Source organism: Staurois parvus, unplaced genomic scaffold (genome assembly GCF_062004578.1).
Source record: "Staurois parvus isolate SC_StPar_1 unplaced genomic scaffold, SC_StPar_1.0 ptg000139l, whole genome shotgun sequence".
In the NCBI taxonomy this organism is placed as follows: Eukaryota; Metazoa; Chordata; class Amphibia; order Anura; family Ranidae; genus Staurois; species Staurois parvus.
Genome location: NW_028317935.1, coordinates 2042789 through 2331146, shown reverse-complemented (window position 1 = coordinate 2331146; position 288358 = coordinate 2042789). Strand labels below are relative to the sequence as shown.

The following is a 288358-nucleotide window of genomic DNA, read 5'->3' as shown; positions in this document are numbered from 1 at the left end:
TTCAGGAACTCCTCTAACTCTTATGTTATGTCTTATTCCTCTGCTGTCTAGATCAGGGTTCTCTAAACAGCGGCCCGAGGCATGTGGCCCTTTGCTACCCTTTATCTAGCTCTTGGAGCAGTATTCTTCTACTGAAACCAATGATGAGGCACTATTCTTCCCACTAATACCAGTGATGGGGTACTATTCCTCCTACTGCCCATCAACCCTGCAGCCATATTTATTCTCACTGATGCTGATGCCAGGAGATTTTCTACCCTCGCTGTCCCTAATCTGGCCCTCCTAAAGTCTAAAGGACAGTATACTGGCCCTTTGTTTGAAAAGTTTGGAGACCTCTGGTCTATATCTTCCAAGTGTCTGTTCATTGATATGAGATATTTAGAGTGAGACACTGTAATGTCTTCTAGTCTGGAGATGGCTTTTTCTTTGTCTCTCCTGCCATTCTGTGGTGGCTAGCTGGTCATTAGTAAGTCAGCATTTAGATCTGTGATGGCAAAGTTAAATTAATTTTTAATATCTGATGCTATGACTGTCATGTCTAAGTAAGACAGGGGATGATCAGGATGGTGTACAGAGGTTATTACCGACTCCTCAGACAGCGGCAGAGTTTCTTCATTGCTGTCTTCCTCTTGGTGTGCCGCCTGCGATCTGAAGAAAGCCAGTATATGTCAGGTGGAAGAAGCTACCGAGTATCGTCGGGAGCTGGTATGCTGTGTCGGCTTTTAGATTCTGCCGCTTTTAGAGTCGGAAACACCTGTTTGTAAGCGATGGAGCTGATGCTTTCCCCCGAGCTCCTTCAATATGCTGCCATCTGCTCCAAGTACCAAGCCATGCCCCCCATTCTTTTCTATTCTAATCTATTCTATTTGAAATTTAAATTTTGTAAAGGGATATAGTCTTTCTATATTATCTATTTCTTTCTATTCTATTCTTTTATTTTCTATTGCTTTCTATTTTATTTTCTATTCTAATCTATTCAAATTCTAATTTATTCTATTTGAAATTTGAATTGTGGAAGATGGTTATATTCTTTCAATTCTATAATATTTTTTTTTTCTATTCTATTATTTTATTTTCTATTCTATGTTTTTTCTATTCTTTTATTTTCTATTCTATTTGTTTTCTATTTTCTAGTCTATTCTTGTCAATTCTATTTTATTCCTTTATTTTCTATTCTATTCTGTTTTACTCTATTCTTTTCTGTTGTGTTCTGTTCTTTCTTTTCTATTCTACTCTACTCTATTCTGTTTCTTTTTTCATTCTATTGTTTTATTATATTCTGTTCTGTTTTACTTTATTCTATTCTATTCCTTTATTCTCTGTTCTATTTTATTCTATTCTTGTTTTTAAATTCAATTACGTATTTAATTCAAATTTGATTAAAATTTTGGATGAAATTTAATGTTGTTATTTCAGATTCGTTTAAATTTTTTATTATTGTCATTCAGAAATTTGGATACATCCGAATCTCTGAATAACGAAATATGTGTCCAAATTTTGATTCGGAACGAAACATACTGCACATGTCTACAATGCACATGCATTGAAGCACACCAAAGCATACAGTAATGCACCACCATGCAATGTTGTGCTCTCTGTTACCAAAAATGTGCCTATTTTTTTTACATTTTGGCCATTTCATTTGAATGGTATGGTAATGTAATGCACCAGGACACCAAGGTGAATGGGCCCATAGGGTTGGTGAAAATGAAAGTGGAAATAAAGATATTGGAAAACTTTATTTTATACTTGATTTTAAAGTCCAAAAATATTTTTTTATATAGCTACATCATGAAAAACTTTGGAATGCACCTACCATCTGTTAACATAGACAAGTCATTTAAATCTTTATTCATAAAGCAGCAATATGGTCTTCAGCCATAGAGCTGCTTTAAAAAAATTAAACAAAGCAAACAACATTGTTCTTTATATACAGTATGTGCTGTGGAGGATCCAGGGAATAATCCCTGTGATGACATTAAAATTCTGACAGAGGGGAGACTCCACTGCCTGCCCACCATCAAAATACACAGATCAGCACTGCAGCCTTTTGCCTGCAGCGCTAAATGAACTGAAATTTTCCTGCAGTCTTGTTCATGAAAATCAGTTGATAGATCAACTTCCCAAAAACAGAAACAGCCATATATGGATGGAAATTCAGGCGGTTCCTGCCTTTCAAACCATGTATGGCCAGCTTTAGATAAATATTCTGCAAAAGAAGATGCTAGGTGAGATTGTTATAGATGGTAGTTTTATTTATGCTCCAAAGTGGAAAGTTATTGGAGCAATATTTTATTTGCTCATCTTCCCTGTCTGCACAAAATGCCCAGGGTAAGTGCTACAGGAGCTGGTGGGTGCTACACATATATACATTTTAAAGGAAAGGTGGCTTATAGGATGTCAAAGTTAGTGTACTTTCTCTCATACATTTATTTAAAGCTCCATCATGAACTTCATATGAGTTTTGCCTCTGTAAAGAAGATAAGAGAATATACAGCTTCATAAAGAGCATTTCATGTTATTCATACAAACAATAGATAATTGCATGTCATTGTGTAATTTAAAAGCTAACGTTAAATGTTCAGAGCGGCTTTCCTTTCGGAGAATCAGAGTAGATTTATGCCATAATTATTCATTGTACATTGTATATGTGTTAGAAATGCAATAAAAATCCCATTTCGCCTATATCTTTCTAATTTTCAGTGAGACTACCAGTGAGAGGGAATATTATTGGCAGCCTGTTTAATCAGTTGGTTTTCTCTTGTTATTGTTCTTATTCCAGCAATCATTTCCAACTTTTAGATTAAAAATTTGAAAATACTTTTGTTGTTATGTATGTGCTCATTGCAGGTCCATCGCCTCCTGGCTTTTTTTGCTCCTCTACTTTCTTTCTGCCCTGTATTTTGTTTTTGGTCTGTGCCTGGTTCTCCCTGCCATTATGTATTCCCTGCTTTGTTATTTACAATAGATGTCCAAAGAAGGCCTTTGTACGGTTGTTTTGCTGTAGACAGAAAAAGGCAACATTAAACGTCTGTTCTTTTTTTTTTAATATATTTGACCTGGTGACCATTGTAACCAAGACAGAACATGAGGGCAATGCAGACTGATAAAGTTCCCATGGGATCAAGACCTGAGGGCAATTCTTCCAGTGTGGACACCACTTCCTGGGACAAGGCCAGGATCAGACCTCTGGTTTGCCCATATTTTGAATGGCACCCCAACACACCAAGGATGAGCATTGCAATGGATGGCAACACCATGTATTGTATTCCCCAAAAAGGTCAAGTAAGATTTTCTGTATGCTGGGGTGCATTGTCAACCCATTCAAAATAAATGCACAACTCATGTTAGTATATCCAACGTGTGTTGTGTTAAGGCAGGGGGTTTAACTGTCACTTTATCTTTCCAAAACTCTTTTTGCCTGTATATCAACTGTAAATGGGTTGGCACTTACATATTACACTGATGTGACATCCTGCATCCCGATCCACACTGCATGATTATAGGTGGTTTGCCACTGACAGCCTGGCTCTTTTTGTTTGAGGCATTGCTAGCATCATGACAATGCTACAGGTGAGGTGTTCCTGACATGCACTCCACTGAATTAGAGCATCACTGGGCATCATCCAGCTTTCCATGGAGTGAACAACATTTTAAGAAGACTGTTGTGTGACAGATACAGACTACAGACTTAAGTAAAAAACTTCCTTATGTAGCATCCTCTAGTGTAAAATGTTTTTGTATAGATAGAGGCTTGCTAGAAGCCTGGGAGTCAGTCAGTGTGTGTGTTAGTCAGAGAGGTTATTGCAGGACATGGGTGGAGGGCTCTACAGGTCAGTCCTCTGGTACCTCCTCCTGCTCTAGATACTTGGAGAAGTTTCTAAAAGCCAGTAGGCGGAGGTGAGGAGGGGCTGATCTGCATATTTATGGGAGTCTGACCAATCCCTGACAGTGTGGGAGATCAGCCCTTAAATACGACAGAGCCCAGCCAGCAAAGGAAGCTGGGTGGAAGATGGATTGAGGAAGCCTGGTGTGCAGCCTGGGAGAAGGCCCCAGTAAAGGGGGTCTACCTACATGCTGGGAGCTTGAAAGAGGGACCTCCACTGTTAACAGTCTACCAGAAGAGGAAAGCCTGTCAGCAGGGGAAGAAACCAGCCCAGCAAAAGGCCGAAAGCAGTTTCACCTTTAAAGCTACAGGGACAGGACAGTATGAGTACCTCTACACCCACTGGGCCTAAAAGGTGGAGGGCACTTAGGTGCCATACCCATCTGGTTCTCCCTGGGACAGCATACTTATGTGTCTCGGAATCCCTTGTCCTGGGATACTTTTCATGACAACAAGGTGTGCTGATCCATTAAGAGACAAAAGCCACTCCATTGGAAAGTCCTGGATCTATTTTTTGCTTTTTTTTGTATATAGGAAGTTTTGTCCGCTGAGTTGTTTCAGTTCCATTTTCCATCCCATATATCCCTAGACCCCATTCAAGTTGTTTAACCACCCCAATAAAACAACAAAAACAACAACAAATCCTTGTACTGATTACTGACTTTGGATGCAAGAATGGAAAATGCATGTTGCCTGGCTGTGCAGAGCATAGGGGGAACCAAAACTCAGCGGCTTCTGCAGGGGTAGGGCTACACTTAGAATGTTGATGGCATTTCATAACTTATGGAGTTTTAAATGAAGAGGCTGACCTTGGGCTTTAGGAATTTTGGACCACATTGCAGAGGTCATAAGTAAAACAATGTTAAGAGCAACTGGAGTGTTTGAGATTTTCCATATTTATAATAGGGTTAAGATTATGTTCCATGCATGTTTTCTGAAAATATTTGAGTATATAGTCAGAGATTGCTGAGATTTTGAATCATGCCATTTGATCATAAATGGAAAAGTTGAATTTGGCGTGTTCAAATGTGTTTCCTGGGGAGTCAGTATGTCACAGATTCCCAAAAGACAGGCTGGCTGGTGCTGACTTCTGGGAATCAGTGGTTTGGGTGGGGTAGGCTATTTTTGGGAATCTTGTACAATACATCTAAATACTGAAGGAAATGTAATCTGATATTGTCAGGACATGGGGATGCACACTCATTACCCACTGAAACTGAGATACCAGAACACAGGTTTGGTGTTCAGGTCTGCTTGTGTCTAAAGGGAGACATATTTTTTTGTTTCTGTTTTTTTTTTTGTAAATAAAAAGCAAGAAAATATCTTTAACTCTAGTGTTTGATCATATACAAAGTAACTGTAACCAGCAGTTTACAAAAGAGATGCAAAATTAAAAGAACTAATGCAAAACCGTTTCAGGATGGCATACACTGCAGAATAATTCAAAACAGAACAGATTATAAAAGGTGCACAAAACATGGGCTCTTCACGGAAATATTTCTGTCGGTCTGGGAAATGTGTGGATGCATGGTGTAGTCTCTATGAAACTCTGTGGTAACAGAGAGTCTAGCTTTTAGGCAGGTGCAGTCTGCTTTCTCCAAGAAAGGGTGGAACATGCAACATGTTCCCAAAGGAACACTTGACTAATGGACATGCAGAATATCAAGGCTAATGCTTACCTTTAATCCATAAAAACCACCACCACCATTCAACCTTCCCCACCTAAATAACCACACGACTCTCTTTTTGGTGTAAAACTGGCCATAGCAGCCATTTATTTTAACATAACACTTCTTACAGTACACTCAAATAATAACTGACAGTAATGATCCCAACCAGGTCCAAGGTCTTCGAAGGTACCGTTACTCACATCAAAAACTCGGCTGTATCTGACACCCAATGAAAAGGCCCCCAGCCGCAACTACACCACCTCGGGGGCAATACTACAGTTACGAAGTCCCAGATACAGCCAATGAACTCCCACATTACCAACGTGACCTTATAATTGGGAAGGGACACCCATACCTTCGATGGGCCCAACCCATAATCCACCAAACTGTCACTCCAGCACCACCTTCAAAGACCCCTCGACCCTTCCCGGCTGCCATGACAAAACAAACTGCCATATTAGAAAAGAAACAAACTTAGCGAACCCACACAAAACAAACAACAGGACAAACACAAAGAACAAACCATAACCAAAACAGCAAAACAAAAACACGAAAGAGCTCCAAAAAGGGAGGGTGGGAGAAACCACCCCCGTGCTGGCACCAGCTCCGACTGACCTCCGACCAGACCCAACCCCCCTCCTAATCCTGGCAAGACCACCCCTCAAGGTTGCATACTCCAAACAGGTGAGTAACCACCCCCTTACCTCCTGCATATACTCCCATCCAAATACACGCTCTGCCTCGTCTGCACGCCCCAGTCATGCTGGCCCTCCCTTTTAGCTTTGCTCAGTCCAGGCCCTGACTTATCCGTTAAATTATTAAAAGGCACTGCTTTAAAAGCTTTACAGGCTACCAGTTTAGAGTTACTCAAGAGGTCTGGTGCTAGAATTATTTCTCTCACGCTGATGTTCATGGTGATACCCTGTGTGCAAGATTGCTGTTTACATATGCTTGCGGGACCGACACATACATTCACCTTTGTGCATGAGCATGGGCAGAAAGGAAAATCTTTTGAGGGAGGGGTAGAACCCCCTTCCCCACTTGTAAATGTAATCCAGCAGCTGCAAAGCTGCTAGGATTACTTTTACATTGAAGGGAATCACCTACTGTAAAAAACAGTACTGGGGTCATGGTTGTAGCCTCAACTATAATCCCAGTATAACCACATCAATACCACAACGTATATGTACATACAGCAGCATTGAAGTGGCTAAACCTGATCACCGCTCTTCCTCACCTGTCATTGTGGTTTATCCCTTATTTAAGGGACCATTACCATCCTTTAGTAGACACATTCTAAAAATGCCAACTTTTAGACAGTTTTTAGAATATGAATGCTGAAAAGTTTAAAAATCTAGTACGAAAACATTGCTGTGTAGATACATCCTGTCCTAGAACAGCCTGCACATCATGCTGTCAAACAAAATGTCACTTCTGAGCATCAATAATCCACCACGCCAATTTCCACTCATATGATGTTGTAATTCTGTGAAGGAATGCAAAATGTGCGCTGAGAGCAAATGTATTTTTATACTATGAGGCTGAATTGTACATTTATTTGAAGGGAATGTAATAGAAATATAGTATTTTGCCTGTACCGATTTGGAGTTAGTTACATTTTTATGAATCTGCAGAAAATAATTTCTGTTAGTGGGTATAAATTGCAGGCACCTGAGGCTACCTGTACATCCCAGGTGCAGGCAAAAAAATACTTGTAAAGTCTTAGTATCTAACACAATAAAACTGCTACTTCACTTTTGCATAATCAGTTTCAAAAATAATTTTAAATGCCCCAAAAATATATCTTTCTTTTGCTTAATTATTTGCAAAGGACCACTAGGTTACCTTGAACTCATTAGCGCGAAGGGATGAGGGCCTGTGAGATGAAAGGTGCTGTGATGGCAGTGATACTCTGTACAGGAGCTGCTCTTAATTTACAGGTAGAAATGAGCCTGCAGTCGTCACTACGTGCTGTCAAAAGCCGACAATGCAAAACTCAAAAGTAGTCTGTCCTTTTTGTTGTCATGGCGATCTAGAAACAAGAGGCTGCTGGTAAGTTTAGCAGGTATTTAATTTAAAATTTTAAAGGCAAAACATTTTTTTTAATTTGGATAGAGGCGGAGGGATTAGAACCCCTATCAGTTTGTATTGCTGTCTGTGCCCCCATTAGGGAGATTTACCCTCTATATTTGTCCTGTTTACCATTATCATTGAAAGTTAAAGTAAATCCCAAATTTTGGGTTGTCCGCTGAGAAGCAATACAGGGGAAATCTTCCAATGGGGACACTAGTTCTGGTCACCTAGGGGTCCCCAAGAAATTCCCTTAACTTGCAGGTATTTCCTCTCAATTCTTTTTTGGCTATGGGACAGGACGTAGATGGAAATCTCAAGGAATTCCCTTAATTTGAAGGTATTTCCTCTCACTTCCTGTTTGGCTATGGGACAGGAAGTAGAGTGAAATCTCAAGAAATTTCCTTAATTTGCAGGTATTTTCTCTCACTTCCTGTTTGGCTATGGGACAGGAAGTAGAAGGAAATCTTAAGAAATTCCCTTAATTTGCAGGTATTTCCTCTCACTTCCTGTTTGGCTATGGGATGGGAAGTAGAGGGAAATCTCAAGAAATTCCCTTAATTTGCAGGTATTTCCTCTCACTTTCTGTTTGGCTATGGGACAGGAAGTGAAGGGAAATCTTCGCAATAGGACACAGGTGGCAAAAAAAATCTCCTCCCTTGCTGTATCTAAAATGGAAAAAAAGTTTTGCCTATAGTTCTGTGGCAGCACCCAGATATGGCAGAGTTCCCCTTTAAACTTTAACATTTCTAATAGTATCTGCTTGCAAAGCAGGTTTTCAGCTCACTCTCCCCCTCCCTTATTTCCTGTGAGTAATGTACCAGCCTGTAGTTGGTACCCTTATCTGCAGTTGTATTCAAGGTTAAATTCTGCAGAGTTTATAAAGTCTTTTGAATGTATAGAAAGTGAAAGAGGGGATATATGCATTGTGACGTAATCATTGGTATAAACGCTTGTAAGAAGTAGATACAACTCACTCGGCTTTGCAGGCATGAGCCTGGCTGGGTCACTCAGCGCTGTTTTGATAAATAACTTGTTTTCCTCAAGTCTGTGTCTGGAGTTCCCTGGTTTTCCAAAATTGTTACTACACTTCTATTTAAATTATCTAAGGCTAAAGCTGGCATATACTGTGTGAAATTTGGCTTGCTCTCGATGGACTATCCAGCATCCAGCAATTACTTGGGTGGCTCTTGTAGCCCCTCCCACCTGACATCCTTTAATTGAAAAAATGAAGAAGCCGTGTTGAAAATTGTCAGCCACACAGTTGCTGCATCGGATCAGATGCAGCCATTGTTCAGGTATTCTGGCCACTGGCGGCTGATGTCAACATACAATAACCCAGGAGGAGGGATTTGTCCGTCTGTATTGTTAGTGTTAGGACACGTGCGGAGACAGCTATAGATGAACTGACATTCCTCCAGTCCTTGCTGAACTGATGATTTTCAATCTGTCTAGGGCCTGCTTAATTAGCTGTCTGTTGCCCTTCACTCTCCCAATCTGAATGACACTTTATAGTTGGGTGCTTTCTACACAAAATTAGGTAATTTGCATTTAAAGCTGATGGCATATGTGACTACATAGGTCAGCTTTAAAGTTTCTGTTACTGTTCCCCATCGGGGAGATTAAAATCGATCTCTTCTTCAGGTGAATTTTTCCACAAACACAAGTTTACAAAGCAACGAAAAACCTGCCTGTTTTTAACACCACCCATTTTATATTACTATTTATGTCACTTCTTTTCTTTTTTTTTAGGAATTCAGCACTTACAAGCATGCAGTATTCAACATTTATCACAATTGTGCATAGTGCTCAGTTTACCAATCTTTAATGGATTAAAGTCTACTGTATATGCCATGGCATATCAAGTGAAGAAAAAAAATTGTTCATTAAAACCACTTAAGACTAATATAAAATACACCTTGCACTTCATCAAAGATTAAAAATATAAGCTTTTTTTCACTTTAATATATTTAAGAATTAGGGATTTTAGGAGATCTGTATATTTAGTGTAAAATCTTAAAAATGTAAGCTACATTCAGCAATATAATTGTTAAGTAAGTTTATATAAGTACAAAGTCAAAATGATGACTGTCACTTTTTAAATTATTTTAGAAAATCCTCCTCTCTAATCCATCATTTAATTTACTTGTGACCCTAAATATGCTTGCACTTATAATGGAAATATAATCCTTTTCCCTGCAATTTCCATTTTAAGGTATTTAAAGTGTCAGATATTTATAGTGCCTTCACTTTTATTCATAGTAGTCATTAACCAAAATTACATTTTTTATTATTGGTGATTTCTGACTGGCTTAATTAGTCTCTGGCTACCTATTATTTATCTTGGATACTCCAACAATGACATCTTCATGCCTTTCCATAGTTTTATATTCTGTTTCTGTACACCTTGAAGTTCTGGGTATTCCAGTAAATAAGTAAAACATCTATAAGAGTAAAAGTAAATATCAAAAAGAATAAAAATATCCAAAAAAGGAAAGTGGTAGCCACTCATAATGGCCACAGAAAGTTTGCTGACCCAGGAATTAATGCATACTGATCTCACCAATAGAGCCTCTGACAGATGTACAAAACTGGTTGTTTTACTCTCTACTAAACATTGAAATATAAATTTTGTGTGGCCTAACCCTTTAAAATGAAGACCACTCAATGTGTTAGAACATTCTTTAAGTCGCTTTTGTCCAGCAAACTGATCTCCAGGCTCCACCCCCCTCCCACTACACTCCCCACCCCTTTTTAAGTAATTACTGGTGTAAAAAAATTGCACTTTTGCTCACATACTGTACATCTACAGCCATGCAAAGTTCAAGTGCACAAGGTGAAATTAGGTCCAAACCCAAGCTCATTCCTATTCGTCATCGGTAGACCTCAAGGAGATTTTTCTCCTTTGCCATATTATATAAGAACACAGTTTCCCAGTTGTTTTATGTATCCAATTTAATATGATTAGAAATACATAACAGTGTGATATTTAGAATGTGAAATCTGTTGTAGTCACCAAGATAGGTAGGGTGTTAGGTTTGGGATGTCCATAGCATTGTTCAGTTGGATTAGATATTAAAGTAACACTAAAGGCTAATTTTTTTAACCTCTTCCCACTGACTGCCTCATGGCACTTTAAGAGTTCTAAAAGCCGGGAGGCAAATGCATACTTTTAGGTCATGTGACCACTGTGATTGGCTGTTGCAGCGGTCCCATGATTGGAAAGTTTGCAAATATACATCAGGAGCTTACAAATCCTACCGTGCTGGGGGCATGCACTTGCTCTGGGGGCACTTATGCATGCTTGCTTCTGAGCTCTGTTCTGTGTGTCTTTAAGACACAGAATGCAGCTCAGCCTTGTCCCCCACTTAACCTAAGTTTATGCCTAAGCATTTCCTGCAGCGTTTTGCAGAAATGCAGTACAGTTCACTTAACATGATTTCCTATGGGAGACACCCGGTGCATCTTTTGGAGATGGTCAGGTACTTTTTTGAACACAAAAAGTTGCCTCTTTGGTTCTATAGACTTCAATGGAAATAGTACAAATAATAATGTAGTGCCTTTTTGATGCATTTTTGCTGCGTTTTTGATGTGTTTTGCATTTAAATCTGCCTAGCAACAAGAAAAACTAAAAAAAAAATTAAAAAAGAAAAATGCATCAAAAAGTGACAAAAACAAGTAAAAAACGCAGGTGCAAAAGCACAAAATGCAATGCAGAAATGGCTCAAATGTAACCTGCATAGGTGTGAACCTAGCCTAACTCTTTCCTGGCTTCAATTGACAGCAGCGTTAGCCATTGACCAATGGCTCCCGCTGCTGTGTTTCAGCCAATGAGGAGAGAGAGAGATCAGAGAGAGCCACTGCTTCTGTGCACAATACTGGATCAAGATGGGGCTCAGGTAAGTATTAGGGAGGATGTGGGGGGAGCAGCACACAGAAGGTTTTTTTTACCTTCATGCATAGAATGCATAAAGATAAAAAAGAACCTCAGCCTTTACATCCACTTTAAAAGAAATCTCAATTAGCCAATACTCCTAACGTTTGCCAAGATCAGTAAGCCATAACTGTTGGATCTTTACACAATTAACTTATCTAAGCAGTGTTCTCCGACAGTAAGTTGTCACTGTAGCTTAAAGCAACCATACATTGCTAGCTTTGTAAAAAGCTGCTTTGTTCTGAGTTGCTGCTAAAGCCTATTAGCTTTTAATAAGTCATATATTTTATACGGTATATGTTCATGTGCACTGTTTGTTCTCTGTTCTTTTACTGAAGGAAACCCAAAGTGACTTATACCTAACGTGAACCTCTGCTAACTTTACACAGCAGGTACCTCCAGATAAATGTACACCAGATCTTATTTCCTCTACAGTGCCCCAAAGGTGCCTGCTGTGTAATGCCAGCAACAGTTCAGACTTAGATTAAGTACAAGTGACTTGAGGTTTGCTTAATGTCTTCAGTAAAAAAGTTAAACTTTGCATTGGTGACCAACCCTTATAAGAGTCCCTTTTATTTTCTTAGCTCCACTTAATATGTTGGTCATAAGTACAGAAATGTCCCATTAGTTCATTCAGGGTCAGCTGAACATTCCTCTTGGTTTAAGCTGATTGTGAGTTTAAGTCCAAAAATTCCCATTTCTATGCTGCTGGTCAGTGTAAAAATGTCCCCATTACTGCACTGATGACCCATAGAAAAGTCCCTTTTTATTTTGAAGGCCTTTTGAAAATGCCCCTGGCAATGTTGCAGTGCATTTCAGAAAAGCTTCCATTTTCTATGTGGATTGCCACACATTTGGAAATACACAGATGTGAATGCAGGACCGCTGCAAGGATTTTTGTCTGCACAGGTGAAGGTGCATTTTGCTGCCCCCCTCTCCACAAAGCAATCTCCTCCCAGTACAAACTGTCCCCCCAAACACAAATACTGTTCCACCCTTCTAGTGTAAATTCATATTTCCCAACTGTACCAGTTTTGGCAGAACCTTTCCAAAATTTGAACAAAATCCTGGTGTCCCATGAATCCAGGCAGAGTTTTGGAGTCCAATGCTGGAGCATGTTCTGGCATTTGGGGTCCAATAACTTGCATTGCAGGGGTGCATTGGGGCCCATCCACATCTCACAATTTGGAACTGCAAATTGCAGCGATTCTTTCTGTGATTCCAAATTGCGCGGCAATAACTGTACATCGTGCAATGCATGATTGGGTTCTATTATCCATTTTCTGCTGTGATTGTCACCCAACAGGATCACAGCAAAATGCACCTTTTAAAATCACCTGAAAAGGAGCAGAATCTTCTTTGCGGATGACAAATGCACATAGGGCAGCCCATTCAGGTGAATGTGACACTCAGAATTGTATGAGAATTGAACTGTCAAAATTACGTAGTGGGAATGCTCTTTCCTGCTGTTTGATATGTGACCATGGCTTTAGTGTGGGTACTTTGCTTGTGGAGTGCCCAGGGTTGCACTTGCCTCTGCCTGTGTACATGAGAACATCGAAGCCAAGGAGGGGAGGCAGCTTCATTGAGGTTTGCTTGAGGTGTACACTGTGAAGGCAGCCAGAAGGGAGACAGATACGGCTGAGGGATAGGTGTCCTGGGTGCCCACGTTAGCGCACCCTATCAGGCCAGGTCCCATAGCTTAGTGCTGGAACTTGTTCTGGCACTGGGCACTGAGATTTAGCAAAGATTCGCCAGGACTCCAGAATTTGAATCAAATCTCAAAAAGGTCCCAATGAATTGGAGATGGTTGAGAGGTATGTTTTACCATCCACCACTCTCCCCCCAAGCCTGGTGCCATAAGGTGGCTGCCTATGCCACCTTATGCTGGCACGGCCCAGTGTGAATGCAGCTTAATTGATATTGACAACCCAATCATGGTCAGCAGACGTGTGTTTTGCGGCATATTTGTCACGCAGCAAAATGTGCACAGCTCCACGACCGAAAGGGTTCTTTGGCTACTTTGTGATATTTGTTACACATAGGGCAGCCCATTCAAGCGAATGGGCTGCCCTATGCAGGACAGGCATTTACACATGAAAAGGTGTGAATAGAATGTGCTTTGGAGGTGGACTTTTAGGCAGCAAGAATGACCTGGAAGGAGAGATGAGGGTTAGAAAAAAGCCTGGTCTTATCAAAGTCTTGTAGGAATTGCTTTTTATCTAATGCTGATGCGATGTCTGTAAGTAAAGTCATCTCAAGTTGCAAACAGGTTGAACTGAAAATCCCTTGAAAATTATACCAATGTGTGCCTTGGCACTGGTGTGACCTGGCATGCACCTTGCAACACAGAGCTGCATGAGAAGTGAAATCACATTATTTAAATGGCAGGAATTCCAATCAAAGCAACTCAAGTCGCTGCGACTTTTAAAAAGGTTTCATAGGCTCTAATGTCACATGAAAGTCGCAAGCAAGTTGCACCTCATAGTCGCACTGGACATTCCACGACAATGGGGTCACAGCAGTGTGAACCAAGCCTTAGCATGGGACTACAGTGTATCTGAGCACCACAAACCAAAAGCATTATTTAATTATTTTAGTATTTAAGGCAAACTCCCCCATCCATCAATTTCTCCATGCTTTATTTTGCTGAGAAATCACTTAGAAAACCACCCCCTAACATTTCTGACCGTGGCCATCTTGAGTAAGGGCAGGTGATTTATGTAGCAATTGCTTCCTGAAATACAGACAGGAGGGTGTGCTGAGCTGAGAAAACCTCTCCTACCCTCCAGAGGACTCCTGGGATGTATGACATAAATTGCCTAGGCATGGAAACTAGGAAGAGACTAAAGTAATGTAAAAAATTGTTTAAAACAAGTAAATATGATATGCTTTTCTCTCTACTAATGCTGGCAGCATAAGGATTCAAAATAGTTAATGTTGATTGAGAGAGTGAAGTTCCATTTTAAGCTCATCCCTTTGCGCCACAGAAGAATAAAACAGAATAGATACAAAAGAATATGTGTTACTTTGTGAAAGGGATTTTTCTTTTTCGACCACTGGCAGGTTTAGGCCCCGTTGGATCCATGAGGCTGTTCTCTGGGAGGAAGAAAAATACACATGCACGCCAGGTCTTCCAGAGAGCAATCTGATTTTTTTATTCACAATTTCCTCCTTATATACAGTGAGTTGTAACAGGAGAACATGGAATGGAATTTCACTGAGTAATTTGTTAAGGCTATGTACGTGACATCTGTAACAATTCATATCGCACAGATTTTGAATCAATTACAATTCATATCGCACAGATCTTGAATCAATTACAAGAAACCAACGGTATTTTCCCTTAAAGCAAAAGTGGTTAACTTTTAACTATGTCATAGCAGAAGCAGGTGCTGTTAGTACAAAGAAATAATTGGTTACTTTTCATGCCTTGAGCAAAGCTAGATTTAAAAGGATGAGTGGCTGAAGTTCTATAGCACGTAGCTAACACACACACAACTATACATTTGATTATCTAGACAAAATACAAAATAGAGAAGCAAAATGTATATATAAAAAAGACAGAATGTAGGGCGAGGAACATACATTTCCCTTCACTTTGTATCCCTCTATATTTTGTATGACCACTGTTGATAAACATTGAGTCAGACAGCGTGCAACTCCTACATTTTATTTCAACCCCTTGACGGTGACCGCACGCAAATTATCGGCATCACAGAACTGGTCTTCTTTCCGTGGGGGCCGCTAATTTACGTACCTGTCTTTCTGCTGGGAGTGAACTGCACATCGTGCTCCCAGCACAAACTCCGGGGTGTCACTGAGAGCCCTGGGTCCTGAGGAGAGAGATACATTGTATCTCTCTCTCTGTCCTTTCAGAGAGAAAAAAAAAAATGTGTGTAAAGAAATAAATAAATAATAAACAAATAAACACAAATACCTAGATCAAGGTTTGATCTAGGTCTGTGCCAGGGTTAGTGTTTGAGTCAAGGTCAGGGTCAAAGGGCAAGGTCAGGTTCAAGGGTTAGGGTCCTTTTTTTTAACATTAGTATCAGTGTCAGTTAGTGGCAGGATAAAATTGCTCACTATTGTTTCTGGGCTGTACTATGGGTACAAACAAAAACTAACATACACACGTGGTATCTGCAATCGTCAGGAGCAAGAGAAATTATTTTGGGTTGTTCTTTGGTGGTAGGTTATGGTAACAGAACTATACAGCGAAATGGAAAAAAATGTATTTTTTACTATTTTGGGCCAGTTTTCCTTTTGGTAATAAAAAATATAAGGAGTTATGCTCCTTAAAGTGTTACTAAACCCAGGACCCTGCATTCACTATATCTGGTCTCCCACAGTAAACAGAACATGGAAATGCAATTCTTTTAGTGATTATAAACTGCTAAATACATTTTCTCATCAGCAGTTACAGAAGTCCTGTGACTTCTATCAGTGTCAAGCTGAGCACTGGTTAAAGCTTGTAGGAGGAGTTTTCACTCTGCTATGACTGTTCTATGAGGCTGCATGACCCCTGACCCTCTGTTTGGACAGTGCTGATTGACCCTGTGCTGATCACATGCACTGTACAAAAGAAAAAAACCCTCTCTAGCAATACACACTAAACTGAGCATGTTCAGAGTGACTCCTAGAGCTCTGTACTATCAGCAGATGGAATGGGGACAGTAGAAGAAGAGGAGGATCAGAGACCGGATCTAACAAACTTTTTACACAATGTGGAGGATTAACCCCTTAGGTTCCACAGTGAGTATAACAAGCATGCTTTACTGCATATACAGACTGATTTTACGGTTGCGGATTTAGTAACACTTTAAGACCTGTGCAATGTCTGCAAATGGGAAGGGGTGCAACAGCAGGGCAGAAGGACTAGATGTGCGCATGCTTACTGTGTACTTTGATGATATTTTTTGGGCGTATGTGACACAGACAATGTCCTCAACTAGTTAACCACTTGAATACCGGAGTGTTTCACCCCGTTCCAGCCCGGGCCACTTTTCATTTTTCAACTGTCACGCTTTGAATACCCACATGAATTTTAGATAATTTTTTGTTTAATCAACATTGATTTGGGTTTTTTGCTATATAAAAAGGGAAAAAAAATTAAAAAAAGGTTTTTCTTCATTCCAATTTTAAAACTTTGCAAATAATAAACTTTTATATATTGAAGCAACATGTTTTTTCTGCTACATTTCCTTGTTGACAAAAACAAATAGGTGTATATTATTTATCCTGTGTGAAGGTTATAGAGCAGCAATGGGCAAACTACGGCCCGGCGGACCTTTTAATCCGGCCCGCGGATGTGGCTGTCAGGATGTGTGTAGGCGGGGCAGCGTGACGAACGTGAGGGGAGCTAGGCTCCTCTCACAGTCCACCCTGAAGATCGGAACGGCGCGGGAACACGGCGAGAGGAACGCGCGGAGCAAAGGTAAGTGAATTGACACAGGGGGGACTTGGCTTACTACTTGGGGGGGAATAGTACTGTGGGGGATGAAATACTATATGAGGGATGAATTAATATGGGGGATGAATTACTATATAAGGGATGAATTACTATATAGGGGATGAATTACTATGGGGGATGAATTACTATATGGGGGATGAATTACTATATGGGGGATGAATTACTATATAGGGGATTAATTACTATGCTTACTATGGGGGAATATTACTATACTTACTATGGATGACACATACACATCATTCATCTACTCTTGGTCCAGCCCCCGGGTCCAATATATGAACCCATTGCGGCCCTCAAGTCAAAAAGTTTGCCCACCCCTGTTATAGAGTCTACAAATCATGGTACACACATTTTAAAATTGCTCAGTTCTAGTGTACTGACAGCTTATCATTTCTTGTCTCATTTCTTAGGCCCTAAAATGCCAGCCAGTATAAATACCCCAAAATTATCCATTTTTGGAAAATAGACAGTCAAAGGTATTTAGTAAGATGCTTGGTGAGTTTTTTGAGGTTGCAATATTTTGTCACAATGTTTTGGAATATTAAAAATAATTTTTTGCATACAGCTATCACGTATTTCTAAGACACAACATTGGCATACTTAGAATTACACCCTCAAACACATTCTGCTGCGGAGTATGATGATACCACATGTGTGGGACGTTTTTACAGCCTAACTACATACAGCAGTGGTCTCCAAACTGCAGCCTGGGGGCCAGATGTAGCCCTTTGCTTGCTTTTATCTGGCCCTTGGGGCTCTATTTCATCCATTAATACCAACAATGGGGCACAAGTTCTCTCAATGACACAAACAATGGGGCAAAATGTTTCCCAATGACACCAACAATGGGGCCCAAAGACACCAAAGATGAGGCACAATTCTTCCCAGCGACACCAATAATGTGGCACAATCCCTACCAAAGGCACCAATGATGGGGCACTATTCTTCCCAATGACATCAACAATGGGGCCCAATGACACCAATAATGGGACACTATCCCTCTTAATGACACCAATGATGGGGCAGATTTTCTACCAATGACACCAACAATGGGGCCCACTGACACCAATGATGGGGCGCAATTCCTCCCACTTACACCGAAGATGGGGGATAGTGTTTCCCACTTAAGCCGGGACCTTTTCTACACAATCATTTCACTTTATTAGTGATCATCACTCCTTTTTCCAATATGTATTAATTTCAACACTCATGTATCACGCCAAAGTTCTTGTCCTCACAAAATGACCAATTTTTTTGAGAAACACCCCAAGGTGTTTTAGGAGGCATCGTTAGTGTTTTGGAGATTTCACATTCTGCTACTCCTCCTGAGTATGGGGATCCCACTTGTGAAACTTTTTCAATGTTTGGACTGATTATGTACAGCAGGGGTTAAAATTTCAAGTCCAGACCTACTAGCCGGTCACAAAACTTACTCTCCACCAGTTGCATCACCCAACCTTGCCCAGGTCCGCCCCCAACCACGCCCCCTTAAAGCTTATGAAATTACATTTTTCTTTAGAATAAAGAGTCCAAAATATAAAACTGTACACAGTAATGTATATCCCAGCTCCCCTGTACTCCATTATAGTAATGATATGTATACAGTAATGATTACTGTATACATGTCATATCACTATAATGGAGTACAGGGGAGCTGGGATATACATTACTCAGTAATGTATATCCCAGCTCCCCTGTATTCCATTATAGTGATATGACCTGTAGACAGTATGTATATCCCAGCTCCCCTGTACTCCATTATGGTGATATGACATGTATACAGTATGTATATCCCAGCTCCCCTGTACTCCATTATAGTGATATGACATATATACAGTAATCATTACTGTATACATGTCATCACTATAATGGAGTACAGAGGAGCTTGGATATACATTACTGTATACATGTCATGTCACTATAATGGAGTACAGGGGAGCTGGGATATACATTACTGTCTACATGTCATATCACTATAATGGAGTACAGGGGAGCTGGGATATACATTACTGTCTACATGTCATATCACTATAATGGAGTACAGAGGAGCTGGGATATACATTACTGTGTACATATCATATCATTATAATGGAGTACAGGGGAGCTGGGATATACATTACTGAGTAATGTATATCCCAGCTCCCCTGTACTCCATTATAGTGATATGACATGTTGTATACAGTACTTACTCCTAGTCCTTCTGAGTCCCCCGCGGTGGTGGGGAGGGTGTCTCCTCTCAGCGTAGAAGAGCGGACCTTTCCTGCACCTGTCCCCTCAGCGGCAGTGCCGCAGAAGCCGGAAACCGGAAGTTGTAGACCAGAACTCGGCTTTACAATGAGGCTTGGAGCACAGGTGCAGTCGCTCCATGCTTCATCTGTGCTCACTGCTCGCCACAGAGGAATTTCTCCTCGCATTTGGCGAGCGGCTTTTTCAAGCCCTGATGTACAGAACATTGTATGTTGTGTATAACAAAAACCAACCAATTGTATCAAAACCAATGTACTGCAATGTTGACCTCTGCACGAGTGGTCAGGGAATACAGCTTAGTGAAGTATTACCTATAGCAGTCCTTGTTTCTATAAGCCAAACAAGTCTAGCCTGCTGGTATGTGGCTGCCCTCAAGAATGTCATATCTATTGGCCAGGAAGTACAGGAGGCTGAAGAAAGGAAGAACAAGAGTTCATGTGGTTCCAGGAGTGCAGTTGTCCACAGTGGATGACTGGGACTTGTGTCTCACAAGAACGTAGTCAGTCAGACATGCAGATGGGTCAGTTGAGATGGCAAGCAGAGATATGGTCAGCAAACAGGCAAAGGATTGGTCCAGGCAGCAGTCAGAAATGTGGTCATTAAAAAAAGCCAGGGTCAGCACAGGCAACACTGGGATGGTGTGGTGGTGATCAGGAAAACTGTTATTGGCTGCAGTGGCAGTACACTGGGGAGACTATACTGATGTGACTATAAGGGACATACTTGATGGCTGCACTGGCTCAGGGGACACTGGCTCTAGTGTGACAGCAATCGGGAATATTTTTGCTGGATGACACTGGTCTGGTGATACTGGGAGTGGTGTAGCTAGCGATCAAGAACACTGTTGTTGACTTAGACTGGTCTAATAACACAGACTAGTGTGGCACAGTGATCAGGGTCATTGTTGCTGCCTGCACTGGTCTGTTGATACTAGGACCAGCATGGCGATCATCAAAAACACTGTTCCTGGTTTACACTGGTCAGGCAACACTAGGACTGGTGTGGTAGCAATCAGGAACACTGATGTTGGCTTACACTGGTCTGGTGACATTGGAACTTGTGTAGCGCCAATCAGGAACACTCTTTCTAGCATACACTGGTCTGATGACACTGAGAATGGTGTGGTGGTGATCAGAACAATTGTTGCTGGTTGCACTGGTCTGGTGTACCAGCAATCAGGTACACTGTTTCTAGCTACATTGGTCTGGCGACACTGTGACTGGTGTGGTGGTGATCAGAGACACTGTGACTGGTGTGGTGGTGATCAGAGATACTGTGACTGGTGTGGTGGTGATCAGATACACTGTGACTGGTGTGGTGGTGACCAGAGACACTGTGACTGGTGTGGTGGTGACCAGAGACACTGTGACTGGTGTGGTGGTGACCAGAGACACTGTGACTGGTGTGGTGGTGACCAGAGACACTGTGACTGGTGTGGTGGTGACCAGAGACACTGTGACTGGTGTGGTGGTGACCAGAGACACTGTGACTGGTGTGGCGGTGATCAGGAAAATTGTTGCTGGTTGCACTGGTCTGGTGTACCAGTAATCAGGTACACTGTTTCTAGCTTCATTGGTCTGGCGACACTGACTGGTGTGGTGGTGATCAGAGATACTGTGACTGGTGTGGTGGTGATCAGAGACACTGTGGCTGGTGTGGTGGCGATCAGAGACACTGTGACTAGTGTGGTGGTGATCAGAGACACTGTGACTAGTGTGGTGGTGATCAGAGACACTGTGACTGGTGTGGTGGTGACCAGAGACACTGTGACTGGTGTGGTGGTGACCAGAGACACTGTGACTGGTGTGGTGGTGACCAGAGACACTGTGACTGGTGTGGTGGTGACCAGAGACACTGTGACTGGTGTGGTGGTGACCAGAGACACTGTGACTGGTGTGGTGGTGACCAGAGACACTGTGACTGGTGTGGTGGTGACCAGAGACACTGTGACTGGTGTGGTGGTGACCAGAGACACTGACTGGTGTGGCGGTGATCAGGAAAATTGTTGCTGGTTGCACTGGTCTGGTGTACCAGTAATCAGGTACACTGTTTCTAGCTACATTGGTCTGGCGACACTGACTGGTGTGGTGGTGATCAGAGATACTGTGACTGGTGTGGTGGTGATCAGAGACACTGTGGCTGGTGTGGTGGCGATCAGAGACACTGTGACTAGTGTGGTGGTGATCAGAGACACTGTGACTGGTGTGGTGGTGATCAGAGACACTGTGACTGGTTGCACTATTAGGGCACATTCACACTTAAGGATAGGAGAACCGTAAAACCTCACAGTTGAGTTGCAGTTTTACCATCTCCCAATTTTTATATACTGTCACCAGAGCAGTGCAGTGTCACTATGGTGATATTGTATGTCTGTGGCTTTTGATCAGAGACATTGGCTGCTGCACTGGCACAGTGGCACTGTACTATTCGGAGAGGTGTTTTTTGTTTTTTATGCATGTGAGGTTGGGAGAACGGTAAAACCTCACAGTTGAGTTGCAGTTTTACCACCTCCTAATTTTTTATATACTGTTACCAGAGCAGTGCAGTGTCACTATGGTGGCTTTTGATCAGAGACATTAGCTGCTGCATTGGCATAGTGGCACTGTACTACTCTAAGAGTACCTATTATAGTCCTGATGACTGCAGTAATCTAATTTTTTCGGTAGATTGCTGTGAGAGGAAATGGCTTAAACGCTGCAATCAGGTAGCTTTTGTTTACAAGTGTGATTACTGTGACTGGTCACAGCAATCATATAGTATGGCAATCATAGCCATCACAGAGTGCAACGCTGCATGCCCTTTAGGAATCTTTGAAGCTCCCACCCAGCCATTTGTATGGGTTGGCCTGGGGGGAGGTGGTTCATTTCTATGTAATGTATAGACAAATTGACATGACTAATTAAAAAAAGCATTTTTTTTTTGTTTTGTTAATAGTGTTACTGTAGAAAAAGTGTACATTTTATATTAAATTGCTCTGTTTATAATGAGCTTAAATGATATTTTAGTACAGAGGTAGTGAACTAAAACATTTTTAAAAACTGTGTGGAGGTTGCAGAGAAACTAGTTGCTGATTAGTGCTTCCACGTGGGTGAACCTGGATTTTGTATTTTTTGAATTTGGATTTTATATTTAATTAAATAAATGAACCCTTACTCTGATAGGGACAGACATGCATAGATGTATTGCATGTCATGTCTATCATGTTGAAATTGCACATTAAACAGTGGTTACAGAAAAAAATAAAACTGATGGATGGGGCAGCACAGTGGCTAATTGGTTAGCACTTCCGTTTGGCAGTACTAGGGTTGTTGGTTTAATCCCAACCACGGCACCACCTGCCTGGAGTTTGCATGTTCTCCCTGTGCCTGTGTGGGCTTCCTCTGGGTACTTTGGTTTCCTCTCACACTCCAAAGCTTATAGGTTAATTGGATCCTGTCTAAATTGGCTCTACTATATATATGTATGAATGTAAATTAGGGACATTAGATTGTACTCCCCTTGAGGTTTAGGGACTGATGTGAATGTACAATATATATGTTACATAGTTAGTCTGGTTGAAAAAAGACCATCCAGTTCAACCATTAAAAAAAAAAAGTTATAATCCTATACCCACAGCTGATCCAGAGGAAGGCAAAAAAAGCCTAGCAAAGCATGATCCAATTTGCTCCTGCAGGGAAAAAAATTCCTTCCTGATCCCCCGAGAGACAATCGGATATTCCCTGGATCAACTTTACCTATAAAGGCGCTGTATATGTAAGGCGTTGTATAAATTGACTGTGCTATATAAGTACCTGTTCTAAATAATAAAATAGGATAGGTCTGGATTTTAGGAGAAACAAAAAAAAAAAACAAAAACAGCAATTGGGCTCCTTTGGGGGTTGCCATTTAGATATCTCTCCATAAGACAACATTTGGCCTAAAGGAAACCAATTTACTAAGTTCTGGCTGATTTATGGCTGTTAACCAGATGAACCTTTGGCTTAGAAGCAAAAAGAACCAAAGGGACTAGTCTAGATTACATCAAGGCCTCCCCTGTGTGCAAATATACAAAAGAAATTTGAAAGCAGCCCATGGTGTTAATGATTGGTTAAGGGTAGTTCTCCTCTAAGTGTGTTACACTGCGGGGAGGCAACCATGTCTGATAGTGACATTCACAGCCAAATTCCATGACCCACCAGTGATTCTAAATTTACATGGTGTCAGACCCCATTTATGACCACCTTAAATTTACTTGTTGCTAGCAATGGTGGTTTGTAGGTTGTGTAGAGGACTTGTCTGTGAAAATGGTCAAAAGTGAGTGTGGCTTTATAAGTATGACACACCATTGCTTCTATATGATAAAAGGAATTCTACAAAGAAATGTAAAGTATTATGTAGTTTATCAACTGGACAAGATGAGTGCTGCTCTGATGGTTAGAGTTTAAATAAATGTTTCTGTGCTACAGAATGTGACCACTGCTTTGATACAGAAGAGTAAATTGTGCACTATTCATGAAACAGTGACCAGAGATATGAATGTACCGTAATTTGTGATATGCGATGGTAAGTATACTTCAATGACCTTGCGGGTGGCCTCTAATTTCAAAATTGTTCTTTGAAAGGCAGAAGGTTTTTTTACTTTAATGCACTCTATACATTAATGTAAAAAAATGAAAAGCTGCCCTCCCCCCACCCCCTAAATACTTTCCTGAGTCCGATCTTGATCCAATGCTGTGCCCAAGAGCAGCACTCTCTCTTTCCTCACTAGATATGGAGGCAGCTGCTGTAAATCAATTGATTGGGATCAAGAGGTGGGGCTGAGCTGCACTGTGTATCAATAAACACACATAGCCAGGCTTGGGAGTGAGCCCACATGAGTGCCCCCATAACAAGCAGCTTGCTATGGGGGTACATGGAAGGGAGGAGGAGCCCAGAGCACCAGCGAGGAACCCCAGAAGAGAAGATTTGGGGCTGCTTTATGCAAAACCATAAAACATGTTTATTATAAGTATAAGGTAAGTATAACATGTTTAATATTTTAATCAACAAACTTAAAGTGTTACTAAACCCACAACTGTATATGCAGTAAAGCATGCTTGTTAACTGTGGAACTTAAGGGGTTAATCCTCTGCAATGTGTAAAATGGCTGTTTGATCCTTCCTTCTCTGCCCCTCCTCTTGTTGAAATGAACATCTGATACAGACTGAATCCAAAGTCACATGCACATGCTCAGTTTGGCGTATATTGCTAGAGAGGTTTTTTTTTTCTTGGGAGAGAGCATGTGATCAGCACAGGGCCAATCAGCACTGCCCAGACAGAGGGTCAGGACTTTCACATCCTCCTAGAACAGAAAGAATACTCTTCCTACAAGCTTTAACTAGTGCTCTGCTGAAGTCACACTACTGCTCTAACTGCTGATGAGAAAAGGTATTTAGTAGTTTATATTTACTAAAACATTTGCATTTCCATGTTCTGTGTACTGTGGGAGACCAGATATAGTGATGGGTTTAGTAACACTTTACCTTTTCAATCACTAAGGAAAAACTAAACAAAATCCCAAGTTGTCAAACTTTATGGAGTGCCTCTGCTCTCAACAGTAAACTTAAAATAGGTCAGGGAAGCCCTTACCTATGTTATCCACTCTGATATATCAACTTAGGGCTTCTAAATTCCAAAGGTTTCTAAGCACAAAAGGAGTAGATGAAAAAAAATCCTAACACTGAACAGTAACCAACCACCCATGGAATGTACAATCCCCTAGCTACATCGCCAACCTCATCCACAGATACCGCCCAAATTGCCCACTCCGCTCCTCCCATGATATCCTCCTCTCTGGCTACCTCATCACCTCCTCCCAAGCACGCCTCCAGGACTTCTCCAGAGCCTCTCCCATCCTCTGGAACACCCTACCACAGCATGTCCGGTCAGCCCCCACCCTGTCTGCCTTTAGGCAATCTTTGAAAACTCACTTCTTCAGGGAAGCCTACCCCACCTCCACCTAAGAACTGTACTTGAATCACCTCCACCAGATCATCCCCTACAGCTATCACCTTTTGTATCACCTCCCCCTTCTTTTAGATTGTAAGTAGAGATGAGCGAATCGAAGTAGGCGAAGAGGAATTTGTTTCGAATATTAGGAAAATTTCGATTCGCGTCGAATCCGAAAATAAGCAGACTTCGGATGCGCGAATCGAAATTTTTCCTAAAATGGCGGCGACATGTGCGGCGACGGAGCGGGGATGTCTGGGAAGGCGCGCAGACAAGGCGCGCTGACCCATAATGCATTCATTCATGACATGTGATCGCATTAGCCAATCAGCAGCCAGCCAGCCAGCACAGTGTAATGGTCGAGCTATAAATAGCGGCCATTTTAGAATTCTCCATTTGCCTCCAGTCATTCAACAGAGGCAGACCTGACTGTATGCAGGGAGAGAGTTAGGGACACAGAAACGTTAGTTAGGGCCACAGAATCGTTACTTAGGGCCACAGAAACATTTACTTAGGGCCACAGAATCGTTAGTTAGGGCCACAGAAACGTTACTTAGGGACACAGAATTGGTACTCAGGGACAGACAGAATTGTTACTGAGGGATACAGAATTGTTACTGAGGGCCACAGAATCGTTACTTAGGGCCACAGAAACGTTACTTAGGGCCACAGAATTGTTACTTAGGGACAGACACAGAATTGTTATTGAGGGCCACAGAATTGTTACTTAGGGCCACAGAATCGTTACTTAGGGCCACAGAAACGTTACTTAGGGCCACAGAAACGTTACTTAGGGCCACAGAAACTTTACTTAGGGCCACAGAAACTTTACTTAGGGCCACAGAAACTTTACTTAGGGCCACAGAATTGTTACTCAGGGACACAGAATTGTTACTCAGGGACAGACACAGAATTGTTACTGAGGGATACAGAATTGTTACTGAGGGCCACAGAAACGTTACTTAGGGCCACAGAAACGTTACTGAGGGCCACAGAAACGTTACTTAGGGCCACAGAAACGTTACTTAGGGCCACAGAATTGTTACTTAGGGCCACAGAATTGTTACTTAGGGCCACAGAATTGTTACTTAGGGACAGACACAGAATTGTTATTGAGGGACACAGAATTGTTACTGAGGGCCACAGAACCGTTACTTAGGGCCACAGAAACTTTACTTAGGGCCACAGAATTGTTACTCAGGGACACAGAATTGTTACTTAGGGACAGACACAGAATTGTTACTGAGGGCCACAGAAACGTTACTTAGGGCCACAGAATTGTTACTCAGGGACAGACACAGAATTGTTACTGAGGGACACAGAATTGTTACTGAGGGACACAGAATTGTTACTGAGGGACACAGAATTGTTACTGAGGGACACAGAATTGTTACTGAGGGACACAGAATTGTTACTGAAGGACACAGAATTGTTACTGAGGGACACAGATTTGTTACTGAGGGACACAGATTTGTTACTGAGGGCCACAGAATCGTTACTTAGGGACAGACACAGAATTGTTAGTGAGGGACACAGAATTGTTAGTGAGGGACACAGAATTGTTACTGAGGGACACAGAAACGTTACTTAGGGCCACAGAATCGTTACTTAGGGCCACAGAAACGTTACTTAGGACCACAGAAACGTTACTTAGGGCCACAGAATTGTTACTCAGGGACAGACACAGAATTGTTACTGAGGGATACAGAATTGTTACTGAGGGCCACAGAAACGTTACTAAGGGCCACAGAAACGTTACTGAGGGCCACAGAAACGTTACTGAGGGCCACAGAAACGTTACTTAGGGCCACAGAAACGTTACTTAGGGACAGACACAGAATTGTTCTTGAGGGACACAGAATTGTTACTGAGGGCCACAGAACCGTTACTTAGGGCCACAGAAACGTTACTTAGGGCCACAGAATTGTTACTGAGGGACACAGAATTGTTACTGAGGGACACAGAATTGTTACTGAGGGACACAGAATTGTTACTGAGGGACACAGAATTGTTACTGAAGGACACAGAATTGTTACTGAAGGACACAGAATTGTTACTGAGGGACACAGAATTGTTACTCAGGGACAGACACAGAATTGTTACTCAGGGACACAGAATCGTTGAATTAAAGAGTATGTCAGACAACATGCAGAGGAGTGGCAGAGGAGGCAATGTGTTAGGAGCGAGCAGACGTGGCAGCAGAGGAAGGGGTCGAGGCAGCACTATTCGCAGCCAGAGGCCAGTGCTCCCGGTGTCATCCAGCGGTCGTGTCTCCACCGACAACCCTGCCGTCATTGATTGGTTGGCTCGGTCGTCTTCCTCTTCCCAGGTCACCTCTGACACCTACAGCCAACGGTCGGTGGGTACGTCAGACACAACCGTTAGTTGGCATGGCCCGGGACCAAGCCCACTGAAATCACGTGTCCTCTACCTGCCCCTGTCCTTTGGTGTTCCCTCACCAAGCGAAGTATCGCATGCTGTGGGCTCAGCCCCACTGTACAGTGAGGAAGAGCAAACAGAGGGCGGTCAGGAACAGGGGGAGACATCCGCCTCTTCAGCAGCCAGGCGAAGAAGTAGTGGCGAGGAGAGTGGCTCGGTAGCCGGTCTAGAGACAGGTCTGTCTCCTGACCCACACGCAGCCGAGGGGGCTAGTAGTGAGGCGGAGACCCTAATTGATGATGAGGAGGCTGATCGCACTTGGCAGCCTCGTCGTCATCAGGCTATTGCTTCCGCATCATCAGGAGAAGAGGGTGGCAGCTTGGCAGCGAGCAAAATAGTCGGTGGGTTGCCCAGGAGGCAGCAGGGTCGCAGCAGTGTAAGTGGAGGCAAACGGCCACGGAGTACAGCACCAGCTCCACTGCAGCCTACCACCACGGCCAGTAGTGGTGCCGGTGTGCACGGAGGAAGCAGCAGTCAGCCAGTGAGGAGTATCGGGGGCAAAGTTTCCTACTCGGCGGTGTGGCAATTTTTTTTCAAGCCGCCCGAGGAAGTAAAATTAGCCGTATGTCGACTATGTGGCCAGAAAGTCAAGCGTGGCCAGGGGGCCCATGTTGGGACTACAGCGTTGCGGCAGCATATGCAGCGTCGCCATTTGGTGGCCTGGGAAAACCATGATAAAGATACGGCGGTTCTGCCCGCCCCAGCCCCCGCTCCATCACCCGCTCCGTTACTTGCTCCGTCACCCGACGTCAATCGCCCTCTATCAGCCAGTCAAGGCTCCAACACCTCTGCTGAGGGGAGTTGTCGCTCGTTGCCATCTTCCGCTCGTTCAGATGCTCCTTCTCCTGCTACTCCTGTTCACGTCAGCAGTCTTTCTTGGAATCTGTTTCCAAGAGACAACAGTTTGCGAACACGCACCCGACGGTGCAAAAGCTGAACGTCCTCCTGTCCAAGTTGCTGGTGCTGCAGTCCCTCCCTTTCCAAGTGGTGGACTCAGCACCTTTCCGAGAAATGATGGCTTGTGCCGCGCCGCGGTGGAGAGTGCCAAGCCGTCATTTCTTCGCCAAAAAGGCAGTGCCAGCCCTGCATTCACATGTAGAAGAGATGGTGGGCCAGTCTTTAAGCATGTCGGTCTCTGCCAAAGTGCACGGCAGCGCCGACGTGTGGAGCTGTAACTACGGTCAGGGACAGTACATGTCATTTACGGTCCACTGGGTGAACGTGGTGCCGTCACAGCCGCACCAGCAACTTGGACAGGTCACGCCGCTTTTGCCTCCACGTTTGCACGTCCTTGGTCCACAAAACATGTCCGCCTCTACCACCTCTTCTTCCTTCGTGTCCTCAGCCGCCACCCCCGTGCCAAGTCCCATTACCCGACCGGCATATCACATGTGCAGGGCGCAACGGTGTCACGCTGTGCTGCACCTGGTATGCCTTGGCGAACGTAGTCACACAGGGGAGGAACTTCTCAGTGTAATGAACAGAGAAATCGACAGATGGCTGTCTCCGCGCAAACTGAAAATCGGAACCATGTTGACCGACAACGGAAAGAACATGGTGTCTGCTCTGCGTCAAGGAAGGTTGTGCCATGCGCCATGCATGGCTCACGTGTTCAATCTGGTTGTCAAGCGGTTCCTAAAATCCACCATCCCACTGCAAGACATCCTTAAAATGTCACGTAAACTTTGCATGCATTTCAGCCATTCCTACACCGCAAAGCACACCCTCCTTGAGCTGCAGCGGCAGAACGGAATTCCACAGCATCGCCTGATCTGCGACGTTGCAACAAGGTGGAATTCAACCCTACACATGTTAGACCGCCTTTACGAACAGCGAAAGGCCATCACCGATTTCCTGATGTTACAAGCGGATAAAGGTACTCCCCTGTGTAACTTCGATGTCAGCCATTGGCAGCTCATGCGTGACACCTGCCGCTTGCTCAGGCCCTTTGAGGAGGCCACGCTATTCGTGAGTCGCCAGGACTATGGGATGAACGACGTCATTCCTCTGTTGCACGTCCTGGAACAAATGCTGTTAACAATGGCTGGTCAGGGTGCGGTAGACGTGGCGCACAGATCTCAACGCCACATGACCCCTGTGGGGGCAGGACAGGAAGAAGAGGAGGAGGTAGAGGAGGACATTTGTGCTCAGGAATTATTGAGTGAAATGGGTGGTTTTTCCACTCAGCGGACAGGAGTGGAGGAGCAGGAGCATGTGGTAGAGGAGGAGGAGGAGGAGACAGAGGACCCAGACGCACCGTGGCAGTATGCTGTGGAGATGGAGGCAGGGAGTCCCTCGCATTCCTTGGCACAAATGGCCCATAGCATGCTCGGTTGCTTGCGTAGCGACAGCCGAATAATAACCATCAGACAGAGGGATGACTTTTGGCTGTCCACCTTGTTGGACCCTCGCTACCGTTCAAAAATGGTGGCCTTTTTCACACCTGCTGAGAGGGAGGCCAAAATAACGTACTATAAAAACCACCTACGTAGTCAGTTGGTCTCTGCCTTTGTGCGCCAACGTCCATCCTCAGACACTGTGGGCCCTGTGCGCTCGCGTTCCGCTGCCATGGCAGCAGGGGAGGGGTGGGGTGGTAGGAGCAGTGGTAGCTCCACCAGCAGCGGCTGCCTCAGTCTGCAGTCGATGATGAGTAGCTTTCTTCACCAGCGCAGTGAGGAAACTACTAACCAGCCGCAGCAGCAGCAGCATCAGGTGGACCTGGAGCAGGACCTCAAACAACAGGCTTGGGCCTACTTGGACAGCACCCTGCCAACCGAGGTAGACAATCCCCTTGACTACTGGGCAACGAAACTTGACCTTTGGCCCCAACTAGCTGAATTTGCCCTTGAAAGGCTGTCATGCCCGGCCAGTAGCTTGGCATCGGAGCGCGTGTTTAGTGCGGCAGGAGGTATTGTAACTCCGCGGAGGACACGACTGTCCACCCAAAGTGTGGAGAGACTCACGTTTGTGAAAATGAATCAGGCGTGGATTAGTCTGGATTTCAAACCACCAGTTCCTGACACAACTGATTAAATCCACCATGAATCATGCCCCTGCCATGTGCCACTTTCAGGTCTACTCACACTGCTGGTGTGTTCCATTTTTTGTCATAGGGTGCTGGCAGATTACGGGCCTCCCATAGCTGCTGCCAGGCCCCTAATCTGCCATGGGCCCCTATACCGCCTCCTCATGCTGTTGCCAAGTCCAGAGTCTCTAATGGGTCCCTGTACGGCCTCCCATTGCTGCTGTCTCCATCGCCACACTCTGCCATGTGCCACTTTCAGGTCTCCTCACACTATGGTGTGTTCAATTTTTTGACATAGGGTGCTGGCAGATTACGGGCCTCCCATAGCTGCTGCCAGGCCCCTAATCTGCCATGGGCCCCTGTACCGCCTCCTCATGCTGCTGCCAGGTCCAGAGTCTGTCATGGGTCCCTGTACGGCCTCCCATTGCTGCTGTCTCCATCGCCACACTCTGCCATGTGCCACTTTCAGGTCTCCTCACACTGCTGGTGTGTTCAATTTTTTGACATAGGGTGCTGGCAGATTACGGGCCTCCCATAGCTGCTGCCAGGCCCCTAATCTGCCATGGGCCCCTATACCACCTCCTCATGCTGCTGCCAGGTCCAGAGTCTCTCATGGGTCCCTGTACGGCCTCCCATTGCTGCTGTCTCCATCGCCACACTGTGCCATGTGCCACTTTCAGGTCTCCTCACACTATGGTGTGTTCAATTTTTTGACATAGGGTGCTGGCAGATTACGGGCCTCCCATAGCTGCTGCCAGGCCCCTAATCTGCCATGGTCCCCTATACCGCCTCCTCATGCTGCTGCCAGGTCCAGAGTCTCTCATGGGTCCCTGTACGGCCTCCCATTGCTGCTGTCTCCATCGCCACACTCTGCCATGTGCCACTTTCAGGTCTCCTCACACTATGGTGTGTTCCATTTTTTGACATAGGGTGCTGGCAGATTACGGGCCTCCCATAGCTGCTGCCAGGCCCCTAATCTGCCATGGGCCCCTATACCGCCTCCTCATGCTGCTGCCAGGTCCAGAGTCTGTCATGGGTCCCTGTACGGCCTCCCATTGCTGCTGTCTCCATCGCCACACTCTGCCATGTGCCACTTTCAGGTCTCCTCACACACTGCTGGTGTGTTCAATTTTTTGACATAGGGTGCTGGCAGATTACGGGCCTCCCATAGCTGCTGCCAGGCCCCTAATCTGCCATGGGCCCCTATACCGCCTCCTCATGCTGCTGCCAGGTCCAGAGTCTCTCATGGGTCCCTGTACGGCCTCCCATTGCTGCTGTCTCCATCGCCACACTCTGCCATGTGCCACTTTCAGGTCTCCTCACACTGCTGGTGGGTTCCATTTTTTGTCATAGGATGCTGGCAGATTACGGGCCTCCCATAGCTGCTGCCAGGCCCCTAATCTGCCATGGGCCCCCGTTCCGACTCCTCATGCTGCTGCCAGGCCCGTAATCTGTCATGGGCCCCTGTTGTCGCTTGTTGGCATATTCCGCTCGTTCAGAGATGCTCCTTCTCCTGCTACTCCTCTTCACGGATTCCGTCAGCAGTCTTTCTTGGAATCCGTTTCCAAGAGACAACAGTTTGCGAGCACGCACCCGACGGTGCAGAAGCTGAACGTCCTCCTGTCCAAGTTGCTGCTGCCAGGCTCGTAATCTGTCATGCGCCCCTGTACCGCCTCCTCATGCTTCTGCCAGGTCCAGAGTGTGTCATGGGTCCCTGTACGGCCTCCCATTGCTGCTGTCTCCATCGCCACACTCTGCCATGTGCCACTTTCACGTCTCCTCACACTGCTGGTGGTTTCCATTTTTGTCATAGGGTGCTGTATGGCCTCCCATTGCTGCTGCCTCCACCGCCACACTGTGGCTCCACACTCTGGTTTTGGCCCCGTGACTGCCCAAATGAGTGAAGTGTGTGGTGATTCTAAGATCGACGGCACTCATCTGCATGTCATACTGACTGTCAGTATTATTTCTCTTCCCCAGCAGACTCCAAGGGCATTTAATTTAAAGGTACAGTGTTCTGCACTAATATAAAGTCTCTCTGAAGCCTAGAAACACCCTTTTATAAGTTAAATTCGCAGCGAATATATTCGACTCGAATCGAAATTTTTCCACAAATTCGCCGAATCAGTCGAATCGAATTTTTGAATACTTCGCTCATCTCTAATTGTAAGCTCCATGAGCAGGGCCCTCCTATTCCTTCTGTACTAAAAGTATTGTAATTGTACTGTCTCCCTTATATTGTAAAGCGCTTCGCAAACTGTTGGCGCTATATAAATCCTGTATAATAATAATAATACATTTTCATAACAAAATGTGCGGCAAAAGGATGGATATTAGAAATAAATGTAATGACTTCTGACCAGAAAGGGCAAACCAGACATTTTTCAGACAAAATGAAAAAAATGTTCTACTAAATATCTAACTATATGACATTTAATGCAGGCATTTGTAGATATCCTTTCATATTGTATAGCTTCTTTGAATTCTGACTGGTTTATCTTGTTCCTTGGAATCGTATTTTTACCTATCCTTAGGTAATGATCCCAGATGTTCATGCAGACTATAGTCATGTAACCTTTTGGCCGGGTTGTATTATTCTCAGTTGATGGCCTTCTGTCTTCCCTACAAGATAATGGTTTGTCTGTATTTTATAAAGATATGTACAATATAGATTGTACTGTGTATAGATATGTATGTATTAAGGGCTTGCTCACACTATTGTGCTGCTGTAATGCATTGTAAAATGCACATACCACTGTAACACCAATCAGAATGCAATGTGCTGAATGGAACCCCACTGCATGTCTCGATTACAACACACTGCAGCACACCACAATGTGCATTGCTGTGCAGAAAAATGGAGCATGAGAATTTTCCTGTGTTAAGGGCCAGTTTAAAATGAATGGGCTGAGGTAACATAATGTGTTAAAACACACAATTCAATGTGCACGCATGTCTGCAAAACGAGTAGATGGGCCATAAAGCACTAGAAAACATATTTCAATGAACAATTAAAGCGGAGTTACACCTGAAAAAAAAATAAAAGTCAGCAGCTACAAAACCTGTAGCTGCTGACTTTTAAAATACAGAAACTGAACTGTCCCTTGGTCCTGCGGTGTCCCTACAACCACTGGTTTCACAGCTTGCGGCTTCACAGCCGGGTGCCCACTGCGCGTGAGCAAGAAGCGAGAAGTGCTGCACTTTGTGAATGGCCCATAGTCTTCTGGGACCTGTCACGTGTCAATGAAGACTACAGGGAGGGAGGGGGCAGGACAACTTTCGCCTCCGATCGCCTAGGCGATCCCAGCGGAAGTAGGAGCAGGTACCTGTCAAATTCAGGTACCCACTCCCCCAAGGTGCCAATCCTTAATCGGGAGTGGGGGACAAAGGCTTAAAGCAGAACTTCCCCTTGTGGGTGGAGCTCCACTTTAAGGTCCATGCAGTTGTAGCACCCTCCTAGTTTAGCTAGGGGGAACTAGACCCTAATGGCTAGTGAGGAGCTGATTAGCAGCTCAGGTGAGATAGTCAGAGGGGTCAAATTCTGGTCAGGACTGAGAGACTCTGCAGGTCAGCCCCTCTGGAATTTCCCTCAGCTCTGAAACTTTCGCAGAAGGGCCTTGGAGACAGTGGGTGGATCTGAGGACTGGTTGGCTGCACTTTTGAGAGACCTTAATCAATCACCAACTGAAGGCTTAGCAAGGGGCTGGACTCCCTTAAATGTGATAGAGCCTGCTCAGAGGAGGGAGTCAGGTGAAAGAAGGAGAAAAAAAAGATGTGATTCTGAAGGAAGAAGTCTACCAGGAGGCCTAGTGGGATAGGGCCTGCCTGCTAGCCTGGAAATGTAAAGGAGGGAAACTCAGAACTCACTGGCTCCCTGAGCGAGGACCATCTCTATGGCAGGAAAGGAGCAGCCCAGCTGATAGGCCTGGTAGTAGCAGCCATTCCGCAAGCGGTACAGGAGAGGATCTGAGTGAGTACACCTGCACCCCCTTGGCAGATGGGGAAGGAGCACTCTGGTGGGAAACCAGATTAGCCCTCTGCTAGTGATTGTTATCCACTTAAAGGAACAGGAGCCAGATCCCCTGCTCAGGAAGAAAGCCTCCAGTTTACTGGGTGAAGAGGAGTTCATCTAGGGTCTGGAGTAGTACAACTGAAGCTGATGGCTAGCACTCCAACAGAGACTATGTCAGAGGAAAGAAGCTGTAAATAGTTCAGGAAGTTATTTCAGGTTCCCTTGGGCATCCTATACACCCCTTTACCCCATCCAAGTTTAATCCCCTCAATAAGATAACAAAACCAATGTCAAGACCTGATATCTATCTGTGGATGAAAGCCATGTGGAAAATGCTAACTGACTGGCTGTGCAGCACTATAGGGGGACACAAATTAATTGCCAATCCCTAAAGGGGTAGTGCTACATAGTTAACACAGTAGCACTACTATTGCTTCTGCTGTTTATCAGGGCAACATTGACAGAAGCATATCACATTTAAAGTGGTGTTAAACCCAAAAGCAAACATGTATTTGCTATTCTATTGCAGCGTACCAAGTCTTAGATGTGATGGCTGCATTTGTTTTCTTTTTTTAGGTGTTCTTCTATTTTCATCTGGTGATCTGGCCACTAAATCCGTTGTTATTCAAAAGAACAAGTTCTCTTTCAGATGTATGAGTTACAAGGAAAATACAAACCATTCAACACTGGCAGGGGTCCTTACAATGATCAGTTTTATTTATTTACTGATTATAAAACTTTTGTCCCAAAAGAAGAAAAACATGTTTGTTGTAACTGCTTATAAAATGTTAGCTGGAGTTTAGCTTTAATTTGTTAGAGTATGTATATATCTACTAGTACATCTAACACTGCCCATCCACCTAGATTCACAATATTGCTGTCTAAATGTGCCCCATGTGCTCCTACATCCAGAGTGAAGGCACTCTAATACAGGAGATTTGTTACTGGCCAAATCATAAAGTGAAAACATAGGGATAAAGACCCTTTTTATGGGGGCACTCATGAGGGCTTGATTCCAAGCTGCACTGCATGCATCAAGACACACAGACAGCACGGCTTGGCCCCACCCCCTACTACCGCATAACAGGATTTGACTGACAGCAGTGGGAACCAATCAATCTCACTGCTCTCAGTTTATACTGTGAGAGCTAGAGAAAAAAAGAGCAAACTGCAAGCAGGCACAACGCTAGATCGAGTGTGGACTCGGGAAAGTATTATAGGGGGTGACAATACTGAGGTTTAAATATTTTTACCTTAACCCCTTTCTGTGGCTGTCTCCCAGCCTTTTAAATGGATTGAAATGCTGGGAGGCTTAGGCGGGTATTCCAAACATGTGAATGCTGCGATTGGCTGTCACAGTGGTCACCTGATCGGAAAGCTCCCGAACGCAAGTATTGATTGTGGCCTCAGGTGAGTATAAGGGGGGTAAGGGGGCAATACTGATGCCTAAACATTTTTTTACCTTAACCCCTTCTTGCTGCTGTTTCCTGGCCCTTTAAAGGGATTGAAATTCTGGGAGGCTGAGAGGGGCATTCAAATCACATGACTGCTGTGATTGGCTGTCACAACGGTCACCTGATCGGAAAGCTCCCGACTGCAAGTATGCATCGGGAGCTTTCTGTTATATGTTTGTTGCTGTGCTGGAAGAGCCCAGTGAGTGTGCTCTCAGCAGAGTAAATTGTTTACAAATGGATGTATATATGCAGGGTGCTCGGCTTTAAAGCCCACCTGCCGAGAGGCTGCATATATACATCACATCAGCTGGAACAGGTTAATGCAGGGAATGTATTAAGATTAAAAAATATTTAGGCTTTAGAATCACTTTCATTTCTAAAAATCATTTTACTAGCATGCTACCTTCCCTGTATGCTAAGCACATCTTCCATGGCACAGAAGGTAATATAGACAAAACCTTAATTACTGTGAGTGAACTCCAATGCAAAAGAGACCAGCACTGTTTGCTCTGAAAATCATTTACAAGACCTGCAGAAAAAGATCCATCAATTAATTATAAGGTGTTGGTTGTTTTCATGAGCATTTTAAGTGAGAAGCAATACCTGTTTGTGTTAAAAGGCGTACCTCTTCCCCATCTCTAAAAACTAAAAGGTGTACAACATGCTACCTCTGCTATAAATTGTAATATAGAGGTATTGCTGGTTAACATAGCATTATATATACATGGGAAACAACACGCTTAGAAGCTGGCAGAATCAGACCTTGCATGAATGGGCAAATACAGCAAGATATTAGGTGCATTGAGCTTGTATTTGAGATCCATTTGAGATTCTTTAGAGCATAATTGTTGGTGCTTGTGGCAGATTCATGTGCATTTCAGAAACCGGTACTCAAATTTGTCATAGGATGCATCTGGCATTGCGCTTCCTGATCAGCCAGCACACTTGTCACAGAAACAGACATAGTGGCTGAGGAGTTTTGTTGTAGGGTGGACAAAGCCTCTTAGAGACTTGGAGTTCTCAATCCGATTCACCCCCCATTCATTGACAGCAGATGACAGTGGGTGGATTGCATAGCCAGGTAAACAGCCCAATCGTGGCTATGAAATCTGCCCACTGCCTTCCATAGTCAGTCACAAGGGGAAGCAAACCTGAGAGGAAACTCCAAGAGACTCATTCCCCAGTAGGTCCACCTGCCTTGTGATTGACAGTGGATGGCTATACTGTAGGTGTTTTGCGCACGTCCTATTCCCCTCTTAGAGCACACAGCCAGACACACCACATTTTTTACACACTTTCACTGGCTTAAAAAAAACGTCTAGGGGTTTGTTTTTGGGTTTTTATTGGGAAAGGTGAACTTGTTAGGTATAGGGAGCATGGGATACCCTGATAAACTGTAAAAAAATTAATGTCCCATGGCATATTTAACCACTAGGCTACAGGGCACTTATACCCCTTCCTGCCCAGGCCAATTTCCAGATTTGAATGACAATTGCGCGGTCATACAACACTGTACCCATATGAAATTTTTATCATTTTTTTGTGACAGAGCTTTCTTTTGGTGGTATTTAATCACCTCTGGGATTTTTATTTTTTCTTAAACAAACCAAAAACCACTGAAAATTTTGAAAAAAAAAAACGTTTTTTCTTAGTTTTTGTTATACAATTTTGTAATAAGTGATTTTTCTCCTTCACTGATGTGCGCTAATGAGGCTGCAGTGATGGGCACTGATAGGCTGCACTGATGGACACTGATAGGTGGCACTGATGAGGAGGCACTGGTAGGTTGCACTGATGGGCATTGACAGGCATCACTGATGGGCACTGAAAGGCAGCACTGATACATGACACTGATATATGACACTAATAGGCGGCACTGTTAGGCGGCACTGACTGGCACTGTTAGGCGGCACTGCCTGGCACTGATATGCAGCACTGACTGGCACTGATATGTGGCACTGATTGGCATCACTGATAGGTGGCACTGATTGGCATCACTGATAGGTGGCACTGATTGGCATCACTGATAGGTGGAACTGACTGGCACTGGTGGGTGACATTGAAAGGCAGCTCAGATGGGCACTGATATGTGGCATTGATGTGCACTGGTATGCACTGATATGTGGCATTGATGTGACACTGATGGGCACTGGCACGTGGAACTGATGAGCACTGACTGCTGGCACTGATGGACACTGCCAGGTGGCACTGCTGGGGCTACACTGATCATCAGGGCACACTGATCATCAGTGCCCTGATCATCAGTGTACATGTCCCCTCCGCAGAAAGCCAATTACCAGCTCTCCTCACCTCTCGAGCTGTCAGCTTGACAGCTCAAGAGGAGAGAAATGCCGATAACCGGCATTTACGTGTTTACATGTGATCAGCTGTGATTGGACACAGCTGATCACGTGACCGAGCCGACATCTTTGGCTCTTTCCGTGATGCGCTGTGATCGGCGATCGTCGCGCTGCGCGCTCCCTGAGCCGCGCATGCGCGGTGAGAATGGAAGGACATCATATGACGCCCTATCAGAACGAGAGAACCACCTTGCGCCCGTCATTGTACTATATGGCGGGCGGAAGGTGGTTAAGCTGATGGTGACCTGCACTCCTTCAACAGTCAAAGCTACACGCAGTCACTATTCTTCAGCACTTAGTTCATCTACTCACATAGCCACAGGATCATAGCTTTCCTCCTGCCAATATCCACAAGGCTCTTTCCAGTAAGAATTCCACTATAGGGCAGCTGGATGTTTTCCCACCAACCTCTTCTCCAGTGAGCATCTCCAGACCCGACTTGATCCCCAGACTCAGATTTGCAAATAGGACCCCCAGCTAGGAAGGTGCTACGGGTGGATCCCATTGCCCGAGCTGGCTGTGTACAGGCTGTGGAAACAGCCCAATGTGGTCTGCTGTCAATCACAAGGAAAGCAGACTTGCTGGGGAATTAGTCTCTCAACATCCCCAATCCTAACTGTGTAAACTGAATAAGATGCAACAGCCAACCTATTCCAACCCACTAGATAGTGTGGATGGGTGGTAACTAAAGGTAACTAACTTTGAGCTCAACAGTATAAAGTTAAGATGTTCCTACATAAATCTTGATCATATCAGAAGGGTCCATCTATGTTAAGGATATGTGCCACAATTTAGCCTGCAGTTTACTGCCTGTGAAATTCTTGCTGCTGTGGTTGTGCTAGACCTGTGATCCTATTCACGTGTGTTTTTTGCTTCACCTATGGGCGTCTCCTGCTCTTATGTGAATTTATATCCTTTTAACTTCTATCACTTTCTGGCCCACCAGAACCCATTATTCCCGCCAATTGTATCCTGGCCACCACCCATCCTTAGTCTTCACGTATCCCACCTGGAAAAACCTTTGTGATGCCCGCCCTTCGCTCCAAGCTTCTCAAATGGACATGTGACTCCAAACTCTCTGGACGTTCTGGTGTACAGCATACCTGTGCTTTCCTGCAGCATCACTACAAGTGGTTTTCCCTTCGTGAGGAAGTTAAAGATTATGTTCAGGCTTGCTCCATTTATGCGCAGTCTAAGTCTTCCATGTCTGCTCCATCAGATCTCTTTCACCTCTAACAATTCCAGATGAATCTTGACGTTGTATAGCCATGGGCTTTATCTCTGAACTATCCTCCTCAGCAGGCTCCACCGTTTTCTGGGTGGTTGTGGACAAGTTTTCTAAAATGTGCCACTTCCAGGATTACCTTCAGCTGTCACTCTAGCTTCTATCTTCATAAAGGAAATTTTTTGTCTTTACTTCTCCTCTGCCTTTTATCTGCAGTCAAATAAGAATGTTGAACAGTATCCTCATGCCTTCATTTCTGCTCATCAGGATGATTGGATAGACCTTCTATCCTGGGCTGAGTTTGCCCTCAATAACCATGCTAATTCTAGCACTGGCGAGTCTCCCTTTTTCACAGTGTATGCTCATAATCCTTCTATACCATTTCCTATTCCCACCTCGCCTGTGATGCCAATGGCTGCAGAGACTCAACAATCTTTCAAATCTATCTTGGCAGATGTTTCCAAGAACTCACATTTGGCAGCTTCCAAGTACAAAGCAGCTTCAAATCATTATCACTGAGTCCCAAATTCTTACCTGGCAACACGGTATGGCTCTCTACTGAGAATATTCATCTCAATTAAATTTGCTCCTCATTTCATTGGTCCCTTTACAATCTTTTGGCAGGTTAATCCTGTCGCTTTCAAGCTCTGTCTACCTTCACATTTATAGATTCCTAATGTCTTCCATGTTTCTTTAGGAGGTATTATGGCTAGTGCACTGCTTGGAAAAAACAGATATAGGAGGATATGGTCAGAAAATAGTTAAAAGTCTTTGCTAATAGATGGTCAGGTGATGGTTAAAAGTCTTTGCTGACTGATGGCTGCAGCTCCCCTGTAAACAAATCCCGAGTAAACCTAGTGCACATATAAAAACAAAGCAGGAGGAGGTGCCACTATCTAAGCATACAGTTGTACTCAAAAGTTTGCATACCCTGGCAGAAATTGTGAAATTGTGCCATTTTTATTGAAAATATGACTGATCATGCCAAAAAACTTTTTTATTTAAAGAAAGTGATCATATGGAGCCATTTATTATCACATAGTTGCTTGGCTCCTTTTAAAATCATAATTATAACAGAAATTACCCAAATAGCCCTGATCAAAAGTTTACATACTCTAGAATGTTTGGCCTTGGTACAGACACACAAGGTGACACACACAGGTTAAAATGTCAATTAAAGGTTCATTTTCCATATCTATGGCTTTTAAATTGCAATTAGTATGTGTGTATAAATTGTGAGTTTTTTAGCTCTCAGTGGATTCTCTGAGCAGATTAGATACTAAGCCATGGGTAGCAGAAAAGAACTGTCAAAAGGACTGCGTAACAAGGTAATGGAACTTTATAAAGATGGAAAAGGATATAAAAGGATGTCCAAAGTCTTGTATATGTCAGTCAGTACTGTTAAATCACTTATAAAAGAAGTGGAAATTTCTGGGATCTGTTGATACCAAGCCAAGGTCAGGTAGACAAAGAAAGATTGCAGCCACAACTGCCAGAAAAATTGGGATACAGAGAAAAACCCACATGTAACCTCAATAGAAATACAGGCTGCTCTGGAAAAAGACAGTGTGAATTTTTTTAAGGAGCACATAACAACAATTCTTAAACAAAAATTAGCTGTTTGGTCGAGTTGCCAGAAAGAAGCCTTTACTGCACCAATGCCACAAAAAAGCACGGTTACAATATGCCGGACAACACCTTGACATCCCTCACCTTGACAATATCCTCAGACAATTCCAGAACTGAGCTGATATTATCCGATCGACGGCTGCTACCTGATAGCGCAAATAGTGAAAGTAAAATTATTTTTTTGTGCTCATGCCAAAATATAAATGAAATTATGGATTCATAACACCATCTATTCCTATAAACAAAATATGTTTTTTTAACAGCTGTAAGGTGATTTTTTTAAACAAATCAATAATATTCTAAATAAAGTCTCTAAAATGTATATATTGTGTCCTTATTTTCCTTCTGCTTCTTCACAAATAGACACCATGCTACACACTGTGAATCCAACACCAGTGTCTGTCTAGAATCACTCACGAGTGGTATTTGACCTTTATCTCAACAAGGTCTAAAATGCTTGATGTGATTATTAGTGTAAATTCCTCCTGTATACATGCCATTCCATAATTTTCAGCAAAAAAAATGAATATGTGATAAAATCTACTCACAATGCAAAGTGCTGGATTAACACTTCAAATCACCGCTTATAATAATAAATTCTGCCTCCACCATGCATTGTATTAATTTACAATCTTATTGACCATCATTAGTCTTTATTCTGCCTGGCAGGTCAACCCCTATGGTAACATTCTGGTGGGGGACACAGAAATAAATCAACTTTCTCACCGACTAATACAAAGCTGCCACTCTATACGTATCTCCCTTCTGCAGTGTAGATGGGCGTGTGGCTTAAGCTGCACATGCATCTCCCACATGCCCACCTACAGTGGGTAGCTGCCAGTGCTCTTGGCAGAAAAAATGCTAATTTTTAAAGTTTTTGTACTAGCGTTTAGCATTTTTTCTACCAGAAAAACACTCAAATATGCAAAACAGAAGGGGTTTTTTTTCTGCCTCTAAATGCTGAGCTTAAATAAAACACCTTTAGACGTTCTAATGGGCATGGACATGTAAGATAACATTAGTTGCTTCTACAGGCAAAACTCCTCCAGCGTTTTTTTTAAGCCAGTGTGCATGGAGCCTTAAGATATTGAAAGGAGGGAGCACCAGGACCAAAGAGGAGAAGGGCATCATTTAGGGAGGAGCAAGTGATGTTCCAGGAGTTCGTACTTACTGCCAAGTGGCCTACAGCAATGAGATGTGGTTCCATTGATTTGAGAGGAGGAAAGTTCTAAGGGAGTGGCAGAACAGCACCAAAAGATAATCGTGTTCAGGGGCAGCTTGCAGATGACTGAGAGGAGCAGTCATCTAGTCATCCTAATCCATTTGGTGGCATGGGTACAGGACACCACTATGCTCAAGGCTCATTCGCAGAACTCTGTTAGCTTAATTTTATTAAAATGAACCAGTATTGGTTTACTGAAACCCCTGATCATTTCCCCCTGATGAAGCCACGTGACCGGTGGCGTAACGCGTAGGGGAGGGGCTCTGACGTCACCGCGTGCAGTCGGCTTTTCTGGCGAGTACAGACACAGTGTGTGTTAACACACTGCTACCTTTTCTTCTTAAAGGCTTGTTTATTTTAATAAAAAATGTGAGTGTGACAGACAGAGTTCGGCAATAAAAGGAGTTTTATAAGGATAAAGCACTATCTTCTGTTTTACTTTGCAATTATATATGTGGAGTTTACTGGAGTAATTCTGGAGGATTGTTCCCCTGGAGGGGAGGAGGAGGGAAGATTCATCTAACCATCCACACACCCATAGATCCATACAGGATAATGAGGAGAGGAGTGACACCAGGTTAACCAGGAAAACTGCGGTTTGGAGAGATTGTTTGAAGGTGATAAGCAGCCAAGCATACTTCATTATTTTATAGGATAAACTGCGTGATTTAGCCTGCTGAGGCTGGAGACGGAGGTGAACGCATGATAGAGCTGTATTTATGCTGCAAAAGTTTTTGGAACCTGTAGTGTATTCATCTAATTAGCACAGATTTCTCAAAAAGAAAGAGGACTCTTATGTATCAGTCTCTGGATATACAATGATACATTTATTTCCATAGTATAAAGGGATTGTATAAGCACAGTGGACATTTGTTTTTTTCACATTTTGTTTTGTTTTTTTCACACTTCATTTATATTAGATTTTATTTTAGTTTATTTTTTACACGTAATCAATGTGTCTTTGATGATAATAATAGAGGAGCGCAGCACGATATTTATCTATATATTGTTTGACACTGTTGTATGAGTTGGTGTGATGTGTTTGCGAACCTAAAAAAAAAAGAAACATTTTTTTTTTGATTCAATATATGTTTATTGAATATTTTTGGGTTGTGTTTGCAGAGAATTCACTGTATTGGCTCACAGGTGGACAGTTGGTTTTGGATTTTTATTTTCCCTGCTGCTGATGCTTCAGACAAAACTTATCTGTGCCCCCCCCCCAAAAAAAAAAGGGATGTCTGCCACAATTACCAGCTCCTGCCTCCTCCCCTTGCCTATTCTGGCGCTCCAACACTGTAAAGATTCTACACAATTTCTGAGGCACAGCTGCCAGGTTTCTAATGTTCCTTGTGGCGTCAATCCTGCATTTGCAGTTTGAGGCTTGTTCCGGTGCTCTTTCATTGCAAAATTACTACCTGACATTTCTGCAACTAGATCTAAGCTGTAAAATATCTAATATTTTCTGCAGGGTAAATATTGCTCGGTGTCTCAAAGTTTGCAGCCTATTCAACTGTTGAGACATGGTAAAGGTCCTACACAATGCTTCTGCAGCTGGGCCTCCGTTTCCAAATTATTAATGCTTGTTGCAGGGAAAATCCTATAATGTATGTCAAAAGATTTTTGGCATATTCCAGAACACCGATTCTCAAATATATTGCTGTTGTCTTTCAAGTAATATAATGTAATGTTTCTAGTGCACTGTAAAGGTGTCACATAATGTTTTCACAGCTGGATCTCCGTTGCCAAATTTTTAATGTTTGCTGCAGCAAAATTCCTGCACTGAACCTCAAATACTTTGGACTATTTCAGTGCTCTGGTATTCTAAACTATTTTTTTTTTCCTTTTTTAAGGTTAAACTTTCCTATAGCTTGTAGATCTGTCGTGGTTGCTCATTCCACCAAACAATTTAGGCATATTAACACTGAATAAAAAAAAATTATTATTATTATTATTATATAGGATGTATAACTGTGGGGGATGAACTGATACGAGGAATAGAAGATTCCATTATTAGCTGAAGGTAAGATAGGCTTCCCTGAAGACATAGATTTTCAGAGATCGCCTACAAGTGGGCAAAGTAGGAGATAGTCGGATAGATTGGGGTAGAGAGTTCCAGAGGATGGGGGAGGCTCTAGAGAAGTCCTGGAGATCAGCATGGAAGGAGAAGACAAGGGAGCTAGAGAGCAGGAGGTCATGGGAGGAGCGGAGAGGATGATTTGGCTGATATTTGGAGACAAGATTGGTGATGTAATTTGGGGCAGATTTATATGTTATTGTTAATATTTTGAATTTTATTTGTTTGGCAATGGGAAACCAGTGGAGGGATTGGCAGAGCGGGGTGGCAGATATGGAACGGTTGGTAAGGTGGATGAGTCTGGCAGCAGCATTCATGACATCCTGAAGAGGGGATAGCCTGTGATGAGGTAGGCCAATGAGGAGGGAGTTACAATAGTCAAGGCGAGAGATAACAAGGGAGTGAATAAGTTGGTTAGTGGTTTCAGATGTTAACGGGCATATCTTAGAGATGTTGCGGATGTAAAGTCTACAAGTTTTGGACAGTGACTGGATTTGGGGCTGAAAGGACAGATGGGAGTCTAGGATTACAACTAGTATCCTGGCATGGGGGGAGGGACTGATGGTTGTATTATTGATCTTGATGGAGAAGTCAGGGGAGGCGGCACGGGCTGGAGGGAATAGCATGAGCTCAGTTTTAGAAAGATTTAGTTTGAGGAAGTGGAGTGACATCCATGCCGATATGTCACTTAGTAGGTTAGCAATGTGAGAGGAGACTGAAGGGATGAGGTGAGGAGTAGAAAGATTTGTTTGTCACCAGCATAGAGATTGTACTTAAAGCCATGGGAGTTTAATATATAAGCAGCTGCCCAGAGAAGCCAAATGCATATGGGTGCAGCTTGTACATTTGGATATGGAGAAATTGTCACCATATCCCAGCATGCAGATAAATAATGTCATACAGTAATCATTTTTTTTGGGGGGGGAACAGGTACCTTGTTTTGACCTAGTTTGCCCACTGTGCTCCCATGTTTCATCTGTCTTCCACCCCTGGCATATCCGTCACCATTGGTGTCTTGTAGACAGGGCAATGAAGAGTTCTGATGAACTCTGAGGTCTCCTCCACTGATTGCTCTCACACTGTGGACCTTATTATCTTATATCTGTATCTGTGACAGCATACTCCCATCTACAGAATACACTGCTTTCTGCTTTGTGGTGACACAGCTGCCCCTGGCTTGCATTGCCTCTGTGTTGAAGTCAGTTAATATCAGCACATAGCAGATTTTCAGCTCCATAGAATGCTATCACAGGATAGGTGTGTGCATCCTAAAGCTCAAACACATGTGTCTGCATGTGTACATACATAAAGGACACAAACACTCTTAAGCAGCCCACACATTATACAATTTTCTTTCCTTCCACCACAGGTTGAAAGAAAGAATATTGCTCGATTCCTCCACCATCACAGTCAGGGTTGATCGGGGAATCCCTCCTGCTGCTCTATTGTATTCTCACAGTGGGAGGTTTCCCAGCAATCAGAATACAATGAGGTACTGTAGAAGGAAGAGAAGGAAGGAGAGAGAAAAGAGAGAGAGAGAGAGAGAGAGAGAGAGAGAGAGAGAGAGGGGGGGGAGGGGGAGAGAGAGAGAGAGAACAGTGAGAGAGAGAGGAAAGAGAAAGAGAGAGAAAGAAAGAAAGAAAGAAAGAAAGAAAGGGGGGGGGGGACTTGCAGTAAACATTGTGCACATTCTACAGATTACCTTCTTCTAAATCTTCTTCTCCTAAACTCTGTTCTTCTCCTCCCCCTCCCCAGTTCCCACTGCATCTCAACTCTTTCTCAAAGGTAGCAGGCTGGTGCAGCAACCTATTGGCTCAGTAGGCAGCAGGAGGCGGATCAGCTGTAACTGTGCAATTAACTCTTCTGTGGCTCTTTATCATGCTGGGTGGCGATTCCTATACAGGCTGCTTTTTCCTTCCTGCTTCTTCAAGTCAGTGACAAGGTGAGGATGGGGAGGAGGGACTGCAGGGGCGGCACGCGCCTATAAAGCTATAGAAGAATTGTGACAGAGGGGCTGTGCACGGGCCCCCTGGGGCAGGGGTGGGGTCGGAATTGAGACTCTTGCGACCCCTATCCCTACACCAGTGACAACATTAGCATGTGGTCCCCACAGAGTCCATATCAAACCCCTATTCAAGAATGCAACCTGGTTACAGGCAGTGACTGTGTACACCTGTCAAAGTACATGGAAAACCGGCTAAAAGATCGTATTGAGAGAGTAGTGGTTAATAATTCATACTCTTGGGTTGTTAATGGTGTACCCCAAGGTTCAGTGTTGAGACCCTTACTTTTTAATATTTTATAAATGATATAGGGTCTGGGACAGGGGCGGACTGACCATTGGGGAACTCGGGCACTACCCGAGGGCCCGGGGTCAGTAGGGGGCCCCATGAGATGTCCCTGGTACCTTTCATAGGCTTTTTTGGGTGTGATTTAAGTGTGGGTGAGGACACAGGGGCCCCATAATCCCCTATTGCCCGGGGGCCCATGAGTTGTCAGTCCACCCCTGGTCTGGGAATAAAAATAGCATTTGAGTCTTTGCAGATGACACCAAGCTGTGCAGTGGAATAACATCCTTACAGAATGTCTCCAATCCGACCTCAATGTACTGTTTAATTGGACAACTACTGTATGTGGCAAATGAGGTTTAATGTTGATAAATTTGCATGCATCATACATACTAGAGGGAGTATAACTGGGGGAATCAATGGTGGAGAAGAATCTGGGAGTTCTGGTAGATCACAAGCTTAATAATGGCCTGCAATGCCAAGCTGCGGCAAAATCCTCTTGTATTAAGAGAGGTATAGACTCCAGAGAGAGAGATATAATTGTACCCCTGTACAAATCATTAGTAAGACCTCATTCAATTTTGGGCACCAATTCACAAAAAGAACATTGGGGAACTGGAGAAAGTACAGCGAATGGCAACCAAAGTGATAAGAGGCATGAAGGAGATCAGCTATGAGGAAAGATTAAAGGAACTGAATTCTCTCTTGAGAATTGGAGATTAAAGGGGGATATGATTAACATGTATAAATACATCAGTGGTTCATATAGTGAACTCGGGGTAGAGTTATTCACCCTGAGGTCATCAGAGTACAAGGGGGCACTCTTTATTTCTGGAGGAAAATAAATGTAATCTCCAAATACGGAAAGGTTTTTTCACAGTAAGAGCTGTGAGAATGTGGAATAGACTCCCTCAAGAGTTAGTTCTGGCCAGCTCAGTGAATTGCTTTAAAAAAGGCCTGGATTCTTTCTTGGATACACAGAATATAACTGGTTAATAACATTTATAGGTAAAGTTGATCCAGGGAATACCCGATTGCCTCTCGGTGGATCAGGAAGGAATTTTTTCCCCTGCAGGAGCAAATTGGGTCATGCTTTGCTGGGTTTTTTGCCTTCCTCTGGATCAACTGTGAGTGTAGGATTATATATATATATATATATATATATATATATATATATATATATATATATATTTTTTTTTTTTTTTATGGTTGGACTGGATGGACTTTTTCTTTTTTCAGCCAGACTATGTATGACACATTTGGGGGCAAGGGCCATTTTCACACATCCCTGGCCAGGTAGATGTAGATCCATCATGAACAATGCTGCGATGACACAAACATTACAAGCACTGCCACAACGATCCTCTCCCACTGAGACTTCATCATGAATGATCGCTCCCCATCCAGCAGTTTAATTTTAACAAACCAGCTGAGGATCCAAGGTGACATCATTGACCAAAAATGGTCAATAGTCAGCCAGCAGCCCAGCTGCTTTGTTGATATTTGACAGCTGGTTGTAAGATATCATTTGTGGCAGGAGGAAATCATCATGGGGCTTTTATTTAATGAGACATTATTTTTTGAAAATCATGGGATGTTATTTTTTTGGATGTTGTGGGACATTATTATTCTTTTTAAAGGACATAATGTACAGTGTGTTTTTTTGTATGCATGCATCTTTTTTTAAAGTGCATGAGCAGGAAGGGGCACAATGTACTCATTCATATGGGTGAAGATATCTGGGCCCCCCTTATTGTTAAAGGGAGCTCCCAGATTCCAATAAGACCCTGATTCGCAGTTCCCTACCAAATTCTGATACCCCCCCCTTGGAGCCCCTCATATCCAATGGGCCAGCCATGTGGAGAAGAAGCCCTTGTTCCCATGAACTGGGGAACAAGCTGTTTTGCCAGGGGAAATCTGCCTTATTGAGGGGATATTGCCTGGTATGGATCGGTGGGGGGGGGGGGGGGGGGGGGCGCACATATTTGATGCCTTTGCCTTTCTTGGCCAACCAGGCTGCACACTCAAATAAGTATCTGGTATGGTTTTCTTTTAGTTTTGCTTGGCATCCCCCATTAAAATCCATACATTATGTATTCTGCAGTCTTTTAATACTTGTAGTAAAACCAGGCTGCACACTCAAATAAGGGACTGGTATAGTTTTCTTGTAGTTTTGCTTGGCGTCCCCCTTTAAAATCTCTATGCTATGTAATGTGCAGTCTTTTTACTGCTTGTAGTAAAACTCCTGCCTATACTCTTTGTTTCTAGTACATTTCGGCAAATTTTCCCTCATTAAAGTGGAACTAAACTTTCTCAGTCGACATTAGCTATTTTTAATCCTTATGCTGCTAGAATAGGTAGGAAGGTATAGTAAATTATATTTTCTTGTTTTAACCATTTACATTTCTTCAGTTGCATCCTGGCCTAGGCCAAAATGATATCATACATCCCAGGAGTTTTCATGGCAATTTTGTTTTTGTTTCATCTGGAAGAAGGGAGGAGGGGCTTTCTCAACTAAGCACACCCTCCTGCCTACATGCTTGATCTAAGGGCAGATGGATTCAAAGAACTAAATGCTACATGAATCATCTGCCCTTACTCAAGATGGTTGTGGCTAGAAATGCTAGGGAGTGTTTTTCAAAGTGGTTTATCAACGAAATAAAGCATGGAGACAGGACTGGATGGGTGAGTTTGCTTGGAATATTAACCATGATATCAATTACATTTTAGTTTGTGTTGCTCAGATATAGTTTAGTTCCATCTTAAAAGGTCCTGCTGCTGCCCAATTTCACTGATGTATCCTTGGCAGTATCATAATTCTATAGTAAAGCCCCAACCTGTGCTCATTGTCTCTAGTAAATTGAGTCTAGCTTTCCTAAAATTGTCCTACTGTGAGAAAATGTCATAATGCTGTGTTATCTGGGTCTCCTAATTCTTGCAATAAAACAATTGCCTGTATTTTGTTTCTAGTACATTTCAGTTAATTCTCTCTTGTTAAAAATGTCATACTGCTGGCAAAATTTACACTGCTGTATCATCTCTAAGATTTTGATAAACATAAAAATGTCCAGAGGCAGGACAGTTTTGCATCAATGAGAACAGAGACAGCCTCAGCAAACTTCTGGCTGATTTTCATCTGCCAGTCAAAGCTGTCTGTTACTGCCTGAAGTGTCGCTGCATGTATCACTGCTAAAACTACCTAATAAGTCTGTTTATTGAAAAACTAAAATAAATCAGATTAGGGTGCTGCTGATATACTGTATTTATATAATGTAAGCTGCTTGTAAAAGAAAAAAAATCAATGCCAAAGCCAAATATGCAATGCTAGTGTACTTGTATATTACTGAGACTATGTGAAAATCATACTGTTTGTTATTTAACCACTAAGAGCTTTTTCACAATTGAATCTTCTGCAATATTTCAGAAAGGGAACCTCCTCCCCACTGATCCCTCTTTCTCTGTGGTTCCAAGGCTCTCCTGATCCTCCTGGGAGCCCAGGATCAAAACGAACATTGTCAGAATGGTGAGCAGGAGGACATCAAGGAACATCCATTGTGAACCCTGTAGTGCTTAGCTCTGAGTATTCCTCGGTTCAAAATTTCCAATTCCCAGTTGAAAAGCACAGTATGTGCTTGATCAGCTGGAGCAATGGCAGGGGATACATTAGGAATCAGACCACTGTCTGTATATGTCTGCATAAAGAGAACCTGTCATCTGATGGGGGGCACAGTCTCTGATGGGGGTGCTGCTTCAGATTGAGTGCGGCTTAGAAGGAGTGCATAGAAGAAGCAGTTAAACACAGCAATCTAATTATGCCTTCTCTACTTTCACAGGTAAATGCACCTTTCTCCTACCTCCACTCTTAACTCCAAAACGCATTGACTCCTGCTGCCTTCCTCCTGGGTAAATGCACCTTTCTCCTACCTCCACTCTTAACTCCAAAACGCATTGACTCCTGCTGCCTTCCTCCTGGGTAAATGCACCTTTCTCCTACCTCCACTCTTAACTCCAAAACGCATTGACTCCTGCTATATTCAGAACAAATGGTGTATTTATATTTGTGTATGTTGACCAGTGCTCACCTCTAGCTGCACCCACCCGTTTTACGATTGTTGTCTGTTTCCTGAGAATCATCCCCCACTATTCATGTGATCCTTATCAGCTTCTAATTGGGGTGGAGTTGAATGCTCATTTGAGCATCTCCCTATAAATTTAGATCAGCTCATGGGGGAGATCTCTGATGGGGGGCACAGTCTCTGATGGGGGTGCTGCTTCAGATTGAGTGCGGCTTAGAAGGAGTGCATAGAAGAAGCAGTTAAACACAGCACTTGAACTAAAGCAGGAGAACTTAAGTAGCAGGAAGACACAACAGCAAGGAGCTCTACTGCATGCTGGACAGACTGCAAGCAATCACCCTGGGAAACCTCTTACATGCCTGAGACCCACTCTGTGTACCTTTATATAATACTCCCCTCTTCTCCTTATCATATTACTATCCTCTGTTCCCAAATCTCATTTCTTTACCCCTCTGCTCCACCCCACAACCTGTACATCTCCCCCTCACTGCTATCATCTCCCTACTATTGCTCTCTTCACCTCCCCAAAATGCCTCTTCCACTCCTCCTTCTCATTTTCCTCTCCTCCTTTCCCAAAATCCATTCACTATATCCCTCTGCCCCTCCCAAACAATTGTATATTGTGTCCTCACTGCTTCCTTCGCCCCTCTATGGCACCCACCACCTCCTCCTATTACTCCACTCTCCCACTGACCCCAACACCTCCACTAGTAGTTTCTCACGCTCCTGCACATCCCGCTCCCATGCCACCTTTCTCACCCTTCTCCTCCTCCTAGCCGCGGGGGACATCTCCCCGAATCCTGGCCCTCCACCTCCCTCACCCGCTCAACACCCTCCCACCTCCATGTCCTACTGCAACCCCCACAACTTAGTATCTGTCCCCCTGCTCCCTAAAATCTCCCCTTCATTTTCATGTGCACTCCTGAACGCCCGATCGGTGTGCAACAAGCTTACCGCCATCCACGACCTCTTTGTTTCCCGCTCCCTCAACCTCTTAGCGATCACAGAAACCTGGATCCAGGCCACTGACTCTACCTCCCCTGCTGCACTCTCCTACGGAGGTCTCACCTGGACCCACTCACCCAGGCCCAACGGTCGTAAAGGTGGTGGGGTTGGCCTGCTCCTGTCACCGCAGAGCACCTTCCGAGTCCTCCCAAACCCCCCCTCCCTATCCTTCTCCTCCTTCGAGGCCCACTGCATCCGACTATTCTCCCCAACCCCCCTGAAGATTGCTGTGATATACCGGCCTCCTGGATCCATACCCCGCTTCCTGGATGACTTCTCCTCCTGGCTACCCTTCTTCCTCTCCTCTGAGCTACCCACCATCATCCTTGGGGATTTCAACATCCCTGTCAACCTCGACAACCAAGACACAGCCCGTCTCCTCCACCTAACCTCCTCCTTTACACTTGCACAGTGCATACAATCCACCACCCACTCCGACGGAAATATCCTGGACCTTGTCTTCTCCAACCGCTGCACTCCCCACAACCTCACAAACACCCCCTTCCCTCTCTCTGACCACAACCTGATCACCTTCTCTATCTCCTCGTCCTCCAACGCCTACCCCTCCAAATGTCACACTACTACCAGCCGTAACCTCCGCAACCTTAACCCTGCCTCCCTCCACTCTGCAGCTGATCAACTCCACGACCGCATCCTCCCCCTGTCCTGCCCTGACTTGGCTTTGACCGCCTACAACAATGCGCTCTCAACAGCCCTTGACTCACTAGCGCCTTTAACCACACGCAACATCAGACCCCGACCGCTCCAGCCCTGGCAGACTGATCACACCAAAACCCTCAAACGACAAAGTCGTGCCCTGGAGCGACTATGGCGCAAAACCAAATCCCAACAAGCCTTCACCCGCTACAAATCTGCCTTCCACACCTACACCTCCTCCCTCCATGCTGCCAAACAGGCCTACTTCTTGACCCTCATCAAGGCCCTCTCCTCCAATCCTCGCCGACTCTTCTCTACCTTCAACTCTCTACTCTCGCCACCCCCACCTCCACCCAGCACCTCACTCACTGCCCTTGAGATTGCCAATCACTTAAAAAACAAGATTGACACAATTCGCAAGGACATTGCCGCAACTCACACACCCTCTCAAACCGTCCCCTCTCACACAACTACCCCCTTATCCCCCCTCCCCCTCGACATAACCCGCAGGGACTTCGTCGCTGCTCAAACTCTCTCCAACCCCCTTCACCCTCACTCAGCTACCCCCTCATCACCCCTCTCCCACGGCCCCACCACTGCTCTGACCTCCTCTTCCACCCCACCCTACATTCCTCATACTGAAGCTCCCCCCACACTCCGCACCTTTGACCTTACTACCATCAAGGAAGTCTCCAAGATCCTCTCTGATGCCTGCCTCACCACCTGCCCCCTCGACCCTATCCCCTCACAACTCCTACGACCTTCCTCCTCCTCCATCCTACGCTCCCTCACCCACATCTTCAATCTCTCTCTCTCCTCAGGTACTTTCCCCTCCCCTCTGAAACATGCACACATCACCCCCATACTTAAAAAGCCCTCCCTGGACCCCAATGACCCGAACAACCTCAGACCCATCTCCCTGCTCCCATTTACATCTAAACTCCTCGAGCGCCTAGTCTACACCCGCCTATGCTCTCAATTCAACGACAACAACCTCCTCGATCCCCTACAGTCCGGCTTCCGTCCCCTACACTCCACCGAAACTGCCTTACTCAAACTCTCCAATGACCTGCTAACCGCCAAAGCTAATGGCCACTATTCAGTGCTCCTACTCCTTGACCTCTCTGCGGCCTTCGACGCAGTCGACCACCCCCTCCTCCTCAAAAAACTACACTCCCTCGGCCTCAGAGATTCTGCTCTCTCCTGGCTCTCATCCTACCTGTCACAACGCTCCTTCAGCGTTACCTATAATGCTACCACCTCCCCCTCACTCCCCCTCTCTGTTGGGGTCCCTCAAGGCTCTGTCCTTGGGCCCCTTTTCTTCTCCATCTATACCTCCTCCCTTGGCCAACTCATACACTCTCACGGCTTCAACTACCACCTCTATGCCGACGACACACAAATCTATCTCTCAACCCCCCACCTCACCCCCTTGGTCTCAGCCCGAATCACACACCTACTGAGCGACATATCAGACTGGATGTCGCTCCACTTCCTTAAATTGAACCTCTCCAAAACCGAGTTTCTTGTCTTCCCCCCAGCCCGGACACCATCCCCCATTGATTTCTCCGTCACATCCAACAACGCCACCATCAAACCCGCCCTGCAGGCCAGAGTACTGGGTGTCATTCTGGACTCCAACCTATCCTTCCAGCCCCAAGTCCAATCTTTAACAAACTCGTGCCGCCTCCACCTCCGCAACATCGCCAAAATCCGCACGTTCCTAACCCCAGAAACCACTAAACAGCTCATCCACTCTCTCATCATATCACGACTCGACTACTGCAACTCCCTCCTCACTGGCCTGCCTCGCCGCTGGCTATCCCCGCTTCAGTCCATCCTGAATACGGCTGCCAGACTCATTCACCTTTCCAACCGCTCTGTCTCCGCCACCCCCCTCTGCCAATCCCTCCACTGGCTTCCGATTGCGCAATGGATCAAATTCAAAATCCTAACGCTGACGTACAAAGCTGTCCACCATATTGCCCCGAACTACATCACTGACCTAATATCCAAGTACCGCCCAACACGCACACTCCGCTCCTCACAAGACCTCCTTCTCTCTAGTTCCCTGGTCTCCTCCTCCCATGCCGGCCTCCAGGACTTCTCCAGGGTGTCACCCATCCTCTGGAACTCCCTGCCCCAACCCATCAGATTATCACCTACTCTCCTCTCCTTTAGGCGCACCCTGAAAACCCATCTCTTCAGGGAAGCCTACCCCACCCCCTGCTAACTTGCCGACCTCCTCCACTCTTCCTACCACTCCATCCCCCCCAGCTATCTCCTCCTGTGCCACCATCCCCTCCCTCCTAGATTGTAAGCTCGAAAGATCACAGTGTATTGGTATTGTTCTGTCACATGTTCTGTCCCCCTTTGTAATGTACAGCGCTGAGCGAACTATTGGCGCTTTATAAATACTGTATAATAATAATTATAATTTGCCCAATGTGATCACATAGGGACCTTGTTTCTTCCCTTGTGATTCCAATAAAGTTAAGTAAAACAAATTTTTACAAATGTAAAATAAATAAATGAAATTATCAAACAAATTTAAAAGCACCCCCATTGCCCTCTGCAAATGCATACATAGGACATGCAACAACACATTGGGCATTGCCAATATGGTCCCTCATTTACAGTTAACCTAAACTAATGAGTAGGCATTGAAAGCATTGCCTACTGATAATTCTGGCTACTGTAATTGTTCAGCATTTTGCAGGCACACATAGTTTTGAGGTGTGACATATTTGGTATCTATTTACTCAACACACCTCTGCTTTTATTTTGCACAAAAAATAGGGATTACATTGTTTGTGTCCAGTAACAATAATTTTAGTGTATTACTGAAAATATAGATTTGATAAACAGATTTGATATTTTTTTTGCAAATACAATGTGACATAAAAATGCTTTCAGGAAATGTTTTAATTTGTGTAAAAAAAAATTTAAATATAGCTCCAGTGTTGAATTGATCATTGAAATTTCAATGTTGCTCTCTCAGCCACGGAAAAAGCCCATTTTTAAAAAAAACTTTTGATACATGGTACATGTCCCAAATGGCAGTGCCCACCAACCCATTCCTTTTTAAAGGGGGAAACCCAATCAAAAATTAAAAAAAAAGCATGAGGTCCCCCCAGAAGTCCACATTGGACCTTTCTGAGAGATCTGAGCATGCAACCTGTCAAGCCAGGAATGGTGGACGATGAGTGTGCACCTCTAACTCCTCAACCATACCATGCCACATGCTTTTAATACGGGGGGACTGTGCCAGGGGCAGATTACGACATGGACCTCTTTTCCACAACCCTGTGGAGATCTGTGGGTGCAGGGCTTATGAGATTATGGAAGTCCTCTTTAACAAATAGGGGGCTATCAGATATTGCCCCCCACTCCACCCATGTAATTGAGTAAATAGAGGCAATTAAAAAACAAATTGACAAATTTTTTAAAAGAAAAAACACCATAAAATTTCCCACAATGTATATCCTTCATCAATCTCATTATCCAGCAATGTAGATCCATGTCAATCATGATGCCTGCTGCCTGCCTAAAGAAAAAAACATTGTCCTCCGATGCGCATCTGCTCCTGTTGCTTCACTTCCTCCAAAGAATGAGTCTGGAGACTAACAGCTCATATATACACAGGGCAGGGTCTCCTGGGTAGCACCATTGACCAAATATAGACATGACCATATTTATTCAATGACGTGGACCTACATTACTGAATGACATGAGTGATGGTGGATATACATTGTGGGCTTTGTTTGTCACTATCTCCCCGTCCCTTTATTGTTAAAGGGGTCTTGCAGATTCCAATAGGCCCTCTTCCACAGAAGAGCCCCTTGTCCACATCAACATAAGAACAAGGTGTTTTGCCTGGGGCAACTAAAAAGCTATCACAGGGGCTCATCAAGAGAGCCCAACTATACCTGCACTTTATGCCCAGCTCCTCCATTCATAGAAGCCATACTACTGCTTTTATATATGAAACAGGATCTATGAATGGAGGCCTTTCAATCATCTTCCTATCCTTCGTTCATAGGTACTTTTCCATTCATAGAAGCTGTAGTATGGATTCTATGAATGGCTCAGCTGGGTGGAAAGGGCTGGAATAGTCAGTGTCTCTTGATGACAGCCTGTGACAGCCCCATAGTTGTATTAACACCAGAAAATTGGAGGGGCATGATCAGAGGAAGGCTGAAAATGAATCAGAACAAGGGACATGCCATAAAGACTGTAAGTTACCGTATGTCCCTTGTGCTGATTTTTCTGTTTTTAAATTTTAGCTACACTTAGGCTTTAATTTATTGTTTTTTTGCTTATGTGTATGTTACTCATGGCAATGCCCAGTTCCCTAACCCTGACCCCCTTTCCTTTTCATGTGCTTTGTTTGACAATTCCTTCTCAATTAGCCTATGGTAATGGTTATTGACTTTCAATTACTTCAGTGGGGTTCAGGATCAACGGCCAACTTTTATTCATGCTTGCCAAACCCTGCTCAAATCGAACTCAGGTGTGTTCCACTCATCACTAATTTTCAACCACACAGGTAGATTTACAGCACCTCTGAATTTAATAGACTACTGGCTACCTCTCAAAATGGAACACAGCATCTTGCTGAACAGGCATATGCTTGAACAGTAGATACAAATTTACCAAGCTGTGGTAATTGCATCTGGTATAGCATAACAGTATTCCTTCTCTAGAATATTTGATGAATTAATGTGATAGTGATAAGGAGGAAAGAACTCACACAACCCCCTCTCCTACACAGCACTATGGTGAAAATAAAAGCGCAAAAGGAAAAGAAGTTAAAGAAGTTTCTGGCTGTCTATGTAACAGGGGCATTAGTAGTTAAATGGTTAGCACCTCCAGTTGGCAGCACCAGGGTTGTTTGAATCCGAACTATGGCACCACCTGCCTGGAATTTGCATGTTCTCTCTGTTCCTGCGTGGGTTTTCTCTGGGTACTCTGGTTTCCTCCCACACTCCAAATACATGCTGGTAGGTTAATTGGCTCCTGTCTAACTTAGCCCTGGTGTGCATATGTATGAATGTGAGTTAGGGACCTTAGATTGTACACTCCTTGAGGGTTAGGGACTGATGTGAATGTACAATATACATATGTAAAGCACTGCATACATTGATGATGCTATATAAGTACCTGTATTAAATAAAATAAACCAACAGGGCCCTAAAAGACCTAGAGGAACTTTTAGAAGTGTGAAACTCAATCTGCAGCAGATTATCAGTGTAATAAAATATAGTTGTGGTTTAAGAGCATGGGGTTGATGCTGATTCTAATAAAAATACTTTAGTATCAGAACTAAATAGGCAAAGTAGAAAATAATTTCTCTTCTGCCAACAAACTCATTTACCAGTCTGTTAGCAAATATTTTCTTTGTTGTTACTGCGTGCCAAGCATGTGCAGTCTGCTTTAATGTGTCTGTCCTAACGTTCAAATAGTTTGTGCATTCTTGCATATGTTGGCAAATGTTCTGAGGAACATTTAATGTTTTAATTGTGTGTTCACAAGTCATTTTGTGTTTTTATGTATATCCTATAATATGTGTAAACTGGGCACAACTACTCGTTATTAGCTGTAAAGAACAAATCCAGGCTATAAGACTAAGCAATCAGGGAACTGATAATGATATTTAGAAAGTACTGTAACCTCAGGAAACAAAATAAGGGAACCAAGGGATTGCTAATGCAATCCAAAAGGAACTGTAACCTAGATAACAAGGTAAAGCAATCAAGAGACTATTGCCAATTGCATTTCTCCTAGATAGAAGTGTTTTCATGAGAACAAAAGTGCATCACACATAAATGTATTGCTTATAGCATCCTTTTTCATCCTTTAAAATTATGGACAACAATAAGGGAAAGAAAAGAATCAGATAAAGCAGAACTTCTGGATTTGTCAAAAAGTGTGTTTACTATTTTAATTTTTATTTGTGAATGATGAGTGGTACATAATACCTCTTACTCATTCTCATTGGGGAGGGACAGTATCTTGATTCCCCTTATCTTAATCACTTATCTATCAAACATTTTTTTTAATTTTTCCCTACGCATGTTAAAAACTGCATTTTTTTCTTTTGCTGGCAACTGCAGATTTCAATGTAGCTCCACTATTTATTCATTTTAGAGAAAAAAATACACTAAAATTAATTTTAGTGCAAACAAACACAATTTTATACCCAAATTTTTCACAAAATATAAAAAATGGAGTTGCGCATATATATATATGTATATATATATATATATATATATATATATATATATATATTTATACACCAACATATCAAGTGTAATATTGCATGCTCCCATTAAACCTCAAAAAAAACCTATCACACCTAAAATTCTTCATATGCAATGCTTCAAACGTTTTTTCAGGTTACCAGTTTAGAGTTATTTTTGGCCCTATTATTATTGCTTTCACTCTGACAGTTGTGGTGGCAGAATGTATGTTAACACACAGTACACCTGAACACCCTACACTGCTCTTTACTTCAATCACAAGGGAGCTACTAAGTCCCCTATGTGATAGCTCTGTGCAGGCGACAGGTTCTTTTTATGAAGACATCAGGGGTCTATTAGATCCCCAATGTCTCCCCTGGCCCTCCATAACATCTAATCAAGCACAAATCTAAAAGTGATATAATGCAGAAAGCATCCACATTTATTAATTACATGAGATATTGGGGGTTGGATTTGCCCTAATCAGACCCCCTGTCAATAATACAGTTGTTTACTGCTGTCCTGGGCTTCCCAGCAAAATTCAATTACCAACAATCCAGAGAAGGGCACCTTCAGAGTCCTGTAAAAATGATCAGGTAGCTTTAGAACCACCTGGATCATTTTTAGCTGAAAGACCTTTGCCAGCTGTAAAAATCAATGCCAAACTTGCAGCTACAGAATTTAAGAGTTTGCTATAACATCATTAATACCAGGACATTTACATATTTTGGTAGACAAGGGGTTAAAGGGGTTCCAAATTCTGGTAAGACCCCTGCCCTCAAACCCCCAATACTATCAGGCCAGAGCTGTGGGGAAGAGGTCATATCCTTATTAACCTGGGATCAAGGTTCTTTGTCATGGGTAAAAGCTCCTTAAAAGCCATCCTTCCATGTTGAAGACATATGGTCTGATATAGTTCAGGCAGGGGGAGGCACACATTTGTCCCCCTCTCCTGGAAAGCCAGGATGAATGCTCAGATAATCGTCAAGTGTGGATTTCAGGGGGGAAGCTTATGCTTTGTGCACGGTCCTCAAATAACATTTATACCAGATCCTTATTTAGGATAAAAATGTGATATAGATGAAGGGTATTGGAATCAAATCTGTAACTTACCAATAATTTAGACTGCTTTTTTTTTCTTTGTAAAAGGTCAGTTTTGATAACAAGCAGATTAATGGCATCCCCCGGGCATGGTTTTTAAAGGAATTTTCCATTCAGAATGTTTCACCTTAAGCATCATTGAGATTTTAAAACTTTTTTTTACTTTGGTGCATGTTCCCTAGGGCAGTTTCCAACCTCAATGGGGATATGGGATAGTTTACTGATCACTCAGTATTTATCCCTTGAGCAGTTCATGGGGTGGGGATAGGAGACAGGAGGAAGAGAAACAAGTGAAAAAAAATGAAAAAAGATTTAACGGACGGAAGGGGGAAGGTGGCAAGGGGGGAGAAGATACAAAAAGTGTAGAGATGGTTGCCAGGTGGCAACAATAATGGGTGGGATAGACTGTAGGGGGTTTATTTACTAAAGCTGGAGAGTCCAAAATCAGACTCCCTTCTGCATAGAAACCAATCAGCTTCTAACCTCAGCTTGTTCAATGAAGCTTTGGCAATGAAACCTGGAAGCTGATTGGTTTCTATGCAGAAGGGAGTCTGATTTTGGACTCTCCAGCTTTAGTAAATAAACCCCTAGGAGTCTGGTCTTGCTGCTCCTGAAAGTCTCTGCAGGAATTCCCCAAGGGACCTATAAGAAAAATTCTAAAGAAATGGGTATAAAATCTCAGTACCACTGCTTCCTATCTGGCCTGGTAGGTCCTCAATAGATAATGTGATTAAATAGGCATTAAGCTTCAGAAGCCCTTGGCCCTGACCAAAAGAAATAGTTCACTGTTACACAGAGGAAGACTGCGCTGGCACTGACTGAGTTTCCCAAAACTTTGTAACATTTAAATTAACAGCAGCAATTTTATTAGGTCTGGTGAGAACATATCACTTTGTCTTTCGCCATAGTGAGGTGATGAAACCATATGTACTAGACTCAGATCCTCTGTAAGGGGCAGGTCGTAGAGACCCCAGTACTCCAGCTATCTGTAAAATGTTGTTTCTATTTCCCGTTTCCCCACCTCGTATATAGCCATTCCTTTTGCGATTGAGGTTGTAAATGCTGTGTTAGTTTGGCTGAAGGTCCTTACATGGTCCTTACCAATGTGCAGATAAATTGAGAGCATAGTTCATCCATAAATGAAAATGCACACTGTTTTTAGTTACCTCATGTCTATAATGGAAGATGTCTCAGTCCCATTGTCCAGATGTCCAGATCCACAGGGTCCAACAATATCCCATCATCGGGGCAAAGCTAGAAAGATCCTGAACACGGATGCCTTCTATATCCGAAAGTAGTGTGAGTGAATTGCTTGCAAGTTCTCAGTCTCCTTAGTGGGAAGGAAAGAATGCATGGTCTGAGTGGAAAGTCTCACTGCAGATCACTGCATCATTCCAGTTATTGGGCCATTGACGTAGTGTCCCACCGTTAAGGATCATTACTTTTTTGTGTCTTTTCTCTCTTTTCTTCTGCTGAGAATGCAATGTACCTCATCCTTGGGTTTGTGCAGTCAAATGACCAAATCCTCCTATATCTTCAGGTGAGTCCTGCTAGTTTGGCAGTGGTATGGGTTCTAATTTCAGAAACTGAAAGAAATCCAGTAACCTGTGTGGTGATTGCAGCAGGAAGAATTTTCCTTCTTTGTGCGTTTGGTTATGATTTACATGTGGCTCTGGCTCATTGGCTCATTTCTAGCAAGGGTTTCACTATCCTTCTCATCAATTGGGTCAGTTGAGATAGATAGAGATAGGGAGTTGGAAGAATCAACCATCAAAGGTGCAGTCTACAGTATATGTGCTGAAAAAGGTCTGCAAAGCTAAGCTCTGGGGAGTGGACCAAGGAATAAGAGTGTGCTGCACTCATGGAGCTTTGCCATCCAGTGGAATAGGACTGCTGCTTCCTCCACCACTCTCTGAGTTGCCCCTGAATAATACCCTGCCTCGCTGATGTTGTGTGTCTCTCTCTCACTTTCCTTAGAGGCCTCATCATAAACCCCCCTCCCCATCACTTGAGCCAACTTTTGTGCATACAGCCCCCCCAACCATCATTTTGTCCAGTTGATACAGATGCATGGGAACCAATTCTGCCTCTTTCCTTGTCCTCTCAGACATTATGTTATTAACGTAGGGCTTTTTCCCTACTTTTATTAGAAGCGATGGCAAGAACTGTATGTGGGGAAAGGGGTGCTTAGGCACACTGGAAAATGGTGCATTTTTTGCCAAAATGGCTGCCCTCTGCACTGGAGACACTTCATAGATTAGCATTGCTAAGTGGCTCCTTAAAGATGGCTGCTGCACTTCTTTAATTAATTAATGAAATAATTAATTAATTAATATTCAGTTTAACCCTGTCCACACTACAGAAGGATAATACGTAGCAACAGAGGAAGACGTTCCACAGCAATTATCAGCTACAGTCCCGGTAACATACAGATTGTATAATCAAATAGTAATGTACAAATATGCTGCCGACTTAACAAGATATCAATGTGACAACTGCGAGATTGTGCTAGTATGTGAATGTATCTATGTGAGTGTCTGAGATTCAGCATACCTGAATGGCATTAATTAACAGTAACACTCACTGAGAATTGGGGAGACTCAATTAGGGTATTTGTGTGTTGGATAAGTGAGCAAAATCCATCCACAATTAGGTATCGGAGTCTTCCTATTCCTTAAACATAAACAGAGAATATACGCTAAATGTACTTACAAGCGTAATTTGCTATGGAATGTATAGTCCACCATCCAAACATAGGCCAGCTAAGGGATGTCATGCCTGAAGTAAAAATTTGATTTATAGGAGGGGTCTATCTAACTGCTGGTCAAGATTTTACATGTACATCTCATGTAGGAAAAATTGCATTAAATGTGTAATGATATGATTAAAGGCAACAATAAAAAAGTAAAAGATACAAAGCCATAATGCATGCTGTGCTGCATTATCTCAGTGCTCATGTGAAGATGTGCTTGTTGTGTGTGGAGATTTCCATGGTGACTTCGGGGGTGGGATATTTAAAGAGTGTGGTAGCGAGGCTCTGGTCCTACTGATGAAGCTCTTTTTAGGAGCATAATGCATAAAAGAGCAGGAGCCATGCTGGGGAGCTGAGTGGTGTTGTTAGCATGAAGATGTCACTGCTATGACCCATGTCTTATAATGCTGATACCGTAGCACTTTGGGTGCTGGGTGCTTTTTTAATGTGAGTGGTTTTATTTGGGATATTTAACCACGTCTCGTCCGGCCCATGTAGATAAATGGCCGAAAGGGAGCGCTGCCGAAGCGGGTGGACGTTTCTAAATGTTCCTCCGCATCCACCCACTGTGTCCGGAGGACCAGATTAATGTGATTACTGATTGGCCAATCAGTGATCACATGAATAGTAGTAAACAAGATGTCACTTCTTGACATCTTTGCTTACTACTTGTGAAATCTGTGAATGATCACAGAGGTCACATGGTACAAGGCTATTCACAACAGCTTTATACCCTGTGACCAATCATAGCTCTCACAGTATTTCTCAAAGGCTGCAGGAATGCAGAGAGAAGGAGAAATTATTGCTTTTACAGCCTTTATGGGTTTAAAAGCAATCAGTGTAAAAAAAGAAAAAAAAATCTTCATCGCCCCCCACAAGTAGTACACTATGGTGACACTGTACTGCTAAAAATCCCAGTGGTGAATAAATACCACCAAAATAGTTGTATCTGTCTCAAAAAAAAGCTAAAAAATTCATATGGGTACAGTGTTGCATGACCGCACAATTGTCATTCAAAGTGTGATTGCACTGAAAGCTGAAAATTGGCCTGGACTGGAAGGGGGTGAAAGTGTCTGGACTTGAAGTGGTTAAATAAGAAAGCATTATACAGAGAGCACTAGTTCTGTCCCATTTTATTTTCACATGCTGTGGCGCTGTCAGTGGACAATACAGGCCAGTGAAAAAGCAAATTCCAGATAACCCATTGTGGAGTAACAAGCATACTTATGACCTTAATGTGGTATTGAGGCCAATCAAATGATAGGAGCATAATAAGAGCACTGGGTGGATGCATGTATCGTGGATTGTATTCATAAGAAGTTGAAGAAAACATTAATTTCATGGCACAGTGGTAGAGGACCTTAAAATGTGTTTATATTATATGGACATTTTATTTACAGATCTAATATTTTGTCATCCTGAGATGGTTCACTTTCTTAGTATGAATATATATTGTTTTTTTAAGCCCTGGTTCACACCTGTGCGACCGGTCATGCGATTTGACAGTTTCAAATCGCATGACAAGTCACACTCTAATATCGGCAATAGAACCGTTCAGATCAATGCGTCACTGATTGTGAAAGTATTTCCACGATTTTTTTGCGATTTCAAGTGCAACTCGCATAGACATTTGTGCATTTAGTTGCACAGATGTCTGCCAAGTCGCACCTGAAGTCGCACTGACATGCAACTTTGAAATTGTGCAACTTCAAAGTTGGATCCAGTGTGAACCAGGGCTTAATCAGATTTTATTTAGACCAATATTAAAACATACAAAAACAAACAATATAAACAGAGTACAAAAGAGAAAAAAAAGAAAAGAAAAAAAACTTGGAAAAAACGCACACACAAACATTGAGCATGCTTATGTACAATTAAAGCCATAAATAAAAAACTGATATAATATGAGCAAACAAAACCAGTCTTTGGGATTTGGACACAATATATTGTGTTTAAATATTGCGCTACATCAAGGTATTTGGTATATGATTTGTAAGTGTAGTGGAAAACACTCGTAGATGTTTTAGCAGCAATCATGGTTATAAGATCTATTAATATAGATTTTTTTAACTGCGCTGACTGTTTTTAAACAGAACCTGTGTGGATGTTATCTTTTTTCCCTGGTATTACGCATGAAACACTGGACTCCAAGCTTGGAGGAGTTTCAGAATAAATGAAAAGACATGTATGGGCATAAAATATATATATATATAGATATATATATACTGTATATATATCTATCTATATATATATATATATATATATATATATATATATATACACAGTATACTCACCGGGGTGGATGCAGAATCTGTCCCCTGCCAACTCTGCAGTGAAAACTGAATGATCAAACACCGCTGATTGCTCAGTTCTCTCCATTTTGAGCAGAGAGCTGTGACCATCAGTTTCTGGCTCTCTGTTCTGTCGCTCCAGTTTTCTCTGGAGCATTGGGCTGTGGAGGGAGCAATAAGAGTTGACTGAGGCTCTTGAGCCAGGTGCCTATCCAGGTTTCTGGGTGAATTGACATCATCCAACAGTTGGCTGAAAAGGGGTTATCCTGTGACCTACAGGAAAAGTATAGCCGCAATAGCTTTGTCTACACATTTCCTAATAAATGATTGCTGAAATGTGGCAACTCTATATGGTAAGAGCTCCGGTAGGGTCCCTAGGAAAGTCAACTTGTATTAAATGAAAGGATGATGCTTATACAGATTATCTAACACATTAATATACACTATATTGCCAAAAGTATTTGGATGCCTGCCTTTACACACACATGAACTTTAATGGCATCCCAGTCTTAGTCCATAGGGTTCAGTATTGGGTTAGCCCACCCTTTGCAGCTATAACAGCCTCAACTCTTCTGGGAAGGTTGTTCACAAGGTTTAGGAGTGTGTCTATGGGAATGTTTCACCATTTTTCCAGAAGTGCATTTATGAGATCAGGCACTGATGATGGATGAGAAGGCCTGGTTCGTATTCTCCGCTCTAATTTATCCCAAAGGTGTTCTATCAGGTTGAGGTCAGGAATCTGTGTAGGCCAGTCAAGTTCCTCCATCCCAAACTCACTCATCCATGTCTTTATGGACCTTGCTTTGTACACTGGTGCGAAGTCATCTTGGAAGAGAAAGAGGTCATCCCCAAACTGTTCCCACAAAGTTGGGAGCATGAAATTGTCCAAAATGTTATGATATGCTGATTACTTAAGAGTTCCCTTCACTGGAACTAAAGGCCAAGCCCCCCCCCCTAAAAACAACCCCTCGCCATACCCCCCCCCCACCAAACTTTACACTTGGCACAATACAGTCATGAAAGTACCGTTCTCCTGGCAACCGCCAAACAAAGACACATCCATTGGATTGCCAGACAGATCAGCGTGATTCATCACTCCAGAAGACACATCTCCACTCTTCTAGAGGGCAATGGCAGTGTGCTTTACATCACTGCATTTGTCGCTTTGCATTGCACTTGGTGATGTAAGGCTTGGATGCAGCTGCTCGGCCATGGAAACACTTTCCAAGAAGCTGCACTGTAGAGAGACTTACTGTTTTAAATATATAAAACATTCTAATTGGTGTGTACAATTTAATACAATATATCTATGTAGTACGTAAAACAGACCTCTATACAATATAACTAAAATTGACTCACAGCATATACAATAAAAGTAAAACAGACTTATATGCAATGAAAGTAGACATTTATATAGCAAAAAATAGACCTCTGTACAATCAATTGTAAAATAGACCTACAGTATATACAATAAAAGTAGATCTGCATATACTGTACAATATATGCACATACAGTGAACTGCAAACATACACTATATTGCCAAAAGTATTGGGACACCCCTCCAAATCATTGGATTTAGGTGTTCCAATCACCTCCATGGCCACAGGGGTATAAAATCAAGCACCTAGGCATGCAGACTGCTTCTACAAACATTTGTGAAAGAATGAGTCGCTCTCAGGAGCTTGGTGAATTCAAGAATGGTACCATGATAGGTTGCCACCTCTGCAAACCATTCAAGTCCATCTGTGAAATTTCCTTGCCACTAAATATTCCATGGTCAACTGGTAATGGTATTATAAGAAAGTGGAAGCAACTGGGAAGAACAGCAACTCGTAAAATGTAAAATGACAGAGTGCGGTCAGTACTTGCTGAAGCGCACAGCGCGCAGAAGTCACCAACTGTTTTCAGAGTCAATAGCTAAAGACCTTAAAATATGTGGCCTTCGGATTATCACAACGACAGTGTGTAGAGAGCATCTTGGAATGTGTTTCCATGGCCGAGCATTGGCATCCAAGCCTTACATCACCAATTGCAATGCAAAGCATTGGATGCAGTGGTGTAAAGCATACCGCCACTGGACTCTAGACCAGTGGAGATGTGTTCTCTGGAATGACAAATTAGGCTTCTCTGTCTAGCAATCCAATGGACATGTCTGGGTTTGGCGGTTGCAGGACAACGGTACTTGCATGACTGCATTGTGCCAAGTGTAAAGTTTGGTGGAGGAGTGATTATAGTGTGGGGTTGTTTTTCAGTTGGGCTTGGTCCCTTAGTTCTAGTGAAGAGAACTTTTAAGGCATCAGCATACCAAGACATTTTGGACAATTTCATGCTCCCAACTTTGTGGGAACAGTTTTTATAGGATGGCCCCTTCCTGTTCCAAGATGACTGCGCACCAGTGCACAAAGCAAGGTCCATAAAGACATGGATAAGTGAGTTTGGGGTGGATGAACTTGATTGGCCTGCACAGAGTCCTAACCTCAACCCGATAGAACACTTTTGGGATGAATAAAAGGTGGAGACTGTGAAACAGGCCTTTTCATCCGACATCAGTGCCTGACCTCACAAATGAGCTTCTTGAAAAATTAAAGAGTGGTCAAACATTCATAGACATACTTCTAAACCTTGTGGACAGCCTTCCCAGAAGAGTTGAAGCTGTTATAGCTGCAAAGGGTGGGCCACCTCAATAGTGAACCCTACAGACTAAGACTGGGATGTCATTAAAGTTCATGTGTAAAAGGCAGGCATCCCATTACTTTTGGCATTGTAGTATATTTCCTACACACAGCATAGGCATACTTAGAATTTCACCCCAAAACACATTCTACTACTCCTCCTGTATGAGTGGTGTCACGTACCTGATAGAAGTCTGAATTGACGAGGTTAGCCTCTCTTGTATCTCCAACCCAGGCCCCATTGAAGGTGGAAAAGATGGTGCCCTGGGACAGGAATAACACGAGTGCCTGTGGGTATTGATTGTCGAACTTGGTGGTGGTGTAGCCTCCGTGAATCAAGCAGGTCATTCAGTTATAAACAGAGGAGATGGTGGAGCGGCCAGCTGAGGTTAAGGAGGCACTCCACTGAAACTGCAAGATCTGGGTATGTGGCTTGCTGAAACTTCTGATAAGTGTGAGGCAGGAACACACCGTGACAACCGGAGCTGATATAATGGATAGCCAGAACAAGCACTCAGGAATTACCTGAAGATCAGTCAGCACTGACAGAGAGCAAGAGCCTCCTTTAAATAGTCCATCTGGCACCAGAAACTGTGGGCACGCTTCCACGTGCGTGTTCCCATGTGTGCGCATTCTTGCGCGCATACGTGAGCCTATGCTCATTTCTATGCGCGATATTGCACGCATGCGCATTTCTGTGTGCCAGTCACCATATAGGAATTCCCTTACATTGCCCCCCCCCCCCTTAGGGGCAGCCTCCGGATGCCAACCATAGTCTGTTTTTTTTGGATGAAGGCGGAGGTGAGTCTGCACCAACCGTGGAGCATGAACGTTAGAGGAAGATTCCCAAGAATTATCTTCTGGGCCGTAGCCTTTCCATTTAATGAGCAACTGAGTCTGACCCCCTCTCTTCCTGCAATCTAGGATGGCTTCAACCACATGTTCTTCATTTCCTTCAACAAGTAGTGGAGCTGGAGCCTCTGGTTCCCAATCAGGAAAAACACAGGGTGAATTTTTAAGCTCGCAGGCAGAGTTAACTCAAAAGCTACAGCATTAATCTTCCCCTTTACAGGAAAGGGCCCGATATATCTTGGTCCTAATTTCTTTGAGGGACAGGACTATTTTACATTGGTAATTGATAGCCATGCCTTATCTTCAGGTTCTAGATGCAGATTACCTGCATCTAGAACCTTATCAAAAAACCTTTTATTGTTTGCTTGCTATTTAGCAATGGCTTCTTGCAGGAACTGGTTATTGGACTCCAATATTCCAAGCGATCCTGCACAGCTGGTGCTGAAGATTCTTGAGGCAAAATCTGGCAGAAAGGAAGGATGATATCCATAATTTGCAAGGAATGGTGTCTGTTTAGTGGCGCAATGCACTGAGTTTTTATAAGCAAATTCTGCCAAAAAAAGAAGAGGCGCCCAATCATCTTGTGCAAAGGAAGAAAAACAATGTAAGTACTGTTCTAGGGTCTGGTTTGTCCTCTTTGTCTGACCATTAGTTTGTGGATGGTATGCCGAAGACAAAAAATGTTCAATGCCCAACACTTCACATAAGGACCTCCAGAACCTGGAAGTGAACTGTACCCCACAGTCAGAAATTATGTTACTGGGGACACCATGTAGGCGTACTACCTCCCTGATGAAGGCAGATGCAGTCTCTGTAGCAGAAGGAGTTCCTTTTAAGGGCACAAAGTGGGCCATCTTGGACAGATGATCCACCACCACAAAGATGGTGGTAAATCCTTCTGATGGGGGTAACTCCACAATAAAGTCCATGGAAATCATGCTCCATAATTTGTTAGATACAGGAAGCAGCTCTAACAGACCCCAATTCTTAGTTCTATCAGTCTTATTTCATAAGCATAACGTGCATGATTTAACATAGTCCCTGCAATCTTGCATCAGGTCTGGCCACCAAAATGAGTGAAGAATTAGGTGTGAAGTCTTATGAATTCCAAAATGACCTGCCAGAGGATAATCATGACACGTGTAAAGAATTGCTGTTCAAAATTGGTCTGGGACAAAGATCTGCTCACCGTGGAAGTAGAGGCCCTCCTTGAGTTGGAGACAAATTTCCTGAGGTGGAAGATGATCCAGGACTGCTGTATTTATCTGTAATATGAGATCAGCTTGTAATAACAAGAAGTTCTGAGCAGGTAGAATTGTGTCAGTTTCAGGAGGCACCACAGTATCTTGAAACATATGAGAAAGGGCATCAGGCTTTAATATGGAAATTAAACCTAGAGAAGAAAAGTGCCCATCTGGCTTGGCGGGGTCTTAGATGTTTAGCACCCCTTAAGTATTCAAGGTTCTTATGATCTGTGAACACAAGAACAGGATGTGTGGCTCCCTCCAGCAGGTAACGCCATTCCTCCAAAGCTGATTTAATGGTAAGTAGCTCCCGATCGCCTACATCATAGTTTCTCTCAGGAGGACTTAACTTCTAGGAGAAAAAGACGACAGGATGGAGTAAGGATTTAGTTCCCTGTCGTTGCTATAGTATGGCCCCCACGGCATTCTCAAAAGCGTCCACCTCCAGGACATATGGCAATGCAGGATCAGGATATTTAAGGATATGTGCAGATGTAAAGAGACCCTTCAGTTTTAAAAATGCAGCTTGAGTCTCTAAAGTTCAGGAAAAAACTGCGTTGTTTTGTCAGCTGTGTAATCTGGGAAATGTAATCAGAAAAGTCTTTAATGAACTTTCTGTAAAAGTTGGCAAACCGCACAAAATGCTGCACTGCTTTCTTATCAGTGGGGGCCGGCCAATCTAGTATTGCAGATACCTTGTGAGGATCCATGGCATTTCCATCTGTAGAGATAATAATTTCCAAGAACTGAATGGATTTGAATTTGCATTTTTCAGGATTTGCATAAAGGCGGTGTTATCTTAACTTACGTAACACCCTTTTTACCTGATGGATCTCTAGTGAAGCAGAAAAAATGAGAATATCATCTAAGTAGACAATAATGAACAAGTCCAGGAAGTCCAGAAAGATGTCATTCACCAAGTGCTGAAAAGTAGCTGGAACGTTACAGAGACCAAAGGGCATCACAAGGTATTCAATGTGCCTAAAGTGAGTCTGGAAGCCCGTTTTCCACTCGTTTCCTTCCGTTTCTAATTAAGTTGTATGCTCCCCTCAGGTCCAGCTTGGAGAATACTTGTGCATCTCGCAGTCTTTAGAATAGTTCTGGAATGAGTGGCAAGGGGTACCGGTTTTTAATGGTTGCTTTGCTAAGATCTCAGCAGTCCACACATGGTTGAAGTGTCTTGTCCTTTTTTTCAACAAAGAAAATACCAGACCCAGCTGGTGATGTAGAGGGCCTGATAAACCCCTTGTCAAGATTTTCATCAATGTATTTACGCAGCTCCTCCAATTCTAGTTCAGAAAGTGGGTAAATTTGTTCAAAGGGAATTTCAGCTCCTGGTAACAGCTCAATAGGACAGCCATATGGTCTATGAGAAGGAAGAGAGTCAGCGTTATTTTTTTAAAGACATCAAGGTACTCATGGTAAGTAGCGGATACCTGTTTAGCGGTTTCAGAGTCTATATTAATATTGAGGAGTGGTTCTCCTGGCTGCTGAAGGAAGAAAGAACTTCTTGCAGTAACTAGATTGGAAGGTTACTTCCCCAGTGGACCAGTCGATGCAGGGATTATGAACCTTCAACCATGGCTGACCCAATATAATTTTGATGCACATGCACATCCTAGGCTTTACTTCCTGATCCTATAGACAGAAGTTTCTGCTGGACGGCTGGATGTCCCACCTGGATCTTATTACATAACATGATGAGCCTTTTTAACCATTTATCTGTATGTGCAATTTATCCATTGTTTACTAAATAAATTGTCAATACTGGACTTAGAGGCGCCTTCCTCTCTTTTTCTTGTTACTGCATTAGAGCCTTGCTTCCACTCTAAGAAGAGCTGCCTCAGTGTTATCGCTCCAATCCATCCATCCCTGATATCCATCTGGCACCTTTATCCTACAGCTACAGAGGTTGGGCTCCAACAAGCGCGCCCTACATAATATACATTTTCTAGTTCATTAAAGGTACAGGTCATAGTCTGTGCAGATGAATCTTTGACCCTCTGAGAATTGGAGGCAGAGGATGTGCTTGATATGAGCTGCAGATGGCCATATAAGTGATCAAAGTCCTTATGCAGCCCCTGCACAACATGGGATAGTGCAGTGACTGTCTGGCAGTGTAGTGAGCAGAGAGGCCTCCCTTTCAGACTCCATCACTGGTTGACTGGTACTTTCAAGTACCTGATAGAAGTCTGAATTGAGGTCAGCCTCTCTTGTATCTCCAACCCAGGCCCCATTGAAGGTGGAACAGATGGTGCTGAGGGACAGGAGAAACACGAGTGCCTGTGGGTATTGATTGTTGAACTTGCGGCTGGTGGTGTAGCCTCGGTGAATCAAGCAGGGCATCCAGTCATGGACAGAGGAGATGGCGGAGTGGCCAGCTGAGGTTAAGGAGGCACTCCACTGGAACTGCAAGATCTGGGTACGTGGCTTGCTGGAACTTCTGATAAGCGTGAGGCTGGAACACACCATGACAACCAGAGCTGATATAATGGATAGCCAGGACAAGCACTCGGCAGGACTGTAGAGCCAAACTGGAGCCTGAAGTGTAGTCAGAGTAATAGTCAGGGTCAGCAATGAGCAGGAGATGAGGTACTGGAACATCAGACAGGGACAAGGTCAGGAGGAAGTCAGGATGAGAAACCGATGAGCAGAAGCAGAAACAGAATCCAAGAGCAGGTCAATGGCAAGCCGGGTCAGTAATGGATAACACACAGTATACATCAGGACACAGGGAGGGAATTACCTGGAGACCAGTCAGCACTAACAGAGTGCAAGAGCCTTGTTTAAATAGTCCGTCTGGTGCCATAAAATGTGAGCACGCTCCTGCGTGCGTGTTCCCATGTGCGTGCATTCTTGCACGCATGCGTGAGCCTGTGCTCATTTCTATGCATGATATTGCGCACATGCCCATTTCTATGTGCCAGTCGCCGTATAGGAATTCCGTTACATTTGGTCAAGTAATATAGCTTAGTGTAGAATCACCCATACCAGTCCCCATTCCTATAAGCCAAACAAGCCTACCCTACTGTTATGCGTCTGCCCTCAGAAATTGAATGTTGATTGGCCAGGATGTGCAGGAAGATGAAGAAAGGAAGAACAAAAGAGTTCCTGTGGTTCCAGAGGCGCAGTTGTCCACAGAGGATGACTGAGACTGGTGTTTCACAGCAACATAGTCAGTGGGATCTGCAGATGGTTCAGTTCAGATGTCAAGCAATGACACTGTCTATAAGCAGGCAAAGGACCGGTCCAGGCAGCAGGCAGAAACATGGTTAATAAAAAGGCCAGGGTCCATACAGGCAACAGACAGAGGCAACACTGTACTAGTGTAGCGGTGATCTGAAGTGCTTTTGCTGGCTGCACTGGTCTGGTGACACTGTAGTGATGTAGTGGAGATCTGGGACACTGTTGCTGGCTGCACTGGTCTAGTGGCAATGTCACTAGTTTGGCAGTGATCAGTAACACTGTGACAAGCTGTGCGATTAGGCCTCATTTACATGGGGTATATCAATGTGTAGCCCATGTGAGGGCTGTGCTTACTTGCATGGGAATGCACAAGTATTTCATGCATCTTTGTGCAGGCAGTCCCATTTATGTCTATTGGGATGTAGCAGCTGCATGGATGGTCCTGTTGCTCCTAATATGTCTGTGTTTGGGGCTTGTACATGCATGAATGTCAGATTGGGAGCAGCGGCTGTGTCCATACAGCCACTGTGTCCCAAGAGACATAAACGGGACTGCCTGCTGGGAGATGCACCCCCAAGTGGGTAAACCCTTGCATTGGGTACACGTTGATATGCCCAGTGTAAATGAGTCCTTATGGTGACACTGTGACTGGTGTCATGTTGGTTAGGGACACTGACTTGCTGCACAGGTGTGGTGAGTAAGGGCTCATTTACAACAGTGGCTCTGGGATGGTAAAAGGCTGCCATTGAGCCGCGTTTTTTGAGCAGCTATATCACTCGCCCTTTAGCTAGGAAGGTATGCGGTGTATACATGCCGTGGCCGAAATGATGCTCCCCGTTGTACTCAATGAGCATTACCTCCTGCTGAGCACAACCCATTCAAGTGAATAGGGTCACTCTGTAACTGACCTGCAACTGTGCACAATGCATGTGGTTGCAGTGCAGCAATTCAGAATTTAGGGGTTTAAAACTGTTTAATGATCTCTGAAGAGTGATCTGAATGTTGATTGCACTTCAGAGAGCACTGTAAGTGTGATTGAGCCTGTTTTTCATTATTATTATTATTTATTTATTTATTTTTAACTATTTTTTTTATTTTTTTATATTTAAAAAGATCACTGTTACTAGAGCAGAAATAAGTAAACAGTGCAGCCCTAAAAACTGGGATAGACAGTATAAAATTGAATAGAATAATCAGAGTTCAATGTAAACAGTCTTTGTGATTATAAAGTGCCAGGTGACTTGGTAAAATTCAATGGCGGTGATCCGTGAGAAATGGCAGAATTACGCACTCACCAGATGCGTAATAGTTATACGTATTAAATATCACATCCGGAGGTTTCCTCATCAGATATGGGTCTGGTCAAGGTTAAGGTAATCCTCCCTCAGGGTAGTAGTTATCAAATGCCCAGAATCGAAATTACTCGGATCCAGGTAACCAGAGGTCCCTTTAAGGGATGGGTAGAAGAGGCTGCCTGCTTACAGGATGTCTTCCTTCTCTGGGAAAGGCAACTGGATCATAATAATGGGCTCTGCAAATAAATACTTCACTGCCACCTCAGGCGCCAAGTTCACCACCCCGCCCCCGCCCCTGACGGTAACGGTTCCATTTGTAAGTTTCTTACAGTAGTGGCTCTGATTCTGAAAACGAAGCAGCGGATGAAGGGGTTGGCTCCCACCTGGAACCGTTACCGTCGGGGGCGGGGACGCTGATGGTGGTGAACTCAGCACCTGAGGTGGCAGTGCAGTAATTATTTGCAGAGCCCATTATTATGATCCAGTTGCCTTACCCAGAGAAGGAAGACATCCTGTAAGCAAGCAGCCTCTTCTACCCATCCCTTAAAGGGACCTCTGGTTACCTGGATCCGAGTATTTTCGATTCTGGGCATTTGATGACTACGACCTTGAAGGAGGATTACCTTAACCTTGACCAGACCCATATCTGATGAGGAAACCTCTGGATGTGATATTTAATGCGTATAACTATTACGCATCTGGTGAGTGTGTAATTCTGCCATTTCTCACGGAGCACCGCAATCACAGTTTTTAGCTCTGCACTGTTTACTTATTCGGTTTATAAGGCATATGTTGGTTACCTTGAGTGCTCAGCTGCTATCTGGATAGCGCTCACTTTTAATTTTTTATTATTGTTGCTAGAGCAGGGCAGTGTCACTATGGTGACATTATGCTGCCATGATCAATAATCAGAGAATCACTAACCAGAGCAGTATAATGACACTGCATTGGTCTGAAGACAGTGATCATTGTCAGATATTTGTTTTTCTAGTTGTAGTACAGTGCCTAGCACTATACCACATGCAGCTTTTGCTGGAGTGCATGCATGTAGAAAAGAAAGTAGCTAAAAAGGATGCAGGAGAAAAGCAAAACCAAGATGCAAACAGTTAATACTGGTATTAAATTAAAAAATTAACGACAATTGCTGATGATACACAGTGCTTTAGCAAGTTTAAGATCATTCAGTTTGTATCTACTTTAAAGGAAACTTTTCCTGGAAGAGGCATAAAGGAGGTAATGACTAAGCACGTGTTTGTGTGAAATTCGTTTACTGTCTCTCTGTCCAGTCTTGGAGCTGTCATGTTCTTATTATATCGCTTGTGAAGATTCCAATAAAGGATTGTAATGCTGCTACACCGTTGACAGCGCGGCCAGCCTTTGTTCTTTGGCTCTATAGTGGAGGTAATTGTTGCTTCTTATTCTGTGAATGCTAGTTTCCTGACTGTCACGTTTACCTTCTCGCTTCGACACTTTGGGGGAGATTTACTAAAACTGGAACATGCAAAATCTGGTGCAGCTCTGCATAGAAACAATTCAGCTTGGGGAACTTGAGAAAGTACAAAGAAGGGCAACCAAACTGATGAGGAGATCAGCTATGAGGAAAGATTAGAGGAACTGAATTTATTCTCTCTTGAGAAGAGGAGATTAAGGGGGGATATGATCAACATGTATAAATACATCAGTGGTTCATATAGTGAATTCAGTATAGAGTTATTCATCCTGAGGTCATCACAGAGGACAAGGGGGCACTCTTTACATCTGGAGGAAAATAGATTTAATCTCCAAACACGGAAAGGTTTCTTCACAGTGAGAGCTGTGAAAATGTGGAATAGACTCCCTCAAGAGTTGGTTCTGGCCAGCTCAGTGGATTACTTTAAAAAAGTCCTGGATTGTTTCTTGGATACACAGAATATAACTGGATACTAACTTTTATAGGTAAAGTTGATCCAGGAAATATCCGATTGCCTCTCGGGGGATCAGGAAGGAAATATTTTCCCAGCAGGAGCAAATTGGATCATGCTTTGCTGGGTTTTTTTGCCTTCCTGTGGATCAACTGTGAGTATACAATTATATCTTTTCTTTTTTTTTTCTATGGTTGAACTGGATGGACTTTTGTCTTTTTTCAGCCAGACTAACTATGTAACTATGCACAGCTGCACCAGATATTGAGTGCTTCGGATTTACTAAAAAATCTCCCACACTTGTGCCATTTACTAGAATAAGGCTGGCCATACATTATACAATTTTCTTGAGATTTTTGGTTTAGATTTACCAAAAACCATATAATATGAGGTCAAACCTAACACTTTCAATTGTATCCAGTTAGGCAGGCTCTTCCACTACATAGTTGAAGGTAAATCTAAAGAAAATTGGGCAGAAATTGGACAAAAAATTGTATAGTGTATGGCCAGCCTAAGGCTACGTTCACACTAGCTTTGTCAGTAGGCGTCAGCCAGGCGTTTGGGAAGTGTTTTTAATGAAAATTGTACATATGGCAGCACACAGTGCTGTTCACACGGAAGCATTAGCATCGCGGCAAAACTGACACCCCGGGTCAAGTCAGGAGGAGTTGAAGCCTCCCATTGAAGTCTATGGTGCCATTCCTCAAACGCCTGCCAGGCATTTGTGGTGCAGTTGCGATGCGGTTGCGAGGCGTTTGCGGAGCGTTAATACCATTTAACTTCATTAGAGGAGTTTGTGGTGCGGTTTTAACGCTTGGCAAACACCTGTCAACCTCCTCAAAACCGCATATCGTATGTACTCTCCAGCGCCTCAGGATATGCACAGCCAAAAGGGAAGCCAAGGGTACCAGGACAGCGACAACCAAAGGAAATGCTTCAGGGGTGCAGCCCTCCTCAGACGGAGAAATCAGCCACTGGATAGAGAGAAAACAGGTGGCGCACACACCTAGTGCATTATCCAAGGTTTATTGTAGGAGTGAAAGAATAATAAAAACATACTCACAGACGAAGCATGTATCTAAAAAGCATAGAAAAATGACAATGGCCACAACGGCAGGCAAGGTGTTCTCACTGTCAGTGCGGTCAAATGGCTGACGCGTTTCGGGGATGAATCCCTTTCCTCAGAGCTGATGACCAGCCTCTGATGCAGATGTGTGATGAATGGAAAGTAGGAGCCTTGCTGTTGATGCCTCAAGGAAAGGGATTCGTCCCTGAAACACATCAGCCATTTGACCGCACTGACGGTGAGAAGACCTTGCCTGCCGTTGTGGCCATTGTCATTTTTCTATGCTTTTTAGATACATGCTTAGTCTGTGAGTATGTTTTTATTATTCATTCACTCCTACAATAAACCTTGGATAATGCACTAGGTGTGTGCGCCACCTGTTTTCTCTCTCTCTCCTCAAAACCACGCATAGGACGTTTAGGGAGCGTTTGAGGAGCGTTAAAAACACTTCACAAACTCCTGTCTAACGCCTGTCAAATGCTATAGGGGCATTTGGCAACAGTTAGAAATAAAGTCAAGTGTGAACGAGCCCTAAGGCTGGCCATACATGGATCCAGGGGTGGACTGACAACTCATGGGGCCTCCGGGCAATAGGGGATCATGGGGCCCCTGTGTCCTTGCCCAAACTCAAAAAAGCCTATGAAAAAGGTACCAGGGGCATCTCATGGGGCCCCCTACTGACCTTGGGCAGTGCCCGAGTTTCCAAATGGTCAGTCCACCCCTGCATGGATCCTTTTTGTTTGATCAGCCAGCAGAATCCCCCATCCAAACAAGCAAAGTGCATAAAGGAATCTTCCCCTCTGTGTTATTGTATTCTGACAGCTGTAGCTCATCCATTGTCAGAATATACTAATCAGCGCTTCAGCCCGTCAGCTGCAATGCCGATCGAAAGAAAATTTTCCAACAATCCGTTTTGAGAGATGTTGATCATTAGATGAACCAGTGGAATTTCAGTCAATATATAAGTATAGTATAGAAAAAAGAACATATGACTTTAATCTGCCTTTCTAGATATGCATACTTGTCCCATGTCAGTAACTCAAACAATACTAAATCCACTAAGTCAGTGTAATAGCCAGGGAACTAGCATAACTAGAAACGAGTTAACAATGGCTGTGCATATGTGCCTCTCTGGAAAGATTTTGTTTAAGACCCCTTTCACATGGGTTGGACCAGTCAGCGGATCTGCTTGCCCTGTGGGGGATCTGAGCAAGTGGATAACTGGTCCATGTCTGCTCCGCTTATGTAGAGCGGACACGGATACAGCCCCTCCTTTAGGGGCTGTCAGATAGAAACTGACCGCCTGTCTGTTTCAATCCGACTGTCATCTGATCCATCAGACGGATGAGGAACAGATCCCCATTAATCTGTTTTTATCGGGGATCGGATTGGATACAGGTGGATGTAAATGGACACAAGTCCAATTACACCCACCACTCCACAGAGAGCAATGAAGCATCTGTTTGAGTTTGCTTGAAAGACTGACAGGCAGTCCCGATCGGTCCACTCATGTGAAAGGAGCCTAAAGCGGAACTTTACCCATTACAACTTTAATGTTCTTTAGCAAGGAACATACAGTACATTCAACATTAATAATTATGGTACCAACATTTGTGTATGCTGTAAATTGTCTCTAGCATTGCCCCTGTTTAGTCTTGCCGGAGGCTGCCATTTTAAGCCCAGGAGGCTTGTTAACTGCTTTCCCACTGCCATATAGTAGAAATACAGCTACAGGGCGGCAGGGGTTAGCAAACTCATGTGTATTTAGCATTTTGCATTTCTGGATAGGGGGCCCATGCTGCTATTCGTGGCCTTGGCTGTCAATCACCAGGTCCCGGCCAGTGATTACTCGCCGGCACCTGGTGATCGCCGAGTATTACCAATGGGGGAGAGAACTGTATGTAAACAATACAGTTTTCTCCCCTGTCAGCTCCTGCACACTGCTTACAGCTGAAAGCACAAACACAGCCTACTGTGAAAAAGCACACAGTTAACCCTTTGAGCTCCCCACATGTTAACCCCTTCCTGCCCAGTGCCATTAGTACAGTATCAGTGCTTTTTATTAGCACTGATCACTGTATTGGTGTCACTGGGGATGTCAGTGAGAACAAGTCAGTTCCTCCCAGTGTAAGAATGCAGTCCCGCTATAAGTCGCTGAACACCGCCATTACTAGTAAAACAAAAAAAAATTCCAGTATATATACTGTCATTTGTAAATGCTATAACTTTCACGTAAACCAATAAATTTACATGTATTGGGATTTTCTTTAGCAAAGACATGTAGCAGAATACATTTTGGCCTACATTTATGACGAAATTAGATTTTAAAAAAATGTTTTACTGGACATGTTTAATAGCAAAAAGTCAAAATATTGTTTTTTCTCAAAATTGTCGGTCTTTTTTTTTATAGCGCAAAAAATAAAAAATGCACACGTGGTCAAATACCACCAAAAGAAAGCTTCATTAGTGGGAAAAAAGGACGTACAATTAATTTGGGTGCAGCATTGATGACTGCGCAATTGTCAGTTAAAGTAACGCAGCCCCGTAACGAAAAAATGGCCTGGTCAGGAAGGGGGGTAAATCCTCTGGAGAGCAAGTGGTTAAAGCCCAGAGCCCCTGAGCAGAAGTAAATATTTAGGCTGTCATCAGATCAGCCTCTACAAGTTTAGCACAGTAGAGCATATGTATAGAAACTCAGCGAGCGTTTGAAAATCATACAGCAGCAAAATGCACTAAAAAGGAACCTGTGACCTTCAGAATAGCATAAGTAACATAGGAGTGCAGCGCTATAAAATCATATACACAACTGATAAATGCATAAATTGCTCAGTGCATGTGAATGCAGGAATTTATATGTGAAATAAAACGATATATATAAAACGGACTTGTGTGTAATTGAAATGGTAAATATCAATAAACAATGAATAAATGTCCCATAAAAAGTGCAAATAACCTTTAAATGTGGAATCATTCTTGTGCTTAAAATGAGGAATTCTGTATTCCAATACAAGTATAATTTGGTGAAGTGTGGACGCTGGTAAAAATGCACACTCACCAGATGCGCATTTAAAATGCACAATGTATAGTATATGATGAAAGCTGCCAGAGGTCCCCTTTAAGGTGGAATGGATGTACAGCCTGGTAAGGATATCTCTCCTCTGGATACTGGGGCTGCTTATGGCCTGATGTCACCCGGGATTCTGCAGATTTAATTGCTCAGTACATCCTCTCTGCGACTCTCCAGGTTACCAGGGGCAACTACGTCACCCAAGCCACTGCTAACGCGTGACGTATGGGTGTACTGCCCTGCATGCTCTAACACCGATGCACTCCTGTGTTACTTAACCACAGTAGTGCAACTGAGCATGTGCAGAGCAGGGTGCAACAGCATATTACTGGATATTAAACAGTATAGACACTTATTTTTAATGTTTTACATACCTGCAAAAGGGGCCAGCCTGAAGGGATCTAGCAGGACTTAATTTTCTGACTAAAGTTCCACTTTAACATAGTTCAATGAATGGACACATTTGTAAGAATGTAATATTGTGGAAACATTTTCTGTAATCCTAATATAACTAATTTCTTGGAAACTAACACATCAAATTTAAATTGCACATTTACAATATTAAAGTAGCTAGTAGTGTTCTACTTCTTTCAGGAGTGAGAAATGTGGCACTGTGGGGAAGTAACGGTGCGGAAAAGCTATGCTTTCCATTTGATGCCTATAATGTGTGCAGTGGGAATGAACGCTTGTTTCCCTGAGTCCCTTTTAGCTCTCTACTTCATTCGTGATAGCCAAGGTAAATGAAACGCTGTGTATGCAGGGAGAGCTGACAACCTTATCTCTGCATTACATGGGCTTCCACAAGGTTTATTGATCGGAAGCTTACTGCCACCCTGGCAGCTGTTACACTAACATGACTAGAAGATTGAGGTATTTAATATCTGTTGCTCAGAAGATCAGAGCCAGGAGATTATGCACATCTCTCGAGGTCATTGGAAGCACTGACACTGTATGATATTAGGTAAAGTGTATTGGTCTAAGAGGTTATCATTGATTTTTCACTTGTCTTTGAAGATAATAAAAGTGCCAACAAGCTTTACTAACATGATGTTGTATATACAGGCTGGCGAAGCATGTGAGAGATGCTCAGGAAGATTTGTGATGATGGGTTCAAAGAGGATGCAGTGAGCATGCAGCAGGTAGCAGCTAGTGCACATGTCAACCCATTGACACTGAAAGCAGCTAGAGAGACCACACTATTCAGCTTTAAAGCTGCAGCCAGAGCATTGGCTTGTTTCCTCTTCTCTGTCATTGCCTAGTTACTTGCAGGCTGAAAGGTTTCTCTCTGTGACTGTAAAGAGGAGGGGGAGAGGAGAAGGGGGAAGTAGCAAAAGAGGAGGAGGAAGATGTGAGAGAGACTGAAGGGATTGTGGATACATACAGCAGTCACATCCTAGCCTGTCTTACCTCTGAAGTATCGCTTGCTACTGTCAAAATGGACAGTACCTTGAACAGCTCCTTGCCACCTGCTGACAGTCAGCTCAACACCACCACAGGCGCTCTAGGTGTTAATGCCACCCTATCTGCCATGCGATGTCCTTTTGGTGTCTTGGGGAACATGACCAGGCTGGATGGGAACCAGTCCTTTCCATGTAATGGACGAGAAATTCCCCCTGAGGACACCAACTCCATCATCATAGCAATCATCATCACTGCTCTCTACTCCATGATCTGTGTGGTTGGGCTCTTTGGAAACGTTCTGGTCATGTATGTCATTGTCAGGTAAGCAGTTTGATGACCCCCTCTCTTGGTCATCAGCATGCATGCCCTTCTTCTTCACTTCAAAACATTTCAGCTGGTACCTTGCACTCTAGGGAACTTTCAACCTCAGACCTATCACTGCTTTCTTCTCATACCCTTCCAAGTAATTAGCAGTTGTTAGTAATATTAGGCATGTGGAGAGATAAAGAACGAGAAGCCAAAAAGTGGATTAAGTAGATGATTTCAACCCATTGTGGGCTTGGTGGGGTTGTGTTATCGAAAGAAGAGTTGATAGAGCTGATAGGGATAGTGGTGAAAGAGTTAAGTGATAGGAGGAGAATTATTATGAGGCAGTGAGGTGTAGAGGAGTGATATTTGGAAGGAGAAATGAAGCGTTCAATAGAAAGAAGTGTTGGGGAAGGGTTCACTGAAAGAGATGGTAGAAGTGAGAAATTCAGGTTAAGTGACTTATAATTAGGAATGGGTAAAGCTAGATGAGGGATTGGTTCTGTCAGCCTGATATAATTACCTATTGCCATAGAGTATAAGCTTATTAACTTGTGTAAAAGAAAGGGCATAAATTAGTTTTTATTGATTACATGACAAAAAAAGCACCAGACGCAATCATGATGCGCATTATTTGTCACTACATTACCTTCTTCAGATAGGGCATTTTGAATTGACCTAGTCATGCCAGGTTGCAGCTTGGTAGACATGGGTTGAGATACTCATACAGAAGACTTCTGTCTCCTCTCTTCACCTCTCTTCTATGTAAACTCAGAAATGACTATGTGTTTCTGCTTTGATATTGCTTGCGTGAGGTTGGTCAATAAGTACTGTGCTGGTTGAGGAAAAGGAAATGTACAGAGAGACTAAATTAACCTCCTGCTGATCACATTACCAACACAAGACGGTGACTTATGGAGACATGACAAGGAGCCTGGTATTGTCTGAGGCTACACTGTTTTTTTTTTTACCACGTCAGATATAATGGTAGTGAAGGCAACGATGTAATACACAGTAGACCCCCCCAGAAGGAGAACAGGAGGAATAGCTTATGATTGATAGCATGCATAACCCACTCTCTTCCTCAACCATGTCAGTCTTTCTAAGCAAGCATTAGTCTTCTTGCAACCCTTAATTTGGCACACTGGTCTGGCTTAATTATGTTTAAAGGACTGGAAAATTACTTCTTATCTAATCTAGAAACATTTCACACACATTAATAATGTATATAATTTCACAAAGTATTAGCAAAATGATATGCATATGCAAACCTGGTAGCGGGTATTCGTTTAGTTTTAATATTGATCCTTGAGAGTAATATTGATGTGCAAAATGAAGTACATCTAGATCAATTCTGATTGTATTCTTTGGGTTACTGTATTTTTGTATTGAATTTTTCCTTCTAGTAAGCTTGTTTTTACACTGCTCTATATTTCCAGCTCATTATTTTTATTTTCGTTTAAAGTGAGTCTGCTTGCAGGAAAACATTGGGTGAGTCAGGTATCCCAAAACTGCATTCATTATAAAAGGCAATGACTCCACCCCAAACTAGAATTTCAGTTTTGCATGGATGCTGACAAATCGAATAACCCTTTTGCATCTTTTGTCTCTTGGGAACTCCAGTGGCATGACATCCTCACCAGCTGCTGTGGTCTATGTCAAGCCAAATGATGGTGTCTTCCCTGAAGGATTCTACTTAATATTGAATACAGAGATGTTCTAGAAGTCCATATAAGAGAGTGATGCCTTTGCTATGGTAAGGGATGTATAAAAGTTACTATGGGTAAACCTTCCAGAGATGTGAGAATCTGGTGATTCAATACATCAGTACCCACCACTAACTAATATCGAACTTTTGAGTAGACATAGACTTTAGAATTGTGAGTGTAGGTGGAACAGCCATTAATTAAATTATGTTTTCTTAATAAAATAAGGTGATACAAAAAGAAACTGTATCCACTATAGCCAACAGCCAATTGGACCAACAGCAATCAGCCAGCAATAGTATTTTGTCTAACCACTCTACGCTACTATTAGAAATTATTAAGTTGGTTGCTATGAGATAATGAATTGTTTGATACGAATGAACTGATTTCCATAGCCCGAAAATCATGGAAAAGACTGCCCATGTTTCAGATCTCACTCTATTATTAATGGATATATAACAATAATAATTGCTAATATTCATATGTAAAAACTCACTAATGCTGTATTTATGCATAGAGGCCTATTTGTAAAAGGCCACAATAGATATTGTGTCATTTAACTCATTGAAAATCTTGAATCTGACAATCCTGCTCATTTAAAATGCTGCTATTGTTGGGGTCACCTACTTTAATTAAAGCAACCTGGTAAAAGATGAGGACAAATACTTATCTTTCTGGTGGCATATGTGTTATAGCTCCTTGTTGATCCCTGGCTGCTGCAGGTATTTGACTTCCAGGTGTGTCGATTCCCCTCACTGCACGCTGTTCCTCCCACCAGCTTGTGCGTTCTGAAGCAATGTAAGAACTGATGGGAGGAATTCCATTGGCGGATGTCAGGAGCAATTATTTTAACCTGTGAGTGTTCAGGATACCTGCAGCAGCTGGGATCGATTTTTACCCACACCTTTCCAATAATTACATTTCGTGTTTTACCGCCAGAAGGGTAAGTATATTATTATTATACAGGTTTATATAGCACCAACAGTTTGCTCAGTGCTTTACAATATAACGGGAGACAATACAGCAACAATACAGTTTAATACAAGAGGGATAGGAGGGCCCTGCTCCTCAGAGCTTACAATCTAGGAGGGAGGGGCTAGTGGTACAAAAGGTAGTAACTGTGGGGGATGGACTGGTAGGAAGAGTAGAAGATTCCGTTATTAGCTGACGGCAGGATAGACTTCCCTGAAGAGATATGTTTTCAGAGATCACCTAAAAGTGAGCAGAGTAGGCGATAGTCTGATAAATTGGGGTAGAGAATTCCAGAGGATGGGGGAAGCTCTGGAGAAGTCCTGGAGACGAGCATGGGAGGAGGAGACAAGGGAGTATACATTCTTTACTTTTACAAGGTGACTTTAGATGAAGTTGGGTATTCTAATGATAGGGTCACTTTAAGAAGCTCTTTTAGGCAATTAAGCTGCTTGTCTTTCCATAATTTTTAAAACATTTAAATAATCCAGCAAAAGCTATTTTTTACATGTTGCCAATGTATACAGATTTTCACGGCTACTTTTTGTCTGAAATTTTAACAGATAATCCACCTGGTGTAATCCTATTTTCAAAAGGGTAGCCAAATCAGGAACTGCCTTTTTTATTTACTTGTTTAATTTTAGTTTTTGGTTTTTTTTTCACCAATCTACCTTTCAACATGTCTTTAATACTGTGCATTCAAATTTTATAAAATGGATAAAAAAACAAAAAAAACTGTCACGCAGCATGAGCAAAATGAAAAGCTGTTATTTCACTTCAGTAGACCCCTATATGATTAGGATAAAACCAAATTACAAAAAAAAAGAAAACATATGTTTTGACTACATCAAGAGAACAGGAAAGTAAATCGCTAGAGTTCCATTTAGCACAGTGGATGTGTAAAGACTGCCATCTATAGGACATTGGATTTCCAAATGTAATTGGCAGTGGAGCAGAAAACAGCAAAAACAAATAACACACATTTGTGGTATGAGAAATGAGCAAACAACATACAGCAGCTTATTTCTGTACTTGGAGCATTACTCTTCAAAACAGAAAGCTGTAAGCAAAACAGAGGATTTTATATTTCAAAATGCCATCCAGATTAAGAGGAAGTGTTCCCACATGGTGCTTTTCCTTATGATTCAATTCTGTGGAACAGTCTATTATAAAATAGCAAGGTTGGCACTGTTAGATTACATAGCACACTCCGTTTACTTGTAATGCGTGCATTGAATAGTGCTTAACCTGTCCTTTGAACCTTTAGACTGATTTCAGGATTTCTGCTAAATGATGAACTATACACATGAATGAAAAATAATTTTTTTTCCGCCTATTTATCAAGATGATTCCTGATTTTTCTACAATCTTTACCGTGTTTGCCCAACATTGCTAGCTGCTCTGTTGCTGTCTCTATAAATTATCATTCAGCTTAGATCAGTATGCATGATGACCCAACACACTATTGCTGTCCTTCATTTGAAGGGATTGTTTCTTTAGAACTTAATTCTTCTGCCACCCTTTCATTTTCCATTTTCACTTTTGTCTGATATACAGACCTTTATAAAATGCACAATTTATTTATCAAAAGTGTAATATTACACCAAACCTTTGATTGAATCTGTATATTATTGCCTTTGTTACTTTGAAAAGCTAGTATAAAAGAAATATAGTAATGAAAAAGCTGGTGGTGGGTTTGACCAATCCTTTTTTTTATAATAGAGCAGTTCTAAAGCAAAAACAAAATTTTTACCCTAATGGATTCCCCGCATTAGGGTAAAAAATGTTTGACACCTTGCTGTTCTCCCCCACCTCCCGAAATACTTACCTGGTTCCTCAATCAATCCAACACTGTGCATGGCTGCATCTCTTCTCTCCCCTCTCCATCAGGGGTGGACTGACAACTCATAGGGTCCCCGGGCAATAGGGGATCATGGGGCCCCTGTGTCCTTGCCCAAACTCAAAAAAGCCTATGAAAAAGGTACCAGGGACATCTCATGGGGTCCCCTAATGACCCTGGGCACTCGGGCAGTGCCCGAGTTTCCAAATGGTCAGTCCGCCCCTGCTCTCCATCTACTCACAGGGAGTGTGGGAGCCATTGGCTCTTGCTGCTGTCAATGAGATTCTGTAAGGAGGGAAGGTCGTAGAGCTGAGCCATGTTGTGTGTGTCTATGGATGCATACATCCCAGCTAGAGGTCGAGCTTCCACATCCGCCTCCATAGCAAACGGTTTGCTATGGGGCAGATGGAGAAGAGGAGGAGCGGACAGCACCGGTGGAGGAACCCTAGGAGACGAGATTAAAGGCTGCTCTGTGCAACGGTAAGTATAACATGTTTATTATTTTAATTTTTTTAAATTACTTTTGTAAATATGTAATACCAGGCAAATTCAATAACCTAATTATTGAAGCTCTTTAATCATAATACATCATTAGTCCAACCAAAGGCACCTGTATGACAGTTTAAAAAAGTACCAAATCCAGTTACCACGGAATAAGCAAACCTTATAAGGTAAATCTTTTACCTTTTCTGAGTCAAATCCTCCTTTATTTGTGCTTTCTGTGCTCCCCCTCCAATGCACTGCAGCTCACAATGGGAGGTTTACAGCAGCAGAGGCAGTGCTGTCAATCCAGAAAATGGGCAGTGACCAGCTTCAGGTTGACAAGCTACAGGCTTGTGAATCAGCAATGACAATGCAAGCACAGCCTGAATAAGAGGCCTGAATGAGAGTGGCACCTCTCTTCTGAATTCATGAGCCGTGTGGTATCATTGCCATACCATCACAGGAAGCTTTATTAGGTCAATTTTACTGGCAGCATCAACAGGTATTTATGGGATTTTTCAGTAGGGCTAAGGAAATACTTGTGCTGATGCACTTATAATGAGATGTTGCAACACATTTTTAATGGGAGGCCATAGTTCTACTTTAAATGTCTTATGAAATACAAGCTGTAGAAGTACCTACAAGTAACCTGGCATCAGCATCTTCCAATCCTTATACAACAAAGCTCCAACATGAGAGGAAGAAGCAGCACAACAATATCCTGATAGTAAGAAAAACTAGAGAGACAGAGAGATGAGCTCATCATTGTGCTGCTTCTCTGTCCACTGTCCACTCATGGGCAGGGGTGGATTAAGAACAAACTGGGCTCAGAGATGGTGGGTTGAATGATACTGGTCATCTGGTGATAGAAAAAAGTACTGCAGTTGAGAGCTCTGGATTGAAAGTGAATACTGCATCAAAAAGCTGTTTTTATCTTTTTAATGGGGTATCTTTTTTTAACCTGTAATTTTTGTCTGGAGTTATGTTTTAATCCTTCATGGTTTGGATAGCCAGGAGAAGCCAGGGTTGTATAATTTGTATACATACTTTGTGCTAAATGGTGTCCCTCTTTCTCATCTCAGCATAGTGCATGTATACAATATATAGGTCCCCTGTGCTGCTAAGTTTCTTATGCTTGCTGTGGTTGCAATTAAGCACTTGACTTCTGTAAAGAACAGTACTGTATTTCTTTCTCACAACAAAGTGAAATGGGATTTTCGTTTTTTAACAAACAGTTGGATTGATTTATAGATGTACTAGAGTATGTACACATCAATTAGCAAAGTGAAGCTGTGTTCATTTTGAACACTCACAAGCAGGGTAAAAAAACAAACAGGATTTTTTCATGTCCTCAATTGGATTACCAGAGTAGGTCTTCTTATTAGATCTGCCACCCCCCCCCCCCCCCCATCCCCCACTGTAAAAATTGCTGCATGATAGTAATTGAAAATTAAATCTGTAGGGAAAAAGTTAACCCTCGTCTTCTGCATTTCAGGGTGTGATATCACTATCCTTCTTGTGTTATTCCTGGGGAACAATGAGTACCTCAAATCTCTTGAGAGGGCAATTTAACCTAGTGGAAGAATGTTGTCTCGGGAGATTTCCAATTCTAATTCTTCTAGGTTCCCAGGATGAAAGGAGTCTGACATCACCCTCACATAGATGTCATAGGCAGAAAATGAGGGTAAAGTAAATACAAGTTTTGTTTTCTTTTAATTACAGCTGCATTTTTCAACTATGTGTATGCTGTGATCAAATAAGCAAACCTTAAACTTTATGGTAAGGTCTGCTTTAAATAACCTCATCATATGCCTGATACACACAGTGCCAGATTTAATTGGGGGCCGAGGGTATTTCCAGTTTAGTGGCCCCTCAACATAGAAAATAAATATATTATATAAATATCTTCTAAAAATGATAGCGCTGAAACTTAGGACTGAGAAAATAACATATTTATTCTAATCAAAGAAGTAGAGTTTACTCAACGCATTTTCCAGTTCCCCCGAGAGAGTTAATAATATACGGTATTCCAGAGACGAGAGTGCAAGCATCATCACGTGTAGGTACTTTCTTGCTGAGTTCTCTGTAAAATCTTTCTAAGAATTATGGCAAATCCCCTCTTTTTTTGCTGAGTCAACAACATTGCAAGGCGCACAGGAGGTGGCATGTACGTTTCCGTTAGGAAACGGAAAATCACTGTGGAAATTCTGGTCAAGGGATTCGGGACACTGGAAAAATCCACTGGTTAGGAGTCAACTTTTTCACTACTACAGCAAGACTCATAAGGAAGGAAGGTCCTTTACTCTCTCATGATTTTGTCTGACATTCTGCTATGTCAATCTGGCCAAATTCTGATCCAGGGACACATCTGTATCAAATTTGACCAATCTTGTAGTTTTGTGTAAAATTTACTAACACAGTTTTATACTATTTAGGATTGTGGAGTGTAGGGTTCACCCTTTGACCCAATTATGTTCAAGTGGAGGAGTGACCTTCTTTCTCTTGTTTCTCACTGTGATAAATCAATGCTGGTCACAGGGGCGGACTGACCATTTGGGAACTCAGGCACTGCCCGAGGACCCTGGGTCAGCAGGGGGCCCCATGAGATGCCCCTGGTACCTTTTCATAGGCTTTTTTCAGTTTGGGTAAGAACACAGGGGACCCATGATTCCCTATTGCCCAGGGGCCCCATGAGTTTTCAGTCCGCCCCTGGCTGGTCATTAACTTCACTCCCCCACAATAGGCTTGGGACTGTTGCCTGGCACTTTGCAACATTTTTCATACTTTTCCCTTGTCTCATCCACTTGCCTCTCGTAAACAAGGCAAAAAATTTCACAACACATCATGTTAAAACATACATCTCAAATAGTAAAATCATATGAGAAGTTAAAATGTAAAACATCTACCAGAAGCCCTCATCTGTTCCTTTGTCTCTTAACTGTTCTGTATCTTGACACCCACACACCTTTTTTTAAATAATAAATCTAATTTTATAATATTACTTTTTTTTTTATAAAGGAAGTCTGGGTCCCCCTCTGGCGGGGGGCCTGGAGAAATTGCCCCTTATGCCCCTTATAAATCCGGCACTGGATACTCAAGCAGGAAACGCAGGGAGAAATCTCTATGAAGATGATTGCCATCCTTCTCTTGTATGTTCACATGAGAATACTGAACTTTGTGCACCCAGCGATAATGATAATTTTACTAACTTATTGCAAACATTTCTATCATACTCAGTGCATATGTTACAGGTCTTATTTGCTCCAGCTTAATAAAAAAATTTTTAAAAAAGCATTCCTCAGGAAAAGTTTAAGGAAAAAGGTGCAAAAAAAGTACTCTATCTCCGATGGTTTCCTCTTTGCCACTAGATGGTTCCACTCACCCAGATTGAATTATGCTCAGTGTTTTTCAATCCACTTCCTGTGAGCCCAGGGCTCTAGGACCCATATTAAACTCATAAAAGAATACTGCAGAGAGCAGCGCTACATCATTACAAAGTAATTTTGGGGTCAGGGGTCAAAGGAGGGGGGGGACGCTGATGATATATAAGACACAAATTAACAAAGTTAATCATCAATACATCAATATTTTATTTTCATGTAAGTGCAAGTACTTACAGTTGTGTTCAAAATAATAGCAGTGTGTTGAAAAAAGTGAAAAAAGCTCAAAATCCTTCTAATAGCTTTTATTTCCATACACACAAATGCATTGGGAACACTACACATTCTATTCCAAATCAAAACATGAAGAAGAATATATCACATTTGTGTTGTTCCTCTAAAATAAATGAAGAAAAGTGAATATTAGATTGTTCAAAAAAATAGCAGTGTTTGTATTCTTCTTTACAAACTCAAACATTCACTATATAAACTGAAAAATGTTTGAAGATTTTGCTTTCCTTTGAATCACTTAATTAATTTTTAGTTGTATAAGCACTGTTTCTGAGAACTGCTGTACATCTGTGTTGCATGGAGCCAACCAACTTTTGGCACCTGTGAACAGGTATTCCAGCCCAGGATGATTGGACTACATTCCACAGTTCTTCTCTATTTCTTGGTTTTGCCTCAGAAACTGCATTTTTGATGTCACCCCACAAGTTTTCTATTGGATTAAGATCCGGGGATTGGGCTGGCCACTCCATAACGTCAATCTTGTTGGTCTGGAACCAAGATATTGCACATTTACTGGTGTGTTTGGGGTCGTTGTCTTGTTGGAACACCCATTTCAAGGGCATTTCCTCTTCAGCATAAGACAGCATGACCTCTTCAAGTATTCTGATGTATTCAAACTAAATACATACTAAATACAATTATTCTTATTTAATTGGCTGTTCATTTTAATTTTATTGTTGGCTTTAATTCTGCTTTAACCAAAGTGTGTATTCAGGCTGTGGCCTAAAGCAGCATTGTTCTGTGTTAAAACTGAACAACAGTCACTTTGTTAAAAGAATAAGTTTATTCAGATCTATCCAGTGGGTGGTGAGGTACAGCATATCTTTGCTCTGTTAAAGAGATTTTAGAACCTCTACTATTGTGTTTTGGGTGCCGTGGTTCCTCCTGCCATCCAATACCTCAAAGTTGTATCCTGTAATGAAGTACCTGCTGGTGGGAGGAATCACAGTGTCCAACAGGGGGAATGGGTATATCACACACATGGAAGTGTCTAGTAGCAGTGTCACCCTAAGCTCGTACAGAGAACAAAGATTTTACTCATTGTACCACTGCCAAAGAGGTAAGTAAAAACCTGTGCTTTTTTCTGGAATAAGGAATCACATACATTAGCAGATTCAGGGCTACTGATGCAGCTGCATTCAGAGCAACAGAGCTGTGATGTGTGTACTTTTGCCCCCTAAAGGCCAACAGAGGAATGAAATAGAAACACATGAGGTGGCCTTTTGGCACAGCCAGATGGCTGCTATCCATTCCACACTTGTCTCTTTGTGTACCATTGGAGTTGACACCACCCGCAAGTGAGTTAACTCAGCTACACATATGTACACATTTGGGTACATGATTTTTGTGTAGTACACCCAAAATATAGCAAATTTCCATTCCCAATTGGGTTCCAAGGGATGAGTGAAGAGCAAAATCCTTTCACATGCTGGATCTTTACACACTGCAGTGTGCACCAGCCACTAATGACAGTTATAAGGCAATTACAATACACAAAAGCACATATAGACAGAACATAAAGAATAAGGCATGGTGAGGTAGCAGCAATTTAGTAGGCACTTGCCTACATACACTGCTCAAAAAAATTAAAGGAACACTTTGAAAACACATCAGATCTCAATGGGAAAAAATATCATGCTGGATATCTATACTGATATAGACTGGATAATATGTTAGGAACGTAAGGATGTCCCATCGTTTGATGGAAATAAAAATTATCAACCTACAGAGGACTGAATTCAAAGATGCCATGAAGATCAAAGTAAAAAAATGATGCAGCAGGCCAGTCAATATTGCTGAAATTTCATTGCAGCAACTCAAAATGGTACTCAGTAGTTTGTATGGCCCCCACATACCTGTATGCATACCTGACAACGTCAGGGCATGCTGAGATGAGACAACGGATGGTGTCCGGGGGTATTTCCTCCCAGATCTAGACCAGGGCATAACTAAGGTCCTGGACAGTCTGAGGTGCAACATGGTGGTGTTGGATGGATCGAAACATGATATAACAGAGGTGTTCTATTAGATTTAGGTCAGGCGACCTTGAGGGCCATTCAATGGCATCAATTCCTTCATCCTCCAGGAACTGCCTGCATACTCTTGCCACATGAGACCGGGCATTGTCGTGCACCAGGAAGAACCCAGGAGACACTGCACCAGTGTATGGTCTGACAATGGGTCCAAGGATTTCATCCTGATATCTAATGGCCATCAGGGTGACATTGTCTAGCCTGTAGAGGTCTGTGCATCCCTCCATGGATATGTCTCCCTAGACCATCACTGACCCACCACCAAAAGGGTCATGCTGAATGATGTTACAGGCAGCATACCATTCTCCATGGCTTCTGCAGACCCTTTCATGTCTATCACATGTGCTCAGGGTGAACCTGCTCTCATCTGTGAAAAGCACAGTGCACCAGCGGCGGACCTGCCAATTCTGGTGTTCAATGGCAAATGCCAATCGAGCTCTATGATGCCGGGCAGTGAGCACAGGGCCCACTATAGGATGTAGGGCCCTCAGGACACCCTCACGACATCTGTCTCTGATTGTTTGGTCAGAGACATTCACACCAGTGGCCTTCTGGAGGTCATTTTGTAGGGCTCTGGCAGTGCTCATCCTATTCCTCCTTGCACAAAGGAGCAGATACTGGTCCTGCTGATGGGTTAAAGACCTTCTACTGCCCTGTCTAGCTCTCCTAGAGTAACACAGCTATTTGCTTTCAGTGATTTTGTTAGAAAGTTGCAACTCTGCATATTAGGGTTGAAATACAAATATATGAGTACATTTTTACTTAGTAGTTGATGCTTGAACTATGTAATCATATACAAAGAAAAGATTCAATAAATTAAGTTCTATACTGTCCATTGTTCTTTGACTTTTGTCTTTTATATTTAAGATACTCCCTTTCATCAAAACTGCTATGATAGAGAGATAGCAAGGTAAAGAATCTTTTAAAAGACTATCGTATCACTTGTATATAGAAAAAAGAAACAGTGGGACCTTTCAGGTTCTGCTTAGCAGCATAATTCATACAAAGCCTTTACTAAGAATGGATATGCTGTATCTTTTATTCATATATATATAATATTCAAAATGGGAAAAGAGTATACAATTGATATAAAACTGAAAAAAAACTTTTGTCTAGACTAGGAGTCTCCACACATTCTAAACAAAGGGCTAGTTTACTGTCCTCCAGACTTTAGAGGGGTCAAACTGTGGCCATTGGGAGTAGAAATTGTTCTGGCAACAGTGGGAGTAAACAAAGCATCTTTGGTATTATGGGAAAGAACAATGCCCCGTCACTGTTGTCAATTAGCGCCCCATCATTGGTGTGAATGGGAGAAATAGTGCCCCATCATTGGTGTCAGTTGAGAAATAGTGCCCCAATCATTGGCGTCAATGGGTGAAATAGTACTCCATTGTTGATGTCAGTAACAGGAATATTGCCCCATTGTTGGTATCAGCGGGAGTGTCTTCTATCCGTGGAAGAAAAAGTTCCCCAATGGCCCGATAAAGGCCCTTGGGGGCCTTAGAAGGAATGGCAGCATACAGCTACAAGGCTGCAGTTTATAGACCACTGGTCTAGATATACATACAAATATTTTTCAGGATCCTATCACATATACACTATATTGCCGAAAGTATTTGGACACCCCTCTAAATCATTGGATTCAGGAGTTCCAATCATCTCCATGGCCACAGGTGTATAAAATCAAGCACCTAGGCATGCAGACTGCTTCTGCAAACATTTGTGAAAGAATGGGATGGTCTCAGGAGCTCAGTGAATTCAACCGTGGTACCGTGATAGGTTGCTACTTGTGCAATTAGTCCATTCATGAAATTTCCATTCAACTGATAGTGGTATCTGGAAGTGGAAGCAACTGGGAACAACAGAAACTCAGCCACAAAGTGGAAGGCCATGTAAAATGACATAGTGGGGTCAGCGCATGCTAAAGCACACAGAGCGCAAAAGTCGCCTACTGTCTGAAGAGTCAATAGCTAAAGACCTCCAAGCTTCATCTGGCCTTCAAATTAGCACAATAACAGTGCATAGAAAACTTCATGGAATGGGTTTCTGTGGCCGAGCAGTTGCATCCAAGCCTTACATCACCAAGTGCAATGCAAAGCATCGGATGCTTCTCTGTCTGGCAATCTGGTAGACGTGTCTGGGTTTGGTGATTGCTAGGAGAACGGTACTTGCCTGACTACATTGTGCCAAGTGTAAAGTTTGGTGGAGGGAGGATTATGGTGTGGGGTTGTCTTTCAGAGGTTGGGCTTGGCCCCTTAGTTTCAGTGAAGGGAAATCTAAGGTGTCAGTATACCAAGACATTTTGGACAATTTCATGCTCCCAACTTTGTGGGAACAGTTTGGGGATGGTCCCTTCCTGTTCCAACATGACTGCACACCAGTGCACAAAGCAAGGTCCATAAAGACATGGATGAGTGAGTTTGGGGTGGAGGAACTTGACTGGCCTGCACAGAGTCCTGACCTCAACCCCATAGAACACTTTTGGGATGAATTAGAGTGGAGACTGGGAGCCAGGCCTTCTCGCCCGACATCAGTTCCTGACCTCACAAATGCTTTCTGGAAGAATGGTCAAATGGTTCCCATAGACACACTCCTAAAACTTGTATACAGCCTTCCCAGAAGTGTTGAAGCTGTTATAGCTGCAAAGGGTTGGCCAACTCAATATTGAACCTTACAGATTAAAGTTCATGTGCGTGTAAAGGCAGGCATCCCAATACTTTTGGTAATATAGTGTATGTCATCAAACTGCTCCAAAGCCAATTCCCACATATGCAGTACCCCTCTTTACCTCATATATCATATACATAATTTCTTTACAAAATCACGCACAGCTCTGTTTGGATGAGTACTAACAAATCTGTCATGTGTGATTGACTGCTATGTTAGGAACACTGCTGTTTAGGTGAGAGTGCTTTCCATAGACACTGCTATACAAGAGATTTCTGTGTTTGATATACTGCCCATGTTAACGGCCATCCTATTTTCAAATGAATTATAACGTTATCAAACTAATGACATTTAATGAAAAATGTTCTTTACCATCATGATAGATAAGTTGGCATTGTGGCCAGGATGATTAATTTTACCATTTATTTTTATGGGTTACCATAACTTTAAGTATAGTAGCATGAATCTCCAGCTGTCATTTGCATCACTTACTTTTTCTAATCACAGGCTAACCATCTGCAGATAACACAGTGCAAAATCACTACCACATGGATAACATAATGAAAAATATAGAACCACGTGTTATGCATTCTAAAATATATTTGATGTATGTTTACATATTAAATCAAGTTGAGGGCTCCTGAACATCAGAATGTATACATTAATACTTGATGGTGCATTGATGTGCATCTCAGGTGTGTTGCATTGCATTTTAACCACTTGCCGACCCATTTACATTAAATATACTGCGAGCTGTTGCCGTCTTTCTTCTGAGTTTGGTGACCTGTACTATGATTAGACACAGCGCATGTTTGTCAACAGGTTTCAGCCAATGATTTTAACTGAAACCTGTTGATCATCAGTTTGCAATTACAGCACAGAGTTCTGTGTTTACAAGCACACAGAAATCTGTGTAAATGGAACAACAATCTGGCTGTTTCTTCTCCCTGAAAAGCAGAGAGAAACAACAGCCAGATCTATCAGTAAAAGCAGCACACATTACAGACATTATGCTTATTAGACACAGGGGTGTATTTACCACAAAGCAAACAAGACATTTGCCTAGGGCGGCATTTTTTCAGGGGGGGCAGCAGCATTTTTCAGGGGGGCAGCGCCAAACCCCAAAAGAAGGGATGGAAGAAAGAAAGGACACATGCCGCATGGGGACCAGGTGGGATCTGAGAGAGGCTGCAGGCTGCTTGATGGTGTATGCAGAGCTTGATTGTTCTCAGGGATGTCTGGCAGCTGTGAAGGTGAGTGTCTTTCTCGCCGGGGTGTGGTGGGGGGGTTGCCAGTGTGTATGGGGCGGTGGTAGTGCAAGGCTCTCCTGGTTGAGGGGGGGTGTTGTTGGTCAATGTCAGGCTCTTATCATGGGGGAGGGGGTGTTTGTCAGTGTATCTCCATGGGGGGGGGCAATTTTTGTGTTGCCTAGGGCAGCACAAAACCAAAACACCCCACTGATTAGACACACAGCTAAGCCCTTGATTTCCCCTGTTAATCCCCTTCCCAGCCAGTGTCATTATTACAGTGATTTGACTGATCACTGTATTGGTGTCATTAGTTAAGCCCATGTCAGTTAATTAGTGTCCCTCTCAGCAAGTGTCTGTTAGTGCCAGATTGCCCTCCACACTATCACAGTCACACTGTAAGTTGCTGATCACTGCCTTTACAAATATAGCATCTACAGCTGCGTAATTTCCAGCATATATACCATAGTTTGTAGATGCTATAACATTCACACAAACCAATTAATATACACTTGTTGAGATTTTCTTTTTACCAAAGACACATCACAGGATATATTTAAAGAAATTAATTTTTTTTTTTTTATTGGATATGTTTTATAACAGAAAGTAGAAAATGTTTTGTTTTCAGATTTTTCAGTCTATTTTGTTTATATAATAGAAAATAAAAACCCAGCAGTAATCAAATACCACCAAAAGAAAGCTCTATTTGTGTGAAATAAATTATAGAAATTTCAGTTGGGTACAATGTTGCGTGCCTGAGGTATTGCCAGTTAAAATAGCATAGTGCTGAAAGGCAAAACATGCACTGGTCATGTAGGGGGTGAAACCTTCCAGAGGTCAAGTGGTTAAAAGAAACCTATACTGAGGGAAATATGTAAGCTATCACTGATTAACTATCCTAAGGGCTCATGTACATTGCAGCTGATAAAGGAGCTGTTTAGGAGCTGTACAGCGTTTTTTTTTTCAGCAGCCCCTGAAGTCACCCTAATGTTTTCTTATGTGTCCATGTACACATCTTCATTTTCAGTCATTTACAGGCAGTTGAGTTTACAGTAGTTTTTTTGAACGCAACAAACTGGCGTTCAGATGTCGATTTTATCAGCGTTTCAAATGCAAAACGCCTGTAAAAGCGGCTAAACACGGCAAATCGCGTTTATAAGTGTTTGCATTTGAATTTTGTTTTTAACTCTTCCAGTTTCCAATGCGGTCCAGAGCCTTTTTTCATCATGAAAAATGCATACAAAGCATTTTCAAGGTACTGAAAAAACACTGAACACAGGATGTTCCTACCAAGCTTGTCACACATTGTAATGACCGATTCACACCTCAGACCTCTCCCACCCTTGGAAACAAAAGATATGTTAATACCCATTCACACCTCAAATTCCTCATGAAGACCCCCTGCCAGGTGACCTTAATGACTCACTCCAGCAGACACCTTCCCACCCTTGGAAACAAAAGAAATGTTAATGAGCAACACCTAATTATCTCAACACATACTGCTCTCTCTGCTTCTACTGTGTGTATTTCTCTGAAACAGTCTGAAATAGTTAATAATTTACCACTTTTCAGTGCATTCTGGGCATTTGGGAGGTTCACCTGTGGTTATCTTTAAAAAACGCTTCCGGTTCTTCAAACGTCCTTTGAAGAACCAGAAGCACCCTTTGACGTCACTTTACTGAGCGACACCACCTAACCCAGAAGTGCGACGCGTCCCACGGGCAATTGTTGTGGAACTCTGAGGGCGGGTTGCACTTTCCTGTCTTCCCCGCTCGTCTCTTACTGATCTTCCTCCACATAAGCGGTTTACCGGCTGTCGCTGCCCCGGGAGTGATGGAAGTGTAACCAAGGAAGGAGAATCCGGGTGCACACATGGTTCCTCCATCACGGCGCCAAGATTCCCTTGTTGTTTGGTCCAATATTATACCTGCTTTTATAGTGTGATTTTTGGACGAGAAGATGTGCTTGGCTTGAAAAAAGAAAACTAATGCTGCCATCACATCGAAGGACTGCCACAACATCTGAATTCAAAGGTTGCAAATGTCTCATTTCTCTGTGAGTGCCATCATTCACAGAGCCTATTTTTGAGGTGACCCGACGCAGTGACACCTGTCAAGGGACCCTGAAGGGAACAGGAACCTGGCCTGATTTTGGAGCAGATGACCTGAACATACCTGATGAGACAGTAGTAATCTCAAATGCGTGTTTATAGCACGCTTCTGATGAGTGCGCCCTTCACTTATTACTAAGTCACATCATCTGTCACTCCCGGATAAGAAATTCGAGCACTTTGGTTGTGATCTGTCATGATCCTCACGTTCATTTGTTTGGACTGTTTTATCACTACTACCACCTTCATGTGGTTATAATTATCCTGCACTTTATATTTATTGTATTTTAATGTGTTTATTTATGATATTTATTTTGAGACATATCTGGCACCTTATATCATTCATATGATTGATTGAACTATTTAGTTATTTCATATAATATTCTTTATCAGCGCTGCACTTGTTTACTTTGATAATAATAGACATGTGCAGATAGGAAAAATGTGTTTTGTCTCATTTCATATAAATTTGTTATGTTACTAATTTAATTTCATAGATTTGTTTTGGAATTCATTTAATTGTGTTTCAGAATTTGTTTTGTTTATTCATTCTATAACGAATTTCACATTTTCGGAACGATTCGAATTCGAATCAGTCAAAAATGTATCGACTGGTCCAAAATCTGTGTGAAGAATAGCTGGTTGATAAGGAGAGGGCTGGCTGGGAAGCCACCCACCTCCCCATGCTGAGGGCATGTGGCCTGGTATGGTTCAGGTGGGGGGGAGCACTCGCTTGCCCCCCCCCCTTTCCTGACCTGCTGGGCTGCATGCTCAGATAACGGTCTGGTATGGATTTGGGGGGAGACCACATACCTTTTTTTAATTTTTTGGTGTGAGTTCCCCTTAAAATCCATACAGACCCTAAAGGCCTGGTTTGGATAGTGGAGGGGGACCCCATGCCATTTTTTAAAATTAATTTTACATTGCCGGCAATTCTTTTTTCTACATTCAGCTGTTAGTGGGGAAACCCACAGCTGATGAGTCATCTGTTGTTAAGGACGGTATGGCTGGCTTCCAGGCCCTCTCCTTAACAACCAGCTGTTCTTCACACAGAATTCAAATTGGTTGATACATTTTTAATGGATTCGAATTTGAAATTCATTAGAAAACAAATAAGCGAAATGAATTTTAACGAAAATCATTACTATTGGTATTCGGAAATTTGGGTACATCTGAATTGAATCTCAGAATAACCAAAAATGTGTCCAAATTTAGATTCGGAGTGAAACTAATTGCATGTGTCTAAATAATAATATTAACCGCTTCCCAACCACCCTATAGCATTTATACTGCTAAACGGCGGCACGGGTGTGCAAAATCACGTGTATATATATACGTGATTTTGCATTTCCAGGTAGGCGGGGTGCACACGCCTCGCAATTTGCAGCCACGGCTGTCAATCACCGGGTCCTGGCCGATGATTACTTGCTGGTGCCCGGTGATTGCCGAGCATCTCCAATGGGGAGGAGAACTGTATGTAAGCAGTATAGTTCTCCTCCCTGTCAGCTTGTGCACACTGCTTTGGATGGCTGTGCACAGCATAGCCATGCAAAGCAGCGTGATTACAGTGTAAAGCACACACATAGACACAAGTAAAACAGCACACAGTACACAGTTAACTCATTGATAGCCCCTCATGTTAACCCTTTTCTGCCCAGTGCCCTTAGTACAGTGTCAGTGCTTTTTTTAGCACTGATCACTGTATTGGTGTCACTGGGGATGTCAATGACACCAAGTCAGTTCTCCCCAGTGTCAGAATGCCCGCCGCAGTCCCGCAGTCTTGCTATAAGTCTCTGATTGCCGCCATTACTAGTAAAAATAGAAATAAAACTAAAAATTCCAATATCTATACCACCAATTGTAAATGCTATAACGTTCACATAAACCAATAATTTACACGTATTGGGATTTTTTTTAGCAAAGACGTAGCAGAATACTTTTTGGCATAAATTTATGACGAAATTTGATTTTTTTAAATTTTTTTTACTGGACATGCTTAGAAAAAAGTAAAAAATATAGTTTTTTTTCTCGCACAGGCAATCAAATACTACCGAAAGAAAGTTCAATTTGTGGGAAAAAAAGGACGTAAATGTCATCTGGGTGCAGCATTGCATGACCGCGCAACTGGCAGTTAAAGTAACGCAGCATCGTAACACAAAAAACAGCCTGGTCAGGAAGGGGGGTAAATCCTCAAGAGGGCAAGTGGTTAATAATAATAATAATAATAATATTAGCTATTATTGAAATGATACATTGTGGGCTAATTGGTTAAACTAATAAGAATGAAAAATAAACATTGGATAAAAAATGGTATGTGTATAAATTGAGATATACGTTATACAATCTGATTGTACAATCATAAAACGAATAAAAAAGTCGAAAAATAAATAAGTAAATTTAAAAAATAATAATAAGAACATAATATTGATAATAGTAGTAATAATAATGATAGTATTAATGACAATGCAAGTCATATTTCCTATTGTTAAAATACATTCTCAGTAATAAAATTGATCTAATGGTATTAGAGATATAAAAAATGAGTAAAATGATATGTGTGGAACTCATATCATGCATTATACAATCTGATTGTACAAATGTAAGACAACGCAGAAAGAAAATATAATAATAGTAGCCATAATAATCAACATTATTAAATTGATACATTATTTATAATAAATTGATCTAAAAGGAATAAAGGTATGAAAACATGAGTAACATGCAAAATGTTTAAATTAAAACATACACTTTAAATTTTGATTGTACAAACGTAAAATGATACAAAAGATTATAATAATAATAATGATATTAAAGATAATACTACTAAGAATATTGATGCTTTTTAAAATAATACATTGTGTATATATAGAAATGAATAAAATAAATTCAAAATGCTGATAAGAGTGATACACTGTACAATCTGACTGTCCAATTGCTAAACAAACCGCTCAGCCTTAAAAATCTCATGCGTGATGGGGTGGATAATGGGAGGGTCTGGAACTTAATGGCATCTTAAATGGCAGAATAACCTGTGAGGATGGCAATGGCTCTATAGATAAGTAAATTAGGCTGACAATGTAAGGGATGTGAATATTTTAAACTCAGGTGCTGTATGTTAAATGATTAGTATATAAAAAATGTAAAAAAATATGTTTGTTTGGGTTTTTCCTTGATAAAACGTAAATTTGAGTGTTTTTGCATATTCTAAAATTTAAAAAACCATCACAATCATATTATCATATGAGTAAGCACATGCAACCTATGCACATGGAATTCCAGTAGGGATACATTATTTCAGTCAGAAATCTACTGGATGAACAGTGACAGTGATTATTAGAAAGTTTAGAGGGCATCATTGAGGCCATCTGGGATAAGTGCTTTCAGATAGTGGATCCAAAAAGTTTCTTGTTTACACAGTCTTGTAAACCTAAAGTCTGTTTTTTAACTTACTACACTATGGGGATATCAAGCATGAGCTTGATTACAGAATTTCCAGGAAAAATCCAGAATTTTAAAGGGCCATACACTTAGGAATTGGTAAACAGCTCATACATTCTGGAGGGTCAGCTGGAATAAGGGTACAGTGGGGTGAAGCCTGTGATCTACCCCAGGGCGGGGAAAGCCTTTTTTACCTGGTTGTATTCAGGTCACATCTAATGGTTAGAGCATATGTGAAGGGTTTAATGTGCTTTTAAATTCATTGCAAGGAAGAGTATTATTTGAAGATTTCTACAATTTATGAACTAGGGCTTTTTATTTGCACAAAAATTATAATTGTTATGTATTTTTTATCACATGTATGAAATTGTGCAATCATGTATTACTTATTAGTCAAGAAATTTAACCACTTGTCTTCCTGAGGACTTACCCTCTTCCTGACCAGGCCATTTTTTGCGTTATGGCGCTACATTACTTTAACTGACATCTGCGCTTTTGTGCAATGCTGCACCCAAATGAAATTTCCGTCCTTTTTTTCCCACGAATTGAGCTTTCTTTCGGTGGTATTTGTTCACCTGTGCATTTTTTATTTTTTTGCGCTATAAAAAAAAGACCAACAATTTTGAAAAAAAAAACACCAATATTTTTGAATTTTTGCTATTAAACATGTCCAGTAAAAATCAAGTACTATCTTTCCACTTTTCTCAACTTGTTGAGCAAATGGCACTTTTTTCAAATACTTCTTTGCTCTTCCCATTGAGGTATGGCACCTCCTTACTAAACAAATTTCATACATTCTTTAAACATCGGATGGCTGTCCAACCACTTTCGCATGGATTTATTTACTTTAGTGAACTGACTTTAACACTGTTTTATGCGGCATATACATAGCATTTTTGCTTTTTGAGGTAAATAACTAATAAAGGGATAGTGAACTGATATTTTCAATATCGCATGCGATATTTGGAGAAAAGTGTCACATGACCAGATATCGCATGTGATATTCTTTAGAGTTAATTGCTTGTTTGCGTTTAGGCAACATAGAAAAGAAGGTTGAATTACCCAATTCACTACCCCTCAATACTGTTAGACCGGTCCCCACAGCATCTTCTCCCCCAGGCTCATCAGTCTAAGGTCCTGACATCATCAAAACATCACCAGGGGCGGACTGACAGCTCATGGGGCCCCCGGGCAATAGGGGATCATGGGGCCCCTATGTCCTTGCCCACACTCAAAAAAAGCCTATAAAAGGGGCATTTCGTGGGGCCCCTACTGACCCCGGGCCCTTGGGCAGTGCCCGAGTGCTCTGACCCTGGGCCCTCGGGCAGTGCCCAAGTGTTCGAATGGTCAGTCCGCCCCTGGACATCACTTTAGGGGGTAACTTGTTTGTAAAGAGCAGAATAAAAAAAAACCCTGGAGTTAACCCTTAATGATGCTGCGGGTTGCAGATGAAGATATCCATAAATACTCGTGACCCTATGTGTATAAAGAGGTGATACTTCTCTTGTAACACATGCATGCAAATGCATTGCTAACTATTTAGCCCATAAGCAGATTTACTATGTGATTTTCTGTTGATAATGAAGTATCAATCCAAGCATGAAATAAAAGACAAGCTTTTCTCCACTTTCTGGTATTTATTGTACAAGATAAAAACCATAGTTCTCATTTATGCATTAGAGAGACATAACATTGTATCATTAATTTTTTTCATAACCGAAACAATTTTCTGTCAGTTTATTGTTTAAACATAAAATACATCTGCATAGATGACATTTAAATAGGTTAGCAATCATTTTACTTCTGTAATAAATAATAGAAATGATAATGCACTTTTATAACCACAGTTTGTCTTAACATAATTGTGCATTTCACACCTTTATTATGGAAGGCCCTCAAGTCATGATTATGTTACTGAAAAGGGAGTTCAGAATTACAATGGCATAATCTGCATCTATAGGTTACTGGTTGTATTAAAGTAAAAATACTTTGAAATAAATCTTCCTTCTAAAAACAAACACAATGGCAAGTATTCTGACAAAAAAAAATCATAATTTGATATCAAACTATTGAGAAGTGTGATGAAAGCCAAATATCTTTTTGGTAAATATTTTGAGGTGATAATAAATGATCATGATGACATTGAACGTTTACCAGTAAAATATTAAGATGTGCACCCTTGGTTTTAACCATTGCTATAAGGTGCGTAACAGTAGCACACCAACTTGTAACATAATCATGTATGTAGATACTCCTTTAGAAGTACATCGGACTGCAGTACCACAACTGTTGGTGCTTGTGGCTGATTGATGCACTTGTCACAGACAGGTACATAAATCTGTTGGATTCTGGCTCTGAGGTCAGAGTCTCCATACTGGACACTCCTTCCTCAATGCACTCAATCCATGCCCAGCAAATGTTCTCTTCACACTACAACTGCATGGCCAGAGATTTTGGAACAAGAGAGCAATCATTAGTAGGTTGGATCTTTAGCTGATATTCTGTCCAATCAGCCTTCTAATTGTCCCACTGTAGTGTGCTGTCAATCCAAAATAAGGTGGACATGGTGGGAAATTAGTCTCCCAGCTACCCATCAGTCTCTGACCATCAAGTTACTCAAGTCAATTCCGAAATATGGGCATTTCCCATATTTGCACATGACCTTATCATATTTCTGGCCATTTGGATGGAAAGTGGACCTTGCATTAACCCCTGCCTGCCACAGCCTCCTGGCCCTTTAAGAGGTTTTAAATGTCGAGAGACAGGCATTCCAATCAGTTGACCACTGTGTCACATGATCGTAAAGCTCCCAAGTATGCATCTGGAGCTTTCCTTTCCCCATTGGTAACTGTACTGGGAGTACGCAGGGTGTGCACTCTCAGCACAAAAAGTGTATACACAGGGAAGCATAAAAGCGGTCTCTAGGCGTTAATGTGTATATGTGTGCCTTCGGCGGGAAGTAGCTAAAAGGTCCCTCAATTGCTTCATTAAAGTGGAAAAAACTTGTAAAAAAATATATATATATATACTGTATTTTTTTTTTTATTACCCCCCCTTCTGCACAGGACAGGGTAATGTGACAAATTTTCCTAACATGAACTGTACTGGAGCATCTTCTCATAGATTTAAAAACCCTTACTGTTACCAGGATTTCCTGGTAGAACTGTAATTTCACCCTCACTTAGGCGAAAAGCTGGGGTTAGTTTAGTCAAGGTAACCATGATTTATAATTTTTTTTCTATATGTGCTTTTATTTTTTTTTATTGCAGTGGCCTAAGATGGGTAAGGCCTGATGTAATAAGCAAACCTTGCATTTTAGTGCTTTGTGTGTACTTTAAAACTACTACTAAAAAAATGTTGCTATTACTTTCATTTTAAATGCATATGTTTCCAACCTGAAAGAGAGAATTCAGAATTTGTTTTAATGATGGGCACTCCAGTTCACTCCTTTTCAAATGCCTTGTGCACAAGAAGGATAGTCTAATGGAATAAATCCAGGCTCAAACATCTCAAAAGTGGTCTACACAAAGGACTTTTATATTATATTATATCATTCAATCCATTTAGATCATTATTGAAGCATAAAATAGGCAGCAAAGAGTATAAATGCAAAGACTTCCCTTTAAAACATTATGACATTATGAGCCCACATACAGGTATATAAACTCCAACTTGAGAAAGCCTGTTGGTGGATTCAAGCATTACATTTCTGGATGGCAGTCTTTGCATTTGAAAGAATTGTTGATTTTCAGTGAAGAGCTGAATGGACTGAATAATATGATATAAAAGTAATTTATGCAGATAAGATTTAAGATATTTATAAGAGAGAATTCTGCATATTCACTACAAAACTGGTTAAGTTAGGTTCATGGATTCTCCTCATGTCAAATGGAATTTTTGCTTTAAGATACCTCAGATAATCCCTTTGCCAATGTAATACAAACCTTGTGACAAGTTCCATTTTTTTTTTTTTGTTCTAGGCTAATAGACATATTTTCTGAATTGTTTATAGTAAGTTAAAATTGGAACACTTTTTACATTTCTTGAGGGTTAATTGCTTATGTCAGTGATGGGAGATGGGGCAGCCTTACTTCATACTATTCTGCATTTGAATTGCATCTGATCTAAGCCTATTTACTTTTAAATTTGTTGAAGTAGTTTTATATAGGGTCATAGTCTTTTTTTTTTTTTTTTTATTATTATTATTATTATTATTCCAGATTTATATGGAGCCAACAGTTTGCAGAGCATTTTACACAATGGAGAGAAACAATACAGTTACAATACAATTTAATGCAAGATGGGTTAGAACTTACAATCTAAAAGAAAGGGTCAAATGATACAAATTGTAATAACTGGAGAAAGTAAATAACTGACCAAGAAAGTAAAAGTTTAAATTATGAATTAGAGGCAGGATAGGCCTCTCTGAAGAGATGAATTTTCAGGGATTGCCTGAAGTCGTCAGAAGAGATGAAGAAGAGAGAAAACAGTTGGGTTGATGTTTTGAAACAAGATTGGTGATGTAGCTTGGGATCGCTGTATATGGTTTTTTAGGAGGTTGTTAGTATTTTGAATTTTATTTGTCAGGTGAGTGGAAGTCAAGGGCAGGATTTGCAGAAAGGGGTACCCAGCACTGAACAGTTAGAAAGGTGGACAAGTCTGCCTGTGGCATTCATGATAGACTGAAGTTGAATAGCTTTTGTTAAGGTAGCCCAATGAGAAGAGTTGCAATAGTCAGGGCAAGGGATAACCAGGGAGTGACATAGTACCTTTTTGGCGCCGTTGTTTAAGAAGGGCTATATTTTGGAAATGATACTGTGGTTAAGGTGGCAAGTTTTGGACAGCAACTGGAAGGCTTAAAAGGCGAGGTCAGAGTCAAGGATTTCACTTAGCACCCTGGTATAAGGAGATGGACTGATTGTACTCTTGATTGTGATGGAGAAGTCAGGGGAGGGGGGATGAAGCATTACTAGCAGAAGAATGGAAAGATAGATTTTTGTGTCATCAGCATAGAAATGGTATTTGAAACTGAGGAAGGTCATCAGCCAACCCAAGAAGGACGTTTATATTAGAGATGAGCTAACAGTTCTTGGTTCAAACCGAACTTTGGCTTATCCCTGAACTTTGGCCCATTTGGCACCATGTTTGGTAGGAGCTAAGCATTATATATTCAAGAGGACAGCTTTGCACTGTAATCATTTCAAGGAAGTAGCAGGTGCTGGCATTCGCTGCCTCCCTAGTAACCACCACTGTCACAGGTACCAGGAATCCCCAGTCAGGTAAGAAAATGGCCAGGGATAGCAATAACATCACTGCCAATATATAGTCATTTTTTTAAAATAAAGTACTTGTCAAAAGTGTGGGTGTTCGTATTTCTTTTTTTTTTATTTTTGTTGTGTGAAGTACCCCCTTAAAATCTATAGCAGTCTGAAAGGGTCTATTTGCATTTTGCGGGGATGCTAGCAGTTTTCTTTTGTTCTTCTGTAGGATGTGCTAAAGCAGAAATGACATTTCCAAAGAAAAATTGTAATTGCCAGCAAATAACATTTCATTATTAATGTCTTAAAAAAAAACTTGACACAGACCCCCCAAAGGGTCCCCCAAATATTTGCACCATTTTTTGAAAAATTGAAGCTGTAAGAGAAATGTCATTTGTCGGTAATTTCAAACAATTTTACCTTTGTAGCTGTAAAATAATTACTGCTCACCGCCAATGGATTTTTTTAACCTATTTTTAAAAAGCTATGAATTCACTGACCACTGACTAATTTACACGATGCTGAATTCAAGACTTTTAATAATCAGCACAAGTTGTATAAATTTTAAAATTATTTAATTGCCATAGAACCTTGCATTCTTGCTATTACGCTTGGATAATAATAATTAAATAAATAATAAATAAAGACCTTTTATTCATAAGAAGGAATACCAATAGTAACGTTCATTGTCAAGTTTTTTTGCCACTGGACCCAATTATATTAATTGCATTTTGTGGATAAAAAAAATGTAAAAGGCATTGTTGCTGAAGGTCAGGTTGTGGTATATTCTGATCTTCTACTGATCAAGGTAATGGAAAGTATAACCTGCTGCTAGGGAAGAATTAATAGAGGGAATCTTTTTTAGTAGTAGTAACTTGATTTTTTTTTCAATACTTTTTACTGACCTGTAGACTATATTGGTGGTTTAAAAATGAATGACTTTGATTTTTATGTTACTATTTATATAACAAAATAATAATTACAAAAAAATAATTACAACACTGATTCAATAATATAAAATATTGATCGATGTGAAAATTCATGCACAAAAAATCATTTAATAAATATTGTGATCAAATGAAGTCCTCCAAACAATACATGAAAATATTTTTAACCAAGATTAATTTCAAACAAAATAAGTTCAAACAAAACAGTCCAACAATGCAATCATAAAAAAAAATTCCCATTGCCAATATTATATTTCCAAGTCTCGAAAAATCATTGAGTGACCACCACCACTAATATGGGAAAACGCACTTACATGTATTATTTCCAAAGATCTTCCAAACAGGCGCAATCCAATCAAAGGCTTCATCTCCACTGCTGTCTTCTCCCCATTCAGTGGTTAGCCAGCATAAAATAACAGAAATAAAAGGCTTCCATAGTGTAGTATCTTAAACATCCACATTTATTTGACAAAAGTAATAAAGGTACTCACAAATGCTGTTTAAGCATAAGCTTAAAATCAAGCATATAGAGGTGTTGGCAAAGATATACAGAGATGCTGCCAACCACTCGAATCCTTCTCAGCTCACAGAAGCAGCAAAAATGACAGGACACAGTTCCTACTCACTCTTACCAGGAGTCCATGCTCTGCCTCTACATGTTTCGTACTTTCTGACTTCATCTGACTCCATTGAGCTATATATATTTATAATGTGTACATATAATATGCCTTGTGATATAATGTATATCCGGATAAATAGGAAGCAGGAGCTGGTAGAGCCATCTAAAACTGTAAAAGTATCTATAGTATCCTGTATTCATAGTCATATTTACACTATTAGCTGTATCTTTATCATTTGCTATAGTTTATCTTTCAGATTAGACTGAGCAAGGTTTTTCAGCATCATTCATTGTTTATGATTAGTGATTCAAAAAGAAGCAACAGATCAGGCTCTCAGGTTGTAGCAAGTCAAGGATAGATTACAAACATGTTAACATCTATTACAGTTAATATTTATAATACAGTAAATAATTGTATAGTTTTTGGAGGGTGAATTTTTTTTATTTTAAATGCTGCCATTGTGTTAGTTTTTTTCATTATTAAAGTGTAAAATTTAAATGCAAAAATAAATATTTGCAAAGCCAGTATACAAAAAGAAAGATCTTCCAGTCTGTAAATAAAATTGTATCTCGCTGTACACAAGTTACTATGAACGCAAAAATAAAGCTCTTTGCAATAAACTTTTTTCTGCATCAGCACAAAACCATATAATTATTTCATGGTTAGTTGGTTGGTAACAAACAATTTGTGTATCTCTTGTATCATTATCCCTGGAGTTTTTGAGCATTAACAGTAAGTGATGTCAGCTGAGATAGTTTGCTTCTTATGTTTTCCTCCTTATGTAACAAAATGTGCGTCAATAAACTGGGAATTCTTAGACACAGAACAATTTTCTTTTCTGCTTTTTGTTAGCAGGTTTTCTGATAAAAATAAAGTATACGTAACCATTGCTATCACTGCGCCGTTAAATCTGACAACTCCTGTTAAGGCTTAACTTCAATTTATATGCCAAATAATTTGCAGATCTGTTATTACATCCTTGACAGCATAAGAATAACACCACTTTTTCTGTTAAAGTCCAAGAATGCAGTGGTATCCCTTTTCTATTTTGGGGGGGATGACAGGAGGCTGATATCAAGACAGAATCCATAAACGTATGCTAGCTATATGTAAAAATACCTCAACCACTAGACAGACCTACTTTGAGGCATTGTGTGCCCAGGGTCCCTTTAAACTTCACTTGATTTCTACTTTATGTAAGCTGTTGCACTCTGCTCCCCAGCAATGTGTGGTTTAAAAGGAAAATATTTGTAAAATTTTAATGTTTTGGTATCAGACCCCTGAGTTGCTTCATCTTTTAAATCTGAGATATTAGGAACTTTTTGGAGATGTAAGTCAGAAGAAGGTACACTATTTCACATATTTTGGAGATGATCCATATTTAATCCTTTTTGGGAAACAGTGCTGGAGAGTCTGGAACAGCTCTTTATGGTTCTATTCATTTTAGATCCCCTTCTTTGTTTGCTGGGCCTCCCCTCCCCTGGCATTTCAAAATTTTCCAATTAGTTATACACATCTTAACAGCAACTAGAATGTTTATCTTTTTTTAACTGGGGATCCTCTGCATCCCTATCTAGAATGCAACTTCTGAACACCATTGCAGAAATTAAAAGAATGGAGCATCTTACTGCCGTCCAGCAACCAACTATAGATAACTTCAATTGAATATGGGACACATGGGACACATTTATCTCAAGTTTAGAGTCTTAAAGTGGTAGTAAACTCTGCTTTTTCTCTGGTACCTACAGGTAAGTCTATAATAAGGCTTACTTGTAGGTACAGTGAATATCTCCTAAACAACCACAGGGCTTGTGCTACCAGTAGGCAAACTAGGCAGCCGCCTAGGGTGCTGCACTGACAGCTAGAGTGCAGCCACGGCTGTGACTCATGGACAACTCTGATATGCCAGTTAAAATGAAAATGGTTGTGGCACCCAGGTGAATCAAAACAGAGACAGATACACACACACATCCCTCCTCTGCCCCAGGAAGTCAGGTGCTGCTTGCCTGTTTGCTGATTGGTCAGTGCTGAGTGAGGGGGCATGGCTACCCAAGGGACTCTAGCCCACCCTGAACCGATCAGTTGCGGCAGGTTGCTTTGCTGTCTAAACAGCGAACCCGTCACAAAGACCACACAGCCTGGAGTGTGAAGAGTGGCTGCTACAGACCCAGCTGGAACAAGGAGGAGCAGGGGTGGCTTGTCACTGAGACACAGAGCCGAGATGAAAGAGCCCAGCTTGAGTAAGGAGATCCAGAGTGAGTGCGGTGGAGGCCAGAGCCAGCCTGAGCCTAAGCAGTCAACCAGAGCAGACTGTAGAGGTCAGAGCCAGCCAGCAGTCCCCCGCAGCAGTCAGTGGAGGCCAGCAGAGCCAGCCTAGGTGAGCAAACAGACCCAGCCAGAGCCAGTGGTAATTAATGTCATCTCCATCCTGCACACAGTCATCTCCATTTCATCTCTATCCTGCACACAGTGATCTACCATGTCATCTCTATTCTGCACAGTCATCTACCATGTCATCTCCATCCTGCACACAGTCATCCCCATGTCATCTCCATCCTGCACACAGTCATCTACCATGTCATCTCCATCCTGCACACAGTCATCTACCATGTCATCTCCATCCTGCACACAGTCATCTCTATGTCATCTCAATCCTGCACACACAGTCATCTCCATCCTGTCATCTCTGTGCTGCACACCACATTCTGCACTATGTAAGTCATTTCAGACTCTAGGCTCACCCAATTTAAGCCACACCCAATGTTTAGCACATGTTAAACCACGCCCACTTTTCCCAGCCCAGAGCTTCATGTGTTCATTTTTATTTTTCTTGCTTCTTCTGGAAAATCACTTCCTCCCAGCTCACCAGTATTTTTTTTTTGTGAAAGTAACTAGTCTTGCCTGGGGGAAAAATAGTCCAGCAGCGACCCTGATGCACCGATTCGAAGAAGTTCCAATATGTAGCAGCTGTGACAGCACCGACGTATGAGCATTGTGTTCTCAATGGACAGCATACCTTCCATTGAGAGAGCTGTGCCACAGACCATGACTCCCGCATGCATGTGTGGATGTGTGTGAAGATGGGGACAGTGTGCCACTGGAGGGGTCTATTTTTTAAGTCTTTCATAATGATAGTTTGGGTTGCATACAGTATATCCTATATGTGTGTGTATATACACTATATTGCCAAAAGTATTGGTACACCCCTCCAAATCATTGGATTCAGGTGTTCCAATCACCTCCATGGCCACAGGTGTATAAAATCAAGCACCTAGACATGCAGACTTCTACAAACATTTGCAAAAGAATGGGTCACTCTCCGGGGTTCAGTGAATTCAATAGAGCATGATAAGTCCATCCATAACATTTCCTTGCTACTAAATATTCCACGGTAAACTGGTAGTGGTATTATAACAAAGTGGAAGCAACTGAGAACAACAGCAACTCAGCCACCAAGTAGTAGGCCATGTAAAATGACAGAGCGGGGTAAGCGCATGCTGAAAGTGCACAGTGCGCAGAAGTCGCCAACTGTCTGCAGAGTCAATAGCTAAAGACCTCCAAACTTTGTATGGTCTTCAGATTAGCACAACAGTGAGTAGAGAGCTTCCTAGAATGGGTTTTCATGACTGAGCAGTTGCATGCAAGCCTTACAACACCAAGTGCAATGCAAAATGTCGGATGCAGTGGTGTAAAGCATGCCGTCACTGGACTCTAGAGCAGTGAAGACGTGTTCTCTGGAGTGACGAATCACACTTCTCTGTCTGGCAATCCGATGGATGTGTCTGGGTTTGGTGGTTGCCAGGAGAACAGTACTTGCCTGACTGCATTGTGCCAAGTGTAGAGTTTGGTGGAGGGAGGATTATGTTTTTCAGGGGTTGGGCTTGGCCCCCCAGTGAAGGGAATTCGTAAGACATCAGCATATCAAGACATTTTGGACAATTTCATGCTCCCAACTTTGTGGGAACAGTTTGAGGATGGCCTCTTCCTGTTTCAACATGACTGCGCACCAGTGCACAAAGCAAGGTCAATAAAGACATGGATGAGCGAGTTTGGGGTGGAGGAACTTGACTGGCCTGCACAGACTCCTGACCTCAACCGATAGGAAACCTTTGGGATGAATTAGAGCAGAGACTGCGAGCCAGGCCTTCTCGTCCGACATCAGTGCCTGACATCACAAATGCGCTTCTGGAAGAATGGTCAAGCATTCCCATAGACACACTCCTAAACCTTGTGGACAGCCTTCCCAGAAGAGTTGAAGCTGCAAAGGGTGGGCCAACTCAATATTGAACCATATGGACTAAGACTGGGATGCAATTAAAGTTCATGTGCGTGCAAAGGCAAGCGTTCCAATACTTTTGGCAATATAGTGTGTGTATATGTATATATATATACTGTATATATATATGTATATATATATGTTTGTTTGTTTTTTCTTTTAAGCCTTGAAAGAATGATTATACAAAGCCACCATGCAGCTGCTAGAGTACATTGAACATTTAGATAACGTTTTTAAAACTATATAGGTAAATATCAGATATTTGTATTGGAAGCATGCTTTGTATTTTGCTGTTTCAAATTAGTTCTACAGTACGTTGCAATGGTGAAATATTTTCAGAACTCAGATGAGACACTCATTTCTCTGCAGTGTCTCTACAAAGTCTTTGAGTAATAGTTATTTAGAATTTATTACACAATCTAGATGTAGCAAATATTTTGGCACTGCCTATGCATATTCACATATTGAATTAAGCACGTTAGAAAGTGCAGACTTTGTATGAATTTTAATTTTTGTAAACAATAGGCAAGGATGTGAAGTACAAGTAATGAAAGTGGCTGAAAAGTCTAGCAATGCAAAAACAATAAAATTGAGAAGTGAGCGCTATTTAACAAAATGAAAAATGCCTTTAATCTATTAAAATATAAAGCTGCACTTTTTTTATTACACATTCTGTTTTACAATAAGCAAAAAAGATGTTCAGGAATAATAAGCTAGATACAGGTTAGCTGCTTTCACTTAACAATAGATTGCTCAATTTTCAGTGTCTTGAACTGCTACCCTGAAATAAGTATACAGATCAGAAATTATAACTTTTCTTCTACTTTTTGACATACTTGTTCCAAGTCAAAAAGATACAATATTGTTCCAAGAGAAAATATTGAACAGATGGGTTAGCATAACACCCAGGAAACTAGAATTTTTCAGAAGCAGATCAGAAATGGTGACTTCTTCAATAACTAATTTTCTATATAGTAGACCTATAGCCAGGCTATGGACCTGCATTCATTTACATATAATTTACAAGTATTAAATGCATTTAAAAAATGCCCTTTCTGACTTCTGTATCTACAGACATACAGTATGTTACAATTGCGCAGTTCATTTTAATTCTCTTTCCCAGCAGCTTGCCAGCTTGCTAATCTCTAATGTAAACAAAGAGCAGCTGCACAGGAAGAGGGTAGACAACAGAGTGCTGAGACCAATTTTGGATGGCTTCATTGCTTTTCTTGTGAAGCATGAAGATGAATTACTCAACAATTTTTACAGCTGCAGAGATCAGTTAGGGCTTGTTTCAAAGCACTTGCACTATTTGCAAATATTGAAATGTCTATAGCCTGGCAACAGTTCTACTTTCAAAATCTGGAACATTCTGTGGGGTACACCTCCCCAGAACCTGGCTATTACCTTCCACTTTGGCAGTAACCACTTTGGATTGGTTTTAAAATAGAAAATATAGACACTAGTCTTGTGAGAGTGGGAACGACCATACTGATCAGCATGAAAACAATTGTGGAGTGATTGGGGCAAGAGAAAAAAATTAATTATAAGCATACCATAGTATGGATTTAAGAATGGCTAATTATGCATAGAATAACAATTTCACATAACATTTACATGTAGTATAAATAAATATTTTCTAACAGTGGCAGGGCTACACTTTTAATGAGATTTCTCCAAGGTGCTATAGATAGGGCCCAAATCAAAAGAGGATGTCGCTTTTTTTTGTTTGGAAATGCCTTTATTACTTTTGAATCATATGTAGCCTAAAGGAAAAATGTTTTTGCTGTTGCTATTGACTTGATGAAATATTACTTGGAATGTTGCTAAAACACTAATCTTTTATTATGGGGGGTTGATAACCACAAGATATTTGCCTGATTTAGGATGCAAGCCTATCAATTTAAAGGATAAGTTCACCTTTCTAAAAAAATAATAAATGCACATTTTTTGCAGGTAAAAAAATGTGCATTTATTATTTCTTTTTTAGGAGCCTGTAAAGAATTGCACCCATGATCAACAGCTTGGTAGCTCATTGAGCACTACAAGCCATCAGCCGTAAAACCTTGAAGTTCATTCATTTACAGATGATGAATGATGCAGCCATGTGGGAGGAACCCTGCACAGTCGTGTTTCAAATAGTGACAGCAGCTGTGGGGAGAAGATCCCCGACTCACTGTTATAATGGGGGGGGGGATTGGCGAGAGGCTGCAGGAATGGGAACATGTTACATGTTCCACCCTGAAAACAATAACAACATGTTTCCAAAGGTGAACTTTTCTTTTAATAGAACTAGATGGAGTAGAGCCTAGACACATTGGGGTTTATTTACAAAAGCTGGAGAGAACGCCCAATTTCGGGTCACATGATCGCTGCGATAGCCACTGATTGACTATCACAGTGATCAGTCACTGTGAAGCCCGCTCCTGTGTATCTCTCTCTGAATGGAGGAGAGAGATACATTGTATCTCTCTCTGTCCTTTCAAAAAGAAAAAAAACAAGTGTGTATAAAATAAATAAATAAAAATAATAATTAAAAAAATTAAAAAAAAACCTAGATCAAGGTCAGTGCCAGGGTTAGTATTTGGGTCAAGGTCAGGGTCAAAGGTAAACATCAGGGTAAAAAAATCAAGGTCAAGGGCAGTGGCAGACTGACAACTCATGGGGCCCCCGGGCAATAGGGGATCATGGAGCCCGTGTGTCCTTGCCCAAAAAGCCTATGTAAAAGATACCAGGGGCATCTCATGGGGCCCCCTACTGACCCTGGGACCTCGGGCAGTGCCCGAGTTTCCGAATGGTCAGTTCGCCCCTGGTCAAGGGTCACAGTCAGTAATTTTTTTTGGTCAGGATTTTTTTTTTAATTTTTAATTAGTATTAGTATCAGTTAGTGACAGGAAAAAAAAGCAAAATGCACACTATTGTTTTTAGGCCATACTACAGTTACAAACAACAGCTAGCATACACATATGTGGTATCGCTGCGATCCTCAAGAGCAGTACAAATTATTTTGGATTGTTCTTTGGTGGTAGATTATGGTAATAGAAAGGAATATACAGCTAACTTTAAAAAAATTTTTTTTTACTGTTTTTGGCCAGATTTTTTTGACAATAAAAAGAAAAAAATTGGGGTGTGGTCACACTATGGCGGAGTGAGGACATGTCTCTCAGGAGCTTCGCACTGACTCGTGCTACAGTCTGGTCACCAGCCTCCACTCGTGGCTGACACTATGCCAAAGGGGGGCAGGAAGCCTCAAGGACCTGGTCCAGTGATCCGAAGCTCTTTGGTTTTGGACTTTTGCTCTCCCAGAGCAGCGGCAGCTGGAGCTCTGGAGGGAATTAACATGGTGCCCAGAGCACATTGCGTAGCAGATGCTACACAGGGGGATGCTGAAACACTCCAGGACTCTTTGCCTCATCTATCGGGTGAGTTTCCCCGGATCTCTTGACCCCTGTACCACCAGATCTCATCAATGCTAATGTAGTCTCTCACTAGGTGGATGGTTTGACCTCATGGCCTCCTGCCTCAGGCCCTCAGAGCTGCCTGTCAGATCCTGAGGCTCAAGCTTTCCTAGACACCCTCACTATGAAAAGATTTATTCAACTGCTAGCTCTGATCTTGAGGTAGACTTTTAAGGAAGAATTCTGGGAGGTTAAAGATACCCTGAACTCTCTTACTGTACGGGTAGATGTGCTTGAAATGGGACAGTCAGCCATGGAGCAAAGAGTCTTGGCCTTAGAATTCAGAGTGTCACAGTATTGGCAACACTTGTATACCCTGAGTCTGCATCAGGATGATCTCAAGAATAGGAGTAGGAGGAATAACCTTAAACTGCGGGGTATTCCAGAAGCCACCTCACCCTGTGATCTCCATACCACTGTGACTGCTATTCTGATACTGAATAGAGCTCCAGATGCTGCCCTGGAACTTGATAGAGTCCACCACATCCAGGCACTAGCTCCCATGTCAGAAGGGCACCCATGAGATACCCTGTGCAGAGCGCACTTCTACAACCTAAAAGAGGAGATCCTCTGTAGAGTGTGGCATAGGGGTTCAATGGATTTTGATAGTGCAACTATCCAAATCCTCCTTAACCTCTACAGATGTACCCGTTAGCTACACTGTAACCTGAAACCCCTTCTGGAAAAGATTTGGGAGGCTGATGCTACCTACCGCTGGGGGCTTTCCATCTTCCTATCAGTTCAGAAAGGTAACCGCTCGATGACACTACATACTCCAGCTCAACTGCCAGACCTTTTTGCCCTGCTGGGAGTGCCGATCATATCTTTCCCGGACTGGACGACATTGGATTTCTCCTCGCAAACCTTTGACACTGCCGCAGCGGTCACGTCCATCATCTGTAAGGTGGAATGTGCGAAGAATTGATCGGATGGATCCACGGGAGAGGGAGTCGTGACTCTCAGTTGAACAAGATTTTGGGGTTTTACTCTCCTATCCTTGATGTTGTCGGCTGAAAGCCAGAATTTTCTACCTGTCACTTGTACTATCCACCTGTCTGTGTTTATGTGTTTAGGGCAATTGGCCTTGATCTATCATATCTAAGACACTGAGCCTGGATGGGCTCCAGATGGGAACTGACTTGACATTTCCGGGAGTGCTGTCCCGGCGATCGGATGGGCCCCCTGGTGGTACAGTTTGGATTATATGTTCCCTATATCCTTGCTTTAGGGTTGGAACAGTTAGATACCTGAAAGGTTTTGACAGAGGATGATTTGAAAGTAACCGTTAGTGTTCATTTGTTGCCTAGATATGGGAGGCAGACATTCCTGTGTTTTTGTGTTTTTCTGGGTGTGGATCTGCCGACTCAAAAATACTGGTGAGTACCCAAAGATCTGCTTGATTTTGACCTCCTGATATGAGACCCCAGCTCAGGTTGGCCATTGGCCTGTGGTTTGGGTTTTTACTACTCAATGTCTCTCACCCACCGTTTGGCAAATTCGGGTGACAGCCGTGTGTGGCACCCATATGGGTGTGTAACCGTGCTTGCTGCAGGGGAAGGTGGGTATTACATTTTGTAGAATGTTATTCTATTTGGTCCTGTAGGAAACTAGCCCATTTTTGGTCACAAATTAGAGAGATTATTAACCACTTGAGCTCCAGAGGATTTACCCCCTTAATGACCAGACCTCTTTTTGCTACTCGGCGCTGCACTAATTCAACTGATAATAGCGTGGTCATGCAATGCTGCACCCAAACGAAATTTACATCCTTCTTTTCACACAAATAGAGATTTGATCACCTGTGCGCTTTTTATTTTTCACGCTATAAACAAAAAAAGGCCATAAATTTTGAAGAAAAACAATATTTTTTACTTTCAGCTATAAAAAAATATATATAGTAAACTCAAAGTTGGTTATGAATTTAGGCCAAAATGTATTCTGCTACATGTTTTTGGTAAAAAAAATCCCAATAAGTGTATATTGATTGCTTTGTGTGGAAGTTATAGCGTCTACAAACTATGGTATAAATACTGCAATTTACGCCATTTTTCTGCTATACAGCGCTGCGCTAGTTTAACGGACAATTGCGCGGTCATGCAATATGGTACATAAATGACATAATTTACATCCTTTTTTTCCCACAAATTGAGCTTTCTTTCGGTGGTATTTGATCGCCAGTGCGGTTTTTATTTTTTGTGCTATAAAAAAAAGTCTGACAATTTTGAGGAAAGAAAAACAATATTTTGGACTTTTTGCTATAAAATATGTCCAGTAAAAAAAAAATGCAAAAATCTAATTTAGTCATAAATTTCTGCCAAAATGCATTCTGCGACATGTCTTTGCTAAAAAAAAAACCCAATACGTGTAAATTAATTGGTTTACGTGAAAGTTATAGCGTTTACAAATGGCGGGAAAGATACTTGGATTTTTAGGTTTTTTTTTATACTAATAATGGTGGCGATCAGCGAATTATGGCAATGATCAGGGACTTATGGCAGTGACCAGCGACTTATGGCGGGACTGCGGGACTGTGGCGGACATTCTGACATTGGGGGTACTGACTTGGGGTCACTGACATCCCCAAAAACACTAATACAGTGATCAGTGCAAAAAAAAAAACACTGACACTGTACTAATGGCAATGGGGAGGAAGGGGTTAACTTTATTTTGCAGGGAAGGGTTATAGGAGTGAGGGGAGTGTTTTACTAGGGGGCGGGGGTGTGTACTGGATGGGACAAGGCTGATCGAGAAAGAGAAACTGTTCTTTCTCAATCAGCTCATCCTCGAGCTGACAGGGAAGTGACAGACAGCACAGCTACTGCAGCTGTGCTCTCTGTCACTGTTTGCTGCCGATTGCCGGTACATAGCTGCTAAGGAGCGGCTGTGACCCGGCGACTGACATCTGCGGCGGTGATCCGCGGGACAGATAGGGCGGCGGCGCGCCTCTCCCGCGCCCCCTATTTGTTTACAAAACACACGTTTTAAAACGTGGTTATGCCTGCGAGTGCCGCCCTGCCGCCGTATATGTACAGTGGCTGGGCGGCGTGTAATTAAACGCTTGACATAGTTTGACCTAGAGGAAGACCCAGCCAGGTATCTACTGCTCCACTCAGACCTCTCAAGGAAACGGTACAATAACTCCTTTCTAGTACACCTGATTAATGCTGCTGGGGCATGCATACCTTCTCTCTGGAAACAGGAGGCTCCCCCATCTCTTTCCATGTGGTTGAATAGGATTGACAAAATCCACTCAATGGAAAGTGTCATTGGTGCAGTTTGTGGCCAGGAAGACAAGTCCAGGCATAAATGGGTCCACTGGTCCATATTGATATAAGTTACTGTTGCCTTTCTATCATCTCAAACTAGTCTGCTCATTCTCCTCTAACATCAACAAGGCATTTTCGTCCACACAATTGCTGCTTACTGGATATTTTCTCTTTTTTGGGAATATTCTCTGTAAACCCTAGAGATGGTTGTGCATGAAAATCCCAATAGATAAGCAGTTTTTGAAATACTCAGACCAGCCATCTGACACCAACAACCATGCTTGATTTGAACTTCAGCAAGTCGTCTTTACTACTTCTAGATGCCTAAATGCATTGAGTTACTGCCGTGAGATTGGTTAATTAGCAATTTATGTTACCAATCATTGGAACAGGTATACCTAAAAAGTGGCAGGTGAGTGTCTATATAACAGTTCATACATATTTTTAACAATTTTACTAGCATTTCTACATCCAGAATTAAGCAACAGTCTGCTGCTTGTTGACTGCCAATTCCTTTTCTTCATTGGATAAGCTAAATAAACATGGAATCCTTTGGTAGCTCTTCTCCTCGAAACTTTAATAAAAAAAAAAAACTTATTGAAATCAATATGTATGCATGATGTCATTCAACCTAGAATATATACAGAAAGGCTAATTAGCACCTGTTGTACAGAGTATCAAGCAGCATGGGTCTTTTTATGGAAAATGCAGTCTTTCTGAAACACACTGTAGTGTTGGTGTTACATTCTGAGGCTTTGCGAATGAATAGCAGTGTTATTGTTTGTCAAAATAAGTATTTCTCTTGAAACCCTCAAAGCAAAGTTTCCCTGCTGTTTCTTATTAACTTGTATTCAGTTCTTGTCAGTGTTATTCTGGCAATGAAACCATATATATAACACAACACACAAAGCAAGGAGCCAAACATAAAATCATATATTATCCATTAAACTGGTGGTATATTATTAGCCCTTTTTTCTGTAACTGTAACAACTGTAACAAAAGAGACTTGTTTCTGACACTTTACTTTTTGTGTAAATATAGAGCTATGTGATTGGTTTATGGATGCAGTAGGAAAGAATTATTAACACATGAACAGTTTATCACAGTTTAATAAAAATGCCTTGTCTTGCATTAAATGTTTGAATATTTGTAAATTATTTTTTTTTGTTTGTTTGTAAAATTGTAGATATGCAAATTTTTAAGTCTAATACCTTTTTAACATAAAATGAGCTGACTTGTTACTTTCTTTTTCAGTCTCTATATTTTGATTTTCTTAAAATGCTTGTGGGAGAAGCCCTTATCCACTTGCCCTCCTGAGGATTTACCCCCCTTCCTGACCAGGCCATTTTTTGCGTTACGATGCTGCGTTATTTTAACTGACAATTGCGCGGTCATGCAATGCTGCACCCAAATTAAATGTAATTTTCCCATGAATTGAGCTACAAAAAAAAAAGACCTACAATTTTGAGAAAAAAACTATATTTTTTACTTTTTGCTATTAAACATGTTCAGTAAAAAAATTTAAAAAATCTAATTTTATCATAAATTTAGGCCAAAATGTATTCTGCGACACGTATTTGCAACAAAAAATCCCAATACGTGTAAATTAACTGGTTTACGTGAAAGTTTACAAATGATAATATATATACTGGAATTTTTTTTTTATTTCTAATTTTTACTAGTAATGGCGGCAATCAGCAATTTATAGCAGGACTGCAGCGGGTATTCTGACACTGGGGGGAAATGACTTGGTGTCACTGCCATCCCCAGTGACACCAATACAGTGATCAGTGCTAAAAAAAACAGCCATGCAAAGCAGTGTGCACTAGCTGACAGGGAGGAGAACTGTTTTGTTTACAAACAGTTCTCCTCCCCATTGGAGATCCCCAGCAATCACCGGGTGCCGGTGAGTAATCACCGGCCGGGACCCAGTGAATGACAGCTGAGGCCACAAATGGCAGCGCAGGTAGGGAAGGCGTGAGTCTCACGCGCACCCCCTACCCAGACATGCAAAATCATGTATATATATATGTGATATTGCGCACCCGTGCAGTATTTCTGCTATAGGGCGGATGGGAAGTGGTTATTCTTCAGTAACATAGGCTCAAGGCTTTGAATACAATTTTATTAGCATTCATGACATCTTCTAAAATTAATACCCTGCACTCTGTGTGTGAAAAAACAACAATTGGAATCAAATTATAAAATTCAAAAGCAAAAATGTGTGTGAAAAATCCAACAGCTGCACTTGCTGTGCATTCCCACCACAACACAAACTCAATAAATCTATTAAATGTGTTACACTGTTGGAAAACTAAATATATAACATCCCTAAGGTCAAATAAAGTGCTAATATAAATAATATCAATAATAATAAATCCATATAATTTCACAAGTGATGGAAACAATCCAATAATGTGCCAAAACAAACAGAAATCATGACAATAATAATAAACAAATACATAAACATATGCATAGAAAATAATAAATGATACAATAAATAAGTGTTAAAGTCCAAACTCTCAAAGGTGTAAAATAAACCATGTTCATACAACTAAATCGCAAGATAAAGTGACTGGTGCTTCAAATCTTTACCAATGTGCATGCCATCCTCATAAATATAAGCCTCTTACCAGAGCCAAAGACCTTACAACCAAGGTCTAACAGCACTAGATGAGAAAATTTAATTGGGGAGGAATGAACCAAAAGCTTGTGCATCCAATGGCAATCAATCTCATGTACGGGTGTTTTATGCCCCACTCATAGCTCTGCCAGCAGATAACCTCCAAGTGGGTATACAAAAATCACCAGATCCTTATAAAACAAGGAGAAGAATCACTCATGGCACATTATGCTCAATTAATTTATTGATATAATCAAATAAATATACTCACAAACATTAAAACTCAAGAAGTTTGTCAAATACAAAATATCCAGCACCCTGAAAGACATGGTCACCGCTAAGTCTCTGCCAGATGCGTTTCATCCTAATGGACGTTGTCACTGGGGCAACGAAGATAGGGGGGAAGTGTGACACAGAAGACTAAATACACTCACAGAATTGCCCAGCAGGGGGCGCTCAACCTCAATGATAAATGACGGGCGCCACATGTGGCTGCCATATTATGGAAGACCATCAGCAGCAGCCACCATTTCTTGAGGGGCATATAGAAAAAGATAAGGAAAAACAAAATAAATAATAATTTTAATACACCTAAAAATAAATTAAAAAATTGATTAATGAATTATATCGTGAATGTATTGCAAATGCAGTACAGCACACATATTTAAACGCCCTCAACGAAAAAACCAGGATATAACAAATTTGAAATAAGAAATAAAATAAAAAAACTAAAATTCAAAATAAAAATAATAAATTAAAATTATAAACCAAAACAGATTGAAAAAAATGTAAAAAAATTAATTTTAAAAAATTGTCATATTTATATGAAGAGGAACAAATCAAAATACATGTGTTCAGCGCCCTCTAGAGTCATTACAAGATTTTAAAATCATAATAGACCCACACATATATAGATAGATCCTTAAAAAAGAGAAGCAATTCAACTGTTGTTAATAAAACAATTGATATCCCACTCTCGCTCTGATATATATATATATCCGTATTACTAGCAGCACATGCAGTGAATGATGAAAGTGAGGTTTCCCACCTGCTAACTAGGTGTCTTATCACAAAGAAGAAACAAAAGAATGTTACATCAATTCCGCTTTTAATGGGAAACATGTCATCATTTTCACACTTGAAAATCATATAGTGTTTCCATATTTTTGTCTAACCCTTGTATATCGACCATTATCTTTGTTTTAAATGATATAATACCACAATCTATACTGTAGCTTATAAACAATGCAGGTAATGTTTCACAAATAATTTTGCTTAAATAAAGACATGAGAGGTAATTTTGACCACTACACCACCACCTCTCTCAAAATCTGTGAAAAAAATTAAATGAATAGGTTTGGCAGCACAGACAACTTTAGTACACAATTAAAGTGGGCCATACATGGCTTACAAAACTGTAAGGTAAAGAGACCATTGATGCTAACTGAAAATAAAAAAAAAAACATACAACAAAGAATTCACTTTTCTTGGCTTCAATAAAGCTTATAGAAATGTTGAACGGAGCCTATAATGTTATATAGGGCCACTGGTATTTGTATTTGCTTTGTTTTGCTGACATCTTGGTAATAATTCTCTTTCTGGGTCCCAGTACATTAACAATTTTCTTATTTGGGTCCTCTGGGTAAAAAAACACATGGTCTATGTTATTATTTAAAGGTGTTTTAATGTGGCACTAATAATGTAACATATCTTTCTATGTCAATCTTTTCAATAGTTCTTCCTTCCAAGTAAGGATAGGAATGACTGCTTTCATCTTTACCTTTATGTATATTATGGCATTTACCATTATAAAGGAGGGAGGGGCCTAGTCATAGTGGAGGAGAACAGAAAGACTTAAATGAAAAAATTTTTGTAGTGTATGTTAAAATGTTAAGGTATATTTAGGCTGTATAACTTTTCTATATTTTCAGAAATGAGCCCCACTGATTATTTTTACCAAATGATTGAAAAAAACATTTATTGTGTTCAAGCAAAAGAAAAAAAAAAGCTTAATTAAAATAAATTACATTAACACACCTGCATCATCTGAGCCCAAAATTCACAACCGATCCAGATGAAGTGAAAAAAATCTATCAAGAAAATATCCCACATATCAAAAAATCCTGCATATCAACCATACGCCAAGTTTGAGAATAGGCAAATTACGTGCTGCAGGCAGAGCCAGTTAATAGCCTGGCTGGCAAAAATAATTGCTTCATAGTATTATTGGAAGAAATATTACATGTAATCATGACTTACAAGGTGTAATTATGCAGTTTGATTTTAGACAATACTGTTGTTGTAAAGCAGAGAATAACTGAGGAACCTTGAGGAACAGTAAATGTAAATGAGGCTTTGATCATAGATGAATAGGAATTCTAGATAACACAGTATCAGTAGCCTTAATATTTGTAGCCACATGGAGTTATAAAATAAATAATAAAAAAAAAAACAATAAGCTATAAAAACAATTAGCACATACACATCTTCACTGATATTGATTTAGCAATTTATTTTATTTGTTATTTTATTGCTGCTCCAATTTTCTGCATCTTCATTTTGACACCTGCGGTTAATTAGCCAGTTAAATTCTGTGTATCCATTTTTTTTACTCAGGAATTGCTAAAGTGTATAAATACAGGGAAGAAACATTAGGTTTTTTTATCTTATAATAAAAGCTGATATTATTTACTCTCTGATTAACACCTTGTCGTGTCTCACTATACTTATTTTAATCTGTCCTCTCCTTGTTCTTTTAGATTTTACTGTCAAATTTATTAGCCTTCAATATTTTTGTACATTCATTAATTATATTTGCTCTTTTTGTAGTAAAAGTGAGAAAATGCATATTCAAAATGTAATAGTAAACTTAACTTCATTTATAAATTACTTTTTTGGTGTATTTTGGACAGATTGTACACTAAAATGAGTACTTTAAATCTAAAATAACTTTTGTTTTTAAATGAATGTTTGTCACATTGGAATACACGTATATCTTTTACTATTTGCCTTTAAATTATATAGAAATGTGAATATCTCTTGAAAGAAAATGCAACCAGAATATATTATTATTATTATATTAAATTATTATATTATAAAATATAATATGTTTTGTCTCCTCAGAATTAATTTACATACAATATATACAACCCCTGGCAAAAAGTATGGAATCACCAGTCTTGGAAAATGTTCATTTCATTGTTTAATTGATTCCATAATATTTTCCACAGCATTGAGTAATTCCATGTTTTTTTCCACTGTTTGATCTGCAAAAACAGATGCAACTGACTACAGTTTTTTTTTTAAGTGTTTCTTAAAGCCAAAATGTTGGAATGTTAAATGAAAGTAGTTTTGAGGCATATCTGTGATTAGTTTTTTTTTACACAAATAAACAATTGAATGAACTTCCATATTTCTCACTTGTCTATGATTAGCAAAAACAAAAAGATTGCTTAAAAAAATCCTATAACTGAAATTTGGAAATGGCTAGCTCTGTCACCCACCACTTTCTAAAGCATTAAAGTATATCTGGAGCTAAAGCTTCAACACTCCTCCTTCATCAGGGTTCAACACAGGAGAAAACTTGGATGCTGGAAAGCTTTCAATTGCTTTCAAATTCTAACTCAATGTAGACTGTTCCTTACAGGTTCTAATATACTGTAGATCTGTGAAGTCACTGTTTTCTGGGTCCATCCATGTTTTATCCTATGTTGATCAAGAGGAAGTGGTGTTGCCCCTTAAACTCATTGGATGTTTTTATATTAGTTTTCACCAATAATTATAATTATTATCTTGGACTCTCTTATCTGGTTTTGGTTTGACACTCATTTTTTTATTACTATGGTTTGAGCTACCCTCATTTCCTATCCTGCTGACAAGGATTTTATCAGACAAGAAGAGAAAATCTGCAAAATGGCCACAGACAGTAATAAAAAAAACAATTTACTAAAACAATGTGTTGTCTTTGCCTATGTTTCCGGCAATTTCTCTCTGCTAAAATGATTGTCATCATGACAGTAATTGAAGGGAAATCTCTCTTACAGAGCCTAGCATAGAAAGCAGTATAACACAGGTTCTAACCATTCCTCTCTCTCCAAACCAAAAATTCATATTGCCTGTAAATACACTGAAGTTCCATGGAGTTCAGCTTCAGTGAAAGTACATTGTAAGATTTTGCCATCTTTTCTCAAGCGGCAGTATATTTATTTTCACTTCATCTATAAATCATTTTACAATACAATTTCTATGTTCCAGTTGTTCTTTCCATAGATAATTATGTGAGTTGGGGAAGTATGAGAGTGCTATCCTAGCTTTGGACGCAATGTAAATATACAGTAGATGCATGAAATCTAGAATTTATTATATGCAATACAATATAAAGGGAAGACAGCACATCAGAATAAAAATTTGTTCATTTATATTTTTATATGGATCTTGTGATTGAAATATCCCTCAAGTGTGAATGCTCTTGGGTGCCCTAAAAAGAACATAGTTGAACAATCTTGGCAGCAATGTGCTGGCGAATCTCTTAATGTAGCATTGGGAAGTCACAAGACACCATGCTCTTAGAGCTTTGCTGATGCTTGCAATAGAAAGTGCATTTTGATTGCTAGTTTTTCAGTTAGCAACACTTAAATTAATTTTTTTGTGTGTTGATGACTTGATTTCCACTTGCTAGTAAACATTTTGACAGGCAGTTACAAGTGTTAGTCAACTGTGCTTGTCTGCCCACATTCTCATCAAAATCCATTATATGATATATTGAGTACATTGTGAATCACCTAGTACATTTAATTACAATATATACTCTTTCAAGTAGATGTCCTGATTGGTATGTGCATATAAAACAACATATGGCTTGCTAGAACATGCTAATGAGAAATATAAGAAAAAAGAAAAACATGTTCGATTGGATCTGAAGCCAAAATCTGATAAATGCTTTGAAAAGTTAGTGATTAAAAAAATAATTTTTTTTTAAAAATAACAAACATGCCATACTTACCTGCACTGTGTAATACTTTTGCAAAGAGCATCCCGATTGTCCTCTTCTCGGGTCCCTTGTCAGAGCTCCTGACTCCTCCCTCAGCTGAGTGCCCCCATAGCAAGCAGCTTGCTATGGGGGCACTCCTCTTGCAGAATTGATCCCAAGCAGATCTCTGTGCATTCATGGACACACAGAGCATGGCTCGGCCCCACCTCTGCTCCCTCTTCACTGGCTGTAATTTACAGCAGGAGCAAATGACTTTCACTGTTGTCTCTGAGCCTATGAGGAGAGAGAGAGTGGAGAGAGACACTTGCACAGTGCTGGACTGATATTGGGTTCAGGTAAGTATATGGGGTTGCAGAAAAGCAGAACTTTGCTGTACTTATAATTGCTCCAGTATTTGATAATTGGTTAATCCCACCACTGTTAAATTAGTTCAACCAGCACTTCCCTTTAGGGCTTGTATCAGCTTCAATAAATCTCTTTTAATCTCTAATGGTGTGTTGACAAGTTGTCAATTTAAGTTGAGAGCAGATCACCTCTGGGAGCAGCAGGAGAAACCAACTAGCCAACAGCTCTTTTAGAGAATATGTGTCACCAAGGCGGACTACCTGACTTAATTATGAGCTCCCTCTTAAATAAAAATAAGATTGTGTAGGCATGCCTATGGGAACTGCAGGACACTGCACTGCTGAGCTGGCAGGCTGTTTGGGGCAACCAGATGACCATGATGGAGGGAGCATGTGGCAGGGGACCATCTTCCCTAATAAATGAAACAGAAAATCTATAATTATTATAAATACAGTGTTTGAGTGCTTAACAAAAATATATGCTGAGCTAGGGCATAAGAATGAAATCTATTTGGGTTGTCATTTTCTCATTTTTAGATTGTAAATGCTAGGATTTGTGTGATTTTTTTTAGGGCCATTTTTACTAAGTGAACCAGAAAAGCCTAAAGCAATGTCAATATGTGACTAAGGGAAAAATTGAAAAACCATATCCTGGGGCGCAGTAACATTGGTATAATTATATAAGTCATGCACTTACTTTCTGCTAATACTGGGATTTGTCATTGTCTGATTTAGGCAGTCACCTTTAGTGAACTAGAAAAGCCAAACATTTTAATAAATATTTAACTTAAAATGAAAAAGCATATTCTGAGGCATAGTAAAAATTTTTATTTGTGGCTGTAAGTACTGAGACAAGTAGCAAAAAGCTCCACCCGCTGGCTGCAAATGAAAACTGTTCACAGTAAGTATCTTAAAGATGATTTCATATTGAATATAAATAATGACTATAAATTCATATGCAATGCTATGCATGCATATATAATGTAATAATACGAAGAAAGTGCAAAGAGTGCAAATGAAAATAAAAAAATACACACTTGACTATCCAGTCCAGAGTCACTGTAATCATAAATATTCACAAATCCTTGGAAAGCCAAATTGCAGTGCTAACAAACATCCAAACACTCTTCAATAGTGCCACACTGGTGCTTTTGTGTTCAACCATTCCCACAACTTACACTTGCACTTTATTTGTATTGTTGAATTATATATGAATGAACAATGCTGCATATAAATTTACATTCATGATTAATATATACTGTATATTCAATATGAATTAACTTTCTACATATCTATTGGGGGTTTATTGTAGCAGCAGCAGTTATATATGTCAGTGGATATATGCACATAGATAATTTATCATTAATAATCTTGTATTTCATTTATTGTGGGGTACACTTTTTGGGAAATGTGTACACATTGCCCCGCTTTAACCCTACATCCCACTTCCCGTACACACTGCCCCACTTCCTGTACACACTGCCCCGCTTTAACCCTACATTCCCCTTCCCGTACACACTGTGTCCCTTCCTGTACACACTGCCCCACTTTAACCCTACACCCCCCTTCCCCTACACATTGCCCCCCTTCCTGTACACACTTCCCCGCTTTAACCCTACATCCCCCTTCCCGTACACACTGCTCCCCTTCCTGTACACACTGCCCCGCTTTAACTCTACATCCCCCTTCCCATACACAGTTTCCCTTCCTGTACACCCTGCCCCGCTTTAACCCTACATCCCCTTTCTCGTACACACTGCCCTGCTTTAACTCTACATCCCCCTTCCCATACACACTGCCCCCCTTCCTGTACACACTGCCCCGCTTTAATCCTACATCCCCCTTCCCGTACACACTGTCACCCTTCCTGTACACGCTGCCCTGCTTTAACCCTACACCCCCCTTCCCCTACACACTGCCCCCCTTCCTGTACACACTGCGCCGCTTTAACCCTACATCCCCCTTCCCGTACACACTGCCCCCCTTCCTGTACACACTGCCCCGCTTTAACTCTACATCCCCCTTCCCGTATACACTGCTCCCCTTCCTGTACACCCTGCCCCGCTTTAACCCTACATCCCCTTTCTCGTATACACTGCCCCTCTTCCTGTACACCCTGCCCCGCTTTAACCCTACATCCCCCTTCCCGTACACACTTTCCCCCTTCCTGTACACACTGCCCTGCTTTAACTCTACATCCCCCTTCCCATACACACTGCCCCCCTTCCTCTACACACTGACCCTCTTTAACCCTACACCCCCCTTCCTGCACACAGTTTCCCCCCTTCCTGCTACCCCTCTTTAGCCTTTCACCCCCCCCCCCACCCTTGACTAGGAGATGATTAGACCGCTACCAGAAAATGAGAGGATGGGATCCTGAGAAAAATACACGTGGCGTGACTTGCTGGAGATTACTTACTGTGTTCCGGGGTGTGAAATGGATGAAGAGCTGCATGAGGCTAAGGGAGGTGGACCTGGTGAATGGCAACAGCATGTTCATGAAGCAGGTGACCATGACGATTCAGGTGTGGCTTAGAAAGTGACATACGGGTATGGATAATCATTTTGTCATAATTTAATAGTGATTGGAAATCAGTGATGATGAGGGAGTGGCTTGGGGGAGAGATAGCTGAGAAGTCTGTTATCAGCATCAGGTGTTGGAGCTTGCATTCTTGCACCCTATGCCGGGACTTGCGGTGGGTCTATGGGAATCCAGGATTATGCTTGTGCTGGCATTGGGTAGAGAGTAGGGAAACCAGCACCAGGGTTGTGCCCTAAGTAGCAGTGCACCCTAGGCAACTGCCTAGTTTGCCTAGTGTAGTGCTGGCCCTGGGCACACCCTAACCAGCCATCAATAGATGCTACTAATGTGTTACCTTTCCAAGAGCATAAAGTCTATTTGCACACTGTGCCTGGCACTTGCTCAATAAAATGAATGGCTCTCTATTTCTGCAAACACACAATAATTGTTTTGCTCAGCTCTGGCTGGAAAGTTGAAAAAGTCCATGGGAAATGTGCAAAACATCAGGCAGCAGCAAACACATACAGTGGGGATCGAAAGTTTGGGCACCCCAGCTAAAAATTTGTATTAATGTGCATAAAGAAGCCAAGGAAAGATGGAAAAATCTCCAAAAGGCATCAAATTACAGATTAGACATTCTTATAATATGTCAACAAAAGTTAGATTTTATTTCCATCATTTACACTTTCAAAATAACAGAAAACAAAAAAATGGCGTCTGCAAAAGTATGCACCCTGCAGAGTTAATATCTTGTACTGCCCCCTTTGGCAAGTATCACAGCTTATAAACGCTTTTTGTAGCCAGCCAAGAGTCTTTCAGTTCTTGTTTGAGGTATCTTTGCCCATTCTTCCTTACAAAAGTCTTCCAGTTCTTTGAGATTTTTGGGCTGTCTGTCACGCACTGCTCTTTTAAGGTCTATTCATAGATTTTCAATTATGTTGAGGTCAGGAGATTGTGAAGGCCATGGCAAAACCTTCAGTTTACGCCTCTTGATGTAATCCCCCGTGGATTTCGAGGTGTGTTTAGGATCATTATCCATTTGTAGAAGCCATCCTCTCTTTAACTTCAGCTTTTTCACAGATGGCATCAAGTTACCATCCAAAATTTGCTGAAATTTTATTGAATCCATTTTTCCTTCTACTCGTGAGATGTTCTCTGTGCCACTGGCTGCAACACAACCTCAAAGCATGATTGATCCAACCCCATGCTTAACAGTTGGACAAAGGTTCTTTTCATTAAATTCTGTGCCCCTTCTTCTCCAAATGTACCTTTGCTCATTCCAGCCAAAAAGTTCAATTTTAACCTCATCGGTCCACAGAACTGGTTTCCAAAATGCATCAGGCTTGTCTATATGTTCATTTGCAAAGTACAAACGATGATTTTTGTGGTGAGGACGTAGAAGAGGTTTTCTTCTGATGACTCTTCCATGAAGACCATATTTGTACAAGTATCTCTTTATAGTGGAATAGTGTACCACAACTCCAGTGTCTGCCAGATCTTGCTGGAGGGATCGTGCAGTCAAACGTGGGTTTTGAATTGTTTTTCTCACAATCCTGTGAGCTGTTCTGTCTGATATTTTTCTTGGTCTTCCAGATCTTGCTTTAACTTCCACTGTTCCTGATGACTGCCATTTCTTAATTACATTCTGAACAGAGGATATTGACATCTGAAAACGCTTTGCTATCTTCTTATAGCCTTCTCCAGCTTTGTGAGCGTCAACTATTTTCAGTTTCAGTTTTCTAGACAACTGCTTAGAAGAACCCATGGTGCTGATTGTTGGGGCAAGGTCAGATGAGTCTGGGCATTTAAAATCTTTGAGATTGACATCACCTGGTCTTCCCAGACGATGATTGAGAACAATCCATGACACTGGCAGGTCTCAGCTTGGCAAAGGGGGCAGTGCATGCTATAAATTCTGCAGGGTGCCCAAACTTTTGCAGACGCCATTTTTTTGTTTTCTGTTATTTTGAAAGTGTAAATGATGGAAATAAAATCTAACTTTTGTTGACATATTATAAGAATGTCTAATCTGTACTTTGATGCCTTTTGGAGATTTTTCCATCTTTCCTTGGCTTCTTTATGCACATTAATACAAATTTTTAGCTGGGGTGCCCAAACTTTCGATCCCCACTGTATATGTTTGTAGAAAACAGAAATTCATTTTGCAGTCTAACATAATTAAAGTGGTTGTAAAACGTAGACATGAAATATGAACAAAGCATATCCCTCTGTAGTTTATGCTTGTCTCAATTGAGAGCTCTAAGTGTAATTTTTCTCTGCTGCCTTGTTTCTCTGCTATAAGCATTAATCACTTCTGGCAAGCTTTCCTGACACCACAAGAAAAATGGTGATGGGGAGGGACCTCCAGCAGATTAACAGCCTCAGCTCTGTTCCTGTGAGCTGTGTGGAAGGGAGTGTATCCCTTCCCTCCATTCAGCTCTCAGAGCTCTCCTCACTGATGTAACTGCAGCTCCCCGCCCACTGCTTTTCAGAGCTGAGAGATCCTGTGTAAATTGTGCACTTTGAATGGATGTAAGGGAAAAATGGCGTAGATAAATAGGTACAAGCTATGTAGGAGGATTTTGTTTCATCTCTGTAAATCACCTGAGGCCAGTTACTTCACTGATATAGGTTTACGGCCACTTTAATGTTAGAAAGCAAAAGAGGCATAGGGATAATTTACTTCCCAACCATGAGCTTTATTGTGATCTGAGATCATTCTCTGGATTGCCAACCTAGACTAATCATACTTTATGTAACCCTGATTTAAATTATGGTCATTTTCTGGAGCTTCAAACAATTCCCATGCTGCACTCCTGTTGTGATACGGAACTATGTGATATCAATGATTCACTGTCTCAGCTGCTGCAATATACACCCCAGTATTATTTAAGCTAATGAGGTAGATATTTTTCCACATACCACATAATATGACATAAATATGAAAAATATGCATACAATTCTACCTTGCTGCACTATAAATGTGTGCTTTAACAATACTTTTGTGCAAATGCATAAATTTATAGCACTGCAAGGTAGAATTATATGCATATTTTTAATAATTATGTCATGTACATAGTAAAATATCTACCTGAGTAACTTAAATAATTTCTGGAGCTTGTTTTTTCTTGGCAAATGTGATAGCAATCATCACAAGCATATAGAAGAGGTTGGGACCCTGAGTAATAAAAAAAAAAGCAAAACATCCTATTAGTAAAGGAAGTGGAAGTCTGGTAACTTTCCTTTCACTACATTTTTATTGAATAATTTTGGTTAAATGGTACAAATACAACCACTATTGTGTACATAAACCTTAGAGTAGAGATAAACTGTAACAGTCAATTGCATATGTGCATTGGAACATTTTTCCATAGGTAGAGACAAGTAATTTGTATGTCAAAAGAGAGACAACTGAAACAACAAAGCACATCAAGTCAGTTCTGCGGCAGAAGAGAGGAGGAAAACTATACACCCATTGCTTAGCAAGCAATAACAGTGAAAAAATAACTTGTGAAATGTATAAAGTATATAATTGAATCAAAAAAATATGGAGCATATCATGAATCATCCCTGCAGAAGAGCCGATAAAAAGAAAAAAGGGAAGAAATGAGGAGAAAGAGACAAGAAAAGATCTAGAAAATAACTTCTAAAGCACCTGGGTCCGGGTTGTGGGGCCACCAGAGTTATAGTGAAATGAAAATATCTATGATGTTGGATCCAAGGAGTCCATATTTTGATAAATCTCTTGTGGGTGTCAGAGAGGATACTAGAGAGTTTTTCATTTACCAGGAAAAAGTCTATGCGACGATGGACTTTCTTAAAACACATGAATTCTTGTTTCCAGGCCTTTGCTATAGTTTGTTTAACCGCCAATAATACGTACGTATCCAACTTGATTTGTTGGTTTGAAAGGCCTGGGGGATTCAAGTGGAGAAGGACGCTTCAAGGATTTTTAGGAGGAAGTCTGGTAACTTTCTTAAGCAATGGTTTCATCAATCACTTGGTGAAACTCCAAACAAGAATGTCAGAGAAGATGTTAAATTTATTTCGGAAATGGACAGTTAGCAGAATGTTGCAGTAAAAAAATGCAGCATAATTCTACACTATTTCAAAAAGAGAATGGTAAAGTAAAGGCTTTTCTTTTTAACTAATATTACATTGTAGTAGTACAACTGAAAAAAGCATTTCTCAGCATCAGAGGGCCACTCTTTTGTTTGTACTAAACAGATCTGCTCTCAGGGTCAAAGGCATGAAAAGTTCCCTAGAATTACAAAAATCAGTAGTACTAGATAGCGAAGTAAACCAAAACCACTATGTGTACCATCTTTGGTTACAAAGTCAACCAATCAAAGGAACTTTCTACCATACCGCATAGAATACATTGCTAAATCTCCTAGGTTTGACAATAAAGTGGTAAGCCCATAATTTTGCTTTATGCTTTGACATGATCTAAAACCTTCCTTATCTCATTTCTGTTTATGTAAATCTTTCTAGTTCATGTTCAGAGCAACATGTGAGTTAAGTTGTGACCCCAGACTGAAATTGTGGATGCTGCTCAAGCTGTAAGAATCCCTATCAATAAAACCAACCACTGTGAATGCAGGATAGGATGGAGCTTGCCCAGGCACCAGAGAGCAATATGCAGGGAAAAAATGTCCCTTTGAGCTGCACATCTCTGCAAACCCCAGGTAAAAAAGTGTAACAGCTTCAGCCAGAGGTCCAGCAAGGTCACAACACCAACGCACTTCACTCTGCCCCAGAACTTAATCATTGGGAGATGTGTGGCTCATATGGACAGTTTCTTCCCTGTACATGTGATTTAGGCTGACCATATATGAGTCAGCATATTTTGTTCAACCAGGGGACTGAACAAAAACAACTGACCCAAACAACTGCCACATTAGAGGTGGATAGTGGAATCCTCCCTGCTGTGTCTTTGTGTTCTGATAGTGGGTAGACTTCCCAGCCATCAGAATACACTGATCAGCACTGCAGTCTATTGTCTTTGGTGCTGATTGAGCAAAAAAATACCAACAGGAATGCTGAACTGGAATCAATTGATAGATCGACCTCTGTTCAAGCACAGTAGCTAAACATGGATTATGGATCAAAATTCAGCTCCTGATCACAAGTACACATTAGGAATTTTCCAGTCCCTGCTGGTAACTGTGCTGGGACAGTGTTTACACAGGGCCTCATATATGCGGCCTCTCTGTGTTAAAGCCCACCCGCCAAGAGGCCGCATATATGCATACCTCTGGTGGGAAGATGTTATTTCTGTTATTTAAAACTATTTATGTTAGAAAAGGTTCTTAAGGAAAATAGAATGCCTGGAGAATTGTCACAAGATGAATCCTTCTTTAAGCCCCTTGAATCTTTTTAATATCAGGTTTTCCACCTAGTTCCAGGCACAACTAGCCTTGAAGAAAAATTTTCAAAACATAAAACTTCGATCTGTGATATGTCCTATTTAGGCCCAAATAGGCCCAAGTGTTTAGTCAGATCAAACAAAGTTTTGCAAACTATAGTTGGCTGAAGCAGATATTGGCTGAAGTAGATAAGGCTGAACTTCTTTGTTTCAAAATAATTATCTAGTTCTAAAGAAATCATGCCTTTCTGTCTTTCTCACTGATGATTTAGTTGTGAATGAAGAAGTTACTGATGTGAAAAAAAGTACTTCTTACTCTTGCATGCGCTCAAGTGTCTTGTAAATTTTTTTTTTCAAAGTTAAAAAAAATAGCAAAAGAAAACCCCCAAAACAAATTAAAGTCTGTGATTAGACATGATGTTTTGAAATCTTTTATTTTACTGAGCACAGAGAGATATCAACAGAAGTTTAGTTTATGATGACATCCTTGATAAATTTTTTCTACAAACAAATTACTTCCTTAAGGCTTCTTGCACATGGTCTCTGGAGCCTGTGTAATGTATATTCCGGAGTATTTGCCCTCCCTGGGAAGTCCAGGTGCTGTACAAAGCCAACATCTTTCACTCCCAATGATGCCATTTACGGTTTTGAGACAGTGCACCAGCATGTTTGTTGCTGGCAGCCAACAACTACACGCAGTTTCTACTGTTCTTTTGAGTTTCCATTTGATGGACTTCCCCTAGTAGACTGACCTCCTCCAAAGGCAAGTCATAGTGGTTCAACTCAACACCAGAGGGCTACTGGGAGAGCATGTAAAAATACCCATCTATGGATAATGACAAGTATTTTTAAAGGTGTTTTATTAATAAAGTTAACATGTTTATTTGCTTCATTGGATTCCTGTGACTGTCTTCCATTGGAACTTTCCTTTGTGGACTCACAGATCCTGTTGGCATATGTTGGTTGTACCTCCCCCATTTCATTATTGCAACTATTTTTGAAGTTTGGTGGCACTGAAGAATTCTCTTTTGTCTACATCTGGTCGCGTATGCCTTTGGCTTGAAGTTTATATTATGCACATTTCCTAGACTCCATGTGTTGTTGGTTCAGAACTTTTACTATTTTTATAATATGCCCATATGAGTGTTTGCATGAGAAACGCTGTTTACTTGAGTACAGTCCCGCACAGCCATTCATGTCTAAATACAATAGAAGTCACTATTCTGTATTTGTATAATATGATTGATGTCTGATTGTATTAGCTGCAAACTAAAGCCACCTCAACCATGTTTAAAATAATTTTTTTCTTATTCAAATCAATACAGTTTTTCATAGGTTTTCTATGATTTAAACATTTAAAAAACATTCACTCATCCAAATCCCATCACTCACTGCCCTTAGAGGTATAGGAGAATCCTGTAAGATGACATAAAAAAATAAAGTGAAGGGTAAGCCAGTAATACCTACATCTGAAAGCTGTTGCAAAAAGGGTAAATGTTGTAATTTTTGCTGTAAACAATGTGAGTACAGTTAAAGAGCACACAAACTGTAAACATTGCTAAAGACTACAGTATATAATGAATGTCAACATCTTGAGGGTTGGGTTATATAATGATTTCAACTCTTTCAATGGTCTTCATGCTCATTACATTTATCAATGAGTGTTTGGCTGATTACTGAGTATTTAATGTCATCTGTTTCTTCGCTGATATATACATCTTGGATGTTGTTCACCAAGCACATAAATGTAGAAATCAAGCCAAATCATTTGACTAAATATATTTGTACTATTGTGCCATAAATACATTGGAAAGTATAAATCTTGTGTGTTAAGTCATGGCATCAGAAATAAATACCATTGTTGGATGAAGACAGTAGTTATGTTTTGAAAAATTTGATGGGTTGGGGAGGTGGGTCACAGAGTACCAGTCCACCCTTATGTTTCAATAAAATAGAGCTGACTGTTTTTGTCAATTCACCAATTTAACCCTTTGAGGACCAAGGGACGTATTTGTCCCATGTTTTTAATTGCGTGTATCATCTGATTAAGAACTTAAAATTCTTTTTTTTTTTGGTTTGAGTCAAAATATTAGTTCTTATCAACAAACAACAAATGGATCTAGCTTTTTGCCAATGATTTCATGAAATGGCTTAGTTACAGCAATTGAAGTGTACAAACTTTAACAACAAAAAAATTGATTCTTTTGGCGTTCCAAAATCTTACGGTCCTCAACACCCAGTCTTATCTTAGGTATTATAGCATTTATCAGCAACATAACAAATTAAAGGTATACTAAAATAGGCAAATTAGGTAAATTATAAAACACAGGATTTTTGTTAGCACATGATTAGTTCATTAAAAACCGTTTCATCTTGTTTCCTAAGCTCAGTGAACATTCACTTTGCTAAGTAAACATTTACTTTGCTAAGTGAACAGTCTCTCCTTTAGTAAATTAATCCCCTTAGAGCAAAAAGTCAATAGACAAAGGACACATGCCTTCCAAGCCTGGATTACATTGTCAGGGACATAATATGCTTTTTTCCCTCCTACATTTTCTTAATACTGGTTTTTCAAAATAAAAATTGCAAAAATTTGGACTGGATAAAAGATGTACTACAATCAAATACATTATACATGTTATATAACAACTTTTTTATTTAGGTACATATATCAGACCCCTAAAAAGAAAGAAAACTAAGAATGAATGGGGGGGGGGGATTTGGTTCCAAAGAAAGACAGTCCCTCCAAATAAGGGGCAGTTTAAATCTATGTTCATAGCACCTGGCAGGAGACGTGTAGTACATCTCTAAGAACCCAGACCCATAGATGCTTTTGTTTCTCCATAACAAAGAAGGGATCATTTAAATAACTGTGAACCCCAGAAGTATCACTATTTGGAATCTATGCCAATAGCAAACTAAAAGCCATGTTCCCACTGCACACCCTAGAAGTTCAGACCATGTGGTTTGAGGATGTTGTAACATCTGCCAACTCATATCAAGGAAGAATGTAATAATGTTTCAGTACACCAAATCACTTATTGCAAAGCTCTAACTTTTACTGCAAGATAACATGAGAATGAAAGGTTTTAGGGCTGTTCAGGACCCCTTCATCAGGCATCTTCACATTCCTTATGAAACATTCCTGAATTGTCCTGAAACTTTGGATTATTTTGTGATCTTGCAATAAAAGGGATTTTCTGTAACCTTTTCGTGTGCTAGCAACATATTTTAGTTATGCAATAACAAGGTTCATAAAATCTTTCCACATTTCAAGAATGTCTTTCCTTATTGTTCAATGTGGCTGTGCAAGATATTTTGTTAGCAGAGCAGAATCGAACTCACTAACATTATATTTAGTACAGCAAAATAATTACATACTAAATATTATTTAGCAAGCTTGGAACAGTGTACAAAGGGAACTTTTACCTTCTGTCTTATCAGTAGTCTCCATTTATTGTTATTACTGCGCTAATTTGATGAAAAAAATGTAATTTGGCTATTTATTAACTACTGCACTTTGCATCATATCACTTTATAATGGTCTTGTAAAGTGGTTTGACAATACAGACCAATAATTATTAACAGCAAACATATGACATTGTAAAGGAGACATAAATAAATATATCGTTTTATCTATGTGACTCATCTCTATGTGTTGCCTGTATTTGAAAACAATATTTATTTACTATCATGTAACTATTTTCCAAGATTTATGAAGGCAATGTTATAAAGCAGGACAAATTACATCACCACAATTAATAGCACGTTTAAACTACTAGTAATTGTAAATTAAATAATACTCTACCCCAGTTCTGGCACCCTGGCTAGACTTTAACCTCCCTAGCGGTATTCCCGAGTGTAGCTCGGGGTAGAGTTTCAGTACCAAAAGCGGTAACCCCGAGCTACACTCGGGCTTACCATGCAGCGCCGCATAGGGAGTCCCTGCAGCGCTTACCTTGTCCTTCGCTCCCGCGATGCGTCCCCTGCAGCGTCCTCCGACCGATGCCGGTATCCTTCTTCCGTGTTTTGGTCCCGGTGATGTCGGGACATACGGGCGCCGGAACCGGAGGCAAATTTGAAATTTTTAAAAAATGGCATTTTTTAAAAAATGATTATTACATAGTAAAACATTGCTGTTTCAATGCATTTCACATACATTTTGTCCCTACTACTTTGTCCTGTCCTCTGCCTGCATTTTGACTGTTCTTTCTGCCTGGAAACTTAGAAAAGTCCATGGCGTCCAAAAATTATCCCTTTATGTCAAAATCGGTTTTAGACCAGCTAGAGAACAGCGATAGTAAATCAGAACCACTTGCAGAATTGAGTGATAATGATTCGTGGGGAAATTCTTCATCAGACACTGAAAATGATTCTGCGACTTTGCTCAGCGATGTGCGAACTTGGCACTATATTTCAAATTTCAGTGTTCTTGGTTTGATTATATTATTTAATTAAATGTATTATTATTATATTATTATTTTTTATGATTATTTATTAAATTATAATTTATGATTTCGTGTTTCAAGTTTTATCATATCCGGAATGTTTACTAGACTCTTGTTCGGACAGATTTCAGTGAGTTATTCCTAAATTACAGGCCTACAATAAAAAAAAATGCATATTTCCATGCAAAAAAATGGTACTGCTTTCAGCACCAAAAATGTGAAATAATCATACAGCCAGGGAGGTTAAAAAATTATAGTGTTAGTGCAGATACTCAGCTTAACCACTTCCCGACCGGCCGTTGTATATAAACAGCCGGACGGTGGCAGTGTAGGGTCGAGTGGCCATTTATAAACGGCCTCCCTGCACCCTGCTTGTGAGCGCTCCCTGGGAGCGCGCAGCACCGCGATCCGGTGCCCGCTGTGTCCTCCGGACACAGTGGAACACCGATCGTCGGACGGGACCTCTGTGCAAGGTCCCGATCATGTGATCACTGATTGGCCAATCAGTGATCACATGCAAAGTAGTAAGCAAGATGTCACTTCTGACATCATTGCTTACTACGTGTGAAATCTGTGAATGATCACAGAGGTCACATGGTACAAGGCTACTCACAACAGCCTTGTACCATGTGACAAGCTGTGACCAATCACAGCTCACTCACTACTTCTCAATGACTGCAAGAATGCAGACAGAGAGAAAGAGAAATGATTGCTTTTACATCCTATATGGGTGTAAAAGCAATCAGTGTAAAAAAAAAAAAAATCTTCATCACCCCCCACAAGTAGTACAATGTCACCATGGTGACACTGTACTGCTAGGATGACAGTATGTAAAAAAAAAAATATATAAAAAATAATAATATAAAAATGTAAAAAAAAATGTTTCAAAATTATAATTTTTGGTTATAAACTAATTTGGATTTTTTTTTTTACTAAAAATTTTCAAAATTTTTGGACATTTTCATTTACATAGCAAAGAAAATAAAAATCCCAGCGGTGAATAAATACCACCAAAATAAAGCTTTATCTGTCTCAAAAAATGGTAAAAAATTCATTTGGGTACAATGTTGCATGACCACGCAATTGTCATTCAAAGTGTGATAGCGCTGACAGCTAAAAATTGCCCTGGTCAGGAAGGGGGTAAAAGTGTCTGGTCTGGAAGTGGTTAAAAACAGACTTTCTAAGAGGGCTTGCACAAGAAAACATATTACGTGACACACATTGTAGTAGAATCACCCACATCTGTCTGTAGTGCCCGCAGAAAAGTAGATAGTGTTTTACATGGGGCAGCTGGCATGAGGATAAGATCGGATTGAGTTGCCATGGAAACAAACAAAATGTTTAGATATGCATTAAACATTTCTACTTGGACTTAAATCCGGAGAAATCATGCAGACAAGCCATGTGAGAAATGAGAAGTAATTGAACTGAATGTTAGAATCATACTACAAAAATACGGTTGGTACTTTGTCATGCTCTGATAACTTATCTTTACAGTGCTGAAAAATAATTTTGATAAGTAACTATTTCATAAGAAATAAAATGAAATGCAAATTGTCAGGGCTTTTTTTTTAATAAGCATCCTCTTTTTAATAGTATAGCTTGGATTTAATGTTATAGTAGCAGTCTGCATATTAACTCCTTGTCCTAATATTATATTCAGTATGAATTTTGTAAGTAGTAACAGATCTCATTGGACATCAGCCTTAATAAATACACCTTTAGACAATGCACATACATGATTGTTCATGGTCTTGGGCAGACATATTCATAAAGAAATCAGAGAAACACCATAATCCTTTGATGGAAAGATTTTAAAACTGCAAGTCAAATGCTTAAAGTTTATGTGGCTTTGGGTTTGCATTTTAGTTAACGTTCATTGTTTTCTTATAATACAATAAAAGTGGCTTATTCAGAATGATTCCTGATGGAGCCAAACAATTTTTTTCTTTTGTTCTGCATTCATTTAGGCTTTGCCTAAATATCATCCCACATACTCAATGCCACAATGCTTGGCACCACATTTAATACATAACTGCCCTTCTTACTTGAAAAGGCAAATATTTTGGGCTCTTTTAATATCTATGAGGTCACTCACTGAATTTTACAACAAAGATGTTTATAATTAAGATACAGGTTGGTTTAGGGTATTTCTTAGGACTTAAGTGTATCTCAAGTCAAAATCTTTTTTTAAGTTGTGGACAGATTGGGGAAGGATTAAGACCTATGTAATGCTTTTACTGCTGTCTGTGCCCTTTTTTAAAAGAATTTCTCTCAGTGTCTTTGATGCTTTATCCATACAGGAAGTGAGGGATAATCTATAACAGGGACTCAGAAATAAAAATCTAGCAGCTGTTCCAGCCTTCCTCTACTCTACAAAAAAGAACATTTTCATTTTGTCTGTGTTTCTAATAGAGAGTTCCCTTAACTTTCTAGAAAAACATGTAGCCCCATGGGGATTCTAACCCTTTTCCAAAATATCAAAAATTTGGAAGAAGCTTTTGGCTGGATATACATCTTAAGGTATATCTAAAAGTTAGGGATGATCTAGCTGTTCACTCTGAATTCTAGTTTGGACCAATACTGGTTGGTTGCATGTTTGGCCATTTTGTTCAGCTGAGCCAAACCTGGCTGGCTGCACCAGAAAGTAAAAATGTTAGTAGCGGTATTACTACTTCTACTAAATTTGACAGCTTTCCACTTAGGGTTCCTCGTTGTTAGGGAGCCAAAGGTTGCTGGTGTCCTAACAACCAGTTAAGTATCCTTACTTGGCAATTCACCTGTCAGCTGAGGATTCCCAACTGGGGAAACTATAAACCCAAAATCTGAATTCAGGGCAATTGGTTCATCACTACTAATCATCTAAAATTTAATGTTTGCTACTGCTGCTTTCCACTTAGGGTTCCTGATTGTTAGGGAGCCAAAGGTTGCTGGTGTCCTAACAACCAGTTAAGTATCCCTACTTGGCAATTCACCTGTCAGCTGAGGATTCCCAACTGGGGAAACTATAAACCCAAAATCTGAATTCAGGGCAATTGGTTCATCACTACTAATCATCTAAAATTTTATGTTTGCTACTGCTGCATCCTACTTTGGAGATTTTTCTTAGACAGTTGTCTCCATTACCAGTATCCCCATTGGAAGGTTTTCTGTTTTTGTGACAACTGTAAAATTTCTTTTAGTCCCTGTGACACAACTATAAGTACAAGCAGGAGCGGACTGACAACTTATGGGGCCCCCAGGTAATTGGGGATCATGGGGCACCTGTGTCCTTGCCCACACTCAAAACACACCCAAAAAAGCCTATAAAAGAGGTACCAGGGGCATTTTATGGGGCCCCCTAATGACCCTGGGCCCTCGGGCAGTGCCCGAGTGCTCGAATGGTCAGTCCGCCCCTGAGTACAAGTATAAAAAAATTTCCCTTAATAAATATCATACAGTGCCCAGGGTGAAGATGCCAAACTGTGCCCACCCCAGGTGGGGTGGGGTTAATAAAGACACACGTAGTATACCTCATTGAAATATATACTGTTCAAAAAAATTAAGGAACATTTTGTAATCAGAGCATAACATCAAATCAATTAAACTCCTGGGATGTTGATCTGGTCAGTTGAGTAGCAGAGGGGGTTGTGAATCAGTTTCAGCTGCTTTGGTGTTAATGAAATTAACAACAGGTGCACTAGATGGGCAGCAATGAGAAGACCCCCCAAAACAGGAATGGTTTTACAGGTGGAGGCCACTGACATTTTTTTCCCTAATCATCTTTTCTGACTGTTTTTCACTAGTTTTTGGCTAGGGTCAGTGTCACCACTGGTAGCATGAGGCACTACCTGGACCCTACAGAGGTTGCACAGACAGTCCAACTCCTCCAGGATGGCACATCAATACGTGCCATTGACAGAAGGTTTGCTGTTTCTCCCAGCACAGTCTGAAGAGCATTGAGATTCCAGTAGATAGGCAGTTACTCTAGGAGAGCTGGACAGGGCCGTAGAAGGTCCTTAACCTATCAGCAGGATCTGATGTGCAAGGAGGAACAGGATGAGCACTCTTAGAGCCTTACAAAATGACCTCCAGCAGGCCACTGGTGTAAATGTCTCTGACCAAACAATCAGAAACAGACTTCGTGAGGGTGGTCCGATGGCCCAACATCTTCTAGTGGGCCCTGTGCTCACTGCTCAGTACCATGGAGATCGATTGGCATTTGCTATTGAACACCAGAATTGGCAGGTTCACCACTGGCACCCTGTGCTTTTCACAGATGAGAGCAGGTTCACCCTGAGCACATGTGAGAGATATGAAAGGGTCTGGAGAAGCCATGGAGAACATTATGCTGCCAGTAACATCGTTCAGCATGACCGTTTTGGTGGTGGGTAAGTGATGGTCTGGGGAGGCATCCATGGAGGGATGCACAGACCTCTACAGGCTAGACATTGGCACCATGACTGCCATTAGGTATCGGAATTAAATCCTTGGATCCATTATCAGACCCTACGCTGGTGCAGTGGGTCCTGGGTTCACCTTGTGCACAATTCCCAGCCTCATGTGGCGAGAGTATGCAGGCAGTTCTTGGAGGATGAAAGAATTGTTACCATTGAATGGTCCCCATGCTTGCCTGACCTAAATTCAAAACAACACCTCTGGGATATTGTCAGGAATGGATTCACCACTGGTGGTGGGACTCACCTGCTGTGTGGGCTGCAGTACCAGGGCTGGCCAGCGGGTGCTCTCAGCAACCAGAATCTCACTCCTGCAGTCAGCCATAAGCTGAAGCTGATTGCAGGAGGTGTATTTAAGCAGGACCAGGCCTGTGATCAGGGCTTTGGTGTATTGTTTCCCATGAACCCCTGTACCTGGTATCCTGTGTTCCTGTTCTGGTGACTATCTGATTTGTTGCCGACCCTGCCTGATCCTGACCTCTGCTGACTTCTCCTGCTTGATTCCTGGCCTGCCTGACCATCCTTCTGCCTGATCCTCTGTACCGCGCTGCCCGTGAGTTACTGAACCCGGTTTGTGACCCTGACTATTCTCGGCCTGCTCCTCCGGTACCTCACTGCCCGCACGTTGCTGACCTGGCCTGCCTAATTACGCCTGACGCTACCCAGACGATCCATCCATCCATCCTGCACGGATCTGTCCCTGTTACCAGGTCTGCCAGCCTCTTCACGTCAGGTTTTCCCACAGTACATACCCTCGGCGGACCCCTCTACCACACTTGGGTGCACTCAGGGGCCGCGACCTGGTCTCAGTCCTGCGCCAAGTCCATCCCCACCATCAGGGGCTCTGGTGAAAAGGCAGACTGGGGCTTAGACTCCGCGCCCTGGGGAATCCCGTTCTGTGGGTACTAGAGATCCCGCCGGGCGGTGCCTGACAGTACCTAAAGGCCTGCCTGACCATTCCACCTCTCCAGCCCTGACTACGCCTGTGTTCCTGAAGCCTGCTACTTCCCTGTGTCAGTCCACACATTTCTGGTCATACCCTGATCCCTAACAGATATCATGTTTTGGTCTGTCCAACGCCACCAAGTTGCACCTCAGACTCTCCAGGAGCACAGTGATGCCCTGGTCCAGATCTGTGAGGAAATATCCCAGGACACCATCCATTGTCTCATTAGGAGCATGCCCTGGCATTGTCAAGCATGCATACAAGCACGTGGGGCCATACAAACTACTGAGTGCCATTTTGAGTTGCTGCAAATAAATTTCAGCAAAATGGACTAACCTGCTGCATAATTTTTTCACTTTATTTTCAGGGTGTCTTTGAATTCAGTCCTCTGTAGGTTAATAGTTTTCATTTCCATGAAACATTGGAACATCCTTATGTTCCTAACACATTACCCAGTCCATATTAGTATAGATATCCAGCATGATATTTTTCCCCATTAAGATCTGATGTGTTTTCAAAGTGTTCCTTTAATTTTTTTGAGCAGTATATGTAACATATGAGTTTATTAGTGGTACACACTCTATCCCATTGCTGGTGTGAGTATGTTTGGTTATTTCTTTTGGTTTATTTGGTGGGTGGAATGAAAAAACAGATTTCTCCATCCATAAAAGAGAGGTGGATGGAGAAATTCTTCAGTGACACTGTGACCTCTGATTGAATGAAAGTTTTCCAGCACTGCTGTTTGACAGAAGATCGATCTGCCAATTGATTTCTGTCGAACAGGGAGGGCCACATACAGAGCAAAATTTGGCTGGTCCCCACTGAAGTGACTGCATTTCATTCTTTCTTTACCCACCTTTAGGAGAACTGATGTGGCGTTGGTATAAAGGGAGGGTGGGGGCTCTGTGAAGTGCATTTAACTGAAGCTGGGTACACATAGTTGTTTTTTTTGTTGTTCAACTAGTGAGGTGGATGGGGGAGACTTCTCTGCCATGTTATTGTATTCTGACAGCAGGGACTCCCTTGCTGTCAGAATACACTGATCAGCGGCTGCAAGTCACTGATTAAAGTATGTTTTCCAATAGGACCGTTTGACAGAAGCAGATATAATGATAGGTTTCAGTTGAATTGGTAGGGCTACACACAAATTGGAATTCAATAAGTTCCTGCTGAACCAGCAAATTTTTGATCTGAATGTATCCAGCTTTAGGGCCTGTATAGCTCTGAAGGAAAGAGGGTGGCTATCAAAGAGAGAGGGGACCTCTGGGGCTAAATTGCATGTGTCTATAGTCAGCCTAAATGCCAGTATTCTTGTAATATATTAGCAACTACATACAGATATCCCAAAGTGGTTTATGCTATGGGGCACTGCAGAGAGACTTCAGACATTTGTAACTCAGATTAAAGAATATGTGTAACTCATCACAGGCTTGGACATTTCATTATATCAGACCTTTACCTCTTTTGAAAGCAAAACATGTAGCCTTCAGTAAATGTCCAGTAAAGGATGCTAATGAACCTAAAAAGTAGTGTAGCTGGACTGGTCTGTGGTCTCATCAGACTTGCTGAATACTGCTAACTAGACAGTAATAACCAAGCACTGATTGCACTCTGATTGCAAGAAAGACAAGAAGTTTCACAAATCTGGTATTTCTGACACTAACCCAGCTTGTTCTACAAATATATATTAGCACTTCACATTAATGTCAGGTTCCATTAGTTAAATTAGGGACTTTTGACCTGGCTCAGGGAGAGCTCTAAGGACTGTTGGGCTGCACAATGATTGGTGCTACAGTGTGCTGAACTTTCTCTTGCCTCTTGCCAGCCGTGACCAACAATACTACCGATGAAACTGTGACAGCCCTGATCCAGCCAGGCAGACTTTGACAGAAGCCAAAGAGCATCCTTCTCCTTTGTGGATACTGGTAGGGCTGCTGATGCAGAGAGGAGGGTCATGATGTGCACAGGCACAATCTCAGTTCTGTATGTGGGCTGTAACAGAGTTCAGGGCACAGGGTGGTGTGACAGCCAGGCACCCCCATCCCACCTCACAAGATTTGTACCCAGGGACTTAAATCCTTAACTATTAGCACATTTACAATATACAGTATATGTATAAAAGTGCAGAAAATTTGGAATACCTTATATAATACAGTATATAGCGAGAACAAAAGGAAGTGTCTGATAATGATTTGTAAGTCATGTAAGAGCTGGCAGTAGTGTAGTAGCTACATTAGTGGCAGCCAGCACATCATACAAAAAGTAATGTGTGGGAAGCCACTACAACCCTCACACCAAGTCCTGCAGCTTATATTAAGATATTACTGCAAAGCAATCTTGAAGCCAGCAGAAAATCTCACAGAAAAAGGTCATTAAAAGATATATACAGCGCCTTGAAAAGGTATACATACCCCTTGAAATTTTCCACATTTTGTTACAACCAAAAATGTAAATGTATTTTACTGGGATTTTTTGTGATAGACCAATAGGCACACAATTGTGAAGTGGAAGGAAATGATAAATGGTTTTCAAAATTTTTTACAAATAAATATCTGAAAAGTGAGGCATGCATTTTTATTCAGCCCCTTTAACTCTGATACCCCTAACCAAAATCTAGTGGAAACAATTGCCTTCACCTAATTAGTAAATAGAGTCCACCTGTGTATAATTAAATCTCAGTATAAATACAGCTGTTCTGTGAAGCCCTCAGAAGTTTGTTAGAGAACATTAGTGAACAAACAGAATCATGAAGGTCAAGGAACACACCGGACAGACTGTAGAGAAGTTTAAAGAAGAATCATGTTATAAAAAAAAATCCCAAGCTTTGAACATCTCACGGAGCACTGCTCAATTCATCATCTGAAAATGGAAAGAGTATGGTACAACTGCCAACCTACCAAGACATGGCTGTCCACCTAAACTGACAGGCCAGGCAAGGAGAGCATTAATCAGAGAAGCAGCCAAGAGGCCCATGGTAATTCTGGAGGAGCTGCAGAGATCCACAGCTCAGGTGGGAGAATCTGTCCACAGGACAACTATTAGTCATGCACTCCACAAATCTGGCCTTTATGGAAGAGTGGAAAAAAGAAAGCCATTTTTGAAAGAAAGCCATAAGTTGTCCTGTTTGTCCAAAGAAGCCATGTGGGGGACACAGGAAACATGTGGAATAAGGTGCACTGGTCATATGAGACCAAAATTGAACTTTTTGGCCTTTAAAGCAAAATGTTATGTGTGGCAGAAAACTAACACTGCACATCACCCTGAACGCACCATCCCCATTGCGAAACATGGTGGTGACAGCATCATGTTGTGGGGATGCTTTTCTTCAGCAGGGACAGGGAAGCTGGTCAGAGTTGTTGGGAAGATGGATGGAGCCAAATACAGGGCAATCTTAGAAGAAAACCTGTTGGAGTCTGCAAGGCTTGGGGTGGAGGTTCACCTTCCAGCAGGACAATGACCCTAAACATACAGCCAGAGCTACAATGGAATGGTTTAGATCAAAACATGTTCATGTGTAGAATGGCCGAGTCAAAGTCCAGATCTAAAGACCTAAAACCAATTGAGAATATGTGGCAAGACTTGAAAAATTGCTTTTCTCAGATGCTCTCCATCCAATTTGACAGAGCTTGAGCTATTTTGCAAATGAGAATGGGCAAAAGTTTCACTCCATATAAGTGCAAAGCTGGTAGGGTCAAAAAGTCTTGTAGTTGTATTTGCAGCGGAAGGTGGTTGTACAAAGTATTGATTTGGGGGGGGGGGCTGAATGCAAATGCACATCACACTTTTCGGATATTTATTTGTAAAACATTTTGAAAACTATTTATCATTTTCCTTCCACTTCACACTTATGTGCCACTTTGTGGTGGTCTATCACATAAAATTCCAATAAAATACATTTACTTTTTTGGTTGTAACATGACAAAATGTGGGACATTTCTAGGGTATGAATACTTTTTCAAGGCACTGTATTTAGTGATTTACAGAAAATAAGGCGTTCCATTTATCAAAAGGAAAAAAAAAACATGCTTTGATGTCTAGAATGGGGTGTTATCTTACAAAGTATATTCTTTCTAGCTACACTGATATTTTATCCAACCTGGTTTATCGATTCAATCATTTTTCATTTCTTACTGCGTAACAATTTCTTGCCAGTCAAGAGATATTAAAATAAAAAATTGTTGAAAAGATCTAAAGAAACATTTAAAATGTTCATATTTTACTAAAAAAGATTCCACCAGCTTGAATAATTGACAATTATGTAAGAATTGTGTGGTTAAAGTGTACCTTTTTTTAAAGGGTATAAACAGGCTTTCAACAATGAGACCTTTGCCGTATATTCTATAAATTCTGAAGGTCTCAAACTCCTTTATAGGCTTAAAGATCTGATGGGGAAAGTTACGGAGGATTCATACTATACAGAAAAGGTATAAAAAAAAAATATTTGATCAACACTGTATATACAAGATAGACAATATGCTAAACAAATATAAAAGTCAAAGGAAGAACATTACCTTTGTAATATGTATGGATATGTTCAAAAACATATACCGGGTTGAGCATAACTCAACTACTAATAACTCAATAACTTACTAATATATAAACTATGGAAAATGATTTATTTTATGTAACTTTATCAAACAGTGTATTATTTAAATAACGTATCCTGGGTAGATTTCAAGTTTATGCAAATATCCACAATTAGCAAAGCTTTATCTTGCCCTTTTACATCCTTACACCTGGAATACATTAAAAAAAAAAGACTATTGTTTGTTGGAAAACAGAATAAACAGCTGAAATGGTATTGGTGTGGTATTGGTAGTAATCAAAATTCTAAATGCAAACATTGAAGGCTATTTTTATAGATTATTCTTTCACATGAATATCATACAACAGCATCTCCTGGCTGACAGTTTTATACAACTATTAAGCACTGTAGAAATCACTGGAATAAACATAGAGCCACAAAAGGAAATTTAACAAGATTAAACTCTTGATGTAAACAATGCTTTGCTTTCATCCCAATTTATTCTAAATCAGGTACAGTGTATGTAAAGCCAACGCTTTTTTCTTTTTAGTTTTCGATAGAGTAAGACAATGCATAGATGATGCAATTTTCTATTCTATAACCATGGGTTGCAGAAAAGAAAATTGCTCCACTGATAATGTTGTTGGGTGAATCCCTATCACAGTTCCAGAGGCGAGCCTTTCCTGCCGGTAGAACACAATGAACACTGATAGTGGTTATAGCCGCCGCCAGTGAACACATGCAAAAAAATACAACAGGCTGGTTGTACTGAAAATTATCAACGGATCAAGTAGCCTGCCCATAGATGGACAGAATGTCTGCCAGTCCCTGCGGAACTGGCCAAAATTTGATCCATTTATGGCCAGCTTAAGGAAATGTTAAAATCTGACAAGTTAATGACCACTCTATAACAGAAAATCCCACATTTTAGAGTTATCATAGGAACAGTAGGTGGTGGGAAACTGAGACACCTATTAGGGGGTGGGGGGGGGGGTTGTCTCACTTTAGGGAGAATTCTTTTTGCTTACTGTTCTGTCACTGGGTTAGGAAAGAAAAGTGAATATCCCCAATGGGAGACTGACAGCAGAAGAAAAACATCTGAGAGGGGTACTAACCATTTTATTTGAGTTAGCTCCCCTTTTCCCCTTGACAGCTGCCCAACTTGTGTTTTACTTCCCTTTAGCCGTAGTGAACAGCCACAGTAAAGCCCCTCTTTTTTTCTTTGCTTAATGAAGCAAAGAGAGACAGTGACCTGGGTCAAGTGTTTGATTATCCTCCCAGTTCCTTTTTTTTTTTTTCAAAGAACGTGCATCATTTTAACAGCTCTAAAGCACATTAGTAAACCATACGGTATCACTATGCTTCATAAAAGCATGTTTTCTTCTTTTTTTTATTATTTCTTTCTCTCTTTTTTTTTTACAGCAATGTTGCAACACTACTAGTATGGATATTTTTTTTCAGCAATTTTGATGTCAGTATATGATCAATGCACCATTTTCTTTAGTAGATCAGGGTCAGTGTTCTTTAAAAAGCTGTTCCTAGGTTGCCAGGATTTGTTTTCCCAATGCAGTCCACTTACCGTAACTATGGATTGTTACTTTTGGAACTGTGCCTTATTTTAATTTCTATGTTAATTTTGTGATATTTACATGGTATATTGAGAGTGATTTACTGAAGAATTTGAGAATCCTCACACAATAAATAGTGTAAATATCCACTTTAATAATCTAGTCACATGTAAAAAAAATTCCTGTTTACTTATTTCATCTACACATAATGGGACAACTGAAGTGAATATATACATTATTTTTTAAATAAATAATTTAATAAAACAGCTTTTGTAGCATCAAACACTCTATATGCTATATATAACATAGCTATAGGCTATAGTCTGGTTGGTAGTTGATATGATACATAAGTGTGCAAGAAATGTTACAGTTCCTATTGACATGTATGGTATGTGGTACAGATGAGTTGACATTACCACACAGAGAAAAAGCCACAAGGCAACTGCATGGTAACTATGCATAAAAACTTAACTAATCCTTTGAATTTTACATTGTTAACACTATGAAAATGATTTGGATGTGAAAAAAGAACAAAAAGAATCTTTGTTTCTATGTGGGTTACAGTAGAAAAGACTGTTTGAAAAGAGTTATTTAAAAGCAGATTAGCAGGAAGTATGTTTAAAATTATTGGAGCAGGTTAAATTACTTTTTACGAATGTAATTTATTCTTAGAATTGCAATTTATGAAAACAACAGCGTTTACATCACTTATACCTACTGTTTAATTTGGAAACGAATACAAAAACACCCATAAATAAACACTGCTAAAAGTCTTATAAATGAAACATATTACAATATGCTTCATATCCCTGCTCTCATAGAAATGGCTGTAGGTAAACACCATAAAAGTATTTGTCAAGGCAATTTTTTTTTAATGTTATATAGTCGCATAGTTAGGTTGAAATGACACAATCTTGTTCAAACAACAGAAACAATAAATAGAAGATGACCATATACACAAGCCTCTACTAACAGTTGATTCAAAAGAAGGAAAAAAATATGAAGCATGGCCCATTTTGCTCCAGAAGGGGAAAAATCCTTCCTGATGCTCAGACAATCAGATATCATTTGTGCCTTTAGGAATGCATCCAATTCTTTTTTAAAACAATCTACTGAGCTGGCAAGAACTACATCTCGAGGAAGTATATTCCACATTTTCACAGCTCTTACTGGGAAGAAGACTTTCTGTATGTAGAAGTTAAATCTCTTTTCCTTTAGGTGTAAAGCATGCCTTATTGATCTCTGTAATGACCCGAAATTGAAGAACTCTACACCAAGTTCACTATATGGACCACCTACTGTATGTACATAACCCCTCCAATCGCCTCTTCTCAAGAGAGAATAAATTCTGTTCAACTAATCTTTCCTCATAGTTGAGCTCATCCATGCATTTCATCAGTTTGGTTGCCCTTCTCTGCACTTTCTCCAGTTCCAGAATATTCTTTTCTGTGAACTGGTGCCCAAAACTGCACATTCCAGGTGAACTCTCTCTCTCTCTCTCTCTCTCTCTCTCGCCCCCCCCTCTCTCGCTGACTATGCTCTCTTTCTCTCACTATGTTCACTCTCTCTCTATGCTCTCTCTTTGGCTATGCCCCTCTCTTTTTCTCTCTCTCTCTCTCTTCTCTTTCTCTCTCCTTTCTCTCTCTCTCCTCTCTCTCTCTCTCTCTCCTCTCTCTCTCTCCTTTCTCTCTCTCGCCACTGATGCCTGACATGAATATTTTTAGGCCAAGTCCTTTTACTACTGCAGCCAAATATATCTATAAAAAGACTTAAGAAACCTACAAACAATTTAGAATTTAAACATTCAATACCTTTAAGAAGTCACATTTAAATTCTAATATCAATAACCCCAATACACTTTCTACTGTACTATTATTTTGATTTAGAAAATATACCCTAGATTCACCTTACTTGTTCATATGCAAAAGTATTTTGTAACTGATCAAAAAAAGGTCCTAAGGTATTCTTGGCACTATTACTCAGAATGCTGGGGCTATTGACAACTTATGCTGTCAGTTAGAAACTCAAAATGTGCACCTAATACCCGTTAACTGTATTTTCATCAAGATTTAGTAATGACTTGCAAAGCCCATGTGAGTTTCCAGGATGTCTTTCTTATACACAATAAATATGAATTGAAATTTTACTGCAATATGGTTTCAGAACAAATCAATACAACGAATTCCAGTAGTAAACAGAAAAACGCACAACACACACTTCCCTCTCTCTCTCTCTCTCTCTCTCCCTCTCCCTCTCTCTCTCTCCCCATCTCTCTCTCTCTCTCTCTCTTTAATTGTGTGATTGCAGAGTTTAAACAGTGAAACTAAAGTTAAAAAGACCATGCAATTACATGAAAATAATAAGCACTGACCACTGGTACTTTTCAACGCACATTCTTTATAGGTGTTTTTTTTGTCTCCTTTTTATTGCACATTTTAGCTTTATTTACGTGCATTTTGTCACTTTTTAACATGCTGTATTTTTTTAACACACATTTAGGCACTTTAGCACACATTTTGTCACAGGCTATTTTGACATGCATTTTGGTGTTGTTTGTAACACACATTTTTGCACTTTTAGTAGCATGTATTTAGGCACTTTTTTAGAGTACATTTTGATTTGGTTTTTATGCAAATTTTGGCAAACTGCACATCTGCTAGCCACTTTTGGATGCGTTTGGATGCATTTCCAGAACAGTCACAAAAATGCAGGTAAAAATTAGCCAAAATACATGTTAAAAAAGTATCAAAATGCACATAAAAATTTCAAATCACATTTTTTACAAAATGTATGTTGAAAAAAGCAGTAAAATGTTTGCTAAACACTGCACCAAAATGTGTATTAACCTCCCTGGTGGTATTCCCGAGTGTAGCTCGGGGTAAAGTTTCAGCACCACATGCGGTAACCCCGAGCTACACTGCATTGCTACATTGCTCCGTGATCCCTTCTGCACTTACCTTGTCCTTCGCTCCTGCGATGTCCCCCCTTCAGCGTCCCCTGCCATCTCCTCCGGCCGATGCCGGCTTCTGTCTTCCGTTCCCTGCGACGTTGGGACGTACGGGGGCGTAACCGGCGGGAAATTTGAAAATGTCAAAAAGTGACATTCACTAAATACACTAAAATCTCATAGTAAAACATTACTGTATCAAAGCATTTCACATACATTTTGTCCCTAGTGCTTTGTCCTGTGCCCTGCCTGCATTTTTTCTGTTCTTTCTGCCTGGAAACTGAGAAGTGTCCATGGCATCCAAAAAGCGTCCCTTTAGGTCAAAAGCGGTTTTATACCAACTAGAGAACAGCGATAGTAAATCAGAACCACTTGCAGAATTGAGTGATAATGATTGGTGGGAAAATTCGTCATCAGACACTGAAAATGATTTTGCGACTTTGCTCAGTGATGTGCAAACTTGGTACTCTATTTCAAATTTCAGTGTTTTTGGTTTGATTACATTATTGAATTACATTTATTATTATTATATTATTATTTTTTATGATTATTTATTAAATTATAATTTATGATTTCGTGTTTCAAATTTTAGCATACCCAGGATGTTTACTAGACTCTTGTTCGGACAGATTTCAGTGAGTTATTCCTAAAAATTACAGGAATACAATAAAAAAATACATATTTCCATGCAAAAAAATTACCTCTTTGAGCACAGAAATACTGACATAATCAGACCGCTAGGAAGGCTGCAAAGGCCCAAAAAAGCCAAAAGCCAAACTGAACCTTTTTTGGGCATGGAGTGTTGTGTGTTTTTTCAATGTGCATTTTGGTGCATTGATAGCGTATTTGTCAAATGACAAAATGTGCAGCAAAATGCATGTCTGCTAACAGTATTTGGGGTGCCATTAACAATGAATGGCACCAAAAAACGCAGTGCGTATTTTAACACAATTTTATCACAGTTTGGAATTGCAGCAAGAATTGTGCAATTATGCCAACAAATCTGCATTGCTCAGGTGTGAATGCGTTCCAAACAATAATACACTATAACTATACTGTATGTATGTGTGTTTGTGTGTATATATATATATATATATATACTGTACACTATGTAAAACCCAAATTTAGATATATACAGTACATATATAAACATATTTAGTTATAATTTATATCAATGTTTAGCCCCGCTGGTGCTGATATTAGGAAGAAAGAAGCCTTCTTCCTCACATCACAGCAGCTTCTCGCCAAGATAAACATAACAATGACTATCTCTGTAATTGTGAATGACAGAAGGTTGTGTCCTGTGATGAGAAGAGAAGAAAATGTTCTCTGCTCCTCACCTCAGCTTTATAAATTGGCATACCTGAGAGATCAGCTGAGATCATCAGGATCTAGGCTTTTTTCTCTTTTATAAATGGACACCATTGTGTGCTATTATTAAGTCTCTGATCTACAAGAACACCTAGGCCCTTCTCTACCATCAACTCCTCCAGCTGTTCTCCTTTTTGAATGTATGATGCATGCATGTTTTTAATCTACAAGTACATATCTATACATTTATCAACATTAAACCTCATTTACCATATAGTTTTACAATCAAACAGACCATTGGGGTTGTTTTGTGAAATTGGAGACATCCTGTAAGGATGTTATTCCACTGCATAGCTTGGTATCATCTGCAAACACTAAATGGTACTTTTAATCCCCAAATCTATGTCATTTATAAATGCTGTATGTTAAATAGTAAGGATCCCAACGTTGAAAATTGGGGTACACCACTAATAACTTTGGACCATTCAGAGTATAAATCATTAATCAATACTCTCTGAATACAGTCTTTTAGCCAGTTTTTCTATTAATTTACAAAAGGAACTTTTTAACCCCCTACACTTTAACTCATTCATTAGCCATGCAGAAAACTGTGTCAAACACTTTTGCAAAATCCAAGTATGCTATATTTATTTATTTATTACAGGTACTTATATAACACCGTCAATTTACACAGTGCTTTACATATATATTGTACATTCACATCAGTCCCTAACCCTCAAGGGGCGTACAATCTAAGCCACTTACTTTGTCTAAGCTTTAGCTTACTTTCTCTTAAAAAGAAATCACCTGTGGATAGTTTGGGGAAAGGTTAGAACTCCATCAGGTTCTTATGATAACTGGGGATCTATAAATCTGAGATTCTAGCAACTCCAGCAGTCTACAAAAGACAAGCATTTGTATTTCTGTCTGTGTTGCTGTTGGAGATTTTCCCTATTTTCTAGTCTGCTTAAACATCAGGAAGACAGGAAGTATGGGAAAATGTTCTAATGGAGCCTTTGCTAGCAGTAGAAGATGAACAGGAGCTCTAACATTTTCTACTTATTTCAAAACATAAGACAGGCTTAAACAAATAAGCCAACTGTCAGAATACCCAAACACTGATTACAGTTGATTGGTTGTAGTCAATGTTCAGCTGATTTTTTTTTCCACATGACTCTTTAGATTTCTCAGTTAAAACCTGTTAAATTGGATGGTGTGGACAAGGCCAACCATGGCTCAAATTTCAGCCTATTCATGGCTTATTCAACTAAAATTCAAGGCAGTGTATGGCCAGTTTAAGAGAAAAAAAAGGTTTTGGCTAAACATACAACTTAAATGATTGATACTTTTTTTTACTGTTGTGTCCCACTGTCTGGATTTTACTTTAACATGTTTCATAAAGAGTTTTATGCGTTAATTCATAAGTATAGTTTCATGCCAAATATTAGAATTAAGTTGTTAAAGTCTGCATAGCAAAATAAAGCATGTAATGCAGTACCTTTATCTCTATAGGTACGGACCCCTTCTGACAGAGTATGAAGACAAAGGCATTATTTGTGTGCAATAAAGGAGCTGCATTACATTGACAATTACATCATGTAACTTGACATTACACTCATCCTTGAAACTATGTGTTCATTTTTTGCTCTACAGATAGAAAACTCACTTTTTGCATGGCTCTTTCTAGGGATAGCAGTCTGAATACAAGCCTTAAAGGATTAATGCAAATAAGATGGAATAGCAACCAATCAGAAATGATCTTTTACTTGTCTGACTGCAGTAAAAAGAAATCGGATTGCCAATTTAAAAAAAAGTTGCTCACTGGTCTTAAAGCAGTAATAAATCCCAAAAGACAAATGTAATATATTGCAGCTTACCAATTCTTTATTTTCACCTGGTAATTTGGTCAGTAACACACTCCCTGTCTTAGGGTGTCTCCACTTTGGACAACAGCATTGTCAGTCTGGAGAGAGAGTAGTGTTAAATGGGCTAATAGATTTAGATGGACTTGACCAACAAAGTAACACTGAACTCCAGCTAACGTTTTTAATCACTTACATCAACAGTTTTTTCGTTTTAGGACAGGGGCGGACTGACAACTCTTGGGGCCCCCAGGCAATAGGGGGATCATGGGGCCCCTGTGTCCTTGCCCAAACTCAAAAAAGCCTATGAAAAAGGTACCAGGGGCATCTCATGGGGCCCCCTACTGACTCTGGGCCCTCAGCAGTGCCCGAGTTTCCAAATGGTCAGTCCGCCCCTGTTTTAGGATGAGGTTGTTGATTTTGAAAAATGATGGACTTTTTCGGCACATAGAATTCAACAAATAGAAATAAAATTATTCATCTTTATTACAGTTTTCTAAAATTATCCATCATTACTAAACTGATAAAATATAAACAATAACAATGCACCCTACATATTGGAATATGTATATCACCCCAAAAAGTACTGCCTTGATCATATCATCACAAAACTCTGTATAAATTGGTAATCTTATTGTCTACATCTAGATGCACCTTACAGCTCCTAAAGAAGCGACCAGGTCACAAAATATGTAGAGCTACAATCCTTGGAATATGGGGAGCCCACACCTTGAAGCAATAAGATTACCGATTTATACAGAGTTTTAAGATGATTTGATCAAGGCAGTACTTTTTTGGGGGGAATATGCCTATTCCAATATATAGGGTGCACTGTTGTTATTGTTTATGTTATATTAGTTTAGTTATGACTGATAATCTTAGAAAACTGTAATAAAAATGTTTAATTTTATTTTAATTTGTTGGATTCTAATGTGTGCCTAAAAAGTCGATAATTTTTCACAATCAACAATCTGTTCTGATCATCAGGATGTGGCATGTATTATATTTGTGTTGTATCCATGGCACCACCCTGTGGCTACAACGTATCCCACTGCACGTTTGGAATAAAGGTTTATTTTTAATGAATCAAAGCTAACCATTGTCAGTGCTTACAATGCTTAGCTGGACAGCTTTGCAAATACCAGACTTACTGGCAGGCTCACCAGGAGAAAGTAATAAAAAAAAAAACTAAACAAAAAAAAAAAAAACAAAGCAGCAATTTATACATTGGTAAGCTGCAATGTATATATTTTTTTGCTTTTGGATTTAATACTATTTTAAGGTAATCTAGACAGATTTTATCCAGCTTGCAGGATTTCTAAAGCCCTGTGACCTTAAGCAAAACATGAGGATTTTGTAAAGTTCTTCACATGCCCTCGAGAGACTTATAAAATCTTGCATTCTCTGCAGATGCATCAATAATATATTACATGTAATCAAGCTGACTGCAATAGGGCATGTGTCTATCCGATTCATCTCAGTTGTTTAAAAAATTTTTTTAGAAACTTCTTGTGAAATTAGATGGTTTATGATGGTGGTGGTTCAAAGTAAATCTACTTGTATGAAGAGTATCATTGAAAAAAAGTAAAATTGTCAAGTGTGATTTAAGAACAGGCTAGGGCTCAGTTGTTCGTGTATTTATAAAAATACCCCCCTGATATCACAGACTTAAGATCATAGTAATATGAATGTAAAGTGAAACTCTGATGTCATGCTTGTGTTTAAATACATAATATGTTAATCTTAAGATCATTTTGTACAGTTTCCTGGATAGGCTTTTGCTAAAAAAAAAAAAAGAAGTGTATTCAAGGAAGATTTCATGGTTATATTCATGTAATATACCTATTTATGAATTAATGATCCAATGCCTAATGCAAATAATGTTTTATTCCTTGCCTTTTCATGATCATGTTTCATAAGCAAAAAAGAGCACGTACAGTATATATTTAAATTATAAAAACAGACCATTATGTATTCCATATGAGTGCTGAATATAAAGCTTACTTATTTTTGGCATTAATGCCAAGGCTCTTTACAAAAAAATCATTCTGTAATTAAAAACCCAGACACTATGAAATACCAATACACACCGGCAATACTGGGATCATTTGAACTTCTATAGTACACATGGACGTGACATCATAATGGACTACCTACATTAGTAGCTTAGAAGGTGAAACAGAAATTTTCATAGTAACCTTTGGGAGCAGACTGGAACTGTTTTTCTAGAAGGCTGTGGATCACAGCCTGTAAAGGGTATTAAATTAAATCAACAGGAAAATGGATGAGTATATTACAGGGTTTGAAAATGGAAACAACCACCAATTATTTTTATAACTGCTACCAAATCTGGATGCTCAGTTACTTTAATCATGCAAAGCCAAATTCTGAAGAACATGTTTTATATACTTGCACCTGCCTGTTATTTTTATTCCAATGCAAGAGCAAGAGTAGTCAATAGGATTTGAACCAGTATAAGGAGGCTACAGAGGACAACCAAGGGGACCAAAATTCAATTCTATTGATTTGTGTTACAACTACTCACATTTGTGTATGGCTCAAGCACTCTAGCAGTAGAATATCTCTTCCTAGGACAGTCTTCTTGTTTTGTCCACTGCCAATGAGATGATCCACTCAATGGAGATTTTTTTAGAAAATGCAAGAGTAAGACACCATGATAGGAAGAGCAAGCCAAAAACAACAATGGGGAGTGCTCACCTCTTGAGTTCACAATAAACCAGTTTATTAAAAAGCCCAAAAAGATGCACCCACGACTAAAATATACATTTTGAGTGATAAAGCAAATTACCCTACGCAATCCTGCAGCATTAACATAGTTGATGGCTAGTGCTACATCCCAGCACAAAGACTGAGCTGTCAAAGACAGGTCTATATCTGGACTTCCTGTTGGCAGTCATCGGGACTGCTCCTGTTCATGTGACCTCTGTGACAGCCAGTCATTGTGATCACATGATGGCCTATACTTCCTGCTTCCTGGGTGTTCAGAACTTGTTAAAGGAATGCTGGGGTAGGCAGGGAGGGGTTAAATGGCAAACTAAAAATGCATGTATAACTTTTAAAGGCAGTTAAAGGGATATTAATAGCTCATGGTGTGGGAAACACTGTTAAAATTTCAAACCTAATACTTTTTGTAAGACACAGCATGCTATTGCATTTCCGGAGTAGTTGATTACTTGTTTTTGTTTATTACTCCTTTTAATTTTGTGGGTGCTGGTCCACGTATGCAATTCACATTGTTGTCTGAATTCCTTTCATTGCCTCCTGTGATGTCAAATACCTCATTAATCTTGGTGGCCCCCATTTTCCTTCATGTAAACTGAATATGGAAAGCAGGGAAACAAATCTGTGTTTCCATTGTCAACCTGAATTCATAGGCATTCTTCATGAAAGTATAAGACATTGTGCCCATATCTCCCATAAACAGTTTACTGACCATTGCCCCTACCCAGAGAGTCTTGTTGATTGATAGGGCTCCAGCTATCTTAGCCTTCAGCATTCACAGACATAGAGCACAGTTCCCCTGCTTTGTGTGGTTCAATCAATTCCTTCAACTAGAGGACTTGAAAGCAAGCTGTGAAGACACATGATCAAGCAGTAACACGTAAGGTCAAAATGACTGTATTTTTTTAAAAGTAAACTTTAACATGCTTCCCACATGATATGTACTTTTTTAACATGTGGCAGCCGTCTTCAAATATACTTTAATCCTCTGACATGAGTGTTCACGGGTTCAAATCCAATAGAGAGTAAATATAAATAAGTCAGGCTTAATATTGCCACTGAAAAAGATATAAACCACCACCATACAAAACATGCCATACAATGCCACTCAGAGTGGCTAATGCTCTCACCACTCATTCTCTCCTAGAACATCACTTCTGGCTACAGTCTTTCCTAGTGCATTTGAGAATTTTCTGAGAATTTAAAATACACAAGTACACTCTTTTTTTTATACTAACAATACCTTCCTACAATCCATGTAATGAATGCCCACAACTTTAAATGTATTTAATACATATCAAAAGCCAGGGCTTTTTTTCAGTGGGAACTTGTGAAAACGCAGTTTTGGCACCTCCAACACTAAATGTATCTAATGGCAAGGGGTGCTGGGTGTGCTGGAGGGTCTATTGATGCTGTTTGCGGGGGCATCTATTGCCACTGGGGGTTCTATTTATATGGGGGGGAGTATTTTTGCTGGAGGGTATTTTGTTGTGGGGGGTCTATTGTTGCTGGTTGCAAGGGATCCATTTTGATACTTTTTTTTATCATTAACAAGTTCCATACAAATTGTTTAGCAACACAATATGATACTTAGGCTGGCCATACATTATACAATTATCTGCAGATTTTTGGTTTAGATTTACCAAAAACCATATAATAGGAGGACAAACCTAAACAACACTTTCAGTTGTATCCAATTAGGCAGGCCCTTGCACTACATAGTTGAAGGTAAATCTAAAGGAAATTGGGCAGAAAATCTGCAGATAATTGTATAATGTATGGCCAGCCTTAGTTCTGTATTCTCAATAAGGGTGTTACTGGGAGGTGGGTAGGGGATAAAACCAAGGGATGGTTTTCAGAGGTGGGTAGGGGAGGAGAAAAGTGGTGAGAAAGGGGGGGGGGGGGGTACCTGCACCTAATCTCTAGGAATAAAATCCCAAAGCCCAAATGAGATTTCTGTTTAAATTGGCTGAACATATTCCGGAGCGCATCAAAACAAAAAGTCTTTAAAGTCCTACAGTCCATTTTCTTTAGAAAGCAGCCACATCCTATGTAAAAAAAGTTAATACCTTGCCAGCATGCTGCAGAATGGGACTTTTGCTCTCTGTGTGGAAGCAGTTGTCTCTCTGCAGAGGAGCAACACATTGCTTGCTGAGTCAGGGCCAGAGCTGTCCAATCAACTGGGAACAGGAACTCTGCTAATTGAAGCACTATAACACCCAAAAGCAAACATATATTATATTTCAGCTTACAAATTCTTAGATGCGATGGCTATATTAGTTTTTTTTTTCTCGGTTTTCTTCCCTTTATTTTTACCTGGTGATCTAGTCAGTAAGTTTGTTATTTTTTTTCAAAAGAACCAGCTTTCCTGCAATGTAATGTATAAATTTGCAGGGATGAGAGAATATATTTGAAACTAAATGAGTATCAGCGTTCCATTATTCTCTGGTTTATTTAACCCCTTTACGCCTAAGGGTAAAACAAATCTTAAAGCGTAAATAAAATTGTACAACTTTGACTTGTGTTAGTAAAACCGTAAATATCATCACAATTACTTTGTACATCCAGGTAAATTATACCTTGGTTTTTTTTCAGGACAAATTGGGCTTTCATTTGGTGGTAAATGGTAATGAATATCCCCTGATTTTTTTTTATTATCAAAGGAAAACTGGCCCAAAATAATAAAAAAAAGCATTATTTTTTTAAATTTAGCTGTGTTTATTGTAACTACCATAACCTACCACCTAAGAACAACCCAAAATAAATTTTCCAGCTCTTGATCACAGTGATAGTGTAGGGAACTGTTATTTTATACACTAGTTGTGGTTTGTTTACATCCATATACAGCCACAACCATAGAGGTCCCATTACAGACAAGGCCCTGTGTGTGCTTCCTGCCCCTACAAGGAGGTCAGGAAACCCCAGGATGTTATATAGTTGTTTTCCAGGAAGTATCAGGCAGAGGGTACCAGCCTGCCATGTGCTATGTATCTGGGGAGAACTGTCTGGGGATTCTGTGAGTACTGATCCAGATTAACAAGGCTGCTATCTATTTAGTTGTTACTGAAGCAGATTAGGTCTGCCTCTGTTATATTTCAACTTCTGTATAGGAACCCTAATATCTCTGTAAGAGAGAGATTTGTGGTTCATTATCATTATTCTATTTACACACTGCAGAATCCTTATAGTTGTCTATATATATATATATAGATCAGTGTTTTCATCTGCATAAGACTGTCAGGTGAACTTTCTATTAATTGCAGTGTATCTTTGCAGCCTCTTTGCTTAAAGAGCCTTATTGGTCTGGATCTCTCTTTAGCTAGGATTAGCATAGGGAGCGTTGGATAAGATTAGGCTAGAGGTAGGTTAGGCATCCGACGGCCACTTAGACAGATAGAGGCCTGGTTGCAGTGACAGCCCAGTTTAGGGATAGGGACTAAGAGTGAGGATAGATAGAGCATTTTATCCTTTTAGGTGATGCATCGCTGATCTTCAGACAAGCAGTGCAATCATCTGCATGTTACTTGGACGCCATCACAGCATCTAAAGTGGAAGCGTGCATCTTATTGACTCTCACCTCTCCAGGGGCCCCTGCAACCGGACTGCGCTATAACCCATGATTGGAGGTATTCTGTATACTACATGCACATATACCTGGGTATAATTGCAACCTCCCAATTTATGCTAAATTGTAATTCCTGAATGTTATTCTTACAGTTGTGACCAAAATTATTCAACCCCCAATGCTGTAAAGGGGTTTAGGGACTATAGTGTACATTTGGAATTGTATTCAGAATCAAATCCTACAAGGACGTTGTAACTACCCAAATGCAACTAAAATGACATCAATTGTTTATGTAATACAGTAGTAAATGGTTCTTATGTGGTTTCTTCATTGCCACAATTATTCAACCCCTTAAAGACTACCACTCTGAAGAACAGAGGTTCATACAGGTGCTTTCCATCAGGTATTGAAAACACCTGTGGATGTCACCGAGCAGCAATCAAGCATAATAAGCACCAATTAGGCAGCTTTAAAATGACTGTGATACTCAGCTCCTTCTAGACATTTACTGGTGTGGTTACAAACATGGTGAAGGCAAGAGAATGGTCCAGGAAGACAAGAGAAGAGGTGATTTCTCTTCACAGGAAGGGCAATGGCTATAAGAAGATTGCAAAGATGTTAAACATACCAAGAGACACCTTAGGAAGCATCATTCGCAAATTCAAGGCAAAGGGCACTGTTGAAACGCTACCTGGTCGTGGCAGAAAGAAGATGCTGACTTCGACTGCTGTGCGCTACCTGAAGCGTAGAGTGGAGAGAAGTCCCCGTGTGACTGCTGAGGAACTGAGAAAAGATTTGTCAGATGTGGGTACAGAAGTTTCAGCCCAGACAATAAGACGCACACTGCGTAATGAAGGCCTCCGTGCCAGAACTCCCAGGCGTACCCCCTTGCTGTCTCCAAAGAATAAGAAGAGTCGACTGCAGTATGCCAAAAGCCATGTGGACAAACCACAAAAGTTGTGGGATAGTGTTCTGTGGACTGATGAAACAAAATTAGAACTGTTTGGGCCCATGGATCAACGCTATGTTTGGAGGAGGAAGAACAAGGCCTATGATGAAAAGAACACCTTGCCTACTGTGAAGCATGGTGGAGGGTCAATCATGCTTTGGGGCTGTTTTGCTTCTGCAGGTACAGGGAAGCTTCAGCGTGTGCAAGGTACCATGAATTCTCTTCAGTACCAGGAGATATTGGATGGAAACGTGATGCAGTCCGTCACACACCTGAGGCTTGGGAGACGTTGGACCTTTCAACAGGACAATGATCCCAAGCATACCTCCAAGTCCACTAGAGCATGGTTGCAGAGGAAAGGCTGGAACATTTTGGAGTGGCCATCGCAGTCACCAGACTTAAATCCGATTGAGAACCTCTGGTGGGACTTAAAGAAAGCAGTTGCAGTGCGCAAGCCTAAGAATGTGACTGAACTGGAGGCCTTTGCCCATGAAGAATGGGCGAAGATACCCGTAGATCGCTGCAAGACACTTGTGTCAAGCTATGCTTCACGTTTAAAAGCTGTTATAACTGTAAAAGGATGCTGTACTAAGTACTAAGATTGAATGTCACTTGGGGGTTGAATAAAACTGATAATGCTGTGAGCACAGAAAAGACATTTGTGGTTATTTCATTATAACTGTTATGTTATATTTGTCTGACCTACAAGTGCCTCTTTAATGTAAATGTAAGCAAGATGACTGAATGATCAAAAGCAATGTCAAACTGGCCAAAACACTCAATTTCAGTGGGGGTTGAATAATTTTGGTCACAACTGTATGCATCCTGTTTTATGTGGCTGCTTTATATAAACTTTGCATTAATCTCATACAGGTGTGGTGACATGTTTTCATGTTAGAAATATAAGCTGGGTGCATTAATACTGCTATGTATAGTTACTTTAAGTTGTCTACCTGTTACATTCCTAGAAAGGGGTGAGTCTCCTCAATTGCAGGATCCCTATTCTAGGTGGAGGCACTGCCATTTGTATTATCACATCCCCCTCTTCTATATAGCGAAGGCGCAGGATTGCCTACTCATATACAGGATAGCGCCATAGCTTGTTTGGTGTGGGTCATTTCACATAACCCCCCCCCAAAACAGGGCTACATTTGGAGGCACTGCTGAGATCGAAGTGGGTTTAATAGTCAGTCATGGAGGAGCAACACGAAGAAAAGTGGCGCCCTCAACCTACTCATAGAAGGAGGTACCTTCCCTCTGTCCCACAAAACGTCAGTGTAAAAGAAGAACAAATGCCAGTTAACTATTCTTATCAGGAAGATGTCAATATTTCACAGTCTAGTGAGAATGCTGTTGGCACTTTAAATCAACTGACTGAGATGCTAGCACAAGGGTTACAGGCGGCACATTATAGAAAGCTAAAAGTGTTCTCTGGTAATGTTCCTGTACCACAAGGAGAAGAAGCTTTCGAAGTTTGGAAAGAGCACGCCCTTCAATGCTTGAAAGAATGGTCCTGCTCAGAGGAAGGCAAGCGTCAGCGTGTTATGGAAAGTCTGCGATCTCCAGCAGCAGAACTAATCCGCTTGTATCAAGATACCCATGAGGGGGTAAGTGCAACAGACTATATACAAGTACTGTCTGACCATTTTGAACCATACTATGACCTTGAACAGATGGTTGCTGACTATCATATGACCCGTCAGAAAGAAGGAGAGAGTGTTTCCACTTTCATTAATCGATTGCAGTTACTGTTGTCACGTCTGGTGTATCACACTGCTATACATCCTGATGCAGTGAATTCAATGAGAACTAGTCAATTAGTACGGGGGTTGTTACCTCATCATCCTCTCGCACAGCTCCTCAAAGTGAAGTTATCTGATGATGATCTTCCTCTTCATGGACTAATGAAGTTAGTGAAGAAATTGGAAGCTGACATTCAGTTTAGCACCCCTAAGAAAGTGAAACAACCTTTTAAAGAGGACCTCCCTTCTCGTCCTGTTCAAAATGATCAACCTGAATTCACTTGGTCCAAGTCTTCCATTAACAAGCCCGTTGCATTACACAGAGGGAGAGACTCTAGAAAGTGCTTCAGGTGTGGTCAGACGGGCCATTCAGCTAGACAATGTCATGACGATTATGAGGGAATGGTGCAAAGTGTGTCATTCCCGTACAAAAGCACAAAGGACGACTGAAATATTCAAAGTCAGGATCAAAACAGCCTATCATAGGCTCCAAGTCCATTGTTAACGTTACTGTCAACGGACTTAAAACTTCAGCTTTGTTTGACACTGGGTCTCAAGTTACCCTTATCTATCGTTCCTTCTATCAGAAGCATTTGAGCAACACACCACTTCAATCTACTGGACAGATGAAGTTGTGGGGGTTGAACTCTAAGTCATACCCTGTTGATGGAAGCCTGCGCATAATTGTTACTGTACCTGGTTTAGAGGACAAAGGTGTTCCTCCCATGGAGATCACTGCACTTGTGTGTCCTGACACTGGGGACTCCAATGCCGCTCCTGTGATATTAGGTACTAATTGTAAAGCAGTACACTGTGCTTTTCAGAAGTTTCTTGAAGGAGGTCGAACTGCTTCTTTTGATCAAACTGAACTGTCTTCTGATCTTAAAGAGCTTTGTAATGTCCTCTCTGTTGGCTATCAACACGGAGTGGTGTATCACATCGGTAGGCATGCAGTGGAAATTCCTCCAGTGGGAGAGAGAATACTAAGGGTTGCTTCCAGCATTGCTCCTGAGCTACTTGGAGATGGCAGTTACGTCCTTATGGAAACACCTGAAGAGATGATCAACAAAGAGGGGTGGAAGGTGATTCCTGAAAGGAAAGACTGGAGGGCCATAGTGGACCTATCTACGGTTGTGACTGTGAGAAACTGTTCACCTTACCCCATTGTAATTGATCCTTACCAAAAGGTAGCCCATTGCTATCCTGTGTTTGGTGTTAACCCCTATGCTGAAGTGTGCAAAGTGCAAGTTGAAGGTACCGCTCCTACTGTTGAATTTGATCTGACTGATCCAAACTTATCAGAGCTTTGGGTTCACAGATTGACACAGCAGTTATCAGGATTACCAGAAGTATTTTCTATGGATGAAATGGATGTAGGCTGTGCCAAAAGTGCTCAACACACTTTCAGGCTAACAGATGCCACTCCCTTCCGGGAAAGGCCCAGAAGGATAGCTCCAAAGGATGTTGATGAGCTCAGACAGACCTTACATCAGATGAAAGATCATGGGATCATTGCGGATAGTAAAAGTCCCTATGCTTCACCTATTGTTGTGGTAAGAAAGAAGTGTGGATCTATTCGCCTATGTGTGGACTATCGAACCCTGAATCGAAGGACAATACCTGATCAGTATACACTACCCAGGATAGAAGAGGCTTTGGAAGCTCTGAATGGAAATCAGTGGTTCACAGTTCTTGATTTGCGGTCAGGGTACTATCAGGTTCCAATGGCTCCTGAAGACCAAGAGAAAACAGCCTTCATATGTCCTTTGGGCTTTTATCAGTTTACCTGCATGCCACAAGGCATAAAGGGTGCACCAGCAACATTTCAAAGATTAATGGAACGCATTTTGGGTGATTTAGTGCCACGAGAGTGTCTTGTGTACCTCGATGACATTATTGTATTTGGAGCTTCATTGGAGGAACATGAAGAACGTCTCATGCGAGTGTTGCAGCGTCTAAAGGAGGAAGGGCTGAAGTTGTCTGCAGACAAGTGTAAGTTCTGCCGTTCATCTGTTACCTATGTAGGCCACATTGTTTCTGCTGAAGGAGTGGCCACAGATCCTGCCAAAGTTGAAGCAGTTGTGAATTGGCCACGACCTCAGAATATCAGAGTTACGTTCATTCCTTGGATTCTGTGGTTATTACCGCAGATTTGTAGAAGGATATTCCAAAGTGGACAAGTCCCTACATGACTTGTTGAAGACTGATTCGAGCGGTCAAGAAAAACAGAAGAAATCCACCAAAAATCCTTTTGGCGATAAGTGGACTTCAGCCTGTGAGGATGCCTTCATTCAGTTAAAGAAGAAGTTAACAGAGGCACCCGTTCTGGCCTATGCTAATGCTCGAAAGCCGTATGTTCTCCATGTAGATGCTAGCTTTGAAGGACTGGGTGGAGTGTTGCACCAGGAGTATCCAGCTGGGTTGCGACCAGTCGCCTTCATCAGCCGAAGCCTCACAGTTAGCGAGCGCAATTACCCAGTTCACAAGTTGGAATTCTTAGCTCTCAAATGGGCTATTGTCGATAAGTTACATGATTATATTTATGGAGCAGCTTTCGAAGTAAGAACGGATAACAATCCTTTGACATATGTCTTAACCACAGCAAAACTAGATGCCACTGGACATCGCTGGTTGGCTGCTCTATCAAATTATCAATTCACCTTGAAATACAAACCTGGTCCAAAGAACATTGGTGCAGATGCGTTATCCAGACGCCCTGGGTTAACGCCTGTCTCTGAAGACAATGAATGGGAGGAAGTCCCTGGTCCTGGTGTTGGAGCACTATGTTCTATGGCTGCAGTAGTGGGCGATAACGTGGCTTTCTCAGAGATGCGGCTCATAGACTCCATAGGAAGTGGACCTGATGCTGTACCAGACATGTTTGCTTACCCAGCAGCCCTAGGCTCATTTGAGAACTGTTCTATATCTCCTCAGCGGATGATTAAGAGTCAAAAGGCTGACCCTTTGATTGGACCTTTATATAGAGCAGTTAGTATTAATGATCCAGAGATATTGAAGAAAACCTTGCCTGAGAAATGTAGCTCATTTCTGAGAGACTGGGATAAATTCAGGATTGAAAAGGGCCTACTCTACCGTGTGACTCTGTATCATGACCACCCAGGGAGACGTCAACTGGTTCTCCCTTATTGTTTTCGAAAGATGGTTTTCAGAAGTCTACATGATCATCATGGTCATTTGGGGCCTGAGAAGACCTATGGCTTGATTCAGGACCACTTTTATTGGCTCAGAATGAGAGAAACTGTGACTAGCCTTTGTAGAAGGTGCCTCCGTTGTCTGAGACGAAAAACCCTCCCAGTTCGAGCTGCCCCAATGGGACATTTACAGAGTTCAGGCCCCATGGATTTGGTCTGTATCGATTTTCTATGCATTGACAATGATTCAAGAGGAATTGGGAACGTGTTGGTAGTGACTGATCACTACACCCGGTATGCACAAGCTTTTCCTACCAAGGATCAAAAGGCAGTGACAGTCGCCAGAGTGCTTTGGGAGAAGTATTTCATCCACTATGGCTTACCCCACAGATTGCATTCGGATCAGGGAAGAGACTTTGACAGCAGACTAGTTAAGGAATTACTTCAACTGCTCAACATCCATAAAAGCCGGACTACCCCTTATCACCCTGAAGGTGATGCTCTCCCTGAGAGATTTAACAGAACTTTGCTTGATATGTTAGGTACTCTACAGGTTGATGATAAACGCACTTGGAGTCGTAAAGTTGAAGCCATGGTTCATGCTTACAATAGCACAAGACATGAGACTACGGGATTCTCCCCTTATTTCTTAATGTTTGGAAGGGAGCCTAGACTGCCAATAGACCTCTTGCTAGGGGTCTCCACTGATGGCGTCGATCATCAAAGTCACTATCAGTATGTAGCTCGTCTGAAAGATACCCTTAAGTCAGTTTATCGTTTGGCTGAAGAAAATGCTGCCAAGATAAATGAAGGGAACAAAAGGAGGTTTGATCGTCGTGTGAGATACAGAGAACTGAAACCTGGTGACCAGGTATTGCTTAGAAACTTGGGCCCTTCTGGGAAGCATAAATTAGCTGACCGATGGAGGAATGAGATTTTTACAGTGGTGAGCAAATTACCTGGAATTCCTGTGTACAAAATAAAGGGACCAGAAGGTAGAGTAAAAGCTTGGCATCGAAACCATTTGCTCCCTATTCCTCAAGTCACTGATGATGATGACTCAGAAGATACTGTGGGAAGGGACTCCCCACAACCTCAGGCTAACATTACAACTGACCCTCCTGACTCTAATGAGAGTGACTGGACTGTAGTTCCTGAGATTCAGAGCCCAACAGCTTCTCCTCTTCCAAGAGAGTCACTAAACCCTAGATCTCCAGAGTTTGTGCCTGAGTCAGTGAGTACGCCTAACCAAGGATCTAGTTCTACTCCACAATCAGTGCCATCTCTTCCCATGACACAAAGCCCTCATTCAGTACCTGAAAATCAGGGATTACCTCATAGGGAAGTGCGTAGAGGAGGAAGGGTTAGACATCCACCACCTGTTTTGACTTATGATACTTTGGGAGATCCCAGCATCATTCCTCAGCCTCATCTATACCATGCCTGGGTAGGGGCAGTATCTAATCTGGTCAATATGCTACCTGTATTTGCATCACCTGGCATGTATTTATACTAATCTGTTGTTTTCTTTAGCAAACCATTGTAATGGAGAGAGGACAACGTTGTGTATTTGAAATTGAATTTCATTATTGTATATAATGTGAGCTTCCTTTGACGGGACGTAAAGGTTTCACCAGGGGGAGAGTGTAGGGAACTGTTATTTTATACACTAGTTGTGGTTTGTTTACATCCATATACAGCCACAACCATAGAGGTCCCATTACAGACAAGGCCCTGTGTGTGCTTCCTGCCCCTACAAGGAGGTCAGGAAACCCCAGGATGTTATATAGTTGTTTTCCAGGAAGTATCAGGCAGAGGGTACCAGCCTGCCATGTGCTATGTATCTGGGGAGAACTGTCTGGGGATTCTGTGAGTACTGATCCAGATTAACAAGGCTGCTATCTATTTAGTTGTTACTGAAGCAGATTAGGTCTGCCTCTGTTATATTTCAACTTCTGTATAGGAACCCTAATATCTCTGTAAGAGAGAGAGTTGTGGTTCATTATCATTATTCTATTTACACACTGCAGAATCCTTATAGTTGTCTATATATATATATAGATCCGTGTTTTCATCTGCATAAGACTGTCAGGTGAACTTTCTATTAATTGCAGTGTATCTTTGCAGCCTCTTTGCTTAAAGAGCCTTATTGGTCTGGATCTCTCTTTAGCTAGGATTAGCATAGGGAGCGTTGGATAGATTAGGCTAGAGGTAGGTTAGGCATCCGATGGCCACTTAGACAGATAGAGGCCCGGTTGCAGTGACAGCCCAGTTTAGGGATAGGGACTAAGAGTGAGGATAGATAGAGCATTTTATCCTTTTAGGTGATGCATCGCTGATCTTCAGACAAGCAGTGCAATCATCCGCATGTTACTTGGACGCCATCACAGCATCTAAAGTGGAAGCGTGCATCTTATTGACTCTCACCTCTCCAGGGGCCCCTGCAACCGGACAGCGCTATAACCCATGGTTGGAGGTATTCTGTATACTACATGCACGTATACCCGGGTATAATTGCAACCTCCCAATTTATGCTAAATTGTAATTCCTGAATGTTATTCTTATGCATCCTGTTTTATGTGGCTGCTTTATATAAACTTTGCATTAATCTCATACAGGTGTGGTGACATGTTTTCATGTTAGAAATATAAGCTGGGTGCATTAATACTGCTATGTATAGTTACTTTAAGTTGTCTACCTGTTACATTCCTAGAAAGGGGTGAGTCTCCTCAATTGCAGGATCCCTATTCTAGGTGGAGGCACTGCCATTTGTATTATCACATCCCCCTCTTCCATATAGCGAAGGCTCAGGATTGCCTACTCATATACAGGTTAGCGCCATAGCTTGTTTGGTGTGGGTCATTTCACATAACCCCCCCCAAAACAGGGCTACAATACCATATATGTGTATGTTATTTGTTGTTTGTACCTGTAGTACAGTCCAGAAACAACAGTGCGCATTTTGTTTATTGTTATTTTACCTAAAACAAACTGACACTAACTGACACTGATACCAATGTAAAAAAAAAAAAATCCAGACTTTTGACCTTGTCCTTTGACCCTGACCCTGGCCCAAACACTAACCCTGGCACTGAACTAGATCATACATTGATCTAGGTATTTTTTCTTTATTTTTATTTTAGTTTTTAATATTTATCTATTTTTTTTGTTTACAAACAGTTGTTTTTTCTCTCTCTGCAAGGAGAGAGATACAATGTATCTCTCTACTACATTCAGAGAGGGAAAAAAGCAAGGGGGGCGGGCTTCACAGTGACTGATCACATCGATCATGTGATCCTGAATCGGGAGTCCTGGGTCCCGATCGTTAGAACGGGACCCAGAGCTCTCAGTGACACCCCAGTTTTTGTGCTGGGAGTGCGCCGTGCAGTGCGCTCCCAGCACAAAGACAGGTACACAAATATGAGGCCCCACGGAAAAAAGCCCAGTTCTGTGAGGCAGCATATTTGTGTCACGTCAGCACCAAGGGGTTAAAGTGGTTGAAAAGGCTCATGGTTTTTTACCTTCATGCATTCAATGCATGAAGGAAAAAACCATCTGTGTGTAGCAGCTTCCCCAGACCCCTAATACTTACCTGAGCCCCATATTGATCCAGCGATGTGCACTAGACCCTCAGTTCTCTTGGGTCTAGCCCTCCTCATTGGCTGAGACCACAGCGGTAGCCATTAGCTTCCGCTATTGTCAATCACATCCACTGAACCAAAAAAAGAGAGTGGGCCGGGTCCAATACGTGTTCCATGTGTGAATGGGCACATAGAGCAGTGGCTCAGGAGTGAGCCTGCTTGGGTGTCCCCATAGCTGCTTGCTTTCGGGGCACTAGAAAGAAGGTAGGGGCCTGGAGTACCAGTGGGGGACACAAGAAGTGGAGAATCAGGCTGCTCTGTGCAAAATCATCGCAGGTAAGTATGACATGTTTGTTATTTTAAAAAGAAAAACTAATCTTTATTATCACTTTAACTACAAGTATGGTAACCTACAGTTTTTCTTTCCTTAACCTCTTCCATGGCACCCTATAGCAGAAATACTACTACAGGGTGTCACTGATGCGCAAAATCACGTAAATATACCTGTAATTGTTCATTTCCAGGTAGGGGGCACGCGCGCCCTACCCGCAAAACCATTCACGGCCTCACCTGTCAATCACTGGGTCCCGGCTGGTGATTCCTTGCCAGCACCCGGTGATCACCGAGTATTACCGACAGGGGGAGAGACCTGTGTATAAAAAACACAGATCTCTCCCCTGTCAGCTCCTGCACACTGCTTACAATGAAACACAGCCAGCATAGTAAAACAGCGCATAGCTCACAGTTAACCCTTTGATTGCCCCAGATGTTAACCCCTTCCTGCCCAGTGTCATTAGTACAGTGTCCATGCTTTTTATTAGCACTGATCACTGTATTGGTGTCACTGGGGATGTCATTGAGACCAAGTCAGTTCCCCCAGTGTCAGAATGCCCGCCAAAGTCCCGCAGTCCTGCTATAAGTCACAGATCGCCACCATTACTAGTGAAAAAAATTTAAAATTCCAGTATATATACCGCCATTTGTAAATGCTGTAACTTTCATGTAAACCAATTAATTTACACATATTGGGATTTTTTTTTTAGCAAAGACATGTAGAAGAATAATAAAAAGTGTAAATAAGTGAGCGCTAAATTAACGTAATACAATAGCTGCTATGCACCAAAGGCACCGTATAAGACCTTTAAGTAAATAGTAATAAAATGAGGGGGTGCAGCACTAATAAAATTCCCAAGGAATAAAAACAGTAAATTCATACATAAATAATTAATAAAGTGACATTGTGCAAATATGTATGCCACTAAAATAGGTGGTTTATATCGTGAGAGATATGTGACTAATTGAATAAAATAAGTCCAAAAGTGACAATGTGAGTAAGATCCCAGATGGTCTTGAGGCGTCCAATGACTGGAACCGTGGATGAGTAAAAATATAGTAAAGATTGCGCACTCACCAGATACGCAATCTGTATGCGCATTTGTATATCAAAGAAACATCAGATGCCCTCACATAGGTCTGGTCAGATCTAGTCATGTATCCTTCACTGCCTCATGATCCACACTCCGGGTTCATACTCAAGGATGACCGCTCTGCAATTGCAGTGAGCTCCCGCAGGGGCTCAAATAACAGAGGAGGCCAATAGTGTAGTATGTCAAGGGTGTTTATTCCAAGAATCAGGCAAGTGGGTATAATAAAGGAAAGAGATAATACTGACCAAGTCAAGATGGCCGCCGGGACTCCTCGTGGTGCCGGCGGTATAGCGTCAACCTGCTGTAGCTCTACCCTGACGCGATACATGACCAGATCTATGTGAGGGCATCTGATGTTTCTTTGCTATACAAATGCGCATATAGATTGCGTATCTGGTGAGTGCGCAATCTTTACTATATTTTCTCACCTCATCCACGGTTCCAGTCATTGGACGCCTCAAGACCATCTGGGATCTTACTCACATTGTCACTTTTGGACTTATTTTATTCAATTAGTCACATATCTCTCACGATATAAACCACTTATTTTAGTGGCATACATATTTGCACAATGTCACTTTATTAATTATTTATGCATGAATTTACTGTTTTTATTTATGTATCATCCTTGGGAATTTTATTAGCGCTGCACCCCCTCATTTTATTACTATGTAGAAGAATACATTTTGGCCTAAGTTTATGACAAAATTAGATTTTTTAAAATTTTTTACTAGACATGTTTAATAGCAAAAAGTCATAAATATATATTTTTTTCGAAATTGTTGTTTATAGCACAAAAAATAAAAAATGCACAGACGATAAAATACCACCGAAAGAAAGCTCCATTTGTGGGAAAAAAAGGACCTAAATTTAATTTGGGTGCAGTATTTCATGACCGCACAATTGTCAATTAAAGTAAGAGCGCCGTATTGCAAAAAATGGCCTGGTCAGGAAGGGGGAAAAATCCTCTGGAAGGCAAGTGGTTAAATAGTTCATAAATACACAAAGCATTTGTTTACACTTGCAATTGTGGGGACGGTAAAATCCCATGGTTGAGCACCTGCCTGCTGAACATGACCCATTCAAGTGAATGGGGCTGTGCTGCAACTTCCCCAATCATGCAATTGCGGCATGGTAGTCCTGCATTTAGGGAGTAAAACAAGTGGTGATGAGGCGATACACCACCTCCTCACTGCCTGTCCAATGCTTTTTGAAGAGCGATGTGTATATGAATCATTCTTCAGGGATTAAAGCAAGTAAATGAGGCCAAACACAACATGTTGGCATAGCCCCATTGGTGTAACAAGGTGAGGGAAATATGATGCAGAGAAAGGAATAAGTACATTTCATATTAGTGCTAATATCATTTTAATAATAATGTAAAGTTGAGGTAGAATTATGAAAAAGGATACAGTAATGTAAATATTTGCAGTGTGACCCGACCTTTTACAACAATTTCCCTGTAATATTGTTTAATCATTATTATTATCTTTATTACTTTTTTTACTTTTTTGTAATGTCTTAGCCGCACTTTCCAGGACCTCCGTTGCTACATATCTTTTGGTTCCTGGTAGAATTTTTTTAACATCTAAACTTATGAACCAAATATTTAATTAGTCATTAATATTAACCACAATCTTGACCTGTTCAATATGCAGGTCACATGGTCCATGGAATTGAATAATAAAGCAGGAAGAAACAGCAGAATTTAGAGAAAAAAAAAAAACGCCTAAAATGAAATTATCTGCTTAAGTATTCATGAGGCAGGAGCATAACCCATAGATACTTATTACTTTGACTCTGCTTATTCAACACTCTCATCTCCTAACTTGACTGAAAAGGATTTATTTTTTTCATTAAATCCATTAATGTTTTTTTAAAGAAGCTTGAGGCTTCAATTCATCAAAAATTGATGCATGAGTATTTTGCATTGTGTTCTGTCTTCAACCGCAGTCTAAAACAATGGTGCAGTATGACTTTGTAAACCCTGAAGAAACTTAAAAACAAATCAACCATAGAGAAGATATTTATACATCCAATGGAAAAATTTTAAAATATAGATTTTTTAAAATATATTTTGGCTAATCCTTCTGTTCACGCAATCTCTTGCATCCTTACTTCAGGGAATAGATGTGATCTGCTGGACTCTAGGTGTGTGCCGTAAATCTCACAACTTGTGAAGCATACAATGATACATGGACTGCATCCTCCTGTGTTCATTCAAAGCAGATCAGCAAAATGGATGTTTACCACTGTGTACTGTGGTGTCCCAAGGTGTCCCTGACTCAGGTCCCTGCTGGGCTGTTACCTGTTTCACAATAGGGTTTTCTTTTTTTTTTTTGTCAATTGGAATGAAAAAGAAAAAAAATCTTAAAGTGGAATTCCAGGCTATAACTATCTGCTGCTGAATCTACTCCCTGTCCCTTCTAACTCATATTCTAACTATCCTGTAGAGGTAAAATTATACTTATTCATTCTCTGCCTCAGTGGAGCATCAAAATGTGTTCCCTTCTTAGCTGATTGATAAGGACCTTGTGAAGAATGTTTAATGAATCTCTGATAATTAGCAAATTTCAAAAATCTTTGCACATCTTTGGATCTTTGGGGGTATGCCAATCTAAAATAACCTGCATATTACTGGGATCCATGTCAAGCCCTTTGGATGAGATGAATATCTTAAAAACTGTATTCAAGTCTTAAATTCACATTTCTACAAATATAATATACAGTTGATGTTGCTGTATAGAATCATGAAAACATTGCCCCAGTGCTCCTGTAGATTCAATGATAAGATGAGTATGTTGTTGAGGTAAGCCACTAGAAATTGGTATAACAAGTCCCTGAAAATGTTATTTATGACATTTTGGAAAGTAGTAGGTGCATTACAAAGTCCAAAAGGCATCACTAAGGATTCAAAGTGCTCATATTTCATCCTTAATGCAGTTCTTCCACTCATCTCCAGGTCAACTATGTACAAGAGCATATGGATCCTACAGATCAAGCTTAGGGAAAATGTTAACTGTTTTCAATCTGTCATATAAGTCAGGAATTATTGGGAGTGGGTAACATTTGTTGCTGTTATCTTTGATAGATGGCATCTATCAATGTCCTCCCAGAACATGACCCCCCTCCTCGCAATCCTGGGGCATGCAACTGGGAGTGCTCTGTGATCGCTAATCACAGGGAGAGGTAAAGGGCCAATTACAGCAGCCAATTACAGCAGCTCTTTACCACGTGATCAGCTGTGTCCAATCACAGCCGATCACAGTGTAAAGACTTGTCGGTTATCAGCAGTATTCTCCTCACATGCTACGACAGCGTGAGAAGAGAGACGTGAATCAGCGATTCTCATGGGAACATATACACTGATAATCAGGGCACTGATTATCAGTGCCCTGATTATCAGACACTGATTATCAGTGCTTCACTGTAAGCACACTGCTTTGCATGGCTGTGCTATGCACAGCCACCCAAAGCAGTGTGCATGATCTGACAGGAAGGAGAACTGTTTTGTTTACAAACAGTCCTCTTCCCCGTCAGAAATGCTTGGCAATCACCGGGCGCCGGCGAGTAATCACCGGCCGGGACCCGGCTGGGACCTGATTGACAGCCGCGGCCACAAATGGTGGAGCAGGTAGGTGCATGCCCCCTACCTGGAAATGCAAAATCACATAATATATCACGTAATATACGTGATTTTGTGCACCCGTGACACCCTGTAGCAGTATTTCTGCTATAGGGTGATCAGGAAGTGGTTAACACAGGCCATTCAAAATCAGGCCCAGATAAGCAAAAAACAAGCCCATGTGATTAAAAGTTTACAGGCACATGTGCAAGAATTACAAAAACAAAACTTTTACAGTAAAAGCAGGATCCTACATACGTCCACCTTCCATTGCCTGCTAAATGTAACGAAAATCCTGAACAATACAGAGGTTTCCTGAATCAATATTGACTTCATTTTCAGTGGCAACCTGTCTGGTTGCTTTGCAGAGCTCATAATTTCTTTGGATGAGGTCAGGGCAAGAGTTTCCTCATACTTGCTGCAAGACCAAGTTTGTGACTACTACATATTTGTTAATAATCACACTGCAACTGATGAAGTTATATTGAGTTTGCACCAAGAGAAACCTTCTGTAGGTGAATATGCTGCCAAACGTGGTTGCTGGGTGTCAGATACCACTTGGAACAACAGTGCTCAACATTTTCTCTTTAGAAAAGGACTCCCTGAGCAAATTAAAGATGAGCTACCCCAAGCGGATGCATCAAGTAATCGTGATGCTTTTATATTGAACTGAGCATTAAGATCAGCAGACAATTCACCAGAATATGATTAGAAAGAAAAAGGTTAGTGGAGACAAATGCAAAGTCTCATTCCCCAGGTGAACTGTTTACCAGTTCTGAGCCAGAATCGGAGCCAATAGAGATTGGAGCACTTAGGGGATCTCTCAGTTTTGCTGAAAAGAAATGTAGACATGAACTGAATCTTTGCTTATATTTTGTTTGGTCAGGGCACTTCATCCTGAGGTGTCCAAACAAACCAAAAGAAAACCCCACTTGCAGCTGCCAGTCAAAGAGCACTGTCCATATCTAGACAATAAGTAAAGTGCATTACACAACCTTTGTTTTTCTTAGCACAAGAAGAGCAGGATGGTCACTTTTCCCTTTTTTTTTAAAGAAAGTTATCAGTTATTTTCCAACTCAGCGGTGCGGGACTATGGGGCTCTGCAATTTCCTGTTATTTAAGAAATTGCATGGCTGTCAATTCATAATCCCACTATCGACTGACAGGCTAAGAATCTTACTTCAGAACATTGCCAGATATGTTACCTAAAGAAGGACATCTACTAATCTTGAAAAATTGCCTCTACACGATCAAGATATTATAGGTATGATAAGAAAAACACAGACCAGTTATTACCACATTGTTCTCATGAGTGCTCCATAAAACATTTTCCAGGGGCTCCAATCCTATCTGGTTGTATCTTTTACTTTTCAGAACCAGAACTGTACATTTTAAGGGAATTTCTAAGGGAAAATCTGGTGAAAGGTTGTATCTGCCTTTTACCAACCCCTGCTTGTGTCCCTTTATTCTTTGTTGAAAAGAAACCTTGCATTAACTACAGGGATTTAACCACTTGCCTACCTGAAACTTTTATCCTCTTCCTGCCCAGGCTAATTTTCAGCTTTCAGCACTGTCACACTTTGAATGACGATTGTGCAGTCATGCAACACTGTTCCCATATGAAATTTTTATCATTTTTTCACACAGATAGAGCTCTTTTTGGCTGTATTTAGACACCACTGTTTTTTTTTGCACTATAAACGAAAAAAGACCAAAAATTTTGAAAAACTAGTTTTTCTTTGTTTCTATTCCAAAATTTTGCAAACAGGTCATTTCTTTCCTTCACTGATGTGTGTTGATAAAGTTGCACTGATAAGCAATGATAGGCAGCACTGATGGGCACTGAAGAGGTGGCACTGATAGGCAGCACTGATGGGCACTCATAGGCTACACTGATGAGCCAGCACTGATGAGACGGCACTGGGGGGCATTGATGAGGAGGCATTTATGAGGCTGCATGGATATGCGGCAATGATGGGCACTGAGAGTGCCGGGTGTGCAGCACCGGGGGGGGGGGGCATGGGGGAGGCGTGTTCTGCGAGGATGTCATTTGGCTATAGCGCAGTCAAGAAGTGGTTAATCTGGCAAGGAAACAGGGTGGACTTGAATAGCTGGCTAATCACCCTGACTGGTTACCTTATCAGATGCAGGAGAGACTAAACTGAAATCTAGTTCCAAAGAACTATGACAATTCTAGTCATCAATGCAAAGGCGGATATGGCTGAACAGATAAGTCTTGTTCAAGCCAATGGGAAATCCAAGTTCACAACATGGAAAACTCAGCTCCCTACAATATTTTTTTATTACCCATTGAGATAGGCAACACTACAGCATCTTTCTTGCACAATGTGCTGATTCAGAGAGTGGCGATAACATCACCATGCCAGAACTGATCTCTGCATTAGTAAAGACCACTTAGCCTGAAGAAGAGACAAAGAGGAAGGGCACCCTGTGCTGTCATGTGCCAGTCTTAGAACATCTAGCAAATATACTGTAAGTATAACAAAAATAGCCTCCAGAGACAGATCCACATCCACTAGGTATTGCATCAGTTCTTAAGCACTACCTATACACAACTGATTCCATTAAATGCTTGGAATATCTGTTTGTCATTCTGCCAGAGAACGAGAAGTGTCTCCCAGAACACTTGCCTCATGGATTGTTAAAATGATTCACTACACCTGTAGAACTAAATCTCTGTTGGTGCCAGAGGAGGTGACCACACCTTGCAGTATTTTCACTTATTGAACAGCTTCCCGATGAGTACGAACTGAGATTATCTGCAAGAAAGCCTTATGTTCCCCCCAACATACTTTCATTTCTCACTACCAAGTTGACTTTTTTTTAGCTTACCTTGGAGTTTGGCGAAAAATTTCTTGCAGTCAAATGAAGCGTTAGCAGTGACAGATGTGAAATCTCCAGACACTTAGGAACAAGTGCCTCGTTCCAGGTCTCTGCAGTACCTGTACCATGTTTACTGTAATAAGGTCTGTGTATACTGCATTGTTACTGAATAACCACAGATATGTACTTTTATTTTATCTTTTGGTTTTCATGGGTTTCTTAATATTGGGTATCCAGATATCAGGTCCCATATCTGTACTAAAATGTATTAATTAACACATCACTTTCTCAATTATTTGTAATAGAATTATAGAATACTGTCAAAGAACAGGAAAACATGCAAGCAGATACATACAGTACATTTATCATTAAAGGTTCTTAGACATTTTTCTTTTAAAACTAACTGCCATAATAAGAGGTGATTGTGTTTATAAGGATACATGCATTAGCAAACGATAATAGCACTGTTGCAAATTAGATACGGCATATTAAATAATTCAAAAGCCATGCTCCCAAAATGAAATCATGAAATAGCAGTACAGCATACCAAACCTATTGTAGAAAGCTGATAAATGTGTAAAGACAATGCGTAATTTCTGTAAATAAAATCTGATATTAACATACATCAAAGTACAATGTATATAAGGCTTTGGAACATTATTTTACCTTTACAAATGTGCGGAATATAAAATGTATTTCTAAAAAAAAAAATATATATATATATATATATTTTTTTTTTTTTTTTTTTTACTTTAAAACAGGTCATATTAGAGACAATTTAGAGACTTCATGGTGTATGGTAGTTCAGTATAAAAACAGAGACTCGGCTGTAGTTATTTCTTTTTTTAAAAACAGTGGGCGTGTTTATCTTTTTACCATGTCTGCTTCTAAAGCTTTGACTACGAATTTACAGTATATACATTTATGAACATATATACATTTTTTTGTGGGGGAATATATAGTAGGCTGTAGCAAGAAAAATATTATTCTAACAATGTCTAAGGGCCAGTTCACACTGGAATGCGCATGTTCCCAAACAATCTCATGCATTCTGGTTTTCACAGTCCATTCATTTCAAAGGACTGCAAAATGTACTGAACCATGGAAAAAGTAGTGCAAGCACTAATTTTTCAGATTGCGCCACACCAAACTGCATGGTACTGCGGTACCATGCAGTTTTGTAACCACAAACACACTGTATTTATGAGGTGTGTTTGGGATGCCATTAACAATTGATTGGCATCCAAGCATCTCATGTCAACACGTGAGGTGCTGGAAACATGCATGGAGCGTAACTTTCCCGCATGACTCTATTCTAGAGTGAACCACCCTTTAGAGATGCTAAAATATAAACCAGAATTTCTGTTTTATACTTTCCAAACTCAGTAAACTGTTTTATTCCATATCAGGTAGGAGTAAGGAAAAATATTACTGTTATGTCTTGGACATAAGTGAAAATCTGTTCCATCAATGATTTACCGAAGCTGTTCATTTTTTTCCGCTTCATAGAGTTAAAAGCTACTGCAAATCACACATTTTCTAATGAAAGGCTTTGAGAGAGTTTGGTTCTTTCTTTCTCAGATGAGACAGTTACTGGAAAAGTGCTAAAAGGGCATTTAGGTCATTTTTCAGTTAGCAACACCAACATCTTGAACTAGGTAAAGAAAAAAGTTCTTTTAAGAGAGTCAAAAGATCACAGGAACATCACAGGAGCTCAACATAAGAGACCAATGAGAAATGCCTTCAAATTTGAAACAAACAATTTGTTCAGAAGAAACCTTTAATGCTTGGATGGGAGTGTATTACAAGAAAGCATACATTTTTCTGTGGACTAAAAATTCTTAGTCCAATGTGTGGTTTTTCTAAAAAAAAAATGTTGGCCCCAATGTTGGGTCGTGTTTGGTGGCTGTATTTCCAAACACGACGGAGGGGATCATTTTTGATGCAGCTTTGGCATGTGTACACCTTCATCCAGCTGATTTTCCTTTCATAATAAAACAAAATCAGGAGATATTTATTAATATGTCCCACCAAATGAAAGCCTATCCTGAAAATCCACCTGGATACACTCAGTAGTTGCAAAGATACTGTACAGTTTAATAACATGTCAAAGTTGGAAAATTGGGTTTGGGCATTATGGTTTCTTTTGATCAGGTAATGATCAGCTCACACATATAAACATCACACTTCAATATAATTAATGTCCAGCTCAGCCATCCTCTTCGGGGTTACTAGATAACAAAATAGTACCACAAAAGCCGCACTTTTAATTACACACATACTGTATATGCATCCAATTCAGAACTCACTGGTGAGGTCAAATCAGCCTTTCTGAAGATCTATAAACACTTACGTTACAGCCTCCCATTCATCGGTTCTCCAGGTAAACACCTGCAGCAATAGCAATTGCCCTGTGATGTTCTTCCTCCTTTTAGCTCTTTGGTCACTCTAGAGCTCCACATCAGCACAGCAAAGCCAGATTGCAGCTTTGGGTCACCTGGAACTTTCAACCTCTCCTCAAGTATATCAGACAATCTCTGTTTAAATTAAGAAAAAAAAAATAGCATAACGTAACTCTGATTTCTTTAAAACAAAAACAGCAAAGATGGTTAAAAACACCCAGTTCTAGCATAACAGACAAGTTTCATCCATTGACTTTATAGTAGGCATAGTGTGGGCTAAACTAAATCACTTTTTAAAACAGCCTAAAAAATAATCTTTACATTGCTCAATCAATACTAACCCTTCCTATGCACAATCCATATTCACATGTCTAATAAAGATAACTAAAACATCATACAATAAACATTATTAATAACTCCATATATTGAGAACATGAAATACATATCATACAAATACATGATCTCACATATATTGCATTAAATTTGATACCTGATATTTCCAGGCGACCTCCCATTCAAGTATTAACCTAGACTCCAAGATCATAAAAGGATCTAAATTAATTTCCCAAATGTATCCAAGTGTAGTCAATAAAACAATACAAATCTATATCTACAGTACATTCATCCTATTTAGTTTTAATGAATTTAATTTATGAATCCAGAATGTTTACCTTTCTAAGACTACATTCTCAAATTAGAACCTCAAAATTTCTATTTTTTTCTACCCCCCCATATGCTCATCCTTTCATGGTCAGCATTTTGACAATTTTTTAATGGAACTGTATTATTCATTCTTTTTTTTTCTATATTATAGTGTTCATCAATTCAACCTCTCAATTGGCGGATAGTGCTGCCAATGTAAAGTTGTCTGCATGGGGCACTCTAAAGCATATATCACATATCTGCTTGCACATGTAATAAATTAAAGAAACAATTTTTAATCAGAGTATAGCATGAAGTCAATTAAACTCTTGGGATAGTGATCTGGTCAGTTAAGTAGCAGAGGGGGTTGTTAATCAGTTTCAACTGTTTCCGCTTTAATGAAATTAACAACAGGTGCACTAGACAGGCAACAATGGGACAACCCCCAAATCAGGAATGGTTTTACAGGTGGAGTCCACTGACATTTTTTTCTCTACTCATCTTTTCTGACTGGTTTTTTTTTACTAGTTTCAGTGTCACTACTGGTAGCATGAGGCATTACCTAGACCCTACAGAGGTTGCACAGGCAGTCCAACTCCTCCAGGATGGCACATCAATACATGCCATTGCCAGAGTGTTTACTGTGTCTCCTAGCACAGTTTCAAGAGCATGGAGGAGATTCCAGGAGACAGGCAGTTACTTTAGGAGATCTGGACAGGGCTGTTGAAGGTAATTAACCCATCAGCAGGACCTGTATCTGCTCCTTTGTGCAAGGAGGAACAGGATGAGCACTGCCAGAGCCCTACAAAATAACCTCCAGCAGGCCACTGGTGTGCATGTCTCTGACCAAATAATCAGAAACAGACTTCATGAGGGTTGCCTTAGGGATGTCCTTTATTGGGCCCTGTGCTCACTGCCAGGCACCATAGAACTTGACTGGCTTTTGCCATTGAATGCTTTCCCTGTGTCACAGAGACACATTGTTACATTAATAACATCCAGTTTTCTTCCCAAAACTAATCAACCAGTCTCAGAGACTTCTCAGGCCAACCAACCCTCTTCAGACACTTCTAAGAGCTAAGGTACAGATGAGAATGCGCACGTTTTGGTTTATCACCTGTTCTTCCTTTTGAAAGGGTTATTAGAGATGCTTTAAAATGGGAAGATCCTGCAGAGTCCCCTGCAAAGCAAAATAAATATTTCAAACACTGCAAAAAGGAGTGCTGTCATTTTTCTATGATACCTAAACTAAAAGATATCATTCTGGAAGAATGAAGAAAGATCAAATGCAAATGACCTCTCCACAACAGCATGTCAAAGTTATATTCTTTTAAGGAAGAGGATGTGAAGCACCTAGCGTCTCTTCTCTTGGTCGTAGCAGCGTTCATGAGGTTGGCCAGACATATACCTTTCCTCTAGAGGATACAGTGTTCTTCAGAAGCATTGATCTTGACCTTCACTGCATTGATCTTGACCTTAAAAAGGCCTACTTTTCAGCTGGCACAGCCTTTAAACCGGCTTTAGCTTTTACCTCTAATACAATAGAAGTCCAGATGGAGAATGTTGATTCAGCCCTAAATAATAATACTGACAAATCAGAGACCATGCCTGCTTTGCAAGAGCTGAAGCTATCCTTTCTCTAGGAGAAGTTTCACTTGACATTATTTTGTGTCCTGGACTATGCTTTTGTCAATGGTCAACAAACGCGCTTTGTGTTTGAGATAATGAATAGTGGATCCAGCTTTTAAACAGCCCTAGTGCAAGATCTCTTATGAGGGATCTTCCCTTTTCTGTAACAACTGGACATTGCCATAGGCAAGGCTACATGCTGTAACTCACCACAGATGTCTGATGAGATAGAGAAGACTGCATTTCAAGACAGAGAATCCAGACTGCTCCAGAGAGCGGCATTCCTACAGACCAGATTGGGTGTTAAGGAAGAACAGAAAAGGAGGCAATCTTCAATTTAAAAGTTGGCAAAGGGTTCCACTCTAGGAAGTCTGGATGCTTCCAAACTTTTTTTTTTTTAGATGATGCCCATTTACACATGTCTTGTAGGTGCCTGGTTACTTCTCTTTTAATATTTCAATGCGGCTTGATCTTGGATGCATTGACTCTCAGAACAATATTTTCAGATCTCACCTAGAAATTCAGTCATCCTCCATGCCTCAGATTTGAACCAACAGGAATTTCTTCCTCTGATAAAAAGAAGGATTCACCTACCCTACAGTATATTGAAACTTTACTATCACAAAGGGTGGTATATTCAGTCCCAGAAGTCTCAAAACATGTATTGCCCATTGTTCACGGTTCGAAAGAAGATAGGAGGATTTAGGTCTGTTATAGTTTTGACTTACTATACCTAAATAAATTTAACTTGAAGGAAATATTCAAGATGAAAATGCTTTCCTCCACCTTTCAACAAACATTCCAAGCAGGTGACTGACTTGTATCAGTAGATTTAGGGCATATAAAAAGGGATAGAATATTATTACTATGTGTACTCTCTGGTTGAGCAACTACACTGAATATATCATGACTGTAAAAGTGTATATTACACCCAGAACAAAAATGTCTGTGACAATCAATTCAAATCAATCTGTGATATCTTCATAAACTTGACCAATCAATGTTCTTATTCCAATATTTGTGCAATTTTCCAACCCTGCACCAAAGTGTAAATAGTGTAAAAACTGCTCTCATATGTCACCACACTCACCAGAAGTTATTGTTTCTCATTTTACTGATTGGCAAAAAGGCATTTAAAAGATCTCCTTTCATGCAGCAGGATAAGTTTACCTTTTAGTAAAAAATAATTAATGCACATTTTTTTGCAGGAAAAAAATATGTGCATTTATTATTTTTGTCTGCAGGAGCCTATAAAGCATTGCACCAGAGATCAACAGATCACTGGTGCCATGCAGGTCTCCCGCAGATCTTCCAGTATATTTGCTTGACCATACAGGATATACAAGCAAGCAGATACAATATACTGACAGGTAGAATGAATGGATTACCGCGGCGCTCCACAGTGCTATGGTAGATCTTTGAGGACTACAAGCTGTTGGGACTTGTAGTCTCTCATTCACAGAGGACTGTACATGAGGGGAGAAGATCCCCCTGCTAGCTGTCAAAGCGTGGGATCGGGGGCAGCAGGGGCTGGTCTGATCGTAACATGTTACATGCTACACCCTGAATATGGGTGTAAAATGTAGCATGTTATGAAAGGTGAACATATCCTTCATGGGCATTTGATTAGCTGCTCCATAAATTGCTAAGACTCAGAAAACAAAAGTGGCCCACATAGTGTAATCCTGTGTAAAACTAATTTATTTAACACCAAGCATAAAAACACTAACAGATATAGCTTTACATATTGCCCATCAAAATAGTAAGACATCAGATACAACCAGATTAGTGTGACCAGGAAACTGTTCTCCTCACAATACTCACCCATCAAACCACATGCACGTGGCATCTGGCATTAGTTCGGTCTGGCGTCTGATGTCACTTTCGGTCGCCGTAGAGTTTTGTCACTTCTGACTTCATCTGAGATGAGTATTCGAATAAGAATGTTGATTGGTCAAGTTTATGAAGATACCATGGATTGGTTTGTGCATGCATCTATGAACTTTATGTTTTTTCTTGTTCAAATACTTTATTGAAGAAAAAGAAAAAGTACAACATCAGTTCAATACAGGTTCAAATTAATGACGTGAATAGGAAACAAAAGGCAACTGGGCCATGCGTAGATGGATGATAAATTGAGAGTGTGTACAGGATCCATTGATATGGACTATACATATACCAGGAGTAAAGGTTTATTAATATCTATACAAATAGTGCACAGGAGTAAATTAAGAGTAAATAAAACATGGTAATAGGTAGAGTGGGTTAGAGGACGATTAGTAGACATCACAATAAAGGGAGTTTTTATTAGTAAAGTAGCTTTGCATTAGGTGAATATTATGTTTTTTATGGACTTCACTATTATAGACACTTGTTTCAGGTGTTTTTTTCACTTTCACAATCATGATATATTAAGTTTGGTTGCGCTACCAGAGAGAAGTGTACTGGTTATATTCTCTCCCTTTTTATATTACTTTCTATATTTTATGGTAGCAGCAACCAAAATACACTGTATTAGATTAGATTTAGGAGATTCATATTTCCACATCCCCATAGCATTCTCTTTTCAAAAGTACTTCTGTTTTTCTTTGGGTCCAGACAATATAGAGGTTATATATCTGCCATTTGGCTTCTGAACTTCCCCTCGTGTCTTCACAGGTTTTACTGGCAGTAGAAATTCTGATCAGAAGGAAAGGCATGCACCTATGTCCTTATTTTGACAACTTCTTCCTTTTTCCTCAAAGCAGACATTTTCTCCTAGATCACAGGGATCAGGTTCTCATAATCCTGCAGGAGTTCAGCTTGCTAATGAACAAAGAAAAACGTTATCCGACCCCACTCCAATCTTAGTGTATCTATTAGCCAAACTAAACACAGTTCACAAAATAATATGTCTGTCACTGTAGGATTGCCTTAGTTGTTTCTTTCCTGTCAGCATCTCTATGTGTGATGAACATTGGGACCATGGTTTCTACTTTCCTTTTTGTGAAGTAGGCTCAGTGGATGCTGAGCCCTTTCCAGAAGTGATTTTTCCAACAGTGGACATAGGGGGCATGCAGCAACCCATTCATATATTGTAGAAATAAAGAAAGTTTTGGTGAGGGATGCCACAGAAAAAATCTTCTCAACTGGCATTCTCTCAAACTGCCATGCAGATGTGATGCCAGGTTAATACACCTTTCCTGCTCAGGGAGTTGTCTCCAACATCCTGGAACTCTGCACAGCCTTTTGCTCTATGTCTTTTATCTCCTGCCAGTAAGCTCTTCAATTTTGATGGGGTTGGACAACATTACAGTAATATCTTATATCAAGAGACAAGGCTGAGCTCACAGCCTGAGCCTACAATAAAAGGTAGAGCTAATCTTGACTGGTGGGAAGGAATCTTTCCAATATTTCTTTCACAAGCTGGGGAGGTTTTATGCAAGGGACTGCTGCCAGCAAGCCTTGGGAATGGATGCACTCACAGCTCAGTAGATATTTTACAAATTTTACAAATCATTTGCCTTCTCTCTAGTCCCCACCATTTGGAAACTCGGGCACTGCCCGAGGGCCCGGGGTCAGTAGGGGGCCCCATGAGATGCCCCTGGTATCTTTTTCATAGGCTTTTTGAGTTTGGGCAAGGACACAGGGGCCCCATGATCCCCTATTGCCCAGGGGCCCCATGAGTTGTTAGTCTGCCCCTGGTCCCCACCATTTTCAGATTTCTCAGAAGAATATTGTTAGAATCAGTGGAAATTGTTGCAGTGATTTTCTATTGTCTGAACACACCTTGGATTCTTTTTCTATTTCTCAGTTGCTGGGACCCAATCTCTTTGGCGCTCAGATGAAATCTGCTGCGGGGTGCAACCCTTGTCTATCTCATGTCCAGTTAATGGTTTGGTTCTTGAGAGGGAAAGGCTAGGCAGCCTCAGCTTTTTTCTCTGGGCCTAAAGTAATCTCTATGCTCATGACCTCCAGGAGATTGAGCACTTATAACATTTCAAAAATATTTTAACAAGATTTATACAGTTTGCTGCTATCCCGACATCTCTTGCCACAATCTCCAGGTACGCAACATTCTGGACTTCTTACAGACAGGTCTGGAAATTGAGCACTTTCAGCCTACACCAACATTTTGTTGGAGAATCATCCGTTAGTCATCCAATTCTTTAAAAGGGCAATGTTCTTTAGACCAGAAAGAAAACCAAGATTTCCCAAGTAGGATTTACCATTTGTGACTAGCCTCAGATGATACACAGAGATAAAGCAAATCCTCTTAGACAGGTTACCTACAGCTGTCCTATACATCTGTTCAAAGTCCAAAATTTATACCGCTTGTCTAAGCTTTCAGTAAACAGGGGGTAGAGAGCTGAAGTTACACTCAATGTGGAGAGCTGAGAGCTGATTGGGGGAAGGGATACATCCCCTTCACACAGCACATAGGAACAGAGCTAGGCTGTCAATCACAGTCTGGGTGCTAGAGCTCCCTAACCTGTCACCTAGTTATCTCTTTGTCAGAAGTTTGTTAGACGTGACTCATTATGATAGCAGAGGAACAAGCCAACAGACAGAAATGTCAATTATTGCTTTGGATTGAGACAAGTACACACTATAGAGGTATATGCTTATACATATTTAATGTCTAGGCTTAAAACCACTTTAACTCTATCGCAATATAGAATCCCTCCAATTTTATAAGCAGGCTAGTTATGGAATACATCACCTGAATCAACCTCAAACCTATGGGAGTAGGGTCCTATGAGGTAGAAGCAGCGGCAGAGACACCTGATCATATGTTGCCATGGAGCTAAATCAGGAAGGGAAAATTATAGTAGGCTTTCGAAAGGGGATTTTCTGTTTTCTCTCAGGCTATTTTCTTTTGTTATAACCTGACTGCCAACAACAAGATTTATATTCAATGATAACAATGCTTACTCACTTTACTGTATCTATGGTGGAGCAACATTATCAATCTTGGACAAAAAGTGTGTGAGGACTACAGAACAGGAGGGTGTTCTGTTTTCCACAGAAGTGAATAAGAAAGGCTTTGAACACTGCTTGAGATTGCATCATAAGCAGAATGAAGATTCAATATACTAAAGAGTCAATAAGGCTGGCCATACACTATACAATTTTCTTTCAATTTTCTGTCCAATTTCTGCCCAATTTCCTTTAGATTTATTTTCAACTATGTAGTGCAAGGGCCTGCCTAATTGGATACAATTGAAAGTATTGTTTAGGTTTGACCTTATATTATAGGTTTTTTTGTAAATCTAAAGCAAAATTCTCCAGAAAACTGTATAATGTAAGGCCAGCTTTAGCCTCAGAATTAAAGCCACTGACATTTTTTTAGTATTCACTTTAGGGGGATGAATTGTACACTTTTTGTAAGGAGCATTGCATATATTATTATTATTATTATTATTATTATACAGGATTTACATAGCACCAACAGTTTTTGCACCACTGTACAATATAAAAGGGAGACAGTACAGTTACAATGCAATAAAAAAACAAGAGGATTAAAACGGCCCTGCTCATAAGAGCTTACAATCTAATAGGGTGGGTGGCAAGTAGTACAAAGGGTTATAACTCTGAGGGATAAGCTGATGGAAGTGATAAATGTCTAGTTGGAGATGTGATAGGCTTCTCTGAAGAGAGGAGTTTTCAGGGATCACCTAAAGACAGTCAGAATAGGGGATAGCCAGACAGATTGAGGTAGAGTTCCAGAGGATGAGAGAGGCTCTGGTGAATTCATGAAGATGAGCATGGGAGAAGGAGACAAGAGAGCTTGAGAACAGGAGGTCATGAGAAGAGTGGAGAGCATGGTTTGGTTGATATTTGGAGAAAAGATTGGTGATGTAACTTGGGGCAGAGTTGTGAATAGCTTTGTATGTTGTTGTTAGTATTTTGAATTTAAATCGCTGGGCAACTGAAAGCCAGTGGAGGGATTGGCAGATATGGGTGGAGGACACTGAGCGGTTGGTAATGTAGATTATTCTGGCAGAGACTGAAGATAGCCTACGGAGAGGTAGGCCTATGAGAAGAGAGTTGCAATAGTCAAGGTGAGAGATAACAAGGGAGTGAATGGGTAGCTTGGTGGTTTAATTAGTTTAAAAGGGGTGAATTTTAGAGATGTTACAGAAGTGAAGTCTACAAGCTTTTGACAGCAATTGGATTTGAGGCCAAAAGGATAGGCCAGAGTCTAGGAATACATCTAGTACCCTGGCTTGAGGGGAGGGACTGACAGTTCCATTATTGATCTTGATGGAAAATCATGGAGGGGGGCATGAGTGGCGGGAAATATTATCAGCTCGGTTTTAGAGAGATTTAGTTTAAGGAAGTGGTGCGACATCCATGATGATATGTCAGTTAGTAAGTTAGTAAGTTAGTAATGCCAGAGGAGATTGAAGGAGTGAGGTGAGGAGTAGAGAGATAGATTTGGGTGTCATCAGCATAGAGGTGATTTTTCAAGCCGTGGGAGGTGACCAAGAGTGGAGGTGTAGATAAACAATAGAAAGGTCCAATAACAGAGCCTTGGGGGACCCCTACAGAAAGAGGAAGTGGAGAGGAAGATACAGAGTTATAGGTAACACTGAAGGAGTGCTATGATAGGTAGGAGGAGAAGCAGGAAGGAGTTGACTCTCGGAGATCAAGGCAGTGGAGTTTATTGAGAAGGAGTGGGTGGTCAACAGTATCAAAGTCTGCAGAGAGGTCTAGTAGTAATAGTATGGAGAAATGGCCATTAATTGTAGCAGTAAGTAAATCGTTAGAGAATTTTAGTAGGGCTGTTTACACATACAATGGGGATGTTTTATTAAAACCTGTGCACACAAAATCTTGTGCAACCAAACATACTAACCAATCAGCTTCTAACTTCAGCTAGTTTAATTAAGCTTTGCTAACAAAACCTAGAAGCTGAATAGTTTCTATGCACAGCTTCTCCAATTTTAGTAAATCTCCCCATGTGTTACAATTAATAAAGTCTCTAACGGGCTGTTCCCATTGATCATATTTTTGAACTCTTCTTTGTATTGAAATAACTTTGTGACAGGATAGAACCCAAGGTTGGTGCTTTGCAACTTGAGAACCAATGTACACAAAATCCAATGTAACTGTCTGCAAACAAGAGTTGAGTGAGCAAATTTCTCTAAATTATATCCACAATTTGAGGGTATTCTGAAAAGGTGGTGGAGAAGGTCAACCCCCTTCTCCTTAATTTATTCTTGCACCCATTCATCAGTAGATCCTGTCTTAGATACATAGTGTGAGGACAAGAGCTCCTTTTGGCCATGATTACTATGTTAAGTATGTTAAATTTCGATAGTACGCATTTTCAGACTTGCTGACTGTTTAGCTTAGACTAATTTGAACTAGACAATTAGCTATCTGTTGTGCTTTACCGACAACTTCCTGAAACCATTGTCGGTCTCTGTTACAGAAATCCAGGTTTTAGAAAACCCACCCTTGTCCTTCCACGTCCCACCCAGCACCACCTCCATCTTTTGCAGCCATTCATAGAATGTGCAGCAGCTCCTCCAAGACTCATTTTGGCTTGAAACATTGACTGAGAGCAGCCATTGTAAGGCTGTGAAGCACACTGCACCTGTATACAACTCCACGCACACACACAGCACATACCCAAACTACAAGGTTGAATCATGTGGGGATTTCTGCACGCTGTTCATTGCACTCACACCATAAGGTGGAAACACGTGGAAACACATGGGGACTTCTGCCCGCTGTTCGTTACATTCACGCCACAAGGTGGAATCACGTGGGGACTTCTGCCCGCTGTTCGTTACATTCACACCACAAGGTGGAATCACGTGGGGACTTCTGCCCGCTGTTTGTTACATTCACACCACAAGGTGGAATCACGTGGGGACTTCTGCCCGCTGTTCGTTACATTCACACCACAAGGTGGAATCACGTGGGGACTTCTGCCCGCTGTTCGTTACATTCACACCACAAGGTGGAATCACGTGGGGACTTCTGCCCGCTGTTCGTTACATTCACACCACAAGGTGGAATCACGTGGGGACGTCTGCCCGCTGTTCGTTACACTCACACCACAAGGTGGAATCACGTGGGGATTTCTGCCCGCTGTTCGTTACACTCACACCACAAGGTGGAATCACGTGGGGACTTCTGCCCGCTTTTCGTTACACTCACACCACAAGGTGGAATCACGTGGGGTCTTCTGCCCGCTGTTCATTACACTCACACCACAAGGTGGAATCACGTGGGGACTTCTGCCCGCTGTTCGTTACATTCACACCACAAGGTGGAATCACGTGGGGACTTCTGCCCGCTGTTCGTTACATTCACACCACAAGGTGGAATCACGTGGGGACTTCTGCCCGCTGTTCATTACACTCACACCACAAGGTGGAATCACGTGGGGACGTCTGCCCTCTGTTCATTACACTCACACCACAAGGTGGAATCACGTGGGGATTTCTGCCCGCTGTTCGTTACACTCACACCACAAGGTGGAATCACGTGGGGACTTCTGCCTGATTTTCGTTACACTCACACCACAAGGTGGAATCACGTGGGGACTTCTGCCCGCTGTTCATTACACTCACACCACAAGGTGGAATCACGTGGGGACTTCTGCCCGCTGTTCGTTACACTCACACCACAAGGTAGAATCACATGGGAATTTCTGCCCTCTGTTCGTTACACTCACACCACAAGCTGGCATCACGTGGGCTTTTCTACCTGCTCTTTGTTACACTCACACTATAAGGTGGAATCATGTGGAGTTAATGTATAATGTTCATTGTAGACTGTGAGCTGAGCTGAGACCCCAGAGCACTTCCAGATACACTGACAGTTATCTCTGCATCCAGCTCCCTTCTCCTGTGCTAGTCTTTGCACAGCTATAATGTATATGTGCACCGGACATCCAGCCCTCCTGTGTGAATGGTTCCTTTATTATTTCTTTATTTTCTCATGAATGAAGATGCATGATCATACTTATTCATGAGAAAGCACTGACCAGGGAACCTCTGATCAGCTACCCCCAACCTGTATATGTCCACTGGCTACATAGGAACAGTGTCACTTCTGGAAGTGATGTCACCAGACTTTAGTAAACATGCCCACTGGCTGCTCTTAGACTCAAAAGGGAGAGGGATTGAAGTTAGGTGTCAGGCACTGGATACTGAAAAATAAAGGTATAAAAAATTTAAATTTTTTTTTCATTTTGAGACATAAAGCTGAACTTAGCTTACATTAATGATTGCAGGGGAGAACTTAAGTATTAGGGCCGGTTCACACTATAGAAGCGCAGTCTAGATGCATTCCGGAAGCATTTCCGAATGTGCTTTTTTGACACATTCCGAAGTATTTTTTTTATGTGTTTTTTTTTTGCGTTCCAGTGCGTGTTTTATGCATTCCAATTAATTTTTTCCCCTCTCTTTTTCTTCAATTTAAGTAGGGACATGTGCATTCCAGTGTGTTTTTGGTGCTTTTTTGTGTGTTCTGGTGCATTTTTGATGCATTTTACCATGTTTCAGTACAGTTCTGTGCAGAAAAAATACAGCATATTCTAATTTTTTTTTCTGCAAGCGGAATGCACTGGAACTGCAAGCACTGATATGAACTATGACACTGTGCATTTTGGATGCAGAAAAAAAGCAACTGTAAAGCATGTAGTGTGAACTCGCCCTTAGGCTTTCCTTCCACTTTAACTACCACTGGGATTTAGGCCCAGATCACACTCACTACATGCATTTCAGTTGCTTTTTTCCTGCATCCAAAATGCACAGAAAATGACCTGGTGTGAATGTCTCTGACCAAACAATCAGAAACAGACTTTATGAGGGTGGCTTGAGGGCCTGATATCCTCTATTGGGCCCTGTGCTAACTGCCCGGCACCATAGAGCTCGATTGGCATTTGCTATTGAACACCAGAATTGGTAGGTCCACCACTGGCGCCCTTTGCTTTTCAAAGATGAGAGCAGGTTCGCCCTGCACACATGTGACCAGGGGCGGACTAACCATTTGGAAACTAGGGCACTGCCCGAGGGCTCGGGGTCAATAGGAGGCCCCTGGTACCTTTTTCATAGGCTTTTTTGAGTTTGGGCAAGGACACAGGGTCCCCATGATCCCCTATTGCCCGGGGGCCCCATGAGTTGTCAGTCCACCCCTGCATGTGACAGACGTGAAAGTGTCTGGAGAAGCCGTGGAGAATGTTATGTTGCCTGTAACATCGTTCAGCATGACCATTTTATAGCGCTTCACTTGGACAAACTGAGACACGGGCTGTTGATCCCACCAATGTGGGCTACCTGGCACCCTTGTATGGAGGAGCCTTACCCCCTGTATGGGACTGAAGATTTTGATATTACGATATACAGTGGCTAAACCATGGCACTACCTCCATGGAGTTTGCACGTTCTCCTTGAGCCTGCGTAGGTTTCCTCCCACACTCCAAAGACATGCAGGATTTACTGTTTCTGGGATATTTCTGAGGAGGCTGTCTGCAGTGCCGTTGTCCATCGGTGAGGGGGATTGATTCAACGTTGGACCCTATACCTTCAGGAGGCGGTCCAAGTTCCCTATTGGTGTGGTATTGTTTGAAAAAGCGCTCTGGCCCTGTGGGGTCGCTTGATGGAGGTGAGGGGGCATTTTACCCAGTGTTGGATTCCCTATCTATAACCTTTCATATACATACATCCATTAAGGACTATAGAACACCTCCACCATTTAGGTGGTTTTGGACTTTTAGTTTGGGTGATACAATTATTTCTGGATGAGATTCACTTTATATGTTGGATGTTTTATTTATATATGATTCTGGATTTTTTTGACCTATCATTTAAGGTGTCACGGATTCACGTGTATGTCACTTATCTCACTATTTATCCCTGCATTTTGGGGTCACGTATAAATAGTTTATTTTCTTTGGTTTTGTCTTTATGTTTATAGGCTGTGTGGCTTATAAACGTTTCACCATATACAATATTTTATTACTGTCACTTAGCCACTAATTTATATACCTGTGGGTATATTTTTATATCACAAGTAATTTTGTGCAATTTAGCACAGTAGTGGTAGGATTTTATTTTATCACCATTTATGTTGGCACTATTTATGGACAATAAGGATTGTCACTTATAAGTCACCTATTTATGGTGTACTTAAGTTACACCCTAGATTTATTATTTTGGGGGTTCCACTGTTATATATGACTTTGAATTTTCATGTGCATTCTATTCTATATATTTTGAAATTTATAAGTCACCTATTTATGGTGTACTTAGGTTACACCCTAGATTTATTATTTTGGGGGTTCCACTGTTATATATTACTTTGAATTATCACATGCATTCAATTCTATATATTTTGGAATTTATATGCTCTTTTTATGAAGTTTTCTGTTGTTTATGAATTTTTGTTTTAAGGGATATATTATTAGCACAGCAACAAATTATTATATTCAACTATTTTCCATTGTGGTATGTGGTAGGGTGTTGGCGGCTGTATATAGAGATTGACATTCTGAGCGTGGGAGGACTATATAGATATATTTGTGATCAAAGGGTTAACTGTGTGCCTAGCTATATGCTTGGTGTACACTAGGTGGCACTGTTACCAAGGGAAGTGAAGGATCTTTCACTTCCCTCCCTGTCAGAACAGAGCTGTGCCTTTTTTACATTGGCAGAGCTCTATTCTTCGTCCTGCATGACAATCGGCAGGTGCCTGTGAACATCTGTTCGCAGGGACTCGCAGATCAGCTTTTGTTGTGAGTGTTCACCGCAGAAGCAAGTCATGAGTGCCCCCTATGGTGGAAATGCAAAATGACGTATATATACCTGATTTTGCACAAGCGGACCACCATGTAGCAGTAAAACTGCTATAGAGAAGTCTTCAGGGCAATTGCAGAATGCCTAGTTTAAGATGCTTCTGAGATCACTCAGAATTTACTGCATTTGATCTGCAGCTGATTTTCTTCTACTTTGAATTTTACCTGCTTATGCTCCTTTTGCATTCCTTTAGATACACAGTACATGGGGAGAGAGGGAGAGAAGTAGTGCTTAAGTAAACCATATCCATGGACTCAGGCCCAAAATCTGTTGTTTACTACATTTGGACAAGTAAGAGGAGATGGGTTGTTGGGCACAATGATCAGTTTTACAGCCAAAAGTGCAACCTGCCACTCTTCTTGAAATATATACAGTGCATACAATATATACAGTACAATACATGTGTAATATTCAATAAAACATCAGTCATTTCTAAATAAGTACTCAATATTGCACAGATTTTGAATGCTATATTTACTGATTTTTTTTTCTATTCATTGGATGAACCATTTCAACTGGAAACATTTTGTAACCAGCTAAATATTTTGTTTTCCATTTGTATAAAGCGGCCGTGGAATAACTAATAAAGTGGTTCTAAAGGAGGAAGGTTCTTTGCATTCTTTGTATGAAGGTTAAAAATCTTCAGTGTACAACTCTCCCTGCAGTCCCTCTTAATACTTACCTGAGCCCTATATTGATCCAGCAATGTGCATGAGAGCAGTGGCTCCCTTCTCATGGGCTGAGACATTGGCTCCAATGATCAGACGTGTGATGACATAACCCCCTTGGCATAGTCATACTGTTTCTCCTCTCCTAGCTCTCTGAGCTCTTTATGCAGCTGAGAACAGAAGACATGTGATCACTTATAAAAAAAGGAAAGAAAAAAAAGTATTTATAATATTTTTATATGTATGCACAAATGTTCTGCTTTGCACTTCTATTGTAAACCGAATGGGTTTAAAAAATGATCAGACATTTATTGGATGAACCATTTCAACTGGAAACATTTTGTAACCAGCGAATATTTCGTTTTCCATTTGTATAAAGTGGCTGTGAAACAAGTAATAAAGTGGTTTTAAAAGAGGAAGGTTTTTTTTACCTTCATGCACTCTTTGTATGAAGGTAAAAAACCTTCAGTGTACAACTCTTCCTGTAGTCCCCCTTAATACTTACCTGAGCCCTATATTGATCCAGCAATGTGCATGAGAGCAGGGGCTCTCTCCTCATGGGCTGAGACATTGGCTCCCACTTCTGTCAATCACAGCCAGTGATGAGGAAGCAGGGATGAGACTGGGTCAGCTCTGTGTGTCCCATAGACACGTAGAGGCGGCTCAGGAGCACACATGCACGAGTGCCCCAGACCAAGCAGCTTGCTTTGGGTGCACTTGGCAAAGAGGAGGGGCCAGAACGCTGGTGGGGGACCTGAGAAGAGGAGGATCGGGGCTGCTCTGTACAAAACCATTGCACAGCGCAGGTAAGTATGATGTATTTATTGTTTTAGAAAAAGAGCTAAACCTTTAGAACCACTCTGAGGACAGTTCGCAAAAAAAATATTCTGCTTTCAAGCTTCATGTAAAACAAAACCTTTTTACATGACTTCACCTTGAAAAACGTTCAAAAAAGAAAAAGCATCATTGAAATTAGAGATAAAAGTAGGGACTCTACACAAAACACAGTATTACTTTCGCAAGCATTTCTTATGGCATGATTTCACTGCATTCTGCACTTAAAATTCACTTTATTTGATTATTATAATTCAAGTATGGTTTACTTAACTCTTGATTTAGAATCAAGTATATGTGAACCCTCGTTTTTTAAACCCATTCGGTTTAAAATAAAAATGCAAAGCAGAACATTTGTGCATACATATAAAAATAATATAAATATTTTTTTTCTTTCCTTTTTTTTAAGTGATCACATGCCCTCTGTTCTCAGCTGCATAAAAAGCTTAGAGAGTTAGGAGAGGAGACACAGTGGGGTTTATTTACTAAAGCTGGAGAGTGCAGAATCAGACTCACTTCTGCATAGAAACCAATCAGCTTCCAGGTTTCATTGCCAAAGCTTCATTGAACAAGCTGAGGTTAGAAGCTGATTGGTTTCTATGCAGAAGGGAGTCTGATTTTGGACTCTCCAGCTTTAGTAAATAAACCCCAGTATGACTATGCCAAGGGGGTCATGTCATCACATGTTTGATTATTGGACAAGAGCCAGAAAACTGACCATGCTGTGCTCTCATGCCTAGTGCAGTCAGTTTTTAAGCAGAGGGACTGGCAGGAGCAACAGGTATTTCACACAAAGGAAGCGATACAAAGAGAACAGGATACTTTTTCATAAAAGTACACGGTAGAGCAGGCACATATCAGGAATATGAAATTTTGGGGTAACATATTCTTTAAGGGTTAACAAACCCAAAAACAAAAAAATATGTGGTGGCTGTATATATATTCTTTTTTTTTCTTATTTTTGACCTGTTGATACAGACAGTAAGTCTGTTCTTTTTTGTGTGTTGAGACAAACCATTTAACGTTGACAAGGCTGTTTACTATGGTTAACATTTGTTCATTAATATAAACCTTTATGCAAAAAGGAATAAAAAAAAGTTGAAAAAGTGTTATCTGGCATACAAGTATCTGAAAAAAAGGAATATTTAATTTAGCTTTATGTAAAAGTGGTTGTAAGCCCTCACATATACCCAGTGAAGTGATTGACCTCAGGTGGTATACAGAGATGAAACAAATTCAAATGTTTTTATCTGCAGTCTTCTCTTCTTTACATCTGTTCAAAGTCTAAAATTTATAAAGTGTGTCTGAGAGTTCAGAAAAAAAAGGGGTGGAGAGCTGAAGTTACACTCTGCAGAGCTCACTAAGGAGAGCTCTGAGAGCTGATTGGAGAGAAGAGACACACACCCTTCACACAGGAATAACGGCTGTCAATCTTCTGGAGGTCCCTCCCCTGTCACCATTTTTCTCTTGGTGTCAGGAAAACTTGTCAGAAGTGACCCATGCTGATAGCAGAGCAACAAAGCAGCAAACAGAAATGACACCTTGTGCTCTTAGTTGGGACAAGAGCACACTATAGAGGGATATGCTTTTTTCATATTTCATCTCTGATGTTTGCAACCACTTTAACCATATATATTTGTAAGAATAAAATATTTTCACTAGTCAATGGAAAGATTTTACAGGGAGTAGCAAGTATCATTTGAACGATATTTCAAAATGTACTGTTCAGAATGTAACAGCTAAGACAGGAGGTGATGGCTAACATTTACTTGCATGTCCATATTATGTTTGTGCCCACACTGTGTGAGCTTAATATCTGATTTTTGATACAGAGAAGTCAGGATAACATAATGATAGCACAGGTGGCAGATCACCAGGGGCAAAGCAATAAAGAGTAGGACATGCCTCATAATAGAATATCTTGTTTCAAAAGGACCGCCTAAAGATGTAAAACGTGGCAGGTAATTGATTAGCTTGAATATTAAATCTGCATGACAGCTGCTCATCTAGAGTTGTTAACAGGGGCAACTCCCCCAGGTCCCTCAGCCACATCATTCCCATCAATTCTCACTGTGAACAGCGGCTTCAGCACATGACTAAATCTTTAATGGCTCCTGCCTGGCTATCAATCGCCCTCCATCTCCTGTTGCACCTCTGTCTTGCATTGCAAGGAAGTGTATGTTATGTAAGAATTAAAGTGATTGTAAAGCTTTGGATTTTTTAATTTAATAATAAAGATGTCATACTTACCTGCTATGTGCAATGGTTTTGCACAGTGCAGCCTTTATCCTCTTCTTCTGGGGTCCTCTGCCAACACTCCTGGATCCTCCACCCTCGAGGAAGCCACTTCCTATGGAGGCACTCATGCATGCTAGATCCCGAGGCAGGCTGTTGGCCTCTGTTGATACACACAGCCCGGATTGACCCCGCACCCTAATCTAAGCTCTCAGATTTACTCTCAACCAAACCTGTGAGAGTGAGGTGAGGGGAGAAGAGCTGCTGCAGACTTGCACATTGATGGATCGAGATCAGGCTAAGGTAAGTATTTAGGGGGGGTTGCCTGGGAGCTACTATTAAAAGGTTTTTTAACTTAACAAAGAGAATGCATTAAAGTGGTTCTAAAGGCTCAAGGTTCTTTACTTTCATGCATTCTTTGCATGAAGGTGAAAAACTTTCTGTATGCAGCATCCCCCTTAGCCCCCCTGAAACCTTACCTGAGCCCGCTCTGATCCAGCGACATTCTCGAAAGCCTCTATCGATTACAGCCAGTTAGCCAATGAGGAGAGAGCCGGGGGCAGGTCTGAATCGCAGCTCTATGTGTCTTATGAACTCATAGAGCTGCAGCTCGGGGACGAGCACACAGTAGTGCCCCCATAGCCAAGTGGCTTTCCCTGGGGGCACTGCTCAAGGGGAAGGAGCTGGGAGCACCGGTGGGGACCCAAAAAAAAGAGGATTGGGGCTGTTCTGTTGAAAACCACTGCACAGAGAAGGTAAGTGTAGACAAGTTTGTTATTTGATCAAAAAACACAGAAGCTTTAGTGTCACCTTTAAGGTAAAAAACCATTTACCTTTAATACCACTTTAAAGATTGATGCCAGACAACCTGACCTCCTCCTCCTATTAGCAACCTCAGCAACCTTAATAGAAACCAACCCATGCAGGAGCACATTGAGAACTGCAAGAGACTGCCCTGCTGAGCTGACTGTGTGGGCTGGGCATCCAGGAAGGAAGAAACATGTGGCAATGCAGTGGGCAGCCATGTTCTCTAAGTGAACCAGAAAAGCCTAAAGTAATGTCAGTAAGTGCCAAAAAATTGCCAAACTACTGTATACCTTGGGACCCAGTAAGAATGGTATCATTTATATGGGGCTCAGTCGCTCACTTTTAGATTGGTAATGCTAATGCTTTATGGGATTTTTGCTTCCATCTTCTTTAGTAAGTGAACTGGAAAAGCCTAAATTAATATCATTATATGAATGACTGATTAAAAATGAACAGACTATATCCAGGGACATAGTAAGAATGGTATTATTTATTTGGGGAACAGTGGGGGTCAGTCACTCATTTTCGAATTGGTATATTTTAGATTTGGGCAGCTATCTTTTTAGCTATAGGATTGCTGTAGGATCTTCTTTTGCTATGGGATTTTTTTATGACCATACCATTCCATCTACTGCATATGCAAACCTTTTGGCAATACATAATGTAAGTCTTACTCCTGCATGCACTGATGTTTTCTTATCAAAATAGAGAAGATTTTTTCCAAAATAGAAAAGATTCTTTTCAAAATTACAAATTGTAAAAATACAGATTAAGGTGTTTGGTTGGACAGGATCTTCCTGAATTTCCTACTTAGTCTAATACACACAGTAACAAAATAGTATGAAAAATACCACCTTCAAAGCAATCGTACGATAATCTAATCATTAGTACACAGCTTTTGTGCAAAATTATTAAAAGGGACAGGTAGGAAAATTTTTCTTACAATACCAGATCGTATGATTTTCATTTAAAAGGTACTGTTTTCGTCTGAAAATACAATATATCACTTCCGAATTTTTATTCTCCAGTATAAGGATTTTTGTAAGTTTAGTAACCTCTTCATTTTCAATTTGGAAACTAGCATGCAAAAAAACCAAAACAAAAACGGATGATCATTCATCCAATATTCTCATCGTGTGTACGGGGCGCTACTGAACACCACAGCTAAATATTAGTTTAGAAAGACATCCTGCTACATGTGAGCTTTCTCCTTCACTCTCACTAAACATGGACAAAGTCTACATAACTGATATCAAAATCTTGAAGACTGCTTAATATAATGATTTTAGCTCTCCACCACTGGTCATCATCCACATTATACTTAGTGATACTTGCTTGAGCAAATACTCATCATCCCATCATACTCAGCAACATTTATTTGACCAAGGACTGTGTATACATTTGTTTGACCAAGCACTTTGAAGGTTTTTTTCTGGTCATCTGTTTGTTGCATGTTGTTTACTGAGCACAAAGTGTAGAAATCAGATGGAAACATTTGTTTGATTATAAATGAACAATTGTGTTAAATATTCTACATAACTAATAGTAATATAATAATAGTAATGATATTCTTGTTATGTGCACTCTTTCCCCTTCACTTTCACTACAGACATGTCTAAAGTCTATTGAAACTGATGTCAATATCTTGAGGACTTTTTAATACAATAATTTCTGTTTATTCCTTATTATCCTCATCTACTTACTGGCACTTGATTGACCAATTACTGTGTATGTAATTTTACCATCATCTGTTTCTTTGTTATTGTATAAAAATACTTCTTGGATGTTGTTCACTGAGCACAAAAATGTATACATCTGACAGTTTCATTTGTCCAATTATATTTGCATAATTGTTATAAATATAATGCAAATTACAATTCTTGTGTGTTAACTCGGGGCTCCAGAAATAATGGCAGTGCTTTTGGATAAAGGCTGTAGGTTTTAATGTTGTCATGTTTGCAAGGTGGGCCGCCAAACCTAACTATGTCTAGTGGATTCCAGAGACCCAGTCTGCCCCAGTATGTTAGGATTCTAATTTGTTACATGTATAAAAGTAGAGGCAACACCAGATTTCAAGCTACTACATTATACACTATAGTCTGTATGTATCTATTACACAATTGATTGCAGTAATAATGGAACATAGATCTGCAAAAACCAGTTTGAAACTCAAGTCTTCCTCTCCTAGATTGTAAACTCGAAAGAGCAGGGCCCTCAATCCCCTCATGTTTTGCATTGTATTGTTATTGTTCTGTCACATGTTCTGTCCCCCTTTGTAATGTACAGCGCTGAGCGAACTATCGGCGCTTTACAAATACTGTATAATAATAATATAAATATATAGTTAACAGTTCCATTGTTGTGTAGAGTACTCTTTCTCATTCTCAGAAATCTGGAGTCTGATCAAGGAGATACAAGCTGCAGGTGAAATCTGTAAATCATAGGAGTGAACCCTACTGTGTTAAGATAGGAACAGGTCAAAGGATTTCAGTTTTCCTAAAAAAAATCTTTTTCACAACAGACTTTTGAGGCGCCAGAAAAACAAGAATGATGACATAAGTAGCCATTTCTGATACCTAAAAAAAAGCGTCTCATTATGTCTCATTGAGACATGAACTTTTAAAAGAGAGAAATAGTATTGTAAATTCTAAACCATATTATAAGAGATCATAGTCAAAAAACCAAAACCTGGAAGAAAATAGTTTGTTAGAAAGCCGTGTTTATATAAAATTAGAAGACAATGTAGAAAAACTAAAGTACATAGCATTAAATACTTTCTGCAATTGACTGTCGATAATCTAATAATTTTAAATGTAAAATAACCTTTTTGTCTTATTTTACATTCTAGGTACACCAAAATGAAGACGGCCACCAATATCTACATTTTCAATCTTGCCCTAGCAGATGCCCTTGCAACAAGTACCCTGCCATTTCAAAGTGTGAACTATCTCATGGGTACATGGCCTTTTGGAAATATTGTGTGTAAAATTGTTATATCAATAGACTACTATAATATGTTCACAAGTATTTTTACCCTAACTACAATGAGTGTTGACCGATACATAGCAGTCTGCCATCCAGTGAAAGCTCTGGATTTTAGAACACCACGAAATGCCAAAATTGTCAACGTCTGCAACTGGATACTGTCCTCAGCAATTGGTTTACCTGTTATGTTTATGGCAACAACAAAAAATGACAGAGGTGAGTGTAAACTGTGCTTTGTGATTTGTTTAGCCAATTAAAAATAACTAGATTTTTTAAAACAATATTAATTTTTTTTACTGTCAGGACCAACAGGAGATTACTGCCTCAGATTGGAAAAAAATAATACTAGTGTTGGGGTTAGGAACACAGATAGACAAGCAACTAATAATCATATCTTAGATGATTGACAAGAGCCAGGTGATTAATCATAGATTATGCAATACAATACAGACAAGCAGCAAGGAAACTAAATGAACTGTATAGACTGTAACAAATATAAGACCTAAGAGTGCCTGCTTATTCCAGAACATCTGATGGTGGGGATGAATGAATTTAGGCTACAGGGACCTCAAGAATGCCTAGTTGGAGGGAGTAGCAGACAGACATCTATCATAGGGTTGAGAAACAAAATTAAATATATATTTTAGGTACCATATTTTCCGGCGTATAAGACGACTGGGCGTATAAGACGACCCCCTACTTTTCCTGTTAAAATATAGTGTTTGGGCTATACTCGCCGTATAAGACTACCCCTCTTCCAATGCACACCAGTGGGAAGAATTGTGCCCTATCATTGGTGCCAGTGGGAGGAATAGTGTCCCATCATTGGTATTAGTGGGAGGAATAGTGCCCCATCATTGGTATTAGTGGGAGGAATAGTGCCCCATCATTGGTGTCAGCGGGAGGAATAGTGTCCCATCATTGGTATTAGTGGGAGGAATAGTGCCCCATCATTGGTATTAGTGGGAGGAATAGTGCCCCATCATTGGTGTCAGTGGGAGGAATAGTGCCCCATCATTGGTGTCAGAGAGACAAATCGTGCCCCATCATTGGTATCAGTTGGAGGAATAGTGCCCCATCATTGGTATTAGCGGGAGGAATAGTGCCCCATCATTGGTATTAGTGGGAGGAATAGTGCCCCATCATTGATATTAGTGGGAGGAATAGTGCCCCATCATTGGTGTCAGAGCGACGAATCATGCCCCATCATTGGTGTCAGTGGGAGGAATAGCACCCCATCATTGGTGTCAGTGGGAGCAATAGCGCCCCATCATTGGTGTCAGTGGGAGGAATCGTGCCCCATCATTGGTATCAGTGGCAAGAATAGTGCCCCATCATTGGTATCCGTGGGAGGAATAGTGCCCCAACATTAGTATCAGTGGGAGGAATAGTGCCCCATCATTGGTATCAGTGGGGGGAATAGTGCCCCATCTTTGGTGTCAGTGGGAGGAATCGTGCCCCGCCATTAATGTCAGTGGGAGGAATAGTGTCCCGTCATTAATGTCAGTGGGAGGAATAGTGTCCCAACATTGGTGTCAGTGGGAGGAATAGTGTCCCAACATTGGTGTCAGTGGAAGGAATAGTGTTCCATCATTGGTGTCAGTGGGGGGTGGAATAGTGCCCCATTGTTGTTGTCAGTGGGGGGGGTGGAATAGTGCCCCATCGTTGGTGTCAGTGGGGGGGGGGAAAGTGCCCCATCGTTGGTGTCAGTGGGAGGAATAATGCCCCATCATTGGTATCAGTGACACCAATGATGGGGCACTATTCCTCCCACTGACACCAATTACACTTGCTGACCCCTGTTCCAGTATGGTGCTGCTGCAGCCAGCATATGTGGTTGTAGTAGCACCTCTGCACGGCACACTTACCGGCCGCTCCTTCACTCGATTTTTGCGGGGCCTCTCGGCTCCGCCTCCTTGCCGGTGATTGGCTGCCTGTGTGCCTTTCCTGAGCTACAGTTCTGGCGGCTAATCACCGGTGAGGAGGTGGAGCCGAGCAGCCGCCTGAACATCCAGTGGCCAAACTGAATGAAGGAGAAGCCGCGCTTCCTGGACCGGATCGTCGTGGGACCGGAGCCAGGTAAGAAACAGCAGCCCCTGCCCACCCCTGTACTTAGTGTCCCTTTCGTTGGAAGGGGGGGCAGCGGTGGCACCACGCCGCCCCCCTTAAACGTGCCGCCCTGACACCAAGTGTCAGCATGCGTATAAGACATCCCCCGACTTTTGAGAAGGTTTTCAAGGGGTAAAAAGTCGTCTTATATGCCGAAAATACGGTACTTATGTAGTGCCATCAATTTACATGCATATTTTGTACATTCATATCAGTCCCTAACCCTCAAGGAGTGTACAATCTAAGGTTCATCAAAGTCATACATACACATACTAGGGCCAATTTAGACAGGATCCAGTTAACCTACCAGCATGTCTTTGGAGTGTGAGAGGAAACCTATGCAGGCACAGGGAGAACATGAAAACTGCAGACAGGTGGTGCCATGGTTGGGATTTGAACCAGCGACCCGAGTATTGCCAGGCAAAAGTGCTAACCATTTAGCCACTGTGGTGCAATAAGACAGGTACGAAACAAGGACTAATTTACAGGTTACCCAAATCAAGCCAAGAGTGGAATTAAAGACAGGAAGCAAAACCAGGCAGATTAACAAGCAAACAGAAGTAAGAGCAATATACAGAAATACACTGAATCACAAGATAGTCAGACAGCTAAAACTGGACCTAAAGCAGGACAAGAACAGCAAGTCACCACAAATGTAGAGTTTTGTAGATTGGAACAAGTCATAAGGTGTTAATGATCATGTGGAGGATGATGAATATGGTAGACTAATATAGACCAAGATTAAATACAAAAAAATGCAAAGGCCTACAGCGAAGTAAGGTTGAGACACAGAAAGACAAGTAACATACAGCTAACAAATTAAACGCACAAGGGCATGTTTAGATAAAATCAAAAGTCTTCTTGAAAATACAGTATATCTGCATTTAACATAGAAATATACACAAATGTTGATTTTAATTTTAGATAAGTGAAGGGTTGGATTCTTTATCAGGTTATATGTAATTTTACTTATTAGTGTTCCTTTCCCAGTAACTGATGTTACTTGAAACAGGCATTAAATCTCTCAAGTGTGGACATTTGCAGACACTTCCTGTGTTTGTTTCTGTCCTGTGAAATACATTCTAGATTCTGAAAGATCCAGTTTATGTACTGGCCATATGTAGTGCAATACACTATATAGCTAAACGTTTGTGAACACCAGACCATCACACATTTTTAAGCTTGCTATACATGGACTGTCTTCTTAGATATAGAGTTGAGTTGTTCCCCCCATTTGCAATAGCAGAGTCTATTGCAATCTGGCCACATTCAGCTAGCATTTATGAGGTCAGGCACTGATGTTGGTTGAGATGAATCAAAATCATTCCAATCTATCTCAAAGTTGTTGATTAGGGTTGCAGTCAATGATCAGTTCCTCTACAGAAAAAGTAATGCAACCATGTCCTTATGGACCTTACTTTGTGTGGAAAGATTCAGGCTGGAACAGAAAAGGATCTTCCCCAAACTGTTGCCACAAGTGTATTCTATGGCATTAAAAGTACCCTTCATTGGAAATTCCTGAACTTGTTTGGATAGATGTCCACAAATCATTTTGTCCATTTACTGTATTCTTCATTTCACTAAACTATTGTGTAGACTACAATTCAGAATCTCAGATGTATTGTATAAATACATTTTTGTAAACTTAAAGAGGAGTTTCACACAAAAGCGGAAGCTCCACTTATTTGCCTTCTCCTCCCTCCACTGCCATATTTGGCACGTTTTGGGGTGGAGGGAGGAGCAGATACCATTTGAAAGGTAGTTTGCCTCAGCAAAGTGAGCAGGAAGTATAGCACCCTCTTACCTTCCACAGTATCCTGGAACCTTTCACAGGTCCTAGAAGACTGCGGGACTAATCAGGAGGCGCAGCACAACTCATGCATGCGCAGTGGACACCAGGCTGTGAAGCTGCAAGCTGTAATAGCCTGGTACCCACAGTTGAGATGCCAGCACCATGGAGGAGAGAAGGGGAGATGGGACGACACAGGTGAGAACATTGCTAGACTCTAGGACAGGTAAATATGTGTTTATTAAAAGTCAGCAGCTGCAGTTTTTGTAGCTGCTGACTTTTAATAAACAAAATAAGTCTGCACCTCCACTTTAAAGTGAAAATAGTTAAAGCGGAGTTCCAGCTGAAAAAAAAACTAAAAGTCAGCAGCTACAAAAACTGTAGCTACTGACTTTTAAAATACAGCCACCTACCTGTCCCTTGGTCCAGTGGTGTCCTCACCACCGCTGGTTTCACCAGCCGTCTTCTCTCCCTGGCGCCGGCATCTTTAGTGTGGGCACTAAAGCCCACTGTGCATGCGCGAGACATGCTGCACTTTGTGAATGGCCCCGTAGTCTTCTGGGACCTGTCCCAGGTCCCAGAAGACTACAGGGAGGAGGGCGAACAACTTCCGCTTCCGATCGCTAAGGCGATCACAGAGGAAGTGGGAGCGGGTACCTGTCAAATTCAGGTATCCACTCCCCAAAGGTGCCAATCCTTAATGGGGAGTTGGGGACAAAGCATTAAAGCGGAACTTCCCCTTTTTGGTGGCGCTCCGCTTTAAGCTAGATCCAAATTACAGAAGGAATGAGCACAAAACATACAACTGAATTGCTAACAAAGTATACACTTTTCCTAGTTTTCGGAAACCAATGTGAGGATTTTGGAAGTATAATGATTTTTTGAATATATGTTTAATTTCACACAGATTAAGCATCTCATAATAGGCCACAGAGCAATGATTGAAAATGTCATTACACAAATTGTTACACGAAAAAATCGCCAGATAAATCTGAGACATTTTCCATAAAACATTGGGCAGCAAGCTGCCTGCAGGAAATAAAAGAACAATGAAGTCCAATGTGATAGGACCTATCATAAAGAGGGAAAAAGAGCGACAGAAGGAAAGAAAGAAGGGGAGAGAAAAAAAAGGGGTGGGGAGGGGGTGGGGTTTAGGGATGGAGGATCTCTGGGTAAAGTGTAATAAACTCAAAAATGGAGGCAGGGTCTATTTGGAAAAAGAGCTGGGGTCAACGCAAAAAAAAAAAAAAAGACTTTTCCAGGGAGGTGTAACTTGGAATAAGGAGGTCAGGAATCTAGTGGGGCAGTTTCTAAGGACACAAGGTCTTTCAAAGCATCAGAGGTAGATTAATGTTCCCAGATCAACCAAAGTGTGAAATGTATCCCACCTGTTGTTTTCTTGTGCCACGTGTGGAAGTTTAATTTTTAATGCAAATAATATAATTGTGAAACTGTTTTGGACATTGCTACGAATGAGGTGTATGGTAAATGTGGTGAATAGTTAAATGAGACACAGGAAACCGATATCTGATGGCAAACAGGCAGCATATAATGGTATGCCATCAATTACAGTGCACACAGAGTCATTCCAGTGCCCTCAATGTGCAAATTTACAGACACAAGAGGAGCTATAACAGAAAATGAAATGAAATTTTGCAGAACATGCTGCCCAGTTAATTTCATAGATCATTCCTCTGGACGTGAATCACATATTTCAGATGTAATCTAGTTATTTTAAGAACAGAACATAATGGAACAATTTGCATAGCTATAGCACATTCAGAACAGTCAATTTAGTTCAAGAAGGCATCCAGACTCTAATTTGTGTTGTTAAACATGTAGGTCTATAGCATGAAAATGCAGACACTGAAAGACCATGTATAAAATATAAATAGCAGTTTCCACATACTTACAGTTGCACTGTTTCTTTTTACTTTTTCTATTACTGTGACTAAAATGACCAAATAGAATAATACATAATCTACTCCTACTAACTTATTTATGGTAAACATGGGTTACTGTTCATTGTTAATGAGAAAGTACTTTAGGAATCTATGTTGGTTTTACTGTATTAGCCTAAAATAATGTGTTACCCCGCACTACCTACTGAAAATACACTATATTGCCAAAAGTATTGGGACGCCTGCCTTTACACACACATGAACTTTAATGGCACCCTAAACTTTACACTTGGCACAATGCAGTCAGGCAAGTACTGTTCTCCTGGCAACCGCCAAACCCAGACATGTCCATCAGATTGCCAGACAGAGAAGAGTGATTGGTCACTCCAGAGAACACGTCTCCACTGCTCTAGAGTACAGTAGTGGCGTGCTTTACACCACTGCATGTGACGCTTTGCATTGCACTTGGTGATGTAAGGCTTGGATGCAGCTGATTGGCCATGGAAACCCATTCCATGAAGCTCTCTATGCACTGTTGTGCTAATCTGAAGGCCACAGGAAGTTTGGAGGACTTTAGCTATTGAGTCTGCAGACAGTTGGTGACTTCTGCGCACTGTGCGCTTCAGCATGCACTGACCCCACTCTATAATTTTATGTGGCCTACCACATCATGGCTGAGTTGCTGTTGTTCCCCGTTGCTTCCACTTTGTTATAATACCACAGGCCACTGACATCTCAGACTGACACACACACCTACCACCCAACCACTGATACTCATAACTGACACCAGCCTACCCCCAAGCAATGACAATAGCCTAGTCCAAGCCACTGACACCTACCTACTCCCAAACAGTGACACCCGCCAAGCCCAAACCACTGACACCCACCTACCTCCAACCACTGACACACCAAACATGGGTGTCTCAATTTTAGTACTCAGTGTGAGTGATAATAGAGCCCCAGCAATAGTGTCATCTACTTATCAAACCTCCATGGTCTTAATGCTTGCTAAAGTGGAAAAATAGTCTAACTATACCTATTCCTAAACATTCTCCTTCCCCCTCCTCCTACCTATCCTGTATGAAAAATATGTGTGTACTTACCAATTTATATTCCACTCCAGTCACGTGGTCCTGCAGCTCCCCTGTGTCAGTGATCAGCTGCTACAGGGGAGAGAAGGGAGGACCGACAATGACTGGGCCATGGCTCCTGGAATTCACAGCCATTATTGAGCGCTCCCTTACATAGGGGAGTCAAAGCTATGGGATCACCTGACCAGACCAAATTGAAAATGGGTAGGTAAACAGATACATTTTTTTATACGGGTTAGGCAGGATAGATAGGAGGAGGGGGAGAACATTTTTATGAATAGTTAGAATTCTTCTCTTCTGAAACATTAAAGCTGAATTCAAGTTCTATAAATCTGTCAGAAGATTAAGATTAAAGAGGTTGGGCAGCACAGGGTTGCATTAGTTTCCTCCACGTATCCCATTTCCTCCCATACTCTAAAGACACGCTGGTAAGTTAATTGGCCCTAGTATGTGTATAAATGTGAGTTAGGTACCTTAGATTGTAAGCTCCTTGAGGACGGACACTGATGTGAATGTACAATATATGTAAAGTGCTGTGTAAACTGATAAAGGTATATAAATACCTTTAAAAATAAATAAGTCCAGGAGGTGTCATGCACCTACTTGCAGAGAAAGTAAACAAAATCTACTGTGAATAATTGAATAATAGGCAAGGTAATCTCCACATAAAGCTCCTACAAGTGCTCCCACACCAGTGCCCAAATCAACAGGCGAGTTCACACTGCAATGCAGAGTAGCTGGAGTCAGTCACTGCTTTTGCTGCTCTGCATTGCTGGCTGCTGTAGAGGACAGTATGGTGTGTGATTCGATGCATCATATGGCTCCCTTTTTTTTTGTTTTGTTTTGAATAAACATTATGCTAAGTGTACACATGTACACTTCATTCACTACAATGTAGGGCAGTTCGATGCATTGCACTCCTTTACATTGCAGTGCGATTGGGCACAGTGTGCAGCATGCCCTGTCAGCTTGTATCTGTCTCATACACATGAGGTCTGAGCACCCATGTAGGTGCACTGATATAAAATTGAGTTAAGGATAAGTTTACCTTTAAAAAAAAATAATAAATGCACATTTTTTTTTGCAGATAAAGCGGTTCATTTACTATTTTTTTTCTTAGGAGCTTGTAAAGCATTTGAATGCAATGTTAGACTCTGGAGACAGTGTAGCTGTCAGTGTAGCTGTCTGCCTGGACCTCCGATATGAGCAGGCAGTTACTTCAGTCCAGGAAGAATCAATGGACTATGAGGATGCGCACAAATGCCCTCGTAGTTCATTGAGAATTGCAATCCATCAGCTGCAAAGGCTGTCGGTACTTGTAGTCTATTCATTCACAGAATGGGACGATCCTTACTGGGCCACACTCTTTTCAAATTGCCACAGCAGGTATGAGGAAAAGATCCTTGGCCCGCTATCACAGGGGGAGAGGGATTGCAGGGAGAGCTGAAGGAGCAGGAACACATTACATATTCCACTCTAAAAATGGATGGAACTTGTAACATGTTCTGGAAGAAGAACGTATCATTTAATTCAGTAGGCTTGGTCTTTAAAGGACCATTCCTAAAAGAATTCACACCATCTATTAAAGTTTACATATACTCAGATGACAACAGTGTTATGGTAAAGCTGAACTCCAGGCACAAAAACTTGCTAATTAATACTAAATATACTGTATTCCTCAATAACCATAAGAGTATACACCTGTTTTGTGTGCTCCAAATGCTCTTCCAAATTCAGATATTAGCTTGTAAAAGTAGCAGTGACATCATCACTATGCTGCATAGCAGACAACAGTGTCTCGATCTCTCTGTCCTAAACCAATAGGCTCCACTCCGTGACCTAAACTAGCTCAGTCAGTAGCACATAAGACTCTTAATCTCAGGGTTGTGGGTTCAAACACCACATTAGGTATATGACATTGCGAAAGGTTTTCATGGAGCTTAGTGGTATGGGAAAGAGAGATAGAGACACTGTGGGGCTGCTTAAAGTGACAAAGCAATTTTCTTTCTTTTTAAAATAACAAACATGTCATACTTACCTGCTCTGTGGTTTTGCACAGAGCAGCCCTGCTCCTCCTCTTTCTGGGTTCCCCGCTGACACTCCTGGTCTCTCCCTCCTGCCAAGTGCCCCCAGAGCAAGCAGCTTGCTCTGGGGGCACCCAAGCAGGTTCGCTCACAAGCTACTGCTCTGCATGTCCATTCACACAAAGAGTCATGGCTCGGCCCCGCCCCCTCTCTTTCCTCATTGACTCATTGGCTGTGATTAACACTTGATACTTATCGCTTCTGGTTTCTTAGACCATAGAGATGATCGGGGGCATTCTGGTCCTCCATCATCTTTTTGGTCAGTCGGAAAAATATTGTGTGGAATAGGAGAGCCCAGGGAGGCATCGGGAGGGGAGGACCACCTCCCACCACTTGTAAAAGCAATCCAGTGAATATTAAACCACTAGGATTGTTGTTAAAAAAAAGGCACTGTCAGCTGAAAAAAGAATACTGAGATGATGTCTGCAGCTGCAGGCCTCATCACAGTATAACCACTAAAACTCTTGGGAGGTATGGATATGCTGCAGGGTGTCAAGTGGTTAATGATGTAGATGTAACATATACCTAGGAAAAAATATAGCATATTAAATGGGCAAACAAAACATTTCATGAACCGTGGGATCTGTGGATAGTATTTAGACTAGTGATTCAAGATAGTGCCATTTGTTTGGTGTTTTTGTGAATGTTTGAATTATAAAACACCTGCACTCTTAGAATGAATTAATAAGCCCCAGCAGCTACTTGTAGATATTACCCTTGATATCAAACCAACATAATATAACTAAACAGCAGCATTATACCCTCATTCACATGTTGATACTTATTAAAGCTGTAATCCCAAAAGCAAATATTTATTATTGCAGCTTACCAATTCGTTTATGTGATGGCTGCATCTGTTTTCTTTTTAGGCTTCTTTTTCCTTTATTTGCATCTGTTGATCCAGCCATTACGTATGTTTTTGCTCTAAATGTAGCAGTTTGAGCAGTGATCTCCAAACTGTGGGCCTTTGCTTCCATTTACCTGGCCTTTGGAGCACTATTCCTACTACTGACACCAATGATTAGGCATCATCTCTTCTACTAACACCAAAACTAGAATATAATTCCTCCCACTGATACCAACAATAGAGGTATTGTCATCTTACTGACACCAACAATGGGGCACTATTCCTTCCATTGACACAAAGGATGGACAGTATCCTTCCACTGACCCCAACGATAGGGCATTAGTCCTTTCACTCACCAAACAATTTGGGACTATTCCTCCTCCTGCTGACCAAAAGCGCAATTGTTTTTCACTTTGCTTGACCCTAGGTTATTTTCTACTCTAAGTGGCCACAGTCTGGCTCTCCTAAAGTCTGAATGCCAGTAAACTGGCCCTTTGTTTAGAATGTTTGGAAGCCCCTGCTTTAGCACAAACCTTTAACACTATCATAAAGGATTTTTATTCTGACTGTAATTTGTGAATATCACTGAACTGTCAATTTAAGAAGGATCTTTATCCCACTGTTTATATTGAGTTTATAGTGTTATCAAGGGATTAAATCCAAGAGGTGCAGGGACTTCAATACTTTTTTATACAGAATAGTGAAGGCAAGGATGAAAATCATCAAAAAAATATTACTGGCTAGGCAGCTTACATGCAACTAGAACCTCTCTTAAACCAAAAGAAGCTTAAACCAGAAGACACGCCAGACTAAATTTATAAAGGAGTCTAAAATTGAAGGCATATGCCAATATAGCAGATGTCTGATATGTGGTCTTCACTGCATGTCTGCTCCTTTTTCCTCCCTTTCAGCAACTATTATTCTCTAACAGCATAGGAGGATCAGTTCAGTCTGCCTACTTCATCAGCCAGCCATATGGAAAAAATCAGAATGCAAAAACCCTTAGGCTCCCCATAATTCTCCTCACGGAGTAGTGGTCTACCAGGAATCCCACCATGGAGCATTTCATAACCAGCTCACCTCACCATATCGCCACACAGAGCAGAACAAGGCATCAGAACCTTTACACCTGGTTCTGCTTTGGCAGCTTACATAAACACCTAGGAACATTAGAGTGGTCCCAGAGCTGCTGAATGATACAGACTGGGCTTTGTTACTGTATATGTCTGGTCTAGAAGTATTCTGTTTACTGACTGGTGCTTGGGGTGTGCACACCATACCCTTGGGCTAAAACCACCAGTTCATTCCATAGACATTTGTGTTTGTTGCCACTTCTATAAGAGCAAACTCCCATACTTGAAACAAAACCACTGTGGATTACAGAGGTGAAAAGATCCAAATGTTTAGTGATCTCTCCCCACCAACCTTACTAAATGCAAATCACTGAAATTCATTACATCTCATCTGCAAAAACATACCTTATTGCTGAGGAGCTGGATACATCCAATTACAGTAAATGATTCCAAGCTATTCAAAGGCTATTCCCTCCTTGACCTATGAGCTGATGTCTTTTACTGAGATTTAATCACTTTAACCACTTAACAAACTTTTCTCTTTGCCTGACCTTCATGCCAGTTGAAATTGCAAAAAGACAAAGCAAAAGCACACTGACCTTGCGCATTATCTCAAAATTATTTGTTGGATTATAGATAAAAACATACAAACATGTGATGACAATTTGCATAGCTAATGATAGTCACTTAGCGCAATGACCGATAGGAATCGATTGACCCTGATGTCTAGATGACAGCCATCCCAGGGCCAAGGTATGGCTGACACGTTTGGGGGGCAACCCTCTTTCAGTTAAAATAGACCCATCTCAAATACCCTGAGTCTCAGGGTCAGTTCTATATGGCCATTGAGGAGTTCTATCAGTTCACCACAAGTAAAATTGAGAGGGTGTCCACTCTGCGGGAGATGCACAAGGCATTCATCACAGCCATGATTCAAATGTAGCAACAAACTTGCTGACTGCTTCTGATCGCTTCTCGACCTTTTGGCTAAGATCAAGTGTAGTATCTGTTCTTATCAGTGTCCAGTGGGGGTGCTCCCGGCCATTCTAGCTTTGCGGGGATGGCTGTTGTATAGTACCCTCACTGGTATGATGGGGGTCTGGAGGGCTAGTACCGGGGGGGGACAGAAAGCGTGGTGCCCACGAGAAGAAGATGGGGACCGTGAGTAATTCCCCCGAGACGACCGGAAGGACCCAGTACCTCCTGATTTGGATGGATCTACCTTGTCTGGCCAGGGGTCGGGAAGGTGGAAAGTCCGCAAACCAGTCCCCCTGAGTAGATGCCCTCAGGGGTGCCACTAGTAACACCTGGGTGTGGGACCCCACAGTGTGAAGATGGCACAAGGTCACTGTTTTTCACTCTTTTTGCACAAGCGCCCTTAGGACCAGGCCTTTTGACTAGGACCAGGGCAATTTTTGCTACAGGCCTCAGGGCCTGGTCTGTGCACAATTTGGCACGGCCACTTTTTTATTTTCTATTTATTTAATTTATTATCACTCCCACGTTTTGTCACTTTTTCTTACTTTTGTGTGTGTTTTTCACAGGATGGAGGGTGTGGGTCCTCGGGCCTGCCCTGAAGTCTAGGGGGAGGATGTGTGGCCTTTTGGTTCCTTCCTCCCCTGATTCCTAGGGGGTTTTCTCTTCGGGAGAGCCCCCTGACCAAGTACTGGGTGTCCGGCTTCGGATGGACACATGGAACGGTGGTCCACCAGGCCTTTTGGCCAGGAGGACCAAATGGGAACCTTGTCCCTGTCAGGAGCTTCGTGCCCCGGGGGATCAGGGTAGCGGTCCAGCCCCTTTAAGGGTAGGACAAAAGCACACCCCTAAGTGCACTTTTTCGTGTGGTGTTTTGCACTTGCACTTTTTTTGTGAACACTTACGGGTTTTTTCGTTATAGTTGCACGTTTTGCGGACTTGAAAAAAACAAACAAACTTGCTGACCATCTACTGTTGCTTTTCTCAACAGTTGCACACCTCTGCAAAGTCATCTCTCCTAGAAGCCAGATGAAAGCTTTTGATATGAAAGGTATAAGGAAGTCCCTTCTTTGGTCTAGACCAGCCATTCTCAACCTTTTCAACACAGAGGAACCCTTGAAATAACTTTCCAGTCTCAGGGAATCGCTGCTAAAAATTACTATATTTACAACTCATAGTACATGAGTGTGATGGTCAGTGGGAAGAATGCTCTTTACAATTGCTGTCCCTTGGAAGAATTTCATTTTACAGATAGCTAAAAAGATCAGTGGTGTCAGTGGGAAAATATCTGAGAGGCAGAAATTGCTCATTACTCAATGAAAACCTTTCAACCTCTGGAGGAACCCTGGTTGAGAAACCCTGGTCTAGACAAAAGTTATGAGTACTCTAATAAACTCCACAGAAAGATGGCTAATAAACTAAGAACTAGGTTCCAAAATTCCATCCATGAACTTATTTTCAGACTGAAAGTACCCCCTGTCCATAGCTCTCAAGCCATAGCTAAAACATTTAAATACTATTATAGTAAAATATAACTCCCCCCCCCCATTTCACCCTTACAAATTTGCTAACTTCATGTTTAATATTCATTTATCCACACTATCTATCTTAGACGTAGTCTCCTTGGACATTACAGTGAAAAAACTAGCTAACGTTGTTAAAAATCTCCCACTTTCCCATATGGACTACCTTATTCCTGTTACAAACTTTGCGTGCTTATCTTATTTCTGCATCCACTTAATCTGTACCGTTTCCTACTCAAAGGTGAGACTCCCCACCCCCAGTTTCTGCATTCGTTTATAACAGTTATCCCTAATCCCGGGGTAATAAAAGGCCAATTAGGTTACGTAACTCATACTACAAAATCTTTACTAATATTTTATATTTAATAATTTTTATAGGTTTTCACAAAGTATAATAGTTCAGACATTGTCAGACATTGCAAGGTTACATCCATTGTGCAAAGCGAAGTATGGTTAATGCAAGATAGGATATAACATCCTTAACATTGTTTACATCGTAGCAGCTTTTAGACGTTATGCCTACTCAATCAATACAATTGGCATAATGTTCTTAATGTCTTCTTAACCTGACAAAGGCATTTCACATTGAAAAAAGATTCAGAAACTTTAACATAACTGTTAAACCAAAGAAATAATAGAAAGAAAAAGTGATAAAGCACTGCTGTGTTTTATCATGGTGCTTCAATCTATATGTATTAGGGAAGATAAATGGTATTAAGGATACTATGGATTCTTATGTTAGCAGATCAAGTGTATTCGCTACATTACATTTACCCAAGGAGTCCAGTGTGCATGAAATATACGCATTTGAGATTGATTATATTCAATACATTTTTCGTATTCATATGTTAATGCCATATGTTGTTTAACCTTTGATGTGCTTGGAGGCTCGTTGGATTTCCAGTGCCTGGTTATAGCTAATTTAGCAGCCATCAATATATGTATTATTAATGGTCATAATTGAGTTGGGATTTTATCTATGCCAATACTTAATATTGCAAGTTCCGGGGTATGTATGAGGATTAGGCCTTAAATAGAAGGTATTAATCTATAAATACCTTTCCTGAAACTTCTCAGGTGGGGACATGCCCATAGCATATAGATTAAGGATCCTACTTGTCCACATCCTTTCCAACACTTATCGTCATTAGATGGGTCAAATTTTGCTTTAACTACTTACCCTCCAGAGGATTTACTGACCAGGCCATTTTTTGCATTACAGTGCTGCATTACTTTAACTGACAATTGTGCAGTCATGCAACGCTGCACCCAAATGAAATTTACATCCTTTTTTTCCCACAAATTGAGCTTTCCTTTGGTGGTATTTAAGGGAAACAAATTTTTTGTTGTGATAAGATACAAGGAGTGTGCAAAGTTGATGTCTTACTTGCATCAGTTGGGAACTGATGTTAGGAGAGGGAGAAGTTTTATTTAATGATTCCAGGTCAGCTATTTTGGGCATAAGGGTGTATATCTGCTGAAATCTCTGCCTTCTATGAGTGGAGCTAACTTTAATGAGGTGACCTCTGACATACGCTTTAAGAGCATTCCAAAGGGTGAAGGGGTTCTCCCCAGATGGCTCATTATTAGAGAAATATTCTTAAAGGATGGAAGATATTTTATACACATTGTCTGGTTTAGACATCAAGTGGGTATCGTTGCACCAAATATAATATGAGCCACTTTTATGGGTCCCTGCCACCATTATGGAAATCAAAGCATGATTCGACCAAGTAATAGGGTATATTTCAGAACTGGAAACATGTTGTAGCAAAAATTTATATGCGAGCAATAAATCAATCCTTGAGAGAATAAAATGAATAGCCCTTATCAGTTGAGTGTTGACATCTCCATACATCATACAGGTTAGAGTTGGTTATAAATGTTTGTAGCTTAACTCTGTGTGAAGGGCCACCATCTTTAGTGGAGGTGTCCATAGAGACAGAGGGCACTGCATTGAAGTCCCGGCACATTATCACAAACCCTTGTCGGAGTCTATTGACTTTCCTCCAGATTTTTCGCAGAAAGGCAAGCTGCCTGCCTATTATTTGGCAGATATAAATTGACTAAGGTATATTTAGTATTATTATTCTCGTAAATCAGTATCACATACCTGCCAGATTCATCTGTATGTGTAAAAATATGGGAGAAAGTAACTGAGTCTTTAACTGCTATTAAGACCCCTCTTTTTTTGGAAGCAGTCTTGACATGAAAATGTGAGGAAAGTGTCTATGGCTAAGGTGAAGTGGTTTTTCTCTATGAAAGTGGTGTTTCCTTGAAACATATGATGTCACGTTTATACTTTCTAGCTTTGCACCATAGCATAGAACGCTTTGCTGGGCTGTTTAATCCCTTCACATTCAATGAAATAATTCTTAATTTCATGTAAGTGAGGTGTTGTAGATCTGAGTTGATGTAGAAGGATACGTCACCTACAAGGTTGACTTGATGGTAGATTCAGATTTTGGTCAAAGGAAAGCCTTGGTATAACTTTTGGGCTTCTTGCATTCGTAGGGAACTTGTTGTAGATGTCAGGCAGTTGTTGGATGTAGTATCCGTCTTAAAGAATGAGCACCAATGATACACATCATAACATAGTACAGTGAATATATAGAGAGAAAAGAACAGAGCCATAGTTTAACCTTATATATAAAACAGCAAATATGCAGAATTGTGGGCGAGAGAGTCGCAAATAAGTGGGGTGTTTCTTAGTGAACAGGTAAAGCATATGAAAAGGACCCCACAGATATTGTGGTGCAGGGCTGTCTTTAATACGGGGCAAAAGGGGCAGCTGCCTAGGGCCCAGTCATTGTTGTGGGGCCCAAAGCAGCTGCCCCCTGAGCTTGTGCTGCCCGTCGGGGTTTTTTTCAGCCCCTATTCCACCACCTCCGGCACTGCTCACTGCTGTCATTGTAAATACAGAAGCACTGCTTCTGTATTTAACATCTTTAACACCTCTTCTCAAGCTCCCCCTGCAGCTGCTGGCTGGCACAGCGGCTCCATCGCTTAGAAGACAGAGCTCTGCTATTGACAGATTACATTAGAGCCTGTTTATACTACCACATTGTAAGTGTTTTTAACCGCTTTTATTAAAAGTTGACCTTGGAATACTTCACTTAGAAGCGCCTGCCTGTTTCATCTTTGTACAGAAAAGAGACAGCTCATCCAGCAAAGGGAAAGCCCTTCCAGCAAAGAGACAGCCGTCAAGCAAAGAGACAGCTCATCCAGCAAAGGGAGAGCCCCTCCAGCAAAGAGACAGCTCCTCCAGCAAAGATACAGCCCGTCCAGCAAAGAGGCAGCCCATCCAGCAAAGAGACAGCCCGTCCAGCAAAGAGACAGCCTGTCCAGCAAAAAGATAGCATGTCCAGCAAAGAGACAGACCATCCAGCAAAGAGACAGCTCATACAGCAAAGAGACAGACCATCCAGCAAATAGACAGCTCATACAGCAAAGAGACAACCCTGCCAGCAAAGAGACAGCTCCTCTAGCAAAAGTTTGTCTAGCAGAGACAGCCCCATCCACCGCCGCTACAGACCTGTCACAGTGTGCCGTCGGCCATGGGTGAGGAACAGAGGCCGCCGTTCTCCCTCCAGTGCAGCGGCCAGCCGAGGAGGTGTCTGTGTGTTAGCAGCACTTCCTGCTTGTCTTCAGGAGCCGTCAGTGCCACTCCTCCTGTCGGCCCTGCTTTGGGCATAGCCACACAACAGGAGGCGAGAGGCGGCCGCTGTCTGTATTAGCCCCATCAGGACTGCGGTCACTGCTTACCTTCCGCTGTGTGGCTCAGTCATATTAAGCCTGGTGGCCCGGCCCACTAGGCAAATGCCTGGTGTGCCTTATGGCCAGTCCGTGCCTCAACTCTACTAAAACAGAGGACTTACCATTACATATCCTTATTTTACATATCCTTAAAACACAGCTCTCCCTTCTGCAGGTTAATTACCCTTATAAGTGATGTGAAAACTCAATAACATATTTAGGCACATACAATACCCCTACGTGCCACACTTTTTATAAAGTCAGTTTCACCTCTCTTTCAGGAAATTCACAAACAACTAAAATAAGAGCCCACGTACAACATATACTTTAAATGATACATTTATACACTCACGCCTGTTTATTTCAAATATTTCTTTATTAACAGATTGAGTGCATGTACAGATATAGACAACAGAGATGGAGCCATAGTAGTTACAGAAGGCTTGAACAATAACATGGCTGGTGGCCAGAACAGCAAAACCAGAAGCCTATATTCGTGTAAACAGGGTTAGACATTCCATATAGATAGAAAAGGGGTACAGAGAGGAGAAATGGGGGGAGAGAAAAGGGAGGGGGTGTGAGGGTAAGGGGTGGGTAATAGGGAAGAGAGGCCAGGGAAATGTAGAATGCTCATGGAATAACATGCAGCAATTATGAGTCTGTGGGTAAATTAGTAAATGGATATATACAAATAGATAGCTTACCTTAATAAGAGTCAACAGTACATTTTGGGTCAGCAAACCATAGAGACCATGAATTGTAGAATTTGAAACCAGTTGGCAATAGATAACAAATTCTCCATTTCACATTGGTGGTTGAGTGTGGATATGCAGTCTAAAACAGAGGCGGGTTGGTTTGAATTCCACAATATAGTGATTGTAAGTTTTGCCGCCAAAAATATGTGTATGAGAACTAACCTAGTTTTGGGAGGGAAGTCATTGATACCCAGCTGTAAGAGAGCTAGCTAAGGCAGGATCGGGATTTATCGGCGTTCCTGCTATTTAGGACCCTATTTGAAAAATTTGATTCCAAAAAGATCGTAAAGATTTACATTGCCACAAAATGTGCCGCCAAAAATATGTGTATGAGAACTAACCTAGTTTTGGGAGGGAAGTCATTGATACCCAGCTGTAAGAGAGCTAGCTAAGGCAGGATCGGGATTTATCAGCGTTCCTGCTATTTAGGACCCTATTTGAAAAATTTGATTCCAAAAAGATCGTAAAGATTTACATTGCCACAAAATGTGCTATAGAGAACCAATTTCTCCACAGTTCCTCCAGCACTGAGTAGTGTGGGTAGAGTAAATTATGATGAGTTTATATGATGTAATATACCATTGATGTATCACTTTTTGGTATAGCTCCCAGTGGGTTTCACAGTGGGAGGAGGAGTACGTGAAGGGAAAGGCTTTTTGCTAGGTTGTCTCAGGAAAATTTGTGCCTAAGGTATGCTCCCATCTTGAGATAGTGGTAGTTTTAGAGAAGCAATTGGTTTGGTTGTACCACTTGTAAAACATTGAGATGCCTTTGATAGGGTATGAGGGTTCTTGAAGAAATCTGCTGAGGGGAATGGGTAGTGCAGGTGCAGAGGTTTTGAATGAGTGTACAGAACATTTCAGATTTGTAGATAGGTAAAGAAAGAGGAGGGGGGAGGGAATAATGATCTCTGATATAGTCGAATGTATGCAGGGAGCCTTTGTCGTATATGTCCACAAGGTGTTTGATACCTATGGATTGCCATATAGGAAGGTTAATGTGCAGGATAAAGTGATATAGCACCAAGAAGGGGACTAAGATCTTTTGTTTGGCTGTATTAGATAGAGAGGGAGGGTTGAAATCCGACCATACTTTGAAGGTCATGAGTACTGGTAGGATCTTAGTGGGGGGATCCGGAGCTCCCAATCTGATGGTAATAAGGAGGGACTTCAAATCCCCTATGGGAATTATAGATGCTCAGGTTTTATGGTCCGGGAGAGACCACCAATTTTTAATCTGGTCTAGAATACACGCTTTGTTACCTATTGTATGTTAGGTAGGCTCATACCCCCATTTTTTTCCTATGTCTCATCATGATACTTGATGAGCATCTGGGAGGTTTATGTCTCCACACAAACTGTTTAAAGGTCCTTTGAAGTTGAGATAGGAATGAATTTGGAAGTGGAGTGATGAGGGTGCAAAACAAGTATAGTAATTTTGGAAGGATATTCATTTTTAGAGCCGCTATTCTGCCTAAAATAGAAAGATCCTGTGTGCGGAGGTTGGGTAATAGTTGGTGAAGTGAGGTTAGAAAGTGTTGTTATAATGAAATTGTTGGGCAGGAGATTCTGTTAGTAATATCCCTACAAAAGTGAGAGAGAAGGATGCCCATATAAAGGAGAATCGTTCAACAAATGCATATTTAAGGCAGTAAGGGACATTATTAGTTTGTTCCCAGGAGGATATGGAATGGAGTTAGTCTTCAATCTGCCTCACTCTCTACTTTTTAACAAAGGATGCTAGTTTAATCAGAATACCACTCATAAAAACTTTATAGGTGTTCCATAGGGTAAACCTATTGGTTTCAGGCCTATCATTGTTCTTGAAAAAGTTGTGGTGTTCCTGTTTGATCTGTTGGTACAGTTGCTTATTCGCTAAGAGTGAGGAGTATGTTCAAATGGAAGGAGGAATACTACGGAGGTAATGGGAGCATGATCGGACCAAGCGATTGTACCAATGTCAGATCATAGTTTGTATGTAAAGAGCATTTGTCAGTTAAGAAAAAATCAATATGAAAACAGGACAAATGTGGTGAGGAAAAAAACATAAAGTCCCTTTCTGAGCTATGAAAGCATCTCCATACGTCATAGAGGTTTTACTTGTGGAGTAACAGGGAAATGGATTGCGTAGAACTCGTGTGTGTGTGGTGGTAGAGTCCATAATAGGGTCCACAATAGTGCTAAAGTCTCCTCCAATATTAAGAGATCCTTGACGTACATCTATTAATTTGGAGAAAAGGGAATAGGTCTCCTTTAGAAGGATGTTTCACTTAAAGGGGCTGTTGAGGCCTTTGGCATTCAGGGACATTGTTTTTAGCAGCATAATGGGGGGGAGTGCAATTGTTTGAGTAGATCGCTGGTAGTGGACAGAAATGAAGTCCGTGTGGTAGGGGATAAAGAATCCCTGGGTAAGACAGTTAGTAGATAGTAGAAGATGTTGGTGGTTTTGATAGTAATTAGTCTAATTTTTGGTTCTGTAGATAATGTGGTAGATGGTTTTTAGTGCAGTTCTGCTGTATATCTTTGACCAGCATTGCTTTAGGTGGAGAGTATAGCCTTGGAGTATCCATGGATGGTGCTCAGCTGCATTTAAAGCCAGAAGGAGTAATGAAAGGGGAAGGAAAGAATACATAGTAAAAAGAAATTTGTAACAAAAGACAGGGAAAATGGGCAGCGTAGCTGCTTAAAGCTGGAGGCAGATAATGTAGCATCTAAGATACCATTCTACAAGGGGGTGTGAGCATGTGAGCTCCATGCTTCTCACTATAGGTGCTGCATATTCATAAGGGAGAGATTCCTATTTACGTGAGGAGGACACCCATGTTCCTGGAACCATTCTGTGTCTAATCTCTCTGGCGGAGGAGTATCGGGTTGGGCACCAGCAGAGATAAAACACCATTGCCTGAGCATATGAAAACCTTTATCTACACTGTAGGTTGGAACTTTCTTCCCTTTCCAAGTGACAATGATATTTGTGGGAAATCTTGATCTGTATGAACATTGTAGTTCCGTAACGCTATTGTTAGTGGTGCGAGCTTCTTTCGGTTGGTTGTAGTTTGCTGGGATATATCTGTATATAGAGAGAGATGCCAGAGAACTCGTCCGGGATTACTGGGTTTTATTTATCAGCCACCATGACAAACAATCTGTCGATACATAGTTCAATGTCACTCAGTGTAGGAATCAGGGCTTTCACTGGATAAAAGTAGTTAACTCAATCGGAGCAACTGATTCCGGGATACCTCTGAACTTTATGTTGATGCGCCTCGAGCGGTCTTCCAAATGAGCGATCTTATTTTGTAAATGTTGCATATACTTTTTTTGGTCAGTATATGCGACCACTAAGTCGTTGTGAGCTGAATAGAGATTTGCCATTTTAGATTCCATGTGATTTATTTTATCTTCATGGGATTGCACAGTATCATTCAGAGAGGCAAACATATCTGAGAAATCTACTAGGAGAGATTTTTTTATAGAGAGTAACATATTTTTCATTGTGTTTTTTTAAATAAACTGGTCATTAGCAGGAAATTCATCAATAGAATGATCTTCCATACTGTCTGAGGATTCTGAGGGGAGAGCAGGCCGCTGTTTGAGAGTGTGGGGGCCATCCTCTCTGCGCTGCTTAGTTTTAGCTGGGCTGCGGGTGTATCAGAAGGGGAACACTCACTCATGTCCTGTTGTGTCTCCAGTCCTTGCTCTCTCTGCTGTGAGGCTGTGTGGTGCTGTGTCACTGCACCGGGATTGGAGCAGGCAGCATCTTGCTTCCCTCTGTGTCCCGCTGCAGAGTAGAAATCATTGAAACGCTGGGATGGTTTGGTGGGTTTTCTCTGCTTGGACATACTGCCGGTAGGGTCTGGAAGAGCTGAGGGTGAGATTCGGGAGGTAGGAATCTCCCCTGATCACTGTTAGTGGCCGCTGTGAGAAGGGAGACAGCAGGAGCTCTGGATCAAGCGACCATTTCTCACGCTGGCCAGATACGCCCCCACATCTGTTTATTTAGCATAATTTTGTCCCATCTGATTCCTTATGTTGAGACTTGATCTAGCATCTAATTCCCTGAGTCTATTTAAACATTTGCAAACATTACTGAGTCCTGATGAATATGGAGTATGTTTAGTCAATGAAATGTGTGAAATTTACTTAATTTGACTTATTTACTGATTTATTTATTTATTTATTGTTGTTGTTTTTTTTATTTTTATTAATGAAATGTGTTGGTGATCTGGTGAATCACTAAAAATGTTTTGGACTCCTTTATGCATTTTGACTGGCACTCCTTCTTTTGGTTTAAGCTCAGGATAACGTTGACCTTTATTATGTTTCCTAGCTATATTAAAGTCTTCACCACTGGACAAACCCTAGTCAGTGGCTACCTTTCCTTTGTTAAATATATATATAAATATATATATATATATATATATATATATATATACATAATATACCAAGGGAACCAAAGAAACCAAAAATGGGGCTTTAGATGGTATTGTTTGCATCTCATAAAAAAATATGAAATGGTTTGTTCATCTTTATTAGGTTATATCATCTAAAATATTTTTATATATGAAAAACGCTACAAAAAAAGAAAAGCACAAACTAAACATTCAGATAAAATGTTCAGCATAGTCCTTTGATATCTAATAGAAGTGAAGTCAACCAATTTATGCAACTCTCTGTTTCCCAGTGTACAGTATAATATATATTTGTACAATTATTATTAATAATATGATAATAATCTGTGTGTACACAGACCAAGTGGCCATTAATTATAATCTTTCTAGGTCAAGCACAACCTCTTTAAATAGATATCATTTCACCTGCTCACATTCAAAAATTGCAATGAAGGCAACCATGCACCAAAAAAGCACAAAACTGATGACAGGACACAGCAAGATGACAGCAAACCACCATCAGAACTCCATTTAATAAATAGGTATTGAAATATAGCATGGCAACTAATGTCCATAATGGCATAAATCAAACAATAATTACTTAGTCTGTAAAGATCTTCTCCAGGAGATTCTGGGAACTAATGCCTAAACATTGGTATATATTAAACTTGAATTGTTTCAATTGAAATAGACCACAGTTGTCAAACTGGCAGCCCTCCAGCTGTTGCCAAACTACAAGTCCCATGAGGCATTGCAAGATTGACAGTTAAAAGCATGACTCCCAAGGGCAGAGGCATGATGGGACTTATAGTTTCGCAACAGCTGGAGGGTCACCAGTTTGACACCCCTGAAATAGACCATCTAAAGTGTTATGATAAAGTAGCATATAGCCTGCCATCCAAAATAAATGATTTCCTCTTTGGTTCAAATTTGATATAAATCTGCCAGTGGTAGTGCTGATTAATTTATAATATGGAGTTCATGTGCAGTCAAGTTGAGTTTGTTGATTTAAGCAGGTGCAACATACACATGTGTAACTGTAAATGTATTAGGCAGCATAAATCAAATGCATGGATCAAGTATGAAAGTGCAGCGTTTAGCATGCACTCAGTACTTTAAGCATCAATAGACAAAGCAGTAAAGCAGAAACAAAGAGAAGAAATCTTCACACAGACTATAGTGTGGTATTGCTAAAAAAATAAGTACTTATTATATCAAAAAACACATAATGTACTCACAAACACACCAGGAGGAAGAGCGTATAACATGACCAAGGAAGCAGGTGAGCCACTCTGGTGTAGCATTGAGAGCCAGTCCTACGGAAGACTCATTGGGCTTTGCAAAGGGGAAATGTTGCAGAAGCCAGAACTGCTACACTGCATGGAGGGAGACACTGATGCTGTCAGTAAAAGTCTTCTCACATGGATGCCATCCATATGCAATAGTGCAAGGGGTGAAATGAGGATGAAGAAAGAGGAAATCCCTCAAAAATGCATTCCACCCCTGGCACTATTCCACAAAAATGTCATCCAGGCAAGCAGGCTTTCGGTGGCAGCAGCAGTGTCTCTCTCTGTGCAGCTCAGTGGTCCCGACTTTTACAGCATTTCCCTTCTGCATAGCCTGGTACGACTTCTTTAGGCGGCTGAAGAAAGAGGAAATCTGTCAGAAATGCATTCCACCCCTTGCACTATTTCATGACTATGTCATACAGTTGAGTGGGCTTTTATTGACAGCAGCAGTGTTTCCTTCTCTTCAGCTCGGGGGTCTTGGCTTCTGCAGCATTTCACCTCTGCATAGCCCAATGAGGCTTCCTGAGTTATAAAAGGTCCTCAGATGGTGCAGAGCTGAGCAGGAGAAATTCCACTTGGTGATAGGAAGGAACGGGCGTTGCTCCACCAAAAGTGCACGACTCTTCCACTGGGCAGCTGAAAGGTACAGAGCTTAAAAAAGTAAAGAGGTGTCTAGAAAAGGCCTGGGTCATCTGAGAACAGGAATCCACTCCCAGCATTTTTTTCCCAGACATAGCTTCTAACTACTGCTTGTTCAGTTAAGCTTTGAAAAAAAAATGGAAGCTGATTGATTTCTATACAGAGCTGCATCCGATTTCGCACTCTCCAACTTTAGTAAATCAACCTCTATAGTCTGTGCGCAGGTTTTTTGGCTTTTTTTATGTTTTGCTTGTCTCTGCAGCCCCCCTTTTTTAGGCCACCCAGCAGCATTGGACTCTCTGTGTAGAACAGCTGTCATTTTATAGTGCCTGGGTACCCATGACCACTATACAACCACTTTTGTGGATACATTGACATGTTTCATTAAACTGTGAATCTATTGATATTTATTTACATTATCATCTAGTTTTTCATTAATTTTTTCACCTTCTACTTTCCAATTTGAGTCTTCTTCACTGAGCCCTGATTATATGCCTACCAATATAACCTGGATTTGAGATGTGCACTGTGTAGTGCTTTTATTGTTTTAAAGCAGTACAACAGAAATGACTTGCACGGGTGTTCACAATAACAACATGGGCAAGCAGTAGCAATCAAGGCAAATTCAGCTCATAGCCAATAAACATGTTGCTATACAGACTACATGTCAGTTTTTTCCACCGTCTTAAAACATATGGACTCTTGTCAATGCCCTAAAATGTTTGCCATGTGTTTGCTTGTTGATAGGACAAATGCCATAAATCTATGTGTAGTCACACTTCTGTAATTCCTTACCAACTGCTTCACTATATCTTATGGTATGATAGACAAGTTTTCCAGGCAAACCAGAAGAATCACAAGTTGGCCATCATGTCCATACCCTTTACGTGTTTCATCGTAGAAGTTGCTTCTTCAGAAGGGTGTGTACAATGCACATGGACACTTTAAATAAAATCAATTCTTTTATATTTATATTTAATCTATGAGGTGGAAACAGAACAATTCAATGCCCTCCCCTATTTTTTTCTTTGGTTCCCTTAATATTTAATATTCATTGAGTTAGCATTGTATAGTGCCATTGTAATTTATAATATAATATATTGAATACAGTACTGGGCTGCATAGGTACATTTTTTGATCTAGATACTTAATATTATTAAATAGCCAATAACTTTTAATCTTACAATTAAAGAAAGACTTCCATACATTTAATAATTAGCAAATTATGTATTTTGCCATAGTTATATAATGAACAGTTTTTAAATAGCCTTATTTAAAAAAAAATGTTTATTAACATATTTCTATTAAACTTTCTCTAGGATCTACCGATTGTGCTCTTATCTTTCCCCATCCATCATGGTACTGGGACAACCTTCTAAAAATCTGTGTCTTTATCTTTGCATTTATAATGCCTGTCCTTATCATCACTGTATGTTATGGAATGATGATCTTACGACTCAAGAGTGTCCGTATGCTGTCTGGCTCCAAAGAGAAGGATAGAAATCTAAGAAGAATCACCAGGATGGTATTGGTTGTAGTAGCAGTGTTCATAGTCTGCTGGACTCCTATCCACATTTATGTGATAATTAAAGCTTTGATCAATATCCCTCCTTCTCTCTTTCAGACAGTGACCTGGCATGTATGCATTGCTCTAGGTTACACAAATAGCTGCCTTAATCCAGTCCTTTATGCTTTTCTGGATGAAAACTTTAAGCGGTGTTTCAGAGAATTTTGCATTCCAACAACTTCAACCATTGAGCAGCAAAACTCAACCCGTTTGCGTCACAATACCCGTGACCATGTGTCCACTGCCAACACAGTGGATAGGACTAACCATCAGGTATGACTAGCCGTGGAAATGTCATCTCTGGATTCAGGTGTTCCTGCGGGAGATGACATGACTTCAGAAGTTACACAGATAACTACAGGGCTTTAATTCACTGATGGCATTTGACTTAAGGGTTATGATTGTATTTACAGTATGTAGGGTCTATACAGTATAGTATCCAAGCACTTTTTAATAAAGGTTTGTCACTGCCCACAGTTGATATTTTCTCTGGCACAGCAACACTTGTATGTTGTATCTAATATATTAATTATTGTGTTACACATGTAATTTATTGAATAGCATACAGGGTTGACATCAGGGTGACATGATTAAGGTCGAAAATTAATGTCATAATAGAAATCAAAAAGTTTTATGGATTTTTTTATAAACAGAGAAAGGTTTGCAGAACTACAAATCTTGTGGATGCATGGTTTATTCTCTTCATCTCCTGCAAGTCTATCTGTGGACAACAGTAAGTATCAGATATAAACTGTGAAAAATCATTGTATAATTAATATACTCTACTTTTCCAGTAGAAGTATTATATCATTATGTAATTTTGAAAGTAATAATTAATTAACATGACCAAAATGAACAGCCATATTTGTAAATGAGCCAAAAACATAACAAAAGCTTACTTCTATAACCACCAGTATTGTTTTGCCAAGGGAGCTTAAAGGATTGCTAAACCCAAGAGCCAAAAATATAATAATAATTGCTGCTTACCAGTACTTAGATGTAGTAGCTGCATTGGTTTTCATTTTTCAGAACATTTTGTGAATATAGAACATATCTTTTGATCTTGTCAGAAACCCTTGTCACTTCGTGAACTGAAAGCTCAACCAGTGTTATCTTTCTTCTGTAAGATACTAATCCTCTCACCTCCCATGTAATGGAGATGAAGTGAGGATGACAGGTTTGATTTACAGCCTGGATATCAACCATGGTTTCCTCCATAGATATGGTAGAGGACCAATCATAGTCACCCAGGGATAGGAAGTGTTTTACTCTCCAAATTACCAGGTGGAAATTAATGCAGCCACCTCATCTAAGTTTGTGGAATCAATAGTAGCTATGCTGCATCAAACTTGCCTCTTTTCTTGTATCTTCATCTCTCATCAGGTGCACACCCAAGAGCTCATCCATATCAGCTCTTCGGCTTATCAGGTAGAAATGAATGGGCTACACACTGATGCCATCACCTATGTAAAACTAGCTTTAATATAATAAGTAGAGAATTCACAACAGATAGTCTTGCCTGTCCATCTCCTGTTCCAACATATTTCACCCCACAAAGGGCTTAATTATGGATTAAGATGTCCTCATGTCTACTTGACAAGCACCAAATCTAAGTAGTTGTACGCAGCAATATTATGTTCTTGGTTTAGATATGCTTTAAACAGTAACATATCAACACCTGAAAGCCATAACTTAAACTAAAAACAATAAAATACAAATGTTTGGTATTAGCATTTTGTTTAGGTCAGGCTAGTAAAGTTATTTCACTTAAAAGGGTCTTTTAACCACAAAATGAGTGGTTTGCAAAAACCAACTATTTGTACAATTCTTAAAATTTGCACTTCACAACTTCACACTTGAATGGAACTTATTTAATTTATTTAAATGTAAAAGTAATTTCATAATTTTAGTTAATATTCTGTATGGTTTGATCATTCTAAAATTGCTGCTTCTAAATCAATAGTTTAGAATTAACAGTTTAAAAAAAGAGAATCTGTCACTTAAAAGTTTTTGATGAACTCTGTGTCTTTAGTAGAATATATTTTGTCTACACAATAAACATGCTTACTATAAATTGAAATTTCCACCATAAACATATATTTAAGTTTTTAAAAGTCTGTAGCAATAGGAGAACCAATCTTGTGAGCTCACATTTTGTATGTTATTAGAAATTCAGCCATTTATATAATAAATTGACTATGTCACTTAAAAACAGAAACCATCTAGCAGGTATAAAATACAATACAAATAAAATACAGGTATATGTCTGCAAAAGCTCTTATTGTCCTTTGCTTTAGCTAAGTGGCTGGGTGTTCTAAACAGGCAAAGCTGGTAGTGATAGAGTTTGCCCAACCCATTCTTGCCTCACACATCTCCTTATTGGCTGATTCAGCATTCTGTCATAGTGGTAGGCCAATAGGAATTTTGCCTGTTTAGAGCTGGTCTGTACTGGGGCAAATTAGACGTCAGAAAAAGTGGCTGAAGGCATTTGTAGGCATCTCTAGTTGCCTATGCTATATACGTACTAGCAGTTTTTTTTTATAAAAGACAGAGTCTCTTTAAACAATAAAACAATGTTATATGTTGTAATTATTCTATTTCCTTGTGCCACATGTGCTTATTATTATGGGGGAGCTTAATTGATTTGCTATTTATTGTCCAGCTCATATATTAGCATATCATGAGCACAATACATAATGGTTAAGTACAAGACTAGTTAATGACAATACAGTTTGAGATCCATAATAATGTTGTGCTTTATTCAATTATATGACTTGATGCAGTTGCACAAAAGAATGAACCATGCTGTGTATTGCCTTATTATGTAGAACAACTTATTTATTGTACATTGTAAATATAACCAGGTGTATTTTCTTAATGAAAAATCTGTATAATTGAAAGTAAAGTACAAAAATTACTCTTTGAAATAAAAATGTATAGACATTATGTTTAAAAATACTTACAGTAAAGGGAAAAAACATACGAGTATGTTTATTACATTTTTTTTAAAAATGTACACTACTGCTTTGTGGTGTTATAGAAAACTTTATGTTATACAGCGCTAAATCATTAGTTGTTATATGTTAAACAGAACTGCACAGTCTTTAGGTAGGGTAATCCAGAGAAAATGTAAAACAAGGCACAGTACTTTTTTGTTTTATTACCAACTGCAACATAGCAGGGCTTTAAAGAAAGTGTAAAAAACAATGTACATTATTCGTGGTCATTATTCAGCGATTAATAAGGTTGTCAAGGCTGCTATAAGTTAATATACTTTGTGCATTGTCAGTGTTTCTTGCACTGCCTTAACAAATAACCTTGGATAAGCAGAAGCCATATTAAGGTGTACAAAATCTTACCAAGCATAAACTACATCAACAACAGATGTAAGAAAAAGAATTGTGCATGCTTATAATGCACTGGTTTACAGTTCATTCACACCACGTAGCATGTGCTTTTGTGCACCTAACAAGCTTGTGCTGGTGTTTTTTTATTTATTTATTTATTTATTTATGTATTTATTTTACTTGTATGTCAGTCTTATGAGCTGCAACATTTAGAGATGTGTTACAGTGTGTCCGATTGTGCTTAATAAAAATGCAAATTGTCTTACTTTTTTTAGCACACACCAATGCTAGTGTGATGGTGTGAACTGAAGCCTTAGGGCATTAGGACAATTGCCTTGTTGCCCAATGTAGCCCAGCACTTCTGGCGTGAATGAACCCTTGAAATTGACTGTAATAAAATAAACAATCAAATGGAAAGAACATTTTTTTAATTTTTTAAAAGATTTTACTATTCCAAGTAACTGGGTAACTGGATTTTCAGTTTTCTCAGTGTTTGGAAAAACCTGGGTTTGGGACTTCATCATGGGGTTCCATAGAGAAATCATGGGGTTCCATAGAGACTTGGGAGAATTTAAGTCTCCATTCCTGGGTTCAGGTTTTGTGAAGAACCCACACACTAATTGGGTAGGTCTGTGCAGAATTTTTTTTTTTTAGAGACCTTCTCTGTGCACCCAGGTGGAGCCCCGAACTATAAGCCAAGTCTCTAATAAAAGCCCTGCACACATCTGCCCAATTAGTGTGCTGTTTATTGATAAAACCTGGACCCAGATTGATGACTTCATCCTTCCTAAATCTCTACAAAACCTATGGACTCCATGTCCTAAACTGGGTCTTACTAACCACCGAGGAAACAGAAAATTATGTTTCCACTGTATGAGTCTAGCACCCTGGAGCCAATTAACTTGCCTGGATGAGAGCGGCAGGTGATACAAAACCATTTCACACAGTGACAGGGCCCATCACTGTCACAACATGCTATTGCACATGTTATTTTTTATTCATTTTGAATAGGCTATTGATACTCCACAATGTAGGCTTTGATGATCTTGTTTCTCAGCACAGCACACAACAACACATGGATGGTTTACATCAGTGCTTTGCAGTGCCCTAAAATTCATGTGCATTGTAATATTCTGTATAGATTGATGGAACCACAATGCAATGCATAGGGAGCAATGCATCAACATGCATTGTGGTAATGTCCAGTAAAATGTGTGTTGTACAACACAATAGGACAACCCAATATCCAGAATATAAGATAGTAGGGAAATAAATCCCATTTTTAATTTTGGCATGCTGATGTACTTGCAAATGCTAAAAGCATGTGATTCCTAACAAACCACATTTGTTATCAATTTAGCCATGTGTATGCAGTAATTGTGTTAGTTTCTGCACAAATTGTGCGGTCTAATGAACAATGTGAGAGTACAGCTGAGTTGGTTGGTTGCATAGTGGATGAATTCTGACGTATGTTTTAGTAAATCAGGCTCATGGTCTTCAATCCCTTCAAGCATGTGATAGGCTCCTTTTTAAGTTTATTAAAGTGGCTGTAAAGGCTAGTTTTTTTTTTTTAAAAACCTAATGCATTTTCTGCCTTAAGGTAAAACATTTTAATAGTAGCTTTCCTGCAGCCCCCTCCCCCAAATACTTACCTGAGCCCAATCTCAATGCAGTGCTGTTCCCGAGAGAAGCAGTGCTGCTCTATTTCTCTCTCATCACAGGACTCAGAGGCAGCGGCAACAGTCATTGGTTCATGTTGCTGTCAATCAAATTATGTGAGGGGGGGGCAGGGGGCGGGGCCAAGCCGTGCATTGTGTCAATAGATGCACACAGTCCAGCTCAGGATCGCGCCTGCACGAGTGACTTCAGAAGGGAGGAAGAGCTGAGAATACCAAAGGGGGGCCCCAGAAGAGGAGTTTCAGGGCTGGTCTGTACAAAATCACTGCACAGAGCAGGTAAGTATAACATCGTTATTATACCAAAAAAAAATTAACTTGACAATCACTGTGATAGCTTTGAGTATTCCTAATCATGTTTTAAGTGAGGTTTGTTTAGGTAAAACAGAAGGAGTACTTGGGGGAATACAGTTTAACTATTCAAGTGATTAGGGTAAAATCAAATATAAATTCAAGTTACACGCACTGACTAAAAATATAAAACTTAAACTAACCTATTAGTTTCTATTTTGTGCACTATAAAATTTAACTGGGCTTGAGTCACAAATTAAATCCAAACTCCATCTATCACTTTTTAAACAGTTGCAGCAATTTTTTTTCTTTTCGAATAAAGTTGTTTTATAAATGAATAAACGCTGACCATTGTAAACACCCTTGTCAGCATTAAATTATTTGTTTCAATCCTCTTTTTATGGACAGCTTGGGTGTTAAGAAAAGCCGAATAACAGACCTACTGGCTTGATCACAAGGTAAAAATAAATGGAAAAAAGGGCTAAAAAAGACAATGAATGCAGCGACCACGTTTTAGAATTGGTATGCTGCAATATATAAAAAAATACTTGTGGGTTTAGATATTCTTTAAACTGATACATGATTTCTTATTTTTAGAATGAATTTTAGAATGCACTTAAACATAAAGATGCTATACTAAAAGGAACATTAAGTGAGAGATGTCTAATATGTGCTTTATAAAATAACTAAAGTGTCAAAATATTAAAACACTGGAGGAACTCTTATTTAGTTAAGCAACTCTACAATCAACACTAAGTACCCAGTGCTCTTGAATGAATTCCGAAGAAGTTTACATTTTCAAAAAGGGCATTTTAGTTCAACTAAATTAAAGCCATGTTTATTCAAAATTACATTGCTGAATATATGTTTTTCAGCAAAAAAAACCCAAAACTGTACCTATACGCCTGATTTATAAAGCACATAATACTGTAGTTTACTATAGTTACATAGTTAGTCTGGCTGAAAAAAGACAAAAGTCCATCCAGTTCAACCATAGAAAAAAAAAAAATTATAATCCTATATCCACAGTTGATCCAGAGGAAGGCAAAAAAAAAAAAAACCCCAGCAAAACAGGATCCAATTTGCTGGGGAAAAAAATCCTTCCTGATCCCCTGAGAGATATATGCATTATGAAATAGAACTAGTATTAATAGTATATATTTAGACAAACCTTCATGAGAATACAGAATTTCTTAACATAATCCCATCACACTGTTGATAAAACTCTCAATGCTGTAATCAGTACTGCTTACCTGTTGACATAGTATACGTATATTTATAGCCAATGTGTACTTAAGAAAAACAGAAAAACTAAAAAGAATTATAGATGGCAAATTATTTTAACTAAGTCTTGTAAGAAAAAAGAATGACAATGTATTCACGATGAGTTGAATGATAAGGACAATGAGTACGAAATAGAAGAGATCTTTTAAAATGTGCTTAATGCTTACCTAAAGCCATTTTTTAAATTTAGGGTAGAAAGCGTAAAAGCTGCTGTGAGGGTTTTTTTATTTTTTATATTTTTTTGCTATTATGTGCCTCATTAGGGAAATTTACCTTTATTTCCGGTCCTGAAGACTCAACAGGGAGTGAGGAGAAATATATTTTCAATGTGTTTGGAAATTGGCTCTTAGTCACGGAAACAAATGCCCCAACTAAAAGATTTTCCCTCTACTCCTGTTCTGGTGGTAACTCAAGATCTTGGATTACCCTTAATTTTGCTTCTTATGCCATTGATGATCAGGAAGACAGAGAGCGAATCTCCCTAATGGGAACATAGATTGTGATGCAAACCTGAAAGTAGTTCTATGCCATCATCACTCATCCAGATCTCAAAAAAAATTTGTCTTCAGTTATACTTTAATTCAGATGATTATTCAACATTCAAATGATAATTCAACAAATACCCCCATTAGAAAAATCAAAAAGTACTTGGTATTCTAAATCACACATCCCATCCAAATATGTCACTTCCTTTTAAAACAAACAGATTTCAAAAAAGGAAAAAATGACTCATATCCATTTATATTATAAATTATATCACAAAATACGTAGGCTATATAAGTAATTGGTAGAGATTTACTAAAACAGGTGCACTCACAATCTGGTGCAGCTTTGCATAGTAGCTTCTAACTTCAGCTTCTTCAGTTAAGCTTTGACAATAAAAACTGGAAGCTGATTGGTTTCTATCTGCAGTAGCTGCACCAGATTTTTCACCATGCAGTTTTAGTAAATAACCCTCCCCCCCCCCCCATGCTATCCCCATGTTATATGCAAAGTAATTAAAAGCAGCCAATAAAAATGTTTCTTGCATACTGACATGTGGAACTAATTTAAGCACTAATGTAATTGGTTGCATATAGTGATAGACAGCAATGGTCCCTGTATGGTCATTTTCCCTCCAACATTTACTGTGAAAGTACCAATACCTATTTACTGTGTGTAAGTGGATTAATATATACAGACAAAGAGCAGTATATTTGATGATCTGAACTCACTTGTGGTCCATAATATGGATCTGACCCCTTTACTTTAAGTTAAAATGGTGTTAAAAAAATAGAAGAGGCATTCTGTATTGTTCAGTGTTGGTTGGGCAGATAATAAAGCAGATGCTTACTGCCTGATACTACTTGAGTATTATAGACCAGAAGCTTGGTTGGGGCATCAAAAGGAAAATCTGCTGATTTTCATTTGCCCTAGGAGTGAGCAGTGCCTAGGTCTTTTGTGCCAGCAGAGTTAATTCCAGCATCCAACTAACCCACATCTCGCATAAATGGGCTCCCAAATCTCAAATGGCCCTTGTGTGGCTATATAGTCAGCACGCATGGAATGTCTGCCCCTGATTGCATGGGTTACAGCACACCCCTGCTAGGTTCATTTTGTATATTAGCACTAAAGTAATAAAAGTTATCTCAAAATATACATTATGATGGTGATGATATAAAGCCTATATAGGCTTAATATTTGAATTTGAATTTAAAATGTAATTACTTTTTTAAAATTTTAATATTTAATATTAAATATTCATGCTTTATGCATAAACACTAGACAGATATAGAAAATGCCAATTAATGCAGTTATGTACTCATCATCAAATACATCTAATTTATTCACTTGGAAAGAGCAGGACTAGCAACCAGTCAGGCTCTGCTGCAATGCAAAATGATGTTGTGCCAGTCTAAAATAAGTAAAAAAGCTACAGTAAATGTAAAAGATTGTAGGGATGACCTTACAACTGCAATTTTGTTCCTTCATTGTCAAATCTACAAGCTGGGATGTGTTAGTGACCATGACATATTGCTTAAATGCAGTGGGGAAGGGTAACTGACCTGGCTATACTGTCTGGCAATAAAGCATGGATCACCAGACTTGCTGAACAGAATTACACATTGATTGATAGGTGAAGCAGTTCACATATACAGTATGCATGTCAGTTGAGTATATACAGGAGCTGCTTGTATGGATTTTTTCACACAGTATAAAGAACAGAAGTCTAAATTGTGTTCAAGGTTAATTTACTACAAACTACTCTGGGTGTCTATAAGTACTTACCATACATTTCCACATCATAATAACAATTTGTTAACAACAGTATAATTATATTTATGTTTTAAGCAATACATTTTCAATAACAACAGATTTGCATGTGTGATGCATTTTACAGAAGTTTGCAACATTAGAAATTTGTATAAATTGTAAATACATATTTTTGTTCTGCCTTTAAAGTTCTAATTAGCTATTTTCAACAATATGATTGGTCTCTTCAGTTATAGTGGTTGAAATTAAATTGAAAGAGAAACAGTCTGAGGCTCTTTACTGTCAAGCTTATGTGCAGTATATTCAATTTCACATGATTTTGATTATTATATTTGATTTTGTAAATTAATTGTTTATGACTTTTAAATGAAAAATACTGCAAATTTTCTGTTACCGATAGTAATTACGTAATCCAAGACTAATAACTAAATTGTAAATAATGTTTTATGTCTATCAAAAATGATAAAGTAAGTCTATTTAAAAATATAAAGTTATTTATAAAAAAATGGAATATTTTCAGCCTGAGGTCTAGGGCCCCACAGTTCTGTGTATTACAACGTATTATAGTGTGTATAAAACAAAAGTGCATGTAATAGCTTTAACAGACTGGTACATCATATGTGCATCTTGTAACACATTCATTAATATTTCATGAATATGATATAAACTTTAAAAAATATGTATGTTTGAAGCATCCATGCAGGCCATGTAAATCACTGTAAATATATTGACTGTACGAATCACTACTGTGTTGTGAAAAGCTAAATAAACTATTCATAATCATTAAAGTGTAGTGATTTGGTGTCTTCAGTTATTTTAATAGAGACAGTTATTTTTTAAATTTTCTTTACTGTTCTGTATGTGTTAACTTTGTTCATGTATTTAGGCATCAAAGTAATGTGTTAGGCATATTTGTAGGACTTTTCTAGAGCGTATATATATATATATATATATATTAAATGTCATTAAAAACAATAACAAAACTGATCAATTATGATTTCCTGGATCACACAGCACTTTTTTAAGACAGATTAACACCATGGTCCATGAGTGACATGAACAGCCTGTCAATTACAAATCACATAGACCAGGGGTGTCCAAACTTTTTTCAAAGAGGGCCAGATTGGATGAAGTGAACATGGTGGAGGGCCGAACATTTTTCCTAACATTCTTTGAACCATTACAATTAAATGCAAATAAATTATTTTATGCCAAGTTACCATATTTTTCGCCGTATAAGACGCACCTGACCATAAGACGCACCTAGGTTTTAGAGGCAGAAAACAGGGGAAAAAAAATTCTGAACTAATGGACTGCAGACACAGTACAGGAGATGACCAGAGACTGCGGACAGCACAGGGATGACCAGAGACTGCGGACAGCACAGGGATGACCAGAGACTGCGGACAGCACAGGGATGACCAGAGACTGCGGACAGCACAGGGATGACCAGAGACTGCGGACAGCACAGGGATGACCAGAGACTGCGGACAGCACAGGGATGACCAGAGACTGCGGACAGTACAGATGACTGCTGATCTTTGGGGAGGTGGGGAGCGGGTACCTGAATTTGACAGGTACCCGCTCTTACTCCCGCAGTTGTTCTTTGATCTTACCTGTTCCTCGATCCAGCCGCGCGCTGTCTTCCCGGCTTCTGTAATGGCGCTCGGCATGACAGCCGGGTGCCCAGTGCGCATGAGCGAGAAGCACTTGCGCTTTGTGATTGGTCCGGCGGCTTCTGGGATCTGTCATGTGTCCCAGGTACCGCCTTACCATTCACAAAAAGCACCGCTTCTTGCGCATGCGCACTTGGCACCCGGCTGTCATGCCCAGCGCCCACACTACAGAAGCCGGGAAGACAGCGCGCCGCTGGATAGAGGAACAGGTAAGGTCCCGCTGCAGAACTGAGCGGCCAGCCCGGTATTCTGACACGGCCGCGGTGGAAATACCGGATCGGCCGCTCCATATTCGCTCCATAAGACACACTGACACACTGACATGGAGGGCCGTATTAAACCGACCCTCGGGCCGTAAATGGCCCGCGGGCCGGACTTTGGACATGCCTGACATAGACCATTAGCTAAGTTGTTTTATATCTTATGGATACATATCTATATAAAGAAGAAGAGTCATTTATTTTCATAGCAACCAATCTCACATATAGGTTATAACATGATGTCATAGAAACAAAACATGCTTTCAGATCTTGAGGTTTGTTGTACACCTGTATTTAAAAGATAAGTTCATCTTTTATAACATGTTACATGTTACACCCATATTCAGGGTGTAACATGTAACATGTTATGAATAGACAGGCCCCACTTCCCCGCTTTGACAGCTAGTGGGGATCTTCTAGATGCCTGGCTATGTCACTCATTCACACTCCTCTGTGAATAGAAAACTGTGAGTCCTGACAGTCTTAGCGGCTGTTGACTTGTAGTTCTCAATGAACTACCAAGGCGCTGTGGAGCTCCGTGGTAGATGATTGATTCTTCCTGTCAGTATATCTGCTTGCCTATATATCCCGTACAGGCAAGCAGATATACTGACAGGTCTGCAGGAGCCTTGCATAGCACCAGCGGTCTGCTGGTGCAATAGTTTAAAGGCTTCTGCAACAAAAAATTATAAATGCACACTTTTTTACCCACAAAAAAAGTGCATTTATTATTTTTCAGCAAAATCTTTACATACCAGTGTTCTTCACCTATTTATTAGTAAGGATTTCCTTTTTTTAATTTAAAATGATATTTCCTCATTTTCCATATATGCTAAGTAAAGAAAAGCTTAGATTGGCCATATTTATTTAATACAATTTTTTGCAGTCAGTCTAATTTGAGGTATAGAACTATATTTTTAGATAGGTATTAGGTCAAGATGGAGTTTATGTACCTGTTTTTTACTTGTAACAAATGCTTTTAGAGTAATCAATATAAAGCAATTATACAATATATTTTTAACCAAAGTAGATGGGCAGCAATCTACCCAGGGCAACAAACAAGCTATTCATTTTTCACCGTGATGACTGCCAGAAACATATTCCCCTAGCATAGTTTGTGCATTTTTGTTGTTGGAATCCATTCTCTTTAAGTTCAAATTCTTAGAGCTGAACTGCTAGCAAAATAAGGTGACAGATTTCCCCAATGGTTAAATTGTTGATTTCAGATGTTGGCAGTATGAAAGCTATTGTAGTCTCTGTGCTCCCAACCTCAACATGCCTTTTATGGCTATTTCTAATATTATAAATGTTAAAAAACATAAAAAAATAAAAGTTGGGGTCCAGAAAACGTACCAATGTGCTGGCAAATAAATATGAGAGCATTAACACTCCGATTTATAAGTGGGAAAACACATTCACGGGTTTCCACCATTCAGAAAAGATGGATTTGAAATAGACCAACACTTCTAGCAAGAAAACTCTTATCATATAAATAAAAAAATCTGATGCTGGAGAGCAAAGTAAAGTTGCTAGCCCCCAGCTGTGCAGGTCTGTCAGGTGCATACTAAGCTGTAGGCATGATTAGATTTCAAGGGATTGATTCCCAAAGAAGTAGTAAATAAGGTAATTCTAACTGAAAATGTGCTTTCCAAGAATACCCATGTGCAAGAAAAATGGAAAAAAAAAACAGTCTACATAGCTTCAATTAATGTACTAGGCTAAGGGACAGAAACAATTGAGTACTGTCCGTGATCATTTTTTATTTGCACTAACATACAATTTTCTGGACAAGCTTTTGGGGTATGTCCCCTTCTTCAAGGTCCAAGCTGTACTACTTCACAAAGTTTTATCAGAATGTTAAAAGAAACAATCTCTGAGAGGGAAAAAAAAAAACCACAGAAGAAAACCACACACATACGGATACAATCACCTCTAGGCTAAGTGCAAATTCACTTGCAAAGTCCACATGTTCTACTATTTTAGTATGTTAACTGGAAAGGGGACAATTCACAAAGCAGTATCTTACCGCATCCAAGTATGTGGTAAGATAACGCAAAGTTTTTTTGTTTTTTTTTAAATGTTGGCATTCACTAAAAAACGCTAAAATACAGCATACAGTTATTTTATTTTATAAGTCATCTGAATTTTAGTAGTGAAAACATGCAGTAAGGTGACTTCCCTGTTGCCCCAGATCCTGGCCACCCCCAACCCCATGAATAAGTATGGGGTACATGGTACCCCTACTCATTCACCCAAAAAAGTGCAGCGTAAAAAAAACATGAGGCAGTTTTGACAAGTCATTTATTAAAAAACATTTTTTAAATATTCCTGGTGTCAATCTATCGTCAATCACGATGCCCGCTGCAACCGCCGACCCAAAAAAAGAAAAAAAAAGGCTCAGCTCTCAACGAAGGCTTCCACCGTCTGACAGCTCCACCACCTGACAGTTCTTAAATAACTAAGGGGTGTGGCTACCTGGTGATGTTGCTGGATGACCTCTTGTGACATCATTGACCCAGCATGCCCCAACTGATAAGATCACAAGTAGGTGTGGTCACCTGGCAACAAACTCATTCACATAGGAGGATGGGACCTTGGTATCTTGTTAAAGGAGGCTTCCAGATTCCGATAAGTCTCCCACCAGCAGACCCCCACAACCACCAGCCAGGGATGTAGGGAAGAGGCCTTTGTCCCCATCAACATGGGGACAAGATGCTTTGGGAGGGGGGGAGAGCCCCCCTGCCCCAAAGCACCCCCCCATGTTAAAGGCATGGGGCTTGATATGGTTCAGGATGGGGAGAGTGCTAGTTCCTCCTCCCCCCTTCCTAACCTGCCGGGCTGCATGCTCGGATAAGGGTCTGGTATAGATATTGGGGGAACCCCACTCAATTTATTTTAATTTTGGCATGGGGGTTCCCCTCAAAATCCATACCAGACCCGAAGGGCTTGGTATGGATGGGGAGGGGACCCCACGCCATTTTTTTATTTTTTAATTGTCAGCAAATCTTTTTTGTACATTCAGCTGTCAGCGGAGAACCCCGCTGACAGCTGGTGACTCATCAGTTGTTTAGACTAGAAATTCGGAGGGACCCTCTGCACACTGGTATATACCCTTTCAAGCAGACTTTGCAATAAATAGGGATAGTTGGTTCACACATATTGCAATACATGTTTAAGCTGGACAACTGTGTCAAAGTAATCCCTCTATTCCCAGTCCTACTCTGCTCTGCCTACACAAATGCTACTGTGGACACAATACCAATATAAGGGAAAAGACAAAGTGGGGGAGAGCTACCAGGTCTAGGTCTGGCTACTGACCCACAATACAAAGTCTGCTTGAAAGGGTATATACATGTTGGAACTACCTAATTGTGCCCCTATCGCACTGTCGTCGCTTCTATGGCTTCCCCCTGCCCTGCGCCCTATGGCACTGAGTCCGATGTTACTTCATGGCCTACAAATCTGGGACTCGGTACGTTACTCTGGTGGCCTGATGTCCCCTTTTTTGCCTTTGCTCCCAATAATTACCAACCCTCTTTTCCCACCGGGTTTAGATCACCCAGGGGCGTTTTCTTGGTGGGTGGCTAATGGTTTTTCGCAGGTGCAACACTTTTTGATTTTTCGGTCCATTCCCACCTGGAACTCTCTTCGGGAATCCCGGAATATCCCCCCGGCGGAATTCTTTCGATATCTTCAATTGCGACACTGGCTGCTCTCGCTGCGGGGCACTTCTGCTTTCCCGTTCCAGAAATCTGCCTTTGAACAGCTTTGCCAACAGCGTCCGGGCGCTCCGGGCCTTATATCCCTTCTTTATGCAGCTCTGAACAGACACTCGTCGCATACTTCTCTTTCATATGTTGTTCAGTGGGAGCGTGACCTGGGAGTGGCTGTGGATCCGGAGGACTGGAATAAGGCCTGGTCACTCATAGCTAAATGCTCATTTAATACGACCACACTGGAGGCAGCCTATAAGGTATTGTTTTGTTGGTACTGGGTTCCGGCTCGGTTGGCCCGGGCTAACCCTGCCTGTAGTGATCAATGTTTTCGGAGTTGTGGCCATCGTGGTGATGTATTGTATATCTGGTGGTCATGCCCGAGACTGTTTTGTTTTTGGTCTCGTGTGTTTGGCCTCCTTTTCACCTTGTTCCATCTCTCCATACGCCGGGATGCTCGGTATGGTTTGCTTAATTGCCCCATACCGGGCCTCTTGGCTCACCAGCAGAAGTTGGCTTCCTATCTGTTTTTTTCCGCCACTAGAACGATTGCTCAGTCCTGGAAGAGTCCGTTTGTCCCTCTTCAGGGGGTGCGGGATCGTATGACCACTATGATGCTCAATGAACAGATGTCGAGTATCCGCAACGACTCCCAACGTAAATTTTTGAAAATATGGGAGCTGTGGTTGCAATATGCCTTTCCCTCACTCCCCCCGGCTAGTCTGGGGATGTAATGGCGTTTGGTATTGGCACTCTTGGACCCCTGCTCTTTGCCCCCCCCCCTTTTTTTTCTCCTCTCTCTTCCTTTTTCTCTCTCTCTCTGTTTTTGGTGTGACTGGACAGCTGCATTTAGTTGTTATAGTCAGTTACATTAATGTTTTGTAACTTATGTGTCATTAATAGCCCCTGCGTGGGTGTACCTTTTTCCCTGTTGGCGTTAGAGCATTATTTTTCCTTTTTTTAAATTTTGCATTTTGTTTATCTGTGCAATTGATAGCCCCTGCGTGGACGTGTTTTATTGCCTCTGTTTAATATTGTTTAAAAAATGAATAAAAACCATTGAAATAGAAAGGGTATATACTGTGTGCAGAGGGTCCCTCAGAATTTCTAGTGTTAAAATGTGGTTACACCCCTTTAGCACCTGATGGATAAATACAGGTATATCTAGTTTGTTCATCGGCTGTTAAGGACGCTGCTGCCAGTTCCTTGACAACCAGTACATACTGCATGCCTTGACCACTACCTAATTACTGCATGTATTTAATTATTTATTTTCTTCTGTGAATTGACTTTAAGGTCTTTTTATGCAGTATTTACCTAGCGTTTTTGCTATTTTCGGTAAATACCTCATACTATTATTATACAGATGTAGCAGGAGATATTAATCCTGTCTCAGGGCTGTGATCTGCTGACTGGCCTCTCCTGTGTAACCTGACACTTGCCCTGACACAGACAAAGCAGTGACGGATTTCAGCCCCCCCTTTCTCCTCTCAGACTGTAAGAGAGTGAGAGAGCCAATTACAAGAGCCATTAAAGGAGCCAATGACAAGGACTCTGTCAAACAGGAAGTGCAGGTGCAAAGCATTGTGGACGATGGAGTCTTGAACTGAAACGGCCTTATAGGCTAATATGGAGATAGAATTATAAAAGAACTACGAAAGCCATCTTGCTTAGGGAGAGCAGAGTGAAGGGATCCATCTTGGGGTTTTTCTCCTGAGGAGGGGAGACTGCATGTGGCAGCAGAGAGATTGGACCTGGCAAAGAAGTGCTTTTGGGCAGTGCACTGCATGCTTGGTGATCTGCATCAGCCAAGGGAACATCCAAACTGAGAGAAGTCGCTTACAGTACAAAGAGGCCATCCTGACAATGTGAAGTGCTCATCCTGAGGTGACCAGAGGAGCCTGTCATTTCCAGGACGATCGTTTGGGCCTTTGTCACAGGATCTGGTGAGAGGGATTTTTCCCACTGTCAGATGACAGGAACACTGCACACATACTGCATCATACCTTGCTCAAATTCACCAGGCACTGGGTCGTGTAGATGGCCCTGCTGAACAGACACAGTATTCGCTTTGCTATACAAATACTGCCACGGGATTACAATTATACTTTAAGTGTTTAAGGAGTTTAAGTGCACCAACGAAAGTGGCTAGCTGAAGATCCCAACATTCATCCTGTTACCAAGAGACTGAAGTTACTGGTGCCATACGGGCACGCGCATGCGTATTTAGGCCTCTATATTGCATGGTGTGTGAGGGAATAGCTTTACCTTGGAAAGCAGCTATTAAGCATCATTTGGATACAGTGTTTGCCTATTGGGCTTGTGGTGTCAGGGGGGTTAGAAGGGAGAAGTTTGATAATAGAGAGTCATTCTTCTGCCCTCCTCCTGCTTGGACATCATAGAGCCGAATCTATGTAGAGGAGGTAATTCCACTTTCAGGTTGCCATTTAAGTGTACTGAATTGACATTTTCAGGATCGTATGTGATACGTGGTAAATTGACCGACATAATGCATGCAATAACCTTTAGGGAATTGTCCTCCGTGTGTTATTAGGCGCATAAGTTATTAAACCCATTGGCTATAAAACAAAATGTGTCAGTTTAACTTGCATGTTTAATGAATTGCTGTCTCAGTTTTTTCCAATGCTTCCTGTTATCCAATAGAAGAACTAGAAGAATATGGCCAGTACACTTCCACCTATAGGTGCCATGCAGTGTCTCCCTGGAGGCCCTGCATAACTACCATGATGCACATGCTTCTGGTCGGACTGCAGCTTCTTGTGAAAATGATGCATGTGCCCATACACACCCAGGTGGCACAGACAGTCTTCTCTGTAAGTAAAGCCCCATGATTGACAGCTGGTTTCCTTTCTATAAACCTGAGTGATGTGATTAATCTGTGACATGCACAGTACATTACAAATAGTTTTAAACCCACTTTACCATACAGTATTTATGTGATATACTGTAAATAATAGTTTCATGACAACTGAACAAGTACCCATGCACTGACTGCTTTTTTTAACTTTAATTTCTAAATACATGCCACAGGATAACAAAACTGGCACGTCCAACAGCTATTTAAAGTTTAATACCATGCACCCATGATTAGCTGCCTAGTTCCAACTAGTGGCACGCACTCAATATTTGACTCATAATCACCCAAAATTCACTAGGTAAAAGGTGCCATTTAGAAAACGGTGAATGTTACCATCCCTGCCAATTCACATGACATTCCTGGAGCACATTCAAAGCCCAACTGAACCCTCTTTATTTTCCTTTTTTACTTTAGAATCTCCTATCTTAATCTATTGGCTAGCATACCATTAGGTTGCATTGTTTTTCCATTTGATCCCAAACAGAACAACTATATCTAGAGACCCAACACTATTGGAGACCCTTTTACTTCAGAACACTATCCTTCACACACCCTTTCTGCTATATGCAACATTCTCCTATCTCATCTACACCTTGACTCCGCAGTCTATATGGAAAAGTGGACTACAGAACTGGATGCTACATACCCACCAAAAGAATGGGATAAAACTTTCATGCTAACTCACCACCTATTATAGCCAGTAGGAACCACAAGACCAGTTTCAGAATTCTGACTTACTGATACAGATGCCCTGTTCTCCTCCAGCTTATTTACCCCTAGGCATCTAACAGATGTTGGTTTTACCTATCCCTCCCAGGGACAAAGATACATATTTGAAGGGCATGCTCTCCTATCAAAGCATTCTTGGAGGAGATCTTTAAGAGTTACACTAGAGTAACAGATATAATCACCCCCTTTTCCCTCCATGTGGCACTTCTTTCTATGAACCCAAGCTCTATCAAGAAAACTAAAAAAAGTAATCATTAAACACTTTATCACAGCTGGCAGAGCAATTATTCCACAACACTGGAGGACAACACAGGTTCCTACCATAGTGGAATGGACCACTGAACTAGATTATATTGCACACATGGAGTCACTATTGGTCCAGGAAATGGGGACCCAAGACCCAGATACTCAAATGTGGGCTTCATGAGAGGTATTTAGAGAGTCCCAGGAATTTAAGTACCTCAACGCCACTGGGTTTTATATATATATATATATATATATATATATATATATATAAATATAGGATATAGTGAGCGGTCTTAGATAAACACCAGCTGAACACTTAAGGTACCCACAGTGACCTTTGTAATAACAGTAAAAATAACTAAAGTGCAGCGCTCAATTTAAAGTGGAAAGGCTCCTTATGAGATAAATAATATCAATAAAGTTCAACAGCTGTAGTTTCCTATGAGGTAGTTATCCCACTGGAAATTGTGACTGAAATAGCAGAAGTGCACACTCACCAGAAGCGCATGAATAATGCGCATGTAGGAATAATAATCCTAGATGATCTGTAGTCAGCAGGTGGTGGGCATCCTTCTGTGGTCTTGTCAGTCAGCCTGGTTGTAGTATGAAATACTGCTAGGTCCAGAGGTCCCCTTAAGGGTGGATGGGTGCTCAGCCTGTATACAGGGCTCCCTTCTCTGGATACTGGATGGCATAGGACTTGGTTCTGTAGACGTAACAGCTCCACATAGGAGCCCAAGTACAGGTGCCAAGATAGTGTAGTATTTCCCAAAACTGAAGTTTATTCAAATATAAGGAAATGACAGGGCAGTAAACATGCTAAAATCAAGTAAAAATGTAATCCAGGTAAAAAGTGTCACCGACCCTTTAAGAGATGGCCGCCGGGCCTCTTCATGGCTCCGGCGGCAAAATGACGTCACACTCTGTGCAGCTCCTCCTAAGGCCTTTCGTGCTAAGGCACATCATCAGAGGGGAGACTGGACAGAGGCGTGACTGACGTCTGCGGTATGTATAGGGGAAAACAGCGCACAACATTTTCCCGGAGATTAACTGCGCACACGCGTGCGCGAAGGCATCCTCGGGGGAAATGACGCGTGCATAGCTAGCCGCCACAATTTTCCTGGAGTGCCGGGTGCGCACGCCCATGCACGAAGATGCCATTTTCCCATAGATACAGAGATGTGAACAGAAGATGTAAAGACGAGAAGGAAGTGATTTCTCCTCATTTATCTGAAGGCAAACAGCAACGAATGCCACAGACCCCAGTCTCTCAGGCAGTGGGTCTTTGAATAGAATATATATATATATAAATAGACAGACCAAACATTTAAAAAAAAACAATATTTTATAAAAGATATCCAATACAAAAAAATAAAAAATAACATTTCTTCATAAATTGTGGCCACAATGTCTTCTGCTATATGTCTTTGGTAAAAAAAAAAGTTTATGTTAATTGATTTGTATAAAATATATAGCATCTACAAACCATGATATATACTGTACTATATTGCCAAAAGTATTGGGACGCCCCTCCAAATCATTGGATTCAGGTGTTCCAATCACCTCCATGGCCACAGGTGTATAAAATCAAGTACCTAGGCATGCAGACTGCTTCTACAAACATTTGTGAAAGAATGGGTCGCTCTCAGGAGCTCAGTGAATTCAAGCCTAGTACTGTGATAAGTTGCAACCTGTGCAATAAGTCCATCCGTGAAATTTCCATGCTACTAAATATTCCACAGTCAAAGTGTTAGGCCAAAGTGTTAAGCGCACAGGGCACAAAAGTTGGCAACTGTCTGCCGAGCAAATAGCAAAGACCTCCAAACTTCGTGTGGCCTTCAGTTTAGCACAACAACAGTGTGTAGAGAGCTTTATGAAATGGAATTCCATGGCCGAACAGCTGCATCCAAGCCTTACATCACCAAGTGCAATGCAAAGCGTTGGATGCAGTGGTGTAAAGCATGCCGCCACTGGACTTTAGAGCAGTGGAGATGTGTTCTCTGGAGTGATGAATCACTCTTCTCTGTCTGGCAATCCAATGGATGAGTCTAGGTTTGGCAGTTGCCAGGAGAACGATACTTGCCTGACTGCATTGTGCCAAGTGTAAAGTTCGGTGGAGGAGAGATTATTGTGCGGGGTTGTTTTTCAGGGGTTGGGCTTGGCCCCTTAGTTCCAGTGAAAGGAACTCTTAAAGCGTCAGCATACCAAGACATTTTGGACAATTTCATGATCCCATCTTTGTGGGAACAGTTTGGGGATGACCCCTTCCTTTTCCAACATGACTACACACAAGTGCACAAAACAAGGTCCATAAAGACATGGATGAGCGAGTTTGGGGTGGAGGAACTTGATTGGCCTGCACAGAGTCCTGACCTCACCCTGACAGAACACCTTTGGGATGAATTAGAGCAGAGACTGCGAGCCAGGCCTTCTCATCCGACATCAGTGCCTGACCTCACAAATGCACTTCTGGAAGAATGGTCAAACATTCCCATAGACACTCCTAAACCTTGTGGACAGCCTTCCCAGAAGAGTTGAAGCTGTTATAGCTGGAAAGGGTGGGTCAACTCCATATTGAACCCTACGGACTAAGTAAAGGCAGGCGTCCCAATACTTTTGGCAATATAGTGTATATATTGGAATATAAAGAAAGGTCTATTGGAAAGAAAGGTCTCAAGATAATAATTAGTCCGGGAATCCCCAATCAAACATCCGAATGCAAACCAAACTAAAATGATTAGTTATGGATTCAACCAGGGCTCAAGGATTCAATCATCAGCTTATTTATCTGTTAGTACAACACAATCAAATATAAAAAAACCCCTTGAGTCCTTGAATCCATAACTAATCATTTTAGTTTGGTTTGCATATATTGGAATTTACACAGCTCTAGACACTATACTGTAATGGCCAAGATCAGCAATTTATAGTGGGACTGATAGAGTGACAGGCAATCTGGTGCTAACAGACACTATCTAGGAGAGCCACTAACTGATACTGACATTGCTAGGGACACTAATATAGTGCTCACTAATATTACTGTATACTGACACTGTACTAATGACACTGGCTGGAAAGGGGTTAACATCTAGGGGCAATCAAGGGGTTATCTGTTTGTCTAACAATGTGTAATGTGTGCTGCTTTTACTTTACTATCTGGCTGTTCTTTCTGCCTGCTTTTCAGAGATAGGAAACAACCAGATCGCTTTTCCTATGCACACAGAAACACAGTAAACTGAGAACTTTGTGTTTGATTGGACACAGCCAATCAGCTGATATCAGTCCAAATTATTGTCTGAAATCTGCTACCAAACTCAAGCACCCTGAACACAGAAGAAAATCCCGATTTACAGGTATCTGATTGTGCCTAAACCTGCTGCCTGCTTGCTGTATATTTACTGTGAGCAGTCGGCAGGTGGATAACTAACACAATAAAATATTTGAACCATCAACATGAAATGGAGAGATTGTTAACTTACCAAAACCTAACATATGAGAAATGTATTTCTTCTTGGTCATTGTGGCTACATCATCCTAAATACACTGTTTAAGATTGATGCTTTAGTTGACTGGTATTTGTTGACCACTTTGTTTTGGTCTGTTGTTTTGTATCTCTCTTCTTACTCTTCCTACATTCCCTTCCTCATCCCTTCTTTTCTCTGTTCAAACTCTGCTTAGCCTTATTTATTGGTCTTACAGCTTATGAACCTTTATCTATCTCTTTATTTGTTTATTGAGTGACCTTATTGCGCGTACTGCGTTATTGTAGAAAACATCCCTAAAAACACTAGACCATCTTCTGATGGGGTGGTAAATGTTTAGACATCTTTACTAGGGATGAGCCTAGTATTCAGTCTGAACACCAATTGTTTATGGAGATTGGTATGGATGCATGTGACAGCTTCCATTTTTCAATGGTTGCTAAGGAAGCAGCAGCTGTTTGCATCACCCGGCCCATTCACTTACATGTCCAGAAATCCCCAGCCACCTAAACAAATGGACGGAGATTGGAGCCTAACAGCATTGCCTAAATATGGCCATGCTGTGATGGATATGTGAATAAATTAATGTTATATGTGAATAAATGACAAGGCCAAGCAGGAGTAGCCATGCACAGCTACACCAAATAAAAAAATAAACTGAATGCTGAACATAGAAGAAACCCACAATTCAGGAAGGAGGGCATTTGAGGATGGGGGCTGTGGTTCCATGATACAAGTTCCCAATTACACCATGAATTTGGGTGTAACCTAAAGTGTGAAAGGTAGCTTCTGAGAAAGTCCCACTGGGGAGACATCAAGTGGGATTGGTCCAAGACATCAGCACGTTACTGGGAGGAATTTTGGTAAAGCCATTGGGTGAACTAAATGGCTGCAGCAATTGCTGTGAGACCAAACGGTGCACTGGTGCCATTACATGTGGTATTACAAGTTCTGTTTATGTGAGTGCCATTTTGAAGCCAACAAACTTTATTTTATACGGAGAACATTAAATGGTACTCATGTCTTTCTGAGGAATTGCTGTATGTGGTGAAAACGAAATTAGGATTTTTTAGGATTAGGATTTGCATTAGGATAATAGGATTTTTTGCATAGGCTGCCATTCTACAATGAGAGAGTGACAGAGGGCCTGGCTATAATATCTATAAGATGGCAAGCATTTATCGACCTTCTATAAAATGTATATGGCTGTCAAATTCTGATGTTGAGCACATTTTTTGCCCATGTGTGCTGATCACAAGGTGACACTGAATGAAGAGCAATTTGGATGAATAATTATGAATGCTTTGATTTTTGTGGACACTTTAACCGCTTCCCGTCCACCCTATAGCAGAAATACTGCTACAGGGTGGCACGGGTGCACAAAATCAGGTAAATATACGTGATTTCGCATTTCCAGGTAGGGGGCACGTGCGTCCTACCCACACCACCATTCTTGCCCACGGCTGTCAATCATGGGTCCCAGCCAGTGATTAATTGCTGGCGCCCGGCGATTGCTGAGAATCTCAAATGGGGAGGAGAACTGTTTGTAAACAAAACAGTTCTCCTCCCTGTCAGCTCATGCACACTGCTTTACATGGCTGTGCACAGCACAACCATGCAAAGCAGTGTGCTTACAGTGAAGCACAAACACACAGCCCCATAGTAAAACACACCCAGCACACAGTTAACCCTTTGATCACCCTACATGTTAACCCCTTCCTTCCCAGTGCCATTAGTACTGTGTCAGTGTTTTTTTAGCACTGATCACTGTATTGGTGTCACTGGTGATGTCAGTGACACCAAGTCAGTTCCCCCCACTGTCAGAATGCTCGCCGCAGTCCTGCTATAAGTCGCTGAAGACCACCATTACTATTAAGAAAATTAAAAAAAATATCAGTATATATACCGCCATTTGTAAACGCTATAGCTTTCATGTAAACCAACTAATTTACATGTTCTGAGATTTTTTTTTTAAGCAAAGACATGTAGCAGAATACATTTTGGTCTAAATTTATGATGAAATTGGATTTTTAAAATTATTTTTACTGGACATGTTACTAGCAAAAAGTCAAAAATATAAAATTCTCAAAATTGTCGCTTTCTTTATAGCACAAAAATTAAAAATGCACAGACGATCAAAAAAAAAAGGATGTAAATTTTAAAAAAAAGGATGTAAATTTAATTTGGGTGCAGCATTGCATGACCACGCAATTGTCAGTTACAGTAACGCAGCGCCATAATGCAAAAAATAGCCTGGTCAGGAAAGGGGGGTAAATCCTCTGGAGGGCAAGTGGTTAATGAACTTTCGAGAGTTAATAATCCCATTTTATTTCAGCACATAACTTTGTGACACTTGTGGATGGAGAGACATTTAAAGTGTTTTTTTACACCAATTTTGGATCGTGAATGTTACAGCGAATAATTTGATGTAAACGTTTTTAGTTGAAGGATTCATTAGTATTTTTGATGGTACATACAGTATATGTTCACATTTTTATTTTATCACTATAAGACGTGGACAGCTGTACTTTTTTTATTTTATAAAGTATTCTTGAGGTATATGTGATGTTGGCTATCTCTGCAGGAAGTTGATTGGTGGTATTGGTTATCTGGGAAATATTTTATGTTAGGAAATAGGAAAGTTAGAACATTTGAAGAAACACAGATCCTTTAAATAAATGCTTGAAAGATGCCTTAAAATTACACATGTTGTTATGGTACATTATGATATATACTTTAAAAGTGATAATAATAAAAAAAAAGGGGTTTGGGATTTCCCCTGTGATACAAAACAGACCCTTATCCAGACATGCAGCCTGGGTGACCAGGAAAGGGAGGGCATCCTTACTCCCCTGTACCATCCCAGAGCAAATGCCTGTCAACATTTGGAAAATACCTTGCAAGGGTCGAGGAAAACTTTCCTGTCTTTGCAAGGCATATTTTTCCCATGTTGAGTAGGCAAAGGTCCCACAGGATGTGAGGTTTGTGGGAGGACTTATCAGAAACTGTCAACTCCCTCTATAATAGAGGACCTCAGATATGCCCCCCAGATATATGAGTGCTGGGTACATTACCCCTTATTACTTATTTCCAGAAATAATTAGATGTAAATACACACATATATGTGTAGAGGCAAGGACGGTGGACTGTAATACCAACATGCGCATATGTGTGCATGGATGGCATAAAGACCCAGTTAAGGAGACCCAAGGGCTTGGTGGGAACAGGTTAATCAAAAGAAAAAGAAATATGTATTCACACTGCAAACCAGCATCAATCACATTGTCCAGTGATGTCATTCATGTCCATCACAATAGCCTGCCACCCACTGATCCAAACCAGGGGCGTCTCTAGGGTTGGTGTCTCCCGGTGCGGTAATAGTTGGTGTCACCCCTCCGACAATCCCCGCAGGATAGATAGGATCTGCGGAGGATTGAGTATAATGGATCGGAGTCTGATCCATTATGCTCCCCAATCCACAGATCCGATCCATCCTGCGGGGATCGTCGGGGCAACCTATACGGGGTTAACTGATCTCTCCATGAGCTCCAGGAAAAGGTAAGTTTTAAAGCAAGCCGACGATCCCCACAGAATAGATCGGATCTGTGGGGTGAGCATAATGGATCGGACTTCGATCCATTATGCTCAGTCCGCAGAACAGACCCATCCTGCGGGGATCGTCGGCTTGCTTTAAAACGTACTTTTTCGTGGAGTGGGTCCGGTGTCACTCCGTGTGATAGGTGTCACCTGGAGTGGCGCGCATCCCCCGCACCTGCCTAGGGACTGCACTGGCTCCAACTATCAGCACTGCGGAGTTGGAAACAAGGTGCAGGGATGTTATTGAACTTATTTGGTCCCACAAACCTCAACAGAATTCGAAGCTTGGCTAACTTCATCATGCATGTGTCGATTCGATAATCACTAGCTAAAGGAATGCCCAGTCACATGACCTGCTATAGCCATTTGATGAAATGGACTCCGTTTATGGTGTGTGTTATATTCTGTCCATGAGAGAGATGTCCAAACCATCCTTTTAAAAAACATACAAAAAAAGCATGCATAAGGTGCATCTCTTCTTACAAACATTTTGAGCCGCATTTCAGAGCAGTCAAATATATTCCACTCACACCATCTGTACTGGTAAGACGTTTACTAATGTTTTGTTAGTAAAGTCAATTCTCTATATTTACAATTACCTTGTGTCTCACTACTAGCAGTCTTGAATACTTACGTTTTCTCTTGTTGCTGGTGAACAACCCCAACATGCATACTATTCGCACTGTGTCAATTCAGTTATCTATACAGTATGTCCTGCTCACCTCCAACATATGCCTGTCCCACAACAGGGTTTTGAAGTTCCCACTTACTTCAAGGATCCAGAAAAGCCACTAGAGCCCAGCAATGTCTCAATAACAAACATCTCACAGCTCTTTCTTACAAGAAAGAGCTGACTTTGTACACTGATAAAAGTCACAAGACTGCTCTAACTGCTGATGAGAAAAGGTATTTAGCAGTTTATATTTACTAAAATAATTGCACTTCCATGTTCTGTGTACTGTGGGAGAATGCAGGTTCCTGGGTTTAGTAACACTTTAACAAGTTAATACACCTTTATTTACTACATTTAAATATCATGTTAAAATAGTTGAACCAAAAGAAATACTTTCACCTTTCACCACTTAACAAACCAATGGTAACCTTGTCATTATCAAGTCAGTGTGTCCCTCGCACACAACATCACACAGCCAGGATCGTAACTGTTGGTTACAACCAAATTCATTGGACATATTCTCACAATGGTCACGGTAATATTCCTGTGAGCAAATGCTCATATAAACATAAGTCATGCCACATAAGAAAATATGTACTGCAAAGTGAAACAAGAAAGAAAGCGCACCAACCTTGTGTATTACCTCAGTAAACCATAATTTTATTAAATTCAGAATGATACTCACAAACAACAAAGTACATCAAGCATGTAAGTCCTCAAAGGAACTTTAGAAATGTGAAACCTGTGCGATTCACATCGTAGGGGTAGACACTCAGAGTACTGCTGACGAGTTTCGAAGGGCATCCCTTCTTCATCAGAGCTAACTGAACAATGAGTGCTCTCTACCATATATATCCTGGGACTGAAACTAGACCCTCCCATCTGGGTTGGGCAGTCTCAGGCTGGGAGGAGGGACAAAGGTGTCATCAAACCATACCAACAATATTTACTAACAATACAATTTCATTGTTAAAATAATTAATTATAAAACCATTAAAAACATTTGAATCCATAATAATCGCAAATAAATACAGGATGTATATATTATGTCTATGGATACTATGTCAAATTGATATGTGCAGCAAAAAAGGTTTAGGACATAAAAATAATAATAGCTTTCTCTGCTTCTGCTCTCTCTATTTCTCTCAAAATGTCTGAAATAGTTAATTTTTTTTAACACTTCTAAACACAAATGCTCATAAACGCGCATAAATGCGGTATGAAAATGCGGCTAAACAGACGTTTTTTAACCTACGTTTTCCAACAGTCAGTTTCCATTGTTCAGAAGTGTCCCGTGTACATGGAGCCTTAGTAGGATCCCATTTGCGCAAACAAATACTTTTTCGATACGTATTGCACTATGAGAGGCATGTTTTTTCTTTCATGACCTTGTCTGGCACTACACTTTGAGTTTTTATTCAAGTTGGAGTCCGGGAAGTTCCATGTTTTGGGGAGTGATACGGGAAGCCTGCCAGTGCTCTACATTATAAAGCTAGTTGGGACCCCCTTTATTTAAGGGGTCTCCATTTCTGGTAAGCCTCCATTTGTTACTTTGGTGGTGGTGTGCACTCTGGTGACCAGTTGAAGCAAGTTTATCTACATTTGCACTTACAGCATTGTCTACAATAATACCATCGATTGTGGAATTTTCTTCTCATCCTTATGGACCATGGTTTATGTCTATATGGACTTCTTGTTATTGTTTTTTTGTTTTTTCTACTAACTTTTATGTATATTTGAGGTGAATTTTTTGCACATTGAGATTTGACCTATCCTCAACCTCGATTACTCTTCATAGGGCTCATAGATAATGTATGATATTTAGGTTAATTTGACCACACATCATGGTTTCTTACACATATTTCTGATTATTGTACTCTGTTTATTCAATCAATTTTTTTTCAAATTTTGATCGACCTTTAGAGGAGTGAGGGTCTTCATAGGTCATATGTATGCACTTATTTAGTTTAACTATAACAGTGTTTTATTTTAAATTTTTGATCATTTTTCAGAGGTGTGGAGGTTTACATAGTGCTCATAAAGTTTTAAGGGTTCACCTAGCACAGTATCCATTTGAATTATACTTTCTCAAGTGGCATGGCTTACTGTATATCTATATGGGCATTTGCTCACAGGAATATTACCATAGTTAACCATTGCGAGAATATGTCTGACCTATTTGGCTGTAACCAGAAATTAATATAATCTTGGCTGTGTGATGTTGTGTGCGAGGGGCCCCTGACTTGATAATGACAATGTTGTTCTTGGTTTGTTAAGTGGTGAAAGATGAAGGTATTTCTTTTGATACAACTATTGTGATCTCATATTTAGATTCAACCTTCCTGGCGGTATTCCCGAGTGTAGCTCGGGGTTCATTTCAGTACCAAAAGCGGTAACCCCGAGCAACACTTGGGGTAACAATGCAGCGATCCCTTGATCCTTATTGTCCCACGATCCCGCGATGTCCTCCCTCTGTGTCCCCCGGCTGATGCCGGCAACTGTTTTCAGGGTTCCGTTTCCTGCCAGCGCCGGGACGTACGGGGGGGGCGGAACCGGCGAGAGATTCAAAAAAGTAAAAATATGACATACACACAATATACTGTAATCTGTTAGTATTACATTACTGTATCAAACCATTTCACCTAAATTTTGTCCCTAGCGCTTTGTCCTGTGCCCTGCCTGCACTTTTACCATTCTTTCTGCCTGGAAACTAAGAAACGTCCATGGCATCTGAAAAGCATCCCTTTAGGTCAACAGCGGTTTTAGACCAGCTAGAAAACAGCGATAGCAAATTAGAATCACTTTCAAAATAGGGGAAATTCGTCATCAGACACTGAAAACGTGTCTGCGACTGAGCTTAGGGATGTGCAAACTTGGTGCTCTTATTTAAATTAGAGTGTTTTTGGTTTGATTACATTATTGAATTAAATTTATTATTGTTATATTATTATTTTTTATAATTATTTATTATATTATAATTTATAATTTCGTGTTTCAAACTTTATCATACCCGGGATGTTTACTAGACTCTTGTTCGGACAGATTTCAGTAAGTTATTCCTAAGAATTACAGGCCTACAATATAAAACAAACGATTTCCATTGAAAACAATGTACCACTTTGACATTCAAAAATATTGATTAGTTAGACCGCCAGGGAGGTTAATAAACAAAGGTGTATTCATTTGTTAAATAGAGGTCCATAGTGGCCAAGTTTTTAATTTACTCTTTGCAAACTAGAAAATGAAAGCTAAAATACGATTGCTGCTATGAATTTACCACATGTAAACATGTCACTTCTTGTCTTTTGTATTAAGCAACAACCCAAGTGCACCTAAAACAAATGTAGTCTGTCTAGAGAATAACTCTGATAAATGAAAGGCAATTTGTGTTTTCAACTGAGACAAAGTCAGTTTTGGAATATAGATAAGCATTTCCATGCTGCACAATTTCTAAGAAAGTACGAAGCAGTATAACACCTGTTAATATACATTAGTGGCATGTTGAAAATTCTTCTCATTATGACCAGTATCTTCTTATTACAAGAATATACTGTATATATACTATTAATAAATATTAGTGTTATAATTCTCAGATGTAGAGTACAATTCTGAATAAAATGACATAGGTCTACCATGAATAAGAATAAAGCATATTTTAATAATAGCTTTAGACAAAAAGCAAAATTACACTTTATTCCTGCAATTTTTTAATATTAAGGATTGTAAGTCCAATTTAGGGACATAAAAGACAAATGTGATAGGCAAGAAAAAGAGACCAAAATTTCACATTTTCATTATTCATGATATTCTTTACGGATTACTCACAAATGTATGAGACAAAATTGATCCTTTGCCAGGTAATGAATATAATTTATGAAAAATGAAATACTTGAAAGAAAGTAGTCAAATGGAAGTGTGATATTAATTAGAAATGAATTATTCAGTGCTTCCAAGAATAAAATTGGTGCAGATTTGGACAAATCTGGGATATCTGTACATAGCCTTTGGTAGAATTAGAATAGTCAAAGTAATTTTTACAAAAATAATTAGAGTACCATTGGAAGAAACATGATGTTCCCATTATAGAACTACAACTGGGCTGGTTGCAAAAACCCCTAATTCAAAACTTACAGACATGGAAAACCCAACAGCGAACTAACTGAGCTACAGAAAGTTTTGTAACTGCACTCTTCAATGCTGTCACTGACAGTAATGCAACCCATGCAGAGTTTACTTTACTGGACATTTATATCCAGAACGTACATACTGTTGAATTGACAAGTCTGGATATATAGGAACTAGAGGGTAAACGTCAATTTATCAGTAATTGAGAGCAGGGGTGGACTGACAACTCATGGGGCCCCCGGGCAATAGGGGATCATGGGGTCCCTGTGTCCTTGCCCAAACTCAAACAAGCCTATGAAAAAAGTACCAGGGGCATCTCATGGGGCCCCCTACTGACCCCGGGCCCTCGGGCAGTGCCCGAGTTTCCAAATGGTCAGTCCGCCCCTGATTGAGAGTAATATTCGACTAAGATTTAGCATTGTGAAGTGAACTTGTATCTGAAAATCACTAAGACAAAAAACTGTCATTGTTTGTCCCTCAAAAGCACAAACCATTGTCCACCAATTAGATCCAGCGACGTTATTGCTGGCTCTCTCCATACAAAGAATGAAAATCATGGTTGGTGTGAGGGTTCAGCAAGGTTTCATATATAGCTTCCAGAAAACTTCACACCCCCACTCCTATCAATTAATTAATATTTTCATTTAAAAGTAAAGCATCTGAGTGGGACATGGCAAGTTTTCTCACTATGGGCTGCCGGCAGAAAACTGTGGGAAATCAGTCACCCTGTACAGTTGGGGAGAGAGATTAGTGAACCCTTTTTATTAAAGGAATTTCCTGCACCAAGGTAAAGTACTAGAGTTGCATAATGCTAAATTATGGTAAATCTATTGCACATATCCGGAAGAAGTACATACTGTACAAGACACCAAGATTAAAGCATGAATACACAACGTATGCCAACCTTGTATGAATACACAACATACGCCTAATATCTTGGGGAGTGAGAGAGGCATCCCTTCTCTGATTATTCCATGCCCTTGTACCTGTGCCATGTGCTTACCTGGCACAAGTACATTGATGGCATTCTGGTTATTTACACTGGTACTTGGGAACACCTCACTGAGCTTATGGCAGCATTGCAGATAATGGTCTAAAATCTAAAATTCACAATGATAGCCAGTTAAAAGGCAATACCTTTTTTTGATTTACAAATTAAAATATAGACAGATGTCTTTGTAACAACCAACCTATACAGAAATACAACCGAAGGGAACACCATCTTACATTCCAGTAGTGCACGTCCAAAACTCTTGATTTAGTCAGTATTTCTGTCTTCAGAGAAAATGTACAACGGAGATAGATTTTGAAAGGGAAGCCAGGGCTTTTCAAGTGGCTACAGTCATAAACTAATAAAGGAGAATGACGAGTGGGTGACACAATGTACAAATAGCACCACATCCCTATAATTGAAAATATAGAGCTGAAAACTGGGATTTTCAAGGTGCAAAAATACAACAGAGAGCATATATTAAAAAGATTTTAACAACTTTTATTAGTCACTATAGAAAAAATGAATTGTTACAATACTGTTGAAACAATAGTGAAAGCTTGGCTGTATTGCTGAGGTTTAGAAAAGTATAATTTCCTTACATATTTCGCCCAACAAGGGCTTCCTCGGGGAAACATGTAGGGAAATTATACTTTTCTAAATTGCAGAAATATAGCCAAGCTTTCATCATTGTTTCAATAGTATTGTATCAATTCATTTTTTATATAGTGCCTAATAAAAGTTGTTAAAATCTTTTTAATATATGCTCTCTATTGTATTTTTGCACCTTGAAAATCCCACATTTTTCCACTCTATATTTACAGTCATAAACTGTTGAAAAGATCTTACCATACAGCCAAACACTCAGTATAGTGAGCCACTACTTTTTAACCTAGAATCCCTAAAATAGCGACACTGCCAAATTGATCACTCAGTATTCAGCCCATCAATTGCAAGTTAAATTGATTCTAAGAAAGAATTGGCATGTTCTTACCAGTGACACTACAGTCTCAGAATATGTGTCAGAATACCCAGTGGTGGAATATAGGTTCAGCAACTTTATCAGGGACCATGTGGTATAAAGTCACTACAAATAGGACAAGAGGGATGATCCATTTACATACAGATGCAGTAAATGCCAGTATTGGCTGTTAATCCAGGAAACAGATGCAATTTTTCTTCCTGATGGAATCAGATTTGTCCTTAAACATTATGCATTATGTATCATGTGTTTGTGATGAATTATAAATAGGAAAGACTAAATGCCCATTTTGATATTGGATCTGTGACCATCTTTACTACATTGATTGTGGTAAGATATATGGTTGAATATTGAAGCTCCATCCTTGACAGTGATTTGTAAAACCACTTATCATTGCTTATCATGAGGTTATTTTGTTTATAATGTCAAATCTGTGGTAGCAGGGTGAGAGTAATGAATTGTTGGGATCAGCAATATCTGTGTTTTCAGAATCAGTTTTTAACCACTTGCCCTCCAGAATATTTACCCTTCCTCCTGACCAAGCCATTTTTTTGAGATACGTTACTTTAATTAACAATTGCCTGGTCATGCAACACGACCAAAATGGTCCTTTTTTCCCACAAAGAGAGCTTTCTTTTGGTGGTATTTTATCACCTCTGCGGTTTTTACTTTGTGCATTATTAACAAGAAAAACTGACAATTTTGAAAAAAAAAAATATATCCAATAAAAAAAATTTAAAAATCAAATGTCTTCATAAATTTAGGCCAAAATGTATTCTGCTACATATTTTTGGTTAAAAAATCCCAATAAGCATATTTTGATTAACCACTTGCCCTCCTGAGGATCTACCCCCCTTGATAACCAGGCCTCTTTTTGCTACTCGGCGCTGCACTAATTCAACTGATAATTGCGCGGTCATGCAATGCTGCTTCCAAACAAAGTTTTTGTCCTTTTTTTCACACAAATAGAGCTTTCTTTTGGTGGTATTTGATCACCTGTGCGATTTTTATTTTTCATGCTATAAACAAAAAAAGACCAAAAATGTTGAAGAAAAACAATATTTTTTACTTTCAGTATAAAAAAATATATAGTAAACTCAAAGTTAGTTATAAATTTAGGCCAAAATGTATTCTGCTACATGTTTTTGGTAAAAAAAAATCCCAATAAGTGTATATTGATTGCTTTGTGTGAAAGTTATAGCTTCTACAAACTATGGTATAGATACTGCATTTTTTTGCTATACAGCACTGCGCTAGTTTAACGGACAATTGCGCGGTCATGCAATATGGTACATAAATGAAATTTACATCCTTTTTTTCCCACAAATTGAGCTGTCTTTTGGTGGCATTTGATCACCTGTGTGTTTTTTATTTTTTGCGCTATAAAAAAAAAGTCTGACAATTTTGAGGAAAAAAAACAATATTTTGGACTTTTTGCTATAAAACATGTCCAGCAAAAAAAATTTAAAAATCAAATTTAGTCATAAATTTCTGCCAAAATGCATTCTGTGACATGTCTTTGCTAAGAAAAAACCCCAATATGTGTAAATTAATTGGTTTACGTGAAAGTTATAGCGTTTACAAATGGCGGGAAAGATACTGGGATTTTAAATTTTTTTTTATACTAATAATGGTGGCGATCAGCGACTTATGGCGGCGATCAGTGACTTATGGCGGCGATCAGCGACTTATGGCGGGACTGCGGCGGACATTCTGACACTGGGGGGGAACTGACTTGGGGTCACTGACATCCCCAATGACACCAATACAATGATCAGTGCAAAAAAAAAACACTGACACTGTACTAATGGCACTGGGGAGGAAGGGGTTAAGTTTATTATTCAGGGAAAGGATTAACTGTGTGAGGGGAGTGTTTTACTAGGGGGCGGGGGTGTGTACTGCAGGGAACACCGCTGATCGGGACAGATAAACTCTTCTGTCCCGATCAGCGTGTCAGGAGATGTCAGGGAACTGACAGAAAGCACAGCTAATGCAGCTGTGCTCTCTGTCACTGATTGCCGCTAATCGCCGGGACATAGCCGGAACGACCGGCTGTGACCCGGCGACTGAGATCCGCGACCGTGATTGGCTGGACAGGTAGGGCGGTGGCGCCTCGCGCACCCCCAACCTGTTTTAAAAACACACTTTTAAAACGTGGTTTTGCCCAGCCGTGCCGCCCTGCCGCCGTATTTCTACAGTGGCTGGGCGGCATGTGGATAAAGCAAAAGTTATAGTGTCTACAAACTATGGGACATATACTGTGATATTGCAGCGGACATTTTTACACTGACACTAATTGACACTTGAAAATATGCACTGATCACTGTATTAATGACACTGGCTGAGAAGGGGTTAACATCTAGGGTGATTAAAGGGTGATTAAAGGGTTAAGATCCGTTTATAGGGACCCGCAAATCAGATTCTGCTTATTAGAATAATTGAAAATCTTATTGTGCTTGGTGCCATGAAAACCCATGCGTTTTCTGTGACTACCTATGTTTATGAATACACATGCCTCTTGTAATTAACTTATATTTGTCTAGCGTAGAGTTCGGTTTTAAAGTGGAACTTTAACAAAAAAATGTGAACAGACAAGATACCATGTCTCTTCTGCATTAAAGTTACTCACCTGCCTGTCTGGACTGTACACTGAGCTGCACACATGGAGCTCAGTAAAGATTCTCAGCAACGCTGAGTAGGGATGTCCTTAATGTTCATGTTGAACATAAGTTCGACAGAAACATTAAGTGTTCGTGTATGCTGCGAACACATGAATGTTTAGGGTGTTCATTGGGCTTTTTGCCCACCATGCCCCACAATGCACTGCGCTCTGACAGTGCATTGTGATTGGTCAAAGCAATGAACCTGACCATCACCACTAGCTCCGCCTAATTGGAATCATTTTGTTATCTTTTTTTTTTTAATGAAGGACTTGTCAACGACAAGGAGTGGGATCCGGTGGTCCAATTATTAAAGGGGGCTTCCAGATTCCAATAAGTCATCCCCTGCAGACCCCCACAACCACAGGCCAGGGTTGTGGGGAAGAGGCCCACCACCCCATATTGAGGGCATGTGCCCTGCGAGGCCTGTGCTCAGATCAAGGGTTTGGTAGGAATTTAGGGGGGACCCACGCTTTTTTTTCTCCCTTAAAAGTCCTGCGAGGACTAAAGTGACTTGTATGGCTTTTGTGGGGAACCCAATGCACTTTAGCAAAAAAAAAGGTTTTACTGTGGGGTCCCTTCTAACCTTACCAGACATCATTTAAAAAAAAAATTCAGTCCTGCTGCAGCAGGTTCTACACATTGTACAGATATGCAACTTTGCAGGTAGTATAAGGGGACCACCCCAGGCATGATATTTAAAGGAATTTGGGAACAATTCTCTAAGCGGTATCTTACCGCATTCGAGTATGCAGTAAGATACCACACAGCATTTTTCCCAAAAAATGTTAGCATTCACTAAAATACCGCATTAATTATTTTATTAAGTTGTGAAAACATGCAGTAATATTTCAGCTGGCATGTGGTTCCCCCGACAGCTGAATATAAAAAGAATTGCCGGCAATTAAAAATTTTGCAAAAAAACGCCGTGGTGTCCCCCTCCCATCACTTTCAGGTCTTGTATGGCTTTTAAGGGCAACACGCCAAAATTAAAAAAAAAATGTCCAGGCCCTTACCCAAGCATGCAGCCCAGCAGGTCAGGAAAGGGGGGTAAAACTAGCACCCCCCTCCTGAACAAGACCAGGCCACATGCCCTCAACATGGGGAGGTGCTTTGGGGCAGAGGGGGGTTCCCTCCCAAAGCACCTTGTCCTCAACCCTGGCCTGTGGCTGTGGGGGTCTGAGGGCAGGGAGATTATCAGAATTCTGGAAGTCCCCTTTAACAAGGGGCCCTCAGATCCCGCCTCACCATATAAATGAGTATGGGATATGGGTTAGTTTAACTTCTATAGTTGGGAAGATACTGGAGCGTTTAATAAAAGACCACATAGATGAGTTCTTGCTGAAAAAAAAAATACTTTAAGCAACAGACAGCATGGATTTATGAAAGACAGAAGTTGTCAAACAAATCTGATTTCTTTTTATGAGGAGGTGAGCAAAACCTTGGACAGAGGGGTGGAGATGGACGTGGTATACTTGGATTTTGCAAAAGCTTTTGACACAGTTCCTCACACATGGCTAATGTGTAAGGTAAAGTCTACGGGCTTGGAATAATCCGTAAGTAAATGGAATGAAAACTGGCTAAAAGATAGTATTCAAAGAGTAGTGGTTAATGATTCATACTTTGAATGGTCTGGGTTGTCAGTGGTGTACCCCAAGGTTCAGTGTTGGGACCCTTACTTTTTAATATATTTATAAACGATATGGGGTCTGGGATTAAAAATCCCATTTCAGTCCAGAGCATGACACCAAGCTGTGCAGTGGAATAATGTCCTTACAGGATGTCTTCAAACTTACACGCTGACCTCAATGCACTGTTTAATTGGGCAACTATGTGGCAAATGAGGTTTAATGTTGATAAATGTAAGGTTATGCACTTGAATATGCCTGCATCATACATACTGGGGGGAGTACAACTGGGGGAATCAATGGTGGAGAAGGATCTGGGAGTTCTGGTAGATCACAAGCTTAATAATGGCATGCAAAATCCTCTCTTGTATTAAAAGAGGTATATACTCCAGAGAGAGGTATCATATTACCCCTGTACAAATCATTAGTAACACCTCATCTGGAATATGCAGTCCAATTTTGGGCACCAATTCACAAAAAGAACATTGGGGAACTGGAGAAAGTACAGAGAAGGGCAACCAAAGTGATGAGTCATGGAGGAGCTCAGCTATGAGGAAAGATTAGAGGAACTGAATTTATTCTCTCTTGAGAAGAGGAGATTAAGGGGGGATCTGATCAACATGTATACATACATCAGTGGTTCATATAGTGAAATTGGTGCAGAGCTATTCACCTTGAGGTCATCACAAAGGACAAGGGGGCACTCTTTACGTCTGGAGGAAAAGACATTTAATCTCCAAACATTGAAAGGTTTCTTCACAGTGAGAGCTGTGAAAATGTGGAACAGACTCCCTCAAGAGTTGGTTCTGGCCAGCTCAGTGGATTTGTTTGAAAAAGTCCGGGATTCTTTCTTGGATACACAGAATATAACTGGATACTAACATATAGGTAAAGTTGATCCAGGGAATATCCGATTGCCTCTCAGGGGATCAGGAAGGAATTTGTTTCCCTGCAGGAGCAAATTGGATCATGCTTTGCTGTTTTTTTTTTGCCTTCCTCTGGATCAACTGTGGGTATAGGATTATAACTTTTTTTTTTAATGGTTGAACTGGATGGACTTGTCTTTTTTCAGCCAGACTAACTATGTAACTATGTAGCATGGTATCGCCACTCATTCACAAAAACAAAGGTGTAGTGTAAAAAATGACAGTAGACAGTCTTTGACAAGTCCTTTATTAAAACAACAGAAATAAAAAAAATGTCCGCCGAAGTAGATCCAACATCAATTATGATACCCACCACCACCACCGACCCGAAAAAAGAAAAAACAAAGGCTCCACTCTCGACACTGGCTCCCGCCATCTGACAGCTCCATCCCTTTGTGACATCATCGACTCAGTATGCCCCGGGAGACATCACCGGGTGGCTCCGCCCCTTAGATATTTTAGTACTGTTAGGCTAGTAGTGCTCTTAGGCGGTGGGAGTCAGCATCAAAAGTGGAACCTTTTCCTGTGGCCATAGTAATTAACATTAAATGTTATGAAAGGGGGCTTCTAGATTCCAATAAGCACCCCCCGCCCACAGACCTCCACAACCACAGGCCACGGGTGTGGAGAAGAGGACCTTGTCCCCATTAACATGGGGGTAAGCTGCTTTGGGGGGAACCCCCCTGCCCCAAAGCACTCCCCCATTTTGAGAGCCTGGTGTGGTTCAGGAGGGGGGGTTCTTCCTCATCTCCCCCTTTCCTGACCGTCTGGGCTGCATGCTCGGATAAGGGTCTGGTGTGGATTTGGGGGGGCACCATTTTTTTTTTATTTTCCTCTCAAAATCCATACCAGACCTCAAGGGCTTGGTATGGATAGGGCAGGGACCCCACACCATTTTTTTGCTAAATGGTTATATTTATTATATTCTTTTTATATTTAGCTGTCAGTGGGGAACCCCCGCTGACAGCTGAAACATTACCGCATGTTTTCACTACTAAAATACCGCATGACTTAATAAAATAACTCATGCAGTATTTTAGTGAATGCCAACTTTTTTGGGGAAAATGCTGTGCAGTATCTTACCGCATACTTGGATGAAATAACCCTTGTTCAAACGTCTGCAGGTCCTAATACTGTGTATTGCCCCCTTTAGCACCAATGACAGTGCAGTCTTTTGTAATAGCAGTCTATGAGGTTCCAAATTCTGCAGGTGGTATAGCTGGCCATTCGTCTTTTCAAAATGCCTCCAGGTCATGCAAAGTCTTTGATAGTCTTGCATGAACTGCACATTTGAGAGTGGCTTGATGATATTAAGGTCACAAGACTGTGATGGTCCAGAAACTTCATCTTTTTCTGCTATAACCACTAGAGGGTCAGCTTGGCCTTGTGCATAGAGTCGATGTAATGCTGGAAAGTCCAAGAGCATCCTATGTGCAGCTTTTGTGCAGAAGAATGCAAATTGTCTGCCAGTATTTTCTGATAACGTTCTAAATTCATCTTGCCATCAATTTTCACAAAATTCTCCATGCTTTTAGAGCTCACATCCCCCCCCCCCCAAAAAAAAAACAAAAAACAAAAACAGTGAGCCACCACCATGCTGCACAGTGTGGATGGTATTCTTGTTGCTCCAAAGATATCATTTATGGTCTTGTCACTCCAGACTCCAGTGTGCCAAATGCTGTGAGGCAAGTCAAGGTGTTTGGCATATTGTAATTGGGCTTTTATGTGGCATTGGTGCAGTAAAGGCTTCTTTTTGCTCATTTTTGTTCAAGTAACATCATATTGTGTGCCTTGAAACAGCTATACTATCTTTTTCCAGAGCAGCCTGTATTTCTCCTGAGGTTACCTGTGGGGCTTTCTTTGTATCCTGAACAATTCTTCTCATAGTTGTGGCTGCAATCTTTCTAAGTCTACCTGACCTTGTCTTGGTATCAGGAGACCCTGGAATTTTTGACTTTGACATTCCAAGGTATGTAAACTTATAATCCAGGCCATTTGGGTGAAATAAAATAAATAAAAGACAGTTTTTTGACATGATCAGTCATATTTTAATATACTCTAAATGCCAAAATTTCACAATTTCTGCCACGCTATGCAAACTTTTGAACACAACTGTAAATTAGCAGGATGCGCCTTAAACCCATAATAGCGGCAAACCCAAATTTAACTTCTGTTTTGCATGAGTTACAGACACTTCCCGTCTGCCCTATAGCATATATACTGCTACAGGGCGGCACGGATGCACAAAATCACGTATCTATGTGATTTCGCATTTCTGGGTAATTTCTGGGCCCTACTCGCGCCACCATTCACGGTCACGGCTGTCAATCACCTGGTTGGTGATTAATCGCCGGTGCCCAGTGATTGCCGAGTATCTCCAATGGGAGGGAGAGCTGTTAGTAAACAAAACAGTTTTCCTCCCTGTCAGCTAGTGCACACTGTTTTGAATGGCTGTGCACAGAACAGCCATGCAAAGCAGTGTGCTTACAGTGAAGCACAGAAACACAGCCCCTAGTAAAACAGCACACAGCAGTTAACCCTTTGGACACCCCCCCATGTTGACCCCTTCCTGCCCAGTGCCATTAATACAGTGTCAGTGCTTTTCATCATAAATTTTCGTTAAAATGTATTTTGCTACATGTCTTTGCTAAAGAAAATCCCAATACATGTAAATTAATTGGTTTATGTGAAGGTTATAGTATTTACAAATGGCGGTTTATATATATGGGGATTTTGTTTTTTATTTTTTACTAGTAATGGCTGCAAACAGTGGCTTATAGCGGGATTGAGGCGGACATTCTGACACTGGGGGGAATTGACTTGGTGTCACTTGGTGTCAATACAATGATTACAATGATCAGTGCTAAAAAAAAAGCACTGACACTGTATTAATGGCACTGGGCAGGAAGGGGTTAACATAGGGAGTGATCATAGGGTTAACTGTGCGCTGGGAATGTTTTACTTGGGAGCCGTGTCAGTGTGCTTCACTGTAATCACACTGCTTTGGATGGTTGTATTGTGCACAGCCATCCAAAGCGGTGTGTCCGAGCTGACAGGAGATCCTCAGAAATCCCTGGGTGCCGGTAAGTAATCACCGGCTGGGACGGCGTTCCCTACCCAGAAATGCAAAATCACACACACATATATATATATATATATATATATATGATTTTTTGCACCTGTGCCACCCTGTAGCAATATTTCTGCTATAGAGCGGTCGGGCAGCGGTTAAAGCCATGGGAGTTTAACAAGTGACCAAGGGAGGAGGTGTAGATGGAGAAGAGAAGGGGTCCAAGGACAGAACCTTGAGGGACCCCTACAGAAAGAGGAAGTGGAGAGGAGGAGACAAAGTTATAGGTAAAACTGAAAGAGTGCTGAGATAGGTAGGAGGAGAACCAGGAGAGAGCAGAATCGTGGAGGCCAAGAGAGTGGTGTTTTTTGAGGAGGAGGGGATGGTCAACAGTATCAAAAGCCATAAAGAGGTCAAATAGTAAGAGCATGGAGTAGTGGTCATTGGTTTCAGCAGTTAATAGTTCATTAGTGAATTTTAGTAGGGCAGTTTCAGTGGAGTGTAGTGAGCGAAAGCCAGACTGTAAAGGGACAAGAAGGTTGTTGTCAGTGAGGTAGGAGCTCAGGCAATTGTAGACTAAGCTTTCTAAGAGTTTAGAGGTAAATGGGAGCAGGGAGATGGGTCTTAAGTTGTTCATGTTGGTGGGGTCCAGCGAGGGCTTTTTAAGTATGGGAGTGATCTGTGCATGCTTTAGAGAGTTGGGGAAGGCACCATTAGAGAGGGAGAGATTGAAGATGTGAGTGAGGGAGCATAGAACAGAAGAAGAGGGTGACCATAGTAGTTGAGATAGGACAGGATCCAGGGGACAGGTGGTGAGAAAACTTTAGTGACCTCTTCAGTAGTAGCAAGGTTAAAAGAGAAAAGGGTTAGATAGATGTCTGTGTTTTTTAAATGATTTGCAATCTTGTAAGCAGTGACTGAGTTACTAGGTGGAGGTGGAGGTGGAGAAAGAAGAGAGTTAAAAGTAGAGGAGAGATGATGAGGACTGGATGACAAGGTATTAATAAGAGTGACAAAGTAGGCTTGTTTGGCAGCATGGAGGGAGGAATTGTATTTTAAGAAAGCAGATGTATATAGGGTGTATATAGGGTGAATGCTTGCTGGGATTTGGTTTTACGCCACAATCGCTCCAGTGCACGACTGTGATTAAGATTTCTGCCAAGGTTGTAATGGTCGGGGCCTGATACTTTGTGTTGTTAGAGGAGCAAATAAGTCTAGTGTGGATGAAAGTGAACTGTTGTAGACAGCAGTGGCCAGGTCAGGGCAGGACAGTGGAGAGGGGAGAGATTCTGTCATAGAGGTGGTCAGTTGCAGAGTGGAAAAGAGAAGGATTTAAGTTGTGAAGGTTTCTGTGGGTATTATGACTTATACAAGTAGCAGATCGTATTGCAGATGCAATTCATTTGGAAATAAAAAAAAAATCATTCAAAAACATTAACAGTCATTACATATTTGAAAAAAATTTCATATGCTCAGATGTGTCCTGATTTTCCATGAACCTCTACACTGTTGAGGTTCATTTTCACCTTATTGCTTGCGCATATCAAGTCATGTAAAACTCAAAGAGTTTACCCACATAAAATTTGACCAGGAAAAAGCTGGTGAGCGAAAACACCCAGTGGTTTCTTAAATAAATAGGGACTTTAGACAAGAGTTTCCAGATCTGTTCACCTGTCTCTGCTATTACAATAGTGTCTTGCTTTCTCTACACTTTCTCAAATGATTTCTTTCTGTAGTACCTGCAAATGCCATGATTCATACAACATCCATAACATGATCAACTCTATTAGAGTCAGAATTCATAAAGCATTTATTCAACATTGTTCTTCAAATCCAATTTGAATTCTCATTAATATTATTTCTCATCAAAAATGAAGCTCATATGTTCATTCAACCACAATGAGCAAACATGGAAAACATTTGAAACATAAATAAAATAATAAAATAATTTAAATATATATACATATATATATACATACATACAATGGGTAAAGAAAAGAATAATTTTGTTTTTGAAAATAATTTTGTTTTGTTAATGTTGTTGCTTTGCAGCCTGAAATTAAGACAAATTCAAAAACAGAATCACTGAGTTGAAAGGGGGTTTGCTTTTGCTTTAAGTACAGCCTTTAGTCTGTTTAGCCTGCAGTCCACAAATGGTTACCATCAAATTTAACTTGACTTGAGCAGGCATATACCAACAACCAGGGGCGGACTGACAACTCATGGGGCCCCTGGGCAATAGGGGATCATGGGGCCCCTGTGTCCTTGCCCAAACTCAAAAAAGCCTATGAAAAAGGTACCAGGGGAATCTCATGGGGCCCCCTACTGACCCAAAAAGTGCCCGAGTTTTCAAATGGTCAGTCCGCTCCTGGTTCTAAGACTTCCTTTCTCATTTCAAAACTAAAATTGTTTTACCTGGATTTATTCTGTACTGTTTGAAGTTATGCACATAAGTCTTTGAAGAGTCACTTGCTAGCATTCAATAGAACATTTTGCTTTTTACATGTTATTCTGGTATCAGCTGGCAACAATTGAATATGTAAAACCCCAATAACCCAACAGTTTAATCTTCAGTTGCCTCCTAACATAAAGAAAAATGTCATAATATCTCCGGGCAATAGGGGATCATGGGGCCCCTGTGTCCTTGCCCAAACTCAAAAAAAGCCTATGAAAAAGGTACCAGGGGCATCTCATGGGGCCCCCTACTGACCCTGGGCCCTTGGGCAGTGCCCGAGTTTCCAAATGGTCAGTCCACCCCTGCCAACAACTAAAGGCTGTAATTAAAGCAAAAGCAAATCCCCTTTCCAACTCAGTGATTTTGTTTTTGAATTTTTTGAATTTTTTTCTGACATGTTAGTGTTATGTCTTTTACAACTAAGTTATACATTGCACTGAGTAAATACAGCTGGATAAAACAAAAATAAAAAGACAATTTTCCTGTTTTAAAAGGGACATACGTTATATATACGTTGCACTGAGTAAATACAGCTGGATAAAACAAAAATAAAAACAAAATGTTCCTGTTTTAAAGGGAGTAAATCTTTTGTATACCCACTGTATAAATATATATATATATATATATATATATATATCATATATTTCTTATTTATTTTTGTAATTCATTTAAATAATGTCTGCAGTATGAAATATAACATCAGTTGAACCGTATTTTAAATAGCTATTTAGTAGATGAATGTTTCATCTCCAAACAAGCAATTTTAGTTTCCTGAGATTCGTTTAATACATACACTGAATAAATAGAAAGACACATGGAAAGAGAATGCACATTATTAGGATTTAGGAAAGACTCGTTTATAAAAGTGAAACAATAATGTAATACCAGGAGCAGGGGGTTAAATAATTAAATTGTGCATTGATTTAAAATTCTTTACTATACTTTATTACTATACTACAAAATATAATGTTAAAATAATTCAAGTAATGAGCACATGCTATTGGGCAGTGGTTTATTGCAGTAGTTAAAAGATTTCTTTTTTTGGGGGGGGGGACAATAATTAGCAGTATGTCCAATTTCAATTTTAGTTTTTTTTTTTTTTTAGTGCATTAGGTTTCTGATAAGATACACATGTTAAGTGTCACAAATTATCAGAAGCAAGTCCAGTATCCCCAACTGGATCTTACTTGCTCTAAGCTCTCATGTATTTTTGTGCTTCACGTTTAATATGTGTTTTATTACTATTCCATCAAAGCCAACTGAAATGTATGTTGTTTTTGTTATTGTAGATGCTTGGCAAAGGGCTTGAGAGAGCCCTGAAACCTTGAAGTAATGAGAGTCTAATAAGGCATGCCTAGGGGTCTCTGGAGTGCTATAGAGTATGTGTTTGCTGTTCTATATAAGCTTCATAAATATGATGAAGCTCTGTTCACTCTAAATATCTAGTTGTGTGCAAGGTAAAGTAAAAGGTGTTTAGATTAGAGCAAATTGCAATAATACCACTACCAATGTCCAGGGAAAAGGGAGGTAAGAAGCATTAAGGCTGATTCCTAAAGTAGTTGAGAATTATCTCTCAATAAATTGTGAGAATATTCATTTTATTATCCAGTTGTGCAGATAACATAAGCAAACATAAATTTGCTGTAATGTAAGATGTAATGCTGGGGGCTCAGGTTTGGCATCCAAACATCTTTGAAGAGTGTTTAGAATTTAGAAATTGCAGGGACAGGTCACATTTACAATTATTTGAATCCTGAGACCTCGTTTATTTCCCCGATGGATGCACATCTTGCCTTTTGCCCTATGCAGAGACAATAACTGTCACTTACAGCTCAAACATCAAAGATGTAATGGCTATATGTAACTGCTCTCTGCCTGCATCAGTAAACAGGTGGAGAGTATTGAAATGAAAATGAGTCCTTGGACAATCACTTTTCACATAGCAAAAATAATATTGTTTATTTGTGATTGAGATTCAGGTTGTGCTTATGTAAATCTAGAGTATCTTTACTCAACCTTCCTATCTTAGAGAAGTGGTTTTCAGCCTCATTCCTCAAGTATCTCAGCAGATCATGTTTTCAAGATTTCTTTCACCTAGCACATGTCCTTTAAATCATTGTCAATGGTTTGGTATTTGACAGATATTTTATCAAAGGGAAAACCCAAAAACATGGCCTGCTGGGGGTACTTGAGGACAGAGGTTGAGAACTACTGTCCAGCAGGAACCCTTGAAATAATTTTCACCTCTACAGTTCATGGTGTATTAGTTCAATATGACAAAACTATTTTTAATAAAAAAAAAAAACTAATAATAATATAAGCCAGAAAATAAACATAAAGTGATAAAATGATAGCCCCATTGCTGGTGATTGTAGAAATGACCTCTTACATACACTTATGTCTATGGAAAATGTCTCCATGCTTTGATTATCATTGTAGGTGGGAAGTTATTATCCACCAATTCTTACTCTTTAAAGAACCCCCTATGAACTTCTATAGCCCTGGAACTCCTGCAACAGAACTCTGATTGAGAAAGACTGCTCTAGAGTACCAATTATCCTGATCAGCTTAATATTTGATTCAAATAAAATTTTCTACAAATTGGTAATGAGCAAATATAAAATGTGGTATGAGAGCAGGACCGAAAGCTAATTTGTAAAAGTGATGGACACAGTTATTTTAGATCAACATGCCTTGGAGTACTTCTCTGAGAAATATGAGATTCTGCTCTCTCCTGGCTCTCATCCTACCTGTCACAATGCTCTTTCAGCGTTACCTATAATGCTACCACCTCCCCCTCACTCCCCCTCTCTGTTGGGGTTCCTCAAGGCTCTGTCCTCAGGCCCCTTCTCTTCTCCATCTACACCTCCTCCCTTGGCCAACTCATACACTCTCACGGCTTCAACTACCACCTATATGCCGACGACACACAAATCTATCTCTCAACCCCCCACCTCACCCCCTCAGTCTCCGACCGAGTCACACACCTACTGAGCGACATATCAGACTGGATGTCGCTCCACTTCCTTAAACTGAACCTTAACAAAACCGAGTTTCTTGTCTTCCCCCCAGCCCGGACCCCACCCCCCATTGACTTCTCCATCATGTCCAACAACGCCACCATCAAACCCGCCTCGCAGGCCAGAGTACTTGGTGTCATTCTGGACTCCAACCTATCCCTCCAGCACCAAGTCCAATCTTTAACAAACTTATGCAGACTCCACCTCTGCAACATCGCCAAAATACGCACGTTCCTAACCCCAGAAACCACTAAACAGCTCATCCACTCCCTCATCATATTACGACTCGATTACTGCAACTCCCTCCTTACTGGCCTGCCTCACCGTTGGCTATCCCCACTTCAGTCGATCCTGAATACGACTTATTCACCTTTCCATCCGCTCCGTTTACGCCACCCCCCTCTGCCAATCCCTCCACTGGCTTCCGATTGACGGATCAAATTCAAAATCCTAACACTGACGTACAAAGCCGTCCACCATACTGCCCCGAACTACATCACCGACCTAATATCCAAGTACCGCCCAGTACGCACACTCCGCTCCTCACAAGACCTCCTTCTCTCTAGTTCCCTGGTCTCCTCCTCCCATGCCCGCCTCCAGGACGTCTCCAGGGTGTCACCCATCCTCTGGAACTCCCTGCCCCAACCCATCAGATTATCACCTACTCTCCTCTCCTTTAGGCGCACCCTGAAAACTCACCTCTTCAGGGAAGCCTACCCCACCCCCTGCTAACTTGCCGACCTCCTCCACTCTTCCTACCACTCTATCCCCCACATCTTTCTCCTCCTGTGCCACCATCCCCTCCCTCCTAGATTGTAAGCATGAAAGAGCAGGGCCCTCAATCCCCTCATGTTTTGCATTGTATTGTTATTGTTCTGTCACATGTTCTGTCCCCCTTTGTAATGTACAGCGCTGAACAAACTATTGGCACTATATAAATACTGTATAATACTAATAATAATAATGACACTGCACGTTTGGGCAGCGAAAAAAATAATCTTTGGTAAAGATTATCCTTTAGTATTTCAACGATTTTATTAGTTTATAAACATTTAAAAAAAATCAGGAGCAACAAGACATGCCCACGCAGAGGCCATCAATTGCACATAAAAAATTAAGAAAACAGTGCTCTACAACCAACAGAGCAAAAGGTGCGCCCACGCAGGGGCTATCAATGGCACATAAATGACAAAAACATTGGTATAACATCGACAGTAACTCAAACCAAAGGCAGCTATCCACCGACACACCAAAAACAAACAGAAATAGAAAAGGAAGGAGGAGTACAAAAGGAAAAAGATGACAAGACCATGAGGGGTTTGGGAACTCAACATCACAACCCCAGACTAGCTGGGGAGAGCGTGGGAAGGGCATATTGCAACCACGGCTCCCATATTTTCAAAAATTTCCTTTGGGAGTCGTTACAAATACTCGACATCTGTTCATTAAGCATCATAGTGTCAGACAGTCCCGCATCTGCTGAAGAGAGACAAATGCGAGTTTCCATTCCTGAACAATTGTTCTAGTGGCCGACAAAAACAAATAGGAAGCCAACTTCTGCTGGTGAGCCAAGAGGCCCGGTATGGGACAATGAAGCAAAGCATACCGAGCATCCCGGCGTATGGAGAGATGGAACAAGGTGAAAAGGAGGTCAAACACACGAGACCAAAAACCAATCAGTCTCGGGCATGACCACCAGATATGTAATACATCACCACAATGGCCACAACCCCGAAAGCATCAATCACTGCAAAGATGATAATTTTAATCAATACTCGAGTAAATAATTGCTAATCACTGGAAAATGTGGGGAAAGGTTGGAATCTCTTTACGTTTTTATCATGATCAATGACACCACTGAGCAAATGTCCTTTATGTCCTGTCCCAGAGACCCTGGGATAACAAATGAGGGCAACGGGTATCACTGAGACAGGAAAACACAGACTGTAGGAAAAAAATGGATAAAGTTATAACCTTTCCCATGTGTTTTTAAATTGTTCTTCCCCATGGAGAGTTTTTTGTCAAGCACTGAGTCTACTTGGGCTTGAACTTGAGTCTTCCACATAGTGGAGTATGACTTTTCTGTTCTGCCACAGCAGCCCCTGCGTCAATACATGGAATTGTCATTGTTTTGCATAACCGAATTGCAGTTGTTGCAGTGAGTCTCACCTGCATTTGATCGTGTGGCCAATCCCAGAGAATCGCCTGTACTGATCACAAATCTGATTGTGTGCCTTGTGATCTGGTCTGCTTGATTTCTCTTTCATGAGGATCTGTGCATAGCCTGAAGTTTCCAGCCACTGATCTCCAATGTCTACAGGTACATTGCTCACAGATGTCCTATTATTTCCTGCCCATGTGGCTTCCAGTCAATAGGACAGAATGTGAAGCAACATCTCTCCAATGCAGACATATATGTTAATAAAACCTAAAAGGGGTTCTAAGCAGGGGCAGACTGACAACTCATGGGGCCCCGGGCAATAGGGGACCATGGGGCCCCTGTGTCCTTGCCCAAACTCAAAAAAGCCTATGAAAAAGGTACCAGGGGAATCTCATGGGGCCCCCTACTGACCCAAAAAGTGCCCGAATTTCCAAATGGTCAGTCTGCCCCTGGTTCTAAGACTTCCCTTCTCATTTCAAAACTAAAATTGTTTTACCTGGATTTATTCTGTACTGTTTGAAGTTATGCACATAAGGCTTTGAAGAGTCACTAGCTAGCATTCAATAGAACATTTTGCTTTTTACATGTTATTCTGGTATCAGCTGGCAACAATTGAATATGTAAAATCCCAATAACCCAACAGTTTAATCTTCAGTTGCCCCCTAACATAAAGAAAAATGTCATGATATCTCACTGTTCATAATGGATGTATTTATAGCATATACATAGAACACAACTGGTAATCAATACATATAACATTTTGTAAATGTCATCTTCTATATCAATTTAGCATAATTTTGCAAATAAAAAAAGGTAATAAATAGCTTTAAAAGGGACAGACTAAAACATTTAATGTGAAAACGGCTTAATGTAGCTTAACGTGTAATAAACTACCTAAATCTCAATCAATTGACTTAAACCTTTGCACAGCCCAAGTTCTCAACATCCCAAACATGTCCTAGAAGTTTCATAGATTTCAGCCTTCCACAAAGAAAATGGGGGACATTAAGCTTGTTTTTTGGAGAGCTTAATGTAGCTTAATGTGCAAAAAAGAGCTTTGATGTTGACCAATCTCCCCCAAACTTCACACATTAGAAGACTCTATCAATGGCAACATATTCTGAACATTTCAGATCATTTAGTAAATCACACCAAAAGTTATTCACATTAAGCTATATTTTACAGTGCTAAAACATTTAATGTGAACAGCTTAATGAAAAAAGAGCTTAACGTACCATAATGTGCCTAAACCTCAATCAATTGACTTAAAACTTTGCACAGCCCAAGTTCCCAACTTACCAAACATGTCCTAGAAGTTTCATAGATTTCAGCCTTCCACAAAAAAAATGGGGGACATTAAGCTTGTTTTTTAGGAGCGTAATGTAGCTTAACGTACAAAAAAAAGCTTAGATGTTGACCAATTTCCCCAAACTTCACACATAAGAAGACTCTATCAATGGCAACATATTCTGAAAATTTTGGGTCATTTGGTAAATCACTCCAAAAGTTATTCACATTAAGCTATATTTTACAGTGCTAAAACATTTAATGTGAATAGCTTAATGTAAAAAGAGCTTAACGTACCATAACGTGCCTAAACCTCAATCAATTGACTTGAAACTTTGCACAGCACAAGTTCTCAACATCCCAAGCATGTCCTAGAAGTTTCATAGATTTTAGACTTCCACAAAGAAAATGGGGGACATTAAGCTTGTTTTTTGTAAAGGGCTTAACGTGGCTTAACGTACAAAAAAGAGCCTAGATGTTGACCAATCTCCCCCAAACTTCATACAATAGAAGACTCTATCAATGGCAACATATTCTGAAAATTTCGGGTCATTTGGTAAATCACAATAAAAGTTATTCACATTAAGCTATATTTTACAGTGCTAGATGTTTCATGGGTTTTGATCTCCCACAAAGCAAGTGAGTGACATTAAGCTTGTGTAGACCCTACCACATTGTGTAGTGGCCGTAGCGTGGGACAGCCAATGAGGGAATATTATGAGTGTGTGTTTGTAGCTCACCAGCCAATCACTGGGGAATTCTTGGCTTGTGGTGCATGCTTGGGAAGTGCATTCTTCCAAGTTCCAAATACCTGTCAATATTGGCACAAAACCTTCTGGCTTCTGCTAGAAAGCTGAACATGAAGAGGAACTTCATCTTTTGGCATGACAACGACCCAAAGCATACATCCAAATCAACATAGGAATGCCTTCACCAGAAGATGATTAAAGTTTTAGAACAGCCCAGCCAGAGTCCAGACCTGAATCCGATTGAAAATCTGTGGGGTGATCTGAAGAGGGCTGTGCACATGAGATGAATTCACAATCTGACAGGTTTGGAGTGTTGTTGCAAGGAAGAGTGGGCAAATATTGCCAAGTCAAGATGTGTCATGCTGATAGACTCATACCCAAAACGACTGAGTGCTGTAATAACATGAAAAGTGCTTCAACAAAGTATTAGTTTCAGGGTGTGCACACTTATGCAACCATATTATTTTGTTTTTTATTTTTACTTTCTTCCACCGAAAATATTTCAGTATGTTTTTCAACTGAGTTGTACAGTTTATAGGTCACATTAAAGGTGGAAATTTTTCTGAAATTGTTTTTCTTTGTCTCATTTTCTTACATCACAGAATCCTGACTTTTTTAATAGTGGTATGTCGACTTTTTATATCCACTGTATATATTCATGAGAATTGCTACGTGCTCAATCTTAGTACAGTCTACCTCTAGGCTTGGCCTGGGGAGGTAATGCTTAAGTGCAGAAAAGGTTTGACTAGGCCTCAAGCCTAGAAGGGGACTCACATGCTGATTGAGGAGGAGAATGAGAGAAACTGGATGGCTACTGGAGGTACCTGGTACTAGAATGTACCTAAGGGGCAAGTCTGTCTGACCTATTGAAGATCACATGACTATCCATATTTAGCTGTTCCTCCAATAACCAGTGCCGGCTTGTGCTCCTATTGATTCTGCACTGTGAAATACTGAAAGGGTCTGGTGAGTCTGGAGTTCTTTTCTAATATAGTTTTGACATGAATGTTCTAAACCCTATGTCCTATCTCCCAGTTATGAAGTTCCCCAATAAAGAATTCAAAGATGTACTTAAACTGACTGGCGCCCAACTTTTCTTTGATCACACATCTCTTCACTGGCCTAGGATCTGCATGAAAACAAAATGTCAGCCTTCCCTGCCTTTGAGGGTCCACGCTATGCCTCTGGGGCTCACGGGGGTGCTGTACTTATTTTTAGGGGAACTAATTGTGGCTTAAAGTACAAAAGAGAGCTTGGATGTTATCCAATTTCCTCAAAATGTATACAATAGAGGACTCTATATATGCCAACATATTATAAAACTCTCAGGTTGTTTGGTAAAACAGACTAAAGATTATTAACATTTAAAGGAGAACTCTGGGCAAAAACTTTTTTACATGTTCTTGTTGCTTATCTCCTGCCTTCCCTGAATATGTAATCCATATTCTTGTTATCTGAGTAGTTCTGAAATAGCCTGGGTATATTTAAATCAAACCCTTAATCCCCAGTGGTTTCCTTCTAGTAAGACCGATCACTGCTATACCTCCTATTCCCACAGACACCAGTCTTGGTACGTCCCATCTGTAGTTCTGTTCACCAGCAAGCTGGAATGTATTTCCATCCCTGCTTGTTGCAGTGGGTGGACCAGGATACACAGACTGCCGGTCTGTACCGTCCATGGAGGTGGTGTCCTACGAATGACAGCTCCCCTGGGCTGCTCTGAAAGGCTACATCCAAGGGAGTCTGTAACCCATGCTGCCTGCACATTGGGGTAGTATCACAGCTGGCTCAGAATCCTCTGTTTGCTGTACCATCCGAAGACCAGCTTTCGGAAGACCATCTTTCCGGTTCTGGTAGCGGCTGCCCAATGTCCCCCAATGAAATCACTGGTTGCTAGGACCGCCTGCTTATTTTCAGAATATGTTGCCATTGATAGAGTCTTCTAATGTGTGAAGTTTGGGGGAAATTGGTCAACATCTAAGATTTTTTTTATACGTTAAGTCACATTATGCTCCCCAAAAAACAAGCTTAATGTCCCCCATTTTCTTTGTGGAAGGCTGAAATCTATGAAACTTCTAGGACATGTTTGGTAAGTTGAGAACTTGGGCTGTGCAAAGTTTTAAGTCAATTGATTGAGGTTTAGGCACATTATGGTACGTTAAGCTCTTTTTACATTAAGCTGTTCACAGTAAATGTTTTAGTACTGTAAAATTATTATTATACAGTATTTATATAGCGCCAAAGGGTATGCTCAGCATTGTACAGTAGCAAGGGGGACAGAACATGAGACAAGACAGTAACAATACAATACACGAGGGGTTCGAGGGCCCTGCTCTTCCGAGCTTACAATCTAGGAGGGAGGGGAACAGGTGGAGATGGCTGTGGGGGATGGAGTGGTGGGAGGAGTGGAGGAGGTTAGTTGTTAGGTGAGGTCAGGTGTTAGGTGAGGTTGGGGTAGGCTTCCCTGAAGAGGAGGGTTTTCAGGGTGCGCCTGAAGGTGAGGAGGGTAGGTGACAGTCTGATGGATTGGGTAGGGAGTTCCAGAGGATGGGGGAAGTCCTGCAATCGGGCGTGGGAGGAGGAGACCAGGGAGATAGAGAGTAGGAGGTCCTGTGAGGAGCGGAGGGCACGGGTAGGGTAGTATTTGAGTATCAGGTCAGTTATGTAGTTTGGGGCGGCATTGTGAATGGCTTTGTAGGTCAGAGTTAGCAGTTTGAATTTGATGCGTTGGGAAATCGGAAGCCAATGAAGGGATTGGCAGAGGGGGGGGAGGCAGAAGTGGAGCGGTTGGTGAAGTGGATGAGTCTAGCCGCTGAGTTTAGGATCGACTGGAGTGGGGATAGCGTTCGGTTGGGTAGGCCAGTGAGAAGGGAATTGCAATAGTCCAGGCGTGAGATGATGAGGGAGTGTACGAGTTGTTTGGTGGTATCTAGGGTGAGGAATGGATATCTTGGAGATTTTGCGGAGGTGGAGCCTGAAAGATCTAGATAACAGTTGGATGTGGGGTAGGAAGGAGAGGTGGGAGTCCAGGGTGACACCCAGGACTTTGGCGTGTGGGGTGGGAGAGATGGTGGCATTGTTAGTAGTGATGGAGAGGATGGGGGGGGCACGGGGTGGGGGGAAGACCAGGAGCTCGTTTTGGATAGGTTAAGTTTGAGGAAATGGAGCGACATCCAGTCTGATACGTTGTTTAGGAGGTGGGCGATGCGGGCAGAGAGTGAGGGGGTGAGGTGGGGGGTGGAGAGGTAAATTTGGGTGTCGTCGGCATAAAGGTGGTAATTGAAGCCGTGGGAGTGAATGTTTGCCAAGGGAGGAGGTATAGATGGAGAAGAGGAGGGGCCCGAGGACAGAGCCTTGGGGGACCCCGACAGAGAGGGGGAGGGAGGGAGAGGTAGTAGTGTTGTAGGTGACGCAGAAGGAGAGTTGGGAAAGGTAGGAGGAAAACCAGGAAAGAGCAGCGTCCTTGATGCCAAGGGAGTGCAGTTTGGCAAGGTGGAGAGGGTGGTCAACAGTGTCGAAGGCCGCGGAGAAGTTGAGGAGCAGGAGGATAGAATAGAGGCCATTGGCTTTGGCAGTTAGCAGGTCGTTGGTGATTTTAAGTAGGGCGGTTTCGGTGGAGTGCAGGGGACGGAAGCCAGACTGTAGGGGGTCAAGGAGGTTGTTATTAGTGAGGTGGGCGCTTAGGCGATTGTAGGCCAGGCGCTCAAGGAGCTTGGAAGTGAAGGGCAACAAGGAGATGGGTCTAAGGTTGTTAAGGTTAGTGGGGTCAAGGGAGGGTTTTTTGAGTATGGGGGTGATGTGTGCGTGCTTTAGAGGGGAGGGGAAGGTGCCGGTGGAGAGGGAGAGATTGAAGATGTGGGTGAGGGAGCAAATGATGGAGGGGGGGTTGACTGGAGGAGCTGTGAGGGGATAGGGTCCAGGGGGCAGGTGGTGAGGCGGGCTTCAGTGAAGACCTTAGAGACCTCCTCAGGGGTAGTTAGGCTGAAGGAGGGGAGTGTTGGGGAGGTGATGATGTGCGGGGCATTAGGTATAGTGGGGGGTAGTGCGGCTATGAGGTCGGGGGAGGGGACGTTTGAGGGGTTGAAGGAGGGCGGGAGACTGGGTGGAGAGGTGGATTGTGAGTTGGCAATTTCCTTACGGATATAAAATATAGCTTAATGTGAATAACTTTTGGTGTGATTTACCAAATGACCCAAAATTTTCAGAATATGTTTCCATAGATAGGGTATTCTATTGTGTGACGTTTGGGGGAAATTGGTCAACATCTAAGTTCTTTTTTGTACGTTAAGCCACATTAAGCTCCCCAAAAAACAAGCTTAATGTCCCCCATTTTCTTTGTGGAAGGCTGAAATCTATGAAACTTCTAGGACATGTTTGGTAAGTTGGGAACTTGGGCTGTGCAAAGTTTTAAGTCAATTGATTGAGGTTTAGGCACGTTATGGTACGTTAAGCTCTTTTTACATTAAGCTGTTCACATTAAATGTTTTAGCACTGTAAAATATAGCTTAATGTGAATAACTTTTGGAGTGATTTGCCAAATGACCCAAAATTTTCAGAATATGTTGCCATTGATAGAGTCTTCTAATGTGTGAAGTTTGGGGGAAATTGGTAAACATCTAAGCTCTTTTTTGCACGTTAAGCTACATTACGCCCCCCAAAAAACAAGCTTAATGTCCCCCATTTTCTTTGTGGAAGGCTGAAATCTATGAAACTTCTAGGACATATTTGGGATGTTGGGAACTTGGGCTGTACAAAGTTTCAAGTCAATTTATTGAGGTTTAGGCACATTGTGGTACGTTAAGCTCTTTTTACATTAAGCTGTTCACAGTAAATGTTTTAGCACTGTAAAATATAGCTTAATGTGAATAACTTTTGGAATGATTTACCAAATGACCCGAAAGTTTCAGAATATGTTGCCATTGATAGAGTCTTCTAATGTGTGAAGTTTGGGGGAGCTTGGTAAACATATAAGCTCTTTTTTGTACATTAAGCCACATTAAGCTCCTCAAAAAACAAGCTTAATGTCCCCCATTTTCTTTGTGGAAGGCTGAAATCTATGAAACTTCTAGGACATGTTTGGGATGTTGAGAACTTGGGCTGTGCAAAGGTTTAAGTCAATTGATTGAGATTTAGGCAGTTTATTACACGTTAAGTTACATTAAGCCATTTTCACATTAAATGTTTTAGTCTGTCCCCTTTAAAATGTAACCCATTAGTTTTGGCATTTTATTTACAGTAAGATCTTGATCAAACAGGGGCTTAATGCAACATATCACCCATTACCTGCAGGACTTGCTGTATACTGAATGGCTTTTAAACACTACCCCCCTAGAATAACAAAGATAGTCAATGTGACATTTTGGTATATCTTGATCCTTTATTGCTTTGATCTCACATGTTTCATATTCAGTTATGCTTTACTGCTTTGAATTAATGAAGACAGAACATGATATGTAATGACATATCTTGCAAAGTTTAAATTTTATTCCCTACACAGGTGTAAGAAAATAAGAGTAATGACCTTTAAAATGAGTTTATTGCACAGTACATTCATTTTAAATGGATCAGACAGAACAAGACCCATCTTGTTAATAATTAATGACATACAGTCAGGTCCATAAATATTGGGACATCGACACAATTCTAACATTTTTGGCTCTATACACCACCACAATGGATTTGAAATGAAATGAAATGAACAAGATGTGCTTTAACTGCAGACTGACAGCTTTAATTTGAGGGTATTTACATCCAAATCAGGTGAACGGTGTAGGAATTACAACAGTTTGCATATGTGCCTCCCACTTGTTAAGTTACCAAAAGTAATGGGACAACTGGCTTCTCAGCTGTTCCATGGCCAGGTGTGTGTTATTCTCTCATTATCCCAATTACAATGAGCAGATAAAAGGTCCAGAGTTCATTTCAAGTGTGTTATTTGCATTTGGAATCTGTTGCTGTCAACTCTTAAGATGAGATCCAAAGAGCTGTCACTATCAGTGAAGCAAGCCATCATTAGGCTGAAAAAACAAAACAAACCCATCAGAGAGATAGCAAAAACAGTAGGCCTGGCCAAAACAACTGTTTGGAACATTCTTAAAAAGAAGGAACGCACCGGTGAGCTCAGCAACACCAAAAGACCTGGAAGACCATGGAAAACAACTGTGGTGGATGACCGAAGAATTCTTTCCCTGGTATAGAAAACACCCAGTTGGCCAGATCAAGAACACTCTCCAGGAGGTAGGTGTATGTGTGTCAAAGTCAACAATCAAGAGAAGACTTCACCAGAGTGAATACAGAGGGTTCACCACAAGATGTAAACCATTGGTGAGCCTCAAAAACAGGAAGGCCAGATTAGAGTTTGCCAAACGACATCTAAAAAAGCCTTCACAGTTCTGGAACAACATCCTATGGACAGATGAGACCAAGATCAACTTGTACCAGAGTGATGGGAAGAGAAGAGTATGGAGAAGGATAGGAACTGCTCATGATCCTAAGCATACCACCTCATCAGTGAAGCATGATGGTAGTAGTGTCATGGCGTGGGCATGTTTGGCTGCCAATGGAACTAATTCTCTTGTATTTATTGATGATGTGACTGCTGACAAAAGCAGCAGGATGAATTCTGAAGTGTTCTGGGCAATATTATCTGCTCATATTCAGCCAAATGCTTCACAACTCATTGGACGCCGCTTCACAGTGCAGATAGACAATGACCCAAAGCATACTGCAAAAGCAACCAAAGAGTTTTTTAAGGGAAAGAAGTGGAATGTTATGCAATGGCCAAGTCAATCACCTGACCTGAATCCGATTGAGCATG

At 40.8% G+C, this 288358-nt stretch overlaps 1 protein-coding gene and 1 pseudogene across 1 annotated transcript; both read left to right on the top strand.

Annotated features, from left to right (window-relative positions):
- The first annotated feature begins 81727 nt into the window (after positions 1-81727).
- Positions 81728-241021, top strand: OPRM1 (opioid receptor mu 1). Its single transcript, XM_089673514.1, has 3 exons — positions 81728-82104; positions 205458-205810; positions 231135-241021. Exons 1-3 carry the CDS (start codon positions 81818-81820, stop codon positions 231659-231661), a joined length of 1167 nt encoding a protein of 388 aa, XP_089529640.1. The 5' UTR covers positions 81728-81817; the 3' UTR covers positions 231662-241021.
- On the top strand, positions 217456-217571 carry LOC149465241 (U2 spliceosomal RNA; annotated as a pseudogene).
- Positions 241022-288358: the final 47337 nt, after the last annotated feature.

Excerpts from the sequence above, each read along its gene's own strand:
- OPRM1 (XM_089673514.1), top strand. The coding sequence starts at position 81,818 with ATGGACAGTACCTTGAACAGCTCCTTGCCACCTGCTGACAGTCAGCTC. Across the intron at positions 82,105-205,457 it reads GTCATGTATGTCATTGTCAG|GTACACCAAAATGAAGACGG; the intron begins GTAAGCAGTTTG and ends TTTACATTCTAG. Across the intron at positions 205,811-231,134 it reads AACAACAAAAAATGACAGAG|GATCTACCGATTGTGCTCTT; the intron begins GTGAGTGTAAAC and ends AACTTTCTCTAG.